We start from the raw sequence: 288,358 nt of genomic DNA, 5'->3' as shown, positions 1-288,358 counted from the left end.
CCAGCATTGCTGCAAGCTGAGTTGTAGGCCACAGCTGCAGCTTTGATTTGACCCTTAGCCTGGGAACTTCCATTTGCTGCAGGTGCAGCTGTGGAAAGAAAGAAAGAAAGAAAGAGAGAGAGAGAGAGGAGGGAGGGAGGGAGGGAGGAAGGAAGGAAGGAAGGAAAGTTAGATAGATAGATAACACAAATGTAAGGCACAAAATGTTCCTGTCAGTGGAGTAGCATGTGTGCATACGTTTACTAACAAAATAAGCTGTGTTGGGACACTTTCTCAGTAAACCCATTACAAAAATACTCTAATATAAAGGTTTAACCAAAAGTGTGAAGTAAAGTCATTTGTGACTTCATTTTCCAAAGGGTAAATTTCCGCTTCTGCTGGGTTTTTCTGAATATCCAAACAACCACTTGAAGTTTACAGCAGCCTGAATAATTTAAAGAGAGCATTTTTTTGAGTGCACAATCATTGCAAGATGTCAGTGTGATAGCTAAAATTCAGACACAGCCTCCTAGAAAAGAAAACCACAGTAGGAGAATTCCTTTGTGTCACCACCAGGGAATAAACAAAACAACCACTGCATGGGGATGAGATTAGGTTCCAGAATGTCCAGGTCTTTTTCCCTTCTCCGTTCATGGGCTGATGTTCACACTCCAGAGAGTTCAACTGCAGGTTATCAGGGCCACTTTTCGACGCTTCCAAAGTATCCTCAGAAAAGGCCCACGTGCATGTGGTGACTATTAAATGCTGTTTGGTCAGGATGTTGAGGGGACTGGTAGATGCTTTGTGTTACTCAGTTTGCAGTTCAGCCAAGGAGGACCCACTGGGGGAATCCTGACAAAACGGAATAGCTGAGCACCACCCCACCCCCACCACTGAAGCTGCATACAGGCCTCCGAGCTACTGTGCATGAAGCACACTTGGTTAAGAGTATCTGAATGGAACTTCAATCTGCTAATCTGTGTTTTCTAAAGTTCTCATTAGCAATTTGCTCTTACCAGAGGCTAGTCGAGATAAAACTGAAAATCAAAGAGACACAGGCTTGTGGCTCTCCTAATATTTCATTGATTTTCCCTCCCCCGTCCCTCTTTAGATTGGAAGAAAGAAGGTGGGAGAAAGGGAGTGAGTTTTTATCTTGCTGCCTGGTGCTGAGCAGAAAAAAAAAAAAAAAAAAAGGAGTTTCTTGCATTTGGCAGAAGGTCTAGAAAACCCTGAGGTCTTTACATGAAAGAGCAAAATTCTTGGCCTTCATGCCACTTTGGAGCAGAAATTGTCTGCTGAGCTGACCCATCTTTGGGTACCTTTTCCAAGTTTATCAACTAATTGAATGTGGCTCCAAAGAGGAGCAGTGGTGATTAGGGCTACGTGATCCTCCAGCAACCCTACCTTTCCTATTTACCTGTGAGACATTCTTCCACCTCTCTGCTTGGGGTCCCTGCCTTGACAGATGAGCCTTATATACTATTAGAGATCATTTTTCTGAATATTCAGGTGCAGAGCTTTCAAGTTTAAGATCCTTCAAGTTCAGATCTTTCAGAATATTATTTTCATAATTCTGTCTTTGCAATCTTAGGTTTTTGAGTATGAACTTATTTCATTCATTCACATAAACATATAAATGAATACAACTATTTTTCTATATTATAATCTTCCCTCACAACAATTGCTGTGAATATGGAGAGTTCGCTAAGTTGTCATGGACAGGTAGACTTAGGCAAGTACAGATTTCACCTTGTAGGACTTCCCCTACATCTGATGACTGTGGAGTTAATACTGGAATCAAAGATCATTAATTAAGAGTTGTTAGTACTTTTTACTTTATTGAGCATACAATAAAATCAAAAACTGCCACAAACCCCTTTCAAGTGACTGAAAGGGTTCTGGCTTCTGGCAATAATAAATTGAATTTGCTAGGTAAACTCTCCTATAGATAACAAATATAAAATCTGAACAAAGTATTTTTAAAAAACACTGTTTGAAGGCATTAGAAGGTAGCCAAAGCAAATGGAAACCAAAGGAGATATAGGCTTGAAAGATCACAAGTGTAATGGGTAAAAATAGAAGATTTGTAGGGTTTTGTTTTGTTGCCTGAAAGTACTACCCAATCTCCAGAGTTCCAGTGGCTCAAAACTGCTGTCTTATTGACTTGAAGTGACACAGAAAAAAAGTTTGGGGTTGACAGAACAGCTCTAAATTTAGGGTAGAAGGGAAAGAAATCCTGAAAGTGATGAGCCACAGAAATGGTGAGACCAAGAATCTGAGTATAAACTCTGCCCACATCCTTAGTGACTGCCAAACCACACAAGAAAGGGAAAACCTCAGGGACTTCAGTTAAAAAAAGAAAATAATTAATTAATTAATTTAATTAAAGACAATTGCACTAGGTCATTTTGTGAATTTGCAACTTTTTAGATTGAGTCCTTTCCCATACACACTTTTAATATCAGAGGGTACAGCTCAAGTGAGACAGGCCAGCAAAGCAACTGAAAAATCTAATATAACCCTACCCAAATGCTTGACTAACCACTAAACTACACAAATCGAGGGAAGATCCCTGGGAAGCAGGCTAAAAATCAGTAACTTAAGCGTGAAAGAACTGCACAGAACTATTAGGTGCTGCACAGTGTAAGGTGAGATAGTCTGAGTCTATGTAAATTAAAATTTATCTTCAGAAGAATATAGCAGATTACAGAGTTGCTACATTGCATCATCCAGTTATTCAGTTTTCAGCCAAATGTTGTCAGGCCTGCAAGTAAACAGGAAAATTTTACCTACACATAGGAAAAACAGCAATAAATAGCAAATGACTCTGAGTGGACCCAGATATTGGATTTAGTAGAGAAAAATTCAAATCAGCTATTATATGTATGTTCAAAGAATCAAAAGGAAGCATGCTCACAATGAGTGCATAAATAGGGAATCTCAACATATAAATGCAAACTATATGAAAATAAAGGAAAAATCTATAGTTAAAAATACAACAACTGAAGTGAAAAATTCACTGGAAAGGAGTTCCCATTGTGGTTCAGTGGTAACAAATCCAACTAGTATCCATGAGGACTTGGATTCGATCCCTGGCCTTGTTCAGTGGGTTAAAGATCCAGCATCACTGTGAGCTGTGGTGTAGGTCACAGATGCAGCTCAGATCCCATGTTGCTATGGCTGTGGCATAGGCCAGCAGCGACAGCTCTAATTTGACTCCTAGTCTGGGAACTTCTATATGCTGTGGGTGCGGCCCTAAAAAGACAAAAAAAAAAAAAAAAGAAAAAATTCACTGTATAGGCACAATCACAAATTGTAATGATAGAAGAAAGAGTAAATGAAATTTTAGATCAAGGGAAATTATCTATTAAATAGTAGAATATAAAATGAAAAATAAACAGAATTTCAGAGACCTATGGATCAATATCAAATGGTCCAACACAGGTGAAATTTAGCTCTTGGAGATTAAAAAAAAAAAAAAAGGAAGGGAAGAAAAAATATATAAAAGAAATAATAAAATAATATATTAAAGAAATAATAAAACTCTACAAGTTTGATGAAAAACATTAACTTCTAGACCTAAGAGTGTCAGCAAAACCCAACCAGGATAAATACAAAGAAAACCATACCTAAGTCAGTCTTCTAAAAGCCAAAGCTGAAGAGAAAATTTTGAAATCACCCAGAAAAAAAATTAAATACAGGGGATCAGTGATACAATTAGCAATTGACATCTCATCAGAAACAGTGGAAACTAGAAATCACTAGAAAAAATATTCAAGGGTCAAAATGTACCAACTCAGAATTTTATATCCAAAGAAGTTAGTTAAATACATTGCAAATGAAGCTAAACCAAGACAAATATTTTAACTAAATTAAAATAAAAATACAATTTATCAAAATTTGTGAGATACAGCAAAATCTATGCTTGAAATAATTTTTTTTTCTTTTTTAGTACCACACCCCACAGCATATGGAAGTTTCCAGGCTAAGGGTCAAATTAGAGCTACAGCTGCCAGCCTACACCACAGCAGTGCAGGATCTGAGCCACATCTGCAACCTACACCACAGCTCACAGCAATGCTGGATCCCTGACCCACTGAACAAGGCCAGGGATCAAATCCACATCCTCATGGATACTAGTCAGATTCGTTTCTGCTGAGCTACAACAGGAACTCCCAAGACTATTTATAGCATTAACTGTACATGTTATTAAAGAAAAAAGATCTAAAATCAATAACCTATGCTTCCACTTTAGGAAAATAAAAAAGGAGAAAAATATAACCCTAAAGCAAGCAGAAGACAATAAATAATAAAAATCAGAGTAAAAATCAATTGAAAACTATGAAACAATAGAAAAAAAATGTGTTCAGTGCAAACACAAAAAAAAAAAAAAAAAAAAAAAAGGAAAAATCTCTAGGTAGGACAATTAAGGAAAAAAAAAAAAAAAGAGAGACCAAAAAGACACAAATTACCAGTATCACAAATGAAATACATGAAGTTAAAACCAACAAAAGGGAAAGGAGAAATACACAAATCCACAACCAAGAACTGGAGAGTTTGATATGCTTCTTTCAGTAGTCGATAGAATCATTAAAAAACAAAAGCAGAAAGGATAAAAATATCTGACTAATACTGTCAACCGCACTAACAACACAGAACGCTATACTCATCAGTTGCATGATATACATTGTTTTCAAGTGCACGCAGAATGTCCACCAAGGTAGACCGTATGCTGGTCTATAAGGAAGTGCTGACAGAATTTTTCAACATGTACAAAATTAAATTACAAATCAAAATAGTAATATATCCACAAAATCCCCAAATATTTGAAAATGAAAAACATATAAATAACCCATGGGTCATTAGAAACCACAAGGATAATTAGAAAAATTTTTGAACTGAATGATAAAATACCACAGAAAAATCTATGGTCTGTAGCTAAAACAGTGCTTTGAGGGAATTTTATTGCTTTAAATACTTGTATTAGGAAAAAAACCTCTGAAGGTAATAATCTCATCTTTCATCTTAAGATTTCTGCTGTTGTAGCATGAAGGTAACCATAGACAATATGTAAAAAAAAAATTTTTTTAAATGGACATGGCCATATTCCAATAATATTTTCTTTACAAATACAGGTTCAGGTTGGATTGGCCATAGGAAATAGTTTGCTGACCTTCGGCCTGGAGTAACTAATGGTAATGTTAGAAGTTGCAGAATCATTAAGTATTCGGTAAAGAGAACAACAGTATTTTATGCCTATGTGGCTTCCTTATGCCTTCCACTAGATTCCTTCTACTAGTAAATGGGAAACCATCCATCCTCTGGTCAGTGAATCAGGAGATTGTTGCCTTTCTTATGAATATTCATGATGATGCTTAAAGACAGAATACTCAGGTATTTAGGAATTTTGCCCCTATCCCCCCAAAATGAGAACTTGATTCTTCCTGTCATGCCATTAAATTTAAATTCAAAGCCCCCCATTAAAATTGTTGACATGGCTCCCTTACTTATCTTCATTGTAAAATTGATGCCTGAGTGAAATCAGGGTCTCCCACTTCCATGGGCCTTATCCCATGGGAACGATAGGATAGCAAGCTTATCTTGTCATGGCTTCTCTAAAAGAGGTCCTAGAATGAGTGCTATTTTTATAAATAGAAATTGCTGCCATTATTTGGCATATACATATACAAATGCTGTGCACATGATTCTGAGTGTGTAGTTATTCTTAGAGAAGCTTAATTGCTGCAACTATATCATCTATGGTAGGGGATCTTAAATAGGAATGCACATCAAAAATTTTCAGACTACATTGGCTTTAGTCTTTGGAGATTCTTATCCAGTAAATCTGGGATAGGGTATAAGTATCATAGTGGGGAAAAAACTCCTCAGATGATTCCGATTTGTACCTGTGGGGGGTGTGTGTGTGTGTGCGCGCTATATATAAGGGAAACAAATATTTTATACAGCTGTATGGTGGTTGCCTTCCTGATAGCTCCTTGTCAAACTTGATAACTATCAAACCAAAGGTCTTAAAAAACATGAACTCACGTATGAAAATTTAAAATTCTATTTATGATGCAACAAAGCAACAACTACACATTTTTCAACAGGACAGATGTAGGTCTACTTCTCAATTAAAAAAAAAAAGATGTCACTTTCAAATTAGAATAATTTGAGCAAGATTCATTTATACCTAATTCTAAAAAATGTGAGCAGCATATGAGAAAAGAAAGAATTGTTCAGGACTAGGAGCCAAGCTGGTATCATTCCTAGACCTGATGGGATGGAGCGAGGGAGAAGTGACTGGAACTTGGAAGGAGAATCCTGTCAGATGGGTTTCCTATGGGGCACAGGCAGTGTGAGACAAATTCACAGGGAGGGAGCCGGGAGAATTAGCACCCTTTTTGCTCTCCTCCCTCCTGGGGCTCCCAGGGGCAGAACTCACCTGGACACTTAGGGCAACGGAGCTGTTACTATAACCCACATGGCTCAGCTCGGGGGCAGAGGGTTGGAAGAGGGAACCCAATGGGGCAAGCAGAAGGTGTCTGGAATGTAGAAATCGATACAACCTACTACAACATACTTAAATTATCTGGCCCTGCCCCATCATCCCATAGGCATTTTAGTTTATGTCCCCAACACCCCAACTATCACCACAAAGTGATTCTAACAAAGGGAGTTCCTGCTGTGGAGCAGTGGGTTAAGGATTGACATTGCTATAGCTGTGGCATAGGTAGAAGCTGCAGCTCGGATATTCGATCCCTGGCCCAAGAATTTCCATATGCTGTGTGTGTGTGGAAAAACAAAACAAAACAAAACAGAAAAAAAAAAAAACAAGGACCAACAGTGAAGGGTGTTGTGGGTGGGGGTAGATCATCCCAGAAATTTATCTGTAGGGCCACCTGATACTTGCTGATGGACAGGTTTTGAAACAGGATACTTACTGTTGCATGTGAAAAAAAAAAAAAAAAAAAAAAAAAGGAGAATCAGGGATGGGAAGAGTTATAAAACTTCCTGTGTGGTAGAGAATTCCAGGAGCCAGGATTATACTGTGTTTTTCTTTTAATTATTACTAGCTGATAGATGTGGGATAGTAATAGACCCTCAGATGAACTTCAAACCATATCCCTAAGGTTGGAATGAGAAAATAATCCTTCTTGTTTCTTACCTGAGTTGAGTGAAGGATTTTAAAATCTGTACTTCTGGGAGCATATGAGTTTGGGCTCTACTGTCCATTTACTGTTTCACTTGACAGCGATTTGCTTGATGGCTGGCTTAACTCCTATCCTGTCTTCTAGGCTGAGGATTTCTCTTTGCTTCACAAAACAAAGAAATGATTGTCTTTCATTTATCTTTTATATTGATACGGATTTTCATATGCTGGTTTTGTCCAAAGAAATATCCTTCGTTCAAACTAGGGTTAATCTTAATCTTTCAAAAACAAAAAATCAATCCTTTAAAAAAAAATCCTTAATTTTGTGATAGAAACCAAAAAGAGGGGTATGAATTCACACAAAGGCTAGTGAACATTTCAAAATATTATGCCTCACAAGACAATAAAGAAATGTATAGCAAGAAATGAACTTTTTCTTACCAAATTTGCAAATATTTCAAAAATTTGTGATATTTGCTGTGTTGAGGTGAGGCCCATGCATCTCCTTTCAGTGAGATGGGAAATGATACACTCTTTCTGGAAATTATTTCACACTGATTATCCAGCATTTTGTCTTTGTTAAGGCAACTTAATACTTGTAACAAAATACCCCCGGAAAGATGACACGAACAGTAGAAGTTTATTTCTTGTACACATAATAAATCCTAGATGGGAGAGCAGGTGGTGCCCTCCTTAATAAATGGTTTCCAAGTGTGTGGAGGCATGTCCCCTTTCTGAGCAGCTAGAAAGGGTGTAAAGCTGGGAGGCTTTCTAGGACCAGGTCTGAAAGAGGCACACAGCACCTCTGCTCACATTCTATTAGCTACAATTCAGTATGACCATATCCTGTTGTAAGAGAGACTGGGAAATATAGTCTATATGCCCAGAAAGAAGAGAAGAATGTCAACTTTGATGAGTGGCTGGTCACTTCAGCAAGAAGCTTTTAAAATACAAATTCATTTTACCTTGGTGATCTAGGAATCAGTTTAAAGGAAATATTCAGAAGTTCAGTTCTGCAACAGACCTACTTGTGGTCCCCCCTGCCAAATCCATTTTTCCTTTCTTTCTTAGTAACAGGAACTATACATTTTTTGCCAGCACATCCAGTAAAGACTATCTTTCTCAACCCTTCTGACAACCACAAATTGTATATGACTAAGTTCTGGCTGGTAAAATTCATGTGAGAGTTCTTAAATTCAACACCTAAAACAGCCTGTGGTACACACTTCCCTTTCTTTTTACTCTTCCTCCGTGCTTCTGCCCAGAGTGCAAATGTGAAATCTAGATTTTAGATATCCATGAGGATGAAGGCCACTTCCAGAGCCCTCTGAAGATGACAGAGTGATGAGCTGTAGGGAGTTAAGGGTCTCTAGGACTCGAAGAGCAGAGCCCCCATAAAAATAAGCTGTCTTTATATTCAAACCAGTTATTTGGGTCTCTGTTATCCACAGCCAAATCTAATCCTGAGGCAGAACAGAGATTTTTCTTCCAGGATTTTAATAATTTTGTTTTCTACTTTCCTATATATAGTATGATGCTGATTTGTTACAATGTATTTATTATGATTCATTGGGAAATATATCCATAGAATGAATTGGGTGTTGGAAATGGGAATTGGTTTCCCAAAGTTGCAAACAATGTCCCCTTTTAAAGACTGAGATTTCAGTTCACTTTTATGGAGAACTGTTACTTTGTTTTGCCAGAAGATGACCCAAAGCGTTCTTAAGATGCACCAGGGCAAAAAAAACAAAACAACAACAACAAAAAACCTTTTTGTTTATGTGAAAATTGTGAAATGTTATTGTTTGGGGATGAATTTTGTTGCATACAATTGAACCAGTGTCTCCAAACTTCTGGCTTTGGTTTGGTATTGTTGTGGCGGTTTGAGGTGATCGTGGGATTGGAAAAGGAAGGAGAGTAAAAATGCTTCCAGGGCAAAATGATGGAGACAGGGCTGTGTCTACAACATGGCTTAATCCTGTGCAAGGTGGCTTTTGCAGAGGCCTCATTTTAGTTGGCCTATTGAAAATGAAGAGGAAATAGAAAAGCTGAAAAGGGATGATTTCATGAGGACTTTGGAAACTAGTATGGGCCATGAGTGCTTCAGAAGTGTTGCAGAAGAAATGAAAGGCGTGTGATCATAGAGCTTAAGGAGCAGTAGCAGAAGGTATTAGAGAGGGTGGCTCCCAATGATGTGTGTTTAGGAAAAAGGGTTCAGACCGAGGGAAAAACTATGCAGATTTCCACAGGGAAGAAGCTGCAGACCCTTGGAATCAGCTGCCGCCTCGTGTCTCCATGCAGATGCCCTAGAAGTCTACCACCCCGACACACAGCTACCCAAACCTCTTACCTGTGCACAGGTGTTAACTCTTTGATCTTTTCTCCTCCCACCTAAATAACCACCAGGTCCTGATCATCTTTCCACCAACATATTATCAAGCACCCACTCCTTTTCATCCTACTAACACTTTTTAATGTCTCCTTTTCAGACCTCTAGCATCTCCTATAGGAATTTAGGCAACAATTCCTACTTAATGTCTATACCCCCATCCCTCCACGTCCAGTTTTCTCCTGCTCCAATCCATTCTCTATATTTTAGACAGAATCATCTTACTTAAAAAAAATCTGATCAATAATAGGAGAAAAATTCTTCGGGTATTTTATTTTTCAGGGAAACCTCAAACATTGAGAAAGCATTGCCAGAACACTTGAAAATTCTTAAATTGATGGACGCACCATTATCCTTAATTACCCTTGTGTTGAGTTATAATTAATGCTCTGCTCTCCAATGCACCAAATCAATATTATAAAAATGGTATTAAGGCTTAATTTTTAATCTCCTCGTGGTTTTTGCCAGCCCTTAAAGGTTACTGCCTTTTTTTCCTTTCATCTTTATCTTTTCACTAACACTGAAATGCATTACTCAGACCAGTCCTTGAACATTTTAAAATATGTGGCATATAACACTCATCTTATTCTAAACACATTTCATAGACTTGAATGCAGTTCCTATTGGCAGTCTTTAATAAAACTGTTGTTAAGGCTGCTGCTATCTGAAGTGTGTCTGTTTGTGTGGAATAAAGCATCTTTTTGATCTTTCTAGGCTTCATTAGTAATATGAAGCCAGCTGGTCTATTCCTATGCCATAAAATCATCTTAAAATAAAGGACCCTTGCCCTTTTCACCTCCTGAGGTTGAACTGTCTCATTTCAGTCCATCTAGTACTTCTTTTCTCCTGATTACCTGACTCATCTCCTATTTATAACTCAGACTGGATGCATCAGCCTCATATTGACTTGGCTCTTCTCCTTATCCACACCTCCCACACATCCTTTTTGCATTTGCCTGCTTCTGGCTGTCCAGGTAAATGAGCTGCCTGCTCCAGTCCAGTCCAATGACTGGTCCCAGCACAGATAAGGTAAAGCCCAGGTCCCTAGGAAGCCCTTGCCTCTCACAGCCACTATTCAGGATTCATTTAGATCTAAGAACTTTTTCTTCCCTAAAATTCTTTAATGCTATCTGTAAGAAGTTACGTGAATATAGCTTTGTTTTCCTGACCCCTGACTTCAAAGTTCTTAAAAAAGCTCCTAATGTCTTCAATAAAACTTTATCGAGGGTCTGACCGTGCTTTGCATCTTGGTCTAAGGCTCTCCCAGCCTTCCCTTTTATGTCCTCTAATAAAATCTCTGGATGTTTAATCCCATTGCGACAGCTGTTTTTTGAAGGACTAGGACTAACTGGTTTGGAAAGATAATACCCTCATTTCTATTTTTCTTTTCTTTTTTTTTTCAATTTTTTAATCTAAAGCCAGAGGTGATATTTTTTTCAATTTTATTGAAGGTATAATATACAATTATATTGCAGTCATAATATATAATATACCTGCAATAAACATTGCCCTTTGTAAGTGTAAATTTTGGTGAATTTGAAAAATGTATGCAATCATATAACCATCACCACTCAAATCGATGCCCAGAGCATTTATATCAAACCGGAAAGTTCTCTCAGCGATTCCCATCCCTACCTCCTCACAGCTCCAAACAACCTCTACTCTGCCTTTTACATTCTAATTTTGTCTATTTGTGCATTTTATATAAATGGAATCATACAATATGTAGCTTTGTGACTTCCTTCACTTAGCATAATGAATTTCATCATCCTCTTTTTGTGTATATTGACATTTCATTTCTTCTTATTGCTGGATAGTGTTCCATTGTACCACAGTTTTGTTTTTTGTTTTGTTTTACCCATTTATCAGTTGTTTACAGTTTGGGGCTGTTAAGAATAATGTTGCTATGAACATCTATGTACATGTTTTTGTGTGAAAATACACTTTTTCACCCCTCTTGGATAAATCCCTACAAGTGAGAATGCTAGATCATTTCATAACATTAACTTTATAAGATACTGTCATGCATTTGTCCAGAGTAACTATACCATGTAATGTTCTCATAAGCAGTGTATAAAAATTACAATTGCAGAGTTCCGGTCGTGGCGCAGTGGTTAACAAATCCGACTAGGAACCATGAGGTTGCGGGTTCCATCCCTGGCCTTGCTCAGTGGGTTAAGGATCTGGCGTTGCCGTGAGCTGTCATGTAGATTGCAGATGAGGCTCGGATCTAGTGTTGCTGTGACTGTGGCTGTGGCGTAGGCTGGCAGCTACAGCTCCCATTAGACCCCTAGCCTGGGAACCTCCATATGCTGCGGGAAGCGGCCCTAAAAAGGGTAAAAAGACAAAAAAAAAAAAAAAAAAGAATTACAGTTGCTCACATCCTCACCAATACTTGATATTTTAGTCTTTTAAAATATAGCCATTCCAGGTGTTCCTATTGTGGCTCAGTGGTTAATGACCCTGACTAGTATCCATGAGGACACAGGTTCGATCCCTGGCCTTGCTCAGTGGGTTAAGGATCTGGAGTTGCAGTGAGCTGTGGTATAGGTCACAGATGCGGCTCAGATCTGGCGTTATTGTGGCTCTGGTGTAGGCTGGCAGCTGTAGCTCCAATTTGACCCCTAGCCTGGGAATCTCCATATGCCGAGGGTGTGGCCCTAAAAAGCAAAAAATATATAGATAGATAGATAGATAGATAGATAGATGTATAGATAGATATCGCCATTCTAGAGATTATCTCATAATATACCATTGTGGCTTTAATTTCCAGTGCCCTAATCACTAGTCATGAACAGACTCTTTCAGTGAATTATTGGCCGTTTTGCCTTTTTGTGACTGTCTGTGAAAACCTGGTACCCAATTTTTTCAGTTATAAGAGTTTTCTTATATAGTCTAGATACAAGACCTTGTCATATATATGTTGTATTAACATTTTCTCCCTGTCTGTGGCTCATTTTTACATTATTTTAACCATGTATTTTGAAAAGTAGAGGATTTTCTTTTTAACAAAGTCCATTTTATTAATTTTCTTTTCTTTGTGCATTTTGTGTATGTTTAAGAATATTTGCCTAGAACCATATCACAAAGATTTTCACCCGTTTTCTTCTCTAAACTTAGTTGGTTTAGCTCATACATTTAGGTCTATGATCTACCTCGGTTAATTTTTTCTTTTTTTTTTTTTTTTTTTTTTTTGGTCTTTTTATCTTTTTAGGGCTGTACCCGCAGCATATGGAGGTTCCCAGGCTAGGGGTCTAATCGGTGCTGTAGCCACTGGCCTATGCCAGAGCCACAGCAATGCCAGATCCAAGCTGTATCTGTGACCTACACGACGGCTCACAGCAACACCAGATCCTTAACCCACTGAGCAAGGCCAGGGATTGGACCCGCAACTTCATTGTTCCTAGTCCGATTCATTAACCACTGAGCCATGAGGGGAACTCCCTATCTTTTTCTTTTTTTTTTTTCATTTTATTTTTTTAGGGCCATACCCTCAGGGGGTCAAATTGGAGTTGCAGCTGTCAGCCTATGCCACAGCTACAGCAATGCAGGATCCAAGCCATGTCTGTGACTTACATGTTGCTGATCCTTAACCCACTGAGATCCTTAACCCACTGAGTGAGGCCAGGGATCAAACCCACATCCTCATGGATACTAGTCAGTTTCATTAACCACTGAGCCATGATAGGAACTTCCAGGTTCTTCTATCTTATTTTTCTTTTTCAAAATTATTTTGGCTTTGTCCTTGCAAATACATTTTTAGCATCTGTTTGTCAATTTATTTTTTTAATTTGCTTATGTTTTTATTCACACTGCATGAAACCTACCGATCAATTTGGGGGAAAATATCTTAACAATATCAAGTCTACCAATCCATGAATGTGATCAATTCATTTATTTAGGTCTTCCTTATAATCATTAGTTTTCAGTGTCCATATCTCACATATCTTTTGATAAGTTTATTGGAGTTCCCACTGTAGCTCAGTGGGTTAAGAATCTGACTGCAGATCTCTAGTCACTGTAGAGATGTAGGTTTGATCCCTGGTCTGATGCAGTGGATTAAAGGAACCAGCATTGTTTCAGGTCACAGCTGTGGCTCAGATTTAGTCCCTGGCTAGGGAACTTCCACACGCTGAGGGTGCAGGCATTAAAAAAAAAAAAAAAATCCTAGGTATTTTTTCGATGCTATTGTAAATGAAACCTTTAAATTTCATTTTAATTGTTCTTTGCTAATATATAGAAATAGTTGTTTCCTATATATTTACCTTGAGTTCTGTGACTTTGCTAAATTTTCTTACTTGTTCTAGGAGCTTATTAATAGATTTTTTTAGAATATTTCACATAACATTATTATGTCATCTTTCTAAGTTTTATATATGTTACTTCTTTTTTTAGGTTTTACTAAAGTGTAGTTGGTTCATAATGTTGAGATGATTTCTGCTGTACAACAAAGTGATTCCGTTACGCATATACACATACACACAGCTATCCGTTTTCAGATTCTTTTCCCATATTGATCATCACAGAATGTTGGGTAGAGTTCCCTTTTTCTTATCTTCTTGCACTGATTAGGATATCTAATATAGTGTGGAATAGAAGTGATGAAAATGGACATTCTTGCTTTGCTACTGACTTTAAGTAGAAAACAATGAGATTCATTACTGAGTATGACTTTAAATGTAAGTTTTGCAGTTTATATATATAGCCTTAATTCTGTTGGGGAAGTTTTCTTTTATTCCAAGATAGACAAGAACTTTTTTGCATAAATGGGTGTGTTGACTTCTTTTATTGCCCAGCCTGTGTTCTCTTTTGGTAAGTGTACTATATGAACTTGAGAAATGTATATTTTCCATCATTTTGTGTACTATTCCATAAATATCAATTACATAAAGGTGATTAATGATGTTGTTCAGATATTTGTTAGGAATAGTAAAGTCTCTAGCTATGATTAAGAAATGTATCTTTTTCTCCTTTTAATTTTAATCAATTTTTGTTTTATATATTTTGAAGCTCTCATGTGATGCAAATCCACATTTGATTATTTTTATTCCAAATGAACTGACATTTTATATAATGAATCCTTCTTCTTCATATTGGTAATCTTATAGAAATCTAGTCGATGTTGGTATAAACAAATCCCTTTTTATGCTTACTGTACATGGTTTGTCTTTTCCCATTCACTTAGTTTCAACCAATCTGGGTCTTTATATTTAAAATGCATCTCTTAAAGGCAGCAAATAGCTGTGTTGTTATGGATTTTTATCCATTCTGACAATTTCTACCTTTTAGTTGGAGTGTTTAGTTCATTATCAATTAACGTGATTATTAATATGGTTGTGCTTGGGTCTATTGTTCTATTATTTGTTTTCTTTTTTTTTTTTTTTTGTCTTTTTATTTATTTATTTTTTTTAGAGCTACACCAGCAGCATATGGAGGTTCCCAGGCTAGGGGTCAGTTTGGAGCTGCAGCTGCTGGCCACAGCCCCAGCCCCAGCAATGCAGGATCCGAGCCGTGCCTGCAACCTACACCACAGCTCAGGGCAATGCCATATCCTTAACCCACTGAGTGAGGCCAGGGATCGAACCCAAGTCCTCATGGATACTAGTTGAGTTTGTTAATGATGAGCCACAAAGGGAACTCCCTTGTTTTCTTTTCATCTCTATTTTCTGTTCTCTTGTTTTTGCTTTCCAGTCTTTTAGGGATTATTAAAATGATTTTTGAATTCCATTTTAGTTTTCCTGTGGCTTTTTGCCATACTTCCCAGCATTATAAATATTTAATGATTTCTCTAGAAAGTGCAATATACATTTTTGATTTTTTAGTTTTTTGCAGTCTACTAATAATTAATATCATACTACTTCATGTAGTAATTATACAAATCTTACAGTCATTAGGTCTATTTAGTCCCACCTCAATCCCCTATGTCATAGCTATTACGTATACTATACCTGTATACTTAAAACTACATTTTTTAAACAGTTATATGTATAATAAAGAAATTAAAGGGAAGAAAGTAAATGCCAAATAGTTTAGCATTTACCCAAATAGTTACTATTTCTGATGTTCTTCATTCTTTTCTTAGGGTCTGAGATTGTATATGACATCATTTTTGTCCAGCCTGACGTACTTTCTTTGGCATTTTTTATAATGCAGGTCTGCTTGCAACAAATTCTCTTCTTTTCATTTTATTTGAAAATGTCTTCACTTCCAATCTTGGAAGCTATTTTCGCTGGATGTAGAACTCTGGGTTTTCAGGGCTTTTCTTATTTTGTTGTTGTTTTTTCTTTTTGGCCTTTAAAGATGTTCTACTTTCTTCTGGTCTCCATAATTTCTCCTGAATACCAGCCTTGAGAATATCTCAACCACAAGAAGTCTTCTACAAAAACTAATCATTTTACTCTCCTTTTACAGGAAAACAAATTGACTTGACCAACTTTCTTTTGCTGAAAAGTTGGCAGAGGTGTGAGGAGAATGTCCCGTTCTTTCCCCTTTTCTGTGTAATTCTGTAAAAAAAGGGACCTAGTAAACCCAAAAGTCTCCACCTTGACCTTGAATTAATCATCTCTGCCCCCCAGGAAAAAGAAAGAATGAGAATCTTTTTCTATACTCAGGATATATGTTCCCTGAATGTTTCTTTTGGCGCTGAGATGAGAGAGAAGTGCTTGCTTTGATGGCAGGCTTTTATTCCCAGGTGTATGGGGAAACGGGTATTGTGCATGAGAGACCTGGGGCTGGAATTAACCCTATAATTATATCAAGAATAAAACTTCAAGGCGCTAAGCACTTTTTCTGGAAACACTCATTTCTGCCCAGATGAAAAGATAAAGAGGTAACAAAGCTGCAGGTCTAAGTGGTATGTGTAAACAAGAGGAGATTAACTTCTGAGAAGAAAATGAAAGAAACAAAACAGACTGTGGTTCCGCCCTTTTAAATCTGGACCCCACCCCATGTCCTGACAAAACTCTATTTAGGGTTCAAGTGTATTTTTCCCTGGTCTTCTCTAATAGATTTTTGAAGGGAATGTTCCAACATGCCAAGGTGCTTGGGGCTCTTAAGAGTCAAAAAAGTATACTACCAATTTCCTCTTGGGTATTGTACAGCTTGAAAAGCTATATAGTATGGTTCTGGCTATAGGCTTTGGAGCCATTGCTGAGTGCTATGATTTTGAATTGAAAAGGAGAATGAATGTTACGTGGGATTATTAAAAAGTAGCGATTTACATTGATCTATGTCTAAGCACTGTATAATAAGTTCTCTGGAAAACATGTAAGTTGATTGCAGATAAGGAGATAGTTTTAAATGTTAAATACAAGATTGGGGCTAAGAAAATAGCCAGAGGGAAATTCTCTATAATACTAGATGACCATCTCTCAAAATAGAAGAGTACAGAGAAGATGGATAGGGTGTACGCTCTGGCAAATGGGATAGACAGAAACCCTCTTCCCACCCCATATTCCAGCCAGTTGAGGAGGTGAGACAGGATAGGCTTAAGGCTGTTACATAGTTGTCATGCCATAATTAAAACTGAGTCACTAGCCTAAGATGTCTAGCAAGCCCTCCCAAGATGGCACAGCCCAGTGGATGATTTTCAATTTCATGGACCCTGAGGAGCTGCCCTATTCCCAACAACCTTGCCTCTCAGGAAAAGTCCTGGCATGTGTAGATGGTACATTTGCTTCCTTCCCTGAAGCTATGTGGGCCCCAAACTGAGAGAGATCTATGGCCACCCGTACCAATCCTACCGCTTTGCTTCTGCTGTCTAGTGTAGAAAGATGGTGTTGAAAGGAAATGGCACGTAAGCCACTACTTGGAAAAGCCAAATGTTTTTGCCATCATCCTTTGTTTGCTTCTATTCAGCCTTGGGGTAAAACCGCAACCCAGGCAATGTAATAGATATTGATTAGGATTTAAGAATTCCAGTGTAGCCACCTTTTTATTATCATCCCACCTCTATTGTCAGGGTTCTGTTTTTTAATTATTGCCCTTTCCACCTATCTCAGGACCACTAGCTTTTCCGAGCACACACACTTTAATTTTTTAATTAAATTTTTAAATTTCACTTTAGTACAACGTACCATATTGTATGAGTTTTAGGTGTAGAACACAATGATTTGATATGTATATATACTGGGAAATAATCACCACAATAAGTTGTTTCCATTCATCACCACATGCTATTACAAACTTTTTCTTATAAGGGAATTCTCTTGTGATGCTGCGGATTAAGGATCCCAGCATTGTCACTGCAGCAGCTTGGGTCACTGCTGAGGCGTGCGTTCGATCCCTGGCCTGGGAACTTCCACATGCCTCGAATGTGGGAAAAAAAAAAAAATCTGCTTAAGGTTCACTCTCTTAGCCACTCTCAAACATACCATACAATATTGAAGCACTGTTAACTGCAGTCACCATTATATTACATCCCCAAGACTTATTTATCTCATGTGAGGTTCTTACTCTAACAGAAAAGCCAAAGTGATACTCATTTGCTCATATTCCCTCTCTCCCTCCCTCCATCTCTCCTCCCCTCTCTTCTCCCATCTTCTCCTCTTTTCCTCTGCCTCTCCCTCTCTTTTTTCCTTTCTCTTCCTTCCTTCTCTTCCTCTCCTCTTTCAGCCTTCTCCCCACCTCCTGATTCTGATTCTTGGCCCACTTGGGGGCTGGTATAGACACCAAATACTTTTTTCACCCAGCTTCAAGGACCTTTGGTCACCATTAGGCCCTCACCTATCCTAGTTCCAGGGACCTGAGCGTGGACCTCCCTCCTCTTTAAGTGGGCTACAGATTTCAGCTCTTCTGCAATTGTTCTACATTACGGGCCAAACTTTTAAAAGGGAATTTCAGCTCATTTCAGAGTTCGTTATTGTTAAGGTTTAAAATTAACTTTCCAAATTATTGACTCCCTTTGCATTATTTATTGCTTTGTTTTATTTAACACATGCACATGGTGCAAAATTCACAAGGTATGAAAGGGCTGATGGTCAAAAGCACGTCTCCCTTCCAGACCTACCTCCCAGCCACAGGGCTTTCCTCTCTAGAGTCAAAAAAATTTCTTATCAACTTCTTGAATTTTCTTTTAGAGATATTCTTTGCCTATACAACTATATGTAGACATGTACATTCTTTAAAATTGACTTTTAATTATATAAGCAATACATGAACACTATTTCCTCATACAAATTAAAACAATACGGGCTAGGCTTAGGTGCCTTTTGACCATCTCTCCAATCCCCGTCTCTTCCCAAATGTAGCCACTCTGTAATCTAGCATCCTTGTAATAAAATACTTCCAAAGTATTTCCTTGCATTTACTGCAAATATACATATCTACATAAAATATATAGCATTATTTTATTGGGGTTTTTTTAACTAAAAGAATACTGTAAGAATTATTCTGTAGCTGGCTTTGGGTCAAATCTTTAAATTACCCTTGACTCTGATGAAGGAAGCCTCTTCTCTATTGTCCCTAGTTTTTCTAAAAGCCAGAAAATGCCTTTATTTCCCCTTGTTTCCAGGGCTGACCTCCTGTGGGTCCACCACAAAGTTCCTTGTTTCTTCTCAGAATGAACCCTGGTTGCTCAGATGAGGGAGAAAGCGTCTAAATTCAGTGAAGGACAAGAATTCAGCTTGGTGATATGCATCACGTGTTCTCTCTGATGGCCCATATATTGTAGTTTTTTTCCCCCTGGGTAGCGGTGACCTTACCAAGTCCTTTTATTATGGAATAAAACTTGACATAGACACTAAAAAGGCAAAAATCTTCTCACCTGGTCATTAGCTGGAGAGTTCAAAGCCAGGAAAAAGTACATGCAGGGCTGCTTTTTCCCAGGAAATGACAGGAGTGGGGTAACAATCCCACCACTGTGATAGGCGCTCTTGACACACCAGAGAAAAAAGGCAGAATTGGACCCGTGTATATGATCAGATTCTGTGCAGAGTCAGTTACTTGATAATTATGCCCAAGTCACTTTGACAGCTTAACCTTGCACTGATGATCACAGTCTTTTGGAGGGAAGATGCCTCTTCTGAGAAACGATCAAAGCTTTGCCACAGTTTCGTAGGACGGTAAGATGACTTACACATTTTATGCTAAGAATGTCTGAGTATATCAAGGAACCAGGAGCCCAGTGGATTTAAAAATCATTGTGAGGCAGCCTAATTGGCTCAGTTCTTTTGTTATTGAAACTTTGGATCCTATTCTGACCTCTATGCAACACTGAATAAATTTAATCCCTCTTACTAACAAAAAGAGCCAAGTTTTCACACACAAAAAAAATCTAGCTAAAAAAAAAAAAAAAAAAAAAAAAAAAAAAAAAAAAAAAAAAAAAAAAAAAAAAAAAAATCTAGCTAATCTGAGAAAGCCTGTACTTATCTAGAATAGGACCAGGCCTCCAAGAGAGCTTATTTTTATCTAAATACTGTCCAGCAAAATTGGAGCTTATTTTTATCTAAATACTGTCCAGCAAAACTTAAAGGGGCAATTTTCTTTTCGTCGTTAACAGACTTCTTAACGTCGTGGTTGATTTTGCTTATTATAAAGTTCTCTGTGTGAAATGAGATTTTTTGGGAAAAAATCTCCTTTTTTTTTTTTTTTTTTTTTTGCTACTCTGTAGGAATGAAAGCCAAAATTTCTCCTTGAGTTATATGATGCGTTCGCCAAAACCGGGATTCAAGAAATGGCCCGTCATGACCAAACCCTTCCTTCCCACGACACTGCTTCTTCTCATCTCACTTATTTTAATCCCATCAGATTTGTGGTTAATGAACCAGAGTTTTGAAATATTATCTCATATTCTTTCCACAATACAGCCATCCTTATGGTCAAAAAGGTTGCATATCTTATGCTTTTGCTTGATATACAAAATGCTTATTTTTGCCATGCCTAAAATAGACTTGCCAAAATCTGTATTTATCACATAAACTAAAGACCGTATTTTTCTGAGCAAGCCAAAACTTTGGGTTCTGCCCTCATGATGAAATGCACATTTCCCTTTAAGAGGCAAAGTCTTCCATCAAGAATTTGAATAAAATGGCACTTTATAAAAAATGTCATCTGGCTAACTTTAAGGTGCTAAACACTCATCTAAGACGTTTCTCTGTGTTCTTGTCTCATGCCAATCTGTCTTGATTGTGAATTGGGTGAACCTGGACTCATCTTGAGCTTCTTTTTGCCAGTGGTTTATTTCTCTGAGCTATACAAACAATTCTAAAAGCCTACTTGTCTTCAGCCAGGCTGCTTTGTATTACTGCCAACTCGGTTTTAGGCACGTCATCATGCTTCTAGGGAAGGGTTGGAAAAGAAATATTTCCTTCATTCTTTTGCGTTTTAGAGTAGACTTTGTCCTTTCCTCTCTCCTTTGGAGCTTATCCTAAAGTTCCCTAAAGATCCAGAGAACTTCAGAGAGGGTCATAGATGGACCACTTAGCCTGACTGAGTTTGTCTCTTTTCTCTTCTTTGAAACCATCAAAAGGTTGGTCCTAGGCTTCTAGTCTATCTCTTCCATTCTTCTGGCATTCAGTTGAGGTTTATAATAAGTATTCATGAAGGCCATTTTCCAGAGGTAGAGAAGAGGGGAAGGAAGACATTGCTGTTATAAAGTCCATATCACCTCATCTTCCTTTGTTACCATGCTGTCTTATACGGGGAAAATGTTCAATAAATATGTACCAGAAGTCAGCTCCCTCAACCACCACCCCAGGCCAATCTCTCCCTCAAGGATAAGAGGGAGGCCATTCTGGATGGGCTCAGTAGGTATAGCAGAGTCCAAATGTATGTACTACAATTCAAACTTGAAAAAGAATGTACCTTTCTTTATTCTAACTGATCTAGAAGTCTATAGACTCCTAGTAACTGGTAAACATATGTGAGTTAGGGAGTTCCCATTGTGGCACAGGGGAAATTAATCCAACTAGTATTCATGAGGATACAGGTTCAATCCCTGGCATCACTCAGTGGGTTGGATATCCAGCATTGCCTTGAGCTGTGGTGTAGGTCACAGGCACGTCTCAGATCCCATGTTGCTGTGGCTGTGGCATAGGCCAACAGCTACAGCTCCAAGTTGACCCCTAGCCTGGGAACTTCCATATGCCGTGGATGTGTCCCTAAAAAGCAAACAACAACAACACACGTGAGTTAAAAGAATGAATGTTCCTCATCTCTCTGGAGGCCGTTCCCAGTGCTGGCAGGCAGTGGAGGTGGGATGATTAAAGCTTTCCCATTCATGGCAACTCAGTTTTTTCACTGTTGGGGTCTATTCCAGGTCAATGTAATCCCATTTGGGTAATTGCTCCATTTTCCAGGGTTTCTCCCCAGATGGCATGTGGGCACAGGAGCTTATGGGTGTTCAAAAGAACAGGGGTGAAGGGTTTCTTGTTCTCTTTTGGTCTTTCTTTGGACTACTGAGATCTCATTGATAGGTAGCTCATCTCTCCTAGTCTTTGGACATCTATTTCTGTCCTGAAATTTCAGTAGCTAGTCCAATTTTCAGTTCACTCTTTTAGCCTTAGCAGTACATAGCAATTGCTCTTGAGGAGCACAACTGTTTCCTCCTGCTGACTGGATACCTCACATCAGCTCTTCTTTAGAAAAAAAATTTTTGATTTTTTTTATTGTAGTAAGAACACTAACATGAGACCTACTCTCTTAAAAATTTTAAGTGTTCCATAATGTTAACCATAGGCATAATGTTATACAAAAGATCTCTAGAACTTAATCATCTTGCATAACTAAAACTTTATACCTATTGAAGAGCAACTCCCAGTTTCCACCCCCTCCTCCCAACCAAGCCCCTGGAAATCACAATTCTACTCTCTGCTCCTCTGTGTTTGACTATTTTATATGCCTCATGTAAGTGGTATCATACAGTGCTTCTCCTTCTGTGACTGGTTTATTTCACCCAACATAATGTCCTCAAGGCTCACAATGTTGTCACATATGGCAGGATTTCCTTCTTTTTTAATGCTAAATAATATTCTATTGCATGCATGTACCACATTTTTTTAGCTGTTCATTTGTTGATGGATATTTAGGTTGTTTTTACATTTTAGCTATTGAGAATAATGCTGCAATGAACATGGGAGTGCAAATATCTCTTCAGCATCCTGACTTCAGTTCTTTTGAATAGATATTCAGAATGGTATTGGGAACGCTAATATGCACATGCAAAAAGAGTATATGATTGGACACTTATCTTACACTATACACAAATCAACTCAAAATGGATTAAAGAGTTAAGTATAAAACCTGAAACTATAAAACTCCTAGAAGAAAATAAATGGGAAAAGCTTTATGGCATTGATCTTGGCAGTGATTTCTTGGATAAGCCTCCAAAATCACAGGCACAAAAGCAAAAATAGACAAGAGGTACTACTTCAAGCTAAAAAACTTCTGCACAGCAAAGGAAACAGTAGACTGAAAAGGCAGCCTACAAAATGGAAGAAAATTTTGCAAACACATCACCTCTTATAGACCATATTAACCTCTTACGCTCTTGACCTACAAGGTCCCTGCATTACTTGTTCTATTCTTCACAGGCTTACACAAGAACCTCTCTGTCTCTTCTGTCCTACCCACTGGCCCATCAGTCAATGTAGACACTTATCTCCACCAGTGGTCTTCTACCTCATGTTGGATATAGCAGGAGTGAATTAGCTTCCTAGGGCTTCCATACCAAATCACTACAAACCATGTGGCTTAAAACATCAAAAATTATTCTTTCATGGATTTAGAAGATAGAGTCCTAAATCAAGATGTCAGCAAGGTTAGTTCCTTCTGGAGGCTCTTAGAATCTTTTCCATGTCGTTCTCCTGGCTTCTGGTGGTTGCCATCAAGTGGTGGCTTTCTTTGCCTTGTAGCCATACCTGCCTCTGTCATCACTGGGTGTTCTCTCTGTATGTCAATGTCAAAATTTCTTTTCTTATATGGACACCAGTCATTGGATTAGGGCCTAGGCTAAACCAGTATAACCTCGTTTTAACTTGACTGCATCTATAAAGACTAATTTCCAAATAAAATCACATTCACAGACACCTGGAGTTAGGACTCCAACCTATCTTTTTGGAGAACTCAGTTCAACTCATATCAAGGAAGACAGAACTGGAGCACAAAAAGTTCTTGGACTTGCCCTCCACTAGCCTGAGGTTGGTATTTGGATTTCCATCTTCTGGCATCACCTACTTCCAGAGGATAAGGGTGCAAAATTCCCTCTGCCTTAGTCTCAACCTCCAGAATATCTTCTTTAATTCCTTAGATCCTCTTCTCCATGGAAGCACTCTAGTCTCTTCCATGTCTAGTAAAACCTGCTCTTCCATCATGTCCCATTCACACAGACACTCACAGTAAAGCTCAGTGCTTAAATCTCTTAGACTTGTTCTTGATATGTCAGCACTGAAGACTGGTCAGAAAGATTTCCCAGTGTACTTTGCTGGAGCTCAGTCATGGCCTCCCATCCATGGAAGCTACCTGGTGCTCAGAATAATGGGAATTCTTCAAATGCTTTGAGTTCACCCCTGCTTACTCCTAAATACTCTTCTTTTTCTCCTTAAAGATCAATACCCCTGGATTTTCTTAGCATACATAGTCTTTTTAAAAATTTTATTGAAGTACAGTTGATGTACAATATTATATAGGTTACAGGTACATGATATAGTGGTCCACAATTTTTCTTTCTTTCTTTCTTTCTTTTTTTAGGGCCAAGCCTGTACCATATGGAAGTTCCTGGGCTAGGGATAGAATCCAAGCTGCAGCTGCCAGCCTATGCTGCAGCCATAGCAACTCCAGATCCAAACTGCATCTGCAACCTATACTACAACTCACGGCAACGCCAGATCCTTTAACCCACTGAGTGAGGCCAGGGCTCGAACCTCGTCAGGCTCTTAACCTTCTGAGCTACAATGGGAACTCCTTTTTTGTGATTCACAATTTTTAGAGGCTGTATATTTCATTTATAGTTATTATAAAGTATTGGCTATATTCCCTGTGTTGTACAACATATCCCTGTGGCTTTCTACCTAATAGGTTTTACCTTTTAATCTCCTTCTCCTATTTTCCTTTTCCCCACTCCTCACTGGCAACCAAGAGTTTGCTGTCTTTATCTGTGAGTCTGTTTCTTTTTTGTCATATTCCATATATATTTTTTGGTTTTTTTTTAGATTCCATATATAAGTGATATAAAATACTTGTCTTTCTCTGTCTGACTTATTTCACCTAGCATTATGCTTCCAAGTCCATCCATCTTGCTGTAAGTGGAAAATTTTCGTTCTTTTTATGGCTGAGTAGTATTCCACTATGTGTATATGTACCACCTCCTCTTTATCTATTCATCTATTGATGAACATTTGCTATTGTAAATAATGCTACAATGAACACTGAGGTGCATGTATCTTATCGAACTAGTGTTTCATTTTTTCATGTAGATAGCCTTGCTGGACCTTTGAACGAAGGGCTTAAGGGGTAAAGAAGTTTTGGACAAGCAGACTCAGCAGATCACTGACCCCATGGAAGAGGAAAAAGGCCTAGTATATATTCATCTCTCTGAAAGTAGGAGAGTTTAGAGGTGAGATTAGCAGGTTCTGTATGCCCAGGATGCCCAACAAGAAAGTACTATGTGACCAACTGTCTATGTACACCTTCAGGTGATAGAACCTATCTGACATGCTCCCTATGAAAATTGTTCCAGTTCCTCTGGGCTCTTGGGCCTATTCAGAATGGCACAGAATTGCCTGGTAGAGGTTGCAAGTACTTTATCTGTGCCCCAAGTGCCTTCAGGAAATAATACTGGTTTTCATATAAGCCTCAGTTTCCTTTTACATAAAATGGCATGGCAGTATTCTATTTGAAAAATAGTTATAATTATTAGACAAAATATATGCAAATCAACTAGTCTAGTGCCTGACACTTTCGAGATGCTTTGTAAGAAATAATGCCTTTATCATTAGCCTACTCTGCTTCTATCTTCTTCTCTTTCTAGATCATATCACTTTTCTGAAATTATTCTTCCTTTAAATACTCCCTAACCCCAAAAGAAAAATAAGGAATAAAAGGGAGTATTATGCTCACTACAGTTCCTCCTATCTACCTGCCCATAACAGAGAACTTCTAAGATTCAGAGGTTTCCTTGGGCATCTCAGACGTCAGGCTAGAATGGATTTTATAATTGGTCAGCTCGGCTATATAAAATCCTAACTACAGAGATTTATGACATGTATGCCAAGCTACCATATTGCACAATAATTATGCATAGCACAAAATCTGTCTCAACTTTTTTGGAAGTGTCATTTGATCATCAGAGTAGTCTCATTTCACATGTGTTCATTCTTCACCATTTGTTGCTCACAGTGTCTTGCAAATAAGGAAATGCCAGTCAATCCCTATACCAAGTTCTCTGGGAGGTGGAAGAGGAACACAGGTCTCATGGCCCCTTATTTCTCCAACTTGTAGATGCCTTCTCTTCATCCACATCTGGCCAGCTTGGACCAAACACTTATTGGAAAAAAGGGTAAGAAGTTAGCATATCATCAGGGCAGAAGGATGCGGGGATTTTATTAGAAGAGAATAGTAAAGATTCAGCTAGGGATGGATCAAAAGCAGCAAATGTTTTAGTTTTGTTCTCCCTCCGCAGATAAATGAACCCCTCCAGTCAAAGTAATGTTAGATAGTCCCATCTTAGTCGCTGATGCCACTTGCTCAAATCAAAACCTAGGAATCATATGTACTTTTCTCTTTCCTTCATATCCCAAATCCAATATATCAGCAATTTCTATCAGCTCTACCTTCAAAATACATCCCAAAATACGTCCACCATCATCTCTTGGTCTAACCACAGCCTCTATCTGGTGTCCCAGTCCCTGCTCTGGTATCTTTACAGTTAACTTTTCATCCAGCTTCCAGAGCAATCTTTAATGTGTATTGGATAATTTTATTTCCCCATTCAAAACCTTCCATAGTTTTTCACAGTGCTTATAAAAATCAAATTCCTTATCTCAGCCCGCAAAGCCCTGCTTTGATATCTCTGAGAAATTTTCTACCACTCTCTGCTTCCCCATCACTCCACTTCAGGCAGCCCTAGCCTTCTTGCCATCCTTCCCATCTCCCAAACTTGTTCCCATCTCAGTTGCTATGCCCTCAATCTGGAATATTCTTAGTTTGTTCCTTTCATTCAGATGTGACCAGCTCAAAGAGGCCTTCCCTACCTATACCTCCGTCATTCTCTATTCCATTACCTGGTTTTATTTTTCTTTATAGTTCTTATCTCAGCCTCAAATTGCATATATAGTATATACTTTATGTATTTATCTGGCATCTCCCCATCTAGAAAGTAAGCTCATGAAAGCAAGGGATTTGTTTTGCTCATTGCTGTATCCTGAAGGTTTTAAAGAGTGCCTGGCTCTAAGCACTCAAAAATATTAGTCAGATGAAGAGATGAATAAATGGTATCTTTAATTTACCTTCTTGTACTTTATCCTTCACCCTCACTCCCTAACATCTGAGTCAGTCAAATCAGAATGTCTGGGGTGGGGCCAGGCTTCAGGATTTTTTTTTTTTAACTTCCCAGGTGGGAAGCCAGTGTTGAGAATGGCTGAAATAGATCAAGAATTTTCAACATTTGATGTACATATAAATCACCTGGATGAAGATGAAGTTAAACTATAGACTCCAATATAGTAATAGTAGTAAGTGTGGGCCTGAGAGCCTGCATTTCTGATGAGTTCCAGGTGATACCACTGCTGCTGGTCCTTAGACTGCACTTCAAGTAGCAAGGTCTAGCTGATTCCTAAGACCCCTACAATCTACATTCTGTGACTAAAGTGAAGATAACACCAGCCCCCTCAACCTTTGTCCAAGTACCTGCTAGTTTTACCCTGCAAGTCTCTGAATTGGACACTCATTGGACACAACAGAGAAAATATCACTTTCTTCACTAAAATTTTTTCAAATATTTAAATTTTAATTTTGAAAATAGTTCACGCTTGCAAAACATGTACAAAAATTTTCTAATTATCCTTAACTGAGATTCCCCAAATTGTAAAACTCCCTTAATCATAATACAATGATTTGAGCTAGAAAATTAACAATAATATAGGACTGCTGATCTCAGACCCTATTCAAGTTTTGCCAGTTGTCCCCACTCATGTCCCTTTGCTGGCCTGGGATTGAGTCCAATGTATTACTTCTCATGTTTCTTTAGTACCTTTTAACTAAAATACTTCCTCAGTCTCTGTTTTTATTTTTTTTTTAGCTTTTTTTTTAGTTTTTATTTTTTTTAATTTAATGATTTTTATTGTTTTCCATTATAGCTGGTTTACACTGTGCTGTCAATTTTTTTTTATTTTATTTTCCCACTGTACAGCAAGGGGGTCAGGTTATCCTTACATGTATACATTGCAATTACAGTTTTTTCCCCCACCCTTTCTTCTGTTGCGACATGAGTATCTAGACATAGTTCTCAATGCTATTCAGCAGGATCTCCTTGTAAATCTATTCTAGGTTGTGTCTGATAAGCCCAAGCTCCCGATCCCTCCCACTCCCTCCCCCTCCCATCAGGCAACCACAAGTCTCTTCTCCAAGTCCATGATTTTCTTTTCTGAGGAGATGTTCATTTGTGCTGGATATTAGAGTCCAGTTATAAGTGATATCATATGGTATTTGTCTTTGTCTTTCTGGCTCATTTCACTCAGTATGAGATTCTCTAGTTCCATCCATGTTGCTGCAAATGGCATTATGTCATCCTTTTTTATGGCTGAGTAGTATTCCATTGTGTATATATACCACCTCTTCCGAATCCAATCCTCTGTCGATGGACATTTGGATTGTTTCCATGTCCTGGCTATTGTGAATAGTGCTGCAATGAACATGCGGGTGCACGTGTCTCTTTTAAGTAGAGCTTTGTCCGGATAGATGCCCAAGAGTGGGATTGCAGGGTCATATGGAAGTTCTATGTATAGATTTCTAAGGTATCTCCAAACTGTTCTCCATAGTGGCTGTACCAGTTTCCATTCCCACCAGCAGTGCAGGAGGGTTCCCTTTTCTCCACAGCCCCTCCAGCACTTGTTATTTGTGGATTTATGAATGATGGCCATTCTGACTGGTGTGAGGTGGTATCTCATGGTAGTTTTGATTTGCATTTCTCTTATAATCAGCGATGTTGAGCATTTTTTCATGTGTTTGTTGCCCATCTGTATATCTTCTTTGGAGAAATGTCTATTCAGGGTTTTGCCCATTTTTCCATTGATTGATTGACTTATACAACTCAACAGTCTCTGTTTTTAATATCCTTGAAACATTCATAGAAGACTGGCCAATTGTTTTATAGAGTGTTCCTCAATTTGGATTTCTCTGATTTCTTTATGTTTAAATTCAGGTAGTGAATTTGGGCAAGAATATCACAGATATGTTGTGTTCTTCTCAGTGCATAGTATCATAAGGCAAAAAATTTGAATTTATTTCACTATTAACAATGTTAACTGTGGTCTATTGGTTAAGATAGTGTCTTCTGGCACTATTTTTTCCTTTGTAATAAAACAGGTATGTGGTAGAGAAACACTTTGAGAGTGTTGATAGCCTATATCTCATTACATTTTTCACCCACTAATTTTATTTTATTTTATTTTTTAATGATTTTTATTTTTCCAATAAAACTGGCTTCCAGTGTTTTATCAGTTTTCTACTATACAACAAAGTGACCCAGTCACACATACATATATACATTCTTTTTCTCACATTATCCTTCATCATATTCTATCACAAGTGACTAGATATAGTTCCCAGTGCTATACAGCAGAATCTCATTGCTTATCCATTCCAAAGGCACTAGTTTACATCTATTAACCCCAAACTCCCAGTCCATCCACCTCCTTCCCCCTCCCCCTTGGCAACCACAAGTCTGTTCTCCAAGTCCATGAGTTTCTTTTCTGTGGAAAGGTTCATTTGTGCCATATATTAGATTCCAGATACAAGTGATATCATATAGTATTTATCTTTCTCTTTCTGACTTACTTCACTTAGTATGAGAGTCTCTAGTTCCCATAAAAAAAAAAAGAACAAAATATGAGAGTTCCTGTCATGGCACAGTGGAAACAAATCCAATTAGGAGCCGTGAGGTTGTGGGTTCAATCCCTGGCCTCACTCAGTGGGTTAAGGATCCAGCATTGCCACGGAGCTGTGGTGTAGGTCACAGAAAAAGCTTGGATCTGGTGTTGTTGTGGCTCTAGCATAGGCTGGTAGCAACAGCTCTGAGTACACCCCTAGCCTGGGAACCTCCATGTGTCACAGGTGTGGCCCTAAAAAAAAAAAAAGACAGAAGACAAAAAATAATAATAATAATGCCATTTGCAGCAACATGAATGGAACTAGAGACTCCCACTGATTTTAGCATTCATTAATCATCCTTACCTAAAACAATTATTATTGTGGTATTTAGTCAAATGGTAATATTCAAATTCTATCTTTCCTTCACACAGAACTCTTGTATAAGGAAGAGCTTTCTCATCTCTGCTACTTATTTTAAAATTTACTTATATAGGCATGAATCTGTGAATTCTAATTTTATGCTCTTAGTTATAATTCCTTGCTACCATTATTATTATTTTTTGCTAAAACTGTCCTCAATTTAGCTAGTGGAAGACCACTTGAGCTGCATTCTGCATCCCTGACATAGCTTCATTTTTTGGTTCATTTTTACTATTTAGAATCGCAAGGTATTCTAGATTCATCTCACATTTTCACTTCCTTAGCCTAGAATCAGCCATTTAAAAAAAATGCTAGTTGTTTTTATTGGATATGGTATGTAGAAGTCAAGATATTGTTCATCAATATTGGTGTTGATTCTAAATATATATATTTATGAATACATATCTATATCTATTTCTATACTCATCTTAAAATCTACATTAGAAGTTATGAGTTTATACTGGTGATTTGATTGTTTGCACTATACTTTAGATCACAACCACCTTCCTTTTATTGATTTTAAATTTTTTCTTTCTTTCCTTCCTCCTTTTATCATTCTTCCTCTCATTTTCCCTCCCTCCTTCCCTCCCTCTCTTCTTTTTTTTCTTTATTTTTCCTCTTCCTTCCTTTTTCTCCTCCCTCCCTTCTCCTTCCCTTCTTCCCTTCCATCTGTCCTTTCTTTCTTCTCCAACTTATAGTCCTCGCCACTTGATTTAATATGGGGCCACCTAGTGTGATGAAAGGCAGCAACTTTGGAATCTGAAGGATCCAAGTTCAATTCCTGGCTCTACCACTTTCCAGCTGTGTGATTGCAGGCAAGCAGCCTCTCATAATAATAGATCCTCAAGAAAACAGAATTCTTTCCAGGCTTAATCTCTGGAATCAGGTTGCAATGTTTTCCTTTGAAATTCTGACATAAAGTCTAGTTTATCTCTCTTTCCTGACTTCAGTTCAAGTCTTCCTTCTATCAGGACACACAGGCAGGCTACCTTCCCCGAGCTGTTCTTCCCAGCACCTCTAATTGAGCAGTTTAACTAGTTTCCTCCCCTGGCTAATTCTTTCTTGTCACACAGGTGCATTGGCCCCCCAGTTATCTACCTACGGCTATATGTGACATCAGTTTCTGCTCATTTTTAATTTATCCCCTACTTCCATTATATAATTGCCTGCCTATCTATCTACGTGTCTGTCTATCTATCTATCTGTCTGTCTGTCTATCTATCTATGTGTCTGTCTGTCTATCTATCTATCTATCTACCTATCTTTCAGGGTATTGCAGCTGAAAGTATTACAGCTCCAAGCTACCTATTTGCAAAGGGCAGTTCCTTTCAGGATTGGTAATATTTTTCACTTAGAAATTACAATGAGGAGTTCCCATAGTGATTCAGCAGGTTAAGAACCTGACACGGTGCCCATGAAGATGCGGACTCAATCCCTGGCCTTGCCAGTGGGTTAAGGATCCAGCATTGTGGCAAGCTCTGGTGCGTCTTGGATTTGGTGTTGCTGTGGCTGTGGCGTAGGCCGGCAACTGCAGCTCCAATTAAACCCCCAGCCTGGGGACTTAGCTTATGCCTCAGGTGTGGCCCTAAAAAGAAAAAAAAAATTGTAATGACTGCATCGTGGACAAAATCAATTTAATTCCCAAGCATTAAATGTTGCCTACTACATTAAATGTTGCCTACTATATCCAACTGTCTTAACTCCTCGAAGGGCAGTTATATTTAAGATTATTTAGGAACAAAGACTTTGGCAAATCTGCAGTGGCAGAGAGCTGTGTTCTTTTTTGGGCATTTGCATTTTAACAGACTGAGAAATAAATCCACTTTTTAAAGGGAAAAACTATTTACCATCTGCAGTTCGTTAATGTCTGAGGCAGGGAAAAATCTGTCGTTCACACGCATTTGTGATGAAGTTGGCAGATTCTCCTCTTATGGAGGGTTTCATCAGCAGTGACTGAGCTTGAAACACCCTGCCTGGTGTGATGCCGTGAGCCAGCCGCTCAGCTGTTCCTTGGGGCAAAATGTTAGTATCTTGACAGTAGTATCTGCTCATTTTTTTCTTGTGACAAAAGTCGAGTATGGACTGATGGAAGAATTGGCATGGTCATAGATAAAATAGTGAGTATTGAATATGTTCACCACATTTCCAGGTACTGGTAAAACAGTTCAAATGGGATCAGGTTGCATTATCCAAACGGCCTTGGACAGCAGGAAGGGCCATATGTAAGGTGTGTGGTGGTGGAGGTTGGGGGAGAGGGGCAAAGACAGGCAAAGAATGGGAACTCAAAAGCCACCTCTTCGAAAGGACCGTGTGGGGACAGAGAAAGGAAATTTTAGCCATTGCCAGGAGGAAAAATTCAAAATGAGGCAAAGATGGTTAAAGAGGACATGTAGGAAGATTCAAGAGATATGCTCTAGGCAAATCTTCGGGCTGCCTTTTCAGGGAAACTTAGCACAAAGATTCACCTTAGTTTTTAGGTTGTTTGGTTGGACTGGTGTTTCCCTAAAATGAAACGCTAAGTACCAACAGGACCTAGCAGAATCTAGAAGCAATTTGGTATATTTGAAAAGTCACCAGGGATGATAGTCAATATAATGGTCATAAGGCATGGACACTCGCCCATTGGAAAGGATACTCAACCAGTCAGAGCGGCTATTGGGTATAAACGGGCGTGCATCACCCTGCTGTGTGTCCACCTCATGTTGTCTCTGATTATCCGTGCTTCCAAAAGTGATCTGTAGATATTTACAGGCATGGAGGTGCTGTATGAGTTCAAAGGTCCTTCTGTGATAGTTCCACATGAGTCTCATGAGAAATGGGCAGGAGGAAAGAAGCTAATGAACAGTCTCGTGTGGTCTGCCCCCTGGCTTGTACCTACTCCAAGAGTGCTACTATCTGACCTATATTTACTAACTATATATCAAATATAACAAGAGGAAGGGGAATCTTGTTCAATTTTTTTTTTTTTTTTTTTTTTTTTTTTTTTTTTTTGTCTTTTTGCCATTTCTTGGGCCGCTCCCGCGGCATATGGAGGTTCCCAGGCTAGGGGTCGAATCGGAGCTGTAGCTGCCGGCCTACGCCAGAGCCACAGCAATGCGGGATCTAAGCCATGTCTGCAACCTACACCACAGCTCATGGCAACACCAGATCCTTAACCCACTGAGCAAGGCCAGGGATCGAACCCACAACCTCATGGATCCTAGTGGGATTCGTTAACCACTGCGCCATGACGGGAACTCCAAATCTTGTTCCATTTTTGATCATTTATTAGAATGACAGAGGACAGGGTAACAGAGATAATGCTTGGCAAATGTCCATTTTCTCCCAGTTTCCTAGCACCATTGCGTTTAGGTTGGGGCCATGAGTAATTTTGGCCACTGGGCTGTGAGTAGAGGTGACATGGGTCACTTTTAGATCAAGGTGGTGGTTCAAAGTCAACAGGCTGCTTCCATTTTTCTCTTGACATGGCACGTTTTGAGGCCTTGCGTCTTATATGGTGTGGTTCTCAGACAGAGAAGGAAAACCCAATCTGCCCTGAACTCAATGGGAGAGGCAAGTTTGTGTTAAACTACTGAGATCAGCACAGCACAGTGTAACTTATCCTGACCAGAAATCGGTCCCTTGTAGATACTGCATAACAAAAACTTGAGGCGTTTTCTTTACCAGAAAGCAGTAGAGACACGGACATCGAAGATTAAAATGCTGTTGATTCATGTTATCCAGTAGCAAAGCCTTTTTTAAAGCTTTCACCTGTGATAACTTGAGGATGTATTGCCCGAGCCTAGTACACCAGTACTTTTGGACAAAGATCCTCGAAAACAGAGTGTAAGCTGTGTGTACTGGCTGCCTTTGGCTGGGTGTCACAGGAAAGAGATGAGCTCAGGAAAGAAATGGCAGGACAAATGGCCACAATTACACAGGGTTCAGAAATCCAGAATCTGGGAGAATTGAAAAAGCTAGTTTTTTTCTAGACCTCAACCATACAACACAGGATGGAAAAGATTTTGGCTCAGTTTTGCTTAGGCTTTCAGATGTAGAAAGCTTCAAAAGAACTTTGCTGCCACCCTAATGAAGAAAAAGTGGGCAATTTATAAAATCATAAAATTTCCTGACTCCATCAAAAACTGAGATCAGGAATTCCCTTCGTGGGTCAGTGGTTAGGGAATCCAACTAGGAACCATGAGGTTGTGGGTTTGATCCCTGGCCTTGCTCAGTGGGTTGAGGATCTGGCATTGCCGTGAGCTGTGGTGTAGGTTGCAGACGCGGCTCGGATCCCGAGTTGCTGTGGCTCTGGCGTAGGCCAGCTGCTACAGCTCTGATTAGACTCCTATCCTGGGAACCTCCATATGCCACGGGAGCAGCCCTAGAAATGTCAAAAAGACAAGAAAGAAAGGAAGAAAGGAAGAAAGGAAGAAAGGAAGAAAGAAAGAAAGGAAGGAAGGAAGGAAGGAAGGAAGGGAAAGAAGGGAAAGAAGGGAAAGAAAAGAAAGAAAGAAAAGAAAGAAAGAAAAGAAAGAAAGCAAGCAACTGAGATCATAAAACAACCAAGGAAACTGAATCCTAGACAGTGATAGCTCTCCAAGGAGTGTGAGGACGCGTGAACTGATTCACTGTCAACAGAGCAAGGTAGGACAAGTGGCCAGCACTGAAATAAGTAAGCAGAAATCAACTGAAAATTGATTATATTCTTAAAGGCATAGAGTGGACTAGCATAATAGCTCAAAAGAATCCAGGTAGTCCCAGGCATGAGAGGAGTTTGTACTTACTGGCCAGCTTTTTCCCCACGGCCCTCCACCAGAGAAGAAACTTTGCTTTACAGCATATCAGACTGAAAAAAATCTGATTAAGAACTGACTTGCCTGCGTTGACCAAGAGTGAAAACTAATGTGGAGATCACCAGTTCACATCTCCTCACTACCAAACAAGTGTAGTAAAAAAATTCTATCTTAAGTCACAGCCAACTATCTCCTCATAATTAATTAATCAATGAATCAATTCATAAATCTTTTAAGATAGGGTTTTTGGCTTCAGTACATATTTTTTTCTGCAATCAATATCTATGAATACCTAATTATTCCTGAACCTGAGCATCTCTGCCTTCTTGTTGGCTCTGAGCTTTTTAATAAATTTTAAAACTTTCAGGTATAGAAAGGAGTTATTCAAGGTTTGGGAGTTGAGTGATTTAGTGACTTTAAGCCCTGTAATTACATGTGAAGAAAGCATTAAAATTTCACACATGAGGAGTTCCCATTGTGGCTCAGCAGGTTAAGAACCCAACAGTGTCTGTGAGGATGCAGGTTCAAGCCCTGGCCTTGCTCAGTGGGTTAAGGATCCAGCATAGCCTCCAGCTGAGGCGTAGGTCACAGATGCAGCTCAGATCCAGTGTTGCCATGGCTGTGGTGTAGCAATTTGATCCCTAGCCTGGGAACTTCCATATGCCACAGGTGTAGCCATAAAAAGAAAAAAAAATCACAGATGAAATGCAAAGAGGGATGGCTACATCATTAGCGGAATAATGCGAAGTTAGAATCCTTTTTTCCTTTTCTATAAGGCCCATTTCAACTCAGGAACTACTGAGAATCTGAAGAATAGTGAGGCTATCACAGGATTACCCTCCTGCTCCCAAATTCCTCCTTTACATTTTTAAAAAGCATTGCTTGTTTCTATGTACATGTCCCCTTGTAGTATAGAAATTTTGAAAAAGGCAGAAAATGAAATAAAGCCCATAATCCCATCAACCAGGTGTAAGTACTATTAACACTTGAGCATATAGTCTCCCAGACTTTTCTTTCCTGTGCATTTGTGTAAGTATATTTGCAAAATTGGTTTCATATCTTATAGACTATTTCACCTTCTCAAATTTCTGACTCTGTACATAAATCTCCATCCACCATCTTTAGTGATGTTTCAATTACATTGCCTACATTGTCCACTGGGAATCTGGCCTAATAGGTGTCAAACACAATCTAACCCAGAAAATCAAGTAAACACCATTATTAAATATCTAAATTTATAATTTTTTTTTCTTTTTATGGCTGAACCCACAGCATATGGAAGTTTCCAGGCTGGGGGTTGGATTAGAGCTGAAGCTGCAGGCCTACATCACAGCAACACCACCACCAGATCTGAGCCACATCTGTGACCTATACCACAGCTTGTGGCAATGCTGGATCCTCAACCCACTGAGCCACAATGGGAATTCCTGGATTTTTAAATTGATGCTTTTCGTTTCTTCAAAATCCAGATGAGATATATCTATTACTAAAGTGTTTTACTTTGATATCTCTAAACATTTAGTCATAAACAAGGGATTATAACTTCAAAATATAAAGGAAACATATACTTAGAAATCTATATTTTTAGAGAAGGTTTTTTAAAAAAGACGGGTCACCATAAGTTCTGGACTACTCGGAGCACAATGCTAAGAGAGACTCCACTGTAAAATATTTAGAGAAAAGTTAAAACAGCCCTACTGGCAAAGGTATCTGTCCTTGATCTATGTAGAACTGAGCATTTTTGTTTCAAGTTTTGATTTTGTTCAAACCTTAGTCTCCAGGGAAAGGCAAGCCATGGGGATAAGAGTAGGGTCTGACCTCATTTGTCCTGTGAAGATTAAACAGCATCCCCTTGATTCTTAGTTTCTTCAACATCAAACGGTCATTTCTCCCTGAGTCGTGGCGACAATATCCCTAGTACTTGGTCACACCCATAACCGTCAGTGGCCTGGGAGGGTGATTTGCTTGTTGCTTTTTCAGTGTCTCTAGGAGCAGTCATCAGCCTCAAAGCCAGTGAGCAAGGTACTGGCCTTGATATTGAAGGGTACTTCTGCCTTATTTATGTATGGAAACATACAGAAAACAGATTCAACATTTGTGTTGTAAGAGGGAACATTCTTTTTCAAAAGAACACCATCTCCCAAGATGAGAGAGATCATCTCCCAGAAAAATCGTATATAAAGTCCCTTACATTTGTATAAAATGAATTCCTGAAAGTGTATTTGAAAGTTGAGTAGTGAGAGCTAAACAATAGGCATATAGAAGATTCTGCCTCTTAAGAGCTCAGGACATTGTAAAATCCATAATTGTGATTAAAGACGTCGTTTTTGCTTGCATATGCAATGTGGACATATTATTCAACACATTAAAAACAATAAACATTATAGATAATAAAAATATGTGCTTTGAAATTGTTCCCTACCTCAGCTGCCAGTTATCTCAGCCTAGAGAAGAAACATATGTAAAGCTGGGGTAACAACTAGCTGATAGAAATTCTAGTTAATGGTATCAGGTAAGTTTTCTTTTTTTTTTTTTTTTTTTTTTTTATTATTTTCCCACTGTACAGCAAGGGGGTCAGGTTATCCTTACATGTATACATTACAATTACAGTTTTTTCCCCCACCCTTTCTTCTGTTGCGACATGAGTATCTAGACAAAGTTCTCAATGCTATTCAGCAGGATCTCCTTATAAATCTATTCTAGGTTGTGTCTGATAAGCCCAAGCTCCCGATCCCTCCCACTCCCTCCCCCTCCCATCAGGCAGCCACAAGTCTCTTCTCCAAGTCCATGATTTTCTTTTCTGAGGAGATGTTCATTTGTGCTGGATATTAGAGTCCAGTTATAAGTGATATCATATGGTATTTGTCTTTGTCTTTCTGGCTCATTTCACTCAGGATGAGATTCTCTAGTTCCATCCATGTTGCTGCAAATGGCATGATGTCATCCTTTTTTATGGCTGAGTAGTATTCCATTGTGTATATATACTACCTCTTCCGAATCCAATCCTCTGTCGATGGACATTTGGATTGTTTCCATGTCCTGGCTATTGTGAATAGTGCTGCAATGAACATGCGGGTGCACGTGTCTCTTTTAAGTAGAGCTTTGTCCGGATAGATGCCCAAGAGTGGGATTGCAGGGTCATATGGAAGTTCTATGTATAGATTTCTAAGGTATCTCCAAACTGTTCTCCATAGTGGCTGTACCAGTTTCCATTCCCACCAGCAGTGCAGGAGGGTTCCCTTTTCTCCACAGCCCCTCCAGCACTTGTTATTTGTGGATTTATGAATGATGGCCATTCTGACTGGTGTGAGGTGGTATCTCATGGTAGTTTTGATTTGCATTTCTCTTATAATCAGCGATGTTGAGCATTTTTTCATGTGTTTGTTGGCCATCTGTATATCTTCCTTGGAGAAATGTCTATTCAGGTCTTTTGCCCATTTTTCCATTGATTGATTGGCTTTTTTGCTGTTGAGTTGTATAAGTTGCTTGTATATTCTAGAGATTAAGCCCTTGTCAGTTGCATCATGTGAAACTATTTTCTCCCATTCTGTAAGTTGTCTTTTTGTTTTCTTTTTGGTTTCCTTTGCTGTGCAAAAGCTTTTCAGTTTGATGAGGTCCCATGGGTTTATTTTTGCTCTAATTTCTATTGCTTTGGGAGACTGACCTGAGAAAATATTCATGATGTTGATGTCAGAGAGTGTTTTGCCTATGTTTTCTTCTAGGAGTTTGATGGTGTCCTGTCGTATATTTAAGTCTTTCAGCCATTTGGAGTTTATTTTCGTGCATGGTGTGAGGGTGTGTTTTAGTTTCATTGCTTTGCATACAGCTGTCCAGGTTTCCCAGCAATGCTTGCTGAATAGACTTTCCTTTTCCCATTTTATGTTCTTGCCTCCCTTGTCAAAGATTAATTGACCATAGGTGTCAGGGTTTATTTCTGGATTCTCTATTCTGTTCCATTGGTCTGTCTGTCTGTTTTGATACCAGTACCATACTGTTTTGATGACTGTGGCTTTGTAGTATTTCTTGAAGTCTGGGAGAGTTATGCCTCCTGCTTGGTTTTTGTTTCTCAGGATTGCTTTGGCGATTCTGGGTCTTTTGTGGTTCCATATAAATGTTTGGATTGTTTGTTCTAGTTCTGTGAAAAATGTCATGGGTAATTTGGTAGGGATTGCATTGAATCTGTAGATTGCTTTGGGTAGGATGGCCATTTTCACAATATTGATTTTTCCAATCCAGGAACATGGAATATCTTTCCATTTCTTTACATCTTCTTTGATTTCTTTGATTAAAGTTTTATAGTTCTCGGCATATAGGTCCTTTACCTCCTTGGTCAGGCGTATTCCGAGGTATTTGATTTTGTGAGGTACAATTTTAAAAGGTATCATTTTTTGTATTCCTTTTCTAATGTTTCATTGCTGGTATACAGAAATGCAACTGACTTCTGAATGTTAATCTTATATCCTGCCACTTTGCTGAATTTATTAATCAGTTCAAGGAGTTTTGGGGTTGAGTCCTTAGGGTTTTCTAGGTATAGTATCATGTCATCTGCATACAGTGACAGTTTGATCTCTTCTCTTCCTATATGGATGCCTTTTATTTCTTTTGTTTGTCTAATTGCTGTGGCTAAGACTTCCAAAACTATGTTGAAGAGCAGTGGTGAGAGTGGGCATCCCTGTCTTGTTCCAGATTTGAGTGAGAAGGCTTTCAGTTTTTCTCCATTGAGGATTATATTTTCTGTGGGTTTATCATAAATGGCTTTGATTATATTCAGGAATGTTCCCTCTATACCCACTTTGGCAAGGGTCTTGATCATGAATGGATGTTGAACTTTGTCAAATGCTTTTTCTGCGTCTATTGAGATGATCATATGATTTTTGACCTTTTTTTTGTTAATGTGGTGTATGATGCTGATTGATTTGCGTATGTTGAACCATCCTTGTGAACCTGGGATGAACCCAACCTGGTCATGGTGTATAATTTTTTTGATATGTTGTTGGATTCGGTTGGCTAAGATTTTGTTGAGAATTTTTGCATCTATATTCATCAATGATATTGGCCGATAGTTTTCTTTTTTGGTGGTATCTCTGCCTGGTTTTGGAATGAGGGTGATGGTGGCCTCATAGAATGTCTTTGGGAGTATTCCTTCTTCTTCAACCTTTTGAAAGAGTTTAAGGAGGATGGGCACCAATTCCTCTTTATATGTTTGATAAAATTCACCTGTGAAGCCATCTGGTCCTGGACTTTTATTTGTAGGGAGTGATTTTATGACCTCTTCAATTTCATTTCTAGTGATTGGTCTGTTCAGTTGGTCTGTTTCTGCTTGATTCAGTTTTGGCAAGCTGTAAGATTCTAGAAAATTGTCCATTTCTTCCAGATTGTCAAACTTGTTGCCATACAGTTGTTCATAGTATTCTCTTATGGTTTTTTGTATTTCTGCTGTATCCGTTGTGATTTCTCCTTTTTCATTTATAATTTTGGTTATTTGGGTTCTTTCCTCTTTTTAGTGAGTCTGGCCAGGGGTTTGTCCATTTTGTTCACCTTCTCAAAGAACCAGCTCTTGGTTTTATTAATTTTCTCTATTGTTTTTTGAGTCTCTATTTTATTGATTTCTTCTTTGATCTTTATAATTTCCTTCCTTCTGCTGACTTTAGGACTTTTTTGTTCTTCTTTTTCTAATTTGTTTAGGTGGAGGGTTAAGTTGTCCATTTGGGATCTTTCTTCTTTTTTGAGAAAGGCCTGGATTGCTATAAATTTCCCTCGAGCACTGCTTTCGCAGCATCCCATAGATTTTGAGAGGTTGTGTCTTCATTATCATTTGTTTCAAGGTAGTTTTTAATTTCCTTCCTGATTTCCTCATTGACCCATTGGTTTTTTAGTAGCATGTTGTTTAGTCTCCATGGAGTAGGTTTTTTCTCTCTGCTTTTCCCATGGTTGATTTCTAATTTCATGGCATTGTGGTCAGAGAAGATACTTGAGATAATTTCTACGCTCCTAAATTTATTGAGATTCGCTTTGTGTCCCAATATGTGGTCGATTCTTGAGAATGTTCCATGAGCATTTGAGAAGAATGTGTATTCTGCTTTTTTTGGATGTAGTGTCCTGAAGTCTAACTTTTCTATTGTTTCCCTTAGGATCTCTGTTGCTTTATTGGTTTTCTGTCTAGAGGATCTGTCCATTGATGTGAGGGGGCTATTTAGGTCTCCTACTATGATTGTATTCTCATCAATATCTCCCTTTATGTCTGTTAATATTTGTTGTGTGTATCTGGGTGCTCCTGTATTTGGGGCATATATGTTGACAATAGTAACATCCTCTCCTTGGATGGATCCCTTAATCATTAAATAGGGTCCTTCTTTGTCTTTCTTTATGTCTTTTGTTTTAAAGTCTATTTTGTCTGATATGAGTGTTGCGACTCCTGCTTTTCTGTCATGTCTATTGGCGTGAAATATTTTTCCCTACCCTTTCACTTTCAATCTATATGTATCTTTTGTCCTAAGGTGAGTTTCTTGTAGGTAGCATATTGAAGGTTTTTGCCTTTTTATCCACTCAGCCACTCTGTGTCTTTTGATTGGAGCATTCAGTCCATTGACATTTAAGGTGATAATTGATAGATGATTATTTATTGCCATTTGAACCTCGTGTTCCAGTTGATTCTATGGTTCTCCATTCTTCCTTTTTTTTTTTTTTTTTTTTGTTGGATGGTCTCCTGTTATTATCTGCTTGAGTGTATTTTTTTTTCATTTTTTGCAAATGCAATATTTGGTTTTGGCTTGTGGTTGCCCTGTTTTTTAAGTATGCTAACCCCTTCCCATAAATGTGTGTTTTAGCCTGGTGGTCCTGTAAGTTCAAACACTTCATTACTATATTAAAATTAAGAAGAGAGACATACATACAAACAAAAAGGGTTATTTACCTCCTAACATCCCTTGCCCACATTTTATGGTTTTGATGACTCTTTTTTATTTTTTTCTTTTTAATTTTATTTTGTTTGAAGCATGTTCATGATTAAATCTGTATGCTGGCTTATTTGAGTGACTGCTCTCTGATTGTGGTTTCCTCAGTCCTAGTTCTTCCTCTTCTTCTTCTTTTTTTTTTTCCTTTTCTTTTTTCTTCCCTTTCCTTCCTTTCTTTTTGGTTTAGAGAAGCCCTTTCAATATTTCCTTTAACCTGGGTTTTGTGTTGCTGTATTCTTTTAGTTTTTGTTTGTTGGGAAAAATTTTTATTTCCCCTTCTATTTTAAGAGATATTCTTGCTGGATAGAGTATTCTAGGTTGCATATTTTTTCCTTTTAGCACTTTAAATATCTCTTGCCATTCCCTCCTGGCCTGTAGTGTTTCTGTAGAGAAATCAGCTGATATTCTTATGGGGGTTCCCTTGTAGGTAACATTCTGTTTTTCTCTTGCTGCCTTTAGGATCCTCTCTTTATCACTAACTTTTGCCATTTTTATTATGATGTGTCTTGGTGTGGGTCTGTTTGGGTTCAGTTTGTTTGGGGCCCTCTGTGCTTCCTGTATCTTGAGCTCAGTATCCTTTAGATTTGGAAGTTTCCAGCGATAATTTCTTCAAATATATTTTCCATTCCCTTATCTTTTTCTACTCCTTCTGGAATTCCTATTATGCGTAGATTGGCCCACTTTATATTATCCCATAGGTCTCTTATATTGCTTTCCAGTTTTTTGATTCGGTTTTCTGTCTGTTGACCAGATTGAGTGATTTCCATTATTCTATCTTCCATATCACTGATTCGTTCTTCTGCATTATTCATTCTGGTTTTTACTGCCCCTAGTTCAGTTTGCATCTCTGCAAATGAATGTTCTAGTTTTTCTTGGCTCCTCCTTATATTTTCTAGTTCCTTTCTGAGGGTATCTGCATTACTGTTCATATCTTCTCTTAATTCCTTCAGTATTTTCACTATTTCTCTTTTGAACTCCAGGTCTGTCAGACTGCCGAGATCTGTTTCATTGTTGACTGTTTTAGGTGAGTTCTCCTGTTGGTTTGACTGGGAGTGGTTTCTCAGCTTCTTCATCTTGCTTGTTGTTTTCTTTCTCCTGAGGGAGTTGTACTCTCCGTGATCGGGCAGTGTTTGCCTTGTCACTGCCGTGGAATATTTCCTGAGGGCTGGCGTTGTTGGTCAATCTTTTTTGAGGCAGTGTGGCTTTTCTGGAGTATTGATGGGGCTAACAGTGTTTCTTTGAAGCAAAGGAGGACTTCCTGAGGGCAGACAGGACTGAGAGGTCCACACCGTGATGGTAGCAGATTTCACTTGGCCATGCAGAGTTGCTCTGGTGTTTTTAGGCTGTGGGGTTCTTGCAGGGGGTTGGCGGTGTTGGGCAGCTGCTTTTTAGGGGTGCATCACCCCCTGGGGGCTAGAGCAGCTATCTGGGGCACTGAGAACCTGAGAGGCTCTTCCCTAGGGCAGCCCAACTCAGAAGGACAGCCTGAGAATGTAGGCGGATCTTTTCACAGTCTGGCTGAGCTTGTTGCAGCTTTTCTGGGCTGCAGGGGGTCCTGCCTGGAGCTGGCAGTCCTATGCAGCTGGTCCACTAGAGCATCCCCTGGGGGCTTGGGCGGGTAGCAGGGCCGTTGGAAACCGAAGAGGCTCCTCCCCGGGGCAACCTGATTCAGAAAAACCGTCCGAGAATTAGGCCAATCTATTCACAGCCTGGCTAAGCTTGTTCTAGCTTTTCTAGGCTGCAGGCCTTTTCTCGGGGGCTGGTGCTGTTTGGTGCTGCTCTGCGGAAGTGTAGCCCCTCCAAAGGGCAAGCAGGCCTGTGCAGGGACAGCCCCTGCGGTGGTAGGCTTCAGGCAATTGTTGAGGCCAGCCCTCCTGGATGGCAGGCAGCCCCAGGTCCGTGAGAGCATAGGGCGTGGCGGGGGTGGGGGGAGGGGATGCACTGGGAAGCAGAGTTTTCAGCTAGCTAGCGGGCCTGTAAGCTTGCTGTGGCGTGGGGGGTATTCTATGGGGACCCACCCCTTCTTCTCTCCCCTCCCCAGCACGGGCGCAGACCAGGCTCTTCTCCCAGGTTCCCTCTGATGTGGCTTTCCCCTTCCCCACTCCTGGAGTATTGCTCCCTTCCTCTGCGACAGCTTTGTTTTCTAGTCTCCCAGGCAGTCTCTGCCCAGTCAACTGGTTTCTAGACCTCCCAAGCAGTTTCCACTCTGCCCCGCCCCCTAGCCCGGGGACTAATCTCTGGAGCCGAGGTCTCAGTGCCCAGCCCCCACCCAGGTGGCGCCCCCCGGCCCTTTCTCGGGGACTAACCTTCTGCGGCGAGGTCTCGGTGCCCAGCCCCCACCCAGGCGTCCCCCCGGCCCTTTCTCAGGGATTAACCTTCGGAGGCGAGATCTCGGTGTTCAGCCCCCACCCAGGCGTCCCCCCGCCCCCTCTCGGGACTAACCTTCAGAGGCGAGGTCTCGGTGCCCAGCCCCCACCCAGGCGTCTCAATTTTTGGTGACTCTGCCCGTAGTTCAGATGGTCCGTTGGGTTCTTGATCGGCTTTTCCGTACTCCAACTTACTGCTACACTCTTCTCTGCATCTGGAGATTCCTCCGGTTCGTTTGATCTTTCGCCCGGTAGGTGACTTTCCAGGGTGCGGGATCCCTTTCTCCTCCGCAGTTCCCTTTCAGGAGCCCCCGTCCCGCTCGGATTCACCTTCTCTCACTCTCCTCTTTTCTCCTGTTCTGCCCAATAATGTCACGAATTTCTTGCCGTTATTGGAGTTTAGGTTCCTCTGCCAGCGATTGGTTGCTGTTCTGTGCGAGTCATTTATTCTGTAGATGTGCTTTTTTTGTTGTGTTTGTGGGAGAGGGCGAGAGTGTCTTCCTACTCCTCCGCCATCTTGTCCTCTCTCCAGGTAAGTTTTCTTAAAATGATTTTCAAGAGACAGTGGAATGATAGCCATCTTCATCTCTGAGAAGAGGTCAGTGAGAAGGCTGCATTGGGATCCCTGCTCATTCTCAATCCATACTTCACAGGCACCACAGTTCCTCCATGGACAGCTCTTGCCTTGGATGATATGTCACAATGTCATCCATCCTCTCCAGTTGGTTCTCTTCCTCTGCAACTAAACTCAGAGCCACTTGATGTCCATGGAACATCTGACTGAAGGTTGAGCTGACCAGCCTTCAGCACACTGAATTGCATTATCACTGGTATTGGCACCTTCCTTCATTCTGTCACCTTCCATTCATTTGGATAAGATAAAATAGAAAAGTGGTATTGGTATTCAGATTATTAGATAGACACGAAGTACCCACAAATAGCAATTGCCAAAGATAGAATGTTGGGAGGCAGGAAGAACTAGCATAAAATGACTTAACATTTGTTTGTCAGCTGGAATATAAAAGCCCTGGTCTGCAGTGTTCTGAAGATTCAACATAGGAGAGCGGGGAGACCCTGTAGAAGTTGTGTGAAGGTCAAGGACTGCCTATATCTCTTTGAGGAACAGTCACTGCTGATATGAGGATTAACTCAATGATAAAACATTATGGACATTATAGCATCAATTAATACTTAAATTTAGAAAACCAAGTTTTCACAAAGTTTTGTGAATAGGCCTCCTTTCCCTAAAATTGTGCATTTGAATTCTTCCTTGGTATGAATTACACGTGAAACAAGTAAAACTGGGAGAGGAACAAGATACAGAGCCATGAAGTAGACCAACAAATTTAAACTTGGGCAGGACTCCACACAATGCTGCTCACCAGCAGGCAGAGAGGATGCCCAGGGAGAGCCCTCTGGGGCTTCAGATTGGGGCAGTCCAAGTCTTTACCAGACCTTTTCCCTCTGTCATCCTATGCCTTATCAAATATAAAAGCAGTGGTCCAGAGGTGACATGAGACTTGAGTTCACTCCTGCCTTGTTGCTTCTGATACTTACAAGAGCACACAAATGTGTTTTGTGTGTCCTAGGCAACTTTGACCTTAGTACTGGGGACAAATACTGGGGTCTTAGTACTAGTTCAAGGACAAGAATAGTATAAGCAAGCTTTTATTCTGAGAAAGGAAAATAGACTCTCAGAAATAAGCATCCCCTTAAAAAGGGAATTGGCTTTAATTAAAGGGAAATAAATAAATCATTGGATTTGAAAAGCACTTTGTTTTGCCAGGTATTTTGTTGTAAATGCTATCTCTACACTGATAAGAGTATGGGAAGGTACAGAATATTTATAATCCTGTGATTAAACAAAGGTCTGATTTGCTGCTAAGTTTGAGGCCAAAGTCTAAAGTAAAATTAAATTTGATTTTGCTAGGTTTTGCCCTGCAGTGCAGACAGTACCACCCTCAGAGCTGAACAGTCCCAGGGGAGGGAAGGCAAGGAGGAGGGAGAAGGAGGGTGTACCTTGGACCTCCAGGTAGGCTCCTTGAGCCCCAGCTGGGAATCATGTGGTGCAGGCCTGGGTTTTTTGTTTCTCCTCTTCGGTTGCTCTCCAACCCTCAAAAGCACCTCCTATTTGAGGTCTACCAGATGCATGGAGTAGCTCCAGGATTTGACCCTATCTGGGGTGCCATTACCTGGATCTATCTCAGATGGGTGGCCAGGTAAGCTGACCAGAAAGAATATCTTTTGAGATTGGACCGCTACACTGGTGCTGATAGGCTGATTCAAAGAGTCTTTTTTTTGTTTGTTTTTTTGTTGGTTTTGTTTTTTTGTTTTTTTTGTTTTTTGTTTTTTGTTTTTTTGGTTTTTTTTTTTTTTTGAGTAGTCTTCATTCATGTTGGGTAGAGAACAATTTCAGAGTTCTGAAGACCCATGGGCTTGGACCATCCATGTGAACTCATTGATCAGATCTTGCTAAGTTGTGCTTTAAGCACAGAGCTGCTTCCACTCTACAGTACCTGGAGGCAATAGGGGAGGCGTTTTACCCTGTGCACCCTGTGTCACAGGCACACCGTCTCACAGGCTCTACCACCACTTCTGGTGGCACAGCTCTATGGATGCCCATACTTATCTCCCCAAAGGCTTTTGAAACCATTACACAGCAGGACCAACAGTCCTTCTAACTGAAGTCTTCTCTTGCCTCTGATTGATATCATGACCTCATAATGTCCCAGACCCGTCCTAACCCCTGAGGGAATAGGATCGGAGGTCCCACACATTGGCTAAAGGATCTACTCTAGTTGTTCTGCCCATTGACCACTGCCCTGTTGTCCTCACTGAGTGCCATGCAGAAGTCAGAGCATAGTCAACATTGAAAGAGACGATATTCTAGGAACGTAGCAACTATGGACTAAAGAATTCAAGAGAATTTGAACCAGATGGGGTTTTTTCTATGTTCACATTACAAAATTTTTTAAAAAATCAACCTAATTTTTGACCAATGAGTAAAAGAAAATTATCATTCACTTTTCTGCACTGTCTAGTTAAGGCTTGCATTTGCGGTCATCATCGAAGAAGCATAGTGAGAGTCATTGGAAGCCAGCATTGATGAGTGGTGTGATAGATGATACCACACCATGAGTTTTGGTGTAACCAGCATGAAACAGATGGTATTAGGGATCCACAGAGCCAAGAAGGATTCATGTTATTTAGAGCCTCCAAAGGGCTGCAGTGTCATGAGCAATGACTTTTCCTTGTGGTGAAAAATATGAAATTGGGAGTTCCCATCGTGGCGCAGTGGTTAACGAATCCGACTAGGAACCATGAGGTTGCGGGTTCGGTCCCTGCCCTTGCTCAGTGGGTTAAGGATCCGGCGTTGCCGTGAGCTGTGGTGTAGGTTGCAGACGCGGCTCGGATCCCACGTTGCTGTGGCTCTGGCGTAGGCCGGTGGCTACAGCTCCGATTCAACCCCTAGCCTGGGAACCTCCATATGCCGCAGGAGCGGCCCAAGAAATAGCAACAACAACAACAACAAAAAGACAAAAGACCAAATATATATATATATATATATATATATATATAATATATATATATATATGAAATTGGCTTGGAAAAGAACATGTGACCAAAAAGAGAAAAACATGAAGAATATGAATAGGACTTGAACCTGAATAGGAAGAGATGGTTCCTGGATACTATAAAGAATCATCCCATGTTCTGACTGATTGGAAGATTTAAAAAGTACCACATCCTTGCCCATTATTCTAAATCTTCAGGAATAGATCAGTATACCTCCCATGGACTTGTGAATTTTGTGAAACATTTTTTAATCTAGTTGTTTATATAGAAAGAGGCCAAACAAAACCTATTTGCCTGGGTCGCCAAATATCCTAGGAATGGCGTAGCTCTGGTGCCAGAGGGTACCCACAGAGTTTGACTTGCTCCAGTGCAACCAATCCTCCATCAAAATTGACACCCCTTTGCTGCGACTCAGGTGGGGTCCCACAGAGCCCTGTGTCTCCTGGGGGTTTTCCCCCCTCAACCTCTACCATCACTTAACAACCTTATCATCACAACCTGCTCTGGAGACCACCAGAAAAAAGCCTGTATCCTTGATTACGTCAGGCCAGGACCCAGTCCATCACCATCCTCCCACTGTTACCGTACTATGGCCCTATGCATTTCCGAATCTAACCCAATGCCACCTCCAGCCCCAACCCCTCAGACTTTTGTTTTCAAGACTCTGTCTGTTATTAGCAAAATCCTCTATATCCTCATCTTCCTACCCAAACTAAGAGTCGTCTTTGTTGCATCCCTCTTCCAATCTTCCACAAATGTATAGGCTCTGCAATCGAAATGTATCAAGATTCTCCCCACCTCTCAGGACATTCACGGCTACAGCTCAGATCCAAACTACAATTTTCAGAGAGCAACAGTTTCCTGACCTTCTTTTAAAGATCACCTGTCTTTCTCCCACCACCCACAACCTCGCTTTATTTTTCTTCATAACACCAGCCCTACCTGAAATATTATTTATTGGTTGGTTGGTGTATAATATGTGCCCCAATCAGAATATAAGCTCCCTGGTCATTGCTGTGTCCATAGCACCCAACATGTGTACCTAATAGGTGCTCAAAAAATACTTATTGGGGGTACCCATCGTGGCTCAGTGTTTAACGAATCCAACTAGGAACCATGAGGTTGCGGGTTCAATCCCTGGCCTCACTCAGTGGGTTAAGGGTCCGGCGTTGCCGTGAGCTGTGGTGTAGGTTGCAGACGTGGCTCGGATCCCACGTTACTGTGGCTCTGGCGTAGGCTGGTGGCTACAGCTCCGATTAGACCCCTAGCCTGGGAACCTCCATATGCTGTGCGGCCCTAGAAAAGACAAAGAGACCAAAAAAAAAAAAAAAAATGTTGAATACTTGACGTTATATAAAAAAGAAAGGAAATTCTTATCAAGTTTTATTTCAGAGTCTCTATCTATTTAAAACATAAATATATATGGACAGAAAGATTAGAGAAAATATATTTTAGATAATTGTGGAAAGTAAAAAGTCTAATGAAGGAGTTAGTAAAACTTCATAAATTATACCTATTGTTAAATTGAAAATACAGGAACCTTCAATGAAATCATGAAGGTTTACCATTAATTTTTTCTTTTCATTATATCATTTTTATTATATCTATATAATTACATTAAAGAGTGGGGCAGCTCTTTCCTGCCCAAAGCTCATTTCTTTTTTTTTATACAATATAAATTTTAAAAAATAATAATAATCTTACTGCAGCTTTAGGGACGTGATGTAGTTCTTCATAATTGCATACCCTCGTCACAGTTGTTTATAGTAAGCCTGATTCAAATAAAATTGCTTTTTACAAGTTTCGAGTCTAAAAAAGTCTCATTCCTTGACAAGGCTCCATCTGCAGTTATGCATCAACCATGTGACACCCAGCTAGTCACTTGTCTCTGCCAAAGGGCCGTTCTCTCTTATTTGCAACCCTTGCACACATGCTCCTGCCTCTGCCTGGAGTTCTCTTCCCACTCCCTCCGCTGCTTGCCTGGCTTCCTCCACTCCTCCTTCGCTTCTGTTCAAGGCCTGTCCCCATACCCCTACCTGGGTCACATCTTCCTTTCCATGTCTCAATGACCTTGGACTTCTCTTGTCATAGGACTTGCCACAGCCTGTTGTCGTTGCTTCTCTTACTCTGCACAAGGCTGGCCTGGGAAGGCAGAGATCAGATATGACTTCTACACAGTGGTGAGCTCCAGCCTTGCCCTGCGCCAAACACCTAGCAGGCGAACATGTCTGATATGAGACCAAGAGTGATCTTCCTCATTGGTGAAGACAGAGAGCTGGTCTCAACCCAGCCCATGCCAACTTTTAAATGACCCGGTTTTGCTCACCACTGCATCACTCTGCAGGGTTGGTATGAGGATTCCATAGCTGTAAAGCACATGGCATCTGCTGAGCAGGCCACACGACGTCATCTGCAGACATCCCATATTTTTGAAGCCAAGGATACTTTCATTGTCTGTTTAATGTGAGCTGGGGGAGGTGGAAGGTTGCAGAATGAGCAGATGGCAGGAATGAGATTTGCCTTTGTACTCCATGAGTGTTCTTTGGAAAAACAGGATTTCCAAGTCAGTGGCAGCTCTTTCACTGTGCCTGGCTCAGGCTCCTGCAAGCCAAGCATGCTTCCTGCTATGGCCCCTTCTGCCATTTTTGTGGCTATGGTGGCTCTGTGTAAGACAGCTGTGATTTCATCAGCACGGTGCCTTGTGCTGCACTTTTGCAGACTTAAATGCCTGAACTAGGTTGTCTGATTTTTCCTAGCATTTATTTTTCCTTTTAAACACGATCTCAAGCACTTGGATGTGTCTAGCTTCATTTGTTTAACCAAAGATGTTCTTAGTAACGCTTACTAAACAGACCATTTGATCAGGCTTTACATCTGGGATGAGCCTAATAGGGAATTTTGCCTTTTGCTCTCAGTAATTCCTATTGCTGCTTTTTCCCTCACCAAGATAATGCAAGAAGCCTCCCAAAACAAGATACTGCCAGGAACTGATAAATGGGTGATCTAATCATTATTTGAAAGAAATTGCTTTTTAATCCTTAAATATGTAAAACTAGAGAGGACTTCAGCTCAAGTTTTTGTTGGCTTGTCCCCATCTGACATCCAGATTACAAGAGAGAAGTTCTTTTCTCTCTGTCAATTTCAGGAGCTTTCGGAGGCACAGGATGCTAATAACGATTGGGAGCTCCTGCTAACTTTGATCAGCACAAGCTCCATACGTCAGGAGAGGCATTCAGCAAGCTGTGTGCACAGGCTCATCTGTTTAAGATCAGGGCACTCACAATGTGAAGGTCTGAAAGCTTTCATGTCAGGGCAAGAGAAAGCCGAGCCCTTGGGCCAGGAAGGGACCTTCCCACCCCAAGCATCATGGTAGCTACTCAAATACAGAACTCTCAGTGGGAATGGAGAACATCAGGCTGGGGCTGACACTTGAGCCCATCGGGTGTACCAGTGTCCTTGACCCTATACAGCAAAACCCTGGGTGTTAGTAGATGCTTCTCTGCCTAAACATCTTAGTGAGGCCCACATGATTCTGAGAACTGGGCCTACTTCTTAGGTGTCCTGAGAATAGCTATCAGTTTCCTTTTCTCCCCATGGGCCTTAGGACATTGACTGGAAGCTACTGGGGAGATCTTGTCTCCTAAGATCATGTCAATATTCTGGGAAAGCCCAGTCCCAAGGATCACCTACAACAATCATAGCAGGCACTTATATATATACCATTTCTCGGAATTATTGTAAGTATATTTTGTTGTAGTTACTATAGATTTCTGATGCAGTTGTTTTCCAATGAGGAAATTAAGTCTAAGGAGGTGAAGTGGCTTGTCTAAGGGCATTGGGCTTTTGTGTAGCTGGGCCAGGGAGTCCATTTTCAAGTCCACACTCCTAACCATAATGCCCTATGGTGCCCCCCAGTTCTTGCCCTATCAGACCTGCTTACATTTATCTGCTGCAAGATGCCAACTAACCCAGGAAGGTTTGTAATGGAAAGGTGGAATGCACAATATTTTTGGAATCAGCATGAAAAAAACTTCAGGCCCTATTCACTGGGGCCCAAACATTTGCTAAGGTAGCTCTCTACCCTTAAACTGATTTGAATACTCATCCAGACTCTCTGAATTGCTAGATTCAGGAAATAACCATTCATCTTCAGCAGATTCTCCAGGCATCTCTGAAAAGATGTATACATGCCATAAAATAAAGAAGTGACAAAGTGAGCTTGGACTCCATGCTAGGTCAGAGGACATAGTTATTTTCCTAGCATTTAATTGTCTCAGGGTCTCTAGAGCACATTTGTAGGGCTCCAAATGGCTTTGATGAGGCCTGGGGACTTCTCTCTCTGCCTTCCCATTGAAAGACCACAGGAACTGAAAGAAAACCACAAGCTGAATGAGAGTGGGTGAATATCTGCCCCATCAGTTGAGGGAAAGAGGCAAGATGGGATGTCAGGAACTTCCAGGGCCTGGGCTGTTATTAAGAAAGTAGAGTGGCCAGCAGAGGGGTCTGGGGGAGAGGAAAGTCACCAGCCTTTGGGGAAACAGAATTCAAGAGGAGCTCAGAGAACACCAAGAATAACTCTCCCTTGCTTCAGGCTTTTGCCCGGGGCCTTGCTTTGAGGGTGGGAGCAAGTCTGTCTGTGGGCAGAGAGAGCGTTAAAGTACTTGTAGTGATTATACATCTATTTCCTTAAAGATGCTGCTGTTTGTAAAACTCTACCCGGTGCCCAGAAACCTCCAAAATGGTCTCCGGATTCCAATGTTTCAGCATCTAAGTGACATCTCCCCAACTGCCTCGTACATCTGGAAGCAGCATAAAACCTTTGGCAGAGAATGTGGTGTGGTGACTGGCTTGGAAAACATGAGCCATGATGATTTGTAGATTCCATTAACTCATTTATCCAATACATGGGTATTAAGCTATACATCTAGCCAACACACGTGTATTAATGCATGTTGCCAAATGTACAAGGAAAACAGGGCCCTTACAGCAGAGTAGTTGCCGATATCTCTGCTGCATCTCAATGCGGGTCTAATACACAAATGACTTTCTTCCGGAATCAGAATTGGTGTCTGAATGGACAAAGCCCACCATTCCCACTGCTGTGACTGCTGCGACGTATCATCCTGGTGAAGCCCTTTGAGCATCTTTCCCCCTAAGCTACCAAACCCAGATCTGGGTAACCAGATGGAGATGCCCAGATCACTTAGAGGCCAATTTTGACCATGAGATGCTGCGATCAGAGTTGCTCCAGGCAGAGTCCCTGTAAAGATCTGAGAAGGAAGCAAGGACCAGAGAGGAGGGCTGTGGAAGATGTGCCAGGAAGGGAAGGAACAGAGAGGGAGCACCAGAAGCATCCTAAGTAGACAGATTATTCACTAAGGGGAAACAGGTCTAGAGAAGGTTAAGTGACTGCATCCCACTTGTGGCAAAGCGAGGACCAGACACCCATCTCTGCTGCTCACTCTACTGTGCTCTGCTGCTTGCCAGCAGAAAAAAAGCAGAAACCAAAACCAGAAAAACCCTTTCTTTCCTCTCTACACACTCATTCTCATCATTTTTGTGGCCCCACCCTGCCCTCGGTGCTTTTCCCTGTCATTGGAATCCCCTTCTGCCCACCAAGGACAGAGCCCTGCAAACCTATGCTCTCTGTTATTCCAGGCAGAAGAGAAACTTTAGGAACTATAACCCACTTGTTTGCTGATTCAGTGTCCCCACCAGCATTAGTATAGTAGGTCCTGGCCTCCCTCGTTGAAGATCTCTTCTTGAGTGTATATGGAGAGGATTATCTCGTGAGAGCGACCTCATCCATCTTCATCCCAGTCATGCCTTCAAGATGCATTCAATCCAGATCTTTATCCTCTGTTCCTCCAAGGACCCCATTCACGATGCTGCCAATCCCTCTTGGACCTATAATGTGATCACAGTGTTGGAATCATCTGAGCCTTTAACTCCTGACATTTTGGCTAACCCCAAGCTTCGATGAGTAACTGTAATAAACATTTGGAAATAACAGACAGGAATTGCAACCCCAAGAGTTTAAAGTGGCCCTGGAAATGTAGAGTCGCAAAGGTCGCAGGTCAAAGCCCTCCATGAACAACCTCTATGGGCCACCCAGCCCAGCTCCAGCCTCTGCATCAGGCCTAGACTCTTTACACTCCCTTCCATCAGAGAGAGCAGGACAAAGAGACCTCTGGTTCTTTCATGGAGTCTTTGCCTCGTCATCCCCATTTCAGTGTCCCCCACATTGTCCCCTCTTTTCTAGCTCTTTCTGGCCCCTCCCAGCATGATTGCCCTCACCATTCAGGGAGGGTAGGTCTTCCCTGAGGATTCCTAATGAGAAGTCACCTCAAAGGCAACAAATTTAACATCATCCTTGTCCAAAGTCAGAGTTAAGTAGTCCAGAACATGGCAAAGATGATGGCTTCAAACAAACCCAAACCAGCCAAATGGGTCTTGAGCTACCCAGGCTGGCCCTTCTGGTGACCCCTCCTCCAGCCTGAGTGAGGACCGTTCCCCTGTCCCCACCCATCCCAGCATCCAGCCTCCACTCCAGTAAAGGCATTGGCATATTTTCCAAGAACAGGGAACAATTTTCAGAGACTCTGAACACTAAATCTTTAAAGATGAAACATTTTCCTGCAGAGCCCAATTTGCAGAGCTGCAATTTCACCCTTGTTGAGAACTGCTTCTTGGGTTACTGTGGTGACACGGAGCCCCTTGGAAAGGCACGGTCTGCATTTCTGCCTTCTGGAAAACTTACTTTTCTGTTTAATATCCAAATATCTATTAGAGTAGCTTCCTGGAACAAAGGAATATTTACCCTAGAGGGGAATATTTGTTCCCCCTGTTTTACAATACATCAAACAAGGAAAGCTTTGAAAGTACCCATGTATTTTTTTTTCTCCCAAGATTTCAAAGATCCCAAGACAGATTCTTTGTTAAGGATCAAGATCAAAGAATTACATTTCTTTCCCCTGGGAGTCTCTGCAAGAAGGATGTTTTTCCTAAGCTTACGGCCTAAGGTGAGGAGCCCACATCCTGTTCTAACAGCAGGATCACAGAGATGTGTGGTGGGGAAGGCCCAGGGAGCTCCAGGCCAGGTCTCTAGTGTGGCCATCCTGGCAGCAGGTGCCATGACCTTGCGACAGAGCCCCGATTCCAGTGCCAACCTCCCCAAGGGCTCTGGGAAGCTATTGCCCCCAATCCAGCCCCCCTTTCAGTCATTTCCTATAGATGTTAACTTCAGAGCGGGGGTAGGGGGGTGGTGGTGGATGTCAGGAAATCTGGGTCGATGTTCTCGCTCTGAGGCTACAAAATCAGGTGGAGATTTTGGAACCACCTTCCTGTCACCCCCTCTCTGTGCTGAGCATTCCATCTACAGATGCCTAGGATGTTAAACTAGAAGGGACATTAGGCTTTCTCAAATCCAGCCTTGTTGGCCATTCAGATAAATACACTGAGGTCCTGAACTAAACATGCATGGCCAAGGTGGTATATCTGGTTTATCCCAGAGCTGGGGCATAACAGCAAGCCTCCTACTTCTTGCCAGATGTTTGCCTAGAACAAGATATTTTGAAGATGGTGATAGGATAAAAGATCAGGGAGAAATCCTACAGATTTTATCATTTGGAAAGAAGCCCCTAAGTGAATCCCATGTTGCAGGCCCTATACTAGCTGCGGAAAAGGCAAATATAAGTAAAATATAATTCTGCTCTTAAAGAGCTCATAGTCTAGCTCCTTGAAAAAGAAGGTAATGATGCAAATATAAAAGTGCTATGAGAGTTCCTGTTGTGGCTCAGCACGTTAAGGACCCGGTATCTCTGTAAGTATGGAGGTTCGATCCCTGACCTCGCTCAGTAGGTTAAGGATCTGACATTGCTGCAAGCTGTGACGTAGGTTGCAGATGCAGCTTGGATCCCACATTGCCATGCCTGTGGTACAGGCAGGCAGCTGCAGCTCTGATTCGTCCCCTAGCCCGGGAACTTCCATATGCCGCAGAAATGCTACAAAAAGAAGGGGAAAAAAAATGCCGTGGCAGGACTTCTAAGCACCAAAGCTGAAAACTACATTCCCCTTCAGATTTTGACTACATCCAAAGAATTTAGGGCTTCCCGGAATGCTTAAGGAATAAGTCAGTGTCAGGGAAGTTTAAACACCACCCTCTTGTTCAAGTAACATGGAAGTGAGTGTGCTGGGCGATGGGGGATGTGTCCCACGGCTCCCGCTCCTTGAAGTGCTGAGTCACTGTTTGTGCAGCAGCCCTCGAGAGAACCAGGTGTGCCCAAGCTCGGTGACCCACACCCAGGCACTGTGCCAGCCTTGGGATGGGCCTACAGATCCCTCCTCCTGCAAAGAACCTGTTTGTGCAGCTGCTGGTAGGGCAGCGTCTCATAATAGCAGTGCTTAGTGCTTAGTAAGGTGACACTGCATTTTTCAAGGTTCAGCCTTGGCACCAGGATGCAGGACTACCTGAGCACCTCTCCTGAGTGAGGGCCACAGGGCACTCTTAACCACAGCTTCCCGGGAGGCGTGTTCTTGAGCTGAGACGCATAGAGGAGCAGGAGTCTGGCCAGGGGAGTCCCAGAGAGCAGCACTGGTCAAACCGCAAGCCAGGTGTACCCTGCCGAGGGGACACCTGGTCAACCAACCTCAAAGTCATTTAGCTGCCCAAGGAGATTTTCTTCCTTGAAACCAATTCCCTAAAGAGAGTTCCTGGGTGCCTACAAGTGTCACCATTGAGACAGATAATGGGAATGGGGGCCAACCAGAGGGGAAAAGTACAAGAAGCACAGCAGAGGGAGGTTAAAAGCCAGATTGCGTGGGTTCAAACCCTGGCTCCACTTCCTGTCCCTGTAAACTTGTGCCCATAGGTCAGTATCTGGGAGGTAGTCTTCACACCTGTAAAATGGCGATAACAGAGGTAGCTACCTACTGGTGTTGTTATGAGTATTAAATGGATAAATACGTGTAAAGCAGCTGGTCCATAATAAGTATTCAATTACATTAGCTATTATTAAAGCTTAGCACATAGTCCTCATTACCAAATTCCCTCCATTCTGATGGGAGAGTTGAGAAAACCACATATGAAACAACAGCAAAAACATAAGTATGTAATTCAGTTCCAAATTGTGTACTTCAGACTCTAAGCTCAGTGAGACTTAGCACAGAACCCACTGTAGATTGTCTCTGGATGAGCCCACCCATGAAAAGAAAGCCACTGGGAAAGGATTGTGGCAGAGGGTGGATTCTGAGAGAGAGACAACCCAGGGTTTGAATTCTGGCTGTAGGATCTCGAGAAAGATGCTGTGATGGTTCGTTTCATGTGTCAACTTGACTGGACCACAAGGTGCCTAGGTATTTGGTCAAAGTTTATTCTGTGAGTGCGTTTTGGGATGAGATTAACATTGAAAGCAATAGAGTGAGTAAAGCAGATTGTCCTCCCTAAGGAGCGTAGGCCTCATTCGATCAGTTGAAGTCCTGGATAGAACACAAAGGCTGACACTCCTCTGAATAAAAGAGGCTTCTTCCCACCCTACTGCCTTAGACCTGGGGCATTAGCTTTTCCCCTGCTTTTGGGGTGAACTGAAAGTTCAGCTTTTCCTGGGTCTTAAGCCTGCCAGCTTTAGAATTGCAACCACATCACTGGCTTTCCTGTAAACTATGGATTTTGAGTGATTATGATTCAGACTCAAAATGGAACTAAACACTTTCTGGCTCTCCTGGGTTTCCAGCTTGCCACTTGCACGTCTTGGGACTTCCATAATTACATGATCCAATTCCTTTAGAACAAATAATAAAGCTTCTCTTTCCCTCTCCCTCTCTTTTTGGTTCTGTTTCTCTGAAGGACCCTTGACTCGTAAGATGCTAATATTTCTAAGCCTGTTTTCTCACCTGTAAAATGAGGATGAAGAGTACCTACTCATAGAGTTGCTGCAAAGATTCAATGGATTCCTGCATCTGAGCATTGACATGGTACCTGACACATTACAGTTAATAAATATTAAGTATCAGGGGAATATCAATGTTCTCCAGCCAGAGACCACCAGCAACACTCCTAGAGGTGAACAAGTTGGGTTCATTACTCATTACAGTGGTGGAGAACATGCCACAGTGAGCTGTGGACCATGTCAGTAAGAGACTGTTAGAAGAGACATAGAAGATTCGAGTTTGTGTTAGATCTTTTGGAGAGAGTCTAAGAAAGTGAGGCTTTGCTGTGGATTGGACACTGTCAGGAAGCTGGAATAATTCTATGGGCAGGGATCTGTAGTGGGTTGAATTGCAGTCCCCCAAAATGTATGTCCAATTCTTAATCCCCAGTACCTGTGAATGTGATGTTATTTGAGTAAGGGATCTGTGCAGATATAAATAAGCAAAAGCACTAAAGATGAGGTCATCCTGGATTAACTGAGTGAGCCCTAAATCCAATGACAAAAATTCTTATAAGATGCTGACCAAGACAAGGGATTAATCTCCAAAATATACAAATATCTCATTCAACTAAATATCAAAAAAGCAAACAACCCAATCAAAAATTGGGCAGCTCTAAATAGACATTTCTCCAAAGACATACAGATAACCAAAATGCACATGAAAAGATGTTCATCACTAATTTACTAGAGAAATGCAAATCAGAACTACAATGAGGTATACCTCCCACCAGTCTGAATGGCCATCATCAAAAAGTCTACAAATAATAAATTCTGGAGAGGGTGTGGAGAAAAAGGAGCCCTCCTGCACTATTGGTTGGAATGTAAATTGGTACAGCCACTATGGAGAGCAGCAGGGAGGTTCTCTAAAATACTAAAAACAGAGTTACCATATGATCCTGCAATCTTACTCCTGGGCATCTAGCCAGAGAAAACCATAATTCCAAAAGATTTACATGCACCCTGATATTCACTGCAGCACTGTTTACAATAGCCAGGATGTGGAAAAAATGTAAGTGTCCATCAGCAGATGAATAGATAAAGATATGGTGGGTGGGTGGGTGTGTGTGTGTTTGTGTGTGTGTGTGTGTGTACCCATACATACAGTAGAATATTACACAGCCATAAAAAAGAACAAAATAATGCCATTTGCAGCAACATAGGTGGATCTAGAGATCATCATACTAAGTGAAGTCAGACAGAGAAAGACAAATATCAAATGATATCACTTCTATGTGGAATCTACAAAAAAGATACAAATGAACTTATTTATAGAACAGAAATAGACTCACAGACATAGGAAACAAATTTATGGTCACCAAAGGGAAAAGGAGCAGGGAGGGATACATTAGGAGTAACATATACACACTACTCTACATAAAATAGGTAAACAACAAGGACCGCCTCGCTGAAAAAATATGTATAACTGAATCACTTTGCTGTGCACCTGAAACTAACACGACATTATAAATCAACTATACATCAGTTTTTAAAAATCTTTAATATAAAGCATTTTAAAAAGGAATACTTATCAGAAGAAAGGACACAGAGACAAAGAGGAGAGACCCTGGGGAGAAGGCCATGTGACCGCTGAAGCAGGAATCGGAGTGATGCACCTACAAGCCAAAGAGCACCAAGAACTACCAGCAGCCTTGGGAAGCTAGGAGTCAGGCATGGAATGAGTTCTCCCTCAGAGCCTCCAGAGGGAACCCATCCCTGCCAACACCCTGTTTTCAGATGTCAGACTTTAGAACCGTGAGACCATAAATGTCTGTTGTTTTCAGCCGCTCAGTTGATGGTCATTTGTTATGGCAGCTCTAGATATTCAAATAGTATCTCAATAAATCTTGCTGACCCAGGCGAAGCTAAAGCTGTGATTGGTAAGAAGCAGCAGCCACTCCTATCAGCTGGGAGGTGGGGGTGCTTGACATCTTGTGACTTGAACAGTGTTCAGGTTCTGTTTGTGCTCAGGCATCATTACAAAGTGTGCTTGTTCCTGTCTTGATCCATCAGGGTCACAGAGTGGCCTTGTCTCGTGTTGATGTTCTGTGAAATTGTTTAGGCTCAGCAAGGGGACACAAAGACCCAGCTGTGAATGCCAGGCCAGCTCCAGGATGCCAGGGGCTGCTTCCCTCTTTCTTAGGAGCTTCCAAGAGAAATCAATCATTTTTTAAAAGCCCTATCATACCGAGATTGCCTCCCAGGAGGGGATATGAAAAGTGGCCAGTTGTGCATTTTAGCCTCTTTTTTCTGCTTATTGAAGAGTTACTTTTATCTGTCAGATTGCAAAATTTATGTTGCCTTCATCCCGGAAAATACATCAGTATTTGGTTCAGAGCACACAGGCAACACATTTATCCTGTGACAAATGAATTAAAAGGCGAGCAATCCCAAGTGTCGAAAGTGTTTTCATCACTCTGGTTGTTGTCAAAGGAGCTGATGGCAGTGTGTTTCCAGCACAAGCCAGGTTGTTGGTGCTTGTCCAAGAGGTCCATAACTTTGGACAACTCTGTGGAGGCAGCCAGCCTGAGCCAGACAGCTGTTTGTTTTGCTTTGCCGTTTTGCAAAGAATTTCTTTTACTATCCCATAGATAGACTTTAGCAAACGTGCATTCCTTCTGGGTCACCAGGACTGGATGCTGCAACAATGGAGACCCTACGTTCTTCATTGAATTCCATCCCTGTCGAGGTACCCCATGCATCTTCTTCCCAGATGCTCTGACAGCCTCATTCTAGGCTTTTAGATAAAGATCTGAAACTCAGCATTTTCCTTGTGGGCTAATGAAGCCTTGGAGAAACTGCTTAACTGGGGCTTTTTGTCTTTGACTCCCTTATTTTGAGCTCTTCAAAACTGAGATCAGTTCTAGTGCTCCTAAAGCAGCTTCCTTTGCTGTTCTAACTGACATGGACCTCCCCAGAGGCAACCCACAACCCAACCCGTGTGCCTGCAGCCTTCCCTATCCAGAAGCATGCAAGAGTTCTGCCTCCTCAATGCCAAAGATGTTCTTTTCTTCGTTAGCACCCCAGTAGCCATTTGTTTTTTCTTTTTCTTAACTACTGTTAAGAATAATAACTTGCATAAGTTGCAAGTAATAGAAAATTCAACTAAACACAGCTTAAGCAAGGAAAGAAATCATTTTCTCCCATGACAAGAAGCCCAGAGTTAGCACAGTTCCAAGGCAGGTTAATGCAACAACTCATAATGCAATTAAGGACCCAGGTTCTTCCCTCTCTCCACTCGGTCAGCATGCTGACTTTCCCTTTGGACCAGTTCCCCTTGTAGTGGACAAGACAGTGTCTCTAGGCATCACACTTTCACAAGGTACCCGAGTGACAGGGGACAGGAATGGAGAGCACCTTTTCCTTGGATGTCTATTGAAAAAATAGGAAACTTTCCCCAAAGTCCTACATCCAACTTCTGGCCCTCATGGGTCAGAATTGTGTCACATGTCCATTTTTGAACCAAATACTGGCCAAAAAGATGGACTTTGATTCATTTACTTAGTCAAGATTCATCTCCTTGGGCTAAAGGAGCTGTCTGCTCTCCCAGTGAAGGAAATGGTCACTGACAGCAGTTAAAAAAGTCGAAATCTATAATCAAAGAATTAAGGTGTGGAATGACACCTGGGTAGGCCATAGACAGAACCTAGCATACTTAGAGGTTTCTAGAAGAAAGCACGGGTCCAAGAGGTTTCTAGAAGAAAGCACGGGTCCAATAGTACCTGCACATATGCCACAAAGCACTTTGGCCCAGGGCCCCCTTGTGGAGTTACTTGCTTCCAGGTCAACTCAGAAACACAGATTTCACCTGGAGCTACTACCAAACCCAACACAAACGATGCTGTAGATGAGACAAGGCAGCAGCTTTTTTTTTTTTTTTTTTTAATTTTAGTGCAAGCTATAGAATGTGTTTCTAGGAGAAATAGAAACAGGACATTAAATACACAAGAATTTGAATTGTGCTTCCTTGAGTAATGTACAGTGCTATATAGCATTTTAACTTTCTTGTATAAAATGCATCATAGTGTATGTGCTTGTTGTAGTGATAGGTGGTTGCAGTCTTATTTTCCCCAGGGTTTGAGGTAAATATAATTTTGGAGGGGAATGAAAGCGTCAGGAAAAAATTTCTCTGACTCCTCCACAGCCAGAAAGTAGGATTCCAAGAAATTATTTCATTAGGTATAGAAAGCTGAGGCTGATGAGCCTCTCCAGATGGAGAAGGAATTTTATTACTTCTGGTAATGATCCTGGATCTTCTTTCTCCATGCCAGACTTCTTTGGGTGATGCTAGAAAATCTCCCTGCAAGATCCTTTTGAATTTTTTTTTTTTTAGGGCCATACCTGTGGCATATGGAGGTTCCCAGGCTAGGGGTCCAATCGGAGCTACAGCAGCCAGCCTACACCACAGCCACAGCAACACCAGATCCTTAACCACTGAGCAAGGCCAGGAATTGAACCCATAACCTCATGGTTCCTAGTCGTATTCGTTTCCACTGCGCCATGACGGGAACTCCCCCTTTTCAATCTTAAATAGGTACAAGTTACCTCTTATTGGAGGGCTGGTTTCTCCAAGGGTGCTGAGTATGCCCAGAGCATCTGCTCTGGGGTTCTTAGCACCCAGAACGTTCTGCACTATATATGGCCACAACCAGATGCTTAGAAGTGTTATATGTATATGGGTCCTTGCCCTTTGCTATATATTTCTACATAACCAACCATCCCCAAATACAGAGGCCTAAAACAATTTTATATCACTCACAGTTGTGTAGGTCAGGAATTTAGCAAGGGCTCGGCAGGCTGTTTAGCCTGTGGTCTACCCGGCATTCAGGATCCACCTTCAGTATAGCTTTCTCACTCATGTGTCTGGCACCTCAGCCTCTCTCTCCCTCCACACAGTACCTCATCCTCTAGAGCCTCTCCACATGGCTTTGGGCTTCTTGCAGAATGAGGCCCTCAGTGTCCTCCTATTTCTTATATGCTGGCTGGCTTCGAAGAGGCAGGAAGCAGAAACTGTCAGGCCAGATAAGCACAGCATCACTTATGCTATTTCTGTTGATCAAAGCAGTCAAGGTCCCATCCAGATCCAGGCAAGTTGAGAGAGAGAGTCCAAGTCTTCATGGGATTTGACAAGACAACATTGTATAACAGCATTTAGAAGATATTGTTGTGGCCATCTTTAGAAAGTACAATATGCCACCTCCTTTTTGAAAAATATGACACTCTCTCTTTCTTAACTTTGTAGGGGTTCCTTGATATTAAACCATATGTGTTGCCCTTACAAAAAGCTCTAAATACACTGTGTGGGGTGTTTCAAATAGCAGTCCCTCAGTAAGTCCCAGACAACTCAAAAACTATAATTCAAATCAATTGATGAGCCAAAGAAGTTTTAATTATTGACCCTGATCCACACAACATTCTCCAGCCCTTCCCACCCTTGCTGCTAGTACAGAGCAAAACTATACCGCAGAGGCCTTCATTCCTTTTAAATCAAAGTAACTACAAAGACTTGGGGGGAGTTCATGATAAGTATAAAATCTAATCAGAAGGAAGGGAAGGCCATGAATAGATTAGAGGGGAGTTATAAGGCAGAAGAGAAGAAAGATGAAAGAAAGGAAGAGATACTAAAAGGTTTCCAGCATCAGAAACAAGTCTGAGTTAGGCAGGCAGGATTTTCTGAAAAGGGTATCTGGAAGCTCACAGAATCACTGGGAGACAAGAAAACTGGATTTAGAGAAGGGCAGGAGTGTGGGAAATTTGATACAGCCAGATCAGGGATGGGGACCAAGATAGAAGAGTAGGAAGATCCTGAACTCACCTCCTCCCCAAAACACACCAAACTACCACTACATAGAGGAAACTTCTCTCAAGAATAACCTGAAGACTAAATGGTTCTTCCACAATTAAGGATATAAACACAAAAACACATTGACGTGAGTAGGAGAGTCAGAGACATGATCTTTTCAGGACGCACATCCCTGGTACAGAGATCCACAAAGGGAATACGATATCATAAATAAAGGTGTTCTCCCTAAGAAGCAAAGAGTTAGAGCTGTACATTGAGTACCCCAGGCCTGGGAAACTACACTGAGAAGATTAAACCCCCATTTTGGTTTTCAAAACTAGCAGAACTTATATCTGGGAGAGTTGGAGGGCTGTAAGAAACCAAGGCTCCACTTTTAAGGAGCTTGAGCACAAACTCATTCACTGCAAGTTCTGGCACAAAGACAGCAGTCTGAAAATTCCTGGTGCTCTAGTTGGCCTTCCAAGGCCACTCCAGCATACCCTTGGCCTACACCTGCTCCAGCACCTCACCAAGGCAGCCCCAACCAGCCTGAAACATGCCAGGAGGCCCGCTCCTGGTCCACAGTGCTCCAGCTCCAACTATGCCAACAAGGAAGCCCCAGAGAGACATGCCCCAGAAAAAAATCCCAGTCAATGCCCACTCCAGTTCCACCTGGCTGCCAAAGCCGCCAGCACACACAGTCTGCATAGGGGATGCTATTCCACAGGGCCAAACACAGAAAGTCAAACAAAATGAAGAGACAGATGAATAAGTTCCAAATGAAAGAACAAGATGGTATCCTAGAAAAAAAAAAACCTAAATTAAATAGAAATAAGTAATTTGCCTAATAAAAATTTCAAAGTAATTATTATAAAGATGTTTGCCAAACTTGGGAGACTAATGGAAGAACACAGTGAGAGCTTCAACAAAGAGTAAGAAACATAAGAAAAAACCAATCAGATTTACATTTCTCTAATAATTAATGATATTGAGCACATCTTTTCATGTGTTTCTTTAGCCTCCTGTATGTCTATTTAGATCTTACACCAGCCAGAATGGCCATGATCAAAAAGTCTACAAACAATAATGTGGGAGATGGTATTGAGAAAAGGGAACCCTCCTACACTGTTGGTGGGAATGTAAATTGGTAAAACCACTATGGAAAATAGTATGGAGTTTCCTCAAAAAAACTAAAATTAGAACCACTATGTGATCCAGCATTCCCACTCATGGGAATCTACCCAGAAAAAGCCATACTTTGAAAAGATACATGCACCCCAATGTTCATTGCAGCAGTATTTACAATAGCCAAGACATGGAGGCAATCTAGATATCTGCCTATCAACAGAGGAATTTGATAAAAAGGATGTTGCACATATATGCAATGGAATATTACTCAGCCATAAAAAAAGAATGAAGTAATGTCATTTGCAGCAACATGGATGCACCTAGAAATTATCATGTGAAGTTAGAGAAAGACAAACATCATATGATATCACTTTTACATGGAATCTTAAAAAAATGATACAAATGAACTTATTTGCAGAACAGAAGCAGACAGACTTTGAAAAACTTATAGTTATCAAAGGGTTCAGATGGGGGTGAGGGGTGGACTGGGGGTTTAGGATTGGTATATGGACACTGAGGTATTTGGAAGGATTGGCCAATGGGGACCTGTTGTATAGCACAGAGAACTCAACCCAGTATTCTGTGATAATCTATCCGGGAAAAGAATCTTAAAGAGGATGGATGTGTGTATATGTATATCTGAATCATTTTGTTGTACAGCAGAAATTATCACAACTTTGTAAATCAACTATACTTTAATAAGACTTTTTAAAAAAGGAAAAATCAGAGCTGAAGAATACAATAACTGAAATGAAAGAATACATTTAAAAAATGCATTATAGTTGTCCCAGAGGATAAGAGAACAAGAAAGGTACAGAAAACTTATTTGAAGAAATAATGGCTGAAAAATTCCTTAACCTGGGGAAGGAAATAGATATCCAGATCCAGGAAGTACAGACAGTCCCAAACAAGAAGAGCTCAAAGAGCTCCACACCAAGACATATCGCAATTAAAATGGAAAAAGTTAAAGAGAGAATGTTAAAGGCAGCAAAAGAAAAACAACTAGTCAAATACAAGGGAACCTCCATGAGACTACCAGCTGATTTTTCAGCAGAAACTTTTCAGGGAGGAATGGAATGGCATGATATATTTAAAGTGGTAAAAGGACAGAACTTACAACTAAAAATACTTTACCCAACAAGGTTATCATGCAGAATTGAAGAAGAGATAGGATTTCCTAGATAAGTTAAAACTAAAGAAGTTCATCACCACGATGTTACCAAAAAAAAAAAAAAGAAAGAAAGAAAAAAAAAAAGAGTCTTCTTTAAGTAGAAAAGAAAGGGCCATAATTGAAATTTTAAAATACATGAAAAAAAAATCTCACTGGTAAAGAAAAATATATAGTAAAGGCAAAATCTAGTATGAAAGACAAAAGTTGTAAAATCAACTATAATAAGTTAAGAGATATACAAAATAAAAATATGACATCAAAAACATAAAATGTGGGAAGTGGAGTAAAAGTGTAGTGTTTTAGAATACTCTTGAACTTAAGCAAATATCAAGTTAAAATAAACAGGAACAAATATAGGTCAATATATATGAACTTCATGGTAACCAAATTAGAAAACCTACAATAGATACACACACAAACACACACACACACACACACACACACACACACACACACACGGAGCACAAATATAACACCAAAGAAGGGCTTCAAACCACAGGGAAGAGACAAATAGAAGATTAAAGAAATAAGAAAGACAACAAAAATAACCAGAAAAAAATTAACAGAATGGCAATAAGTACATTTCTATTAATAATCACTTTAGAAGTAAATAGACTAAATGCTCCCAACAAAAGATAGAGGGTGACTGAGTAGATTTTAAAAAACAAAAAACAAAAAACCGTGAGCTGCCTACAAGATTCAATTCAGATCTAAAGAGTATTTCCCATTGTAGTGCCGCAGAAATGAATCTATCTAGTATCCATAAGGATGTGTGTTCAATCCCTGCCCTCTCTCAGTGGGTTAAGGATCCAGCATTGCCTCAAGCTGTGGTGTAGATCACAGATGTGGTTTGGATGCCACATTGCTGTGGCCGTGGTGTAAGCCAGCAGCTATAGTTCTGATTTAACCCCTAGCCTGGGACCTTCTATAGGCCACGGGTTGAGCCTCAAAAAAGGAAGCAGATCTAAAGAGGCATGTAGACTGAAAGTAAAAGGATAGAAAAAAAGATAATTCCATGCAATGGAAATGAAAAGAAAGTTGGGGGAGCAATGCTTACATCAGACAAAATAGACTTTAAACAAATAAGTAACAAAAGCCAAAGAAGGAAATGATGACGTCAGTCAAAAATAAGATAGAACCTTTTAAATGTTTTTGCACCCAACATAGCAGCACCTAAATATATGAAGCAAATATTAACAGACATTAAGGGAGAAATTAACAGTAATACAATAAGAATAGAGGACTTTAATACCCCACTTACATCAGTGGCTAGATGATTCAGACAGAAAATCAGTAAGGAAATACTGACCTCACATGACACATTAGGTCAGATGAACTAAACAGATATATACAAAACATTCTATCCAAAAGCAGTAGATTTTTGTCAGGGCACATGGAACATTCCCCAGGATTGATAACATGTTAGACCATGAAACAAGTCCCAATAAATTTATTATTAAGATCGAAATCATAACAACCATCTTTTTGGTATAAAATTAGAAATCAATTACAAGAATAAAACTGGGGGGGGGACACAAACATGTGTAGACTAAGCAACATGCTACTGAACAACCAATAGATCAATGAAAAAATCAAAGGAACTTTAAAATACCTGTAGACAAATGAAAATGGACACATAACAATCTAACATCTTTGGGACACCACAAAGGCAGTTCTAAGAGGGAAGTTTATAGTGATATAAGAATGCCCCAGGAAACAAACAACAACAACAAATCTCAAATAAACTGACCTTAAACCTAAAGGAACTAGAAAATGAAGAACAAACACAACCCAAAGATAGTAGAAGGAAGGAAATAATAAGGAACCAAGTAGAATAAGTGGACTAGAGACTAAAAGAAAAAAGAAAAAAAAATCAGTGACACTAAGAGTTGGTTCCTAGAAAAGTTAAAACAAAATTGATAAACCTTTAGCCAGATTCATCAACAGAGAAAGAGAGAGAGGGCCTAAATAAATAAAATAATAAATGAAAGAGAATTTGCAGACAATGCCACAGAAATACAAAGAATCATAGACTACCACAAATAATTAGACAGCAGCAAATTGGACAACCTAGAATAAAGGGATAAGTTCTTAGAAATAATCTACCAATACTGAATCAGGAAGAAAGAAAATCTGAATAGACCAATTACTAGTAAGGATATTGAATCAAATTTAAAAACCTGCCAACAACAAAGTCCAAGTTCAGACGGTTTCACAGTGGAATTCTACCAAACATTTAAAGAAGAATTACTACCTATATTTCTCAAACTATTCCATAAAATTGAAGTTGAAGGAACATTCCCAAATTAATTCTACAAGGTCAGCATTATCATAATAACAAAACTGACAAAGATGCTACAAAAAAAGAAAATTACATGTTAATATCTCTAATGAACATAGATGCAAAAAACCCTCAGCAAAATATTTGGCAAAAAAATTCAACAGTACATTAAAAAAACATACATCATGATAGAGTGGAATTTCTTCCAGGATTGTACCAAGGATGGTACAATATCTGCAAATCATACCACATCAACAAAATGAATGATTAAAAATCCCATGGTCATCTCAATAGATGCATAAAAAGCATTGGACAAAAATTTAATATCTATTTATGGTAAAAACTCTCAACAAAATAGGTGTAGAAGGAACATATCATAACATAATAAAGGCCATTTATGACAACTCACAGCTGACATTCTATTCAATGTTGAAAAGCTGAAATGTTTTCCTTTAAGAGAAAGAAAAAGACAAACATGCTCCTTCAAGACTTTTTTATTCAACCCAATACTGGGAGTCCTAAACACAGCAATCAGACAAGAAAAAGAAATAAAGGCATTTAAATTGGGAGGGAAGAAATAAAACTATATCTATTTACAAATGGCATAATACTATATAGAAAATCCTAAAGACTCCACCAAAAAAAAAAAAACTAATAGAAGTAGTAAGTTCAATAAAGTTGCAGTATACAAAAAGTATTATGCAGAAATCTATTGCATTTCTATACACTAATAACAAACTATCAGAAAGAGAATTAAACAATCCTACTAATAATTGCATCAGGAGTTCCCGTCGTGGCGCAGTGGTTAACGAATCCCACTAGGAACCATGAGGTTGCGGGTTCGATCCCTGCCCTTGCTCAGTGGGTTAATGATCCGGCGTTGCCGTGAGCTGTGGTGTAGGTTGCAGACACGGCTCGGATCCTGGGTTGCTGTGGCTCTGGCGTAGGCTGGCAGCTCCAGCTCCGATTAGACCCCTAGCCTGGGAACCTCCATATGCTGTGGGAGCGGCCCAAGAAATGGCAAAAAGACAAAAAAATAAAATAAAAAAAATGCATCAAAAAGAATAAATTACCTAGGAATAATTTAGCCAAAGAGGTAAAAGACATAGGCATACTTGGTTTTATTGCATTTCACTTTATCATGCTTCACCAATATTGTGTTTTTCACCAATTGAAGATTTTCACAACTTGGCATTGTCAAATGATGGTTACCTTTTTTTAAGCAATAAAGTATTTTTTAATTAAGATTTGTGCATTTTTTACATGGACTTGGAGAATAGACTTGTGCCAAGGGGAGGGATTGGGAGCTTGGGGTTAATAGATGCAAACAACTGCCTTTGGAATGGATTAGCAATGAGATCCTGCTGTGTAGCACTGGGAACTATGTCTAGTCACTGATGATGGTGCATGATAATGTGAGAAAATAGAGTGTGTACATGTATGTGTAACTGGGTCACCATGCTGTACAGTAGAAAAAAAAATTGTATTGGGGAAACAACAATTAAAAAAAATAAATAAAACCAAAAAAAAAAAAGATGTGTGCATTTTTTAGACATAATGCCATTGAACACTTAATAGACTACAGTATTGTATAAACATAAGCTTATATGCAGTAGGAAACAACAACAAAAAAAAATATGTGGTTTGCTTTATTGAAACATGCTTTATTGTAGTGGTCTGGAACTGATCCCACATATCTTTGAGGTATGCCTGTACTCTGGAAACTATAAGACATTGATGAAATAAAGATGACACAAATAAATGGAGAGATATACTATGCTCATGGATTGGAGAAATTAATATTTATAAAATTGTCCACACTTCTGAAAGCAATCTACAGATTCAATGCAATCCCCATCAAAATATCCATGGTGTTTTTCACAGAACTAGAACAAATAATCCTAAAATTTGTATGGCACCACCAAATACCTTGCTTAACCAAAGCCGTCTTGAGAAAGAAGAACAAAGTAGAGGTTATTACATTCCCTGATTTCAAACTATACTACAAAGCTATAGTAATCGAAGCAGTATGGTACTAGCTCAAAAAACAGACACATTGATCAATGGAACCATGTAGAGAACCCAGAAGTAAACCTATGTACATATGGCCAATTTTTCTACCACAAAGGAGGCAAGATACAATGGGAAAATTACTGTCTCTACAGTACTGGTGTTGGGAAAATTGGATAGCTTCATGTAAAAGAATGAAACTAGATCATTTTTCACACTGTATACAAAAAGAACCTAAAAATATATTAAAGATTAATTGTAAGATCTAGAACCCTAAAACTCCTAGATGAAAACATAGGCTGTATGCTCTTTGACATAAATTGCAGCAATTTTTTTTAAGCAATGTTTTTTTAATCTATCTCCTCCAGCAAGGGAAGCAAAAACAAAGCAAAAAAAAAATGAGCCTATATCAAATTAAAAAGATTTTGCACAGTAAAAGAAACCATCAACAAAATGAAAAGGCAGCCTACTAAATGGAAGAATGTATTTGCAAATCATATATCAACTAAGGGGTTAATATCCAAAATATATAAAGAATTCATACAACTCAATTAAAAAAAAAAAAACTGACTAGGGTTTCCTGTCGTGACTCAGTGATTAATGAATCTGACTAGCATCCATGAGGATGCAGGTTCAATCCCTCGCCTTGCTCATTGGGTTAAGGATGCAGCATTGCCGTGAGCTGTGGTGTAGGTTGTAGATGCGGCTCAGATCCTGTGTTGCTGTGGCTGTGGCATAGGCCAGCAGCTACAGCTCCAATTTTACCCCTAGCGTGGAAACCTCCATATGCCATGGGTGCGGCCCTAAAAAGCAAAAAAAAAAAAAAAAAAAAAACAAAAAAACCCAAAACAAACAAACAAAAAAAACCTAACTAAAAAATGAGCAGAGAATCTGAATCGACATTTTCCCAAAAGAGACATACAAATGGCCATCGGGCATGAAAAGTTGTTCATCATCACTCAGTATCATCAGGGAAATTCACATCAAATCCATAATGAAATATCACCTGACACCTATTAGAATGGTTATCATCAAAAAGATAAGAAACAAGTATCTGCAAGGATATGAAGAAAAGTGAACTCTGGTACACTGCTGGTAGGAACATAAATTTGTGCGGCCACTATGGAAAACAGTGCGGAAGTTCCTCAGAAAATTAAAAGTAGAACTGTCATACATCCAACAATTACACTTCTGGGTATTCACTAATGCAAAAAGCTATATGCACTCCAATGTTCTTTGCGGCATTATTTATAACAGCTGAGATAAGGAAGTGATCTGAATGTCTACCAATAGATGACTGATAAAAAGATGTGTATATATACAGTGGAATATTACTCAATGAAATCTTGCCATTTGCAAGAACATGGTTGGAACGTGAAGATATTTTGCTATGTGAAATAAGTCTGACAGAGAAAGATAAATACCTATGATTTCACTTATATGTGGAATCCAGAAAAACAAAATAAAATATAATAAAACAGAAACATACTTACAGATACAGAGAACGAACTGGTGATCACCAGGAATTCCTGTTGTGACTCAGTGGGTTAAGAACCCAACTAGTATCCATGAGAATGTGGGTTCGATCCCTGGCCTCGCTCAGTAGGTTAAGGATCTGACATTGTCACAAGCTGCAGTATATGTCATAGCTACATCTCATATCCAGTGTTGCTGTGGCTGTGGTGTAGGCTGGCAGTCATAGCTCCAATTCAATCCCTAGCCCAGGAAATTTCATGTGCCGCAGGTATGGCTGGAAAAAGGAAAAAGAAAGGAAAACAAACAAACCAAACAAACAACAAACTGAGGGCAGGGTGGTAGGGGGATGAGTGAAATATTTGCAAGGAGTTAGAGGTACAAATTTCTTAATAGGTCATGGTGATATAATGTATAGCAAAGGGAATATAGTTGGTACTGTTATAATAACTCTATATGGTTACAGGTGGTAACTAGACTTATCATGGTGATCATGTTGGAATGTATAAAAATATCGAATCACTATGTTGTAACCTGAAACTAATATTGTAAGCCCATTATACTTCAATTAAAAAAAATAGAATGGAGTCAAATCATACTGCAGAATCAGTCCAGGGAGGATACTTACACCAATGCTTCTGTTCATTGGATATCATGGCTTGCATGACTGATGCCCTTGTCACTGCTATTGTTCTCCTGCAACCTGGAAGCAACTGATGGATCTTTCACCACCCACCACCACATAGATCATCCTCTGTGGCTGCTTCTCAGTACTGTTGCCAGGGAGGGTGCATATGATTGGCTAAGCCTGGGTCACCCACCCTTACTGCAAAAGGAGGCTGGGAAATTATCATTGTCAGCTGCTTTCTCCCATCAAGATTCATAAAGTAGGTGCTCACTAAAATAGAAGAGGGATTCAGGTGATGGATAGTCAAATCATGGGCAAACTCCACCCTCTAACTCTGTCCTTCCATAACCATTTATGGAAACTTTATGTGGGCCAGTGCTATTCAAGGCACCTAGAGTAAAGGTGAGCAGGAAAGACTTAGAGCTTCCCTTTGGGTTGGAAGAGAACAACAAAAAATAAAGAAATAAGATATTGCATATTATGATAAATGCAATAGAGAAAATAAAATTGTGTAATTGGATAGAGGGCCGCTGGGAGATGTAGGGGGTACAATGTATATGGAGATTGTGGGGGCAGAAGTTGCTTTAAATGGAATGACCAGGAAGTAGCAGTGGCTGAGTGGAGATCTGAGAGATGAGAAGGCATCAGCCATTGTGAAGACCCAGGGGAAGAGCTTCCAGGTAGAATGAAGAGTAAATACATTTAAGTCTTTCAGCCATTTGGAGTTTATTTTTGTGCATGGTGTGAGGGTGTGTTCTAGTTTCATTGCTTTGCATGCAGCTGTCCAGGTTTCCCAGCAATGCTTGCTGAATAGACTTTCTTTTTCCCATTTTATGTTCTTGCCTCCCTTGTCAAAGATTAATTGACCATAGGTGTCAGGGTTTATTTCCGGATTCTCTATTCTGTTCCATTGGTCTGTCTGTCTGTTTTGGTACCAATACCACACTGTTTTGATGACTGTGGCTTTTAGAAGAAAACATAGGCAAAACACTCTCTGACATCAACAGCATGAATATTTTCTCAGGTCAGTCTCCCAAAGCAATAGAAACTAGAGCAAAAATAAACCCATGGGACCTCATCAAACTGAAACGCTTTTGCACAGCAAAGGAAACCAAAAAGAAAACAAAAAGACAACTTACAGAATGGGAGAAAATAGTTTCAAATGATGCAACGGACAAGGGCTTAATCTCTAGAATATATAAGCAACTTATACAACCCAACAGCAAAAAAGCCAATCAATCAATGGAAAAATGGGCAAAAGACCTGAATAGACATTTCTCCAAAGAAGATATACAGATGGCCAACAAACACATGAAAAAATGCTCAACATCGCTGATTATAAGAGAAATACAAATCAAAACTACCATGAGATACCACCTCACACCAGTCAGAATGGCCATCATTAATAAATCCACAAATAACAAGTGCTGGAGGGGCTGTGGAGAAAAGGGAACCCTCCTGCACTGTTGGTGGGAATGTCAACTGGTACAGCCACTATGGAGAACAGTTTGGAGATACCTCAGAAATCTATACATAGAACTTCCATATGACCCTGCAATCCCACTCTTGGGCATCTATCCGGACAAAGCTCTACTTAAAAGAGACACGTGCACCCGCATGTTCATTGCAGCACTATTCACAATAGCCAGGACATGGAAACAACCCAAATGTCCATCGACAGATGATTGGATTCAGAAGATGTGGTATATATACACAATGGAATACTACTCAGCCATAAAAAAAGAATGACATAATGCCATTTGCAGCAACATGGATGGAACTAGAGACTCTCATACTGAGTGAAATGAGCCAGAAAGACAAAGGCAAATACCATATGATATCACTTATAACTGGAATCTAATATCCAGCACAAATGAACATCTCCTCAGAAAAGAAAATCATGGACTTGGAGAAGAGACTTGTGGTTGCCTGATGGGAGGGGGAGGGAGTGGGAGGGATCGGGAGCTTGGGCTTATCAGACACAACTTAGAATAGATTTACAAGGAGATCCTGCTGAATAGCATTGAGAACTATGTCTAGATACTCATGTTGCAACAGAAGAAAGGGTGGGGGAAAAACTGTAATTGTAATGTATACATGTAAGGATAACCTGACCCCCTTGCTGTACAGTGGGAAAAAAAAAAAAAGTCTAAAAAAAAAAACAAAAAAAAACAGAGAGTAGAACAGTGCTTACCAGGGGCTGAGGGTGGGAAAATTGGGGAGATGTTGGAGTCCAGAGATGTTGTTTTAAGTACAAACTTGCAACCAGCAGATAAGTAAGTGCTGGAGAGCTAGTGCTTAGCGTAGTGACTACAGAAAACAATACTGTATGATACAACAATACTGTATGATTCAAAGCTGCCAAGAGTCTAGATCTTACTTTCTCCCATAACAAAAAAGAAATAATAATTATGTGGCAAAATAGATGCCTTCGCTAAGGGTGGTAATCCCATTGCCAAATATAAATGTGCCAAAGCAACACACTGTACACCTTAAACTTACACAATGTTGTATGTCAGTGATATCTCCATAAAAAGAAGTTAATGAAAAAGCAAAAAAAAAAAAAAAAAAGAATGAAGAGTAAATACAAAGGCCCTAAGGTCAGAACCCCTGTGACTATAAAAGAAGCAGTAGAAGCCATTGTGTCTAGCGCAAAATGAGCACCAAGAGAGTCTAAGATAATACTGGGTAGCAGGCTCTAATGTGTCTGGGTCTCCTTTAGTGAGACAAGAGCCAGGGTGTGGTGAAGGACAATTTTTCATTGGGGGTATGGTGCCCTTTTTCATGATAGAGAAAATACTGTCTTAGAGGCAGGGTGAAGAATGGTTTTACGGACTCAAAGAAGCTTTCACTCTTGGCGATACTTACTATAAGAAATTAGTTATTCCAGGAGTTCCCATCCTGGCTCAATGGTTAGTGAATCTGACTAGGAACCATGAGGTTGTGGGTTCAATCCCTGGCTTTGCTCTGTGGGTTAAGGATCTGGCATTGCTGTGAGCTGTGGTGTAGGTCGCAGATGCAGCTTGGATCCCATGTTGCTGTGGCTCTTGTGTAGGCTAGCGGCTACAGCTCTGATTAGACCCCTAGCCTGGGAACTCCATAGGCCATGAGAGTGGCTCTAAAAAAAAAAAGAAAAAAAAGAAAGAAAGAAACGTTATTCCATTACCCAGTACACACATATATATGTGTGTGATTGTTGATTTTACACGTCAGCTTTAGCTAGTCTGTGGTACCCAGACATCTGGTCAAACGTCAGACTGTATATTACTGTGGCAGTGTGTTTAAGATTAAAGAGTTTTACATTTGAGTCAATAGACTTCGAATAAAGAAGAATGGGGGAGCAGGGGGCCCATCCAGTCAGTTGAAGGACTTAAGAAAAAATAGACTGAAGTTCCCTGAAGGAGAGGGGACTCTGCCTCCAGACAGTCTTTGAACTTGAGCTGCAACATCTCACGTCTTCCCTGGGGTTCAGCCTGCCAGCCTGCCTTGTGGATTTTGGACTAGCTAGCCTCTGCAATTATGTGAGCCAATTCCTTAAAATCAGTCAACCTCTCTCCTTCCCTCTCTCCCTCTCTCTCTCTCCCCCTGTTCCTACCCCCTCCTCCCTCCCTTTCTCTGTGTTGGTACTATTTTTCTGGAGAACCCCAATGAATACAATATATATGTTGAATTTATAAAACAATACTTACCTTTTTACATGCAGTGGAATCTAGTGTTCTCTATTCTCTTACATTACAAAAAAATAATGTTGATTCCAACTCACTAACCGAATTCCATGCCTATGAGTCTTTCCCCACCCTTTTCCCTGAATTCCCAGGGCCTTCACACTGTCTCAATTCTGGGAGTCCTAAGGAGTCATAAATTGGGAGTATAACTCAGAATTCTTAATCCACCCCTTGTCATTTTGCCAACAAAGAAACTGAGGAACAAGAGATGAAGTGATTTGACTTTGATTCTTTTTATCCCAAGAAGCTGTTGTTTGATAACAGCCATACAAAGACTAAAACAAAATCGCATCTTCCTCTCCTTAGGTGTTTGCCTGTTAAAGAGACAATTCCCAGAGAAGAACAACTTAAGCCCAAGAAAGCCTGCCTAAGCGTGGATTTCAGGTACAGCTGCATCTGAGTGACGGAGCCAGGTAAGAGGAAAACCTCATGCCTCTCTGGTTGCACTGAAGTGCCTGTCCGAATATAAGATCAGTTCTCTTCACAATAATTAATATACCGGTCACTAGCTGCCAATTTTTGTTTCCTTCCGAATGCTTGTGCCTAGTGTAAAAGCAACTCTGTCTTCTGCTTTCTTGTATTGTCAATAACTAGCAGCTGGAGTGATGCTCTGGAAGATGAGTCCTTTAGCCAGAAAAGGTTGCATCCAAAAGTCAGGCAAGAGACTGAAGGGTGCTTTAGGTCTCACCCTTCGCTCCTCTAAAGTATAAGCATTTGGAGTGAGTCTACCCAGCCCTTAGTTTCCTGCCTGAAGATTCTGCTCACAGGGATCCCTAGAAACATAGTAAGAAGATGTTACATTGGACACCAGTCAGCAAATGAGATGGCAGGTCATGGGCAGCTTTGTACAGACTGACATTCTGACCACCTGCCCAGAAACCCAACCCATAGCCTTTTTCACTCTTGAAGCCAACTTGACACCTCAATGAAATGTGGAAAATTAACATCTTTTATAAAAAAAAATTGTTTTCAGTTTGGGCTGTCTAGATTTAATTTGATTCATCTTTTGTAAATAGCAGAAATAAATGCTGGGGGCAGAAAGGGGCTTTTCTTTCTTTGAAGTCTCTAGAATTAGTTATTTCTGTGCATTTCTCTCTCACCTTCCATACCAAACTCTAAGCTCTTAAAGGCACCATGTCCCAAACAGCTAGTATCTACCCACCATACTGCCTTACACATAGCAGAGACTTAGTATCTGTAGGATGAATGAACATAATATGGCCTGATTATGCAACCATACCTACAAAGATTGGGTACCTGGAGGTAAGAAGTATTTGAAAGACTATAAGTAGCATTTCCCAAGTTCTGAAGAACAGTCTTTTGAGATACTTTTCTCCAAAAGAATTTCATGGTCATAACACTTTAGCAAACAATATAATTTGTCTCATAAAGTAGAGTCAAATGCTCATTAGTGTAACAAAGACATTGAAAAGACCTGCTAGAAACCTAGTATTTCTCAACACAGCTTAGACATTGGACCCTTCTGTGGTTGAACACCATTAACTTTCTGTAGAACTGTCAGATTCAGTTTTGCAGAACACATTGCTGGAAAATGCTGTTTTAGAAATGTGCGTGGGGAGTTCCCGTCGTGGTGCAGTGGTTAACGAATCCGACTAGGAAACATGAGGTTGCGGGTTCGGTCCCTGCCCTTGCTCAGTGGGTTAACGATCCGGCGTTGCCGTGAGCTGTGGTGTAGGTTGCAGACACGGCTCAGATCGAGCGTTGCTGTGGCTCTGGCGTAGGCCGGTGGCTACAGCTCTGATTCAACCCCTAGCCTGGGAACCTCCATATGCCGCAGGAGCGGCCCAAGAAATAGCAACAACAACAAAAGACAAAAAAAAAGACAAAAAAAAAAAAAAAAAAAAAGAAATGTGCGTGGCCATGCCCAGCACTTCAGGAGCTTGGAGGTTGTCATTGCAATACTCACAACAGCAACAAAAGCTGAACAAACTAAAAGTCAACAACTCCTCTTCAATCTGTCAGACTTGAGATCACAGGGCAAACTGCTGCCCCCAACACTGGAGAGAAGTGCATAGACAGACACAGAAAGTCACAGATTTCCAGAGCTGAAACTTCTTTGGGAACCAAGGCCAGATGGGAAAATCTGAATAGTGCAGATGCTAGAGGCCCCATGTGGACAAGATAGAGAAAAACTCCAGGGGAGTCCAATCTCCTAGGGTCCCTACACAGAGTTCCTGTGGCTCAACAGGATAAGTGGCATCTTAGGAGGACCGGGACATAAGTTTGATCCCTGGCCCAGCACAGTGGGTTAAGGATCCAGCATTACCGCAAAGCTGCGAGGAATGTGTAGTTGCTGCTCAGATCTGAATCCTGGCCTGGAGCCTGGCCCAGGGACTCCACATGCCGCCTGGGGGGGAGGGAGACCCCACACTGCTATAAGTTTTACCTCCAGAAGCACTACCAGATTCTCACTGTGAAGACTGGAGAAAGATCGACCCACCCCTCTCCTCCCCCACCCCCACTAGTGACTTCCAGTTTCCAGTAGGGGGAGATAGAAAGTAGCCTTTTACCAAAGCACTCTGTTCTTCATAGGACTTGCCCTCAAGGGAAACTGTGTTCTCGAATCCAATCGACTGGGGTTTTATTAGAGCCTAGGCAACAGAGAGGAAGCGAAGCACCCAACTCGGCCCACTCCGGCCACCTCATCTGCCTCAAGGCAGAAAAAGACTGAGAAGCACTCATGAAGGTCTCAGCCTAGAGGCACAGGCTCAGGCCAAAACAGGGCTCTCATCTCAGGAGTATAGCTTCCCTCCCCCGGCACCTGGGGCTCCTGTGCAGTGACAAGGGAATAGAAGTGGAAACTTGTGGAGAGGTCCCACTTGATTGGAGGCCATGAGAGGTGCCAGGAGGAAGAAAGCAGCAGTAATATTGACAGAGATGCTGTTTCCCCCACCTACCGTGATTACTTTCTCTCCTGCCCTCTAACCCTCCTGCTGGCTCCCCTCATCCCTGGTGCCTCTCCACCGTCCAGAACCCCCTCCATCCTCCAGCTTTCTCCTCTTGTGTGAAGCATCCCTGAGGACTCTAGCCCCCAGGGCTCCCTGCTTTCTTTAGCATATAAATAACTTGGGTTCTCAGTTCAAATACTAGTTGGATTTGCTTTCCCATAGTTTCATATCACTGCATGAGCCTATCAGTTTCTTGAGAACAGAAAAGTGTGAATTATTTGGTGCCCTCACCTCCTTGTGGCATGTGGCATCTTGTTTCACATCCACATGCTGGCTCAGTAGACATCTATAGAGCCTCAGCTGCCAGCGAGCCTTTGGGAAGAGCTGCTTGGGGGATAGAAAGGTAATTGACATATGTGAGAGCTCTGTAGAAAGAGAGCCTTCACATGAAGTCTGGTTGGTAGAAGAGTTGGTCTTTTTGCACAAAGTAAATGAGAAAGACTGTGTAGTTGCAGGAAGTCCCCTGAAGGAGAGCTGGTTCTCCTGGAGCTTTTCTCGAACCGAAGCTTTTCTCCTCCAGGATGAGATCTGTGTGGACTGGTTACCACCTCAAGAGCTACTCAAAAATTACAGGTATTTCCATGATTATCTGCTCTGCTTGATTACACTGAAGTGAAACGAAAACAAAAAATAAAGAAAAACACGAAAACTTGACCCTTAAAGGAAATGTGATTCCATCTCAAAAATACCTAAAATACCCTACCATTTGGCAAAAAGGTTGAATCAAGAGTCTAGTGAAGGTTTGGGTCTGTTCTGAATTACCTAGACCAGAAAACACCTTCACTCTAGGACCACATCCTTTCTTTAGGAGAAATACCATGGTACAGTGAAAAAAATTGGGTGCCTTGCGGTAGGTAGCAAGCCTGCCCCTTACTAGCCAAGTAACCTCTCAGAACCCAAGTTTCCTCATCTCTTTAATGGAGAAATAATCTCTCCCTTAAATTACTAAATAAATAAATAAGGTTTGTTATGAGAATTAGAGATAATTATGCAAAGTGCCAACGACAGGACCTGATAAGTAGGAGCAATCCTCATTATGAAAGTAGAAATATCCTACCTATTCAATAAGACTTCTTCCACGAAAACTGCAAGGGAAAAAAAAACCCTCATTAAATGGAGAATTCGTCCTCTTGATAGGAGGCTTCAATTTTGTCTCCCCTTTTTCAAAGCCATATCAAAAATAGCATTAGGCTGACAAAGTAATTTCCCTAACATAAAAATACCCCCAATGTTAAATTATACCCCAGAAGTGGGATCTATCCAGTCTCAAAGCTGATTTTGTCTGAGCCAGAGAACTGAGAGAAGTAGAGAGATGATATATTTTATAGAACTGACTGGCTCTTTCCAGCCGGAGCTCATGAGCAGTGTGAGTGCTGTGATTCACCTAGCAGTTTAGAATGAAAACTAAGTGGAATGTTTATGCTGAAAGTGTTGGTAAACTTTTAGTTTGTTTTTGTGTTAGTTTGCAGAGAAGGATATGTGTTTTCCAGCTTGAAAGCTGATCTTTATCTTGGCATTGGGTTTCCTTCCTTTAGGAAATTTAGACCTGCTGTGCATTATGGGTATGTGGGTAAAAGTGCAACACATAGCTTCTCTTGGTTCTGGGCATCAGGAAAGGCTCTTGGGTGGTGATTCTAATTTTTATGAGCTGACAGAGAACTGTGTAGGGACCCTTCAGGAAACTCCTGGATATTTGCGAGTTCTGAAAGGTTCCAGAAAGGTTCCAGAAAGGTCTAGATGTGGAAGTCCCCCAGGCATGCCCTGATGGAGATGGAAAACACCAAGAACCTCTGAGCATTTGCCTTCCACTTGCATCCGACCTCGCCTATTCCAGAGTCTCTCAAAGCCAGAGGAGAACTGGCTTCCCACTGGTTTGGCCTACACACGGCCCCGTGCTCTTCAAATATCTCGGTACCTGTGTCAAGGGAAAGGAGACGCTGGCAAAGAGTCAAGCCCTGGGTGAGATGCCAGAGCTCTTGTTATGTAAGAAACCTGTTTAACTCACTCATGCTAGAGTAGAGGTTCCAAAATGCTGTGTCATTCCCCTGCTATAAGTGACTTGTAATTTAGTGGTTTCTGAAAGTGACATCAGCTATGTGCAGAAGACATGGTCTCAGTCAGGTCTGCAGTCAGGTCTGCAGAGGTCATTTTCTTGGTTTTTCATCAACATGCTCTGGAACCATCTTCAACTAAGCGGCTACTTGGTCTCACCTGTATGAGCAGCTGTAACTGGCTGTCCTCAGGCTGGTTTACATTTCTCTCTGGTGGACAGTGGGGCCAGCAGACTCTAACTACTAAAGACAACTCTTTTTTTTCAAATCAGTCTTTTCATAGGGATATAAAGAAACCCCCCAAACTCATTAAGTTAATTGCAGAGAGCACTGGATGGATAATAGGTAACAATAGTAACTAGCATTTATTGAGCACTGAATAGTGTCAGGCACTGTTCTAAGTGCTTTGTATACATATGCTCATTCAGTCTGGCAGCCACTCTTTTAAAAAAAAAAAAAACTCATTTTATTTTATTTTTGGCCACGCCCACAGCACTAAAATTCCCAAGCCAGGGATCAAACCCGAACCACAGCAGCGACTGGAGCCACTGGAGTGACAATGCCAGATCCTTACCTCTCTGTGCCACAAGGGAACTCCTGGGAACCACTCTTTGGACAGATATTATTACTGTCCCATTTTAAGATGAGGACACTGAAGCATGGAGTGGTTGAATACCATGTCCCAAATTACAGAGCTGGAAAGTGTTCAGCTGGAGTTGAACCCAAGAAGGCTATACTCAGTCTCTTAAATGCTATACCACCCCACCTGTCCTAGAGTTAGGGACTACTTCCAGACCTACTGCTTGATATGTTTATGATCAGCCGCACAGCCAATCACATTGTCATCCTTGCCTTAAACCTGAGAGTAGAGCCAGAGTCCAGTCTCTCCTCTTCTCACGTTTCACACCCATTATTCTGGGTTCAAAAGGCACTTCCTATCAGCCCCCATCTAGTCTCACTTCATTACAGTCCATTGTCCAAGCTGCTTTCTAATATTCATAAGGGTCACACTACTTCCTGTCTTAGTAAGTACAGAAGAAATTTATCATTTTTTGTCTGAACCTCCTTCTGTGTTGAAGAAACACCATTGTGCAAGTCTTAGTGAGGGTCATTTATCTGTTCTCATGGCCTTTTGGACCAAAGGGCTTCAGTGCTAGACCTGAATTTGGCCCATCAGCAGCTCCTCCCTGAAACTGAGTTTAAAAATCAGCAGGGCATGTTTAGGGTTTGTAGCTGTTGTAGAAAGATAGCTAGGATACAGAAAAGGAGGTGGTTGTCCTTGTGTGAACATTATAAACAATTTCACTTATCTAAGCTGCCCAGCCTCTATTCCTATCCATTTTCTAAACCCACTTCTCTGTTCTTCTTGCAAATACTAGGAGCTACCAACAAACATATGGAATGTGAGACAAGTTATCTGTCTTAGCTGTTGAAGACAACTTCATTTCCCATCACTGGTCAGAGATGGGTTAACTGGCAGCCTAGATCATGTGGGAGAGAAGCTGCTAACTGAAGTAATATCTGTGGCCACAGGAGTCAAGTATCCATTGAAGCCATGGCTTTGGGGAATTTGAATTGCTGCTACCATAAAATGGTTTGAAGGACACGAGAAATTTGAGGATGATGGTGTTCTTTCTGTAAGGACTGAGCAGCTTGAAGAAAGGGAAGGAGAAATGACTAACATCTGTTTTCATGATTTGGACTAAATCTAGGGACTTTCTACGACTGTGCAAAAAGAAATTCTTATCCCTTGTGACTCTAGAGCAGAGGGAGCTGACTTGATCCTCTGGATTGCCAAGTTACCTTATCAGTTGAATTCATGGCCTTGCCAAATCTTTTATGTGAAATTTAGGGCACTGAATATCATTTCTGTATCTGCAACACTTAGCAAAGAGCCTGGCTCTCAGCTAATAAGTCCTTATGAAATGAATTCATAGATTATCAAATTAAAACTTAAAGAACTCATGTTAACATTCTTCTTGCTTTTAAATTAGCAAAGCAGTAATGATGCAATGGCCGTCATGATCACATACCATATATTTTGCCTTCAGTGACATTCAAAATTAGTGACTTCCAATCCCATCACAGTTATCTCCAAGACAGAAAAAAAAAAAAAAAATAGGATGTGCCTTTTATTGTAGCCCAAACACAGAGCTCCATCTTGCTGCAGTTGTCTCCTCTTTAGGAATTGTTAGTGTTTTTGTAATTGTAAACTATGTCTGAATGATTTGGCATAGCCATGACTTTTAAGAAATGAACAGTGAGAACTGCACCATTTCCAAAGTCAGTGATACCACAATGACATGAAACTAGAAATCAGCCACAGAAAAAAAAATGAGGGAAAAAAATTATTACATAGAAACCAAACAATATGCTCTTTAAAAAACAATGGGTCAATGATGAAATCAAAGAGGAAATTTTAAAAAATACCTTGAGACAAATGACAACAAAAACACAACCATACCAAATTTACGGGATGCAGCCAAAGCAGTTCTTAGAGGGAAGTTCACGGCAGTACAGGTTTCCCTCAAAAAAATAAGAAAAGTCTAAAAGATGTTGAGGTCTTCCTGTGGCTACACACAGAGGATGGCTTAGTAATCCCCAGACAGAGCGGTGGTCTAGTCGTGAACCCTTTATAGAATGTTTGTCCTCCAGGATCCAGATGGGCAAAGCAACAGAAGGAAGGTAAATTAAAAGGCAAATCTTCTCTTTCTTTCCACTGATGGAAGAAATGAACCCAGTCTCTTTGCTGGACCTCTCTTCTCAGCTCCTGACAGGTGATAAGAGTTCGTGTGACACCTTTCCAGGTTTTGAGTATCTGGACAGGCACACCTTGGACACCTGATCCTACTCTGAAGGCTGGTGAGATCTGACTCCCTGCCTGTTCCAGGTTGCTACAGTATTACTCCAAACTCTTTTTTTTAATAATGTATTTTTTATTACTCAAATGAATTTATCACATCTGTAGTTGTATAATGATCATAACAATCTGATTTCACAGGATTTCCATCTCTTAACATTCCCAAAGTCCCTATTCTATCCTTAATCTGCAAGTCGCACCATCTCATTCAGAATGTTCTCAGTAGGTGCTTTCTCTACCAGGTCTGGATTTAAGTCCTAGACTGTCCATTTCTTAGCTGTGTCACCATGGGCAAATTACTTAAATTATATCTTCCTCATCTATAAAATGGATGTAAGGATACCTCCTCCTAGAAGTATGGTGAGAATTAAATGATATAATTTATGAAAAGGATGTTGCACAATATCTGGTTCATGGTCTGATCTCACTTTTAATGACTTTTGTTACTGATTTGGCCACCTTCCGTCTTTGTTTGCACACCTCCACACTCTCAGACCTCCCAAATACATGGAAAAGCTGTGTGATCCTGAAGTTTTTCAACAGGGTATATGCTGTCAGGCTGGTGGATAGTAGAGACCTCCCACATGTCAGTACCCAGCCCCAGCTCTTGCCAGAAAACTGCAACAATTGTTCCTAAAAGATAGGAAAGAAGTCAAGTCCTCCCTCTGACAAGTCAACACTTGCCTGAACTGGCTCATCTATGTTTCTCTTTGGTGCTTATTCTACTGATTTTCCCAAAGATAGCTTTTCTTTTAAAAGTCTCTCCTTCAGGGCACATTAAATCCTGTGAATAATTGTTCCTTTCTTTGCTGTGGCTGCTGGAAAGAACAGGACCCTGTCTGGCAAACAGAGCCGAGAGACTGTCTGCCTTTTGCTTAAAAATCTTACCCTTTCGTTGTTTCTAATTGAATGAACAATTCCACTTCTAAAACTTATCCTATAGACATATACAGAAAACTAAAAAATATATGTATACGAATGTTTTGGTAGAGGACAGAATGAGTTGGGAATTATTTCCTCTTTACTTTTCTGGAAGAGCTTCAGTACAATGATATTATTTCTTCATTAAATATCTGGTAGAACAAACCAGTGAAGCCGTGGGGTGCTGGAATATTTTTTGTTAGAATATTTTAACTACAAATTCAATTTTTAAAACATGTATAGGGGTAAAGTTTTTAATTTCTTATAAGTTAACTTTGGTGATTTGTGTCTATTTTTAAAATTGTCTATTTCATCTAAGTTGTCAGATGTATTGAAATAATAGAAAATATTCCCGTTTCATCTTTTTAATAAGTAGGATCTGTAGTTATGTTAACCACTTTCATTCCTGACATTGGTAATTTGTGTCTTTTCTTTTCTGATCAGTCTGTCTAGAAATTTATCACCTTTATTGATCTTCTCTAAGAAGTTGCTTTTGGATTCATTGATGATATTATTTTTCTGGTTAAGTCCTTGATTAATGCTCTAATCATTTTTATTTTCTTTTTTCTGCTTACTTAAGGTTTAATTTAGGATACACAAGTATTTACAGTTGTTATATCCTCTTGATGACCCTTTTATCATTATGAAACAACCTGCTTTATTCCTAGTACTATTCTTTTCCTTTTAAAATCTACTTTGTCCGATGTTGCTATAGCCACTCTAACTTGAATTTAATTAATGTTAGTATGGTATATCTAATTCCATCCGTATTTTTATAACCCATTTGTATTTTTACACTTAACCTGAGTTCCCCTAGTCAGCATATAGATGGATCTTTCCTTTACATTCAATCTGACAATCTCAGCCTTTTAAATAGAGTGTTAGCTCATTTATACTTAATTTGGTTATTGATATGATTGGGTTTAGATCTATCATCTTGCTGGTTGTTTTCAATTTTCCCATCTGCTCTTCGTCCCCTTTCCAATTTTTCTATATTCGTTTGGACTGAGTATTTTTATGAATCAATTCATCTCTGTTGTTGGCTTACTATCTATAATTACTTGTATTAATTTGTTGTTGCTATTGTTTAAGGTTTACAGTATCTATATTTAACTTCCTTCCATAGTCTATCTTCTAGTGATATTGTGCCATTTCATTCATAATGAGAACCTTCTATCTCTTCTTTCTTGGCCTTCTTGTTACCGTCATACATTTACTTCTGTATATTATAAACCCTATGATCTATTTTTGTTATTTTTGCTTAAGCAGTCAGTGATCTTCTAAACAAATTTACATATTGAAATGTCTTTTCTATTCATTCACCTAGTTACCATTTCCATTGTTTCCCATTTCTTGGTGCAGATACAGATGTCCATTTGGTATTCTTGTCTTTCTGCCTAAAGAACTTCCTTTGAATTATCTTCTAGTGAAGCACTGCTGGAGATACATCCTTTCAGCTTTTGAATATCTGAAGCAAAGGCTTTATTTTGCCTTTTTAATTTTTGAAATAGATTTTTGCTGAGTATAGAAGTCTAGCTTGTCAGGGTTTTTCTTTCTACTTTAAAGATATTGCTCTCTTGTCTTCTCTCATATATTATTTCCAAGACATCTGCTGTCATTTTTATCCTCATTCCTCTATACATGTCTTTTGCTTTGAATGGTTTTAAGATTTTCTCTTTATCCCTGGATTTGATGATCTAATTTTAAAGTGCCTTGGTGTAATTTTCATCATGTTTCTTATGCTTGAGAATCATAGGGCTTCTTGGATCCATGAATTTATAGTATTTATCAAGTTTTGAAAATGTTTAACCATATTTCCTCAAATACGGTTTTCTCAAATTTTTTTTCTGCTCCCCTTCCTGAATCTGGGTACTCTAATTATATTAGTATTAAGTGTATTAAATTTTTCCCATTTGTCTGTTTATTCTTTTTTTCTCTGTGTGTTTTATTTTGGATTACTTATAAAGATTTGTTTTTAAACTTACTACTCTTTTCCTCTGCAATGTCTTATCTGCTGTTAATTCTACCCTGTGCACTTTTTATCTCAGTCATGGTAATTTTCATCTTTTGAAGCCCCATTTGCATGTTTTATATCTTATTTAACATGTTCAATCATTCCTCTAGAGTCATGAACTCACAGAATATAGCTATAATAACTGTTTAAATATACCTCTCTGCCATTGCTATCATCTGTATAATTTCTAAGCTGATTTCAATCCATTGAATTTTCTCATCATTGTGGGTCCTGTTTTTCTGCTTCTTTTCATGCCAAGTGTAGCTGGTACAATCATAACATGACTCCAGTAACCAATAAAGTTTTATAATCCCCTAGCCTGATGAGTGGATATCACTTATGATTACATTACATTATAAATGAAAAGAGATGAAATTTAAGTCCCAAATCAATTGAATTAAGCAAAAGATAAATTGTCTTTCACGAGCCTGACCTATTTAAGTGAGCTTTTAACAAGGAATCTAAAAGAGATGAAAGGCAGAGGCAGAGGAAGTCAGAAAAATGTGTTTCTGATGTCTTTGAAGAAGATTCAATTTCCATGAATTCTGCCAATAGTCAAATGAACACGAAAGAGGACCCTGAGCCCCACATGAGACCACAGCCCTGGCAAACACCTTGATTACAAACCATGGAGATTATGAGCAAAGAACCCAGTTGAGCCTTGCCCAGACTTCTGACCTACATTAACATGAGATGATAAATGTGTGCTGTCTTAAGCCAGAAAGTTGGCAGCAATTTGCTATGCGGCAGTAGAAAATGAGTACACCTGTATGCCAGGTAATGTTAATTTTAACTTGTTTAATCTGTATTTCTATAAATATTCTTAATTTTTGTCCTTAGACATAGTTTGGTTTACTTGACAGCCGTTTGATCATTTTTGGAGTTGTGTTTAAGCTTTCTTAGGTGGAACCAGAGCAGTTTTTAGTCCAGAACTAATTTTTTTCTGACTTCTGAGGCAAACATCTCACCTGATGCTCCATAAATAATGAGATTTTTCCCTCTCTGGCTTCTGGAATAGGAAATTTTCCAGATCCTGTCTTAACTCCAGATATTGTTCCCTCTAATCCTCTTGGGTAATTTTTTCTCTAACCTTGATTAGTTTCAGACATATGCATTCACTGGATGACTCTGCTAATCTGGAGAGCTCTCTCTCTCTCAATCTCTCTCTCTCTCTCTTTCTCTTTCTCTTTCCTCTCCTTCCCCTTCTCTCCCCTTCTCTTCCCTTCCCTTCTCTCTTCTTCCCTTCTCGTCTCTCTTCTCCTCCTTCCTCCCTCCCTCCCTCTCTCTCACTTTCCCTCCTCTCTCCCTCTTCCCACCCTCCACTTCTCTCCTCTCTGGTATCCTGCCCTGCAAACTCTAGTTGCCTGAATCAGCTGAGTCCTCAAATCAGGGAGTACCTGAATTCTTCCTGGCTTTTCCTTCACTGCGTCATTGCCTGAAACTCTGACAGTTAGCTGGAGTAATTGTAGGGCTTATTTCATATGTTTCCCACCACTTAGAGATCATTGTCTTTTATTTCTTGATACCCAGTGTCTTGATGTTTATTTTTTTTTCCCCTAGCTTTTCACTTTTTGCGGGCGTTATAATAATATTTTAGTAACTGCTCTAGGATGGCAATATACATCCTTAACTTCTCACAGCCCACTTGCATTTAATATTGTACCACTCAAAAAAAAAAAAAGTGAAACATTAGAGCCATTTGTTCCATATGCCCTCCATGATTTGTAACTATAATACATAATACATTTCCACTTGTATAAATTACACAAGACACCATTATATTCTTCTTCAGTTATGTGATGCATATAAACGAATTAGTAGGAAAAAAGCAAAGAAAAATTATTCCTTTGCATCTACAATTTTTATCTTATTCATTCTTTTGCGAAGACACAGATATCCATCTAGCACTATTTACCCTCAGCTTGAGGAACTTTCTTTAGCATTGTGAGGTCTGCTGATTATGATAGTGTTAGTCTTATTTCATCTAAAAAAAAAGATTTATTTGTCAAAAATAAAATAGACAAAAATTTTAAAAAGCTTTACTTTACTTTCATTTCTGAAGGATATTTTCTCTGGTTATAGAATCTGAGCTGATGATTTTTTTCTTTCAGCACTTTAGAGATGTTGTTCTACTCTCTTCCATTCTCCACTGTTTCTGAGGAAAACTTAGCCATTACTTAAATTATTTGTCCCTTATGAAGAGTGTATTATTGTTTTTCTCCTGATGCTTTGAAGACTTGCTCTCCTGTCTTTGGTTTTCAACAGGAGAGCACCTTGATGTGCCTTTGTGTGGGATTGTTTATGTTTGTTCTATTTGATGTTCTTCGAGCATGTTTTGTCTATAGATTTCTGGGTTTTATGAAACCCAGGAAATTTTTTGTCATTTTTTAAAACTATTTTTCTCTTCTTCTGGGATTCCTATTGCATACGTGTTGGAAGACTTGATATTTATATAAAAGATTCTGTTGTTTTTTCCTAGGCTTTGCTCCCTCATTCTTCAATTGGATAAATACTATTCTTTGAATTCACTTACTCCGTCAACTCTATACAGTTGCTAAGACCATTCAGTAAATTTTATATTGAAATACGTATTTTTCAAAAAGCATTGAATTTTTAGCTCCAAATACTTATTGGAGTATTGTCATTTGTTTTTGTTTCCCTTTTGAACTTTTCCATTTCATTCATTCATTGAGCTCATATTTTGTCTTATGTCATTGAGACTCACTATAATTGCTGTCTTTGTCTCGAAATTCTCATTGTGGCTCAACGAGTTAAGGACCTGACATTGTCTCTGTGGTCCCTGGCCTTGCTCGATGTGTTAAGGATCTGGTATTGCTGCAACTTGCAGTGTATGTCGCAGATGCAGCTCAGATATAGTGTTGCCATGGCTATGGTGCAGGCCCTAGCTGACCCTCTGAGTCAACCCCTGGCCTGGAAACTTCCATATGCCATTCGTATGAATGTGAAGCGGGGGCGGGGGTTGGGGGTAGTCCCTGTCTGCTTCCTCTAATATCTAGTTCCTCTCGAGTTCTGACTTAATTGACTTTCTTTTCTCTTGAGGATGTGTTCCATTTTCTTAGTTCTTATTTGTTGGGAAATTTTGGATTTTTCCTGGACTTTGTAAATGGTAAGTTGTGTAAATTCTTGATTTTGTTGTTTTTCTCTAACAAGTGGTTTTCTTTTGCTTATGCAACTGTTTCTTGCCTGGCAACACAATGTCATCTTGGATCATCTATCTTAAGCTAAGATGCCTTGAGTCTATTTCATACATGTATGGTTTAGGAATTAGAGAAACTGGCAGACAGAATTTGGGGAAGTCCTCTCTATCCATCTGTGGGAAATCTCCAACTCTCTCCATCATCTGTAGATTCACCTATTCAGAGACCACAGATTTTCTCCTGACACCTTCACCGCCATATGCTGGCCATGCACCCTGGCTAAAAGCCACGGATACAAGGAGCTTACCTTATACGGCTGCCCTCCTCCAAGTATTTATTTTTCACCAGTGTTTGTCTGCTTCTCTTCTCTCTCCAGTGCCTTCATCATTGCTTTTTGCTTTATGGCAGATTTTATAGTCATTTACTTCAGGGGAGCATTCCAGGAGGGTCTGATTCCATCATTACCTGAATCAGAAATCCCTCTCAGTTGTCTTTTAAATTCAAGAGTCTTGTCATTTGAAGTCAAAACCCTTTCTCCAGGGCCTTGTAGAAACTTATTCATCTAGTTCACATGATGAAAAATATCTATTGAGAGGGCTACTTTCTGTAGCCATTGTTCATCTTGAAAGCGCTTAACAAACTGGCCAGTTTATCTTGAAATTACTTCAGAATTTCACCTATCAGGAGTTTCCACCATGGCTCAGTGGTTAACAAATCTGACTGGTGTCCATGAGGACAAGAGGGTTCGATCCCTGGCCTTGAAGATCTGGCATTGCTGCGAGCTGTGGTGTATGTCGCAGATGCAGCTCAGATCATGCATTGCTGTGGCTGTGGCAAAGGCCTGCAGCTACAGATCCAATTCGACCCCTCACCTGGGAACCACCATATGCCATGGGTGTGGCCCTTAAAAGACAAAAAAAAAAGACAAAATAAAATTAATTTTAAAAAAGAAAATTAAGAAAAAAAGAATTTCCCTATCACCTGATGAAAACTCTTCCTCGGGTAAGCCACTGAATTTCTATGGATAGAAAAATATACGGTCATTGTCCAGATTTTCCTAGAGTTTCAAATATTTTCAAGTTAATTAGTCTTTGTGTATCAAAGTTAGCAGTTTTGTATCATCCAAAACTTTCTTTCATTTTTATCTCAAAGAGCATTTGGCAACAGCATTTCTCTGTAAAGAAGGCAATGTGTTATTACAATGTGAGGAAATTTTAATTTTAACAAGATGCAAAAGCGCTCATAAAACTAACCATTGACAAGACACCAGCAGTTTGAAAGTCAACACAGTTCTTCCAAGACAAACCTTTTGTTTGTAGGAATGAAGGTCAGACATTAATTATGTCTTAGCCTTTGCTCATTATGGGCAATTCTTTGTGTTCTTGAATTTCTCAGTTATTTGCAAATCTTACCACTGTTGCAGCATCACATTTATTGGTGAAACCTGCTGACTCAATCTAGATAACGAAGCTGTGTGGTCTTTCAGTTTGTTTCACAAAACCTCTTCAAGATCATGTAACACATCATCACTACAGTCAGCCCTCCACATCTATGGGTTCCACATCTATGGATTCAACCAACCACAAATCAAAAACATTTGGGAAAAAAAAAAAAAAGCTTGAATTGGCCACATGCCAGCAACTATTTAATAGCATTTACATTGTATTTATAGCTATTACTATAGCATTTCCTTTATAGTAGGTATTATAAGTAAACTAGAGATGGTTTAAAGTATATGGAAGTGTTTGCCTACGTTGTGTGTAAACATTACACCATTTTATATAAGAGACTTGAGCATCCATAGATTTTGATATCCATGAAGTAGGAGTGGAGGGGTGCCTGGAACCAATCCCCCATGGATACCAAAGGACATCTGTAATCCAACTGATCACATTGTTTGAGAGTGTGAAACATTTTCAACTTCTTGTACCGCATTTTGTCCTAGCATTTTTCTTACCATAGGTCTACCTGAACACACTATTAGAGTCTCACCAACCTGAGACTTCCTGTTTGGGGCATTAAGTTCTGCTACTAAATAACTCAGTTTCTGGTCCTTTTCACCAAATGTGCCTGCTTTTAACAAGATGTTTGATGTTTATTTTGAGACTCTAATAGCACTTATTATATGTCTTTGCTTCTCAAATGGCTGTGACTTTTATTTAAGTGGTTTACTTTTTTTCAATCTTGTTGGAACCATTGCTACATTTTTAAGTTGTTTGACATAGCAGAGGCTGGCAAACTATAATCCATGGCCCATATCCCACCAGAAGCCTGGGTTTGAATAGCCCTCAGAGCTAAAACTGGTTTTTACATTTTTAAAGAGTTGTAAACAAACAAAAACAAAGAATATGTGACAGAGACTACATGTGGCCTGCAAAGCCTGAAATATTTACTATCTCTAGTTGATCTATTTGTTTTGATCCAAAGTAAGAGAATATTCTCTTCCTTCCATTTCCTCTACTGACCAGTGACATACACTTTTTAAGACAGCTGGCAGAGTTAGGAGTATTGCCTGTATCGATAGAAGAGAGTCTTTTGTCTTGGAACAAATAAAACGTGTCACAGAGGAGTTCCCATTGTGGCGCAGCGGAAATGAATCCTACTAGGAACCATGAGGTTGCAGGTTTGATCCCTGGCCTTGCTCAGTGGGTTAAGGATCTGGCGTTGCCACGAGCTGTGGTGTAGGTCGCAGATGGGGCTTGGATCCTGAGTTAGCTCTGACTGTGGTGTAGGCTGGCAGCTACAGCTCTGATTTGACCCCTAGCCTGGGAACCTCCATACGCCATGGGTATGTCCTTAAAAAGCAAAAAAAAAAAAAAAAAAAAAAAAAGACATAGAAGCAATCTAAGTGTTCATTAATATGTCCATAGATGCAGAAGCTGTAAGATATGTATATATATCTTTATAATATATGTATATAAAATACACATATATATACATATATGTATAAATATACATACATACACAAAGAAATACTAATCAGCCATTAAAATAAAATGAAATTTTGCTTTTGTGACAATATAGATGGACGTATACATATAACACATAGAGGGTATTGTGCTAAGTAAAATGTCAGGCAGTAGAAGACTGTGGAACACCACATGATTTTGCTTATGTATGGAATCTAAAAACAAACATAACAAAGCAGAAACAGATTCATAAATACAGGGAACAAACTGGTGATCATGGGTGGGGGGCAGGGAGCAATGGGTGAAATAAGTGAAGGTGATTAAGTACAAACTTCCAGTTATAAAATAATTAAGTCATGGGGATGTAATTTATAGCATAGGGAATTTAGTTAATATTTTAATAACTTTGTACAGTGACAGATGGTAACTAGACATCTTGGTGATCCTTTCATAATGTATAAAAATATCAAATCACTTGTATACCTAAAACTAATATAATATTTTAAGTCCATTATGTTTAATAAAAAAAAAAGGAAGAAAGAAACATTGGTTGAGAGGAGATGACGTTCATACAGAAAAGATTATATGATTTTATAAGCCAGAGATCACTGTAAACTATAACCCTTACTTGGGGTATTCCTAGTATACTGAGATAATAAAGGCTCCTATCACTAAATAAATGTGTTTGGAATTGTTTAAACTAAGTAGTGTTGACCTTCAAAAGTTTGGGGATGGAATACCTACTAAAAATTCTATACAGTCTTTGATGGAACTTACTCCTTTTCAGCTTTATGAGTCAGTGATTGTAGTTAACCTGGTCAGACACCAGTGTGAATGTTGCTATAAAGTTATTTTTTTTTAGATGTGCTCAACACTTAAGCCAGTAGACTAAGTATAGCAGACTACCTACCCACAGTGTGGGTGAGCCTAATCCAATTGGTTGAAGGCCAAAAAAGAAAGACTGAGGTTCCCAGAATAAAGGATTTAGCCTCAAAATTGCCAGTGGAGGAGCTCCTGTTGTGGATCAGTGGGTTAAGGACCCTATGTAATGTCTGTGAGGACATGAGTTCAATCCCTGGCTTTGCTCAGTGGGTTAAGGATCTGGCATTGTTGTAAGCTGCATCACAGGTAGCAGATGAAGCTGGAAACCACTGTTGACATGGCTGTGCTGTAGGCCTGCAGCTGCAGTTCTGATTCAACCCCAAGCCCAGGAACTTCCATATGCTGCAGGTACAACCCTAAAAAGGAAAAACAACAACAACAACAACAAAACTGCCAGTAGAAACCCTGTCTGAGTTTCCAGCCAGAGTAGCCTTACTTATATATTTCATACATAAAATTGTATCGGTTCCCACCTGGATTTCCAGACTGCCAGCCTGCCCTATGGGTTTTAGACTTGCTGCCTCCCACAATTGTGTGCACCAATTCATTTAAATCCACCTCTCAATCTCAATCTCAATCTCTCTCTTCATATACATACATGCATATATATATGTGTGTGTATTTCTATGTATATACTCCTGTTGGATCTGTTTCTCTGAAGAATTCTAATGTGCTGGCATTGTGTGGTAAATGAACAAAATACCTATGTAGAGTAATATGAATCTCCACTTTTCTTTCTTTTTCTTTTTTTGGTGGGGAGGGACCACGCCTATGGCATGTGGAAGTTGCTGGGCCAGGGATTGAACCTTGCCACGGCGGTGACCCAGGCTGCTGCAGTGACAACAGTGATAATTAACCTGCTGCACCACAAGAGAACTCCAGTGCTTTTTGTTTTCTCATATAATCTGATCCCTCTTAAAAGTTCTTATAAAAGAAATAATTCTGGAGTTCCCGTCGTGGCGCAGTGGTTAACGAATCCGACTAGGAACCATGAGGTTTCGGGTTCGGTCCCTGCCCTTGCTCAGTGAGTTAAACGATCCGGCGTTGCCGTGAGCTGTGGTGTAGGTTGCAGACGCAGCTCGGATCCCACGTTGCTGTGGCTCTGGCGTAGGCCGGTAGCTACAGCTCTGATTAGACCCCTAGCCTGGGAACCTCCATATGCCACGGGTGCGGCCCTAGAAAAGACAAAAAAAAAAAAAAAGAGTTTCTACCCTTTAAAATGATTAGAAATGTTGAATATAATGATGAATTTAAAGTCCTTAGCACAGTGCTCAACACCATGTAAGTGCTTAAGAGTTATTATGAACAGAACAAACAACTAAATTTCTGAGATTTTCATTACAGATTTTAACTGACTATAGTGGTGTTTGGGAATGTATTATTTGCCCTAAATATAAAGTAGCCACCTCTGTCCAGAAACTCAAGTGAGCACAAAATATACCTTTCTTTTTTCTATCGTTCCATTTCATTTCTCTTTCTGGTTTACATTCTGCTAGCATGGTGGACACTTTCTCCTATCCATTTAGAGTCTCCATTTCCCAAGATTTGTTTTAAATTCCAGGGGCCACTGATGAAGCTAAGGTACTGGGTGGGCTGGCAGAGGTAGTGGCATCTTGCCCTCCGGTTTTGTGTCTCCACACGTGTCCACAAGGACAGCTGCAGTTATGGCCTTGGGCATGGTCCTCACAGGTCAGGGCTGAGATGCCCCACTCCTGTCCTCACATCCTCATGATGTCCAACCATCTTCTGTTCTACTCTCTGACATGAGTTAGGGTAGGGGCATCTGTCTGCTGTCTCCTTGCCTCTCTGGGCATGCGTATCTCAGCAAAGATGTCTATGGCTGCCTTTCTGCACCATTTCCACATTTTTCCTGAAGGCTTTGCCACCTCCCAGGGGTTCTGCCAGATAAGTAAAGTTTCCTCTGCTTCTGGATCCCTTGGGATGGGGTGTTCCTACTCAGCTTTGCTCTTTCCCAAATCACACCCAGTATAACCTCCTTCATAGGCTCAGGTTTTCATACATGCAAGACTGGTGGTTTTTGTCTGTCTATTGTTGAGGTTTTGCTTGAAGAGAAGAAGAAACATATAGATTTTAAAAATATAACTCCAAGTTCCCATTGTGGCTCAGCAGCAACAAACCCAACTAGTATCCATGAGTGTGTGGGTTTGATCCCTGGCCTCACTTAGTGGGTTAAGGATCTGGCATTTCCCTGAGCTGTGGTGTAGGTCGAAAACTTGTCTTGAATCCAGCGTTGCTGTGGCTATGGCATAGGAGGGCAGCTGCAGATCTAATTCAACCCCTAGCCTTGGAACTTCCATATGCCATGGGTGTGGCCCTAAAATGACAAAAAAATTTAAAAATACATAACTTAAAAAGCCCAAATAATGTTTTTGCTGCCACATCAGCAACATGTTGATGATAGCCTACTGTAATTCAACATTTATGAAAGAAAAATTACTTCGGGTAAATATTTCAATTAGAAACATGATCTGAGGAGGTAAATTTTCAAGAGTATAAACTTCTAACTGGCAGAGGGGAGAAAATGTGTGTAGGGAATGATGGCAGATCCCAAAGCCTTACCCAGTAGGAAAAAGGGCTGGTTGTTGCTGCCACACCCCTCAGGATTTGTGAGACTCTAGTTGCAAGCAAGAGAAAGCCAACCTGAAATAACTTGTACCAAAAGAAGACGCAGATGTCGCCTGGAGAGCAAGGGAGGAAACAGCTAGAGCCAGGGACAGGAATGCTTGAGGAGCTCTCCATCTCATCTCTGCTTCTTTCTTTTCTCCCTCCTTTTAGGCCATCCACCTCTATTTCTTCCATCCTCATCACCAAAAAATAATCCAAAGATCCTGAACGTTCCATATTACTGGTAGGTTCAGTGATATGGCAAGAGGCTAATATATGAGTCTCATTCCAAAGTCTCAGTTCCCTGGGAAAATAACCCTATTGGCCCAGGCTGGATCTGGTGTCCACCTCTGGACCCATCCATTTTGGCCAGGATCTAAACTATATTTGAACTAACAGGGCCACTCTGAAAGCAACCATATGGATAAACAAGAAGAAGGGATAGTTTCTAGAAGGAGGAGGAAATACACCGAAAGAAAGTGGGTGAGTTCTGGGCACGCACAATAGGGGAATCCAGGCAACAACCCAGTGATAAAATCCTTCTCTCAGTCCAACCTGCCCTGAAATCCACTCCTGGACTTTCTTCCATTCCTGGGGAGGACAAGAGTGGGTAGAAATGAAAATGAGAAAACTCCCTTCCTAAGAAAGTTGAGAAAAAAATTTGGTAGTGAACTTTTTAAAAAACAGCATTCTTTCCATTATGCAGGAGAGAGGGAAACAAGGAAGAGACAGATCCCACTAACTGGAGTAAGGGATAAGCTGAAATTTTCATCTCTTGATATTTTGCCAGAAAAACTTTTCACCGTGATGACTTTGGAGATTGATGATATCTGAGGGAGGAATGGAAAATAACTCATCCTGCCCCAGGATAGTAATAGTTGCCTTCTTGTGGCTTCAAGAAAAGGCTGTTACATTGTGAGCTATGCTTTCTTGGGAGGGAGGCATAAAGAATGCACTGGTAATGGATCACTGGCTGTTCAGGGCTAATTGTAAAAATCTGAAGATAGATCAAAGCAGCAGAAAGCCATAAAAGAGAAGGCAAGACTAAGTCCCTCCCCACCACAAACACACTTAAAACAATGGGAGTAATAACCCCCTTCTTAGTACAATGGAAATGAATTGAGATTTAATTGTTCATGCTTACACAAAAGGTTAAGAAACGGTAGAGGAGAAACTAATAATATTGGTCACATGTGCATAAACTTTCTAGTGGGGAAAAGGAGACTGTATACTTTTATTTTTTTTAACATTTTGATCCATATGATAACTAATAAAAAAAATTCATTAAAACATTTAAAATGGTAAAATCATTAATAGAATGGAAAAAAATGAATGGGGAACAAGTTTCTGGCCAGATTTATGTGTAAGTTTTACAATTAAAAAAAGACACTATTTTGAAAATGCAGAATTTAGTTGTGAGGATGGTGCAAATGAAAACTGAAGTCCACATTTCTTGTTCCAGAAACACTTTTGGAGGGCATGTTAAGAGCTGGTTCTGTGTTAAGGGCAATGGAATATGAACAGTAGTCATGTACCTGGACCCAGCAGAGCCTTTCAAGAACACTGCAAGGGTCAATCACTGTTCTTTTACTTCTGCAATAAGATCAGTATGTCCGGAGAGAGTCCATAACCTCACCCTGGGGCATGGGATGGACAGAATGGATAAAATGAGGATCAGAGGCAGCACCTGACCCACGAAGGACAAGTACATAAGAAAGAAGGACACCTGCGTAGTTGAAAAGCCCCTGAGCTGCTGAGGGGCTGCTTGGTTCTACAACAACTTAGCAACAGCTGACTAACAATACCCAAGACTGCTTTTCTCATATGCTGACCAGCTTGCTGATTGAATTCTCTACGCCTGGACAAGCATACTGCTGACCTCCGAGAATCCTACGGAATGGTTTTGACCTGGAACATTCCAGGGCAGGTGTTGCCAGTCGCCTGTGCCACAAAAGAGTACGACTTCTGCCAAACATGAGGTTTTGTGCAAGCTGGTTTGCCAGCTGGGGCCCCAGAAAAGGCGAGCTGTGCATTGTACTCCCTGACAACCAAGTGAATTGGTTTGTTGGATGGCGTTTTATAGGCCAATCCATTTTGCTTTGCAGAGTTGCTGTCATCGGTTCTTTGCATGCCAGGTTTCCGATTTTAATTGTTTCTAGATCGCTTTTGTGTCTGTAGTAATAAAGCCATGCCCTTATATGGAAAAAGATAAAGTAGGTTCGGTAGGTTCTGCCTTTCTCTTTGTAATGAGGACCATGTAGAAAGGGAAACATCGTCTTTATCACCTCCTGGCTTCTGCACCCTGCCTGCCTCCCACGTGGTCAGAACCTGTGCTCACTGAAGGGAGCCATTAGCTTCGCAGTCATCAAGACCAGCCCTTCCACTCCCCCAACGTGGAGAATCATCTTTGTCCACCTGTGCCAGAGACACAGAAACGTACACCACAGAATCAGAGATTTCCTGTCTTCTTTGCGCCAGGCTTTACACTGTACAGCAGAGCACATGGAGGAGCAAAACACAAGTGAATGAAATACCAGTCTCCCCCAGGGAAGGTCACACTCTGTCAGGGCACATCAGAAATCCCATATTTGGGCATGATGATGCTAAAGCCTATCTATTCAAGTTATGTTCTTGTTTAAGGTATGTATGCGAACAAGAGCCTCAGAAATAACCAAAGTTCAGTCATTTCCTTATGGAAGGAAGGAAAGAAGGAAGCAAGGAAGGAAGGAAGGAAGGAAAAGAAACTTCTTCCTTAACACTACCGATTTCAAAATGAGAACAAACTGCATTAGCAGCGTTCATTCTTTGCAGATTTTTTTTATAATACAAAAAACAAAAACAAAAATAAAATCCACTAAGGCTTGTTTCCATCTCAGAAGCACAAACCCTGCTGTTCCTCCTTAATTTCTTTCCCCCGATTTTTCATTTGACAATGTCAGTCCTAATCATTTTATTTCCTTTCCATATTAGGCCCTTTCAGATGATCTTTCTTCTCACATGAGCTTTCTACAGCCTTTCTTTTCCCATGGATCAGTCAAAAAGGGAAGATTCATTTCATTCATTTTTTAAATTTCTTCTAAGGTGGCAGGTAGTGGCAGCTGACTTGAAACGTGTGAAACATTCTTAGGTTGAAAGAAACATCACACAAGACACAAAAAACTGTGATTGGTGGGTGTAGTTACAGAGAGGTAGATTTCAGCACAAAGAAAAATAACATCGAACCCTCCAGCCTGCCTAGAATTATCATGGGCTGCCTCAAAAGTGTTGAGTTCCTCTTGCCTCAAGTCCACACAGAGACTGGATGATCGCTTCTCAGGAACATACATAGGAAGGGTTGTGACCCATAGGGTGGCCAGGGTAGGACCATTGCATCATTGGGGGGCCCAGTGCAAAATGAAGATATGGGACTTCTGGTCCAAAAGTGATTAAGAATGTCAAGAAGTCAATAACAGAGCATTAAACTCAGGGCAAGGATCCTCTAAGCATGGGGACATATGCAACTGCACAGGTGACCCCTCATGAAACTGGTCCTGGGTCCAAGAATTGACGATGAACTCAAGAGGGAGGGCTTGGAGTCCTTCCGAAGCTGGGAAGGTATGAAAGTTGTGCTCAAATCAACTGTCCTCAATTAAACAATTTAGAAGAAGAAGATAAAGGGAAGGGTCCTGGAGTTTTAAACCTGGGCTCAGAGGCCATATCCCTGATACCATATGGTAAATATGTCTGTGTATTTTCTCTGGGAAGAAGATCCAGAACTTCTGTCTGATTATGGAAGAAGTCTGGCACCCTCCCCACAAAGGCCAGAACCTCTAATCCAAATCTCTCATTTTGTCCATGAAGAAACTGAAATTTAAAGGAGGCAAAATAATTTTACAAAGTTAGAGAGCAAGTTCCTTCAGACTATTTTAGACTTCGAATCTAAAAGAGATTTTTTTCATAACTATGACTTAATCAATTTAGTTGCAGTCACCTCATCAGTAAATGGTATTTTGCTGTGGCTTTATCCATTTTTCCTTCTATTTTAATTTTGAGAAATAATCTGATTCATATTTTACATAATATGAATATATGTACACATATGTGAGTGTACATATATGTGTTTGCATGTATATATATATATGTAACTTTGTAACTTTAATCTTAACTTTGTAACTTTAATTTTATGGGTTTAACTTCTGAAATACTTATATGACTTCTCAAAAAAAAAGCATTGAAAATACATTTTAGGAACATTGAAGTTGGCCATTGGCTCCAATCATGGAATTGATGTAGTAAAACTTTGTGAGAATTTTGAACCAAGAGAAGAAGCTAGCACCATGTCCCACCCTCTCTCATTACTCAAGCATGGCTGCAAAAATAAACAATTTTCATCAGAAATGCTAGCATATGTAGAAATAAGAACAGTTTTATGACCGAAGTGATATTTTTACCTTTCTTTTATCAAGTTTCTGTTTACATTGCCCTTAAAGCTCAACATGGTAAAACTCAGGTATTTACTTTCTCTTCCTATCTTTCTCTTTGATCTTTTCTCTCTAGCATTTCCTGGCTTGGCCACAGAATTATTTCCAGTTCACGCTATTCTCCTTAGGTTCCCTCAACTCACTCAGGTCTTCAGTTTGGTATTATATCTTTGTAATATAGTCTTTCTAAAGAATTTTCCCATTTAATCCTTACAAATCCCCTCACCAAGTGTGGCCAATGGTATTTTCAAAGATGGCCCCACCAGTGTACCCCAGCCATGTGTTCTTCTTCCAATGTGATGTTGCCACTCCTCCATCTGTGTTTGATGTGGGTGGGCCTTGCACTATGGTGGACATGACTCTGCATGACCTCTGAGGCTAAGCCAGAAAGAGTGTTAGAGCTTCTCTCCAGCTCTTTCTCCCTTAGGAGCCTTTGCTGACATGTAAGCAGCTATCCTTAGGCTGCATTGCTGCAGAGATCCCATGGAGAGAAGGAGTGGGGGCAGGGAGTGGGAGGGGAGCAAAGGGAAGGAAGAGAGAATTAGAGAAAAAGAGAAAGGAACCCCACCTTCTCCAGTCCCAGCTGTTTAAGTCTTCCAAGCCCAGGCACCGGACAGGTAAGCAAACAGGACTTTACAAGATTCCAGCTTCAGTGTTCAAATCACAGCAGTTAACACCAAATAGAGAAGAAATAACCTACCCCCCAACCCCCTCATTCCCTCCCCAGTCTGTGGCAAAATAAATATTTTCTTCTTTTAAACAATGAAATTTTCTTGTTTTAAATCATGAAGTTTTAGGGATCATTTGTTACACAGCTATAGTAACTAGCCAAGAGATAATGTTACTTTTAGGTTTCATTTGGGTACAGGTAACTGAAAAGTCCATTTGTAGTTGTTTAAGCTTAAAAAGAAGTGCATCATCTTAATATAACTGAAAAGTCCAGGGCTGATGCTAACGTGCTTTTAACAAGGGCCACATATGATGTCCCTAAGGCCCCGACCCTCTGCATCTCCTCACTCTACTGTCTCCATGCTGCTGTGCTGCCCACACGTCCAGGCTATGATGGTGCAAATAGGTTGAGCAGCTCCAGTTATTTACACTGTCAGAGTCAAATCAGCTGCAGCAAAAAGAACTCCACTCCAACAATTCAAACAAAGATCATAATCCCAGTGGCTAAATTTTATTCGTCCCCATTCCTGAACTATGGAATGTGCTGATCAGCCAGGCTAGATTTCCTGTGGAAAACTAGAAATTCGTCCAAATACACCAAAAGTACAAGAATTGAGGAGGCTATTTCCCCCAAAGAAATTTCTAGATACTGATATCAAAAGAAGGGTCAATGAATACTAGGTAGCTAAAAAACAAATACCCAATTACTTCCAGACTATGCATGAGAAAATAGATTTCAGCAGTGCTCCTCTGCTGTAGCCTTATAATTAGCCGGATAACTTTGTCATTTGTTGCCCACAATGAGCTGAGTCCAGATTTGAACACAGGTCTGTCTGATGCAAGTTTCTTTGACCCAAACAATGATGGAATAACATTTCTACCCTCTGATCTTTTCTTCTGATTTCTTATACTTCACAAAGCATAAGTAAGAAGATTAAGAAAATCTTGCTGTTGAGAATACAGCTTTCTGTGACATTAGAGAGAGTTAGTTTTCAATTACATTCTGTTTACCTTTTCCTTAAGCTTCCTCCAATTTTCCAGTGTAACACCCAGCAATACTTCACTGTCAGCTTGCTGTCAGTAGCATTGGCTTAAGGTTCTATGCAGGAAAATGTCTTCAAAACTTGTTTTTAAAGAATTTATTCTATGCCAAAAAAACAGCATTTTTTCTTTTTTGTGTAACAGCTTTATTAAGCTATAATTCATATGGGATAAAATTCACCCCTCTAAAGTGTACAATTCAATGATTTTGATACATAAATAGAACTATACAATAATCACCATATTCAATTTTAGGACATCATCATAGAAAGAAAGCTGGTACCAATTAGCAACTACTTACCATTCTCCTCCCCTACCTCACTAGTTCTCTATAGCTTTCCTTATTCTGGACATTTCATATAAATGGAAAAGTACAATAATGTAGTCCTTATGACTGGCTTAATTCTTAGTATAGTGTCTTTTTGTTGTATCATTTATCAGTACTTTATATTTTATTGCTGAATATTCCATTATTTGTATATACCACATTTTATTTATCAGTTGATGAACATGTGAGTTCCTTTAACTTTTGCAATGCTTCTATGTATGTTCATGTACAAGTTTTTGTGAGAATATATATGTTTTCATTTCTCTTGGATGTACACCTAAGATTGGAATTCCTGAATCATATTCAATCTTTTAAGGAACTGCTAAACTATTTTCCAAAGTGGTTGCACCATTTTACATTCCCACCAGCAGACCATGAGGATTCCAGTTTCTCCTCATCCTTGCCAACACTTGTTACTATCTGTCATTTTGACTATAACCATCTTAGTGGGTATGAGGTAGTATCTCACTGTGGTTTTTATTTGCACTTCCCTGGTAGTTCATGATGTCAAGTATCTTTTCATGTGCCACTAGCAATTTGTATATCTTCTTTTGAAAAACATATATCTATATTCTTTGTCCATTTTTCACTTGGGTTGTCTTCTTCTTATCAATTTGTAAGAATCCTTTGTGTATTCTAGATACAAATCCCTTATCCGGTGTATTATTTGCAAGTATTTTCTCATTCCTTGAATTGTCTTTTCGTTTTCCTGATGGTGTCCTTTGAAATATGAAAGTTTTAATATTTGGTGAACTCCAATATACTATTTTTTCTTTTGTCATTTGCACATATAAGAAATAGTGGCTTAATCCAAGTCCACAAAGATTTATGCCTATGTTTTAAGAGTTTTCTGGTTCTAGCCTCCTACATTTAAGTGTTTAAATGGATCCTGGACCCAAATCTAATGTGTGTGTCAGGTTGAGGGGAGGGGACCCCATCTACCAACAAATAATTCTTAGACACCAACTGGGTGCCCAAGAATTCCACTCAATTCAACTCAACTGTGATGCTCTCTACCCCAGGATAGCAGCATATTCCACAGGTTGAGGGCTCAATCCAATAAGACTGCCCCACGCTCCTAACTCAGATGCCAGGTTATTACCTGGACTTCTCACTAGCTGTCTTTAAATCACAACTTATTCCTCATCAGTTTCAATTAATTCGCTAGAGAAGTTCACAGAACTCAGAGAAACATTATGCTTACTAGATTACTTGTTTATTAAAAAAAATTATATATAGAAACTCGGAAATAGCTGGACGGAAAAGATGCAGAAGGCCATGTATATAAGAAGAGGCTTGGAGGGAGTTCCCGTCATGGCGCAGTGGTTAACGAATCCAACTAGGAACCATGAGGTTGCGGGTTTGGTCCCTGGCCTTGCTCAGTGGGTTAAGGATCCGGCGTTGCCATGAGCTGTGGTGTAGGTTGCAGACACGACTTGGATCTCGCGTTGCTGTGATTGTGGCGTACGCTGGAGACTACAGCTCCGATTAGACCCCTAGCCTGGGAACCTCCATATGCCATGGGAGTGGCCCTAGAAAAGGCGAAAAGGCAAAAAGACAAAAAAAAAAAAAAAAAAAAAAAAAGAGAGAGAGAGGAAGAGGCTTGGAGCTTCCATGCTTTCTCCAAGCACAGCGCCACCCTCCCAGCATCTCCACGTGTTCACCAAACAGGAAGCTCTTCAAACCCTGTCTTTATTTATATAGGTTTCATTACTTAGTCATGATTGATTAACTCATTGTCCATTGGCAATTGATTCAATCTCCAGACCTTCTCCCCTCCTTGGAGGTCAGGGGGTGGGACTAAAAGTTTCAACCCTCTAATCACATGATTTTTTCTCCATAGCAGACAGGCACCATCCTAAGACTTGATCCCAAAGTCATTTCTTTAACATAACAAAAGAACCTTTATTGTTTTCATCACTTAGGAAATTCCAAGGGTTTTAGGAGCTCTGTGAAGAAATGGGGTGAAGACTAAAACATATTTCTTATTATGAATCATAATATCAGTGTTCAATCCATTTTGAGTTAACTTTTGTATGTGATATGAGGCAATGATTCAATTTCATTCTTTCACAAATGGCTATCCAGTTTTCCTATTACCATTTATTGAAAAGAGTATTCTTTTCCCAATGAATGGTCTTGGCACCCTTTTCAAAAATCACCTCACCATACAGTTTATTTCTAGACTCTCGATTCCATTCCATTGATCTAAATATCTACCCCTATGCCAATACCACACTGTCTTGATTACTGTAGCTTTACGGTAATTTCTACAGTCGGGAAGTATGAATCCTTCAAATTTGTTATTTCCCAAGATTATTTTGGCTATTCTGGGTCCCTTCAATTTCATATGAACTGTATATCATCTTATCCATTTCTTTATGGCTCTGTGTTTATTTTCATCTACTTCCATACATAAATCTTACTCATTGAGAGTTGAGGCAAGCAACTAATTCTTTAGCCTCCAGAGCTGTCATATAATAGAATTTCAAGAATCTTCTGGGTAAACCATTTTTTAAGGAGATGCTGTAGGAGACTTTGTTCATATTTCCCTGAGGGAAGTGGAAAATGAAGAAGGGAATACAACCAGAGCAAAGGCACTGCTGAATTTGTGTGTGTACTCTGTGTACTTTCAACTCAGATAAAACCAGGAACACTGCACTGTGTTCCCAATTTTCTTATTAGGTACTATTTGCAATACTTAAAAGTTTTCTTTTCCATTTCCATAGATGTTCTGTTATGCAGTTAGCCACCATGAAGTGCTTTTCATGGCATTCTTTGTTTTTCAAATCATTTTATTTTTTACTGGAGTTTCAGTGAACTTGCTCATCACTATATTGATTGATCCACATAAAAACTAGGGAGATTCTGGTGTTGAGGGGCTAGAGTGAGACGGTTCCAGGTTCAAACCCTACTCTACCACTTGCTTGATGTGTAATTCAGAAAAAAGCACTGAATCTCTCTAAAGTAATCCCCACCTCAAATGATTGGTATAAAGAGTCAGTTGGGTATTTTTTATAGAGCATTCATCACGATACCTTGTACATAGTAAGTGCTCAAAAAATAGCTGTTATTGTTCTTCTTATTATTATTATTTGGAACAATCCTTGTCCTAGAAACAAACAAATGAACAAAAGTATATATTCAAAAGAGAAGGAAGGAAATAGCACTATCAAGAAGGAACTGGCTTAGTCTCTTATTTTAAAGTGGGGATAATAAAAATACCAAAGTGGCTGTGAACATTAAATGGAACAGCACATATAAAATGGTCCACACTTGCTTGGCACAAGATTGATCAGTACTTAATGACAAGCATTAGGTTAGTGGTGGATAGAAATGCAGCTTTTCATTACTCTAAATTCAGAAAGGTGATTGTGCTATATCATCACCCAGTAGTGGAATCTGGCCACATCAGCCCTGGCCAAAAGTGGTAATCATACCTTAGCTCCATGACCACATCAGAGTACCACAAAACAAACTCTATGTACTTAACACAAAGACTTGTTATTAGAACAGAGATTCAGATCCAATGTGAAAAAAAAAAATCATTTGGGGAAAATGGTTTTGCTTCCAAGTGAAAAGATCCTGGAACCTCGAGATGGAAGAAGGGGGCACCAAGGAAGGCAAAAAGAACCCAGCATGGGAGATCTGAAGTCCATGCTGTCTATTTCACAATTGAGTCACAGGTCACATGGGCATTTGGAAGCAGGGTGGGGAGAAACACTGCAATTGCTCTGGGTAGCTGAGTGAACTTGCCCCATGCCAAGGCTCTTTCATGCCTGCTCATGAAAGAGCCTTGACATGGGCAAGTGAGGGCGAGAGGGCCAGACTAGAAGTGGATCTGAAGGGGGAGGGAGGACGGGCAGTGCTCTTTACCACTGAGCGGACCTGAAAAACAAGGGAGGTGTTTTCATGCCAAACCAAACTCACACAGCAGTTCTAAATGAGTTAATAGTGGCCATGGAAACCGATTTCTGATTATTCACTTAGGCCCAAAGTAGTATGTTTTAGGAGCCATTTGGCCCTAACGAAACAAATTAACAATCAAACACTAAAATCGTACTTGGCACAAGATGAGCTCAGGGTGAGAGGCATATGGACATGGAATTGAGACTGACAGAGGGAAGGGGAGATCCATGTCTGTCATTTCATCTCACACTTTGCTCCTGGGGCTACAGTCATCACTGGGTGGAATGTAAATGGAATTTAAAGTATCGTCTCACTCTCTGTCTCCTGATGTCAGGGTACTAGCAAATTCTAAAAGAGGTGATTGAAGTGAATTTAATAAAGGGATCTTTTATAAAAATGTGGGCAGCATTAAGGCAAATCAGCAAGGGATGGTGATTCCCTGTGGTTTGCAATCTGAAAGTCAGAAGTGACAAGAAAAGGAGTAGTTACCAGAATTCTCAGAGATGCACTGCCCTTCAGGAGCAGGGACCTTTTATAGAGAAGAAGCATAGTCACAACCAAAAGTACCTTTTTTTTTTTTTATGGTACCAGCGTAATAATCCTTGTGCCACTCAAAGTATGCTCTGGAGTCGAGGTCAAATAGTTTCTTCTTTCTTCTTCCTTTCCACTAATTATTGAAAAGCATTCCACATTTTAGAGTGCATTTTTTGGACTCTGATTTTCTAGTATAGCTTCTTGGTTTTCTGTTATTTCTGATTGCCTTTAGTTTTCCTTGTAGAAAAGAAATACCTCCCTTCTTCTCCATGTTATGAATGGGTTTCAGCTTATTTATGCCAACTATTACATGGAAGTCATTCCATTTTATTCTCCTTAAATAATACTGACCCTCCCTTTTAATTTGGGCTCTTTATATCTTAAGCTGGCTGAAGAAGTATTATTCTGAGACTTATTTGTAAAAAAAAATGATTATAAAAGGTGTAATTGTATTACTGGGTTAATTTCTCTTTTCTTTTATACCACACTGTCTTTTCCTTAGTTTTTCACCCTTGTTTAGATGAATAATATCATTTAGTGATATGGAAAAGAAAACACAACAGTGATATCTTTTTTTCAAGTGCTAAATTGTTCTACTTAATTCTATAATGGCTTATCTGGTTCTAGTGGAATGGACCTTTATATTTCTTGCTGGATAATTAATGAAATACCAACTCTCAGCTACAGGTTAGGTCATCTCTAGAGGTAATGTAATCTGAAAACCAAGTCTTTAATCACCTTGAGATAAGATAAACTCTTGACTGTCATGGGTATTACTCCAACTGCTCATATGCTGTTGGTTTCACCGTTGGGACCTATGGAGAAACCACTGCATGCAGGATAATAGAGTGACATGAAGTATGGGTGGTGCAATGATCCAGCAACAATTATTAAAAAGTAAGAACTGCCTTTACCTCATCTTCCCCATTTATATGTGATCTGAACCAGACTTTTAGGCAAAACACCAAAGCCCACAAAGAGAGCTAGAGGGTATTTAAAACAACATTGGCAAAGAGTCCTTAATATGAAGGACTTCATCCCCTAAAAAGCACATGCCTCAAACGTATTTTAAAAAGAAAAAGGCTGGGTACATGATGTTAGAATAATAATGTCAAAAGAAAATGCCCTAAATGATCCTGCTCTAGTTCATTATCATTCACTGAGCCAAAATCAATAAACAAAAACCAACCAATATACATCCACCTGAACAGTACTTCAGAAGACATAATGGTCCTAAGTAATGAGAATATGAGACTGAGAAGTCAATGGCTTTCCAAGGCCTCCAAGGTTCACTGTGTTCTGAATCCCACACTCTCCTGTTTTAGGAATCTTGCACTTTTTATTATTTTTTTCTCTCCAGAACTTTAACTTATGAATCCTATCCCTTTTAAACATACTTGGTTTTCCTTGCCAAGGGAGAGGGGTTGGGGGAGGGATGGAGTCGGAGGTTGGGTTAGAAGATATAAGCTATATAACACATAAAAGGAATAAACAAGAAGATCCTACTGTATGGCATAGAGAACTATACTCAATGTCCTATATAAACAATAATGGAAAAGAATATAAAAAAGTGTGTGTGTGTGTGTGTATATACAAATGTATATATATGTATATCATATGTTATAAATATATATAAATATATATATACATATATAAATAAAACTGAATCACTTTTCTGTACAGCAGAAATTAATACAACACTGTAAATCAACAATAATCCAATAAAAAATAAACACACTCATTTTTCTCATATTAAAATAAAGAATAAAAAAGAATAAAAGCAAGAGAAGAAAAAAAGAAAAGAAGAAGAAAAGAAAGGAAAAATCTTTTTAATTCACTTCCCTTTCTGGAGACACCCCATTACCACCAAACTCGCAAATAAATCATTTACCAATTCCTCAACATATTCCCATCTGGGATTCTTCCCTTATCAAACTATGAAACTATCTTCATAATAATCACAGATAATTTTCTTGTCACCAGATTTGATAAGTATTTTGGTCCTCGTCTTCATTCAGTAGCCACACTGATGGCCAATCCCTTCTTTAAACACTCTTATCCCTTGCTTCCAAGACACTGTGCTCCTTGATTTCCTCCTTCATTTGTGGCTGCTGCTTCTTCATTGTTTTTTTTTGGCTCACCCTCTTCATGCTGTCTGTTCCTCAAGGTTCAGTTGTAGGCTCTCCAGACTACCTCCTTAGGCAATCTCAAACATACCACAGTTTAAATACCATATATCTTAAAGGTGCATCTGTCTTGGGCCTTTCCTTTAATAACTATCTGAAATATTTGTTGGCATGTTTCAGAGGCACTTCTCCCTCAAGCACCCCAAATTGAACCCATAGAATTCCAGTTCAAGATAGTGATGTAGGAAGATCCTGAACCCACCTCTTCCCATGGAACACTGAATCTATAACTATATATGAAACAATTTTCCCTGGGAAAAAAGAAAACCTAAAAACTAGCCAATAACCCCTTCACATTGTGCAAACGAAAGGGAAACCACATGGAAGTGAATAGGAAAGGCTGAGACACAATCTCCCCATAAAGCCTACTCCTAAGCATGGGACCCACAGTCAGGAGGGAACTCAAAACACAGAGGTTCTCCCTGAGAAGGTAAGGGTTTAAATCTCACATCAGGGGCCCTAACTTTTAAGACTAGCACCTGAGCAATGAGGCCCCAAAACATCTGGCTTTGAAGATCAATTAGGCTTATGTCATGAGACCCTTGAGAATGTGGCAAACAGAGAAACAGCTCCTAATGGGCTCCCACACAGACTCACCTGCCCCACAGCCCAGTGCAGAAGCACCCTTTGAAAAGCACTCAGAATTTATGTGAAAGAGGCTCTTTGCTAATTTTAGAGCATTCAACAGTGAAGAAAGGATTGGTGAACCCAAAGTCAAGGCAGGGGAACTCACCCAATCAGAACAGCAGAAAAAAAGACTGCAACTAAGTGAAGATAGCTTAAGGGATGTATGGGACAACAAACGGACTAAAATTCACATTACAGGAGTTCTAGAAGGAAAATAGAGAAGGAGGAGGGAAACATTATAAAGAATAATAACTGAAAACTTCCCTAAACTGAGGAAGGAAACATACACCCAGATCCAGGAAGCACAGAGAGTTCCAAATTGAACACATGATCTATCCCCCACCTTAATTCATCATTTTTTTTTTTTTTTTTTTTTAGTAAATGGCACCAAAATCCATTTAGCTAAGCAGGCCAAAATTTGAGAGTCATCCTTGCCACTTGTCACTTAGTCATCCCCCATTTTCAAACCATCAAAAGAGTTGTACATGTTCTCTTCTGAGTATCCCTTGAATCAATCAACTTCCTTTTATCTCTTCTTTACCACCATCATCCAATTTACTCCCAATTCCCACCCAAACCACTACCATGGCCTCTTAACTGGGCACCTCATATCCTCCATCTAGTTTTCTATTCTGTTGGCAAACTGATTGTTTAATAAGCTACATATGATTATGTCATTTCCCAGCTTAAAAGATTCCAATTGCTCTGAAAAAGAATGTATATATGTGTATAACTGGGTCACTTTGCTGTAGAGCAAAAATTGATAGAACATTGTAAATCAACTATGATTTTAAAAAATGGAAAAAAAAAGAGTAGGACCAAAATTCTCATCTATGTATATATTGTGATCCTTGTCCTTCTTTTCCAGCCTTATTTTTCATCACTCTCCCCCAGGGTGCCACTGTCAGACCTCTGGTCACATTGGCTTTCTTCCAGTTCCCAGAATGCACCTGCTCAGTCCTGCCTCAAGGCATTTGCATAAAGTGTTCTTTCTCCCACAAATATTTTTTTCTTCTCCCCAAGCTTACCTGGTTAATTCCTACTCCTCCTGCAGATTCAACTCAACCATCGCTTTCTCAGGGAAGCATTCCCAAAACTATCAGCCTGGATCAGGACCATCTTTTAGACATTATTACAATCTCTTGTTTCTTTCTTTCACACTACTTACTATGGTTCAATATTCAATTCAATATTTGATCCATCTCTGTCTCCCTAACTAAACTATAAACTCCATGAGAGCAGAAACAACATCTGTTTTTTCTATCACCATTGTAGCCCCAGCACCTTGCACAAAGCAGAAGCTGAATAAATAAACACATCAGTAGTGCTGTTTTACTGTGCAGGGCAGACAATACGAGGTAAAGAAAGATATTAATTCTGTGTTTCATGTAATAAATATAAAAGGACTCAGAGGAGGAAAAAATCAATATGAATAAAATTTCCACTGACATATTTATGGACCTTTTAGGAACTGGACCAAAAAGTGGTTGGGAAAGGATATATAACTCTATGCCTTGTCCACTGCAGTGCTTTCAGATTTAACCTGAAAAGATAAGCCTCCCAGCAATATTTTCTATAAGAAAAAAAATGTTAAATGGAACAAAGAGAATAGCAGTTTACATTAAAATGCTGTAGATTCAACTGAATTGCCATTAGAGTTCCCTGCAAAATAGGTCTACCTACTTTCCCTCCTATACTACCCAAAATACCTAGAAAAAATATATTTTAAAAAAATGAGTCAGAAAACATGATATATGATCAGATTTACAGAGTACAAAGGAAAAAAACATAGTCTGTAGCATGTACAAAAAGTCTATTCCAGAAATACAATTTCAAAGGTACTCTAAGCCAGGGGAACAATTACTGTTAAGGGAGGGCCATATAGTAAATGTTTTAGGCAGGGTGAGGAATAGAGTGAGGCTAGAGAATTGGTGAGTGAGCAAAATTTAATATGCTCATGCTCAGGGTCATGCAAGTGCAAGATTAGCCTTAAAAAGGAGCATATCCTTAATGCATCTTAGGCACCTCTCTTTCCTCACCTTAGTCCCTGTCCTGATTTTAGTCTTTGTGAGTCATTCAGTCTCTATAACAATTTCTCAACTCTGCCATTTCAGGGGCGAGCAGCTATGAATATGTGAAGTCTGAATATGGCTATATTCCAATAAAACTTTATTAACAAGAACAGGCAGCAGGGTGGTTCTGGCCTGAGGGCCATAGTTTGCTGACCACCTGCCCCAAGCTCAGGACCCACAAATACAAAGAACACAATTAGGCCAGAATACAAAAGACTGCAGTAAAAAGAACTGGACAGAGGAGACCCTCCCTTTTAGCATGCTTTTTTCTGCCCTCTGTACTGAGTAGTGGGCAGCAGTGGTATTTCCCAAGTCCTATAATATGTTCCATATTCCAAATGTCTTTTTTGTTTTCTCTCACATTTGATTGCAGTTACATTTGACTGACTATAGAACTCTGGCATAAATTATTTCCCCTCAGAACTAGAGACACTGTTCTCTTGTCTTCCAGTATCTTGTATTGATGGTGGAAAATTCACTGACTTTCTGCCTTGTAAATAATCTCTCTTTTTTTCTCTGAGAACTTTTAGGATTTTTTTCCTGATCTTCATAGGGAAGAGAAAACCCACAAAAAAGAATAGTGGATGGAAACATAAAAGAAAATGTCAGGACAGGATCCAATCATATAGATGGATTAAGTCCTTCTACCAATAGACAGGAAAAAAATGCATTAAAAAAAAACCCAGTCATATGCTTTTTGTAAGAGACATTTTTAAAACAAAATACCCCAAACAACTGAAATAAAGTTTTCATAAAAAGATATCCAAAGTAAGTGCTAAGAAGAAGTATCATGATATTAATTTTACATGTAATAAATTTCAAGATGAAAAACCTTGAATTCAGAAAAAGGGTAGATTTTATATTGATGAAAAGAACAAGCTGCAAAAACAGAACAGTCAAAACTTTTACCTGACATAACTTCTAAAGTATAATATAAAGATATTAATACAAAAAGAAATTGACAGATGCCCAAACACAATGGGAAACTGATATTGACCTTCTGCAGCTCAATAACAAAAAAACAAAAAACCCCATCAAAAAATGGGCAGAAGATCTAAACAGACAATACTCCAAAGAAGACAAATGGATAGCCAAAAAACACATGAAAAGTTGTTCAATGTCACTCATCATTAGAGACATGCAAATCAAAACCATTACGAGGTTCCACCTTACACCAGCCAGAATGGCCATCATCAAAAAGTCTACAAACTCTACAAAGTGCTGGAAAGGGTGTGGAGAAAAAGGAACCCTATTACACTGTTGGTGGGATTGTAAATTGGTGCAACCACTGTGGAAAACAGTATGGAGATTCCTCAGAAAACTAAAAATACAACTACCATTTGATCCAGCAATCCCACTCCTGGGCATCTATCCAGAGAAAACCATGACTCGAAAAGACAAGTGTACTCTAATGTTCATTGCAGCACTATTTGCAATAGCCAAGACATGTAAACCACCTAAATGTCTATTGACAGAGGAGTGGATCAAGAAGATGTGGTACATATACACAATGGAATGTTACTCAGCCATTAAAAGGAAAGAAATAACGGCATTTTTAGCAACATGGTTGGACCTAGAAATTATCATGCTAAGTGAAGTCAGTCAGACAATGAGATACCAACATAAAATGCTATCACTTACATGTGGAATCTGAAAAAAGGACACAATGAACTTCTTTACAGAACAGATATTGACTCAGACTTTGAAAAACTTATGGTTTCCAAAGGAGACAGTTTGGGGGGTGGGGGAATGCTGGAGGTTTGGGATGGAAATGCTATATCATTGTACAACTATAAATGTAATAAATTCATTGAGTAATCTTAAAAAAAGAAATTGATAGATCAATAATGAGAACTTCAAAAAAGAATCTAAAAAATTTTAAATAATGTAATTATCTTAATCAAAAATATAATTAACTCCCCTCAAAAAAAGAGAGTACACACATTGTTTTCAAACACCAATAGAATAGCTACATAAATTGAACATAAACCAATTCAAAAAGAAATATCTCAAATTCTAAGAAGCTCTTGAAAGCAGAAATCATAACCTTGATTCTCTGATATCAATTAAATAAAATTAGAAGTTAAAAAGATAATAAAAATGCTTTAAAATATTTCTGGACAGCTTTTAAACAGGAAATTAAAACTAAATTGCAAAGTTTTTTAATGAACTAAAAATGAGAAAAAATTATCTAAAACTTAAGTAATATATCCAAAGCAATACTCAAGGAATAATGTATCAACTTAAATAATACATTAAAAACCAAGAATGATTAAAAATAAACTCAAGAAATTAGAAAAAGGAAAACAAAATAACTCAAAGTAAAATCAAGTAATTAATAAAACACTAATATAAAAATTATGAAATGACAGTTTAACTTATTCAGTAAAATTACAAGTTATTTAGGAATAGGAAAAGAGCAATGAAATAGGTCTGGCAAGTGTGATGATGATACGAAAGAAAACCAAATAGAGCACATAAGGAAGGGAGACGGCTATAGAGCTGGAGGAGATTTATTTTAACTTTTGGAGGTTACTAAAGACCAATATTTCTATGAAGTGAATGATCTTGTTGGCAAATGTACAGAACAAAACTCTTAGAGACAGAGGAGGAAGCTGCATAAATGAAAAAGCACAGAAGTTAGAAGGTACCCAAAAATTTATGCAAAAAAAAAAAAATGCTTGGGGGAAGATGATAGTGGCAGCATAGTTTTAAATCTCCCCAAATCCCTTCCAAGAAATAAGAGAGAGAAACTAGGATAGAGTTGAAATCTGCAAGAGGAATAGAAATTAACAAAGTAAACTTGAAGAGAAGAAAAGGGCCTTTGAGGAAGAAGACTTTATGCAGATGCTCCTGAGACAGAACAGATCATGGTATATGCTGGGAACTGAAAGAAAGCCAAGATGCCCTTGGGTAGGAACTGAGCTTGCTTCCAACTGTTAGAATATGCAAAGGTGACAAAGATGGACGTGATCGCATAGTACCAGCTTGAGTTCCATAAAACTGCAGCCTGTCTTGTTAGGAGACTCTCTCCCTGCTGGCTTTGAAGAAGCAAGCAGCCATGCTGCGAAGGACCATGTGACAAGAAGTAAGGGCAGCTTTCAGCCAATAGCAAGCAGAAAACAGAAATCCTAGAGAACAAATTGCTGGTTACCAGAAGTGTGGGGTGTAGGGAGGACTGCAAAAGGGGAACAGGATGAAGCAATAAGGCTCCCAGTCATAAAATAAATAAGTCATGGGAATATAATGTACAGCATAGGGAATATGGTCAACAATATTGTAATAACTTTGGAAACAGATGGTACCTAAGCTTATCATGATGATCATCTCATCACATATAAAAATATTGAATCATATGTTGTAGCCTCTAAGTAATACAATACTTTAAGTCAATTATACTTCAATAGAAAAAAACCTTCAGCACTGAAAATGTGAATCTTTATCATTTTAATTAATTAAACTCACTACTTTGGTTTATGACCTTTTTTTTTTCCAGTCTGTACAATATAAAATGAAGAGGAAAATTAAAATTAACACAATCGGTTTTGATTTCATCACTGTCAACAGATTAAGGAGCTAACCCAGGTCTCAAAACAAGTTGTTTTCCCCAAAAGAATTGTATGATTTGTACCACCATTATACTACATAATTTTAAAATAACTGGGTTAAATTTCTGTTGTTTTGACCTAATTTCACTAATTGTTTGTATAATAACGGATTTTACAGAATCTATGTGGGAGAAAGGTGTTCATTGGAGAACTCACATGCAGAAAAATCTGTGTAACAAATTTCTCTATGTGAACAAATAATTTTGCATTAAAAATTTCCTAACTGGATGGGAAGTGAAAGAAAGTGAAATCTTCAACAGTTAGTCCATGCAGATAGACAGCTCCCAACAGCTATATGAACTTAAGAGTGGATCCTTCCTCAGTTGAGTTTGAAACCCTGGCCAAGTCCTTGATTACAGCATTATGAAACTATGAAACTGAGGACATACCTGGCTAAGCCATGTCCAGACTTTGACCCACAAAAATTGTGAATAGGTGCATATTGTGTTCAGCTGCTACACTTGTGGTGATATCATTATGCAATAGATAAACAAGACATGACCAGAAGGCTAATGACCTCGCTCATGAGGGACAAGATGGTGGAAGTGACAGTGTGTGAGACTTCCAACACTAGGTCATAGAAGGTGATGCAGCTTTTCACCTTGATCACGAAAATACTCACTCTGGAAGCCTTCAGCCACAATGTAGGCACTCTGATTGCCTTAAGGTTGGCATGCTGTGAGTTGCCCAAACTAGCGCATAGAGGGCCCACGCGAAAAGCTTTGAGATACAGTTGCACCAGCCCCCTACTGATCCAGCTCCAGCCTTCATCTCAGACTCTGAGTTGAGAGCACACAGCTTAGTCCTTCCTGAATTCCTGACCAGAAGAAACTGAGAGAGAGTATTTTTTTAAAACTCAAGAATGATTTTTTTAACCTGCAGTGGAATAAGTAGAACAGATAATGATAGTAAAATGTATTGACCTAAGTTGAAGGATATTCAAAAATCAACTCTTTATTTTGAAAAGTAGTAAAAAGAGAATCAAGCATTAATTCCACTTTTTTGTATGAACTATATATCCAGATAATCAAAAAGTTTCCTTTTATAGACATATTTCTGCTACTAGATAAAAAAAAAAATGATAGAATATCACCACTGTATAACCCCAAATGAATTAACAGATATAAACATTAGGCCTTGGGGCTGCCAATATCATAAAAGGAGTGACAGTAGGACATTTGTGCCTCCTGAAGGAAGAACATACAACTGATGAGGTGTTCTTGCCACGAGACTAAATAAAACAGCTAAGGATCAACCCTCTCCATTTAATGGAGTTACCAGTTGACAAAAAATAGAATCTAGGGGAAGAGGGTAACCTATGCTACCTATGCAGTGCCTTCAGGAAAATCCAGACCTGTGGTTCCCTATACGATTGCCACAAGTCATGTGTGGCGATTGAGCACCTGAAATGTGACTGGTCCAAATGACAAAGTATGTTAAGTGTAAAATACACACTGGATTTGTGTCTCCCAAAAGCATGTAAAGTATCTCATTAATAATTCTTTATATTGATTACATGTTGAAATGATAATGTTTTGGATATATTATGTTAAATAAAATATGTTATTTAAGTATATTTTACATATCTCTTTTTACATTATGTGGCTACTGGAAAATTTAAATAAAATTTAAATAAAATATTTTATTTAAGTATATTTTACATATCTCTTTTTACATTATTATGTGGCTACTGGAAAATTTAAAATTACACATGTGGCTCTCATTTTATTTCTTTGGATAACTCTGATTCAGACCACAGGAAACTACATGACAACCTGATTTCCTCAACAAGTAAATTGCAAGGGAAAAAAGAGCTAAAAAGAAAAACAAAATTGAAACAGACTTTAAAAAATATATCAGGAGTTCCCATAGTGGCTCAGCAGTAATGAACCCAACTAGTATCCATGAGGATGCAGGTTCAATCCCTTGCCTCACTCAGTGGGTTGAGGATCTGGCATTGCCGTGAGCTGTGGTATAGGTTGCAGACGCAGATCCAGCTTTGCTTTGGCTGTGGTGTAGGCCAGCAGATAGGGCTCTGATTAAACCCCTAGCCTGAGAACTTCCATATGTCATGTGTATGGCCCTAAAAAGACAAAAAAAAAAAAAAAAAAATATGTGGACCTTATTTGTGATTCAAATGTGATTTGAATGTGATTCAATTCAAATTTCAAAATGTGATTTATGAGACAATTGGAAATTTGAGCAATGATTTGATTATATTCAGGAATATATTCATTGGAATTCCCACTGTGGTGCATTAGCTTAAGGATCCAGCATTGTGGCAGCTCTGGTGTAGGTCACAGCTGTGTCTCAGATTTGATCCCCGGCCTGGGAACTTCCATAAGCTGCAGCTGCGGCCAAAAGAAAAAAAAAAAGGAATATATTCAAATAGTCAAGGAATTATTGTTATTCAAAGAATAATATTCCTTGGAATATTTAGGGAATATACTCAAGGAGTTATAGTTATGTTTTGTTTGTGGTATATTTCGTTTTTATCTCTTAGTAATCCATACTGAAATATTTATACATGAAATGTAGTATCTAGAATCTACTTTGAAATAATATTTAAAATTCAGGAGTTCCTGTTGTAGCTCAGCGGAAACTAATCTGACTAGTATCTGTGAGGACGCAGGTTCGATCCCTGGCCTTGGTCAGTGGGTTAAGGATCCGGCATTGCCCTGAGCTGTGGTGTAGGTCCCAGATGCGGCTCGGATCCTGCTTTGCTGCAGCTGTGGCTAGGCCCCCGGCTACAGCTCCAATTTGACCCCTGGCCTGGGAATTTCCATATGCTGCAGGTGAAGCCCCCCTTTCCAAAAAAAAAGCAAAAACAAAAAAACAAAAAAAATTCAAGTATACCTCAATTTTTGTCCTTTGCTTTATTGCACTGTGAAGATACTGCTTTTTTTTTACAAATCAAAAGTTCATGACAACCCTGTGTTGTTGAATGATGAATAGCATTTTTTAGCAGTTAAGTATCTTTTAAGGCATGTACATTGTTTTTTATATAGTGCTATTGCACACTTGAACTACAGTATCATATGCACACAATTTTATATGCACTAGAAAACCAAAATTTATGTGACTCACTTTATTGCAGTTTTGGCTTTACTGCAGTGGTCTGGCATGGAACCCACAGTATCCCTGAGGTCTGCTGTACTAGATTTAATAGGATTGATCCTGAGTTGACAATTAGTGAAGTTGGTGATAGATACAATGAGTTTCATTATGTAATCCTCTCTACTTTGTATATGATTAAAATTCTCAATAATAAAAAAGTTATTAATAAGAAACAAACAAACAAAATGCAGGAAGCCCAGTTCCTTTAAAGAAGAATTCTAACAAGAAACTGTTATGTTGTATAAATTGTCTAGAACACAGGAAAATGTGCAAAGCTTCTCAACTCATTCTTGGAGACCAGTATTGCTGTAATATTAAGAGTAGACAAGGGTATAATAGTAAAAAAGAAAAGCAAGTTTTCTTGTGGTTCCATGGGTTAAGAACCTGACAGAGTGTCTGTGAGGATGCAGGGTTGAACCGTGGCCTCACTCAGTGGGTTAAGGATACAGCATTGCCATTGCCATGAGCAGTGGTGTAGGTGGCAGAGAAGGCTTGAATTCCATGTTGCTGTGGCTGTGACTTAGGCCTGCAGCTGCAGCTCTGATTCGACCCTAGCCTGGGAACTTCCATATGCATCAGGTGCAGCCCTAAAAAGAAAAAAAAAATGAAAAGAAAACTCTAGGCTAGTATCATTCTGGAACACACCTGTTAAAGTCCTAGGTATAACAGTAACAAATTGAATATAGGAATATATTAAATAATGCAACATGAGCAAGATAATGTTTATTCCAGGTAAACAAGTTCAGTTCAATATTGGGAAATCACTCTGTAATTTATTGCACTAAAAGATTAAAGGAGAAAATAGTATTTTAGAAAAGTCAATGCTCATTCATATTTAAAAAACAGAAATTTATAGCAAACCAGAACATAAAAATCACCTAACACATTTTATGCTGTATACTTCTGAGTTCTATAAATGTTCAAGATAACTTATATGTTCCACAGTCATTTAATTTTTAAAAGCTTTAATTCATGTATAAAAGATCAACAAGTACATGATCAAATTTATGGCATAATTTTCAGCTTTCCACTTTTATATCCCTAGTGGCACAGCCTTTGTCACAAGATCAAAAATAATCCAAACAGGAGTTCCCATCATGGCTCAGTGTTTAGCAAATCTGACTAGGAACCATGAAGTCACGGGTTCGATCCCTGGCCTCGCCCAGTGGGTTGGGGATCTGGTGTTGCCTTGGGCTGTGGTGTGGGTGGCAGACGCGGCTGGGATCCTGCATTGCTGTGGCTGTGGCGTAGGCCGGCGGCTACAGCTCCAATTGGACCCCTAGCCTGGGAACCTCCACATGCTGCGGGAGCAGCCCTCGAAAAGACAAAAATAATAATAATAATACAAACTTCTAAATAGATAAAAATAATTAGAATTAAATAAGTGTAATTGGTATAAGTTTATTTCCTCTTTGATTTTTAACAAGATCCATATACTTATTGGAATTCTGGGCCTGTGGGGCTTTTATACCCTCCCAAATTATGTAAGTCATCACATTTCAGTAGAGTCACACACATCAATAATTAGTTTGAATAATTTCATTGAGAAGAAACTTGTGAATTCTTAGTAAATATAGTGGTTCTGGCACAGAGTTTAAAGTCATTCTTAAAACTTGAATATTGTTGGCACATGAAAGGCTGCACTGTAATATCCAGAAAATGGGAAGCAGACTAGGGAAAAAGATCTGAAAGTGAAAATAGAATGTAATCCTAACACCACTAACAAAAAAGACAGTTAACAAATGCGTTGTTGGAGTTGGAAAATGACCAGTCCCCGTGTCAAGAAGACATGGCTCAAATGCCACTAATGTAAAATGAAACTGTCCCTTGTCTCCGACTGCACTGGAACTTGCCTGGCACATGGAAGTGGTACCTGTGGAATTTGTCACCATTCTTCAGGACGCTCCAAGAGGAGAATGCTTTGGTTCTAGAAGACCAAAAGTCCGAATCTGGATAAAACCATCTCCAGAATAAAGCAAGCTAATTTCTCAGACTTAGATGACCTAATGGAGACATCTTTTGAGAGCATCAAACACTCTGTGTCATGTTCTGTATCTGCCAGGCAAATTTTTGATAAGTAAACTGATTTTCAGAGGGAACCTCCTGGACAGATAAAAGGATCACATTGTCCAGTCAAGTTTATTTCATATGGCAATATACTAAATTTTCCTTTAAGGAGACAAGTCTGTCATGTGTCAGTTTAGTCAGTTTCACCATCCTCTGTAGGTTGATCAGCTTTAAGCAACCCAATGGAACTATCTCTAGACCAGTCTAGTACCATGGAAATACCTTTAAATTATGTTTTACATGAAGAATATAGTAGTTTCTCTTTTGCTTCTCTCTTCATTTGAAATAGCTATTCTTAAAATAAGAAAATATCAATAATAAATATCCAACTTATTTATTAAGGTCTTGGTCATTTTCTAAAAACATATTTTATTTCTTTGCTTTACCCAATTAATAGACAACACCAAAAGAAGAAAATTACTCCAAAAATTGAAATTTCCCAAAAATTGGAAAGAAATTGTTTCATCTGCAAAAAAGATTTTTTTTTTTTTTTCCCAACAGCGTGATTTGTGTAGACCTGGTCCCAAGGTATCTTCTGACTATAGAAATACAGGATCAGAACTCACTCAGGGGACAGAAAACCAGCACTAGTCAAAATGAAGTTGGGGAAGTCAGAGCTGCAAAGACTAGTCCAAAGCAAATCTCCAGGAAGTTCCAAAAACAAAAGTGAAGGATGGACAGTGAAACAAATTTTTATAATCATGAAAGCATTTGGGACCAGGTGTCCATGGAGGCATCAGGACACAGGAAGGAGAAATCCAGATAGCAGTCAAAAACTCAGTAGGTAATGTCATAATTGTCTACAACATCCTGTTGTAGATGAAAGGAAACCCCTATTCCTTAAGCAACCTTTATTAGCATTTGTGTCGCATGCAACAAAAAGTATCCTTTCTGAGAAAAGTGAAGGAAGATCTGTTTATTAAAATAGGGTGGTACCCTCCCAACATCCTCTAGGTAAGCCCTTGGGAAGTCGTTCTAAGTGTCTGAGATGAGAGGCTGATGAAAGCCAGAATTCTTTTTAAAGGTGTATTCTGAGCAATTATCACTTGTGGGCCAAAGTCCTTAACCAGCACTACTATTTACGAGGTACAAAGGCACCACGTAAGCACGACTGTGGGACATGTGGCTGCAGCAGGATGACAAGCAGGCTAGAAAGAGGCTCCCACACATCAGAGCAAAGAGCAGAGAGAGTGTCCCCCAATCCAAGAGTGATCAATGCATCGAAATGAGTCTCTTAGAAACCATGGGAAGGGAGAAACTGGGATAATGTGGAAAAGGAAGAGAAGACTGTAAATGCAAAACCATTTTGTGTGTTTTGTAAGTTCTTGATTATCCCACATGGTTGGTGTGACCTGGAGAAACAAAAGGAAATCTAGAACAACGACCTCTTATGCAAGGGTCTATCGTGTCAGACGTGTGGTTCAGCAGAACATTCAAAAAGCCTTGGCAGGAGCCATGGACTTTAATTAAATCGGGTTATTTTAATTAAATAGGACCTAGAGACATGCTGCTCAGTTTTCAAGGTAGCGATCCTGTTCATCTTTACTGAGACCAGAGGAATGTGAAGGGCAGATCAATTTCCTTATATTCAACTTGGAGCAGGAAATCTCTGTGGGGAATTCAGCCCATGTGCCCAACTCCAGAATTCTGAATTTTAGAGCAGGCTCCAATGGAAAATGGGGGAAAGCTCATTAGGACTGATAGTTGCTCTCAGGGTTAACACCCTTGGACTAAAGATGGGATCCAAGATGTTCCCTGACCTCTGATTCACAGGTGCTGTAGGTGAATTGGAAACTCTCCAGTGAGAAAGAAAGAGGTAACTAGCCCAGGCTCAGATCGATTTCCAGGTAGATAACAAGTGGTTTCTTCTTGTTTTATGGCAGGTGGAACTGTGAAATAATAGGCTCAGACTTCCTTTGGAGAAAATGCTCTCACCTGGGTGTCAGAGGGAAAAAGAAGAGGGATAATGGTAAAATGAAGAAAAGAAACATGGTTTTGTTTTTACTAGTGCTATTAGCGAATGTCTGTGAAATATAAGCATTGGATCTTCCAGATCGTATGTCCAGAGTGTCAATGCCACACAAACTGAGGAAAGAAAGTAGAGATGGGAGGTGCAGATGTCTTTGGGGGAAAGGAGAGCAATATTGTGATAGCTGGAAAAGGGGGGTAGGGTCTTTGGTTTTAAGATGGGAGAGACTGAATATGAATAAGTTTGTATGCCAAGAAGTCAGCAGAAAGGGGCCATGTGAAGTTCAGAAGAGAGAATGGTGATGACTAAGGAAATGGACCTAGGGAAATTGGGGGGGGGGAACAAGAACTGACTCCATAGCACAGGTAAGGGAGGTTAACCTGGGGCAGAAGAAAGGGCACCTCGTACCCTGAGCTGGAGAAAAAGAAAATGTGTAGGGAGGCCTTTATCTTGTCAGGATAAACCTGGTTAGGCTGCAGTAACAACCTCCAAAAACATCCTGGTTTACAACAAGAAAGGTTGATGTCTCACTCACACTACGTATCCAGTGCCAATCAGTTCTGATTCTGTTCCGTGTTGTCCACATTTCAGGATTTAGGCTTGTAGCTCAGCCCCTATCTGGAACACTGCAGTCTTGGTGACAGAAAGAAAAGAGAGAATAGCAGCCATACCTGAGTTCTTTTTTTTTTTTTTTTTTTTTTTTTTTTTTGTCTTTTTGCCATTTCTTGGGCCGCTCCCATGGCATATGGAGGTTATGGAGTCGAATCAGAGCCGTAGCCACCAGCCTATGCCAGAGCCACAGCAACTCAGGATCCAAGCCGAGTCTGCAACCTACACACAGCTCATAGCAAGGCTGGATCCTCAACCCACTGAGCAAGGCCAGGGATCGAACCCACAACCCCATGGTTCCTAGTTGGATTTGTTAACCACTGAGCCACAACAGGAACTCCCATACATGAGTTCTTAAAGCTCCTGTGGGGAAGTGATGCACATCAGTCTAGTTCACATTTCATGGCTAAAGCAACTCCCAGGATCCAATAGAAGGGACAAGGGATGCAGAAGAGGGACTTGGAGTATGGATGAACAATGCAACAGAGAGGGGCTTTGAATATGGGCAAAGAATACAATCTACCACAAGGGCCCATCCTGCATTTGGTGGTGATAGAAAAGAGCTCCATTCAGTCAATAAATATTTACTAACTCCCTCTTATATGCTTGGCACTAGAGTTGACTCTGAGAATCAACCTCTAAATAAGAAAAACCTCTGCTCTCATAGCAGTTATAGTATAGGGAGTCCCCACTGATAGCCTTGCTTTTTCTTACTGACATAGGGGACTCTATCATCTGCTAAGAGGGAGGGAGTTGTTTGGGTGTATGGAGTTTGAAGAGAAAAGTAAACACTTTAAAAAACTGCTGAGCAAAATGGGAAAGAATGCTGAATGGGGGGAATAAAAGGATTGCCAGTCAGCATCATACTGTCTGGCTCTTGATGGCAGATTCATGGCTGTGTGATGTTTCCTTTTGGTGCTCAGCAGCCTGGATGGTCCAAGGATTAAAAAAAAAAAAAAAAAAAAAAGAACAATCTGGGACCAGCTAGGAAATAAGGAGCCAGAGATGATATTGGCAGTGGAAGGAATGGGGCTGGGTCTAGATAAAGAGGAAAGTAAAGTCATATGGGCAAATGCCAGGCAACAAAGCTCTAGGAGCAGACTGAGTCAACTAGAAAGGCAGGATATATTGACCAGAAAAGGCAAGGCTGAAATTTAAGGTTTCACAGGTGGAGCACTTCCTGATACAGAATAAATCTAGGGTGTGGACTTTGGGTGGGGGCTGGCTGATCTTTATCCAGGCCTTGACTGTTCCTCGGAAGTTGTTCCTGCACTTACGGATCATATCCGTAAGCAGTTTTATCTTGCCTATACAATCCAGTGCTGAATATACCGGGGATAATGAATTAACTGCTTATATTGTTTTGTCTCCCCCCCAACTCTAAAGCGCATTCCCTTCATAGCTGCTTTGGCAAAGAACCAAGGACAGGAGTTCCAGTCGTGGAGCAGTGGTTAATGAATCCAACTAGGAACCATGAGGTTGCAGGTTTGATCCCTGGCCTTGCTCAGTGGGTTAAGGATCCAGCGTTGCCGTGAGCTGTGATGTGGGTCCCAGATGAGGCTCAGATCCCGCGTTGCTGTGGCTGTGGCATAGGCCAGTGGCTACAGCTCCAATTAGACCCCTAGCCTGGAACCTCCATATGCCGCAGGAGCGGCTCAAGAAAACGCAAAAAGACAAAAAAAAAAAAAAGAAAAAGAAAAGAACCAAGGACAAATATGACAAATGTGACAAAAGAAATCTTTTTGAAGTCTCCATGCTTCTTTGTACATTACTATGCATATACTAGGTGTTTATAACTTCCTATCAAACTGAATCATATTGGAATGAATGGATTCCTTTTTCTGCTTCTATTCAATAGTAGGAAACTCTTTTGACACTGGGTTTCTGTAAATGTTCAGCAACTTCAGCAACTATCCTTTCCCCGAGGAGAGCAAAATGGTGTTCACCTCCAACTCCTGTAAAGTACATGGGAAAAATAAAACATGGAAATGGAAATGTAAGAAAACAGGAAGGGAAAAAAGGGGGAAATGACTTTAAGTGATTTCAAGAAAGCCAGTCTTTATTTCATTTTCTCGAGGTGTATTTTCTACACAACAAAATCACTAATTTAAAGTATAGAATTCAATATGTCTGACATATGCAGACAGCTGTATAATTACTACCACATATATCACTTCCTTCACCCCTAAACCTTTCCTTACAGCGCTTTGCAGTCAATCTGCTTCCCTTAGCCTTAGCCTCTGACAATCATGGATCTGCTTTATTTTATACTAGTTTGGCCTTTCTAGAATTTTCTATAAATGAAAACATATCGCGTGTAGGCTTTCATGGTTAGCTTTTTCAAGAAAACAAATCTTTTGTTGAAGATATGAAAGAAGCTTATAGGTTAGGAAAAGCAAGGAAAATAATAAGATTCATCAGTCCAAGTGCCCTTCGACTTTGGCTTTATCCTGAATACTAATTCCCAAGAAAAAAATGAGTTTTATGTGTTAGTTATAGTTTTCTAAAACTCATGGAAAATAAATACATAATAAAATTTTAAAATGTTTACCTACGGAATTCCCTGGTGATCTAGTGGTTAGGACTTGGCACCTTCACCATTGCAGCCCAGATTCAATCCTTGTCTGAGAACTAAGATCCTACATCAAGCTGCTGCAGGCCTTGGCCAAAAATAAATAAATAAAATGCTTATCTGAGTACCACTGCTATGCCCTCATATTACTATCAGCGATAAGTACCCCTCTCAGGAAAACACTGCATGAAAAGATCTAGACAATCTTTCATAATTCTAACAGTTTCATTCTCTGTCACTGATTTTGGCCATTGAGTCTTAAAGTGGCCACCAGCAAAATGTATGAGTAATTATGACATCTAAATCTCTCTATACATAGCAACATAACATGTACACCAAGTAAATAGTTGGTCAGGAGAGTGTAGGTAGTCAGACCACAAGGACACCACAGAAAGTGTACCAGGACATTTCCAAATGGAATGTCTATGAACAAGCCTGTTATGTGTGCTAATTCTTCCTGTACGTGGGTCACATTTACTCTATCACTTCTACACTTTAAGACAGACTCAGCCGTTTTCTGCATGTCTCTATGTGGTTGTAGAGGACCCAGCAAACTGAGTCATTAAAGAGTGTTTCAGGCCTGGGCAGCAAGGATAATCAGACTCACGAAGACCCCTATCTTTCTGTAGATGAGACCTTTCCCTCAGGAAATTAGAACTCTTGGGCATCCCCAAAGGGTCCTGTTAGTTTGAATAGGAAAAAGGTTTAAGTACCTCCTTTAAATTTGTCTTTGTGACATTGTTGCTGCTTGGTAAGGCTTGAGAAAGTTATGAAGGGTGACAGGGGTTGTCAGTTCCTGCACCTTCTGCTCCAGTGTTTTTACACTGAGGTGAACTCAGGTCTGATTAGAATATCCGAGGGAACTTTGAAATACACGGTGTACCAAAGGTTGTCTGGAAGGGTGTGTGGAAACAGGAATGGAACAGTAACACCCACTTTGATCAGTGTATGAGTCGAAGGCCGTTCATAGCATGCTGGGGGAAATAAACAAGGAGCTGGAACCCAATTCACCCTGCTTGACTGGATGTTTGGTAGGAATGGCAAACTAATCCAGAACTTTGAATAAAGTGAGGGGGCCCATGTGAATCTTTGTATTTGTCATCATTTGTCATGTCGTGGGGACCTAGGAAAAACAATTTCTCAGATCTTTTACAAGCTATGAGATAAACATGCTAAATGCGAGCTGTTAATTGTCTTTTAGGGGAGGCCATTTCAAAATGAAATCTTGACTTTATATTTGGTGATAATTTCATAGTACTAAATATTAACTAACTCAAAGCTGGTCCTGCTCAACCATGTAGTTACATACAGAGCATGCCTAATTCTATCTTAAACCAGTGGTGATTTTCTATTGGTAATATGACCTCATTTTCCTCTTTAAGGGCTTAAGCTGTTAATATGAGTGCAGGCCTTACTACTGTTTCTGTGTTTAATAAGCAATGTCAGTGTAATAGAAATATTTTTACTTGTACTGTATTAAGCTTTTTCACCTTAAAACTGTAAATTCAACTCAAAGACTGGGAGTTGAAATTTCATTTTGCTTTAAAAACAAAAAACAAAACCCCAAAAATACTACCATAAACAAAGCCCACTTTGTAATCAGAATCCTATTTTTTCCCCTATATGAAGCAGCATAGAACAAGAGTCAGTTATACATACATGGATTCCAGGAAGCTAAGCAAAACGCATTTGTCATTTAAGTAGATTATAGAAAGTTTCAATGAATGAAGAAAAAAGGTACCACATTAAAAGGAGCAAAACGATCATTTTTCTTTGAATTGTACCGGTTGAAGTAATGTAACAAAATCTCCCTAAATATTTTTAATTATTTAAATATTTTCAAAAGTAATTTTCCCTAGTAAACACAGGTAAGGTCAACCCAAAAAGCCTCGTCTGTTTTAAACTTTGTTGTTGAAAATAATCCTAAATGCATTAGAATTATTCACTACCTTGGTGAGTTCCCAGGGATTTCTCACCACTTCTGTGATCTTTGCCTGTAAGGGGTCCACCTATGGATGGAGGCGACTGTCAGCAATGTGTACTGACTCCAAGACATCGTCTGAACTGAAGTTGCTTTTAATTGAATCGGTCTCTTTTCGGATGATGAATTTCTCTTCATTCACAGCCTCCACACCCCCCCCGCATAAAATGAGACTTCCACTAGCTTGAACTACAATCTATAAAGTTCTTCCAATTTTCATTAAATTCCCTTTCCCCAGCAACTTCTATCTTGTAAAACCTAAATCTAAAAAAATAAAATAAAAACACAAGCAGCTGCTGATCCCAGAGACAAAGGGAATCTTGGTTTTACTCAAAAATACAACCACGTATGAGAACTGCGCAAATGGATGGTTTGCCTTTGGATGAAGTCATCCGACGTCGTTTCACTTCGTTTTTTGCTTTTTTTTTCCAAGTTGCCAACCCGTTTCCCAAGATTGAGCAATTATAATGATAAAAGTCAGTCTCGCACCTTGTCAAAGACTTGGCCCTTTGCCGTATACTTCTCAGCAATATTAGATTCAGCGAGTTCTTATCCTCTCATTATCTGTGAGGACTGAATTCAGCCCCCAACTTTGGGCGCAGGCTATTTTATCGGGGAAAGTCAAAACCTCCCCAAGAGGATCAAAGGGCTCAGCCACTGAGCCGGAGGAAAGCGAGGGCGATGCGTCAGATTATAAAGCGGCTCCTCAGCTCTTTTTATTCCTCACTTCAGCTGTTCAGATTTTAAAGAGAGGGTTAGGAGGACCAGAAGGGACTCAAGGGATGGAGGCAAAAGGTTCCATCCTTAATCCAAGCCAGAGACAAAGGTGAGTAACTGCGCGAGGGGAACGGGAAGATGAGCAGAGGGAGGCTCCTCGGCCCCCAGCCGGGTGGCGTGACTTCAGGAGGACTCTGAAAAAAGGGCCAGGACTGGGTAGGACAGGAATGTGCCAGCGGGACAGGCGAACCGGCTAATCGCAAGAGTGGCGAGCCTGGGAACGCCCCCTCCCGGCCCCGCCCCGCTGCGCGGGGCCGAGAGACGTAAGCCAGGCGGGCGCCGGGGTCACGGGCCAGGGCAGCCCCGCAGCCTCAGGCTTCCCGGGGTGGGCGTTTCCGAGAAAGAGCGCGTGCCTCACGTCCTCCCCGCCCAGCCCCGCCCCCTGCACGCTGCGCACGCGCGGCCGCGCCCCGCCCCTAGCGTCCCCGCCGGGGCGATGGGGCGGGGGCGGGGAACCGGGGTGAGGAGATCGCCGGAGTCCCCTGAGTGTGAGTGCGCTACCGCCTCCGCCGCCGCTCCGACACTGCCGCCACCCTCACCGCGTCACGGCTCCCAGGCCCGCCCTCCTCTGGCCCCTCCTCCCCGCTCCGTTTTCCCCTCCACTCCCCCTCCCCCTCCGACCGAGCGGTGACTTAAGCAACGGAGCGCGGTGAAGCCCATTTTTCTCCTTCCTCGCAGCCGCGCCGGGCAGCCCGCGGCGCGTGGCCCCCACACTCCGGCCCGAGATGAATGCTGCGGCAGAAGCCGAATTCAACATCCTCCTGGCCACCGACTCGTACAAGGTAGAGGCTCGAGGCGGGGGCAGGTGACGGAGGAAGAGAGGGCGCGTCGGGGACGAGCGCGGGGCGGGGTGTCGGGGCTGGGGTCTTGGCGCGAGGCGGCCCCAAGGGAAGGCGCGGACGGCGGTGGCGGCGGGACCGGGCAGGTGAGGCTGGCGCCGCAGTGGCGAGGAGGTGGAGGGAGGAGGGATGGAGGGATGGACGGCAGGAGGCGGGGCCTGGGGGTGCGTGGTCGGAGGTGCGCGGCTAGGGGCTGAGGCTGGCCCGGGCCGGTGCCGCGCGCCCGCCGCCGGGGGCTCGTGCGGGTTTGCGGGCGGCGGGCAGGCTGGGGCGTCACCGGCTGAGCGCACGCCTTCCCCAGGAGCGCGGCCTTTTGGCCCCGGGCCGGGGAGGGCAGGGCCGGCCTGGGCGAGGGCTCGCTGGAGGAGCCGGGTCAGTTAGGTAACGGCCCCTAGGGTTCTGCCGTAGAGACCGGGAACGAGGTTTGAGAAGTGGGGTTTCCCCCGCTGAGGTGTGTCGTGTGAGCCCACCCCCTAAGTGGGAAGGTACGTCCCTTTCCAAGGAAGGGGTGGGCCAGGTTCTTCAGGGGTGCGGGAGCAGCCAGCCACGTTCCTCTGCCTGTGGCTCGGGCGCAGAGGACACTTAGCTATCAGTCTCTGGTCACCCTGATGGATTCCCCCTTCCCACTCCTCTGGGCTCCGTTTCAAACTTCTTTGCTGCTGGTAATCACTCATGCTTCGTATATCCCCTGTTGCGAAAGCCAATCTGCCATTATCCCATTAGGACCACTGCAGGATTTCTGTGAAAAAGAAAGTGAAACACAAGTAGTTAAATGAACTGTAGTTAACCCTAGAGAACTTGTTGAGGGAAAAGCGGCACAACCTTGTGTTACTAAACCTATTGGACCCTTGCACGTATAGCTACCTCGTTTTATTTGAAGCTCATGTACATTAGTAAAAAGGGAAGAGTGATTAGAGACAAATCCGGCAAATGGTTTTTCCCCTAGTATCCAAATTATATGAAGTAAACTGGACTATACTTTGCTGAGAAATTTTGTTAGTCAGGACACCTAAAAGATGAGCTGTCAGCTTGGAAACCCCACTTTCGTAAAATAAATTTTAGTTTTTACTGTGAACAGCACGAGAGTTCAGAATATAGTGATTAAAGCATGACGTTTTTAGTTTGGGGTTTTGTGATTTTGTTGCTTTGGGTTTTTGGGTTTTTTTTTTTTTAATTCCAATAAAGTATTTTGGAGAATCCCATTTTACTTAAGTTTTATATTGTTTTCTTTCCAGCTGATTTAATATTCTACTTGTGATAATTTAGATGGATTAGAACCAAGTTTCTTTAACAAGTGGTCTTTTAAATGGACTTTTGAAGTGGAATTCTACACAATTGCCAGGAGATCATAGAGGTTTACTTATGCTCTTTTTGTCACTTAGTTCATTCATAGTATTTTGAGTATTTTTAGAATGGTCTCATTCATAGTTTTCCAGGACCTCATTAACTAAATCTTTAAAATCATTTTCAAATTTTTTAATGTAGTAACTTATGATTTTGCTGAAAACGGGAAATGTAAACTGAGATTGGTTGGTCCAACTTTTAAAAACAAAGCAGAGTGCAAGCTTTTTTAGTTTGTAGTCCCTCTAGCGTGAAGTTTTCTATTCTGCTAGCAAGGCATACTTACCTGCACTATTAGAATTTTCTTTTTTTTCTTCTTTTTTTTTCTTTTTAGGGCCTCATCCATGGCGTATGGAGGTTCCCAGGCTAGGGGTCCAGTCAAGCTACAGCTGCTAACCTACACCACAGCCACAGCAATATCACATCCGAACCGCGTCGGTGACCTACACCACAGCTCACACAATGCCAGATCCTTAACCCGCTGAGTGAGGCCAGGGATGCAACCCACAGCCTCATGGTTCCTAGTCAGATTCATTTCTGCTGCACCATGACGGGAACTCCAGAATTTACATCTTTTTAATAAAGTTTATTCCTGTCCATTTTCAGTTCACATTGGTGTGTTTGTCCCCTTTCTACTTCAGAACCTTTTTAGGACATTTTTACCTTAATAAGAAATTTCATAACCCCCTCCCCAAATTTCCTCAGGAGGATTTGTTCAGGTTGATATGTCTTATACCAGTGGCTTAGAGCAGTACAGTAAGATAGATTGTGTATTTCATGCTCACAATTTAGTCTTTACGTTTCATTTTCCTTACATTTTTAGTGGTCCTTATAGCCTATTTATCATTTTTGCCTTTTTATCTTCTTAGATGAAGAAGGGACAGAAATGGTAATCTTGAGTCTAGAAGGAGTGAAATTACTTTTATTTGTACATTACATGAGAATGTTACATATATGTCCTTATCAGTACTTATAAACTATTGGCCAATTAAAATAGGGAGCCAGTAGCTTTAGATATGTACCTGGAAGAGAGCAGAATATTGTTGATTTCTTTTTTCTAGAACTGAAGAAAGGATCATTGGCTGTCTAGGCACCAAGAATGGTGTTTTGCAAATAGGTGGAATAGTGTCCAAGCACATGACTACATGTTGGGATTTCGTTTTCACCTGTATCCTTTCCAGAAGGTTTAGGACAATTTGAACCAAAATATATATTCATTTCTGTAATTTCATACTTTATTATGCATTTTGATGAACTAGAAAATAGGTAAATGTAGTTGTTCTGTTTTCATCCTGGGTTCTTAATACAAATTTTAAAAACAGATACAATCCTAAGAGGTAATCATTTATATTTTCAGAATGATTTAAAGCAAAATTATCTACTGGGTTTTATTTACATTGTGCTAAGCCAGCTAGAGAAAGGTGGTGCATTTAGGCTGGCCTTAACCATTGCAGTGCATAAAAAGCATTTAGAACACTTGGTAAAGGAAACAGGGCATTTTTTTCACTTCTCTCTGGGATAACCATCAATTAGTTTCCAAATAACTGTGGATCATTAAAAGATTCATTCAGTTCCATTGTTCTTTCCCTTTCTATGTAGATAAACTACAGCAGAGAATAGTTTTCAACATTTCTTAACATTTTACCTGTTAGTAGATTAAAATAGAAGATGCCAATTTGGTCCTTGTGGGAAAAATAATATATATAGTGCATGAAAGTAATCCATAAGCAATTTACAGTTTTAACCACGTCACATGTTAGTTGAAATGTGCTGTCCAGTGTGGGTTGCTTCTCAAAAGGTCATTTGTAAACTGGTTATCTGGACCTCAGCACATTTTAATCCATTAATTTAATAAATGTCGGAAACCTATTCAGTATTATAAAAGACGAAAGATGTCCTTTACAGTCTAGGATGGGTAAAAGTTGAGTTCAGAAGTTAAAAAAGACTATAATTTACAGTGATGAAGCACCCAAGGCACCTTTTTAAAAAAAAAGAGTTTGCTTCCTCATTAGTGGCAGAATAACGAATCTTAAGTTTGGGTTCTTTGGAGGAAAAGATTTAGAGATAGATGAAAATCATCTTATGGGCAAGTTAGTCCTGCTGGGGATTTTAGCTGCCCAGTGTCTTCCTCTGAGCTGTTCCTATTTTTCATAGTAGCTTCTCTTTCACCACTTCTGAACACATACTCAAGTATCATCACAGCTGCTCCCATGGCAGCCTGAGCCTTGTGAGAATTGTGGTCCTGCTGCATTTTGTATGTCTGAAAGTACCTGTGTATTCTTAGGATGCAGTTTTTCCAGTAACTTTTATGTTACAAATTATACGAGACCTCACGCAACAGAAACAAAATCTGAATCATGAATATATCTCATAGGAAGATTGTTTTAGTCAGTAAGAAATGTAGTGTATCTTGCAAAACAAAAATATTAGAAGCTGGTGTACTTTTTGTCAGTTGATGAAATCTCTCTTAAAGGTGTGGCAGAAAAAACATACAAGTTGCCAAGAACTCTGTACCAAAAGGTTTAAGGGAAGAGGCAAGCATAATTATGGCTGGTTTTGAAATTTCTCCCCTTCCTCAGGATAATATAATCCAAAAATCCTGAAATTGTATTTTGAAGTTATTATTGCTTCAAAAGCCAAATAGTGGAGTTCCCTTGTGGCTCAGCAGCTTAAGGACCCAGCATTGTCACTGCTATGGCTTAGGTCACTGCTGTGCTGCAGGTTCCATCTCCAGCTCTGGAACTTTTTCATGCCACAGGCACAGCCGAAAAGAAAAAAAAAAAAAGCCAAATAGCAATGAATTATTTTCTGTGGCAACAGAAGTTCAGGGCTTGAGCAATCTTGAATAGATTGAAAAGAAGAAAGAATCAGTTGTGATTTTTGCTATTTCTAGCACATTACCTTTGAAGAGGCAGAGTCCTAGCCAGTATAAGTGCCTCTTACTAGTGCCCTTAGATATTACATAGATGACATAGCTTAGTTTGTGACCTTGGGTCAGTTACTCCATGTTCTCTTATATACATGTGATGTTGTTAAAATACTAGCTTCAGGTGGTTTCTTCACGATTATAACTGCAAAAACAGTTGAGTAGTAGTTGCCTTTGTTCATTGATCCTATAGCGGGAGAAAGGCTCTTGGGAAGACATCACATTAACCTTATAGGAAATCTAGCACAGCTCAGGGGAGAATTATACTTTGCTCTCACAGAAATATTCTGTGCAATTTAAATATTTCTCATACTTCTCTTTAATTGTCATACAAAGGTATTTAACCTTGGGATTGCAGGTTTTAGAAGCTTATCTTTTTCATGAAGTAAATCAATCACATAACTAACTGTGAAGTTAAGTTTTATTAGAAGAGCTCCATTTTCCTGGGTGCCTCTCTTCTTTACCACACATATGTTTATGTACTGGCAGTGCTTTGTTAGCTGCAGGAAGGCTATGCAGTTTAGGAAACATTTTTGGGGTAATGTTTGCTGAGGATATTATGAGAAACTTGTGATTTTATTTTCATCTTATAAATAACTTTAAATTGTACGATCATTTTCTCTAGTAATGGAAGTCAAAGCAATGAGGTAAAATAATTAATGTGATTTAAGAGCTCCCTTTTTGTAGTTCACTTTAATTTCGACCATTATGAAACTTTTTGTTAGTATTCGTTTAGCGTGTTTAAAACTAAGCTCTTGATTTCATTACCCAGTCCTTCTGTGGCTTTCCCCATCTCAGTAAAGAGCACTGTTATTCATCCAGTTGCTTAAGCTAAAAATCCAGGAGACATCCTTAACTCCTTCTTCTTTTTATCCCCCCTCATCACTCTGTCACCCTACTTCTCCAAAGATACTGAGCCAGTCTCTCACTTAACCTAGTCTTGGGCAATATAGCCTCTTAACTGATGCTTCTGTGTCCACTCTGGTCACCCTGTAATCCATTCTCCACCTCTACCAGGCTGAACCTTGTCAAATATAAATCAGATCATACTCCAGCTTAAAGCATACGGATGGCTTCCCATTGCGCTTGATGTAAAATTCAGGCGCCTCAGCAGCCTGTGGGCCTTACAAAATCTTGTCCGTACATCTGTGTGACCTTACCATGTACCTCCTTCCCCTCCTCATTCTCTCAGCACCTACCACAGTGGTCTTCATTCTGTTCTATCCCTGAAGTCAAGATTGTTTCCTGTCTCTTTATTATTTAGATCTTGTCCACATGTCACTATCTCAGAGGAGCCTTCCTGACCTTCCATGTAAAGTAGTCTCCCAGGCCCCTTTAGTCCATCTTTTTTTTTTTTTTTTTTTCAATTTTTCATAGCATCCATCAGGCTCTGAAATTATTTTGTTTATGTATTAGTTGTTTCTCTTTGACCTCTTAGCCCTTGACTGGCCTTGTGAGAATAGGGACCATGTCAGTCAATTTTACTTACTCATCATCAGCATCTGAAACAGTACCTGATACACAGTAGATACAGAGTATATATTTGTGAATGAATGAACTATTTATAGCAATTTATTGATTTAAATTTCTGTTATATCATCTAATTTTCTGATGAAAGTTCCAAGGGTTCAGAGTGACTAGCAGAAAGTAAGATGAAGATGACAGTGAACCTTGCAAAACTAGAAAATATATTGGCTATATTCTTAGAATAATATTTACTTTGTTTAAAAACTTTTTCCCATTAAAACATTGTGTATATGCCAATATAAATAGGTTTGAATATATTATTTTTTTCCTCTATAAATATATTGGGTGTTAGTAGTTGGTTCATAGTAAATTATGTTTCATAGTTAATTGCCGGAGGGTTTGCCTTAGATGACTGAGATTCTTTAGCTTAATTCTAAAAGTTATCTTAAGTTTCTCCACAAAGAAGATTTTAGAAGTCATACTTCATTTCTAATTAACCCTAGACAATCTTGTATTTTAAATAGTTTTTCAGAGGCATAGTGAATATTTATGCAAAGGCCTTAAGTCCCAGTAATGAAGGAACACAGCTGAATAAAGCTTTAAAATTATAGACCTGTATAATTATCATCCAGAACAGGAACTGAACTTTTAGTATACTTTTAGACCAAAATGGAGTTAAAAAAGCTCAGGGACATTTCCATTCTGCTTTTGACTGCTTGGTCTACTCAGAAGGTGAAAATAATTCATTTGCTTTCTAACACTTTTGAATCTGATATAGAAAACGTAAATTTATAAAGATGCACCTTTAAGTAACTGAAATAAAGAAGGTCAGACCATTGAAGAGTCACAGTCATGAATCGGATTTCCTTTATTCAAATTTTACCTCATTATAGTTGACTCTTCTTCCACCTCACTGCTCATTCCCACTAAGGGAGTTGGAGTTATTTAGATTATAAACTGGACATTTTTGTTTTTATGTGCATCTTGGGTACATTTTCAGGTGGAGATATCTTTTTCTAATCAGTTTTAACTATTTAAGAATAGTTGAAGTAGTAGCCATTTGTTACTATAGTAACATTCATATATATGTTTAGGTCATGTATAGATTTTAGTGAATTGGCTAGTAGATTTAATTGCTCTGGATTCTGTAACTTAGCTACTTGTTAAATCTTAAACTTACAGTGGTATGAGTCTCTGGGTTCTAACTTTAAAAAACTGACATACTTCTAGATTGTTTTCTGGTTTTGTGTTTTTACTACCCCTGTAGCATATGGAAGTTCCTACTCCAGGGTTAGAATCTAAGGTGCTATACCATAACCTATGGTAACCTATTCCATAGCTGTGACAATGCTAGATCCTTAATCCACTGTGCTGAGCTGGGGATAAACCCGTGCCTCAGCAGCAACCCAGGCTGCTGTAGAGACAGTGCCAGATCCTTAACCTGCTGTGTTACAGCAGGAACTCCTACTTCTAGGTTTTGATAAGGCCTTCCTATACCTTGTAATATAGTAGATATTTGTTGTACCTGAGCAAAACAGAAAGTTCGAACTCTCTTACCTGACTTAGGCAGTCAGACCACATATTAACGTAAAGGTTCACCTCCAAGATTACCTATGAGCAGAATCAGGGTGCTATTTTTATAGAGTTGCAGGTTGATTCTATTGGAAAAGAAACATATTTTAAACCATTTGTGACTTTTTTTCCTGTGTTCATTTAAAAAATTTTGTACTAGCCACAAAGATTCTTTAGGTTAAAGCCGGGTTTTACTAGGATTGAGATTGTCCAGCCAAACAAGGAAAACATTAGTTGTCCTAAACTTGAGATCAGAGCTGTACAGGAATAATGGTTTATGTTCATAGTGGTCATTCATGAAACTTGGTCTGTAAAGATTTATTCCATCATTACCCTGACCCACCACGTTATCCTTAAGCTTTAAGGCATCATTATTCTTATTCTTTCAAATGGGAAAATAAAAACACTATTCTTCAGTTATGTTTTATTAGTAAAATGTTTTAACCTTATTAAATATAATAAAATTCAAATTATGAAAACACTCACATTTTTTTTCCTTAAAACAAAAACAGACAAATTTTCGATAGTGGCTCTTAACCAAATTCATGGAAAAGAACTTGGTGGTAAAACCTCTTCATATTTTTAAATACACAAGGATTTAATGTTGCATTGTATAGGCATTTGTTTCCCAATTCAGAGCTAATTTGAGAGAAAGAAAGATTACAAAACAGGATTTTTCCCCCCAATCCTGCTTTTGCTTCCATCTAGGCTTTTGCAGTGTCACCATGAAGACTAGAAGGGATCATTTTCAGTACCTCTTTCAGTCGTGGAAAGTCATTGATTATTGACTTGTCAATGTTCCACATTTAGATAGTAAAAGTACCAAATTCTGCTTTCCATTCATTCTTTTATAGCATGTTTATCCCCTCCAGGCAGCTGCTTCTCTCTTTCCCAGTGAAGACTGTTCCCCAAGAGTACATGAGACACCTTTTTTTTGTATTTTTTCCCCAAGTGTCCTGCTTAGAGACCTTGTATTTTCTTAAGTTCAGTCTATTTGTAAAATTTAATACTCTCCTGCAGATTTGAATTTAAGACACTGAACTATTAAAACCATCTTAATAAGTATGATACTTGCTTTTTATTCTTTATAGCCAAGAAAAGAAGCTGATCAGTAGAAATAAATATAGTTTCTCTGGTTCTAAATAATTTCAAGCTCTTTTTGTTGTAATTTATATTCCATTCTTCTGGTGTTTTCTAACTCATGTATTTCTCTTTCATATAGGTTACTCATTATAAACAGTACCCACCCAACACAAGCAAAGTTTATTCCTACTTTGAATGCCGTGAAAAGAAGACAGAAAACTCCAAAATAAGGAAAGTGAAATATGAGGAAACAGTATTTTATGGGTTGCAGTACATTCTTAATAAGTACTTAAAAGGTATTATTTTTCCTAATACATTTAAAATGCTGATTCTATATACCTCTTAATAGTTTTTCTCCTATATTGTTATATTCTATTCGAAGTAACCTTTTGAATAGTCTAATTTTGTCATTTAATTACTTTAACTAGACGTTCTTTGGAATTTTTAGAAATTTTTAATTTGAAAGCATTAAATCTTATAATTTGATATATGTGTTTGGTGGTCAGATATGAGGAAGATTTTTCTGAAACTGAGAAGTTTGGGAATGAATTTAGAAAAGTAAATAATTTCTGACGCTAATCTGGTTTGTTAATGGACTTTAGTCATTAGTTCAAAATAAACAATTTGTTACTGACCTAGGAACTCATTTTGTCGTGGCTCAGTGGTTTAACTAACCCGACTAGTATCCATGAGGACACTGTTTTGATTCCTGGCCTCATTCAGTGGGTTAAGGATCTGGCGTTGCCATGAGCTGTGGTGTAGGTCACAGACACGGCCCAGATCCCACATTGCTGTGGCTGTGGTGTAGGCTGGCAGCTACAGCTCCGATTGGACCCCTAGCCTGGGAACCTCCATATGGTGCTGGTGCAGCCCTAAAAAGACAAAGCCAAAAAAAATAATAATAATAAAAGAATTATGCTTTAAATTATAATTAGAATGTTTCTGATTTTCAGTTTTACCTTCAAGACCTGTTTTTCAAAACAACTTGGTAACAGTGGACTTAGTCTCAAATGCATTTTAAAGCAGGGGAAAAAAACCCCAAATAATTTCTGTGCTTCTTTGAAAATCTAATCTTTCTAATCTATTTTGTGATGGTATTTTGAGGGAAAAAGTTTCCAAAGTTGTTACACATTTTGGAAAATTCCGTCTCTAACCTTTTCAGCGAAAAGTAATCTCAGAATTGAATCCTGATTAAGTTGAATTTTATGCACATAATCACCTTCTATGACCTTGGCAGTTTTAAGATCAGACAGTTCAGATGTGTTATATTATTGAAAACACACATGGATATCAAAAGTACTTTTTGCAACAAGATTAGCCAAGATATTTTAAATGAGTTTGCTAGTGATCTTATATAAAGTTACCAAAGACTGATGTCACACTTCAGTTTTCGATAGCTAAAAAAACTTTATAAAATGTTAATTTATTATTGATTATAGCTAAAATATATTAATTGTCTATTGTAGGCCAGCATTATTTTAAATGCTTTAGTTCATATGTCTTAACTTAGTCCTTACAACCACTTTGTAAGTAGGCACTCTACTATTACCTCATTTTACAAATAAATCAACTAAAAGTGTATTTGGGGGGCAAAAGAATTTCAAAAATAATTGGATTATCAACCCCAGAGATTTCCTTTATGAATAAAGTGAGCAGGTTCACCTGTCAGGCTTACTCTTAAATCTGAAGACTGTATAAATTAATAATAGAGTTTTTTTTTAAATCTCTAGAATTTAATTTATTACGGTGATTTTAAAAAAGTAGTAATTGTGAAATAATTTCTTCTACTGTAAATCTGCTTTTCAAATAAATTGACGTTTATTAGCTAGGAAGTGCAAATTCCTTTTATGGCTGTGCTGTTGACTCTCGGGTGAATCATTTAACCTCTCAGTTCTTGTTTTTTAATCCATAGAATGGGTGAAATAGCTGGAGACGTTAATCCTATGACAACTCAGCAACTCACATCATGCCTTTAGAAATGTAAACAGGAGATGTTTATCCTTTTAGGTAAAGTAGTGACCAAAGAGAAGATCCAAGAAGCCAAAGAGGTGTACAAAGAGCATTTCCAAGATGATGTCTTTAATGAAAAGGGATGGAACTACATTCTTGAGGTAAAAAATTGTTTCATGTTTTGATCTATGTATTTTGGTTTTGCTTTTAGTTCAAAATTTCTTGCTGTGGAATTTGAATAGAAGATTAGACTATACAGTTGATCCTTGAACATCACAGGTTTGAACTGCACGGTCCACTTAACCGTGGAGTTTTTTCAATAGTAAGTACTACAGTGCAACACAATCTGGTGCGTCGAGTCTGCAGATGTGGAACTGTAGTTATAGAGGGCCGACTATATGTGAATTTTTGACTGTGTGGAGGGTGGGCACCCCTAAACTCTTGTTCAGGGGCCAACTATAATTACAACTCTTCTGTCTGGTGACAAATCGTGAGTATCTAGAATCTATAGCAAGTCAAAGTAATTTGTTGTAATGTATTATAATTTTAATAACTAGCATTTTTCAGAAAGGAGATTTAATCCTTTCTTTGAAAATATAATTAAGAGAGGGCATGGTTATTTGGCACTCTGAAAATTTAAGTCTTTTCTTGATTGTACATTGTCTAAGGAAATGGATGTTATGAGTCTATCACTACACAATAATTCTAGGAAATTTCTCTTACTGAATAGTTAGAATGATTTGGTGCAGATCTATAAAATTAACTTTCATTCTTTTTTGTACTATAATATTCCTATCTAACATGTTTGGATTCATTACTTAAACCTTTGGACCTCTAAAGACATGGAAATTGAGTTATAAGAGTTGAATGTCCCCTAATGGGTTCCTTTATAAAAATAGGTTGGGAATGGGATCTCCTGGCATCTTACCATGTTAAGTGTTAATTAATTTATATCTTAAAAATGCATGTCTTTTTCATTGTAAACTATCAAACACAAAGTAATTAGAAATACTTCAATTTTCATGTTTATATCATAATATTGAATTTTACTATTTGGTAATGATGGGTCTTTGAAGAAGTTGGGTCAGCATATCTGCTAGTTCTCTTGTATCTTAAGTAAGGTCAGTAAGATCTGTTGGCTAACTCCTGCACTTAACTCATTTGGTTTGTTGTAAGGAAAATAATTTTAGGCAAGTTAGGTGTTGTGCTTATTAATATAATTCTCTGTGGTCAGGGTGGTAAATCTTTTTATTTTATATTCAGGGAATCTTAGGGATTCGTAGATTCTCTAGAGAAAATCTTGTGTAACCCCCTTTTACAAGCATAGAGGCTGAGGCCTCGAGATTCTGAATCACTTACCTTGTCTCCTACCTGCTTTTGCATCCAAGCTAGGATTTTAAGGCATTATTCTTTCTGATCTATCATGAGTTTTCTTTTATCTAGTTACCTTGTCCCAAATCACATAAACTACTAGGATTTCTGAAACAACCTACTACCTTCCTAGCCAAAAAAGTTAGCCAAAGCTTTTAACTTTTAAAGAAGGGAGACATAATTAAAGATCTAGTAACATAACATGTAGCCATTGTATCTTCAACCTCATTTTGAAGAGAATTATTGCACTTAGATATTGGTTGCCAAAGCTCTAGAAAGTGTCCTTAGCAATGGTCTGTCTACTACCAAAATGGTGTTGGGTCTACTGCCAGCGTAAAGAGAAAGCACTGTTTAAGAGTCTTCTACTGGTAGGGAGTTCTCTTTTTTCCATTGGTTCATTTTATTTTGCTCCCTTATTTTATCTTTCAGCCTTTAGCCCTTTCTCTTATTAAAATGACCTACTCAGAAGAAAGATAGTGCTCTTGAAATATGCTGGAGTATATCTTTTTTTTTTGAAAGAATAGGAAAACTATTTTTTTGTTTTCATCAGTTTAAAATTATCTGTATCTTTGATAAATGTTCTTAGCAGAAGTACTTTGACAGCAGAAATTTAAAAATTGACACTAGTACTAAATGGTTAATCATTTTAGCTAATTTTATTTCAGAGGATAAGGATGTTCTGACCAGTTTACTAGCAATATAATATCTCCAGTTGTAATTTTTATGGCAGTAAGTTTAGCTTCTATAAAATGTAAAGAATCTTATTTAAACAGGTAATGCATACTATCTGTTAAATGAATAATTTCATTATTGTTTCTTACCAGAAATACGATGGGCATCTTCCAATAGAGGTAAAAGCTGTTCCTGAGGGCTCTGTCATTCCCAGAGGAAATGTTCTCTTCACAGTGGAAAACACAGATCCAGAGTGTTACTGGCTTACAAATTGGATTGAGGTGAATTGTTTTGTTTTGTTTTGCTTTTCATTCTTATTTAACATTGATTGTAGATGTAAAAACCCTTCAACTGGGATTCTAGTTTAAAAATTCCTGCTAATAAAGTATGTAATCTCCTACAATTTAATAACCTTTCCAGGCCTCAGTTTCCTCACCTCTAAAATGATAGTTGGACTAAATAATTGTTAAATTTCCTTCCAGTAATATCTAAAAGATTTTAAAATCAAATTGTTGGAGTTCTCTTATGGTACAGTGGGTTAAGGATCTGGCATCACTGCAGTGGATGATGTCGCTGCTGTGGTGTGGGTTCAATCCCCTGGCCAGGGAACTTCGACGTGCCACACAGCCAAAAAATAAAAAAATTAAAATAAAATTGTTACAAATTATTACTGCTAAAGCTTGATTGGCCTCCATCTTATTTGTTGCAATCCTAAACATATACTGTCATGGAGAAATATTATAAAATAGCACAGGTATATTTTTAGTAACTAAGACATTTTATGGATATTGTTTCAGTTATACTAAAGGAATTTTGTCCAAATTTTAAATTATCATTTTCTTTCTAATCAGTTTAGGGCCTAGACCCTACCACCTGGTATTTCACATCTAAATTCAAGATTCACTGATAGTTTTAATTTCTAAGCCCCAAAGGAGGCTACCTTGCAGTATACATAGACTCTGAGTGTATATTGCAAGGCTTTTGTTTGTTTTGCTTGTATCTATACTTAAGCAATCTTATGTTTTCACAGCCTCATAGTTTTGATATTAATAATCTAATTAGCTTATAAATAGCTTAAATTTTTATCTGTAAGAGGAAATATCCTAGGAAGGGACAATAGAAATGTCACCCCCCTATCTGAGAGGTGTTTACTTACTGCTGAGTACTCTTTATCTTAGCATATTGGCTAAACTGATTTCTTATATTATAAAATAATACATTTGAGGTTCATTTATAAAGACTGGAAAATGTTTAGAAAAGCTAAGGGTCAGAAATACGTTTGAAATACATTTTTGTTAGGTCAATAGGAAATTTAAATCTTTCTTTTTTTAGACTCTTGATTAACCATTAACTAATAATAATAAGCCTAACAGGCTCTGAAAATTGAATAATTAAGTAAAATAAAGATTTAAAATAGTTTACTACTGTGTCTTAAAACTTTGAATCAACTGTGAACTCAGAGTAAAAGAAAACATATCTTATTGTTAAACAATTGTCATACTGTTTTATTAGCAGATATTTTGAGGGAATTGCATTATAAAAAAGACTAGAAGATGGGAGTTCCCATTGTGGCTCACTGGGTTATGAATGCCACTAGATCCATGAGGATATGGGTTTGATCCCTGACCTCACTCAGTGGGTCAAGGATCTGGCGTTGCCATGAGCTATGGTGTAGGCCGCTCGGATGCCATGTTGCTATGGCTGTGGCCTAGGTCGGCAGCTGCAGCTCTGGTTTGTCCCCTAGCCTGGGAACTTCCATTTGCCATGGGTGCGGCCCTAGAAAGATTAGAGGAGTTCTTAGCCACATTACCTAGTGTATCTTTTACCTTCCATACTAAAAGACCCCAAAAAGATAAATCTTACTGTGAAAATTATCATCTGTGAATAACTTTTCCAGTTTTTTTGGGGGGGGGTTCTGATTGAGGATTTAGTCATTGAGTACTCTTCCCTTGTGTTGAATTGAACTTTCATAAAGCAGATATTTATGGGCACAGGGAACTAGTTCCAAGTCCACCTTGTTTTTCACGTGTTTTTCTTTATCCTCTCCAGAAAGTGAAAGACACTAGCCTTAAAGTTTTTTTGTAAGAAACCTGTTTTTATAATCATTGTTTTGTTGTATTTCACTAAAAAGCCATCAAGTGAAAAAAGCTACGTGTGAATTTCCTAGCCATACTTTGTCAGCAAATATAAAAAATATTTTAATTAAAAAGTTATTAAACACAAAATCTGAGACAGATGTTGAAGAAACAGAAGTTCCCTGTTTTCATTTGCTTACTGAGTTTAACTTATCATATATTTTATTTTAAATAGTGTTAAGTTCTGGGTAGGTATTTTTATCTAAAGCACAAGAATACAAGTTTTGAAACAGTCCCTGTCTGATAGATCCTATATTTTATAAAAAATTGGATTTACTCTAAATATGCTTCCTCAGAGTCATTCTTTGCCTCTTTCATGGGTTTTGTGCGGAGCTAGAGGAGGTTCATCTTCCTCTTATCTATCCACCAGACTTGTTCCTTAAAAAATTTGAAGACTTTCTTCAGGAAATATGATGTAAAACATTTTAAATAATAGTACTAAGTTATAGTTCTTCTGATTCCCTCTCCCAGTGTATGTGCAACATCATTAATAATATTCTTTGTTATTCGCCATATACTGAATTTCGAAACACACTAAAATTGTTGCTTATCAGTTTCAATATTGGTGCTAGAAGAAACCTTAGTGCTCAAATCAGATTTCAAAACATGTTTAAGACAGCCTAAGGCTTCTGCAAATGTGCCTTAGACTTAGGAGGGACAGAGGAATGAGCACATTGGGCTAAACTTAACTGTCTTTTCCAACCATAAAACATAACTTTTTTGGCTATTGAAAAGAAAAGATGACTTTGATAACTATTACATTGATCAAATGCCCTCATTTCACAGATGAGGAAATTGAGCCTGAGAGGTAAACGGACTAGTTAACAGAGTAGGTCTGGTCTCCTTTCTACTCTACCACACCATCTTTAAAATTCCTTACCCTGCGCAGTAACATTATAATGAACACTTCTTAAATGAAATTTGTAGGTTCATTTACTTTAAAGGCTTGGCTTTTAGCTAAAAATTTTATCTTGATTTGTGTGGGCAAATTGCTGTTTTGGAAGTTTCCAACAAGGCCTACTTTATTAGACCTTGGATTAACCCAAACTAACTTGCCTTTTTTTCCCTTGCTTACATCTACAGTGATCTTTTTTAAAGGGGAGTGATTTTATTAAGAGTATAATTTAAGCTGATTTTGTTGGACTATGGAAAGGAAATGGTGATGTGAAGGATCACTGTGTCTCATAGTTATTTCTCTCCTTCCCTGGCATTTTTCGAGGGGTAAGGTCAATCTTCTACCTTTATAACTCAAGTAGAGTTTTTCACATTATGTTTTCTATCTTTCTCATACTCCTAGATAATATCTAAGTTAAACTTAAAATAGGAGAATTGATTGAAATAAATTCAACAAATGGGTACTGATTGAGTAGTAGTCATGTACCCAGAAATCCGAGTAGAATATGTCTTATATAAAGGCTTTTGGAGGAGGAGCAGTTTATTCTTAACTAACCACTGCTATAAGTAAGAATGCTGAAATGGTAGCAGAAATGGGGAATTCTGTCTAAAAAATCATGAAGTGAAAAATAAGCTTTTAGTAAGGGACAGGAAGAACGAGTCTTTCTTAGAATAGTAAGTAGCCCAAGGGAACTGCAGCATAAAAGCTAAAATATCATGGTGAGTAAAGCTTTAGATGGTAAACAAGGCAAGATTGCAGAAGGCCTCAAATTTCAATATGAATTGGCCTTCTTCCCCTGTGGAAGACAGCGAGCCATTAAAGGATTTTAAAGAATGATACAACCTGAATAAAACTGCTTTAGAAGGATAACCATTTGCTGTATGAAGAGTAAATCAGAGAAGCTAAAGATTAGAAGTAGGATAAGCATTGGTCATTGGCAATGGAATCATTGCAATTCCATAGAATAATTTCAAAAGAAGAATGGTTAGAGATTAGAGGCAGTTGGTCATAGAGTTCAAGTTAGGAGTGGCATCAGTTTTTCTATTGTTATATAACAACCTACCCCAAAATAAAACAACTGTTATTTTTCATGTTTCTGTGGTTGACTGGATGGTTCTCTGCTGGTCATGCTTAGATTTATGTGTCTGCGTTCAGCTAAGGGTTCAGCTTGGCTAAGAGAGTCTAAAATGGCCTCACTCCCAAGTTAGGCCTCACCTTGGGTAACTGGGACTGCTGGGCCTATTTTCACAACAGGCTTCTTTATACCACAGCAGTCTCGAGGTTCTAAGAAAACAAGAGTAGAAACTGTAAAACCTCTTGAAACAGAAGCTTGGGAGTCATAAATATGGTTTCTGTCACATTCTTTTGGTCAAAAGCAAATCATAAGGACAGTCCAGAGTCAAGGGATGAAGAGATAGATTCCATCTCTTGATGGAAGGAGCTGCAAGAATTTGGAGCTATAGTTAATCAATCAAGAGTCAATGCTGCAGTTTTCTTTCTTTTTGGATAACTGAATTGGGAAGTCTAAGGTTAAATAATCTTTTTGTTTTTACTTTATCGACCACTTAGCTGTTATTCAGTAAACCCTTGTTTTGTGAAATTTAATTAAAAAAGTAAATGGCTGGAGTTTCCTGATGGCCTAGTGGTTAAGGATTCAGCATTGTCACTGCTGTGGCCGAGGTCCTTGGTCCAGGAATTTGCACATGCTGTAGATGTGGCCAAGAAAGAAAGAGAGGAAGGGAGGAGGGGAATAGCTTTTTGAGTGAGCTCAGACATTTTTGTTATCGTAGCAGCTTTTTTCTAAAATTTGAAGTGCTTGTGATAGCAGACTATCTGGTTTGCAAAGTAAATATGGAAAATTGTGATCCTAGAATGGAGAAGTGGAATCCTAAGCCATAATAATTAATATAGTTGCTAGATTAAGCATAAGACTTTCTTTGGAGTTTCCTGGCAGCCAAGGAAAAAGGGAAACCAAGGGACAGTTCTTATCAGAAAGCAGGAACCTAGCAATTCTTTCATCTCCTCATTCAGGAACTTAGGTAATGGGAACTGAGTTATGAAATAGACAGTGACATCACAGGTTTATAGCACATGCAGAAATGTCTCATGCCTCTCTTAACAATAACTTTTAATAAGAGCGAAGGACATAGAGCATAACTCAATGAATAGAATTGTCTAGTGCTAAGCAAAAATATCTCAAGTATATAACCTACCAGTTGTCATATTCGATCCAAGGAGAAATTAAATTTAGTACTGCCTAGAGGAGTCAACAAATAACTTCTTTAGATGTATATTACTCATGGTGTAGTCCATGGACCAGTGTTGGTCCATGAACTCTCTTTGATGCAGGTCCACATTAAATACAGAAATCAAGAATAAGCATTTAAGAACTTTAATGGTTAATTGCCCCAACATCCAAGTGTGAGTATATTTTATAAAACTATTGGCCCATGATAGATTGAAAATAAACATGTTGGTCCTTCATCCTAGGTAGTCTTTCTAAATATTATCTGCTTTGGAGCTTTGGATAGAAAACAGGTGATTTGGCCTTCTCTACTGTTATGGGTCTGGTATGCTCATCCTTTGTGTTGCGGATTTAAGAGATGAGCTCGACACTGTATCTGGAGTTCATGTGGCAGGCATCCTGCTGTACAGTTGAAATGTTCCTAGTAGAATGGAAGCCCAGGACATACTTCCAGAGAAAGCTAGGACTTTCCTCACAAAGAACCCAGTTGTTAATGTATTAATGTTTGTGGTTAATTTTCTTATTGCAGACTATTCTTGTTCAGTCCTGGTATCCAATCACAGTGGCCACAAATTCTAGAGAGCAGAAGAAAATATTGGCCAAATATTTGTTAGAAACATCTGGTAACTTAGATGGTCTGGAATACAAGTTACATGATTTTGGCTACAGAGGAGTCTCTTCCCAAGAGGTAAGAAACTGAAGTGAACTTTAATTAATAAAATGTGGATGATTGCTTAGATTGTCACTGTAAGTCTTTTGGGAAGTCATTGGGAATAACCTTGGTTCTAAGTAGGCCACATTTTGAAGTTTCAGAGATTCAGTCAAAGATACAAATTAAAGATCTTAAATGTATCAGCCTCTGTTAAATGATATATGAAATGTAGCCTTCAGTAAACATCTCTCTCCTTCATACATTTTTATATATTGGATGGATGGACAGAGAGATAAGATAAATGTAACAGACGTCAGATAATGCTACTGAGAAGCACACGGCAGAGTAAGCAAAGAGGGTGATGCCAAGTGATGGTGCCTCACTGTTAAATAGTTCTCTTTAAGAGGTAAAATTGAATCCCTAAATATTTAGGAAAAACGGGATCTTTGTTTTCTCTGATTATCAGATAATTCTTTTGGGAGTTATGCTCTATACCTCAAGTATGGGTCTGTCTTTTTCATTTTTGGAATTTGGTTTATGATTTATTTTCCAGACTGCTGGCATAGGGGCATCTGCTCATTTGGTTAACTTCAAAGGTACAGATACAGTAGCAGGAATTGCTTTAATTAAAAAATACTATGGGACGAAAGATCCTGTTCCAGGCTATTCAGTGCCAGCAGCAGAACACAGGTAAAATTCTGTTTTCATCCTCTCATTATCTAACATTGTTTTTTTCTATATCTGAGATTTTTCATTCTTATATTTGTAGTTCAGTGATGTTTAACTACAGAGCCAGGTACTACAGTAAATTTCATGAATTTAAGGAACATAAAGATTGATATCAAGGAGGTAGAGAACTTTTAACTGTCCTAATAGAAACAATTAGGAGCTTTTTTCCAAATCTTCCATTGCTCTGTAGGTTTATTTTAAGGATTGCCAAATGCAGAAAGGTTGTATTCATTAAATTAAGCCTAAAAACACTGTAAAATCTGGCCACTGTTTTCTCTTTCCCTGCTCTTCTACACAACTTCACTAATCTTTACCCTGGAAATTATCTTCTGAACCCAATACCCTCAATTGTAGATGAGCAAGTTAGCCCTTTTGATAAAAGGGAGTGTTCAGATTCTTCTTTTGATTTCTTATCTGATTTTCCTAAGCCATCTCAAGTTAAACTAGAAGACAGGTATAATCTAGGCTACAACTACTTAGGTCCTAGAGTAATTTTATCAGAATTTAGTAGTTTTTAAAATGTATGCCAAACCTTCGTAGCAACATGGATGGACCTAGAAACTATCATGCTAAGTGAAGTCAGCCATACAATGAGACACCAACATCAAATGCTTTCACTGTCATGTGGAATCTGAAAAATGGACAGACTGAACTTCTTTGCAGAACAGATGCTGACTCACAGACATTGAAAAACTTACGGTCTCTGGAGGAGACAGTTTGGGGGGTGGAGGGATGTGCTTGGGCTGTGGGATGGAAATCCTGTGAAATTGGATTGTGATGATCATTATACAACTACAGATGTGGTAAATTCATTTGAGTAATAAAATAATTAAGGTAACAAAAATAAAAGGTAAAAAAAAGTATGCCAAACCTTAATTCTGGTTCTTAAAACAAAAATAATGTAATTAGTTTGGGGAGGTTTATTAAATTCTACTCGTACTTGAATATTGCAGGGTGATAAAACCAGTAGTGAGTTTAGAATGAAGCTGAGCTTTGATCCCAGGCAATCTACTGGGTACTATAAGGGATAGAATGATAAAAAGAATCCTATATATATTCCGAATCAAAATAGTACACTAGCAACATCCTGCTTTGTTAAGTAGTTTTAAAGAGGTACAGTTAGAATGCTCTAGTGGTGAAGGGAAGGAAAAGTGGGATCATAGTCTATTGGTAGGATAAAGAAAGGTTTTAAAGAGATGGCATGTAAATCTTGACTTCTTGAAGGATTAGTAAAATTTAATGGCACACATTAGTGGGTTATTCATTCTGTGAGTAAATATTTATTGCATGCCTACCGTGGGTTAAATATTGTCCTGAAAGAGCAAAGATGGACGAGGCAAGTGTGGATGTGTTTAGGGAATAAGGGCTGAAATGGATTTTTAGGGAGATTTTGTAGGGAACATAGGGTGGTCTGGGAAGCCCAGTTAGTAAAGGCTCTTGAATTTATTTTGACATTGAATGTTAACTATTCACACATCGCAATAGGTTATTCTAATTCCGTTTTCTTCAAATGGGAGTGGGCATTGAAGTTTTTGAGCAAAGAAGCGATGTCATCAGAGAAGTATTGTAGAAAAATTATTTTGATAGCGGGTTATCTTATGAATTGAAGAGGAAAGAAATGAGAAGTTGGGAGGATTTATAGGAAGCTGTTGTAGTTTTAAAAAATGACAAGTTTCAGAACCAAGTGGCTAAATAAATGGAAAGAACGGGATAAACATGAGCAACGGCTTGGAAGATGAAATTTCTTAAACTTGATGATCTGAATTGGGACTCCATAAAGGGTAGATTCAGCTAACATTTATTAGCTTTATTAGTAGGGCCTTGTTGAATACTTTCATGTATGTTTTAAGACTAGTAAACTGGAAAAATAATAGTGACATTAACAGGTCAAGATTTTAGGGTTTGCGCTGTTTTTATTTTAGCCTTAGATGTATGTACACCCTTTAAAAACGTATCTATATATTAGATTCTTGAGTATGACAGTATAATCTTAGAATAAAAATAATACCTTCTATAGGGCTTCCATGATTTTTGTTTTTTGGGTTTTTTTTTTGTTTTTTTTTTTGTCATTTTAGGGCTGCACCCATGCTGTATGGGAGGTTCCCAAGCTAGGGGTCTGATCAGAGCTGTAGTTGCCAGCCTACCCCACAGCCACAGCCGCACCAGATCCGAGCTGAGTCTGCGACCTACACCACAACTTATGGCAATGCCGGACCCTTATCCCACTGAGCAAGGCCAAGGATCGAACCCGCAACCTCATGGTTCCTAGTCGGACTCATTTCCACTGTGCCACAACGGGAACTCCAGGGCTTCCATGTTAAAACAGGTTGAAAATCTCTTTTATCTTTATAGTCTCGAAGCGTTTACCACATTTGCGAATTTGACTCCTTAATATGTCAAATATTCTTAAATAGACAAGTCTTGTAAACAATACCATAGTATAGTGAAAAGAGCTCTAGACTGAGAGTTGGGAAATTTTAGGGACCTTACAGCTCACATACTAGGTGGCCTTGGGCAAGTCATTTATCTCTCAGTTTTACAGTTCCTCCATCTATGTTCAACAAAAGGAGGAGCCAAAATTTTACATCTCCAACACCAGAAGGTCATTGAGGAAAAATAAACATCTAAAATAACTTTAAAATAAAAAAACTCTAAAATTTAGAACATTGCCATTATTGTTTCAAATATTTCTTAAAGACTATATGAATCTAGACTTAGAAATAATGTAGTTATTTCTCCCTCAAACTTTGGAAAGGTATCAAACTAGATTTAATGCTGGAAATTGGAACAGTAGCATAAGTAGAATTCATCAAGTATTTATGATCTCCATTTACCAAATACGATACTAGAAAATAGGTGTTATGATGAGATTTATATGCTTTGAGAAGTATATGTGGGACGATGAGATGAAGATACTCGTTTTCCTCCTTAACAGAATGATATTGGAGTCCAGGGGAAAAAAACACAATCTAGGCTTAAAGTAAGATTTTGGAAACTCCCACTCTAAGGGTATTTTTTAAAAGTTTTGAGTGTTTTTCACATAGGGAGGTATTTAGAGAGAGAAAGTGCTCAGGTCGTGTTGAAGAAGGGAAGCTCAGCATCTCAGGGAGACTGAACAGGACTGTAGAAGTCGGGTGCAAAGTCAAAACATGGGAGATGTCATTGAAGTCATGGGAAAGAAAACTTAAGGAAAGTTCACATGTCAAAGGGAAAAGCAAGTAAGATAAAGATTAAAAATGAGCCATCAAGTTTGCTAGACGTGATAACACACAAATAGCAGTTAGATGACTGTATTGATACAATGCTAGTAAAAAATAACTGCGTAAACAATGACCTCTGACTCTTAAGAGTCTGTTCTTATATGGCAGGTCTCTCTGGTGTTGATATTCTTTGAGCTTAATTCTCTCCCTTATAAAGGAGACCATAGCAATTCTTGATATGAAGAAGGAGCTTCTCTTTATCCATATTAAAATTATATCTTAATTTTCCCTTTAGCCTCCAGATGCTTGCATGAAGCAGAGAGGTGGCATCATAGCTACTTTTTTCACTGTAAACTGAGTTTTATATAAATACGCTGTCTCTCCATTTCAGACGAGCAGTTCTGGGTAGCTGAGTCTTTGTACTCCCATAAGTGTACATGCTCTGCTCTCAGCATACCATTGACGGTTTGTTTACTCCAGTCCTTTAGAGAAAAGATGAAAATTTTAAATATAAATTAGTTCTGAGATAAACTTGTATCTCCTTGGTGTTACAATAAATGAATGGTTTTACTTTCTATTATTTTACTTAGGAAAATAGGGTAGCAGCCAAGACTAGCAAATTAGGAAAGAAAAATTGCTTAGCATGAGAAAATGGAAACAATTCTAAAATTCATTATTGAATTCTATTTCAGAATTTTTAAAATTATTTATATTATATATTAATCAGCACATACTTAGGTTACATAGCATTAATCTGTTTAAAAAGAACCACAATTATTGAGGACAGTGTAAAAATCACTGTAATCATTCTTGCCTAATAGAAACTTTGACACTTAATTTCCCATCTTAATTATTTTTTGCTCAAACTGAATATTATAATTCTTACTCCCTGGGCATATATTAAGTGGTAGTGGATAATCTATAAGTGGAAGAAGTGACTACCTGTTACTGGCCAGTTGAAGACATAACAGGTAAAGAGTTGACTGTAGGAATGCATGGTATAGTATAAATAATTGCCTAAGTAATTGCCTTTAAGATTTTAAAAGGTTAAGATAAAATATGTGTCCCTACTGTTATTGGTATATAGCTTTGAAAATTCGCAGAAGGAAGCCAAGTGCTTGTATCACCCAGCAAAATAATGAGAGTATGTTTCCTTCTAGCATCTCAGCACAATATATAGTGTATTCAGCAGTTGACTTATTTTAAATGAGTAGGTTTAGGAATATTAAAAAAAAAAAAAAAAGCAAATATAGTTTGTAGGTGGTTAAATATGACTTACAAGTTAAAATAACTATTGGAGAAGAATGAGATCACTTACAATATTAAAAAATGGCCATGAGATGGTTAGGCTAAAATATTCAGTTAACCTGTTGATATGCATTCATTAAACTAAATCACTCACCTTCTCTGCAGCGTTGATGGCGTAGTATAGTAAACATGAGATGTGATTCAGAAACAGATGATATGTCTGCCTAAGTAAATCTGTATTTTCATTTTGTTTTCTAGTACCATAACAGCTTGGGGGAAGGACCATGAAAAAGATGCTTTTGAACATATAGTAACACAATTTTCATCAGTGCCTGTATCTGTGGTCAGCGATAGCTATGACATTTATAATGCGTGTGAGAAAATATGGGGTGAAGATCTAAGACATTTAATAGTATCAAGAAGTACAGAGGCACCACTAATAATCAGACCTGATTCTGGAAATCCTCTTGACACTGTATTAAAGGTAAATTTTAATGTGTAACTTGATTATTAATGTGCCTATAGACCAGCTGCATCAACATTACTTTTAATTTCATTAGTACACACACCATTTCAGAATTATCTGGACCAGTCCCCTTATTTTTGAGTTGCAGCCCAGAGAGAGTAATAGACTTGCCCAAGGTCACACATTAATAACAGAGAAAGGATGCCCGGAGTTATGGGTTATTTATATCCTGTCAAATAGACAGTTAAGTACTGTTGAGTAGATATTTTCTGTTTACCTTCAAAATTATGAATAGTATTATCATTTTAATCAGTCCTGTGATTCACTTACCAGGTCTGTGGTTTGTTTCTTTTCCTTTATCGCAAGTAATTGCTGAGCCTTTGTTTTTAGTGCAAAAGAAGTACGTGCAAGGTGATGTGGAATGAAAATAAGTCAAATACTTTTCAAGTAGTGATTCTTTAGAGAAGCTATTGATCCTCAGTGTAGCCATGTTCTGTTTTTTTATTGTTTAGGATTTGGTTTACCTTCTTTGAAAAGCACTAATAAGAGCAGGTTATTTGATGCTTACTACTAGAAAAATATTGTGCCACCTTGCTTTGCTTTAGTTGTGACATTTAAGTTCTATGAAACACTGTGATCAATATTACAATCTTTTTTTTTAGTGGACAAACCAGCTTAGCGAAGTTAAAGTAAACTTGCTCAAGGTCACATGACATGTGTAATAAGCCAGATACCCAACCTGGATTTTTCTGGCTGTCACCTTCCCTCTTTACTACACTGTTTCCCAGCTGATGACTAGATGGTGAATTACTCCTTAAGAACGTGGGCTGTAGATTCCAGAAGGTCTTTTCCTACCCTACTAAGTGATAGGCCAATCGAAAAGGCTTAGCTTAGCCTGAAATATGAATAGACTTGGTTTTAGCCAACTTAACAGGTTTCATGTTTTTCCTTTTTCCTAGTAAAAATGTTCAAACCTAATTTAAAGAATAAACTAAGTCATCAATATGGAATTTTCTCATTGTTATTTTAAGTCAATTTATTTAGGAAACAGGAATGAATAATTGTTGAGGGGAAATATGTCTGGTAGATCTTTTGGCTCTTTGACCAAGCTTTCTGAGAAATTTTAAATCTGTGTTTAGGTATTTCAGCTGCTACATTTTATAGTAATGTGTTATCTTTGAGTGAAAACATCAGAAATCTGTTTATATGTTTATTTCACCTTGTTGCATGTCTATTACTATACTTTGTAATTTAGTTGGATTCATGCTTGAGTTATATCAGACAAGTTAAATTATTGGCCATGAGCAAAAATAATCCAAATCAAAAGTATGATCATGAGTTTTTTAAATGATGTTTTGTATACCTTTTGAAAATGATATATTTACCATTGTAAGCTCCTAATGTTAAAGGTTTTTTTTCCCCTAATCTAATTTGAAAAATATGAGGGGAAAAAACTTGTTTTGAGTCACTTTATGGTATAAATTGACTGAATAGAAAATCACGTGTCTATTTCCCCCATAATCAAAGGGTTTGAGACTTTTAGAAGGCTTATATGTGGTATTGTAAAAATTAATATGATAAATTTTTATCATCTCTCAAGATTGTCTTGCAAAGCAAAGTCATTATTTTAAACTTTGGAACACTTTTACGCTTTTTTTCAGTTTTAGTTATTTTGTGTTGGGTGTGTATTTTTCCATACAGGTTTTGGATATTTTAGGAAAGAAGTTCCCTGTTACTGAGAACTCAAAGGGCTACAAGTTGCTGCCACCTTATCTTAGAGTTATTCAAGGAGATGGAGTAGATATTAATACCTTACAAGAGGTAGGTGTTTGATGTTATAAGTGTCAATAAGGCAGTCCTCATAATTAAACTGCTGTTTATTAGTTTGATAAACACATTAATAATTTAAAGAGTGATGATTCTTTTCATGAATGTTTAAGATGGTATCTGTCTTTTCTGTTAATTGCTTAAAATTATAAATAATAGTAACTTAAAATATAGACGTACCAGTTAAACCACACTTCCAGTCCTTACTGGCCACCCTGAATGATGAGCCCAAAGAAGTGTCACTGTGAAAGAAGAAAATGCCAAAGAACATTCCTTGTCTATAATTTAAAGGTCTTGACACTGCGCAAATGGGTCTCAGTTTTAATAGAATGTAGCTTCACATATTTAACAATGTGAAACTTGAATGATGTTAACCTGTGCTTTTTCAAAAATTATAGAATGGTTTGTTACCTCTTCTTTATTAAGCATTTACTGTCATCACTATTATTGTTAGGTTTAGGCAAATAGCATACATTTTATATTATCCTAAAACTTTGCCTCTTTTGTTTTCCAAATAAGCTTCTAAAGAGCTGTAATTCTAACACCTCAGACACTCCTTAAAAAAATCAGACTATCGCTGATGTTGTGATGTAGACTTTCTACTGTTATAAACCACTGACATTTTAATGTATACTAGTTTCAGATGGTATCCACTTAATACAAGTTACAAAAGAATTTTCTTTTTGGAAGAATTTGATGTAGTTAAGAGTAAGGTCAGTACTCACATTATAAAGTTTGTTTTCTAAAGATTCATTTAAAAGTAAACTATTGCATTTACTTCTGCAGTGATAGGCATTTAGAGTTAAAAAATGATGTGTCTGGAATAGATGTCATAATAACAAAAATGAGGTTTCATTCACCAGCTGTCCCAAACTGCCTTGCCCAACAAAAGTGGAAACTTCCACAGCTCTTCTAGACATTTGGTGTTGGGACTTGAGGGGTTTTGATGTGAAAAGGAAAGAAGAAATAGAAAAGTCTGCAGCTAGGAGGAGGACTTGAGCATAGAAATGTCAGCCAGCTTATTTAATTGGGGTTGTCCTTTAGCTCGGCTGAATTGAAGGTTTCCAACCTTAGTATCAGTTCAGAACTAGTACCCATACCTCCTTGTATTTAGCAGGTACCCTCACACATACTTAGCTCTTTCAGATGAAGAAGTTTGGGAGGGTCCTGTATGATCTCAGAATACCCCTTTAGCCCAGCCAGCGCTTATACTTCCTTCCTCGTTCCCGTGCCAGCCCTGTGTTGAGTTTGTCTAATATTTGAACTTCCCTTTAAAAACTGAAGCTCTTCAGCTTTTTTTTTTTTTGGACTGTACCAGAGGCCTATGGAAGTTCCCAGGCTGGGGTTGAATTGGAGCTGCAACTGCCAGCCTATACCACAGCCACAGCAGTGTGGGATCTGAGCCATGTCTATGACCTACACCATAGCTCATGGCAGCACCAGATCCTTAACCCATTGAGCAAGGCCAGGGATTGAACCCACATCCTCATGGATACTCGTCAGGTTCATAGCCCACTGAGCCACAACAGAAACTCCATGTGTATGTGTTTTTAAAGTTGAGAATCAGTTCAAAACTTTTTTTAACTCAGTAAACAAGAAGTTAAATACTGAGACAGACATTTTCTGGCATTGGTGGAATCCTACACAGAATAGTCAGAGTGAATAGTTTGTGATAATGCAGGTGCCTCAAGGGTAATTTCTGCTTTCTTCATCTTGGAAGTGGGTCACAATAAGTTTTTAGAAGCAGAAGAAATTCATCCAGTGGTTTTGCTTTGTTACATACGCTGAATTAGATGCCTTGATTTTGACAAAGTGAAAAATATGCTTAATTTCAAACAACTGACTTCTCTTATTGACTGTCAGCCTCACTCTTAGACTTGGCAGTTCACGGTCAGTTGTCCCTTGACATCGCATAGACGTCTACCGTGTAACCCTACTCTAGGTTTTTTTGGTACCAAGATGAATCTGCTTATTTAGGGAAAGAGTCAAAAGCCTTTCTGTTGGCACTTTGGTGGGAGAGTCAGTCATCTTGATGATTATTGAAACCTCTCCATGGGAGTGGTTCATTAAAGACATTAAAATGGTATGGAATTCTCAAAATTGTTACATAAAGTCCCATATATTTTAAACATTTTTCTTCTCCATTAGATATTCTTTTCTTTTCCTCATACCCTTTCTTCTACCTTTCTAGAAAATTTCTCTGTTCCTCACAACTTTGGATCTGAGACTTAAGTAAAAAAGACACTGGTTCTGTGTAAACCCTAATGATAGGAATGAATTAATTTTTGATGTATAATGTATTGTGAAAGCTTATAGATCGTATGTTTCCATCTTGATTCCTCACATATAGCAGGAAAATTATATAGCTGAGATTTAAAAAGAAAGTTGCATTTTTAAATGTGGGTTTGTTAAAAGGTGAAGGTCCTTGCATTTTGCCGTGTTGAAAATAAGAACAGATAAAAGGTCAGTTTGAGACTCTGAGTATTAGGAGGAATATGGTGAATTTTTATGAATGCGTCACATAAAACTATTAAATTTGGTTATCATTTTCTAATCGCTTGTGAAAGTTCTGTTTGAGTAAAATGAAACCAGACTTTCTACTTACATCCTTTTGACTATTCTTAAGAAATTAAAAGAATGGTTGTTAAATTTCACTTGCCACCTTCTACCATAAAAATGATTGAATATGTTAAATAAAAAGACAGATACTGGCTAATTAAGTCCTACTAAGGAAAAAATATAAATGACATTGATAATGTAGCTTAAATATAACTTTTAAATTATATGTCCTTTGAAAGAACTATTTTAGTTGCTAGAACTCAATGTTCATACAGGTCTATCTGTATGGCTTTTAGATAATCATTCTACCCCAAAATGATCCAGCGATAAATCTTAACAACCAGTCAGTTCATTAATTGTGCTTATGACACTAGAGTACCAGCCAGAGTAAGATGACTCTGCCAGTGTCTCACCTGTTATGTAGGAGAGTACTTTATACTGTTTTACCACCAATATATGTTGATTTTTAAATACCCCATTATGTATCACATGCACTATGACGTGATAATATGTATTGAGATTTGTTAGTAATATAGTCACTCCTAGAATCTAGTAATTTGGGGCAAATGTCCAGGCCCCATTGTTGGTGCTTATTGGCATCTGGGCAGTAACTTCAAGAGGCAGATGAGAAGTTTACTCAAGTAACCTTAGGCATTTTAGCCATTTTTTTTTTTCTCCCTCTCCTTCATTCCCCCAACCTAAACCACAGTCACTATGACAACAGCACAAATTCACGAACTTTGTGTGAAATCCCCTCCTACACTTAGCCTCTGGACTGCCCTTTTTTGGGGTGATGTGGGCCTTTTAAAAGAAAGGTGGGATTTAACTTTGTGTAGGTCTTATTCTTTCTCATTTACTGTGTTATAAAACATCAGTGTTGCCTATGGAAAATTACCTCTTCCAAATACTTAGCTTTTGTTTTTCATTTTTAATCTAGATTGTAGAAGGCATGAAGCAAAAAAAATGGAGTATTGAAAATATTGCCTTTGGTTCTGGTGGAGCTTTGCTACAGAAGTTAACGAGAGATCTCTTGAACTGTTCCTTTAAATGTAGTTATGTCGTAACCAATGGTCTTGGGGTATGTCCTTCAACTTTTACTCCAGTGTCGTTCCTGCCTTCTTTATGTGTCTAGGTAGAATGCATTTATTGAGTGCAACAGTCTGAAACTATGTTGTCAGGTACCCCTGGCTGACCTTATCTCAGAAACAAGGAAAGAAAAGAAACAGTGGGTCATAACTTGACTTTGGAGAAAAAGGGAGATTTGAAAAACAGGAAAAATAAGATGAGAGATTATTTGAGAAAGACAGTGCAGGTCAGTTAGTTTCCCACTGCTTCAGTATTTACCTTTGATTTTAAAAGCTGACCACATTTGAGAATGTCAGCGAACCTAGCCATCCTGTATTCAAGGTAAGCAAATATGTAAGCACTGTCAAAGAATGTTTTAAGAAGGTGAACTATGAGCCTGGAGTTGTGATACTAATCATGTTCTGGTAGCCTTAAAACAGGGGAACCCAAGCTACTAGGCTGCTGAACAGCAAATTCCCCAGCTCTTCATAGGCTCTTGAGAGTCTTTGTATCAGAGTGTGAACATAGGGGATGCTGAGAACACCTGGGTTGGCTCCCTGGCTAACTTCACCTCCATCTCTTTTTGGCGAGTTCTGGGATTGCCTCATCTGCTTCTCCTTCTATAGCCATCATTAGCTGCCTCCTTTTTGATCTTGAAGTATTCTGCTCTCTTCAGGTTCTCTAGATTTTTTTTTGTTTGTTTGTTTTTTTTGGCTAACAGTAACAAGGTAATAGAATTAAAAGTGACAAAAGGAAAGGTTATAAAGTAACCTTTATAAATTGTGGCAGTTCCCCTGCCACAAATTATATAATAGAATTGACAGATTTATTTTTCAGTAACATGCATGTGCTGTATATATTTAGATCAGTTTAAGGGCAAGGCATAATATAGAAGGAGACACTTTATTTTTTTTTTTTTCCCACTGTACAGCAAGGGGGTCAGGTTATCCTTACATGTATACATTGCAATTACAGTTTTTCCCCCACCAGAAGGAGACACTTTAAAGGTCATGTATTAACTTCAAAGATGAAAGATGTAAGAATACAAATGGAGTATTAGTATTCTGCATTAGTAAGAAAGAATAGCCAAGATTTGGATGTTGTTAATACCTTTTTCATAACAGAAGACTCTGTCCTCCAAAACAGACTAGAGTTATGTCTCTAAAAGCCAGAGGTTGATTGCTTTAGTTATACCTACAAAGTGCCTTAAAATTGATATAAAAATTATATATTGTACTTTTCTAAAATAGGAGTTCAGTGAACATTTCTGATGATTTTCTCTTAATTTGGATTCCAGATTAATGTCTTCAAGGACCCAGTTGCTGATCCCAACAAAAGGTCCAAAAAGGGCCGATTATCTTTACATAGGACACCAGGAGGGAATTTTGTTACACTTGAGGAAGGAAAAGGAGACCTTGAGGAATACGGTCATGTATGTATCTGTGCTTGCTGGTTGTTTTTTGTGAGTTTTTTGGTTAAACAGTAATAGGTTATTTCTCCAAATTAAGAAAGGAGACTTCGGTGTTGCATTTTAATTTTAAATTATTTTCAGAGCAATTTTTTTCTTGGAGGACAAAGTTTTATTGGAGACTGTTTAAAACGTGTGACCAAGCCTACCAAAATAAGAGGAAAAACTGAATGGCTAGATAATAAATATGGGACCTGTACATACATGGAATAATTTAGAACATTCAAAAAAAATTTTTTCTATAGTGATCAGCAGGGAGTGATTGATGAGCTTCAGTAAGATTGTATATATTTGATCATTCTCCTGTCACCAGTTAGGAGTGAATTATTTCTGAGCAGGAATTCCATTAAGAATGCTTAAAGGATGCTCTTCTTAGATGACTTACAGCTATTTATGTTAGAGTAAAACTTTGGAAATTTTAATAGATAAAAAGAAGGGCTATCCAAATTCTAAAATGTTGTTGAAGATAATTCCATTTTTCAGAATGTCATAGAATCCAGTTCAGATGGTCGTCTCATTTGATTCTCACACTAACTCTGTGGGCTAAAAAAGGCAGATTATGTTATCCTAGTAGTGTCAGGTGTGAAACCAGTGTGTCTTGATTCAAATTACATAACTAATAAATGGTGAAACCTAGACTTAAGTTTTCTGTTTAAGTTAACCAAACTAGAAACATTTACAGTATGTTTAAAGTAGTTTATATGATTGTTAACGTACAAAAGACACTTATATACCTGAACTCAAAAGTTATAAAATTTGTTTTTTTATCCACTGGATTAAAAAAAAAAAACCTCATTTTTAGAGGTGAATTACTTATGAATATTCATATTCTCAGAAGTTGACTTGAAACATAACAAGTCTAAAGTAGTAATTAGTATCTTTACATTTATACCACAACAGATATTCTATTTGTTATTTTTATTATATTCTTTTTAAGATTTTAAGCCAGAAGTAATACAATAAGATTTTTGCATCTTTAATGAAAAATATATATAAATTGATAAATAAATTCTAGAAGTAGATTCCATTAGATAACCTGTTACACAGTTGTTTGAGTAGCCTTCTCTTAACTCTTGGACTACCAAGACTATGCTGAATTTGTTTATCCCAGATGAACTGAAGTTACTTTAGACAGTCATACTATGTCTAAAAAAAGGCACTGATTTTAAGAATATGTGAATGATACTCTAGAACATTTGAATCAGTAATCATTTTATGAGCATCTAGACATTTTGACTTAATAGGAACCACTGTTCCTCAATAAATTTTCATAAAGAATTTAAACTCAGAAAGAAAATGCCACAGTGAGAGCCCTGTGATTTGAAACAACAGTGACAGAAAAGATTGTTTCAAGATGGTGGAGTAGGGGAGTTCCCGTCGTGGTGCAGTGGTTAACGAATCCGACTAGGGACCATGAGGTTGCGGTTCGGTCCCTGCCCTTGCTCAGTGGGTTAACGAGCCAGCGTTGCCGTGAGCTGTGGTGTAGGTCGCAGACGCGGCTCGGATCCCGCGTTGCTGTTGCTCTGGCATAGGCCAGTGGCTACAGCTCTGATTCAACCCCTAGCCTGGGAACCTCCATATGGCACGGGAGCGGCCCAAGAAATAGCAAAAAAAAAAATGACCAGAAAAAAAAGATGGTGGAGTAGGAAAACCCTGAGCTCACCTCTTCTTCATGGGAGCACCAAGATTTATAACTGTTTACAGAACCCATGTTGATGAGAAAGACTGGAATCTTCCAGAAAAGATCTAAAACTAAAGATATGACAAAGGAATGGCAATGAGATGGGTAGATTTAGGATAGCAGAGTAAAGTCAAGCCCCATAACCCTAAGTGGGCAACTCACAAGAGAATAATTACAGTTTCAGAAGTTCTCTCAAAGAAATGAGGAATCGAGCTTCACTTCGAGCTTTCCAGCCCTGGGGTCTTCTGCCAGGAAGTTGAGCCCCCAGAATGTTTGGCTTTGAAGGCCAACAGGACTTAATTTTCAGCAGATTCAGAGAACTGCGGGAAATGGAGACTCCACTTAAAGAGCACACACAATACCTGCCACAGGACCCAGAGAAGAACCAGCACTTTGAAAGGAGCCTAAGTCCGACCTACTAGTGGCTTTGGAACTAACCCCTCTCACTAACCAGCCAACACAAGCTTCAGGACTTCCTGGAACCCGCAGCCATCTGTGTTAGGAACTGGCCCTAACTACCAGCAATCCAACACTAGCTATGGGACACCTAGGTCCACAACTAGAGACCTCAGTGGGCTGGCACTAACACGCGGACCCTCCCACCCCTACCCACAACCAGCAGCTTTGTTACCCAGCCGTGCCAGTGGTGGGAAGCCTACGCACAAGGAAAGGCCTGGCAACCAACCAGAGGGGGAGCCAGTCAGATCTACCAGACTGCCCACAATAGTCAGCCTGCCACAATAGGAAGGACCCACGTAACCTATATAGGAGGATCCCTAGAGCATATAGTGGTGACCAGAGGTGATCACTGCTGGGACACATAAAACGTCTACAAAAGGCCACTAAGGTCAGGAAAATGTAACCAACCTACCAGATACATAGAAATAAAGATAGAAAATTCAGAAAAATAAGGAACATGTTCAAAACAAAGGAACAAGATAAAAAGCTCAAAAGAACTAAGTAAAGTAGAGATAGGCAGTCCACCAGATAAAGAGTTCCAAGTAGCGGTCTTGAAGATGATCAGAGAACTCAAGAGAAGAATGACTAAACAGTGAGAAGTTAGAAGTTGGCAGAACCAGAGGTTAAGAATAAATGAAATTAAAAATACACCAGAAAGAATCAACAGATTAAATGATTCAGAGGAATGGATCAGTGAACTGGAAGACAGAGTAAGGGAAAGCACTGGAGCTGAAAAGAATAGAAAATAAAAATAGAACAGTTTAAGCCACCTTTAATAGGTCAAGTACACTAACATTTGCATTATAGTAGTCCCAGAAGTAAAAAAAGAAGGGGGTAGAGAATACATTTTAAGACATAGCTAAAAACTCCCTAACTTAGGAAAGAACACACATCCAGGTTTAAGAATCACAGAGCGCCCCCAAAATACCAACACAGAGAGGACAACACCAAAACCCAGTGTATTTAAAATGCAAGCATTAAAGAGAATATTAAAAGCAGCAAGGGAAAGGCAACAAGTTATGTACAAGGAAACTCCCATAAAGCTATACTCTGACTTTTCAGCAGAAATGCTGCTGGCTAGAGGGATGGTATGATGTATTTAAAGTTATGAAAGGGTAAAACTTAACTACCAAGAATACTCTTACCTGACAAGGCTTTCCTTGATATTTGATGAGATCAGAAGTTTACAGGCACGCAAAAGCTAAGAGTTAAGCATAGCCAAACCAGCTTTACAAGAAATGTTAATAGGAGTAATCTAAACAGGGGAGAAAGATACCATAATGTAATTATGATAGGAAAAATCTAATCAGTAAAGGTAGTAAATCAAGCACATACTAAGTTGTTAGGAAGTTTAAAGATTAGAAGTAAAACCCCTTATATCCACAACAAGCAGCTCAGGGATACACAAAACAAAAAGAAACCGTAAGGAGCCTAAATGTAACTAAGACAAAATACTATAAAACTCTTAGAAGAGTACAGAAACACTCTGGACAGATCATCCAAACAAAAAAAAATGAAACACATTAAATAACACATTAGACCAAATGGACTTAATAGCTATAAAGCAGCTATATAAAACATTCCATCCAAAAGCAGCAGAATATACCTTCTTTTCAAGAGTACCTATGGAAAATTCTCCAGGATAGTTCGCATGCTAGGTTCACAAAGGCTCAGTAAATTTAAGAAAATCAAAATCATCATCATAAACTTCTTAACCACAACCCTATGAGATTAGAAATCAACTGCAAAGCTCACAAATACGTGGAGGCTAAATAATATGCTACAGAACAACCAGTGGATCACCAAAGAAGTTAAAGATGAGATTAAGAAATAACCTTGAGGCAAATGAAAATTGAAACAGAACAATCCTGTCTGTGGTACACAAAAAAGCAGTTCTAAGAGAGAACTTTATAGCACAAGACTACCTCAGGAAACAAAAGAAAATTCTCAAGCAACCCAATGTTAAACCTAAAGTAACTAGAAAAAGAAAACCAGACAAAACCCAGTTAATAGAAGAAATCAGATCAAAATGAGACCCAAAAAAAGGAGAAAAGATGAATGAAACTAAGAGCTGGCTCTATGAAAAGATAAGCAAAATTGATTTAAAAAAAGGGGGGGGGCCCAAATCAATATAATCAGAAATGGAAAAGGGGAAGTTACAACCAGCTCCACAGAACTGCATAGGACATTAGTGATTACTGTGAACAACCCTATGTCAATATAATACATAATCCAGAAGAAATGGACAAATTCCTAGAAGTGTACAATCTCCCAAGGTCAAATGAGGAAGAAAAATATGAACAGACCAATTACCAGTGATTAAACTGAATCAGTAATTAAAATACTTCAAACAAACAAAAAAGGCCAGGACCATCCAAATGGCTTCACAGGTGAATTCTGCAAACATGCAAGTGCTTACACCTGTTTCTTCACAGACTGTTCCAGAAATTGCAAAGGAAGGAACATACCCCATCGAATTCTACAAGAATAGAATCATCCTGATAACAAAAAAAAAAAAAAAAAACATCTCAGAAAAGAGAACGTTACAGGCCAACATCACCAATAATCACAGATGCAAAAAAAAAAAATCCTCAACAAAATAATAGCAAAGCAAACCCAACAATGCATTAAAGGGATTATACAGCAGGGCCAAGTGGCATGTATCCCGAGGATGCAAGGATGGTTCAGTATCCACATATCATTGTGATCTACCAATTAACAAGATAAAGAATAAAAATCATGATTATCTCAATAGATGCAGGAAAAAAAAAACTTGACAAAATACGACATCCATTCATGATAAAAGCTCTCAACAGAGTGGGTAGAGAGGTGACATACTTCAATATAAAAAATAGCCTTAGATGGTAAGCCTATAGCTAACATCATACTCAGTGCTGAAAACATTTCCTCTAAGATCAGAAACAAGACAAGGAAACAACACATCCTGACCACTTTTATTCAACATAGTATTGGCAGTCTTAGTCACAGCAGTCAGACGTGACAAAGAGATAAAAGGAATTCAAGTTGGAAAGGAAGAAAATTGAAAGTGCTTGCAAATGGCATGGTATTATCCCGTAGAAAATCCTAATGTCACCACCAAAAAACTAGAGCTCATCAGTGAACTTGGTCAAGTTGCAGCATATAAAATTATTATACAGAAATCAGCTGCATTTCTATACACTAAATAATAAACTATCAAAGAGAAATGAAGCAAACAATCCCATTTACAATCATATTAAAAAGAGCAAAATACTTAGGGATAAATCTAGTTAAGGAGATAAAAGATCTATACTCAGAAGACTCTTAAGACACTAATGAAAGAAATTGAAGATGACACAAACAGATGGAAAGATATACTGTGTTCCTGGATTGGAAGAATTAATGTTAAGTGACTATTTCCCAAGGCAATGTACAAATTTATTGCAATCCCATTGGTATCAAAATACCAATGGTATTTTTCACAGAACCAGAACAAATAATTTTTTTTTTTTATGACCACACCTGTGACATGTGGAAGTTCCCAGGCTATAGGCTGTATTGGAGCTGCAGCTGCAGGACAGTGCTACAGCCATACCAGATACAGGTCGCATCTGCAACCTCTGCCACAGCTTGTGGCAAGGCCAGATCCTTAACCCACTAGTGGGGGGCAGGAATCAAACCCACATCCTCGTGGACACCATGTTGGGTTCTTAACCCACTGAGCCGCAACGAGAATGTCCTAGAACAAATAATTTTAAAATTTGTATGGAAACACAAAAGGCCACAAACAGCCAAAACAATCTTAAGACCAACAGGGCAGGAGGTAACACATTCCCTGACTTCAGACTGTACTAAATAGCTACAATCATCAGGAGTATGGTACTGGCACAAAAACAGACACGTAGGTCATTGGAACAGAAATAAACCCACACATATGGTCAGGTAAACAGCTAATGGCGTGGTGCAGTGGTTAATGAATCCAACTGGGAACCATGAGGCTGTGGGTTCAATCCCTGGCCTTGCTCAGTGGGTTAAGGATCCTGTGTTGCCGTGAGCTGTAGTGTAAGTTGCAGACGCGGCTCGGATCCTGCGTTGCTGTGGCTCTGGCATAGGCCAGCATCTACAGCATGAGATATCACCTCACACCTGTCTGAATAGCTGTCATCAGAAAGACCACTAAAAATAGAACTACCACATGATCCGGTCCTGTGTATTTATCCAAAAAAAAGGAAAACACTAATATGAAACCTGTATGCACCCAATGTTATATTGGCATGATTTACAATAGCAAGATATAGAAGCAAGCTAAGTGTCCATCAGCAGATGATTGGATAAAGAAGGTGTGGTATATATACACAATGGAATACTACTCCGCCATAAAAAGAACAAAATTTTACCATTTGCAACATCATGGATAGACATGGGAGAGGGTATTATGCTATGTGAAATAAGTCAGACAAAGAAAGACATACATATTATCTGTATGTGGAATATAAAAAGTAAAAAATATGAATATAACAAACCATAAGCAGAGAACAAATTAGTGGTTACCAGTGGGGAGAAAGAGGGAAGGGAGGAGGAACAATATAGAAGTAGGGGATTAAGAAGTACAAGCTACTATGTATACAATAAGCTATAAAGATATATTGTATGGCACATGGAATATAGCCAGTATCTTTTAATAACTTTAAGTTGACTATAATCTATAAAATATTCAATCACTCTGTTCTCCACCTGAAACTGATAATATAAATCAACTATACTTCATTTTTAAAAAAAACAGAATATAGGAAAAGAAACAACATAATGACAAAAATTTTAGATAATGCTATGTGCTCCTCACCTTCAGATGAGATGGAAAACACATAACAGATTACTTCCATGGATTTTTCCAGAGAAACTAGAGGCAGATAATTCCTTAGTGAAACAGAAATGGCTTTACCAGACCCAAAAGGGAATTTAGTCTTAATTCTCTTAATTTATCTTTGTAACCCTGTACAGATCAAATGTTACATGTATCAGTGTTACATATACACAGTCTTTAAATCAGTGACTGTGCACTAGTCAAGAAATCAGTATCTACATATGTTTCTATTTTGGGATTGGTTACTTATTTTTAGGATTGGCTTTGCCTGCTGAAGACCAGACCTTGTTGTGATTAGCAGGTTTATTAAATTGCACATTGGCAGGTTTAATTGCAGTTGAATCTGTTGGACAGGAACAAGGGAAGGTCTGGGAGGCTTTCCTTGCTGATCTGTTAGTCATGATTCTCAGCAACAGCTATGGTTCTTGAGGACAACCAAGCAGTAAGCATCTTCTACCTGGGGAAAAAAAAAAGACATGAGTCAACTAGCTTTGTTGGTTTTTTCTTTAAGGAAATTTTTTTAAGAATGTAATACTTAGGAGTTCCCATTGTGGCTCAGTGGGTTAAGAACCTAACTAGTATCCTTGAGGATAAGGGTTCAATGCCTAACCTGACTTAGTGGGTTAAGGATCTGGTGTTTGCAGCAAGCTGCAGCATAGGTCACAGATGCGGCTTGGATCTGCCGTGGCTGTGGCTCTGGCTCTGGCTCCTAGCCTGGGAACTTCCATGTTCTGCTGGTGCAGCCCTAAAAAGACCAAAAAAAAAAAAAAAGTAGTATTTAGATAATTCCTTTTCATGAGAAGTTAAATATCTCTACATCCCATTTTAGATCATGCCTTGCTCCTCTGCCTGCTCCACCAGCGTTATTTGTGTATGAAATCGTTTCATAATTTGAACACTATGAACATCTCTGTGTATTTGACCTATCAGTGTAATTCATCAGAGCATTACTTAAGAATTTCACTTGATAGTCTGGTTTAATCATTAAATTTTAATATTTGTGCAGGATCTTCTCCATACTGTCTTCAAGAATGGAAAGGTGACAAAAAGCTATTCATTTGATGAAGTAAGAAAAAACGCACAGCTGAATATTGAACTGGAAGCAGCACCTCATTAGGCTTTGTTTTATGACTGGATGTGTGTGTGTGTGTGTACCTGCGTGTGCTTGGGTGTGTGTTTACGTGCATGCATGCACGTATACACCTGTGTGTGTGAGTATGTAATGCATAATGTTTATTGTACAGATGTGTGGGGTTTCTTTGTGTTTTATGACACATTACAGCCAAATTATTTGTTGGTTTATGGACATACTACCCTTTCATTTTTTTGTTTGTTTTTTGTTTGTTTGTTTGGGGCCAGTGTTTAGGTGATCTCAAATTAGGAAATGCACTTAACCATGTAAAAGGTAATTGCTAAAGTAAGCTTTTTAGGGCCCTTTGCCAATAGATAGTAATTCAATCTGGTATTGATCTTTTCACAAACAGAACCAAGAAACTTTTATATATATAACTCAAGATCACATAAAACAGATTTGCATAAAATTATCATGATTGCTTTATGTTTATATTTAACTTGTATTTTTGTACAAACAAGATTGTGTAAGATATATTTAAAGTTTCAGTGATTTAACAGTCTTTCCAACTTTTCATGATTTTTATGAGCACAGACTTTCAAGAAAATACTTGAAAATAATTACATTGCCTTTTGTCCATTAATCAGCAAATAAAACATGGCCTTAACAAAGTTGTTTGTGTTATTGTACAATTTGAAATTTATGTCAGGACATACCCAATAGAAATTACGAAACCTCACTGCCCCTTGTAGAATATGTATGAATCATTCTACCTTAAAGAAAGTAACGGTTCTTACTGGAATGTCTAGGCACTGTACAGTGATTTTACATGTTGGTCATTGTATTGTACCAGTGAAATGCCAAATTTGAAAGGCCTGTACTATGATTTTATATGTCAGATATTGCCTGTGGCTCTAATATGCACCTCAAGATTTTAAGGAGATTTTTAGAGAGAATTTCTGCTTACACTATAGAATATATACATAAAATGTAAAATATTGACAGAAATGGAAGTAGTGTATTTTAAAGTAACTACACTTCTGAATTTATTTTTCCTATTCTATAGTTGATATGACTTAAATGAATTCCTGGAATGGGTAGTGAGTGTACTTATTTTAAATGTTTTGATTCTGTTATATTTTTCATTAAGTTTTTCAAAAATTAAAGTGGATATTAAATTTTATGGATATCATTTTTTAAATTGACTCCTTCAATAAATAATACTCAAGGAAGTTCTTAAATGAAGATAAATTTTCCCTAATGAAAAGCATGGTGACATGAGTTTGAATAGAAGAATCTTAACCAGCAATAGAAAGTTGGCTAAATTCCAAGTGTTCAATATCAACATGTCCTGTTGCAATTGAACTGTATGCTCTAAGTCTGTCATCACCACTTCTGACTAGAGGCCAAGGGGTTTTTAAGATTATTCCTTTATATTTCAGTCTGTTCTTCTAAGGCAGGGATTGGCCAGCTATCGCCCAAAGGCCAAATTTAGACTACTCTTTTTTTGTAAACACACTTTGTCTAGGACTGCTTTCTCACAACAGCAGCAGAAACTGAGTCATTGCAGTAGTGATGCTGTGGCCCACAAAGCCTGAACTGTTTATTTTCTGGCCCTTTACAGAAAAGTGTGTTGTCCCCTGTTGTTAGACAAGGAGTATACCTTAATGCGGACTTTTTATCTCTTGTCTTTTCTCACTTAAGAATCTGATATTGGAAGACTATTTAGAAAAGTTATAACAACATGACGTTAAAAGTAAAATTTTAAAAATTGAAAAGCCACAAATCATCTATCCTAAACAGTAATATCAAAAAGTATTTATCACTAGAGTAATCTAATTAGAGGTGAGTTATTGCTAGTAAACCTCATTTATAAGCATACAGGTGTTTGAAGATGATTCTAAGTACTTGTTTAATGAGAACAGTAGGCATCCTTCACACTTTTGAGTAAGAGTTTTCATCCTGTAACCCATGGTAGAAAATAATTTTAAGCTTATTTCTTTTTTAAATGGGTCCCAGTAAAGAGTAGCAGTATGAGACCACACCTTTCTTCACAAAATGTGCTAAGGGGCTGCTAGAGAAACAAAAGAAACTTAGAGTAACAATTTTGATAACTACCTATAATATTCATTTTGTTTAAACATTGGAATTATACTACAGGTAATATTCTTTGTACTGCATGAATTTCAGCAGTTTCAGAGTATCTACAGGAGTTTTATTTTAAAACTTTTAGTGAATGCTAAAATCTGTACATTAGTATATGGCCACAGATCGGGGGGATGGAATGATTAATTCTGTTAGCTTCTAGCCCTTTGGAACTGATTAATCCTAAATTTCCATCAAACATTTAGTATTTGGCCATTCCCATTCCGAGTAGCAACTGGTTAACACAGATGTCACATAGAAATCTGCTGTGTCACCTTAAATCAGCCTAACTCTTCCAGACAAGCAAATGACATGTATGGGTTTGCTTAAGTCATTAGCTTTGCAGTTGACATTATTTAGTCCCTCTCAACTCATACTATCATGAACTATTTGTATTTTAAATAGAAGAGAGGAGTTGTGTGTTAAGGCTCTTTATTTATACTCTATACTTAAAATGGTTTTAATGATATCCCTTATTTCCCTTTTGAAATAAATTGTTATGAAAAGTATTTTATAATGAAATCCATCTTGGGAAACTAGAAAGAGAAAAATGGCAAGGTAATTGTTTTGTTTGCCATAATTCAGAATTCAAACTTAACAAGTATTTTGTAGTTTTACATTCCTTTTTAACCCATTCAGTGGAGAATGTCAGCTTTTCTCCCAAGATGTATGTTAAATCAATTCTAATATGTATTCAGCATCAAAGATAAACATGTAATAAACACGGAAATAAAGTTTAGCTCTCTTAGTGAACTGTGAAACTTGACTGTGTGCTTCAAATAATGGCATTTCCAGAGTGACCTTTTCTAGGTATTCTTCCAGTTCAAAGAAATAGAACGAGAGGGAGAAACATCAAGGATGACTCTCATTTCCTGCCTTGTGCATGATATGAATGTCAGTGCCTCTTATTTAGAGAGGACACTCTAGGGAGATCAGATCACAATCCCTCGGATAAGATGAGATGCCTTCGAAACATTTAAATGTGGATTTTAGGTAGCTGGTGAGAGCTGAGTATGAATGTGATTATATAGAGATGGTCAGGAGAGACACAAGGGAGGCTACTTCTCTGTGGAGAGTCTACAGTATTTCCTGTTTTTGGAAATAAAGTTCTATTGGAACAGAGCCATGCCGGTCAGTTTAATAACTGTCCATGGCTGCTGTCATGCTACAGTGGTAGAATAGTTGTGACAGACCTTGTAGTCTGCAAAGCCTAGAATAACTTACTGTATGGCTCTTTAGAGGAAAAAAAAGGTGCCAACTTCTGATGAAAAGAGAAGCCAGAGCCAAACCATGGACACTCTCAAAAGTTAAGTGGCATCATATAAGCAGACAGAGGAGACTGAAAGCAGTAGCTAAAGAAAGGAAAAACGGGAGGCAGAAAATCCTGAAAGCCCAGGGAAGGGTGTTCTTCTGCACAGGTGTTGAATACTGCTGAAAGGCCACGCAGAGTGAGGGCCGTAAAAGCATGGATTGGATGGAGACATCCCTTCCAGGTGGACGAGGAGGTGGATGTCAGTAGGAAGCTACCTACACAACTCCCCATCTGGAGGGGTTGAGGAGAGAACGTTCCAAGGGTGTCTCCCTTTCCCTTTGTAGTTACAGCTTTCTTTCTGAGGACCCAGAAAGGGGGAAGTTCAAGACCAGAGAGGCCAAGGGATGGGTATGGTGTCAGCTTCCAAGGAAGGAGGAGGATGGGTACAAAGCACTAGTGGAAGGACAGGGTTTTAGATGGGAGGGGGTGTTTTTATTCTAACAGAAAGGCTTAGCAGACATGGCTCGGATCCCACGTTGCCATGGCTGTGGCGTGGGCCAGCAGCTACAGCTCCGCTTCTGCCCCTAGCCTGGGAACCTCAATGTGCTGTGGGTGCGGCTCTAAAAAGACAAGAAAAATAAATAAAAGCTTAGAAGCTAGGCAGGCTTTGGTTTTCTCCGTGAAATTTGAGACCAGGAAGGAGTATTGAAAACGGAGGTTTTAAAATAGTTATTGTGGAGAGTAAAGTGACCAGTGTTCTGTGTGGGACTGCAGAACAGTGTGAAGAACCCAGCTATTTGGTGATTGAGGATTTATTGTGAAAATTTGTCTCGTGTGGTTTTCATTTTGTTCCCCTCCCTAGTAACACCCTGCTGCCTGGGTACAGACACAGAAAAGGGAGATACTTGGGATTTTGCCAGAGACGTCTGTTAGAACAAAGGATGATAACTGAACAATTCCTGAAATTGAGCTGTTGAAAAATGGTCCTGCTCTATCTAAACTGAGTAAGTAAGGACATGAAGGCAGCACCACATGTTGGGAAGACAGGAGAGAGCTCGATGGAAGTGTGATGACAGCTCGGATTCATTGGGAGTTGTTGAACAAGCAGGTTTGGACAACCTAACACTAGCCCGAGACCAGGACGCTTGGATTCATGATCTGAGAGGAGCAGGTTCGTGGTGTAATACTTTCCAAGGCATGAACTTGCAGTGACTAAATGAAGTAAAAAGACTGCTGGAGACAAAACAAGGTCAAGAAAACTCAAAAGAGACAAGTGGGCTGGGCGGGTGGACGTTAAAATCATCCAGAATTGTAAGTGGAGAGGAAAACTAAGGTGCCAAAATGCTCAGTGAATGAAGGGAAGGGACCAGGAGGTCCCCAGAAGGCAGCAGCAAAGAGGGGTGTGAGCCTGAAAGGGATCAGGCAGTGAAGATGCTGAGCCAGGCAGGCCTGCAAGAAGAGGAGCGCTGCCTCTTGGAAAGGTCGAGCCTGCAGGGATAAGCAACAAAACGATTAAAAAGTGCTCTGTGCACTGCCAGAGGCTTGATGTCCTTTACCAGGTGCTCAAGCAGTATTTATTGACTTAATGAATGGATGGAATGAAGGAATAATCTAGATTAAAATTTTACTGGTTGTATCAGTTTGCTACAAACATCCCTTTCGCCGACAGAGGCCCAAGCATTCAAGCCTTTACATGTTTTTGAATTTTTGTTTCGTTTTGAATGTTTTACAATTTACACTTTTTTAAAGAAATCAGCCAAAGCATTCTGTGCTAATTAAACAGTTACCTGTTCCTCAGGTTTTCAGGCTCTTCCCACCTCATCTTAAATTATTATTCAAAAAGCTTCTCCAATTATTATCTTTTCCCCCAGGGACTCTATTTGGTTGACAGTTCTTCATGCTATTAAAACTTACTTAAGTTACTCCAGCAGAGAGTAATATGTTCTTAAATAGAATTTTAGAATCATTGAAATGAGCAACTTCACCAAAACATTCTTTAACATGAAAATGGGTCCTTAATAATGAGAGTCTTGCCTGCCTGCTGGCACATGGGCTGACCAACCCCTCAGCTTACTGGCACATAGGACTCTTGGAGACTTAACTGGTCTAATTCACAAGAGACCTGAGGCTTTTACCACTTTTCAGGGATCATGCTGTTCTCTGGGTGAGTAGAGCAAGCTGCCAACTGACTTTTCTACCAGTTTGTAACATGATCTCTGAAAAAAAAAAAAAAAACCCGCAGTTTTAGTTTACATTGATTTATGCTCATCCCCAAGAAAAGAAGCATCTTTCTTAGGTTGGCAACAAAATACGATTAAAAAATTCAGTTATCCTGACACACACACACACACCCTTTTTTTTTAATTCTGGAATTGCCTACTGAACTGTTAACTTCTTTGACTTAAACTAGGGAAGACGTTCTTTAGTTTTTACGAAGATGGATCCGCTGTTGTGCTTGGGAGCCCTCCTGATGGACTGGATACAAGTTTCCTTCTCATTAGGTTTTCTTGGGTAGCCTGAAGATTTCTACCAGATTGCTTTCTGAGCCTGGGAAAAAAAACAACTCTTCTTTTCAATCTCTCCCTTTCTGTACCTTCCTCCTCAGCCAATAAACAAGCATGTTCCTGTGTCTCCCACCCTTAAAAAAAAGTATCTCCCTTAATAACAGCAGCTCTGGTCTCCCTTCTCCCATTCATATCCAGACTCTGAACGCTCTTCACATTTCCTGACTCACTTCCAGTTCATCTCCCATCTGGTTCCCAGCCCTTATTAAACAAAACAGGCCCCTTAATTGTCAGATGAATATGTTGGGTTCTTACCTTACCGGAGGATCTCACCCGTGTTTGCCACTGTGCATAGTTCATTCCTTGAAACTACTTCATCTTTTATGAGGTAGTGTCTTGGGGGCTTTCTCTTTCTGGGGCTCTTCTTCACACACTTAGCTTCTACATGTTGTCATGTCTTACCCAGCTCCATCTTTATCTTGGCTGACTTCAGCAAGTCACATGGCCTCAGCCATCACCTATTTACCTCCATGCATTTATATCTCTAGCCCAGACTTTTTGACTTATGAAAAATTCCCACCCAGATACCCACTCAGATGCAACAAGTCCAAACTCATCCTGTTCCTTCTGATTGTCTTACCTCGCTTAGGGGTTAAGCCAACCACCCAAGTGGGATTGCCGTCTCCATCATCCCACACATGGCTTCCTGGCGATTCACCTACTAAATAATATTATATTCTCACTTCTCTCCAGCTCCCTTTTCAGGCACATAAATCTTTTCCTGAAACAATACAACAAGTATCTAACTAGATACCCATCCTTAGCCCCCTTCCACGTTCCAGCCTGCTACCAAAGTGCTGTAACAGAATCTCATAGTTTCAGTCCCCTGCTTACAGCCTTTGGTGTTCTCTTTAGCGTAATGCTCAGAATCCAGCCTAATTCACAAACCCCTTCCTGATCTGGCCCCTGCCACACGGCCCCTTGTTTTCTGCACCAGCATCCACTGACACACAGCCACGCATGTGCACACACATCCCACTATTTCCCTACCCTTTCCTTGCTTTTGGTGACCCCTCAAGCAGAGGTCACAAAAATGACTTACCTTTGGCTAACTCATCCTAGGTGGGTAGGTGATAACACCTCCAAGAATCATGCAACAACTCACTTGCCATCTCCAGGAGTTCCCTGGTAGCTCAGCAGGTTGATGATCCAGCACTGTCGCTGCTGTGGCTCGGGTTGCTCCTGGGGTATGGTTCAGTCCCTGCCCAGGAACTTCTGCATGCCACAGGTATAACCAAAAAAAGAATAAGAAAAAAATGAAAAAAATGCAAATCTAAAAATACTACAAATTCTGACCATTTTGTCACTTGCCACCTCCACCCCAAGTGCCCTTCCTCTGGCCTCCATAGGTATTGAGTGTATTTCTTTTTTTTTTTTTTTTTTTTGGTCTTTTTGCCATTTTTTGGGCCACTCCCATGGCATATGGAGGTTCCCAGGCTAGGGGTCAAATCGGAGCTGTTGCCACCGGCCTACACCACAGCTCACAGCAATGCAGGATCCTTAAACCACTGAGCAAGGCCAGGGATCGAACTTGCAACCTCATGGTTCCTAGTCAGATTCGTTAACCACTGAGCCATGATGGGAACTCCCTCGAGTGTATTTCTAAAACGGTGTTTAAAATCCATGGTCTGTGCCCTGTACAAGGCAATACAAAATGGTGTTTGACTCATCTGTGTCACCTGCATTCCATACAAAGTAGACATTCAAAGGTTTGTTGAATAAATGTCATTAAGATGATTTTTCTAGTGTTTTGGTATCCTCTGTAGTACTAATACCCTGAACACTTCAATGTTAAAAAAAGTAAAACATTTTAATACTTTTTAAAAAATAGGATAGCTTGTGTGTGTGTGTGTGTGTGTGTGTGTGTGTGTGTGTGTGTTTTAAGCCACCCCGCAGCTTGTGGAGTTCCCAGGCCAGGGATCAGATCTGAGCCACAGCTGCAGTCTGAGCTGCAGGCTGCAGCAACAGTGGATATGTAACCCACTGTGCTGGGCCAGGGATCAAACCTATGGCCCACTGCTCCCAAGATGCCATCAATCCCACTGCACCACAGCAGGAACTCCAAGAAGGATAACTTTTTCAAAGCATCTTCACATACTGCTGTCTTCTTGAAAAACCCATACAATAAATTCAAGAAGTGTTTCATCAAAATACAGATTAGAAAACTAACATACAAAGAACATATATTATTTGCCTAAGATTTCCTTGTATGTACATCAGAAGTTCATAGCTTTCCTTGGGTCTTAGACCTCTGAGAATTTGCTTAAAACTATGGACCCTCTTCACAGAAAAATTCTCATTTGCAAACAAAACAATTTGTAGGTAACTTAAGGAAGCTGCTCCACAGACCACAGGCAGACCTCGGCAATATTGCAGGTTTGGTTCCAGGCCAAATCAAAAAAAGCACGCATTGCAATAAAAGTGAGTCACAAATTTTTTGGTTTCCTGGTACACACAGAAGTTATGTTCACACTGTACCGTAGTTTTTAAAATGTGCATTATGTCTAAAAAAACAATGTACATACTTCAATTTAAAAATGTTTTATTGCAGAGTTCCCATCGTGGCACAGTAGTTAACGAATCCAACTAAGAACCATGAGGTTGTAGGTTCAATCCCTGGCCTTGCTCAGTGGGTTAAAGATCCGGCATTGCTGTGAGCTGTGGTGCTGGTTGCAGACACGGCTTGGATCCCGAGTTGCTGTGGCTCTGGCATAGGCCGGTGGCTACAGCTCTGATTCTACCCCTAGACTGGGAACCTCCATATGCCATGGGAGTAGCCCAAAAAATGGCAAAAAGACAAAAAATAAATAAATAAAAATGTTTTATTGCTAAGTGCTAACCATTATCTGATAACTGAGGCTTGCCACAAACCTTCAACTTGTAAAAAACACGGTATCTAATAAGTGCAATAAAGGGAAATGCAATAAAGTGAGATCCGCCTGTAATTACAAAGCAGAGATTAGAATTCAGGGTGCACTCTACCAAATGCCCTTCCCTCTCTTTGAAATTCTGGTGAAATTCACTAGAAATTTTAAGATTTTAATCTCCTTAAATTGTTTTGGAACAAGGCAAAGTAAATAAATTTCATTTTAATTCAGCTCTCAAAGGGTTCTAGAGTCTTGGCTGATGCAGGTTCCAAAACTGGTGGCTCTCTTAAATGCCTCCTTACAGATGGAGGAACTCAATCTTCTGTGCAAACCAGCAACACCAAACTTTGGACATAAGCTTGCTTTATAGGTTATACTTTACTAGATGATTTCCAACCACCTTCACACAACAAAAACTAATAAATAACTTTTTAAGTGTTGAACTAACAGGATGGTAAGAAATTACTAGGTCAACAATCATGTGAAAATGTGCAGGTAGGTTCAAGGCAAGCCCACAGTTACAACTTCTTAAAGATTTTTCTTTACTTGGTCTGCCAGAGTTAAAGCAACTTTTCTTGCAGTGCCCTAGAGGGGTAGGGGTGGGTTTACAGTGGTTCATTCTCACTCTGATGTAGCCCTTTGCAGGGCCTGCTTTGTGGAGGGTCTTTGATTTCTGTTCCATGACCTGTCAGGCCCTAAAAATTGAAGCTCATCATCCCTAGGTTTGGTAGATACCCCAGGAAAAAGTACCTTCAGTGCTTAGGCTCTCTATCCTGGGTCCCATTTTCTGACACTACCACATCTGTCCGTTTGAAATGTAGGTGAAATAGGACAGCTAGAGTTCCCTAAATGCCTAAGAGTGCAGATCCTCTCTGAAAGGTTAGTTTCATGCTAAACCTCAAAGACTCCCTCAAATAATGTTCTACGGAAAATGAGCAGCTCATCAAGTAATCACACAAGGAAACGACACCGTGAATGACAGTGACAGAAAGAGAATCCTAAAGTTTCAGGTACTAAAATAATGACACATTATAAAATAGGCTTCATATGTTTTTTAAAAATAAAATAGCTTGAAAATATCTGGAGGGAATATGAATTTTTCAAATGACGTAACAGATTTGAAAAAGAGATTAATAATTTATTTAACTAGAAAGTACAGGAAGTGAAATTAACAATCAGATTAGAAAGCCATAGAAGGAACCAAAGGGAAGACAAGTCAGAAGGAATTATTCGGAATACAGCACAAAACACATGGACAAAATCAGGAAGAAATTAAGCAACATGGAAGATGGACAGGGCCTGAAGTCTAATCAGAGCTATAGAAGAAGAGGAAAGAAAATGGGTTACAGGCTACATTTCAAGGGATAGGGACTCAGGATTTACCTGAACCGAAACAATGTAACAAGAGAAAGATTAAAGAAGCTCAATGAATCCCAAGCAAGATAAACTTTAAAAATCCACACCCAGGCATGTTATAGTGAAACCGCAAATCAACAATAGCACACTAACTGTCTTAAAAACAGTCAGAGGAAAAAAGATTGCATTCTAAGGAAAGACTGACAGCTGAATTCTCAGCAGTGGAAGCCAGGAGACAACACAACATCCTAAAATAACTGCCAACATAGAAGTCTATTCCCGTGAAAAATATTTTTCAAGAAGGAAAATAAAGACATTTTCAGATCACCGAATATGGAAAAGTTACCACCAGCATACCTTCACTAAAGAAAATTCTAAATGATGAAAGAGTTAAGAGCCATAAAAGTGGTAAATACACATGGGGAAACTAAACAAAATTGACTGTGAAACAATGATGTCTTATGGATTTAAATTAAACCATATTTAAAATCTACCAGGAGAGCATAAGTCAGGAGTAAGGTAAATGGAATTTAAAGTGTTCTAAGGCACTAATTGTTAAGAGGAGGTTAAATTTATTGACCAGTTTTAGACTGTGGTAAGTATGTATGCTGAATTAATAGGAAGAGGAACAAAGTATGTTACTTTCAAACTAACAGGAAGAGGTCAATTTTTTAAAAGGTAGCCAGAAATGAGAGAAAAGAAAACAAAAACATGTGGGACAAGTAGCAAAAAATAAGATACATGCCACATACATCCAATACATATATACGTAAATAATGCATAATTATATCCTACACACCCACACATATGCACACAATCCGTTAAAAGACAGAATGGTTTTTTTAATCCAACTATTTGCTGCTTATAACACAGCTGAAACATAAGATGCTTAAAGGTTGAAAATATTTTTTAAATTAACAATTTACTGAAAATAATTGCTATTTTCTTTTAAATCAGAGAACTGACGTGCTTGGGATTTCTGACCAAAGCAAGCTGAAAGTACACATGACGTCACTGGGCCCCAGTCGGGTGCCAGCAAAGTGTGGCACTCACAAGGAACAGAGCCTTCCAGCTCCAGGCTTTGGGGATAATATGTGCCTCCAGCAAAGAGCTCTCTGTCTCCCCTCAGATGATGATGATGCCAGGGGAAGCTGCATTTGGGAATGTCAGGGGACACTTTACTGCAGGAAAAGTGGCATCTGCTGTTCTTTTTGTTTGTTTGTTTTCTGAGCCCCTTTACTTCCAATTTTTATATTTTTCACCTCCACTCTCTCTTTGAGCAGGGTTTACAGGCATCCCCCTTTGTATCAGTAGGTGGAGCAGGAGAGGGAGAGGGGGGAGAATTACTTGTGGGGCTTTTCCAAACCACATACATGTATCATGTACCATATATTTACTCCTTGAACATATGATACATGATGTGTGCCTGGATATGACAGTGAAAAGGGCTTGGGTAGTTGGATAAACCACCAGAGAATTTGTAAATACCCATCATCTCTTGTTGAGAATCACTGCTCTATGTAAACCACTACCCACATATTGATAAGGGACTTCACTCCTAAGTGCTTTACAAACCTCTTTACCTCTATTTTCAACCTTCACCAGCAGGGTCCTCCTTTTCTGCCTAGAGAACAAGGCATGGTGAAAGATGGCCAAAAATGGTTCTCTGAGGTTTCCACAACTTGTCACCACCCTAACTAACCTGCCTAAGGAAGGAAAGGTCATGGTATTTTTCCTACAGGGAGCAAAGAAGAGAATGACTTATCTCAGGAAAAAGGACACGTTTCATATCACTCCAGGCTCTACAAATCTAGTAACATGTTCTTTTGCAATTGAAATAAAAGCAAAAATAAACAAGAGGGATCTAATCAAATGTGGAAGCTTCTGCACAGCAATAGAAACCATAAACAAAACAAAAAGACAACCTATGGGCTAGGAGAAAATATTTGCAAATGATGCAATTGACAAGGAATTCATTTCCAAAAAAAAAACCTAACAACCCATTCAAAAAATGGATAGAAGAACTAAATAGTCATTTCTCCAAAGAAGACATTCAGATGTTCACTACGCAAAGAAAAGATGCTCGACATTGCTATTAGAAAAGAGAAAATCAACACCACAATGAGGTATCATTTCAAACCAGTCAAAAGAGCCATCATCAAAAAATCTAAAATAGGAGAGGACTCAATGGGTTAAGAACCCAAAGTAGTCTCCATGAGGATGTGGGTTTGATCTCTGGCCTTGCTCAATGGGTTAAGGATCTGGTGTTGCTGCATGCTGTGGCACAGATTGCACATGAGGCTTGGATCTGATGTTGCTGTGGCTGTGGTGCAGACCGGCAGCTGCAGCTCTAATTCAGTCCCTGGCCTAGGAACTTTGATACGCCACAGGTGCGTCTACAAAAAAAAAAATTTTTTTAAGTCTACAAATAAATGCTTGAGAGGGTGTGGAGAAAAGGGAACCCTCCTACATTTTTGTTGGGAATGTAAATTGGTGCCACTACTGCAGAAAACAGCATGGAAGTTCCCCGAAAAAACTAGAGTTCTGTATGATCCAGCAGTTCCACTCCTGGACATATATCCAGAGAAAATTCCAATTCAAAAAGATACATGCACCCCAATGTTCAGAGCAGCACTATTTACAATAACCAAGACAAGGAAGGAACATAAATGTCCACTGACAGAGGAATGGATAAAGAAGAGGTGGTATATATACACAATGGAATACCACTTAGCCATAAAAAAGAATGAAGTAATGCCATTTGCAGCAACATGGATGGACCTAGAGATTCTCATACTAAGTGAAGTAACTCAGAAAGAGAAAGAAAAATATCACATGTCACTTACATGTGGAATCTAAAAAAAAATGATACAAATGAACTTATTTTCAAAACAGAAACAGACTCACAAGCAGAGAAAACAAACTTACGGGAGTCCCCACCATGGCTCAGTGGTTAATGAATCTGACTAGCATCCATGAAGACGCAGGTTCGATCCCTGGCCTTGCTCAGTGGGTTAAGGATCCAGCGTTGCTGTGAGCTGTGGCATAGGCCAGCAGCTATAGCTCCAATTCAACCACTAGCCTGGAAACCTCCATATGCCGTGGGTGCGGCCCTAAGAACCAAAAAAAAAAAAAAAAAGAAAAGAAAAGAAACTTAGAGTTACCAAAGGGATGGAGGAGAAGGGATAATTTGGGAGTTTGGGATTAGCAGATACATTCTATTATATATAAAATAGATAACCAACAGAGGCCTACTGTATAGCCCAGGGAACTATACTCAATATCTTATAGTAACCTATAAGAGAAAAGAATCTGAAAAAGAATAGATTTATATATATAACTGAATCACTTTGCTGTACACCCAAAATTAGCAAAGCCTTGTAAATCGACTATACTTCAATTTAAAAAAAAAAATGTCTTTTTTCTCCTCTTCACATATGGTAACCTGGAAAAAAATAAACCTCTAAGGAGGCTTCTGGCAACCAATTCCAGGTACAAAAAAGTTCTAGGTCTACACTTTTTTGCTATCTATGTTCTCCACAAGGGGCAAGTATTGCTGTTATTTTCAAGAAATGACAACAAACACTGTCTATAAATGGAATTAACAAGTGCTGGCCTCATCAGCCAAGACAGTGAGGTGCCCAGGGACTCTCTGGAAATGAGTTGTTCCCACTGCTGGAGGTGGCTGAGGAGAGCTTTCTGCTATTGTGAGCCAGTAGGCCATTGACAAAACTGAGGATCCCATAACTAAAAAGCAACATAATTTAGCATTGTGTATGTATGTGTACAAATGTGTATTATACACACACACACACACACAGAAAGGGAGAAATAACCCACCCTCTCAGCTACTCTTGAAACTAGGAACAGAGAAAAAAATAACAGGTACTACAAAGAGTTTAAAAAGCTATTGCAGGAGTTCCTGTCGTGGCGCAGTGGTTAGCGAATCCGACTAGGAACCATGAGGTTGCGGGTTCGGTCCCTGCCCTTGCTCAGTGGGTTAACGATCCAGCGTTGCCGTGAGCTGTGGTGTAGGTTGCAGACACGGCTTGGATTCCGAGTTGCTGTGGCTCTGGTGTAGGCCAGTGGCTACAGCTCTAGTTCGACCCCTAGCCTGGGAACTTTCATATGCCACAGGAGTGGCCCTAGAAAAGGCAAAAAGACCGAAAAAAAAAAAAAAAAAAAAAACCGATTGCAATCCTATATTATGCCCAGGGACACATTACATCTTAATAGGCAAAAAATATAACTCATTAGATAAAATTATTTGAGAGTTCCCACTATGATGCAGTGGATTAAGGATCCAGTGTTGTTTCTTAGGCAGCACAGGTTCAATCCCTGGCCTTGCACAGTGGGTTAAGGATCTGGGGTTAGTGCAGCAGTGATGTAGGTCGAAGCTGCAGCTCAGAGTCCATCCCTGGCCTAGGAACTTCCATATGCTATGGCTATGGCCAAAAAAAGGGAAAAAACCCAAAACTATTCCTTTGGCAGGTCCTTATCTGTTTCTTCACTAGAAACCATGCAATGGGACAGCAGGAACAATGCCTAACCTTTTAGCCACACATCCTCAAGACCTAAGCTGGGACCTTGGTCCAAAAGAAAATCCAACAAATACTGCTGGGAGACTGGTACTTCAAAAGCCTACAACTCTCACCTCTACCTCCCATCACACCCCAGCTATGTCTCATCCTCCACCTGCCTCTCCTACTCCGTGCCCCCAGGTCCTCATTGCCTGGAGCCAAATACTGCTGCTTTTTAAGGCAAAAAAGGGTCAACCATTCAAGCAGCCTTCATGCATCTGCATCTTGTGGGAAATTCCAGATTAGAATTTCCATCTGCTTTGGCCAAAAAAAAAAAAAAAAAGTCAAATTAGATAATTTCCCCCAAAGAACCCCAAACTACTATAAAGAGTATAAAGATCTCCTCAGGAATTCACTGGTCAGAAGCATGAACTCCCAGGACAGTCAGAACTCCCTAAATATACAACATCTCATCCTCCTGACCATAATTTTTGCTTGTTTGTTTTCACTTTTTGACCACAGTCTTCAGTAAGAAACACATTTCATACTGCAACCCAGTCACACTGTACCCCAGTCACAAAAATATACATGTCACTGGGACCCTTACTTGGTGCAGTGCCCTTTAACACTGACACATCTGTTCTGTTTGGTTTTATTCTACTCTACTGGGGTTTTTTTTAAATGCTGGTTGTAGCCCACGAAATTGATGTCTTGAGCCACTAAATGGTCATGACCTTCAGTTGAAAAACACTAGCCTAAACTGACCCAGCTCAGTGTCACCCACCTACCCCAGACCTTTTATTCACAAGATCAAAGTTCTCCAAGAAGCCCCATGTCCAGTGGCCTCCTGAGCAAACCTAGGGCTGCCAATTATAATGAGTTTCAGGAATGCAGCAAGTAAAAAGCTTTTACCCTGTGCCATGTCCTGTGTGATAAAGAAATGAACAATTATGCTTGCCAACTCTGTGCGAGGCATGCTAGGTACTTTGCATGACTGGCTTTCCTTAATCCCCTCACCAGTTCTCTCTGGTAGTCATCATTCCCACTTTAGAAATGAGACAACTGATGAAAACAAATAGAAAGTAACAAGCTGGTAAGGAACCAAGTGAGATTTCCAGCCAGAGCTGTGTGACTCTATAAGCCACCATGCTCGTCTTCCTGACAGCACTGCATCAGCCAGAATGAAGTCTTTCCTTCCTTGCCGTATCCCTGTGTCTGTCCACATGCAGCATCTCACTCCAGATCTGGCCTTCTATCACTTCCCCCAGGAAGGCCCCTCTAAGAGCCACTATCTACCAACATCTAGATACACAATCGGCACTGTATTTTTCTATGAGGCTCTACAGTGCTTGATTATCACATGTGCAATTTGTGTGCAGTATGGGTGCGTGTGAATGTGTGTATGTTTATTGCTCTTCTCTGCTGCCAAAATCATACACCTGCTTTCCATAAATAGGCACCTGCAGTTCTTAGAGCCATATGTCAGATTCCACGATTCTTTTTTTCTGGTACCTCATCTGACCCAGCTACTTGAGAATGACTAGCTTGAGCATTTCCAGCTATTTTTAGTTCCTTCTGACGCTGACCTATGCTGTTCACCAAGGAGCTGGTAGGAACTGGAAGGGCTGTATCAACCTTAACAAAACAACTTCTCAGGCAGCTGACTGCCTGCAGCTTTGGGACAAGGGATGAAATTAAGAAATCTTAAGTGCAGAGCTTTCCAAATGGGGAAGGAAAGGGCAGACAATCCCAACTGTCCACCAGCAATCCAGATTGCCACCTCAGCCAGCTCAGGCTGTGGGAGAAAAGAGAGCAAAGAATATAAGAAGAAGGTGAAGGCAACCTAACAAATCTACAACCAACCGACTCTTAAGAGCAAAACCCTGAAAAGAACCAGAGGTGGGCTCTCCTCCATGACCTCCTCAAGCTTTCCTCAAAGGTCTTCCAGAGTACATGGTACCCTGGGACTTGGAGAAGCACCCTGAACTCACACCCTGGTAAAGGGGGGTGATCCTACTAAGGCAAATTCCTTTGGTTGGGGTGTGTCCTTCTTCAGAGTGGAATACTAAAAGCCATCTCACTGCCCAGGTGCCAATTCAGCACATATCCTGATCCAACCTCACTTCAAAATTTTTTTCCATATCCACTGGTTTAAGAATATACAGAGTGTAGATATATAGAGATATATGGAGTAGCTACGTGAATATGCAGAATATTCAAAGAGAGGGAAAGAAACCATACCTGATAATTTCTAAGAGACCCATATTAGGAATGATAATTAGCACTTTAAGAAAAAAAAAACTGTTTTTCAGTTCTATTTTATGAATTTACACATCTGCCCAAAGAAGTTCCAGCCCAAAAGAACAAATCAGTCAAGTCATTTGAACCAGTACTTTCGTCTTGATTTAAGTAGACTAAAAGGAACTAGTTTCACAGTCTTCATCTGTTTTTCAGATTAATATGAGATAGATAACAGCATTCTATAGTACAGCAAATGATTCCTTTTTGTTTTCATAAATTATCACAGATCTGAAGATGTGTATGTCTGTGTTAAGGGCTAGCACTTTTTCAAAAGTTTTTGATATTTAAATAACCCATCTATCTACGAGCAAATTTCTCATAGCATTTATTTAAATAGCATCTATTCCAAACAAAATTTTAGCACTATCAGTGAGCTGATTCCTATGATAAAATATCATAAGCGAGAAAGAATTAATTTTCACCCCATTCTAAATGAAACCCAAATTTCACTGTTTACAATATATTTCATTACACCTAAAAATAAGAGTTTAATATCATCAAATATCTAATCAATGTGCAAATTTCCTCAATTGTCCTATAATTCTTAAAAGTCTATTCAAAGCACACATGGAACATGCTCCAGGACAGATCACACGCTAAACCATAAAACAAGTCTTAATAAATTTAAGAAGACTGAAATCATGTCAAGCATCTTTTGTGACCACAGAGGTATGAAACTAGAAATCAGTTACAAGAAGAAAACCAGCAAATTCATAAATATGTAGAGATTAAACAGTATGCTACTGAACCAATGGTTCAAAGAAATCAAAAGCAAAATAAAAAATATTGTGAGACAAATGAAAATTGAAGTAACAACTGATCAGTACTTATAGGATGCAGAAAAAGCAGTTCTAAGGAAGTTCTTAGTGATAAATGCCTATATTAAGAAACAAGAAAATTTTCAAATGAACAACCTAACTTTAAACTTTAATGAATTAGAAAAGAATCATAAACTATGCTCAAAGTTAGTAGAAGGAAGGAACAACAAAGATCAGAGCAGAAGTGAGTGAATGAGAGACCAAACAGACACACAACACACACAATAGAAGGGGTCAATGAAACCAAGCTAGTTTTTTGAAAAGCTAAGTGAAAGAGACACACTTTTAGCCAAACTCATCAAGAAAAGAGAGGATTGATATAAAATCCAAAAATGAAAAAGGAGACACTATAACTGATAACCATAGACATACAAAGGATAGTGAGACTACTATGAACAATTACATGCCAACAAATTGGACAACCTAGAAGAAATGGATAAATTGCTAAAAACACACAACATATCAAGACTGAATCAGCAAAGGATAGAAAATATGAATCAAATATTACTAGGAAGATATTGGAAATGATGATCAAAAATATCCCAACAAAAAAAGTCCAGGACTAGATGGCTTCACTGATGAATTCTGACAAACACTTAAAGAAAAAATAACACCTATCCTTCTCAAACACACCCCAAAAAACAGAATAGGAGGGAATAATTCCAAACTTATTTTATGGAGTTCCCGTCGTGGCACAGTGGTTAACGAATCCGACTAGGAACCATGAAGTTCGGGGTTCAATCCCTGGCCTTGCTCAATGGGTTGAGGATCCAGCGTTGCCTTGAACTGTGGTGTAGGTTGCAGACACGGCTTGGATCCCAAGTTGCTGTGGCTCTGGTGTAGGCCAGCAGCTACAGCTCTGATTAGACCCCTAGTCTGGGAACCTCCATATGCCACAGGAGCGGCCCTAGAAAAGGCAAAAAGACAAAAATTTTTTTTTTAATTAAAAAAACTTATTTTATCAAGCCAGCATTATTTTGATACCAAAACTAGACAAGAACACTACAAGAAAAGTATAGGCCAATATCTCTGATGAACACAGATGCAAAAATCCTCAGCATAATATTACCAAACCAAATTCAACAAAACATTAAAAAGATCATATGCCATGACCAAGTGGGATTTACTCTAGAGATACAAGGATGGTTAGACATTCACAAATTAATAAATGTGATATACTACCTTAACAAAATGAAGAATAAAAATCAAGTGATCATCTCAGTAGATGCAGAAAAAGCACCTAACAACGTCCTTTCATGATAAAAACTCATCAAAGTGGGTTTGGAGGGAAAATATCTTAACATAATAAAGACCATATATGATAAAACCATAGCTAATATCCTATGCAATGGTCAAAAAAGAAAAAAGAAAAAAACTTAAAGCTCTTCCTCCGTGATCAGGAACAAGATAAGGATGCCCACTCTCACAATTTTTACCCAGCATAGTAATGGAAATCCTAGCCAGAACCATTAGGTAAGAAAAGCCACCCAAATCAGGAAGGAAGTGAAACTGTCACTATTTGCAGATGACATGATATTTTACATGGAAAACCCTAAATATTTCATGGAGAAAATGTTAAAATAATACACTCATTAGAATTGCAAGATAGAAAAATTAATGTACAAAAATCAGTTGCGTTTCTATACACTAATAATGAACTATCAGGAAGGGAAAATCGGAAGACAATCCATTTAAAAGTACATCACAAAGAGTAAAATACCTAGTGATAAATTTAACCAAGGAAGTGAAAGACTGGAAACTATAAGACATTGATGAAAGAAATTGAAAAGATACAAATAAAAGGAAAGGACATCATGCTCATGGATTGGAAGAATTATTATTGTTAAGATGGTCAATCTATAGATTCAATGTAATCACTATCAAAATTCAAATGGCATTTTTAATAGAAACAGAAAAATACTCCTAAAATTTGTATGTAATCACAAAACACTCAGAATATCAGATCAAGACTAAGAAAAAACAACAAAGACAGAAACAGCAAACTTCCTTCTTTTAAAAAAAATTATACTTGATTTACATTGTTGTGCCAATTTCTGCTATACAGCAAATTGACACATTTATAAATATATATTTATGTATATCTGTGTATGCATGTGTGTATATATGTAAAAATACACAAACACACACACATTCTTTTTTATATTCTTTTCCATCATGGTCTATCCAAGAAGACTGGAAATAGCTACTTGTGCTATAGAGTAGAATCTTGTTGTTTATGCTTTATAAATGTAGTAGTTTGCAGCTACTAATGCCAAACCCCTAGTCTATTCCACCCCCACCCTCCTTCCCCTTGGCAAACACAAGTCTGTTTTCTACATCCATGGGTCTGTTTTGTAGATGGGTTCATTCGTGCCATATTTTAGACTGCACATGTAAGTAATGTCATATGGCATTTATCTTTACCTGACTTACTTCACTTGGTATGATAATCTCTAGGTCCATCCATGTTGCTGCAAATGGCATTATTTCTTCATTTTTTTATGGCCGAGTAGTATTCCACTGTGTACATGTACCACATCTTCTTTATCCATTCCTCTGTTGATGGACATTTAGGTTGCTTCCACGTCCTGGCTATATCGTAAACAGTGCTTCTGTGAATCTTGGAGTGAACGTGTCTTTTCTGAATTAGAGTTTTCTCATCAACAGTGTAGGAGGCTTCCTTTTTCTCCATAGCCTCTCCAGCACTTGTTATTTGTAGACTTTTTAATGATGACCATTCCGACCTGTGTGAGGTGGTACCTTATTATAGTTTTGATTTTCATCTCTAGTTCTCTAACAATTAGTGATGTTGAGCATCTTTTCATGTGCCTATTGGCCATCCATGTATCTTCTTTGAAGAAATGTCTGCTAATGTTTTCTCCCCATTTTTTTGAATGAGTTGGGGTTTTTGTTTTTTTGTGTGTTTTTTTGTTTTGTTTTGTTTTGTTTTTTGGCTATTGAGCTTTATGAGCTGCATGTATATTCTGGAGATTAAACCTTTGTCAGTTATATCATTTGCAAATATTTTCTCCTACTCCATAGGTTGTCCTTTTGTTTTGTTTATGACTTCTTTTGCTGTGAGGGTGTGTTCTGACCTCACTGATTTACATGTGGCTGTCATCTTTCCCAACACTACTGGCTGAAGAGACTGTCATTTTTCCCCATTTTTATATTCTTAGAGGCATCACACATCCTAATTTAAAACCATATTATACAGAGGCTGGATCAAGATGGCAGAAGAGAAATAAATGAAGCTCCTTCGACAAATACATCAAAAATACATCTACATGTGGAACAATTCTCACAGAATACCTACTGAATTCTGGCAGATCTCATAAAACCAAAATTGCAAGAAAGATCACCATGTAACCAGGAAAAATGAAAGGGGGGGGGAATCAGACCTGTATCCCTGGGAGGGAGATATGAAAAATGGAAAGGTTTTCTCACCCTAGGAAGCCCCTGCATTGGCAAGGAGACTAGACAGGTCAGAAAGGGAGCTTCAGAGGCTAAGAGAAGAATGTGGCAGCCAACTTGCAGCAAGCACACCAGTGAGAGACCAGCACAGAGGGTCTGTGCCACATCCCTGCACTTCTTAGCTGGAGATGTACATCTGCTACAGTATGTGTTGCAGGGGTGGGAGGTGCCAGATGCTGAAGCTCTGGCTTCAGCAGACAGACCCATGGAGAGGACTCAAGTTGGCTGCTTGAAGACAGCTTGAAGGGGCTGGAGTGTGGTGCAAGCTGCAGCCAAAGGTGTGTACAGGAAGGGTGCTGTGTCTGCCATTGAGGCTCATTGTTAACATGCACAGTTGAAGAGAGGTGCAGAGCCCACCACAACAGCCTCATTCTTGACATGCTCACATGGCTCTGCTTCTGTGACTTCTGATATTTGCAAAAGTTGGTGAGCTGCCCACACCTGGAGGTGGGGCTGAAAACCAAGCTGATCCCCAAGGGCCGTGTGGCTTCAGAAGCAGGACTGAATTCTAATTCACCTCCCAGCAGCAGTGAGATTCACATATTTTTAACACTGCTGGCAGCTTTGTAAACTCAGTCCCTGTGAGACATATGAGTGGATTACAGGTGCTACTATGGCTAGGGTGGATCCATCAGCAGCAGCTGTTGGCTCTGTGGGTGCATGTGTGGCGGTAGGACTGGGGTCTAGGGTGACTCAGTAGCTCCCACGGCCCATACATATATGTGACTGCAGCAGTCCCAGGGCCTGACGTCAGCAGTTTTGCACTGAAAGATCTGTGCTAGTGGCTTTGTGAGCAAAGCACCTGACAGATACCAGGGCCAATTGTCTGAGTTTCCAAAGTTGAGGTAGAGCTGAGGACAAGTCAAATCAATGAACTTTGTGAGCCCATACAATGGGTGACAGGCAATAACACAGAGTAAACTCCTAGTGGACAGCTTCTGTGGAGGAATATTCAGTGTCTCCTCTCCCAGCAGGAGCACTCCCATTCCACCTACTTTGCACCACAGTTCAGAAGCAGATCTGGGAGTCTACTCCAACAACTGGGGAGCAGACCCTGCGCACAACATGGCTGCAATAACTGCAGCACAAAGAGGAAGCCCCACTCAACATCCAATGCAGAATATGGCCAGAACAACAATCAACCCCCTATCAAGGAGATACTGATTGGCACATATGGAGGAAAGATGAAACAGGCATCCATACTAAAAACAGCCCTTTGTAGCAAGAGAAAACAAAGAGTTAATTGCAAGGGAACCCCATAAGACTATAAGCTGATTTGTCTATAGAAATGCTACAGGCCATAAAGGAGTGGTAAGATATTTTCAAAGTTCTAAAAGAGAAAGTTCTGCAACCTAGAATACCTTACCCAGCAAGATTATCATTTGGAATAGGAGGAGAAATAAAGATTTTCTCAGACAAGCAAAAACTAAAAGAATACAGCAATTCTAAACCTATCCTAAAAGAAATATTGAAAGGTCTCCTCTAAAGAGAAAAGAAGCAAGAAGAAATAGGAAGGAGAAAATCAAAACTGAAACATAATCACTTAAGTAAGCAAGTATACAGATCATTAAAACAGAAATTACAAGAAAGTGGAGGTAGCAATACTCATATCAGATAAACTAGACTTTAAAACACAGGCCATAAAGAAAGATAAACACCATATAATGGTAAAAGGATTAATACAGGAAAAGGATATTATACTAGATAACATATATGCACCTAATATAGGAGCACCCAAATACATGAAACAAATACTAACTGACATAAGGGGAGAAATTGACATGAGTAGAAGGGTAGTGGGAGACTTTAACACCCCACTCACATCAATGGACAGATATTCTAAACAGAAAATCAATAAGGCAACAGAAATCCTAAATGACATAACAGTTAGACTTAATTGATATTTTCAGGACATTACATCCCAAAAAACCCAGAATATACATTCTTTTCAAATGCATGTGAGACATTCTCTAGGACTGACCACATACGAGGACGCAAAACTATCCTCAGCAAATTTAGGAGTATAGAAATCATTTCAGGAGCTCCCATTATGGCTCAGCGGGTTAAGAACCTGACTAGCCAACATGAGGATGCAGGCCTTGCTCAGTGGGTTAAGGATCCAGCGTTGCCGTGAGCTGTGGTGTAGGTCACAGATGCAGCTCAGATCTGGTGTTCCTGTGGCTGAAACACAGGCTGGCCGCTTCAGCTCTGATTTGACCCCTAGTATGGGAACCTCCATGTTCTTTGAGTGTGGCCCTAAAAAGCAAAAAAAAAAGGGGGGGTCATTATTTCAAGCATTTTTTCTGACCAGAACAGCATGAAACTAGAAATCAACCAGAGAAAGAGCAGCAAGAAAAAATTATTACATGGAGATTAACAACATGCTACTAAAAAACCAATGGGTCAACAATGAAATCAAAGAGGAAATTAAAAAAAAATACCTTGAGACAAATGACAATGAAAACCCAATCAAGCAAAATCCATGGGATGCAGCAAAAACAGTTCTTAGCAGGAAGTTCTCAAAACAAAAACAAAATGAAAAAATGGGAAAAATCTCAAATAAGCAACCTAACCTACACCTGAAAGAATTTTAAAAAGAAGAACAAAGCCTAAAATCAGAAGGAAGGAAATAATAAAAATAAAAATCAGAGAGGAAATAAAATAGAGATTAAAAAACAATGGAAGAAAATCAATAAAATCAAGAACTAGTTCTTTGAAAGGGAAAACAGAATCCACAAACCTCTGACCAGGGTCAACAAAAAGAAAAGAGGACCCAAATAAACAAAATAAGAAATGAAAGAGGAGAAATAACAACCAATACCACAGAAATTTAGAAAAGAGAGAGAGAGAATACTATGAACAATTGTATGTCAGCAAATTTGACAACCTAGAAGAAATAGACAAATCTCTAGAAACAAACAGTCTGCCAAAATTGAATCAAGAAGAAATAGATATTTTTAATGGACAAATCACTAGAAGTGAAATAAAATCTGTGATTAAAAACAAAACAAAACTCCCTACAAACAAAATTCCAAGACCAGATGGCTCTACTGAGGAATTCTACCAAACAAACAAAGAAGCAATTATATTGATTCTTCTTAAACTCTTACAAAAGATTAAAGAGGAAGGAACATTCATGAAGACATTCTATGAAGTCACCCTGATACCAAAACTAAACAAAGACACTGCCTAAAAAGAAAATTACAGGCCAACATCTTTGATGAATATAGATGCAAATATTTTCAATAAAATATTAGCAAACTGAATCCAACAATACATTAAAAAATATCATGCACCATGATCAAGCTGGATTAATCCCCAGGGTTACAAGAATGCTTCAATACTCAAATCAATCAATGTAATACATCACAGCAACAAAGAAAAGACAAAAACCACATGATCATCTCAATAGGTGCAGAAAACTATTTGATAAAATCCAACATCCTTTCATGATAAAAACTCTCACCAAAGTATGTACAGAGGAAACATATTTCAACACAATAAAATCTATTTAGGACAAAGCCACAGCCAACATAATACTCAATGGTGAAAAGCTGAAAGCATTCCCACTGAAATATGGAACAAGATAAAGATGCCCACTCTTACTACTTCTATTTAGTATAGTATTGCAAGTCCTAGTCACATCAATCAGACAAAAAAGTGAAATAAAAGGTATCCCAAATGGAAGAGAAGTAAAATTGTCATTATATGCAGGTGACATGATACTACATATATAAAACCCTAAAGACTCCACACAAAAGCTACTTGATCTGATAAACAAATTCATCAAGGTAACAGGATACAAGATTAACATACAGAAATTGGCTGCATTTCTTTGCAGTAACAATGAAATATCAGAAAGGAAATGTTAAAAAAAATCTCTTTTAAATCACATCAAAAAATAAAATACTTAGGAATAAACCTGACTAAGGAAGTAAAAGAATTACATGCTGAGAACTATAAAATATTGATAAAATATTGATAAAGGAAAATGAAGAGAATTCAAAGAAATAGAAAGATTCCATACTTCATAATGATTTGGTTTACATACATCTTGAGGTGATTATCACAAGAAATTTAGTGAACATCTTCTCACAAAGAAACAAAATTAAAAAATTGAAAAAATAATTTGTGTGATGAGAACTGTTAGGATTTACTCTCAACATCTTTTGTATATCATATAGCAGTATTAATGATATTTATCATGGAGTTCCTGCTGTAGAGCTGCAGAAGCGAATCCAGCTAGTATCCATAAGGGCTCAGGTTCGATCCCTGGCCTCACTCAGTGGGTTGGGGATTTGGCATTGCCATGGGCTGTAATGTAGGCTGGCAGCTGCAGCTCTTCTGTTCTCTTTCTACACATTTTGGAAATTGAAGGTTGTAAGCCAATCTTAGTTAATTTATTAAGAAACCAAAGTTCTTATTTCTATCAGAAATGTTTGTGGCAGCAAATGAACATTTCAAATGAACATCTGTCAAAAAATTTAGTGGTAAGAGTGTAAAATATCAAAGTTTTACCATTCAAAAAAAAAAAGAATTACATGCTGAGAACTATAAAATATTGATAAAGGAAAATGAAGATAATTCAAAGAAATAGATTCCATGCTCTTGTGTTGGAAGAATTAATATTGTTAAAATGACCATGGTACCCAAAGCAATCTACAGATTTAATGTGATCCCTATCAAATTACCCATGTGTCATGCATTTTTCACATAAAAACCCCAAAACTTATACTGAATCATAAAAGATCCAGAATTGACAAAGCAATCCTGAGGAAAAAGTACAAAGCTGGGGGTATAACCCTCCCAGACTTCAGACTGTAACACAATGATACAGTAATCAAAACGGCATGGTATTGGCACAAAAGCAGATATACGGATCAATGGAACAAAATAAGAGTCCAGAAATAAACCCAAACATCTACAGTGAATTAATCTTTGATAAAGGAGGCAAAAATATACACTGGAGAAAAGACAGTCTCTTCAGCAAATAGTGTTGGGAAAGTTGGATGGCCACATGTAAATCAGTGAAGTCAGAACACACCCTCACACCATGCACAAAAATAAATTCAAAATGGCTTAAAGACTTAAATATAAGACATGGCACCATAAAACTCCTAGAAGAGAATATAGACAAAACATTCTCTGACATAAATCTTACAGTGTTTTCTTAGATCAGGCTCCCAAGGCAATAGAAATAAAAGCAAAAATAAATGAATGGGACCTAGTTAAACTTATAAGCTTTTGCACAGCAAAGGAAGCCATAAACAAAACAAAAACCTATGGACTGGGAGAAAGTACTTACAAATGATGTAACTGACAAAGGTTTAATCTCCAAAATATATAAACAGCTCAAACAGGTCAATAACCAAAAAACAAAACAAAAACATTTGGTTCAGACATATGGTGTATGTGCTTGACTGAGGAGCCAATGGGGCAAAGCTGCCATCTGTGGGATTATGACTGAATGTCTTTAAGTCAGAATCCCACCCAGGCAGAACAATATAGCAGCATCACAGGAGCCTCAGTTGGCCTCGGACAGCCAGTTCCCCCACCATTCCTGCTGGCAGGCCACCATGAATGTGTGAATGCAGCATACCAACTGTGCAGTGGGACCAGGGTCTGGTGCAAAGAGTCCATCATCCTGGGTAAGGGGGTGAGGCCGGAAAGCACATCCAGCCCCGCATACCTCAAGTTCATGGGGAAACTGGTGCTCACCTATTCATAGGTGACCTGCTTCTGGGTCAGGGTTTTGTATGTAGCAGAGCAGCTTCCTCACCACAATCTATTGAAAGTTAGCCCTTGACCAAAAACAAACAAACAAACAAAAACCCAACACATTCAAAAAAATGGGGAGAAAACATAAATAGACATTTCTTCAAAGAAGATACATGGATGGCCAATAGGCACATGAAAAGATGCTCAACATCACTAATTGTTAGAGAACTAGAGATGAAAATCAAAACTATAATGAGGTACCACCTCACACAGATCGGAATGGTCATCATTAAAAAGTCTACAAATAACAAGTGCTGGAGAGGCTATGGAGAAAAGGGAAGCCTCCTACACTGTTGGTGGGAATATAAGTTGGTACAGTCACTATGGAAAACAGTATGGAGGCTCCTTAGAAAACTGAAAATAGAGTTACCATATGAACCAGCAATCTCACTCCTGGATATATATATCCAGAGAAAACACTAATTCAGAAAAGACACGTTCACTCCAAGATTCACAGAAGCACTGTTTACGATATAGCCAGGACATGGAAGCAACCTAAATGTCCATCAACAGAGGAATGGACAAAGAAGATGTGGTACATGTACACAGTGGAATACTACTCAGCCATAAAAAATGAAGAAATAACGCCATTTGCAGCAACATGGATGTCAGGTAAAGACAAATGCCATATGACATCACTTACATGTGCAGTCTAAAATATGGCACGAATGAACCTACCTACAAAACAGACCCATGGACATAGAAAACAAACTTATGGTTATCAAAGGGGAGAGGATGTAGGAAGGGATAAATTAGGAGTTTGGGATCAGCAGATAAAAACTATTACATATAAAATAGATAAGAAACAAAGTCCCACTAGGAAACAATATTAAGTATCCTGTAATAAACTATAATAGAAAAGAATATGAAAAAGAGTGTGTGTATGAGTCACTTTTTCGTATATCAGAAACTAGTATAACATTGTAAATCAACTATACTTTCATTAAAAAACTGTATTATAAAGCAGTAGTAATCAAAACAGGATGGTATTTTCATAAAATATATACATAGATCAGTTGGAAAAAACAGCAGGAATATAAACCCATGCATATGTGGTCAATTAATTTATTACAACGCAGTCAAGAACACTCACTGAGTATATTCAATTCAATAAGCAGTGTTGAGAAAATCAGACAACCATGTGCGAAAGAATGAAACTGGGCCACTATCTTCTACCACACATAAAATCAAGTAAAATGGTTTAAAGATTTGAACATAAAACCTGAAACCATAAAACTCCTAGAAGAAAATATAAATTCTCTGACGATGGTCTTAGAAATGACTTTTTAAATCTGATACCAAAAGAAGAGGCAGCAAAAAACAAAAAAGGCAGCAAAACCAAAAAAATAAACAAGTAGACTACATCAAACCAAAAAGTTTCTGCACAACAAAGAAACTATCAACAGAATGAAAAGGCAATCCGAAGAATCAGAAAAATATTTTTCAAATCATATATCTGATAAAGGGTTAAGACTCAAAATATATGAAGAACTTATACAACTCAACAGCACACAAAGAAGATCTGACTGAAAAATGGCAGAGGATCTGCGTAGACATTTTTCCAAAGAAGACGTACAGATGACCAACAAGTACATGAAAAGATGCTCAGTATCACTAATCATCAGGGAAATGCAAATAAAAACCTCACACCTGTTAGAATGGCTATTATCAAAAAGACAAGAAATAACAAGTGTTGGTAAAGATGGGGAGAAGGCGCACTGTTAGTGGGAATGTAAATTGGCGCAGCCACTGTGGAAAACAATAAGGAGGTCCCTCAAAAAACTCAAAATAGACCTACTGTATGATGCAGCAATTCCACTCTTGGGTATATATATATATGAAGAAAATGAAAACATTAATTTGAAAAGATATATGCACCGCAACATTCATAGCAGCATTATGCACAACAGCCAAGATACTGAAGCAACTTAACTGTCCATCAACAGATAACCGGATAAAGATGTGCATTCCCCACCACCGCCCCTGCCCCACACACACAATGGACTATTACTCAGCCATTAAAAACAATGAAATTTTACCAACTCCAACAACATGGATGGACCTAAAGGGTATTATGGTAAGTGAAAAAAGTCAGAAAAAGGACAAATATTGTATGATATCACTGATATGTAAAATCTAAAAAATACAACCAACTAGTGAACATAATAAGAAAGAGGCAGACCCATGAATATAGAGAACAAACTAGTAGTTACCAGTAGGGAGAGGGAAGAGGGGAGGAGCAATATAGGGGTAGAAGATTAAGAGGTACAAACTACTATATGTAAAATAATCTACAAGTATATTTTGTACAACATAGAGAATATAGTCAACATTCTACATTCTATAAAAATATTGAATCACTGCGTTGTACAACTGAAACTAATGATATTATAAATCAACTATACTTCCAAGATACAGAAAAAATAAAAATGTTTGCTTTTGTATTCAATATAGCTTTATCTTCATTTCTAAAATGATTTTTTAAGTTTCAAATATTTGTCCGAGGTAGTTCTGACATTCACCTTTATTTTCAAATATTCTTATTTTCCAAACACTTCATTTGTGAATTTCTCTAAAACTTTTAATTTATGCTGTTTTTACATAGCTTCTATCATTTTCTTATTTCATTTTACCTTGTTTTAAATATTAGGTTATGGTTTCCATCTCTTTTGTGAGGATGTCCTCCTTATGTGCTTTCATCATCTGAAGGAATATTATTCATCTACTTATATTTTTTCTTATAAGAACTTTGTATAGACATTAACCATGGTCTTTTCTGTTGCTCATATTTAAGCGAAATGAATTTTCCTTTTACTCTTGCAAAAGATGGAAGCCAATAATCATTCTTCTAGCCTCACATCTCCAGAGCATATTTTTATAATAAGAAATATGCTTTATTACCTTCTAAAATAAGCTTCAATTTACCCTCACCCATTTTTTCTGCCTTCCCTCTTCTGTCCCTATCTTCATTTTTCTGCACAGTTTTGATCCTACTACCAGTACTTTTTCCTCAGTGTGGTACTAAGAGAGCTTAATAGGAGAAGAAAATGAATACGCAGCAGGGATTTATGTAACCCATAAAACCTAATTTATGTACTTTCTGGCCCTTTGCAAAATAACTTCCTCACCTCTGTTCTAGAGCAACTTTTTCTCTGGAGGGTTCCTCCATATCCTGTCAATCACTGTGCACCATCCTAGCAATGAGATGGGACCCAAGCAGGAAATAATAAATGGAGCTTTTCCTAACATTAATAGGCAGACAGTAGAAGAGAGGTATTCTAGTAAGGTCCTTAGCTATGAGTCTGTGAATCTCAGGCTGCTCATGGCTACTGCCCTTGGCCCCTGACGAGGGCTATGCCCAGTGACAGAAAAGGAGGCTAAGGCTGTGAAAGAAGCTTGGGTGATTTAAGAATCCTCTAAATCAACCCGAAGCAGCTGCATCCCTGAACCTTCCAGTCCCGTGAGCCCTTTTCTGCTTGAGCTCCTCTGAGACCAATTCTGATACTGCAACCTAAAAAGCCCCAGACTAACACAGTTGTATACATGAAAACACTTGTACAGGGACATCTAATGGATTTTTTTCTCAAATTTTTTCTCAAATTATTCCCTACTCTGTTTTTCTTGGGGTTTTCGTTTGTTCTGTTGTTAGCTGGAAGAGGATGAAAGACAAAAGAAATAAAAGTTTAACAAGGGATGGAAGAGAAATTAACTTTGTTGTGGGCAACAGAATTCCTTAGCTAAGCTTTTATAAATTAAAATTTTTTAAAGTACATAATAAATAAGTTCAGTTATAACTAAAACAAAGGGAGGTAATTGGGTTAGTGAGAACAACTAACATCATAAGGGCCAGTGCAGACAGACTTCGAATTTTAAAATATGAAGGACTGTTTAATAGTGATAGTTTTACTTCTTCCTTTCCAATTTGGATTCCTTTTATTTCTTTTACTTCTCTGACTGCTGTGGCTAGGACTTCCAAAACTATGCTGAAGAGTAGTGGTGAGAGCAGACATCCTCCTCCTGTTCCTGATCTCAGAGGGAATTCTTTCATCTTTTCACCACTGAGAATTATGTTTGCTGTGGGCTTGTCATATATGGCCTTTATTATGTTGAGGCAGGTTCCCGCTATGTCCACTTTCTGAAGGGTTTTTATCAGAAATGGGTGTTGGATTTTGTGAAGGGCTTTTTCTGTGTCTATTGAGAGGATCATATGGTTTTAATTATTCAGTTTGTTAATGTGGTATATCACACTGATGGATTTGCGGATATTGAGGAGCTCTTGCAACCCTGGGATAAATCCCACTTGATCATGATGTACAATCCTTCTAATGTATTGTTGGATGCAGTTTGCTAGTATTTTGTTGAGGATTTTTGCATCGATGTTCATTGGTGAAATTGGCCTGTAGTTTTCTTTTTTTGTGATATCTTTGTCTGGTTTTGGTATCAGGGTGCTGGTGGCCTCATAGAATGAGTTTGGGAGTATCCCTTCCTCTGCAGTTTTTTGAAATAGTTTCAGAAGGAGAGGTGTTAGCTCTTCTCTAAATGTTTGATAGAATTCGCCTGTAAAGCCATCTGGTCCTGGACTTTTGTTTGTTGGAAGTTTTTTAATCACAGTTTCAATTTCAGTTCTTGTGGTTCATTCATCTATTTCATCTTGGTTTAGTCTTGGAAGATTGTACTTTTCTAAGAATTTGTCCATTTCTTCTAGGTTTCCCGTTTTATTGGTGTATAATTGCATATAGTAGTCTCTTATGAGTCTTTGTATTTCTGTGATGTCCATTGCTACTTCTCCTTTTTCATTTCTAATTTTACTGATTTGAGTCTTTTTTTCTTAGTAAGTCTGGCTAAGGGTTTATCAATTTTGTTGATCTTTTCAAAGAACCAGCTTTTTGTTTCATTGATCTTTTCTACGGTTTTCTTTGTTTCTATTTCATTGATTTCTGCTCTGATCTTTATGATTTCTTACCTTCTACTAACTTTAGGTCTTGTCTGTTCTCTCTCAAGCTGCTTTAGATGTAAAGTTAGCTTGTTTATTTGAGCTTTTTCTTGTTTCCTGAGGTGGGCTTGTATTGCTATAAACTTTCCTCTTAGAATGGCTTTTGCTGCATCCCATAGGTTTTGGAGTGTTGTATCTTTGTTGTCATTTGCTTCTAGGTATTTTTTAATTTCCTCTGATTTCTTCAGTGATCCATTGGTTGTTTAGTAGCATGTTGTTTAGTCTCCACGTGTTTGTGTTTTTTGCAGTTTTTTTTTCTTGTTGTTGATTTCCAGTCGTATAGCATTGTGGTCAGAAAACATGCTTGATACAATTTCAATTTTCTTAAAGTTACCGAGATTGGATTTGTAGCCCAGGATGTGATCAGTCTTAGAGAATGTTCCATGTGCACTTGAGAAGAATGTGTATTCTGTTGCTTTTGGATGGAATGCCCTATAAATATCTATTAAGTCCATCTGGTTTAATGCTTCATTCAGGGCCTGTGTTTCCTTATTGATTTTCTGTCTGGATGATCTGTCCATTTCTGTAAGGGGGGTGTTGATATTATACCTAGAGAATCCTAAAGACTCTACCACAAAACAGAGCTCATCCACCAATTTGGCACAGTCGCAGGATACAAAATTAATACACAGAAATCAACGGCATTTCTATACACTAACAACGAAAGATCAGAAAGAGAAATTAGGGACGCAAGCCCGTTTACCATCGCATCCAAAAGAATAAAATACCCTAGGAGTAAACCTACGTAAAGAGACAAAGACCTGTTCTCTGAAAACTATAAGACACTGATGAAAGAAATCAAAGATGACACAAATAGATGGAAAGATATACCATGCTCTTGGATTGGAGGAGTTAATATTATCAAAATGAATATGCTACCTAAGTTAATATTATCAAAATGAATATGCTACCTAAGGCAGATTCAATGCAATCCCTACCAAATTACCAAGGACATTTTTCACAGAACTCAAACAAAAAAAAATTTTTTTTTTTTTTTTTTTTTTTTTTTTTGTCTTTTGCCTATTTCTTAGGCCGCACTCATGGCATATGGAGGTTCCCAGGCTAGGGGTCTAATCAGATCTGTAGACGCTGGCCTACGCCAGAGCCACAGCAATGTGGGATCCAAGCTGCGTCTGTAACCTACACCACAGCTCACGGCAATGCCAGATCGTTAACCCACTGAGCAAGGGCAGGGACCGAACCCGCAACCTCATGGTTCCTAGTCGGATTCGTTAACCACTGTGCCACGATGGGAACTCCTCAAACAAAATATTTTAAAGTTTGTTTGGAAGCACAAAAGACCCAGACTAGTCAAAGACATCCTGATAAAGAAAAATGGAGCTGGAGGAATCAGGCTCCCTGACTTCAGACTATACTACAAAACAGCAATCATCAAAACCATATGGTACTGGCACAAAGACAGAAATATAGATCAGTGGAACAGGATAGAAAGTCCAGAATTAAACCCACACACCTACAGTCAACCAGTCTGTGACAAAGGAGGCAAGAATATACAATGGAGAAAGGACAGCTTGTTCTATAAGTCTTGCTGGGACAACTGGACAGCCACATGGAAAAGATACACAAAAATAAACTCCAAATGGATTAAAGACTTAGATATAAGACCAGACACTATAAAACTCTTAGAGGAAAAAATAGGCCAAACACTCTCCAAATAGGCCAAACACTCTCCAACATAAACGACAGCAACGTCTTCTCAGATCCACCTATCAGAGTATTGACAATAAAAACAAAAATAAACAAATGGGACCTAATCAAACTTAAATGTTTCTGCACAGCAAATGAAACCCTAAACAAAACAAGAAGACCACCCACAGAATGGGAGAAAATCTTTGCAAATGAATCCACTGACAAGGGATTACTCTCCAAAATTTATATGCACCTTCTGCAGCTCAATACCAAAAAAACAAACAACCCCATCACAAAATGGGCAGAAGATCTAAACAGACAGTTCTCCAAAGAAGACATATGGATGGCCAAAAACACATGAAAAGATGTTCAACATCACTCATTATTAGAGAAATGCAAATCAAAACCACTACGAGGTACCACCTTACACCAGCCAGAATGGCCATCATCAAAAAGTCTACAAGCAATAAGTGCTAGAGAGGGTGTGGAGAAAAAGGAACCCTAGTACACTGTTGGTAGGATTGTAAATTGGTGCAACCACTGTGGAAAATAGTATGGAGAGTCCTCAGAAAACTAAAAATACAACCACCATTTGACCCAGCAATCCCGCTCTTGGGCATCTATCCAGAGAAAACCATGACTCACAAAAACACATGTATTCCAACGTTCACTGCAGCACTGTTTTCAATAGCCAAGACATGGAAACCACCTAAATGTCCATCGACAGAGGAGTGGATCAAGAAGATGGGGTACATACACACAATGGAATATTAGCCATTAAAATGAATGAAATACCAGCATTTTTAGCAACATGGATGGACCTAGACATTATCATGCTAAGTGAAGTCAGCCATACAATGAGACACCAACATCAAATGCTTTTACTGACATGTGGAATCTGAAAAAAGGACAGACTGAATGTCTTTGCAGAACAGATGCTGACTCACAGACATTGAAAAACTTATGGTCTCTGGAGGAGACAGTTCGGGGGATGGGGGGAAGTGCTTGGGTTATGGGATGGAAATCCTGTGAAATTAGATTGTGATGATCATTATACAACTACAGATGTGATAAATTCATTTGAGTAAATATATATATATAAATATATAAGTAAATATATATATATAATTCATTTGAATTCATTTATATATATATATATATAAAGGACTGTTTAATGGAATGGGGCTTATCAGAATTGCCAGTGGAGTTTTTTCAAAAACAGATTTTGAAAGGCTATGCCAAGGACCTACTACAGTAACTGATCAACAGAAAAGTTTGAGAACCACTGCTCTAATATATCTTTTAAAAATTATGTGTATTTCATATTTGCTTACTTTCAGTTTTTTTAATGACAACATTCAAATTCCTTATTTGTCATCTCTAAATACATATTCATACCACCACCAGGGGGGTTCACCAATATCACATAACAAGTTTTCAATTGATTACACAGACTTAACAAGGACTTGGGTAAATTTCATAGTTTTTTTATACAGAGGTCAGATCCAAAACAAAAATTAACAATCATCAGAGTAGCAGAAAGGCACAGGGCAAACCTTGGTTAAAAGGTTTCATGATAGTCTCAGATCAACAACCCGCTTTCTCTTGAATAACAGAGGGAACAAAAATCTGACCCAGATAAATAATTTAGGACTGGCTTTAATTAGCTCCTGATGTGATTCTCTGGATACTAAAAATCATTTGTGTATAAGCATGACAGATGCCAAGCCCTCAGGCTCTGGAAAGCAACCTCTCTTCTCTCTTCCTTAGTGGCTGAAAAGACCACCAAACGCTCTCTTAGATGCTGTGTGGGACAACAAGAGGTCCAGAACGGCGGCAGACTCACCCTGCAAACCCCAAGGGTGAAACAACATTCAGTGGTTGTGTGGAAAGGACCCTACAGGCTACCCTGTGGAGCCTCTGGGCCACACCCATGAGGGAGGGGCCATTCAGTTCTACTGGTACGTAACCTGTCCACACAGAGTTCTGCTGTTCTACTTTATGCCCGAAGAGAGATGTGTGAGAAAGGGGGCCAACCAGGAAGAAACAGGCCCCTATGACTTTACAAAAGACCTCTTTTCTGTACCTTTTTTCTTAAAGTCCCTGAAATCAAAGGGAGCTAGTTGTTGATATGGATGAGGGAAGGGATGAAAAGGATGCCAATCATCCCGTGTTTTGCTTAATTTGTTCAAAAAGAGTGAATGCACTTCTCCCTGGTTTGATCTTCGGAGAACTGAACCTGGCCATTTCCCAGGTGGCTCTAGAAGCTGGCTAACAGTTAGAACTTGGGTCACAGGTAGGAAGCAATTCTCTGAATAACTCTCCCGGCTCCCCCACACATCCTGTCCCCAACTGCTTCCTAGAAGTTCAGAGTGACTTGCAGCCAAAGTTCTTCGTGTACTTCTGGTGTTGAGTCAGTCTAGAAAGACGGCCTCCTTCCAGGCCCTTAATAATAGTAGCAGCAGCAGTACGAATAGCCACAAACCAATTTGACAAATACTATCACGTTTGATTTCACAGCAATCCTATGAGGGAAGACAAGTACTGTGATCTTTATTCTGTGAATTAAAAGCTGAGATTTAGAAAAGTTTAACTAGACCAGTAAAGAGCAAGCCCTTGAAATTCAAGTCTTCTGGCTACAATTCAGTTCAAGGATATAGACCCTAGTGTTCAAAGAGGTTATATCACCTGCCTAAATTACCTCAACTAAGTAGTGGTAGACCTTGAAGTTGACTGGTTAAATAACTAGTAGAACCAGAGAACTCTGCCTCTCAAATGTTAAGATGAGTCTGGGAGTTCCCATTGTGGCTCAGTAGCAATGAACCCGACTAGTATCCATGAGGATACAGGTTCGATCCCTGACCCCTCTCAGTGGATTAAGAATCCGACATTGCCGTGAGCTGTGGTGTAGGTTGCAGATGCAGCTTGGATCTCGAGTTGCTGTGGCTGTGATGTAGGCCAGCAGCTACAGCTTTGTTTCAATCCTAGCCTAGCAACTTCCATATGCCACAGGTGTGGCCCTAAAAAGGAAGGAAAAAAAAGAGAGAGAAAAGAAGAGTCTGAACCTGAGTAGCTGGTGTTGCTTCCAAGGGCTTCCCACAGGAGATGCAATGGCTTTGCTCTGTCATGCTCCAGAGAGCTCTCTGGTGACAGAGGGGGAGATGGATTTTAAGTGGACATAAGGAGGAGACATCTAGTGCTTACAGTCATCAATCTTATACTTCAGAAGTAGAGCGATGGTCATACAGAGATGGCCTAAAAACATAGGCCATTCAAGGAGACCCAAGCCACCTGTGGGTTCAGAAAACATCTCAGGTCTCTTCCAGGCCCAAGGTTGCTATAAGGCCCTGGAAAAGTGGGGAGAGAGAAAAGAAGCTTCAAAAGCAGAAGGAATGATTCAGTGAGGATTACAGCTGCATTTTTACTGTGGATGGTGAACCAGAGAATAAAGAATAGACATTCCCTTATTTTCGGAGATCCAGGTAGGGAGATAAAGAGGAATAGAGGAGGAATATAATTGGAGTTGGAGACACAAAAGAATGTGGGGTGGGGGGGGATAAGCAAGAGGGGAGGAGAAGGGAAAAAGGAACATGTAACATTTCCTTAGAGAGAACCATTCGAAGGAACACTACATCTCAAACCTGATAGTGCCTGATAAACTCAACTTCAAGTATTCCATAAAAATAAGAGAAAGGTACAGCCTAAGTGAAAAATTCAAAAACCAATTTTTAGTCCATTTCTTCATTCCTTCTGTACAGAAATATTCAACAGTTCTGACCCGGCTAAATTGTGTCCTCCAAAAAAGGTATGTTGAAATCCTACCTTCCAGGCCTTCAGAATGTGCCCTTATTTGGAAATAGGGTCTTTACAGGAGTAATCGAGTCCAAATGAGGTCCTGGGAGGGGGGGGGTAATGCAACAGGACTAGTGTCTTTATAAAAAGGGACATTTGGACACAGAGACATACAGACAATCAGGGAGAATGCCACAGGAAGATGCAGGCTGGTAAGCCAAAAACACCAAGGATGGCTCGTGAGCTACCAGCAGCCAGAAGAGGTTATGCAACAGATTCTCCTTCAAAGCCCTCAGGAGGAGCCAACCCTGCAAGCACCTTGACCTTGGGCTTTAAGCCTCCAGAACTATGAAGCAATAAATTTCTGTTGTTTAGGCCACCGGGTTCGTGATACTTTGAGACGGTCTCCCTAGCAAACTAAACAGAACTGGCTCTTCCGAGTTTCGCCTTTCCTGGACGCACACTTTCCATTAAAGGTCTGCAATGCTCCACAATTGTGAAGCTCAAAAGCAGGTTAGAGCAGGAACTAAACATAGAGGTCACTGGGTACAATGCCTGTTTCACAAGATCAAAATCCAGGAAGAGTGAGTGACTTGCCCCTGTTTTCACAGTGGCACAACCATGACTAAAGCCCAGGTGTCCTCACTTTTTTTTTTTTTCTTTCCTGGCCTTTTTATCCTTTTTTTAGAGCTGCACCCTCGGCATATAGAGATTCCCAGGCGAGGGGTCAAATCAGAGCTATAGCTGCCAGCCTACATCACAGCCATAGAAATGCCAGATCCGAGCCACATCTGCAACCTACACCACAGCTCACAGCAATGCCGGATCCTTAACCCACTGAGCAAGGCCAGGGATTGAACCCGCGTCCTCATGGATGCTAGTCAGGTTCGTTAACCACTGAGCCACGACGAGAACTCCAAGGTGTCCTGACTTTATGACCTGATTGTCCCTGCAAAGACACCTGATGAATAACTGCATACTGGTTGCAGGCATCTTAAAATGACACTTTAGGTTGGAGATAGCTATGTCTTGCTGGCATGGCAACTGTGAGAGAGGGGTCATTTTATTTCTCAGGGAATGTGACCAGAAGGCTGCATCAGTGAGGCCTAAATGCATGTGTTTTCTGCAGATAGATTGCATTGCTGGTCCTTTCCCAGATGGTCAAACCATGGGATTGGGAGGGCTGGAGAGCAAAGAATTCTACACTAACTCAAATGCCAAGAAGGTCCTTGAAAATTTACCCAACCATATCTTTCCAGCTACATTTTACCACCTCACCCATGAGGGTGAACTTTGAGTTTTGACCTGACCTAGCTGCTCTCCTCATCTCTATCATACTTAGAGCTAGTACAATGAACACAACCACGATCTTGCCTTCATTCTGGCTGCCATGCTCTAAGAAGGAGAGTAACAAGGCACAGTCCCTTTTCTGAAATTCTTAGGGCTCAATGTTTTTCGAATTCGGAATTTTTCAGGTTTTTAAAAATATGGCCTATACACATAACTCCTCTAGTAGGGTCTGGAGCCGTCCTCTGATCAAACACATTAGCATTTCTGTAGCAAAATGCACAAATATTTTTTTAAGTAGTTAAATCAAGATAATAAGTTCACTTCAAGTTTTCTTGCCAAACAGGTTCAGAACACATCGGGCCTGGCTTAGCCCTAAGTGAGTCATTAAAAACCTTGGTTTCAGGGTTTTCTTTATTGTAGTCATGGACTAGTACTAATCCCCATTTAATATGGATAACCAAACTGATCACCAGAGAGGTGAAGCACATTACTCAGGGTGTCCCAGGTAATACTGGGCCAAAGTGGAATTCAAACTTAAGCAATTTGGCTCCAAAAGCTACAGGCTTAACTACCACCTCATCCTGGCACTCCATTGTCATACTGCCTCTCCAAACTGCACATGATTAGAGGGTATCAGGCTGCTTCCACATCTGGAAGACTACACGCAGAAAAATTGAGAGAACTAGAGCTGTCCAGGTAAAACTACAATTCAAAAAGATACATGCACCCCTAAAGTTCATAGCAGCACTATTCACGACAGCCAAGACAGGAAAACAACCTAAATGTCCACTGACGAACAGATTAAGAAGATGTGTTTTACATATACAATGGGATGCTACTCAGCCATAAAAAAAGAAGGAAATAATGCCATTTGCAGCAACACAGATGCATCTAGCGACTGTCATACTAAGTGAAGTGAGAAAGAGAAAGACAAATACCCTATGGTCACTTATATGGAAAATCTAAAATATGGCAGAAATGAACCTATCTACAAAACAGAAAGAGACTCACGGACATGAAGCACAGACTTGTAGCTGCCAAGAGGGAGGAGAGGGAGAGTGGGATGGACTGGGGGTTTGGGGTTAGTAGATGCAAACTATTACATATAGAATGAATAAACAACAAGGTCCGACTGGATAGCACAAGGAAACTATATCCAGTCCCCTGGGACAGAACATGATGTAAAATAACATTAAAAAAGAATGTATGTATATATATAACTATACATATGCTGTACAGGAGAAACTGGCACATTATAAATCAACTATACTTCAATGAAAAAAAATGTTTTAATAATTTTAAAAAAGAGAACTAGAGCTGTTTAGCAAAGAGCAGAGAAAGCCAAAGAGGAGATGTGACCACTTTCTTCAGATCTGTCTCCTTCCTAAATTTACTTCCTGACTCCAGTTTTAATAAGCAGACATCAGGACAAGGACACTTGGAGCAACTGCAAGGAGAAAGAGACTCTGAAACTGGAAGACAGGAGCTCAGAATGTGCATAGGATGAGCAGAGGGCGACCTGGTCTTTGCCCAAGCAAAGGAGAGGAGAGCTGCGAGCTAGAGGCTGCTGTCAACAGCCTTGGATTCTTCCTTCCTCCCTTCCTCCCTCTTTCTTTTTTCATCAAACTCTCACTCAGTACCCACCCCAAGTACACTGTGCTTAGTGCTAAGAAATACCAGAGAGCAAACTGCTCCTGCCTGCCTTTCTGGTCTATATTCTCGTGCCCTCTCCTGCTAAATCCAGCCGCACTGGCCCTTCTACACAAGGTACCCCCAAGAGCTTCCCACCTATAGGACAGGTGCACCTTCAGTTCCTCATTCCTGGCATGTTCTGCATCCTTTTCTTCAAACAGCTCAGTTTATATATCATTTCCTCAGTGAGGGCGATCCTAACCACCCCATCTCAGGAGCCACGTCATCACCTGTTCTCACGTCACCTTTTCTTCTTTGCACTTATGGGTGTCTATTGTTTTTCTGATTTTTATTGTTTACTCTATCCCCCTACTGAATTCAAGCTGCATGAGATCAGGATGCAATGTTTTGAACAGTGTCTAGCACACAGCAATAAATATTTACAGAATAATAAATTGTGCTTCCATTTGGGGAAATGTGTTAGTTTTGTTTTTTTTTTTTTAAGTTTGTGGTTATAAACTAAAGAAAATATAAAGTGAGTTGTGTGGTTGATCTGGCTAGCTGTACGGCAACATCCAGTTTCTGCTGCTTTAACAGAACTCCAGTAGGAGTTCACTTCTCTCAGCATCCCTTATAGCATGGTTTGGTCAATGGGTTGTGGATGGAAAAATGAGGTGTGCCATTTCCAAGCCACACCCTTAAAAGAAACACAGAAGCCATCTCTGGCCCTCTCCCGCTTCCCACCACCTAGATGATGTCAGGATCTAAAGCAAACACTTTGGACCCAGAGACGGAAATCTTGCCTTGAGAAACAGAGCTGTCTTGTCTAGCCAGCGGTGGACAGCTCATGTCTGGACCATTACACTGAGGAAAATAAGCTTCCTTCTTGTTTAAAACCCTTGTATTGGGGGTTTCCTAGTTACAACAGCTAGGCAGCATTCTGGCTTAAATACATTTTTAAAGTCTTTTTCAGCAATTTAGTATGTTCTTCCTATACTTGGTCTAGCTCTGCCAGGAACTACAACCAAATACTGTCCCCATTTTTTTTTTCCTTTTTAAATTTTATCCTTACTGTTTTTTTCAAGTTCATTTTTGCATTTGCAACCTTTCACTTGAAGAAAGGAAACACTTTAGTGAGTGCCTGCTAGGAGCCAGTTACTATGCTAAATGCCTTGCCTGTAATATGTTGTTCGATTCTCCTGACAGACACATGAGTCCAATGTCATCATTTTGATTTTATAAATAAGAAACAGGCTCAGAGTGGTTAGGTGCCTTGTCCAAGGTCATACAGCTAGGCAGTGACAGAGGTAGGCTTGGAACCCAGGTGATACTCAAGTTGGCTTTTCCCACTACTCTGTATTTAGACCACAGAGTGTGTACATCACAGCCTGCACTGGGGTTCTGAGGTTTTTCTTTTGCCTGTAATTAATTTCATCAATGTAATTTCGTAACTTTTACTTCATGACATCTTTATCCAATCCTCCATCCCTTAGGGCCAGGTTCGTTTGTTTAATAAACTGTGGCAAAATATTCCTAAACTAAAACTTACCATTTAACCACTTTAAGTGCATTTACACTGCTGTACTATCTCGAGATCTTTTTCATCACCCCTGAAAAAAATATGGGATGCTTCACAAGTTTGTGTCTCATCCTTGCACATGGTCCATCCTAACCTTCTCTCTATTGTTCAGTATTGGTACATGTGCTGCCCTAGTGAAACAGGGGGCATGGGGTTAAGTCACTGGTTTTCTAATCCTTGGCTTCTGGCTTGCTTTCCTTTCTTTTTTTTTTTTTTTTTCCCCCTTCTGTGACCTGCAGTCTGCCACCCAGGAATGAAATAGTGTCCTGGTCACAGATGTGCCGTTGAGAGTTGTGAGCTGGGGGGGGGGGGGAATAAAATTGATGCTTTATAAAATGGCCTGGCTTGGATCTTATCTTCGTCTCTGCTCCACCAACCCCCAGAAGTCTGAGCAAGAACCCAGGAGAAAATTCACACACCGCTGAATTCAAATCTGAATCAGTTAGTGACTCCGATCTGCTCTACTTTGGGGTCACTGGGGTGAGAGAGCACCACCCAAGGCGAGGGCTGGAAGGACCGGGGGCAGGGGGGGCTGTGGTGTCATCAGGTTTGCCTCCCTTGATTCACAAGTGAGACCACTGAGGCTCTAATCAGGCAGGACTCCTGACCCAGTCCAGAGCCCTCTCCACTTTGACATCTTGCTGACAAGTCTCACCCAATACCCTTCGCTCCCCTCTTAAGTCTATTTAAAGGGCTTTCTCTCCCTAAAATCCTTTTAAAAGTCTATTCAAAAGCTTCAAGCCCCAGAGTCCTCAATTCAACCCCTAGCCTGGGAACTGCCATGGGTATGGCCCTTAAAAAAAAAAAAAAAAAAATGCCTCAGGAGTTCCCATGGTGGCTCAGTGGAAACAAATCCAACCAGTATCCATGAGGATGAGGGTTCCATCCCTGGCCTTGCTCAGTAAGCTAAGGATCCAGCATTGCCATGAGCTGTGGTATAGGTCACAGACTTGGCTTGGATCCTGTGTTGCTGTGGTATAGGCCAGTGGCTACAGCTCCTATTTGACCCCTAGCCTGGGAACTTCCATATGCTGTGGGTGTGGCCCTAAAAAGCTAAAAAAAAAAAAGAACCTCAAGCCCCATTAGCTCCTCACACAGGCCATCGACCCCTCTGTCCCCCAGGCCCAGGGCTAAGGTGCCACTAGACCTTCATTAAATTGGCACTGCCATAGATGCTATGCTTTGCTACCCAGACCCCCACTGAGCATGGCAGGGAACGCTAGCTAACAGCCCTCAGCAGCTGGCCCTCTCCAGACTGCCCCTTCCCAAGGCAGACTGCATCCAGTGACTGATGCCCTAAACTGGCAACATGCAGGCCAACCTTGCCCCAAACTCTCTATGGGGTAGCTGAGAACTCTGCAGCCTCTGTCCATCCCTCTGTCCAGTGGGGTTCTTACCCTTCCCCAAAAGGTGCCAACCAGTAGCTCTGCTAATAAACCTCCTGCACACCAATCACCCACCAGAGCCAGCCACCAGGAGCCAGGCTGCCACAGCTCCAAAATAAAGATGACAATGAGGAGGTTTGAGTTAACAGCCGTTTAGCGGATGGTTTACAGATGCCACATTAAATCGACACCATTAATTATTCCCTTTGGTATCCATGAACTAATAATAATCAGTAGGTTAAAAGTTCTCATTTTGTGTAAATTCCCAGCCTATGTGTAGTAGGGGCAGAGAAATCATAGCCAATGATAAATTAAATGCAGCACATACAGCCAAATAATTTCAAAGGCAAAATTATTAGTTTGAAAGTATGAAATTGTGAATATGTGACAGTTGGTCTTTAAAAATGGCAATTCCATATTGTGCATAGAATATCCTGTCAAAAATATTTAGCAGAAGATTATTATGAACTGGGCCTGTAGATGCCTTCTAATGGGTTGGCCTTCTCACAGGCAACATGCCAGGGGCTATGAAGATGCTAAAAATGGCCTTGCCCTCTTCGAAGTATAGATGCTACAAGCAGAACATAGAGAGGAAAATCAAGCTAACACCAAGATCTGAGGGCCAAGAAAGGAAAGTGACTCACAGATCTATGCATCACTATGACTCACGGTCTAGTATGAAGCACCCAAGGCTCTCGGGATTTCTTCCTCCTCGCAGGCTCCTGCTCTTCTCTCCATTTTCTCCTTTCCTCTTTCTACTCTCTCTCTCCTAGAGGCCTTCCTCACCTGCAGGAAAGCACCGCAGCCAGAACAGTCTATGGTTTCAGGGGAAGAAACAAATTTCTTGCTATTCTCTCTCCTTTTCATGAAAGGCTTTTTCATGGTAATACCAACATGTGAGTTTCCTGTGTTCATTATGCTTTCAGGCCCTTGTGACAGTTCCCCAAATCTCTACAAATAAGTGAGCTGATTCATGTCTCCAAAAATGCTTTGTCCCCACAACTACTGACGTATGGGAAGAGTCCCTGAGCTGAGTCTGTTCCTCAGACTATCTTGTTTACTGAGCTGATGTGACACATATGTAAGCACTTGGGCTTCTGATTTATACTTTCAACTCTGAAAGTCTAATGATTGGTGGAGAGAACTTGAAGCTCTTGCAGCGTGAGTTGCCAACCCCATGCTTACCCCAGCCTGGACCTGCTGTCTCTCTCTCACCCCATGTGGGGTGCCTGTGAGAGTTTGCTGAGCGTGGGAGGCACAGCCAGAGGCCCTCCAGGATCTAGTGGGGGCAGCCCGAGGTGGGGTGAGCCAGGCCAGGGGAACAGGAACAGTGTTCAGATGCTCAGGCCTGGTCCTTGAGAAACTAAAACACTCTAGGCAGAAGCATTCAACATGCAAAGCTATACCCCGTATCAGTAAATAGATGCACTCCTTTAAAAAATGAGTTTGCAAGGGCGACAGCAATGATTAGCAGGAAGTGGGGCCTCAAGAAGGACTTCCTATTCAGGAAGTTTTAATAGAAATCTTTTTTTCTTCTTAAATGTTAACGGGGTTTATTTTCTTATTATAAAAGCAATACATATTATTGGTAGAAAAATTAGGAAAATCATACACACATCATCCTAATCCCACAGTTATTCAGAGGTAACTGCTATAAATATTTATTTAATGTTGAATCATTACATTGTACACCTGATACTAAAGGAATGTTGTATGTTAATTATACTTCAATAAAAAATAAAATTTCTAAAAAAAAAACTCAGATAATTTTACTTGGATTCATCAGAAAAAAGCTGAAGTGAAACTAGAGGAGTGGCTGGAATTTGTATATCTATATATTTCTTCAAAACAAGACCTATTGGTTACTAAGAAATTCTTCAAAAAGATTATGAAAATATGAGGCACTGACATTAGTGTTAATGGCATGTTTTTAAGCATATACCTTTTTTTTTTTTGGTCTTTTTTTAGGGCCTCACTCACAGCAAATGGAGGTTCCCAGGCTAGGGGTTGAATGAGAGCTGCAGCTGCCAGCCTATGCCACAGCCACCGCAATGCAGGATCGGAGCCATGTCTGCATCCTACACCACAGCTCATGGCAACGCCAGATCCTCAGATCCTTAACCCACTGAGCAAGGCCAGGAATCAAACCCACAAACACATTTGTTTCCACTGCATCACGACAGGAACTCCAAGCATATACGTCTTAATGGCCATAAGTTTAAGCTTCCAGATGCTGAGTTTAAATGACTGTCTAATCAAAATTCAAAGTCACCATTACAATGTGAAAAACCCCAAACCCATATTTCCTTTTTTTTTTTTTGAGAAAGAATAAGGACAAAATTTATACCTAAGTTTACTCTCTGCATGATTCTTCAAAAAAATTATAAGGGAAAAGCTGAATATAAAGAAAAGTAGGGGAATTCCCGTCGTGGCGCAGTGGTTAACGAATACGACTAGGAACCATGAGGTTGCGGGTTCGGTCCCTGCCCTTGCTCAGTGGGTTAACCCATCCGGCGTTGCCGTGAGCTGTGGTGTAGGTTGCAGACGCGGCTCGGATCCCGCGTTGCTGGGGCTCTGGCGTAGGCCGGTGGCTACAGCTCCGATTCAACCCCTAGCCTGGGAACCTCCATATGGCACGGGAGCGGCCCAAGAAATAGCAACAACAACAACAACAAAAAGACAAAAGACCAAAAAAAAAAAAAAAAAAGTATGCTATAAAAATGGCAAACCTCTTTTACAAATTAAAAAAACTCATACTCAGCACAGGAAAATTCTTATACTGAGTATCCATTACAAGTTCAAACAGATTATAATTAATTCAGAGGATCCATCACGATTTCTCACATACCACCATCTGACTTGCTTTGTTTTCAGACCATGAGAGTGTTTCCCTTATTTCCCAGAATATCTAGTGGCCATTCTTTTTCTTGTTAGGGGGAAACATAAAAAGGCTTATGTCACCATCTCATGGATAGCAGGCTGTTGTGACACTTCTAGATCCTGATTTATATTGGTAGAAAAATTAGGAAAATCATGCACCAATCACAAGACTGTTGTGCTGTTACCCACATTCTTCCTGAAGACTGTTTCCATGGAGCCCTCTGACTTCCTGTTCTAACTTGGACTTGCTGCCGTTCAGGTGTGAGGAGCAAGTGTCATGGATCTAGGATGTCTTGACATTGTCGTCTTAGATAGGTTTCTTGGAGTGCCTGTTTTTCTCTTTCTTGGGTTCCTTTTCTGCTTGGCTCTGTACAGCGCTGAGCAACTCTTCTAGAAAAAGCATAGAGAAGACAATCTTTCAGAGTCCTTGCCTGCGCCTGGAGATATTTTTACACATAGCCTAGCCGGTATGTATTTATATGTTCAAATCACTTTCCTCGGAATCCAGGACTTGACACTCCCCTTTCTTTCATTGTCCAGTGTTGCTGGTTGGAGTCTTCTGATCCAGTGTGACTTTGGCCAGGCAATCTTGATGTTTTCTCTGTGTAAACCTTAAGGATATTCTTTTTATCCTTGCAGGGCAAAAATGTCACCAATATGTATCTGTCTGGGCTCCTTCAGTCTGAAGATCCAGGCACTTGTCTGTTTTGAGAAGGGTCACAACCTCTCTCTTTGCTCTCTTTCCATCTTCTGAGAATCCTACTGGAGGAACTGGAGGGTGGACTGCTTAGATCTTTTCCCAGTCTTTTTCCTTCTCTTTTGACTTTAGAGGGAAGATGATTTCTAATTTTCTCCCATTTTCAGATTTCTTTTTTTCAACTTTATCTTCCAGATTTCTAATTCAGTCCTTGGCTGCATCTGTTCTATTTTTTAGACTTTTGTGTAATTTTGAAAATAACTTTGGTAATCATTTTGCAAAGACTCCAATTTCAGGAATTCTCTGGTGGCTTAGCAGTTAAGGATCCAGCATCGTTACCACTGTGGCATGGGTCTGTTCTCCGGCCTGAGAACTTCCCCATGCTGTAGGCGCTGCCAAAAAAAAAAAAAAAAATTCGGGAGTTCCCATTGTGGCTCAGTGGTTAGCAAACCTGACTAGGATTCACGAGGACTCGGGTTCAATCCCTGGCCTTGCTCAGTGGGTTGAGGATCCAGCATTGCCTTGAGCTGTGGTGTAGGTCACAGACGCAGCTTGGATGCTATGGCTGTGCTGTAGGCCAGCAACTACAGCTCCAATTTGACCCCTAGCCTGGGAACCTCCATATGCCACAGGTATGGCCCTAAAAAGACAAAAAGACCAAAAAAAAAAAAAAAAAAAAGATTTCAATTTCAAGAATTCTAGTTTTCCTGAGTTCCCTCTGTGGTGCAGTGGGCTAATGATCTGGCTTGTCTCTGTACAGGCACCGTTAGATCCTCAGCCCAGTGCAGTGACTTAAGGATCCAGCATTGCTGCAGCTCTGGCATAGGTCACATCTGCAGCTCGGATTCAATCCCTAGCCCAGGTACTTCCATATACTGCAGGTATGGCCAAGAAAAAAAAAAAAAAAAGAATTCTACTTTTCCCGTTCTTTCTTTCAATGGCAACTTGCTTTCAATTTATGGATATAATGTTCTCTTGAATCTCTCCAGGCTCTACCTTCTCAAATTGTTCTCTTCCTCCCCATCACTGTTTCCATTTCCTCTAGTGAGAGCTTGTTCTATTTGTTCATGGCTCAACTCCTCCTTTGCTCTTTCATTACCTGGGTATCTCTGTCCTTACGTGCTGACAGATGGAGGGCTAGTGTGTCCTGGGCTTCCCCTGAGCTGCATTTCGAGTAGCGTTTTGCAAGAGGTGAGAACTAGGGATTGGGAAAGTCTAGGTGAGGCACCCCGGTTTGAATGTAATGTTGTGTGTTTATTGTGGAGGCAGAAGTAAGCAAATCACAGTTAAGACAAAGCAGTTACCATGACTAGGAAAAAAGTGCCATCCTGGGGATACAAAAGAGAGAAATGAAACTGGAAGATTTAGAGTGAGTGTAAGATGACTGATAAAGGAATATAATTTTTTTTTCTTTATAGAGCCCCACTCATGGCATATGGAGGTTCCAGGCTAGGGGCTGAATCAGAGCTGAGCTGTAGCTCTTGGCCTGCACCACAGGCTCCAAGCCACCTCTGTGAACTACACCACAGCTCATGGCAATCCCGGATCCTCAACCCACTGAGTGAGGCCAGGGATTGAACCTGTGTCCTCATGGATCCTAGTCAGATTCACTTCCGCTGAGACATGACTGGCACCCCAACAAAGGATTTTTTTTTCTTTTTTTCTTTTTTTTTTTTTTTTTTGCTATTTCTTTGGGCTGCTCCCGCAGCATATGGAGGTTCTCAGGCTAGGGGTCAAATCGGAGCTGTAGCTGCCAGTCCATGCCAGAGCCACAGCAACGTGGGATCCAAGCCGCGTCTGCAACCTACACCATAGCTCACAGCAATGCCAGATCCTTAACCCACTGAGCAAGGGCAGGGACTGAACCCACAACCTCATGGTTCCTAGTCGGATTCATTAACCACTGCGCCACGATGGGAACTCCCTCCAACAAAGGATTTTTAATGGAGGAAAAGAGAGCCTAGTCTGAGGGGAAGTGGCAACAACACCACTCCCCCACCTGCTGCTGACTGGCCAGAGACAGGCTTAAAGACTGACTTCTGTTTTTTACTTGCCTCCCCAAGAAACAGAAATATCCATCCCTGGCTCTCATGGAGGGGGTCCTTCAGAACTGAGAAGAAACTCAGAGAAAAGCTATGAGGCAACTGGGAAGAGAGGAGGCCCTGCTGTTCAGGGTCCAAGGCCTCAGCACAGCCCTGGCAGGCTGCTGGGGCTCTGCCTTGGCTCCCACGAGGGCAGCCTACCCTATTGCTCAACACATCCATGAGAGGCCACGTCCCTCCCTAGCTGACCTTCCAAGGCGATCTAACATCGCTGCTGCTTAGTCAGCTCTGGTTGCGACAGCAACTTCAATGAGCTTCACATGCTATCAGAATGCTTTTGGAGTGCCTGTCATGGCTCAACAGAAACGAATCTGACTAGTATCCATGAGGACACTGGTTCCATCCCTGGCCTCGCTCAGTGGGTTAAGGATCCGGCATTGCCGTGAGCTTTGGTGTAGGTCGCAGATGCAGCTTGGATCCCGCGTTGCTGAGGCTGTGGTGCAGGCCAATGGCTGCAGCTCTGATTTGACCTCTAGCCTGGGAACCTCCATTTGCCTCAGGTGTGGCCCTAAAAAGACCAAAAAAAAAAAAAAAAAAAAAAAAAAAAGAAGAACCTTTTTCTTTTAAGGCTACAATTTATGGAAATTTTCAGACATATTAAAATGTAAAGAGAACAGACAAGGAATCCTCCTGTACCCATCACCCCATGTCTTAGTTCATTTCAGCTGCTACAACAGAAGAGGAGGCCAAATCAGGGGGCGAGAATGGTCAGGTTCCAGTGAGCGCTCTCGTTCTGGATCACAGCTATCTTCTCGCTGTAACTTCACATAGGGGAAGGGGCTGCGGAGCTCTGAGGGGGGGTCTCTTTTATAAGAGCACTGACCTCATTCAGGAGGGAATCGACCCTCATAACCTAATCACCTCCCAAAGGCCCAATCTCCTAAAACCATCACATTGGGGGTTAAGATTTCAACATATGAATTTGGGGTGAATACAGAAATTTTCCCCTCTATCTCTCTTCAGTTCTTGTGGCTGGACTAATACAGGGGCTGCATGACAGATTAGGAGAAAAGAAACTAATTTTAACTGTGTGCACAGACATCTCACAGAAATGCAAACGAAGAAGTGGCCAAAGCAAGCAGCTTTTAGACTTTTTAGACAAACAATCAATTTGTGAAGAACTGACAGGACAAAGAAATGCAGGTTTGGGGTGCTTGATTAGTGAAGAAACTAAACAGTTTGGGAATGGGGTAGTAAATTAAAGAAGTAGCAAGGTTTGTTTATAAGGCTTCTTGGCCGAAATTCCCTAACTCTGGCATTAAACATGTACATCTCCCTCCAGATGCAGGGTGTACACCTTTCCCATGAGAGGTGTCTTTCCCGCTTTGGGGGAGACAAAAGGAAGGTCAGAGCATCCCTCTTGCATTGGCCATTTCTTAAATAACCCTCATTTAGAACTGTCAATACACCATTGAGGCACATCTTGGGCCACCTACAGGGCCCCATCAACAGCATCCAACTTCAACAACTGTATCAACATTTTGCCAATCTAAAAACCTATGTTAGGGGCAGAGGGGTGAAGATGGGGAAATAAAGAACCTACTTTTAAGCAGGACTTCTTTTTCAAAATGAGACTCTCCTTTCTCATAAATACTCATGTAAGCTCCACCTCTGGAAATTCTGTGACCAAGCCTGAGAAAACACAGATTTAAAATGGTTCATAGGAGTTCCCATTGTGGCTCAACAGTAACGTACCCAACTAGTATCCATGAGGATGCGGGTTTGATCCCTGGCCTCCATCAGTGGGTTAGGGATTCGGCGTTGCCATGAGCTGTGGTGCAGGTCACAGTATCGGCTCAGGTCCCATGTTGCTGTGGCTGTGGTGTCAGCCCAAGGCTACAGTTCTGATTGGACTCCTGACCTGGGAACCTCCATATGTCTCAGGTGCAGCCCTAAAAAGACAAAAATCAAATCAAATAAAATGGTCATAAGTGATTCTGATGCCCACAGAAAATTGAGAGCCATTGGTGCAATGAAATGAGAACAAAAATAAGATTCTAGTCTGCACATGGCACTCAAATGTATTTGATAAATAAGAGAATACCTGGGAGACATAAAAGTGATTATATCATTCTATACAAAAAAATATAAATGGGAGTAGAGCAAAAGACCACAAAAGAAGACAGATGATAGGATGAGAGAAATATTTCTAACATAGAAAATATCTTTAATTCATGGAGAGTCCTTATAAATTAGTAATATTTATGCAAAGTGGCAATATTTCTAAAATCCCATTTAAAAAAAAAAAAAGCTCTAAACAGGCAGACCATTCAGATTCCAAAGCCAATCTGAAAATGGCCAATAAATCTACATATAGACACTCTGTCTCTTTAGAGATCAGGAAAACACAATTTAAAATAGTAAGAAATTATTTTGACCCATCCTATTAGCCAAACTTGAAATGAATCCTAAAACTCCCCATGTTGCTAAGGTTTGGAGAAGAAGGCCACTTCTGTTCACTAATAATAGGACCAAAAATTTTTAGATAGTAATCGTGCACCGTGTTTTAAAATGTATAACACCCACACTCTTGAACCACTAAATCCTACTTTGGGGCATCCAGCAAGAAATAAATGTACAAGGATATTAAGACCTATGTTTCATAGTAGTATCTGCAACTAACATTTACTGAGGACTTACCATGTGCCAAAAGCGGTGCTAAGTGAATTACAAAGGATGTCTGAATTAATAAGTATGACAACTTTATGAGGTAGTTACCATTATCTCATAGAAAAAGACCAAAATTTAGCCAACCTAAATATGTTGCTGAAGATTCTTTTTCTTTTCTTTTCTTTTTTTTAAAGCCATACCTGTGGCATATGGAGATTCCCAAGCGAGGGATCAAATCGGAGCTGAAGCCGCTGACCTACACCACAGCAAGGTGGGATCCAAGCTTTGTCTGTGACCTACACCACAGCTCACAGCAATGCCGGATCCCCAACCCACTGAGCAAGGCCAGGGATCGAAGCCCCATCCTCATGGATTCTAGTCGGATTTGTTTGGGCTGCACCATGAAGGGAACTCCCCTGAAGGTTTTGCTTTTGTTTTGTTTTGTTTTTAATGGGCTAGTAAATGTTAGAGTTGTAACTTGAAACCGGTCTCTACAACTGCAGAGTTCATGCTCTTGGCCCCTACACCGTGCTACTAAACTAGAGACACATAACCAAAAAAGAAAACTAACCCCAATGCCCTGGATAGAGGAACAATCTGTACAACGAGCTCAGCCATTAGAAACATAAAATGCCCCATCGCACGTTGGTATCACAACTAAAATCCACTTTGGGGGTAGGGAAGTTGGAACAAATATACTTTTCATAGAAACAGAAAGAAGAAGTTATGATGAGGAAGAAAGCAACAAGTATGAAAGTCTTTCTGGATGAGAAGGGATTTCAATCCAAACAACCTCAGCTTCTCCCTGTCAATGCCTGTGAGAGAACTTCTTACCAGGCCAGGGCAAGGTGCACTTTCCCCAATTTCCCACTGGAAACAGTTGGGCTGGCCTCATCCCAACTGGCCCTCCCAGGGAAAAGGGTTAGGGGTGTGAGCGACTTTTTTAATTGGGAGTGGAAGGATAAGAATGAAGACTCTCGGGGCACAGGAAACATGGCCTCAGTTTTCCAGGAAAATGACCACTTGTTTGTTTCAGCTCCTTGGAATTTGGAAAGGATGTCCTGAATACTGGATTTTCAGTGAACCCCTGGCTGACTCTGCCCTGAACCCTTAACCCCTGGTGGAAAGGTGAGAAGCTTCTTATCAGTGGCAGGGTCATTGCCACCACATTCTGGGTTTAAGGGCTGATCCTCCAAAGCCATTGCCTCCTAGGTTTTATGTCCAGAATGTGGGAAAAGATTCCATAGGTAAACCACATGCCAGCTATAGCTCTGGCTCCAGGGCACCCAGAAGCATGTATTAGAATATGTTCTCATTTAACTATGCTTTAAAATAGATGTATTTAGGAGTTCCCATCGTGGCACAGCAGAAACGAATCCAACTAGGAACCATGAGGTTGCAGGTTCGATCCCTGGCCTTGCTCAGTGGGTTAATGATCTGCATTGCCATGAGCTGTAGTGTAGGTCGAAGATGTGGCTCGGATCTGGCACTGCTGTGGTTCTGGCACAGGCCGGCACCAACAGCTCCGATTAGACCCCTAGCCTGGGAACCTCCATATGCCCTGGGTGTGGTCCTCAAAAGACAAAAGACAAAAAAAAAAAAAGAAAAAAAAAAGGTGTATTTAGGGAGTTCCTATTGTGGCTCAGCAGAAATGAATCTGACTAGCATCCATGAGAAAGCAGGTTTGATTACTGTCCTTGCTCAGTGGGTTGACGATCTGGCATTGCCGTGAGCTGCTGTGTAAATAGCAGACGCACTTGAATGCCAAGCTGCTGTGGCTGTGGTGTAGGCCGGCAGCTACAGCTCCAATTTGATCCCTAGTCTGGGAACCTCCACATGCCGAGGGTACAGCTATTAAAAAAAAAAGAAAATAGACATATTTAGAACAGTAATCAGTATAAACAAGTCATAATGATCAATGTGGTGTGTTACAAAGCAGGATTATGATTAATTCAATTCTGTTCACCTGAAGCCACTAACAATAATACAGAATAAACAAGTAGTATTAGTCTGCTAATCTATTTAATAGACTGTGACAGCCACAGTCCCAGAGTTGTTTTTTTTCTTATCATCAACTGTTATTAATAGCTACTTAACCTAACCTTTCTCTCTCTTCAGACTCATGGTAATAAACACACTTCTAACTTTGTCCAAATCCATGCCTTACAGTAAGTGAAACTCTCTGAAGCATATTTACTGCTCAAATGCCCCAAATGTGCTATTTCCAGACAGACTCTCCTACACCAAAGTCTCTGTAGGAAGTTCCTATTAAGTTCTTCCTTTACTTGTAGGAAAAGTTTGCTTGTTGCCAGCTTGTCCAAGAAGGTATGATGTTGCTCTCTTGACATGCCCAAGAGCCTTGAGCATCCTAAACAACCACCCATGTTTCCAGTCTTTGACCAAAACAGATGACAAAAGACTGGGCTGAAGTAGCAGCTTGGTGGGAAAGTGCCAGATTCCAGGCAGAGTATTATTTGGGTTTAGATCCCAGCTCTGCCACTTACCAGCTATGTGAGCCCAGGCAAGAGACTCCACTTCTCTGGGCCTCTGTTGTATAAAATGGGTTTCTGCTTCCTAGTTTCAAGGAGTACATGAGAAATTGTATGTATAACATATACCACTATAATTTCACAGAGGAAACCCTCAATAAACATTATTCTTAGTTGTTTTTCTGTGCCATGCAAAAACGACCTCCGATGGACCCTGCCTGACAGCAGGAAGAGAGTTAAGCCCTTGGCCCTGCCATCAAAAAGACTGGGGTTCAAATACAGTTCTGCTGCTTATTAGCCATGTAACTTTTGACTTGACTTTAACCTTTATAAACCCTTTCTTCATCTATAAAATCAGAAGTGACTATATTTCTCCACTTCTTAGGGTTTCCAGGGGGACTAATGAGATAAGGCATGTACTTTTCAATGCCTAGCACATAGTAAGTATTCAACGAATGTTTGCGGTTTACTTAAAATTTTATGCTTCTTACGTCAATTTCTGCTTGAATCAGGTACTTAGAAATTAGAACACAACCGATTTCCTTACTAAGATCTGAAGTTTTATTGCAGTTTTATAGTCAGTCCTTTTTGTTTGTTTTCTTTCTTTTTTTTCCTAGCAAACCCCAGTATAGGCTTGAGAATATAAAGGTATTAGACACGACTCTGTCAAGTGCTAGCCAAGTGATCTCAAGAAATATCTGAAGTTTGGGTTTCTTAACTGTAAAATCAGATTAAAATGTCTTCCCATATATAGTAGTAAGATTCCCATCTCTTAATGAATGAAACAAGTTTTGTAAACAGTAAAACAATACAAAAGTGTAAGACCTAGAGTTCCTGTCATGGCACAGTAGGTTAAGAATCCTATTGCAGCATGCTGGGTAGCTGTGGAGGCCTGGGTTTGATCCCTGGTCCGGCAGTGGGTTAAAGAATCTGCAGTTGCCAGAGCTACAGCTCGGGTAAAAGCTGTGGCTTGGACTCAATCTCTGGCCCAGGAACTTCCATATGCCTCAGGTACGACCTTAAAAAAAAAAAAAAAAAAAAAAATTAAATTAAAAAAAAGACTTCATCTTTTTCCCAGGATAAATGAGGATTTAATAAATATAAATAGAGCATAACATAGACCTATAAAGTTGTTTTTCCACTGACTAGAGTGGGTTTTTATTTCTGAATAAATTTTAAATGGTTAAGAATCTCTCAGGTGAAGCTGAGTAGGATATAATTCCATCATAACCACCAATTAATCGGTGTGTGTGCTTTGGGAAAATGATGCCAAATGAAGAGGAAATAGATGAGTCTTCTTCACATGGGGAAAGGAGCTAAACCTCACTGCTAAGTTTCAGGCCCAAATCTCTGGCCAAGGATTAAGCTTTGGTATTTTGTGGACAATATTTGCTACTTCCTAATTTTTACTCTACATCTCAAACTCTCTAATGTAGGAGACAAGGATCCAAATGTCTAAAGATCTCTCATTCTCTCTTCCTCTTTTTCTCCCTCTCTCTAAAAATAAACCCAGAAGTATCAACAGAAGGTGGTAGGCAAGTGTTCACACTTCTACAAAAAATGAACATTAATTAAGTCAAGCCAAAAAAAAAAAAAAAATCCCTAATATTTACATTCCTCAAAATTGCACTTGGTAGGTATTTTTTCTTTTTTTTTTTTTCTCTCTACTTTTCTTTACAGAATAAACATTTTTTTTCTGTTTGAATGCCTGAGAAAATTAAGTGAGATCTGGGATGCAAGAAAATGAATGTGTGTTATTTTCCCCTTTACCTCTATGAAGGCAGTATAATACTGGTAACCCAAATATCTAGACACTGGGATCCCTGTGTTAATTCACTCCTAAAATATCCCAGTATTAGTGCCATACCAAATGCATTTGTTCTGACCAGGAAGAAGCTCAGAGCAGTCAAAACTATGATGAAAAACCATGAAAAAGGAAGAGGAGGAAGTGCTTTCATCTTAAAAAGAGCACCTCAATGTGCAAAAAAAAAACCCTGAAGCCTATCAGCCCAACCACATGCCAACCTGCAGTTGGTGAGATCAGAGAACTTCCTCCTACTGTTTAAATCTATTCCTAACTACCCTACTTAAAGGAAGAAAACAGAAAAATATAAATTGGTGTGTGTGTGTGTAGAAACATACATTTTTTTAATGCGTATTTACTGATTTTCTACTCTAAGCAAAGCACTGCTAGGCAGAGTTACCTTGAGAGGTAACTCTGTGGCAGAGGTTTCCTTCTAGGAAAGCCATTAGATGGAACAATGGGCCAATATTCCCGCCCATCTCCCAGCCCTGCAGGCTGTAACCTGAAGCAGATAGAGCCTTCCCTAAGGGTTAGAGAATCCTCTGCACTTCATCCACTTCAGGGTTGCAATCTAGTCTCTGCCCTTCCACCCTCTAACCCTTAGAGCCTTCCCTAAGGGTTAGAGAATCCTCTGCACTTCATCCACTTCAGGGTTGCAATCTAGTCTCTGCCCTTCCACCCTCTCCCCAGGACACCCGTCCACTCAGAGTTCTGTAGCATCTCCTATATAAACCACCTGTGACTGCTCAAGCTCAGGCTCAAGCTCAAGCTCTCTTCTTTGCTGCTAGAATAGCCTTTCCCTTCCCACCCCCGAACCCTGCACTTCACCTCCCAAAGGAGTCTCCCCCTGTTCCCCTCACACTGCCTCCCACAGCAACTGGACCTTGCTCCTGCCCATCAGCCCAGGAGACACTGTCTTTGTGGCCGTGCTGTGTTTTCCATCATTCTCCCTAGCTCCACTGAGAGCCCCAGGAGGCAAGAGGGCTGTGTCTTTATTTTCCGTGCCCTCAGAGCCAAGGGCAGAAATACTCAAGAACTCTTAGGCTTGAAATAAATAGAATTCTAAAAGACAATCTGTGCTGAGTGTCTTCAGAGGGACCACCAAGGATCTGTACAGGTCCAGTGGAAGGAGAGAGAGGAAAGCACCTGTGAAGGTACAGGAAGGATTCCTTCCACTGGCCTTGAGAACTAGCAGAGCCAAGAAAGAGATCACCAGATTCCAAAACCTCATAAAGGCACAGGGGGTAAATGTTCCTACAAGTGCCAACAGAAACCCTTAGCTAAATAAACAGCAAAGTGAGATTAACAAAACAAAAATAAACCTTTTCAAAAACAAATAGTGTGTGAGCTACAGCTTTAAGCTTATTATTTTTAAAGGTTTTTGTTTGTTTGTTTTTTAGGGCCACACCCACAGCATAAGGAAGTTCCCAGCTCGAATCGGAGCCTCAGCTGCCAGCCTACACCACAGCCACAGCCAGGCAGGATTCAGTTGCGTCTGCGACCTACATCACAGCTCAGAGCAACACCAGATCCTTAACCCACTGAGCGTGGCCAGGGATAGAACCCAAGTCCTCAGGGACACTAGTCGGGTTTGTTACCGCTGAGCCACAACAGGAAATCCAGGCTTGTAAACTTATTTTTAAAGGGACATAGGACAGAGGTTATGAATCATTAGGAATGTCTGCTCTATGAAGCAACAACGTACTGGCTAAATACAAGACCTTTGAATTCACACAATTTTACTTCAAATTTTGGTTCTGCCATTTGATAGCTGTTAGAATGGCTACCATCAAAAAGACAAGATAAACGCTGGTGAGGACATGGAGAAAAGGGAACTCTTGTGCATTGCTGGTGGGAATGTAAAATGGTGCAGCCACTATGGAAAACAGTATAGAGGTTCCTCAAAAAAATTAAAAACAGAACTGCTGTATGTTCCAGTTCTGGGATTATTTCCAAAGGGAAAGAAAACACGAACTTGAAAAGGTATCTGCACCCCCATGTTCATGCAGCAATATTTACAATAACCAAGGCATGGAAACATCTATTGACAGATGATGGATAAAGGATATTTATCCATTGTGTCATACACACACACATGTACACACACCCACATACATCCACACAATGGAATATTATTCAGCCATTAAAAACGAGGAAATGCTGCCATTTGCTACAACACAGATAGACCTTGAGGGCATTATGCTAAGTGAAATAAGTCAGAGAAAGAAAAATACCATACGATCTCACTTACATGCGGAATCTAAAAAATTTTTAATACACTCTCCTTCAAAACATTGAGGAGGTGGTGGGAAGTAGTGCGGAACCAAGAGCGGTGACACTTGCTTAAAGTGCACTTCACTGGCTGTTTCACTACAGAGTCTGAATGTTGCTTTTGTTGAATTCCCAACAGAGGCAAGCCATAAGCTCAACTGGGACATGGACCCAGGGTGGTCCCCTATCCTTCATATTAAGTGCTCTTAAGTGCTCTTCACCCAAATTCCACATGCCTTCACGCTGTCTCAGATTCCTTCTGTCTGCCATAGAATAAAATAATTTGGACAATTTGTTCATATTAAAGTGTTAGTAACTCTTCTCTAAGATGTTAGAAGTAAGAAGAAAGATGTTCCTACTCAGAGTTGAGGTAGAAGAGAGGGTAACAATTAAACAAAGGGATTACTTTCTTATGGTGGAATTTCAGACAATGTGGCAGACAGAAGATAGAAGGAAAGATCTTACTATCTCAGGGTGACCTGTGGTTTTCCCAAATACAAAACTTGTTGCAACTACCTGTGCTGCTCATGCACAAAACCTCCTGGCTGCCAGGAGGATGTGCCTCTGAGATCCGTAACTGAGGGAGGGTAATTGCCTGCTGGCCGAGTTGAAATGAATCCACTCCTACATTGGCACCAAGGCCATGCTACACACAGGCTGGACAACAGGGCAGGCAGTCCTGTGAAACCCAGGATGCTTTCCATGGGAAGTTTTGGCTTGAGCTCCCCCCATCAGCCTGGCTGAACCTTTCTTCAACTTGTGCCACCATCTGAGACTCTTTCTACCCAACCTTTTTTTCTTCTTGTCTCCTCCCCCAGAGCGCAGACTTGTATCACCGTCTGGTAGCTCATCCAGCCTCTTCCAATTTCCTCCCGTCTTCCACAGGGCACATTCCCCATTGTATTCCTTGCACGTCCAACCTTCTCTTGACATCTGCTTCTTGGAGGAGCCAAACTAACATATCTATTTAATCCCTAGGTCCTGCAAACCTGATGGAGCAAATGTCTCTAGGGTCCACATCACATCCCTCAGCCCACCTGTGAGCTCACAGTATCCCACCTGCAAAAAGAGCCAAGGTTTCCACTTTAACTCAGAGCCTCCCCCAACACCATAAGGACCTCTGACCCTGAATGTAAGTACCAACCTGACAGGCAGGGGTGGTTACCTCCCCAGGGGAAGGTAACCAAGTCCTTGCCCCAGGTTCTACTTTCAGGGAAATACAAACCAAAACACCTGAGATGTGAGTTAGAGCAAAGCAGTCATGTTACAAAACTCTTCTTTGAGAAAATAATGCTGAGTGTCCATATGGAGTCCGCTACTTTAAAATATTCTGTATTTAACTGTCCCATACCCATAGAAACAGTCCCTCCCCAAAGGGTGTGGTAGCCAGCCCCCAAGATGGCCCCGACTGATGGTCACCTCCTGATAATCATGCCATTGTGCAGTCCCTCCTCCTGAGTAAGAGTAGAATAAAGGAGAAGCAACAACGTGTGACTTCCAAGTCTAGGCCGTACACGTCACTGCAGTTCCACCTTGGTCTCCTGGATCACTCACTCAAGGGGAAGGTGGCAGTCATGTTGTGAGGACACTCAGGCGATCCCATGGAGAGGCTCATGTAAAGATGCACTGAGGTCTCCTGCCAACAGCCCGTGCCAACTTGCCAGACATGTGAGTGGAAGTGGACTCTCCAGCGCAGTTGGGCCTTTGGATGACCTTAGCCTCAGCAGACATCTGACTCCAACTTCATGAGAAGTCTTGAGCCAGAATCACCCAGCTAAGCTGCTCCTGAACTCCAGACCTTCAGAAATGGTGAACATAAATGATGATTCTCTTTTAAGCTATGTGTTGGGGTGATTTGTGTTCTAGTGATACATAAATTAAAAGGGATATTCTGAGTGTCCTCACAACTTTTCATACAGAAGCTCATTAATACTCACCACAATATTATGAGGTAAAGTGCTTTTAAGTAGCCCCATACTGGAAAGAAAGAAGGAAGGAAGGGAGACAGTAGGAAGGAAGTGGGGAGGGAGGAAGAAAAAAAGAAAACAAGCCACTGAGAAATTAGCCAGGGCCACTCACTAAGAAGTAGATGAGCAGGGGTGGAAACTAAGCTGTCTGGTTCGAAAGTCTGTGCTCTTAGCCACCACACTGCCTTGCCTGGGTGTGGGAGTTGCCTTAAGAAGAAAATATTTGTGTTTCTTAGCTTATTCTGAGTAATACTTTGTACTCAAAAAAACTCCCTCTCAGTCTTGGCATTTACACATTGTACTTTTTTAGAAGCTGACTCCAGTTCAGGACATGATTTTTGACTTGGAGTAAACATTACTTTCTTCCAGAAAACACATTTCTAATCCTATAAAATGTCATTAGGAAAAAATATTCTGTGATCAAAGCATCACTTCACCACCAAACTATAGACTCTGCAAAGCAAGGCATACACCTCTTCTCCCATCAGCAATGTCCTTACTGGATATATGGGATATTGTGAAAGAAAGATAAAAAACAGCTAGCAGTGACTCTTCCTTGACTCCATATCACCCTAGGTAATCTGCATAATTTTTTTCTTTTGCTATCTTATATTTTTGCTTTTTCTGTTAATCATCTTCCCAGTTTAACAATCAGCTCTTTGAGTGATAGACTAAATGGCTTACATCTCTTCTACCCTTCACACAGCCTTACACATAGTAGGCTCTCCAATGGTTGCTTATTTAAGACATTTCAAAGCTTCAAACACAAAAATTATTCCATTTCTTCCTTGAACTGCTCCAAATTCCACAAGCTTCTCTTGCCTTCATCATTTCTGGGCTGAGAGTCAGATTAACCCACCCTTGTCAGGTTGGAAATAAAAGAACACAATGACAGTGTTTTAAGGGTTCTGTATCCAAAGGACAAACCCAAAGACTACACAGAGCTATTATCCTCAGCTGTGAACTGCACACTTTAGGAGGGACATAGGCAGATCAGAGCTGCCCAGTGAAGGGTGGCCAGAGGGAGAAAGGTCTGAAAACCTGACTATGAAGAAGGCTGAAAGACACAGAGATGTTTAGTTTGAAGAAAGCTTTGTTTGGAGCACATGCCCAAGCATTTGAAAAGCTGGCCTGGAAAGAAGGATCATGCTAAGTCTAATGGAGGGACACCAGAGCCTTAACTTCCCAGCTGTTACCAACGGAGTAATAGGTACCTATCAAGAAGAGAGCTGCATGGGTGAATAAATTTGGAAAATGCCACAAAGGCAATCCCTCTCTGAGATGCACAAAGAACTTTAGCATACAAAAGATTCTGAGAAAATCTCTAATTAAGAAAAAAAAAACTTTGTTAGAATTTACTTACTATACCTACTATGTACGTGACTCTCTCTTTTATTTCCCCATATGATGCCTATTAGCACCCCGTACACAGAACATTAAGAAACGATGCCCTAAGAACAGGACAAGGACCGATTTTCAGACATTATCACGAGGCAGATTTTAATAATACATGTATTTCCCACCATTCAGGCTGACCAAAGACAGAATGGGCTGCCTTGTAAGGTTGGGAGAGCTTTGCCACTGAAGTTGTTCAAAACCTCACGCCAAATGCTGTGAAAAGTTATCGTCAGGCAGAACTCAGGGATATCGTAGGTTTGGTTCCAGACCACCTCAATAAAGCAAATATTGCAGTAAAGTGAGTCACATGATTTTTTTGGTTTCCCAATGCATATATTGTAGTCTATTAAGTGTTCAATAGCATCATCTCAAAAAAAAAAAAACCCAATATACATACATTAGTTTAAAAATACTGCTAAAAGTTGTTAACCATCATCTGAGCCTTCAGCGAGTCATCATCTTTTTGCAACAGTAACATCAAAGATTACTGATCACCATAAAAAATATAATAATAATGACAAAGTTTAAAATACTGTGAGAATTACCAATATGAGACAGAGAGACTTGAAGTGAACAGTGGTACAATGGTACTGATAAATTTGCTCAAGGCAGGCCTGCCACAAACCTTCAATACGTGAAAAACACCATTATCTGCAAAGTGCAATAAAGCAAGCATAAAACAATAAAACAAGGTATGCGTGTAGCAGGCCCCAGATTCTGTGATTCTGTGATAATTAGCAGGAAAGAAATTCCATGTTGGGGTGCCATGCTCAGTTGGTCTCCCATCTGGAATCAGGGGTCTACACTTCCTCAGAAATAACTGGTCCTATTATTCTTGTATTCAAATTACACTTACAGCATTATAATTATTTATAAACATACTTAACCCCCTAGACAATAACTCTCAGCCCAGAGAACAAAGTCCACCTGCTCCTCAGCTGTGTAGTGGAAATGATAACAGTGCTTGAGCCAAAGAGTTATTATAAATATTAAATGAGTTATTTCATGTAAATCGCTTTGAACAGTTTGGCACTGCTCAATAGATTTAGCAAGTATTTCCACAATTATATTTGTTACGGCAGGAAGAACTCTGAGAAATCCTGCACTAGATAATAAACTCTTTGGGATCACAGACTATTTCTTATCCTTTTTCATTTTCATCACCTACTACTATCCTAGATACAGAGGAGGCATTTTATAAGGGCCATAAAATGGATGGAAGGATGGATGGACAGACAGATGGATGGAGAAGGAAGGAGGAAGAGAGTAAGGAAGAGAGGGAGGAAGAGAGGGAGAGATGGGTGCATACATGAATGAGTGAGTAGAATGATCTTGTCCCCATTTTGGTAGTTCTCAGGGGTGTCTGCATGGGCTCGGCCCATCAACATTTCTCTCCATGCCCACTGCACAGCTGCTGGCCTTCCATAAAGGGGCTCCTCTCTCCTCCTCTTTGTAGGGTAACTGTAGTTTTTGAGCAAGGTTCTCAAGTTTTCCAATGAAATACCCCTATTCCATGCAGGAGAATGATCAGAACCTCTCCACCACCTGCATTCTGAGGGTGTGATCCAAGGTGACCTAAGGCCCAGTATTTTTTTCTAGGTCTGATTTTTATCTAAAATGCAGCAAATTCTACATTTTATATCCTAATAGATCTTTTTATTTCTAAAAATGTTGTAAATGTTTAGCAACACATAAAACTGATGGTCACAAAGAGTTGTGTTCATTTTGTGGCTTCCAGCCCCTCTGACATTCTGATATGTCCCTTCAAGAAGCACAGATCCCTCCAGTTCCAGAAACCTAACAAACTTCCCTGGGCCTCATCACCCACATCCATTTGATACATTTTGTTGGTTCTGTGTATAGACTCACAGCCTGGAATTTGAGGCTTCAGATCCATTTCTGTTCTTCCCAATAATAAATCTCTAGTAACATTCTGGAAGGCAAGGAATTTATGACATTTATCGATGTATTTGCCTTGAGGCATACAGGGAGAAGACACAAACATGGAGTCTAAGGATTTTCTGTTTGACAAAGAAATATGATTTTTAAAGTAAAAGTTCTCAACTTGAATAACATGGCCCAGAAGGCCAATTAGCATAAAAGGTCTTTAGAGGCTTTTAAAGGCTAGATTACACAGGAGATAAATGTTTAAACTGCTCTAAGCCCATTAGATTTTTAGTTCACAGAGGTGTGTTATAATTTTAAAACACAGGCCAGGCCTTCAACCTGATAAGAGTCTTCTGTTCAAAGTTTATCTAAAAAGTTTCTCCTAATGAGCTTTGCTGTTTCACATGCCATACCTTCTGCACCTGTATCAACTAATCCTCTGATCTACCCAGAGTTCCTTCTGTATTGGAATTCCTGCATGAAAAGTAGGATTTCACTCACGAGAACTGAATAAAAAAGCCAGAGCCTAAAGAAATCTTCAACTTAATTGAAGAATGCAGAAAATATTTTTTAGAGGAAAAAAAATGTCTATGTTCTGATGCTCTTTTATCTGGAATATAGATAGCAATTTCCCTTCTCCACCCTCCACAGGAAAGACTGGGCTCTTCAGCTCTATACCCCAAGCCCAGCTCCTAAGACCACAACCTGAGCCAAGGGCCTATATGGCCCACTCGGCCAGAAGGGAAGATGGCAAACGGACCTTCCAACTGAGGTTGGATGTAAGGAGTCATCTTCCCCAGTATTTCTTTCATCAAGGCCATGACTAAGGGCATGATCTGGGAACTTCTGCTTCTAACCAAGATGGAGTAACAGGGGCTGTATGTACCTGCACTCCTGAAACAATTTTAGAAAAATAAAAAAAATATATATATATAAACCACGGTTTACAAGAGGCTCCACTAGGCAACAAAGAAAGTGATCCCTTAAAGACAGGAAACAAAAAAGAAATGAACCCAGGGAAGCCTGATGGGTTCTCTGTATTGAAAAAAAAAAGTAGCAGAAAAGTAGCAGAAGAAGACCATGCAGCTAGAATTTACCTGAAATGCATGCAAGGAAGAATATCAGAGAGGAGAGAACTGCACAGGTTGAGAGGGAGGGAGAGAGAGCTCTGATAATGTTCCCTTTGAGTAATTAGGAGAATACTGATCAGAGCATGTGTGTGAGGGATTACATGAAAAAGTTAAAGGAAACAGTACCTAGAACATGTGCAGGCCCAGGATTAGTGTGTGTTTCTGCTAATCAGATGAGAAAACATTATAAATTCATGAGCGATGTGGTAGAGATCAAAAGTACCATGCATCAGTAATGAGGAATAATTAACTCTGAAATAAAGACAGTTCTGTCTCTGCCCAACAATTCTCAAAAGCAAACCCTGAAAGGATTAAACTGTTCCAAGCAAAGTTCACTGCATCCCAGAACAAAGCTCAAGAATCTTTATAAAACTATAAAAATATCCAGCAGCCAAAAAGGTAAAATTTATAATATCTGGCATCCAATCAAAAATTACTAGACCTACAAAGAAGCAGAGAACTACAATCTACTATAAGGAGAAAAAAACTCAACTGAAGCTAAAGCATAATGGACACAGATACTAGAATTATGAGAACATGACATTCAAGTACTCATTATAAATATATTCCTTATGTCCAAAACGCTGGAGGAAATATTGAACATGTTAAGTAGTGACATGGGAGATATTTTTTAAAAGATTCAGCTTCTAAAGATGAAATTTACAATATTGTGATAAAGAATAAACTAAATGGGATTTAAAGCATATTAAATTACAGGGAAAAGATTAGTGAATTTATAAAGATACAGAAAGAGAAGCTACCCAAAATAAAACACAAGGAGAAGACAGACTCAAATATAAACAGAGCATCACTGAACTGGAAGAGAACATCAAGTTGCCTGTTACACATATAATTAGAGTCTCCAAAGGGGAGAAAAGAAAGGGAGAAACAGAAAAATATGGGAATAAATCATAGCTGCAATTTTTCAAAATTTGATAAAAATTATAAACAGACCCAAGTTCAACCAACCCCTTGTACAAGCACGAGAAACACAAAACAGCTATAAATAACATAATAAATCAAATTTCTGGGAGTTCTTGTTGGGGCACTGCCATGACTAGCATCCATGAGGATGTGGGTTCAACCCTTGGCCTTGCTCAGTGGGTTAAGGATCTGGAGTTGCCATGCAGCTCCAATCTGGTATGGATGTGGCTATCCACAGGCCAGCAGCTGCAGCTCCAGTTCAAATCCTAGCCTGGGAACTTTCATATGCTGCAAGTGCAGACCTAAAAAGAAAAAAAAAATTACATTTCTGAAAACCAGTGTTAAAGAGAAAATCTTAAAACCAAAGAAAAATGACAGTTTATAGTCAAAGGAACAAAAGTAAGCAAGATGGCCTAGTTTTGTTAGAAACAATAAAAGTTAGCCAAAAATAAAGCAACATCTTTAAAGTTCTGAAAGAAAACAATCATCTATACCTGTGAAAGTATCTTTCAAAAATGTGAATGAAATAAAGATATTGAGGCATATAAAAGTGGTAAGACCTTCTCATCAGCAGTTCCATACTATAAAATTGATAAAGTTTTCAGAAAGGTAAGTATGAGGAGGGAAGGGACTGGAAATGATGCCAAACAAAAATATGGATCCAAACCAAAGGTTTGAAGACCCAGTGAAATGATAACTATATTGGTTAGATTTTTTTTCTTCTCATTTAACTCTTTAAAAGACAACTGCCTGTTTAAAATGAATAATGCCTCATGACTAAGGGGGGGGGAGTTAATTGTAAGAATATTAGGTTAATCCAATATTCAAGAATCAATCAATGTTTTACAAATATAATTCACCATATAACAAACTAAAATGAAAGACCACATGATCATCTCAATAAATGCAGAGAAAAATGTTTGAACAAGATCCAACATCTTTCTTATAAAAACTCTGAGCACACTCAAAATAGAAAGGAACTCTTAATTAGATAAAGGGCCTCTATGAAAAACCTGTCATCACACATAATGAGGAAAGACTCAATTCATATGGAAATGCAAAGGACATAGAGTAGACAAACAACTTTAGAAAAAAGCTGGACAATCCCACTCCTGGGCATCTATCCAGAGAAAACCATGACTCACAAAGACACATGTACTCCGATGTTCATTGCAGCACTATTTACAATAGCTAAAACAACCTAAATGTCCACTGACAGAGGAGAGGATCAGACGATGGGGTACATATACACAATGGAATATTACTCAGCCATTAAAAAGAACGAAATACCAGCATTTTTTGCAACATGGATGGACCTAGAAATTATCATGCTAAGTGAAGTCAGCCATACAATGAGACACCAACATCAAATGCTTTCATTGACATGTGGAATCTGAAAAAAAGGACAGACTTTTTTCAGACAGACTGAACGTCTTTGCAGAACAGATGCTGACTCACAGACATTGAAAAACTTATGGAGACAGTTTGGGGGATGGGGGGATGTGCTTGGGCTGTGGAATGAAATCCTGTGAAATCAGATTGTGATGATCATTATACAACTACAAATGTGATAAATTCATTTGAGTAATAAAAAAATAAAATAAATTAAAAAAAAAAAGCTGGAGCAGCATCACCTGACTTCAGTGTTTGTTACAAAGCTACAGATACCAAGATAGTGTGGTATTAGTGCAAAGATGAGACAAATAGATCAGGAGTTCCCGTCGTGGCTCAGTGGTTAACAAATCTGACTAGGAACCATGAGGTTGCGGGTTCAATCCCTGGCCCTACTCAGTGGGTTACGATCTGGCGTTGCCATGAGCTGTGGAGTAGGTCTCAGATGTGGCTCGGATCTGGCATTGCTGTGGCTCTGGCGTAGACCAGTGGCTACAGCTCCAATTAGACCCCTAGCCTGGGAACCTCCATATGCCACAGGAGCAGTCCTAGAAAAGGCAAAAGGCCAAAAAAAATTAAAAAAAAAAAAAAGACAAATAGGTCAGTGGAACAGCATGGAGTTCAAAAGTAGATCCACATGTATGGACAGCTGATTTTCGATAAAGGTGCAAAAGGAATTCAGAGGAAAAAGGATGATCTCAGTAAATAATGCTGAAGCCAAAAAGGACTTGGATATGTACATCATACTATATTCAAAAATTAATTGGGAGTTCCCGTTGTGGCGCAGTGGTTAATGAATCCGACTAGGAACCATGAGGTTACAGGTTCGATCCCTGCCCTTGCTCTGTGGGTTAAGGATCTGGTGTTGCCATGAGCTGTGGTGTAGGTTGCAGACACGCTCGGATCCCGCGTTGCTATGGCTCTGGCTTAGGCTGGCAGCTACAGCTCCGATTAGACTCCTAGCCTGGGAACCTCCATATGCTGTGGGAGCGGCCTAAGAAATGGCAAAAAGACAAAAAAAAAAAAAAAAAAAAAAAAAAAAAAAAACTGATCATACATCTAAATGTAAACCTAAAACGCTAAAACATCTAGAAGAAAACCTAGTAGAAAAATCTTTGTGACCTCTTGTTAGGTAAAGATTTCCCAGCTATTATACGATGCACAATCCCAAGAAGTATAAAAAGCTGACAAAGTAGACTTCATTTAAAGTTAAAAAAAAAAAAAAAAAAAACTTCTGTTCTTGAAAGATATTCTTAAAAACGAAGAGATGAACCGCAATTGGGAGGAAGTATTTTAACATATACAATCAAGGAACTCATGTCCAGAATACAAGGTGAACTCTCAAAACTCAGTAACAAGAAAGCAACCAACACAAAAATGGGCAATAAATCTGAACAAACACTTCACCAAAGAAGATAAATATGGCAAATAAACACAATTTTTAAAAGATGGTCCACATCATAAGGCATTAGGGAAACACAAAATCAAGTCACAGTGAGATACCATTATACACATGTTTGAAAAGCTAAAAATTTTAAAACCACGCATAGCAACGTTAGTGGCATACTGATAGTGGGAATGCAAAATAGAGTATTTTAGAAAACAGACAAAAGTTTCTCAAAATGTTAAACATACTCTGGCCATATCCAGATCATATTCCTCTCCTAGGTACTGAGCCCAGAAGCGAGGGCTCCCATCCACACAAAATCTGTACATGAATGTTCACAACAGCTTGATTTCTACGGCCAAAAAATAACAGGTAAATGGATAAACCACCCGTAAGATACCCGCACAATGGAATACCACCCAGCAATAAAAAGGAATAAGCTGTTGATATACACAACGTTGATGAGTCTCAAAATAATAATGCTGGCTTTAAAAAAAAAAAAGTCAAAAAAAAAAAAAAAAACACATACAAACTGTATGATTCCACTCCTACAAAATTGTTTAAAGTGCAAACTATAGTGGCAGAAAGCCCTGTTCACTGAAGGCTTTAATCAGCTTGCCAGTGCGATAGCTCAGAAGGAACAGTAGTTGCATCAGAATAACCTGAAGCTTGTGAAAATATAGATTCCTGGGCCCCTTGCCTAGAGAGGCCAGCTCAGGAGATCTGAGAATGTGTGTTTCTAACAACCTCCCAAGTGCTGCTGGTGACTGAGAGATCACGCTTTGAGGACCATTCTTTGTTTCACCTTTTCCCCTTCTCAGCTACAGCTTCAGCCTTCAGCCACTTGCCTTGCCATCTTTGGGGTGAAAATGTCAGGTAGTGCATGCCTCCCCAGACCCTCCTTTTAAGACCCTGCTCCTCATTCCCTGGCCACAGGGAGTGTAAGGCACCTCTGCCTGCATTAACCTCAGTAAACTAGGTGCTTAGAGACTTTCTGTGCAGCTCTGAGCATCAAGAACACAGAGAACACATGCAGATCATCCTCCAAAGCAGTGGTGAGACACACAAGACGGAAGCCTTCACTGCCCTCTGGGCTTCTGGCTGCTCACAAGAGTGAAGCTGCCATCACCGCCAGGGCAGTCGGCTGGATGCTTGGCATACTCGCAGCCTGCAGGCAATGTCCAGAGAATGTGTAGTGCTCCAGGTATGCACAACCACACAGGCAGGTGGGGTGAGGAGGTGGGGCTGTAGAGGAAACAGGGGAGGAGCCTGGAGGGTTCCTACACAGGTGAGGGTTGCTGGGATCTCCCAGCCTGTTACCTCCCAGAGGCCGGTAAGACCACCACAAGTACTCACAACCCCTCAGAGACATTAGGTCCCAGAAATGTAGGGCAAGGAACAATGGGTTAACTAATGCTTTTGTTTTTTCATTCATTCATTCATTCATTTCATTCAACAAACATTTGCTTCAGCTTCCAATATATTGGGCTCAGGGATAGATCTTGCGACCAAAGAGGAATAAAACATAATCGATCCCTCTCAAGTTGTTCACAGTTTGGTAATAGCAGCTGGACAAGAAACAGGCAGACCCAATGAAGCACCTTGAGAGGCAGTACACTCCATGGTTATGAGTTCTAGAGCCAGAACACCCAGCTCCAAATCCGGCGTGACCTTGGGAAAGTCACTTAAATTCTCTGAGTCTCTGTGGCCTTATCTGTAAAACAGGGACAACAGTAGTGCCCGCCTCATAGGTTGGTCTGGTGCAAGATCTAAATGAGTTAATACATGCAAAGTGTTTAAAATGTACCTGGGGCTGAGTCCTGGCTGCTGGATCTAGTCAGTACTGGCATGACAAAGAGAAAGATGCCGAGGACACCAGAGGAGAGGTCAGGAACCCAGACCTAAAACTAACAACCTCAGAGCAGCAACTTGCCTTCTGGAACAAAGCATATCCAAAGAGAAGACCATAAGCCCCTTCCAATGTGAGAGCTGTGGGCTGGAGGTGCCAGCCAGTGGACATCTACTAAGCACCCTGAGTTCAGGCACACTGGACACAACAAACAGGAGAATTTCTCCTCCCTTGGACATGAAGGAGTTAGGAAAAGAGGGAAGACCCTCTCCATTTCACTTGGATTCATAGGAGGTTTGACAATATCTCATGGCCAAGGACAGTAGTTGAGAACAGCCAGGGATGGTTCCCCTGCTCAGGCAGGCCCCTCCTCCACCCAGGCCCCAGTTCCTGGAGCTGCATCCTCCCTCTCTGTGCATCTCCTCCCCTCTACACCCCTACGGTGCCACTGCTCCATCTCTGGTCCCATGTTCCTCTTCTATTTGTAACCACCACTGAGAAGCTGCCATCATGCACATTACACTTGCCCTCTTAGCCAGGGGGCCTACCAACCCCACACACTCACTGGCTGGGAACTTTCATGGAGCTATGGGCCAAAGCTTTAGGGAACACAGCCCCGTCCATGAAGACCCAGGTCAAGAAAGGACACCGGACACATGAGCACCAGAGCTCAGAGCAAGGCTGGCAGCTCCATGGACACTGATTCAGGGGCAAGCAGGCCAGGAGGGAGCCCTTGCTGTGTGAGACCGAATATACTCTCCTCTCAGCTGCCAGCCAGGGGTGGCCCTGGCATGAGGGTCACCCTCAGTGGTCTCCAGCTCATGATCTTGCAGCACTCACTCGCCCTGAGGGTGACATTAAGGAGAAGGGAGAAATGATGGCAAGTCCAGAAAGTCCCCAGGGTCTTAACCTTGTGCTGTCTTACTCTCTGCCACTTCTTGCCTTCTCCTTTCTCCCCACTTTCAATTTAATAAAAAAAAAATGTGGGAGGGACCAAGCACCTCGAACAACATGGATGCTAATTTCAATCCAAAACATTGGGTGTGAACCCTGGCCAACCGCCCTCAGTAAGTGCCAGCCACCTTATGCCTCTACAGCTGAAAATACCCAAGCATCTGACCAAGCAGCTGCAGCTAAATTTGGCTCTGGCAAGCCCGGGGGCTGGAATGGGTACTAGAAGCAGCAGAATGGACCTAGGGATGCAGGTGCAAGAGCCTCTGGCTACAGACAACATCCAGTGTCTTGACAGTGACAACACCTGGAGGGAAGTCAGCAAGGGAAGGAAAAGGTGGAAGGTGAGGTTCAAGGCCCCAAGGCAGTGGTATTGCCAGGACCCATCAGCCTGGTGCTGCCATCAGCAGATACCAGGCAGGTAGCATGGGTGAGTAAAACATGACGATGGAAAGAAAAGCGAATGGTAGCAACTGTGATGAATTGAGATTTAGATTTTTAAGTAACACCATGTCAGCCAAGTAAAATCCTGCCTTAGATGAGTGTGACATCCAGGCCTAGCTGTGTGGCGGAGGCAATCCCAAGGTGATTTTCCACCGATGGCCACTCATCCTTTGTTTCTTCAGCCTCCTGTTAAAATGCAGACTGTGGGTATAAGTTTCTTAGCTAACTCGATTATTCTTACTGATCCCTTTGTTTAAGAAAGAAAAACAAAAAAGAAATAATCGGCATGCAGAATAAATTGGTAAAGTAGCATTTATAAATACATTCAGAATTAATTAAATGGTACCTGGATAAAGCAGCAGTTGCTGAATGAAAAGAACATGTGGCTTGGAGTCAGACAGGCTTGTGTTTAAATCCTGGCTCTGCTACCTACTAGGAAATTAATTAACTTCCCTAAGCTGCAGCTTCCACATCGGGAGAAAGGAAATAGCATGCCTGTCGTGGATTGCTATGAAGATTAAATAAAACAATCCAGGATAGTGTTTGACATGAGACAATTCATGCTCAATAAATGTTGTATGAACTTTAATCATCTGAGAGCCAGGTTCTGCAGGACAGGGACTAAGGCGGGCAGGGGAGGAGGAGGGTGGAACAGCCCTTCACCCCTGCCAGAGCTCTCCTGGAGCCTTGCTCCCAGCAGGGTCAGGCCTCAATTCGAGCCAGCTTCTGAGCCACATGGGGCTACACTGCCCCCCTGTGCCCATTAGCTGCACTGCAGCTGCACTTGAGTTACACATCACCTCTCCTCTCTGAGGAGTATCAGGCCTGTAGAATTACTTTACCCCTTTCTCTACTTCTTGTGAGCCCCTCATGCTGTCTTATGCTGAGTTGGCTGGTTGCTGAAGATAATCATCTGAAACTTCAACAGCCTAACTTTTCCAATCTCCCAAGCAAGCTGCCCAGACTGGAGAGCATTTGTTTAGCCTCCCTGATCCAGTGCTAAGGCAGATTTCCAGCCCTGATGGTTACTGGGGTCCCCTGGAGAGATAGTAAAATAGATATCCATTTGTACCTTACAACCACTCCAGACCTATGGAAGCAGAATCTGAGGGTGAACTGGAAAATCCATACAGAAAACAAACAAACCTCAAGGGATATCAAATTCAGCTAATTTTAAAAATGCATTGTTTTAGCCACTTATTTTGCTTCCCCATCACCTCATGGGTGTGCCTTGGCTTTGTAAGGAAATACAAGCAAGAAAATACAGTGCCCTCTGCACTGAAAATTAGCATTCTCGGAGTTCCCGTTGCAGCGCAATGGAAATGAATCCGACTAGTAACCTTGAGGTTGTGGGTTTGATCCCTGACCTCGCTCAGCGGGTTAAGGATCCAGCATTGCCGTGAGCTGTGGTGCAGGTTGCAGATGCGGCTCGATACTACGTTGCTGCGGCTGTGGTGTAGGCCAGCAGCTACAGCTCTGATTGGACCCCTAACCTGGGAACCTCCATATACCGCAGGTGCAGCCCTAAAAAGCAAAAAGAAAAAAAAGAAAAAGGAAACTGGTATCCTCATGTAGCTGGAAAAGCAAGGAATGAGGAGCCAGGTAAGAAAAGGGGTAGACAGAGAGCAAGAGGCACCAAGAAAGACAAAGAAGGGCAGAAATGGGGGAAGGAAAACAGGCACAAGCACACGCACACACTCACACACACGCAGCCAGAAGAAGATGAGGAAGAAAGGGAGAGAAATGAGAAAGGAGTGGAATAAAGGCCGGAACATTTTCATGACTGTAACAACATTTTGTAAGGCAAGAGATAACCTAAACCAAATCAATGGACAAATCCTAGATTGAGGGGAAAAAATTGTTCAATCTAGGCATAGGGTTAATATCTGCAATAGGCAAATGTTGTCACATACTGGCATGGATACAAACAGCACAACAGAGAAATAAGCAAGAATTTGAGGAGAAGATCCAAATAGCCAACCCATGAAAAGGTGAGTTCTCTAGTGGTCTGGGAAATGCAGATTATTGCTTTAGAACCATGAGATTGGCAAAAATCAAAAAACCACTTACTTATGGCTAAAGAGGATGTAGGAGAAATGATTTCTTTAAATCTTGATGATAAAAGTGTAAATTGTCACAGAAAAAGCTTTCTGACACCATTTAGCAAAATTTATCACTCATCATTCAGTATATGTGTTCCATTCCTGGGACCAGATGCCCTAGAAATAAAATCACCAATACATAATGATATATGTTCAAGAATGTTCACTGTAGCATGGTAACAAAGAGGAAGTCCATTAACAGGGTACTGCTGAATAAATGTTGATATATCCAGCCCACTTGATATGTCTTATACAATAATTAAGAATGAAAAAAAGGGAGTTCCCATTCTGGCTCAGTAGGTTAAGGACCTGACATTGTCTCTATGAGGATGCACACTCCATCCCTGGCCTCACTCAGTGGGTTAAGAATCCCACGTTGCCACAAGCTGCAATATAGGTCACAGATGCTGCTCGGATCTGGTGTTGCTGTGGCTGTGACATAGGCACAGCTCTGATTCAACACCCTAGCCCCAGAACTTCCACATGCTGTGGATGTGGCCATAAAAAGAAAAAAAAAAAAAAAGAGGAGTTCCCTTCATGGTGCAGCAGAAACGAATCAGACTAGGAACCATGAGGTTGAGGGATCGATCCCTGGCCTCACTCAGTGGGTTAAGGATCTGGCATTGCCATGAACTGTGGTGTAGGTCACAGACATGGCTCAGATCTGGCGTTGCTGTGGCTCTGGCATAGGCCAGCAGCTACAGCTCCGATTCAATCCCTAGCCTGGGAATGTCCATATGCCATGGGTGCGGCAGTAAAAGGACAAAAGACCGGAAAAAAAAAAAAAAATAAATGAAAGCCGTATCACAGTTGGAATTTAAGGGATTGACTGTTTGTTGTATAAAAAACAATAAGGCAAACTACTGCATTTGGAGTGGATAAGCAATGAGGTTCTGCTGTATAGCACAGGGAACTACAGCCAACCTCTCGTGATGGAGCATAACATGATGGAAGATAATATGAGAAAAAGAATATATATATACACATATATATACACACAAACATGTATATATACTCATACATACATATATATGTATATATAAAAAACTGGGTCACTTTGCTATACAGCAGAAAATGACAGAACAGTATAAATCAACTATTACAAAAAAAATTTTTAATAAAGGAAGCCAGTAAAAAAAATAAGGCAAAATGTTTAAAATGTTATTCCATATTTTTTAAATGAATGACGATGGATTTTATTTTATTGTTATGGCTGCATCTCTGACATATGGAAGTTTCTGGGCCAGGGATTGAATCTGAGCCACAGCTGTGGCAGTACCAGACCCTTCAAAACACTGTGCTGGGTCAGGGTTGAACCTGCACCTCAGCAGCGACCCAAGCTGCCACAGTCAGATTTCTAACCCACTGGGCCACAGCAGCAACTCCTACTGTTCCATTTTTGCAAAAAATAAACAGTGACAGAAATTCTTATTGTGTGTGTGTGTGTGTGTGTACAGGATTGGCATTCAGCCAGCGTACACCCATAGAGTCACGTTGGATGTTTCAGCTAGTGTTTATTCTGATTGGTCGATACTGTGCATAATGTTTGCTACATATTTTAAACATATTATTGCATAGGAATACATTAAAAATGTGGAGAAAAATACTAATAGGTACATACTACTTTGCTAACATGGATTACGAGGGAATGAAAAGGGCACTTCAGTGAGGTCAGGGGAAGAGAGTTAGCCAACCTGATAAGGAAAAGAAAAAGATAGCAGTAAAAAATGTGTGACATAACCATAGCTACATTATGCACTCATGTAAAATTATATATACTGTCTTATGGATAGAGAATTTCTCAAGAATTTATACTAGTCAACTATTTCTGCAATAATTCTGTGTAGCAAACCAAACCCCAGAGAAGCTATACAAGCTTCAGAATTCTGCCAAAAGAGGGAACGAGAAGTGTGGAGCAGATGTACCCATACAAGATAGAAAAACCCATATGTAACAAGACCAACGAACAGTATTTTCTACCTGAAAGCAACTCGTAAAGGTTTGAGGAGGTGTCTGCTACCTCAAATGCAAAAACAGCAATACAACACTACAAGGAACATGAAGAATTGAGGAAGCATGGCATCACCAAAGACAATCAATAATCCTCCAGTAACAAACTCGGAAATACATTTTGTGAAAAACTGAAAGCTTTTCCTCTAAAATCAGGAACAAGGATGTCCACTCTTACTACTTCTATTTAACATAATATTGAAAGTCCTAGCCACAGCAATCAGGTAAGAAAAAGAAAAGGCATCCAAACTGTAAGGGAAGAAGTAAAACTGCGACTGTTTATAGATGGTGTGACGCTATATATATAAAACCCTAATGTATTCCACCCAAATACTATTAGAATAAGTGAACTCAGTAAGTTGTAGGACACAAGATTAAAATACAGAAATCTGTTCCTTTTCCATACACTAACAATGAACTATCAGAAAGAGCAAGAAAATAATCCCATTTACAAATCACATCAGAAAGAATAAAATACCTAGGAATAAACTTCACCAAGGAGGTGAAAGAACTATACCCTGAAAACTATCAGACATTGATGAAGATAATACAAATGGAAAAAATACCACAAGTTCATGGACTAGAAGAATTAATGCTGTTTAAATGTCCTTACTACCCAAAGCAATCTACAGATTTAATTCAATCCCTAGCAAATTCCCATGATATTTTTCACAAAAAAAAATAGAATAATCCTAAAATTTTTATGGAACAACAAAAGACTCCGAAAAGCCAAAGTAATCTGGAAAAAAAAAGAACAAAGCTCGGGATATCATGCTCCCTGACTTCAGACTATATTACAAAGGCACAATAATCAAAACAGTACAACACTGAAACAAACCAAAAAAAGACATGTAGACTGATGGAGTAGAAGAGAAAGCCCAGAAATAAACCTATGCACATATGGTCAATTAATCAACAACAAAGGAGGCAAAATTTTACAATGGGGAGAATAGAGTCTCTTTATTAAGTGGTTTTTGGAAAACTGAACAGCTCCATGTAAAGCAATGTAATTTAAAATTTTGCTCACACCATATACAAAAGTAAACTCAAAATGGATAAAAGACCTGTGAGACCTGAAACCATAAAACTCCTAGATGAAAACATAAGCAGTATACTCTTGGATATAAGTCTTAGAAATATATTTTGGCTCTGTCTACTCAAGCAAAGGAAACAAAAGCAAAAACAAACAAAAAGGACCTAATTAAACTTTTTTCCTGAGAAAGTATTTTTATTTATTTTTATTTTTTATTATAGTTGATTGACAATGTTCTGTCAATTTCTGCTATATGGCAACGTGACCCAGTTATATATAGATAAACACACACATCTTTTTCTCATATTATCTTCCATCATGTTCCACCACAAGTGATTAGAAAGAGTTTCCTGTGCTATTCAGCAGGACCTCATTGCTTATGCACTCCAAATGCAATAGTTTGCATCTACTAATCCCAAACTCCTAGTCCATCCCACTCCCTCCCCCTCGGCAACCATAAGTCTGTTCTCTATGCATGAGTTTGTTTCTATTCTGTAGATAGGCTTGTTTGTGCCACATTTTACTTTATGGCCAAATTTGTGCCATATTTGTGCCACATATAAGTGATATCATATGGTATTTGTCCTCTTTCTGATCTACTTCACTTAATATGAGAATCTCTAGTTCCATCCATGTTGCTGCAAATGTCATTATTTTGTTCTTTTTTATGGCTGAGTATTCCTTCATGTATATGTACCATATCTTCTTAATCCATTCATCTGTTGATGGACATCTAGGTTGTTTCCATGTCTTGGCTATTGTGAATAGCACTGCAATGAATATTGGGGTTCATGCATCTTTTTAAATTGTGGTTTTCTCCAGATAGATGCCCAGGAGTGGGACTGCTGGATCATATGGTAGTTCTATATTTAGTTTTCTGAGGTACCTCCATAGTGTTTTCCATAGTGGTTGTACCAATTTACATTCCCACCAACAATGAAGGAGGGTACCCTTTTCTCAAAACCCTCTCCATCATTTGTTATTTGTTGACTTCTTAATGATGAAGTCTTCCATTCTCATTATGGAATGACTGGTGTGAGGTGCTACCTCATTGTAGTTTTGATTTGCACTTCTCTAATAGTGACAATGAGCATTTTTCATGTGCCTGCTGGCCATCCATAAAGCTTCTTGGAGAAATGTCTATTTAGGTCTTCTGCCCATCTTTCAATTAGGTTATTTGGGTTTTTTTGCTATTGAGATGGATGAGTTGTTTGTATATTTTGGCAATTAAGCCATTTTTGGTTGCATGGTTTGCAACTATTTACTCCCATTCCATAGGTATCTTTTTTTTTTATCATTTTCTTTGCTGTGCAAAAGCTTGTAAGTTGGATTAAGGATATAATTAAATTTAAAAGCTTTTGCACAGTGAAGGAAACCATCAAAATGAAAAGACAACCCTACTGAATCAGAGAAGATATTCACAATCATTATGTCTATTAAGGGGCTAATATCCAAAATATATAAAAAGCTCATTCAATTCAATATAAAAACCATACAAGCCTATTTTTAAAAGTAGGCAGAAGACCCAAATTAATATTTTCCAAGAAGACATCCACATGACCAACAGGCACCTGAAAAGATGCTCAACATTTCTAATCATCACGGAAATGCAAATGAAGACCACAATGACATATGACCTCACATCTGTCAGAATGCCATCATCAAAAAAGACAACAAGTAATAAATGTTGGTGAGAATAGGGAGAAAAGGGAAGCTTTGTGCATTGTTGGTGGAAATGTAAATTGGTACAGCTCCTTATAGTAAATAGTATGGAGGGTCCTCAAAAAAATTAATAATAAAACTACCATATGATGTAGCAATTCCACATCTGAGTGTATAGCCAAAGAAAATGAAAACACTAATGTGAAAAGTAAATGCACCCCAATACTCACAGCAGCATTACTTATAATAGCCAAGACATGGAAGCAACCTATGTGTCCATCAACAGACGAATGGATAAAGAAGATATGGCATATATGTACAATGTAATGTCATTCATTCATAAGAAAGACTGAAATTTTGCCATTTGCGACAACATGGATGGATCTGGAGGGTGTGATAAACCAGGTCCCGAAAGACACTTATATGTGAAATCTAAAAAATAAAACAAACAAATGACTATAACAAAACAGAAACAGGCTCATGGATACACAGAACAAACTAGCTGAAAGCACCATATTTCCTAATTTCAAACTATACTACAAAGCTAGGGTAATTAAACCAATATGGTACTGCCATAAAATATATACACAGACCAGTGGAACTGAAGAGAGAACCCAGAAATAATCTCATGAATATACACCGTCAATAACTTTTGACAATGAAGCCAAGAACACCCAATGGGGAAAGGATAGTCTCTTTAAGAAATGGTGTTTGAAAAACTATCTAAACAACATGCAGAGAAATATCTTAAACCATTCACAAAAATTAACTCAAAATTGATTAAAGACTTAAACATAAGACCCAATAGCATAAAACTCCTAAGAAAACATAAGGAAGAAGCTCCTTGACATTGGCCTCAGCCAATGATTTTGTGAATAAAATACCAAAAGCACAAGTAATAAAAGCAAAAATAAACAAGGACTACACAGTGAAAGAAACAATCAACAGAATGAAAAGTCAGCCTACAAAATGGGAGAAATCAGATAAGGGATTAACATCCAAGATATATAAAGAACCCATATAAGTTAATGACAAAAAACAAACAATTGTATTAAGAAATAGGAAAAAGGAAGTGAATAGACAAGTTTCCAAAGAAGATATACAAATGTCCAACAGTACATGAAAAGATGCTCAAAATCACCAACCATCAAAGAAAGAAAAATCAAAACCACAATGAAATATTACGTCACACCTGTTAGAACGGCTGACATCCAGAAGACCAGAGATAATAATCAATGGCAATGATGTGAAGAAAATGGAACCCTTGTGCACCATTGCTGGTTCTTAAGCTTGATGTAGTCCTTGTTTATTTTTGCTTTCCTGTTTTCATTTCCTTTGAGTAAATATCCAGAGTGGGATTTCTGGATCATAAGGCAGTTCCATTTTTAATTTTTTGAGGAACCTCCATGCTGTTTCTGCAACCATTGTACATTCCCACCAAAGGCACACAACAGTCCTCTGTTGGTGAGTATGTAAATTGGTGCAGCCACTATGGAAAACAGGATCTTGAAGAGACAGCTGCATGCCCATGTTCACTGCAGCATTATTTACAATAGCCAAGACACAGAAACAACCTGATTGTCCATCAACAGTTACATGAACAAAGAAGACAGTGTGTATGTGTGTGTGCATGCATGAGCACACATGTACATAATGAAATATTATTCACCCATGAGAAAGAAGAAAAACCTTCAGTTTGCAAAAACATGGATAGAGCATTATGCCAAATGAAATACATCAGACAAAGATCAACAGTGCATGATCTCACTTTTATGTGGAATCTAAAAAAGCCAAACTCAGAAACATAGAGTAGAATGGTGGTGGATTCTTAAACCCTGATAGGTTTTTTTATTTTTTGAATATAAGTGCCTGACTTAAGCTTTGATTGCCCACACATCCACTTCAAAGATGGCTAGCTCCAATAAACACATGATCAGCCACACGACTAGACAAAGAGCCAGGCCGCTTCACTCCCCGCACTGAGACTCCTTTGTTTTAGAGATCTTGGCTCACTTTAATAACTGACCATTTGGGCCACTTGTTTTTTTCTCTTCCTGTGCTAAATTCCCATCCTTATGTTATAAATTTACCAACAAAGATTGAGCCAGAGAAATCATAGGCCCCCGCATCAACCCCGATAAAAGGAGAGCTCCAGACCCATGAGTGTGTTCTCTTTCACAAGCTGCAACCTCACTGTTTGGCCCCAGCTATGCCGTGCAATTTCCAGGTCCTGTAAGTAATAAGACTTTTTTTGTTGTTTCCTTATGGTTATTACTGAAGGGCACCTTGAAATCATAAGAAACACAAGCAGCTTTGATTACTTACAGGCTGAGACCAGCATGAAAGTGGTAACAGGAGTTGAGGAGATGTTGTTTAAGGGTACGCACATCTCTTGAAACTAGTGGATAAAGAAGGTTTGGAGATTTGATGCCCAGCACAATGATTATAGTCAATAACACTGTATTATAAACGTCAAAGTTCCTAAGAGACTAGATCTTAACTGTTCTCACTACAAAAAAAAGAAATGAAAATTATGTCATGGGACTGAGGTGCTTCCTAAACCTACTTGGTAATTATATTGCGATATAAAAATGTATCAAATCAACACATTGTACACCTTAAATTTACACAATGTTATATGTAAATTATATCTCAATTTAAAAAAAAAAAAAAACAAAGGAAATGAGAAGAAAAAATCTCTGCTCCTGCCTCACTCACTCACATTCCATTGTCCAAAGCAAGTCACATGACCAACCCAATATCAGTGGGATAAGAAAATATACTCTTCCTGCGAAGGTGTGTGTGTGGAAAGAGGGTAGAAATGGAGGGAAGGTAAATACTTGCTGAATAAAAATATCATCTCCCCCTGAGCCATGCGGAAAGCTGGGCATGAAAGGATGATCTCACCTTGGAGAGCACTCAGGTGATGATCAAGGGAGAGACAGAAGCAGTAAGGATGCCATGGGCTTGTTGTACCAACGGCCTAGCCAGCTGAAGAGCACAGGGCTTTCCTGAGCTCAAGGAAAGAGAGGCTTGTTGGGAAAAGAGTATAAACTCGGGCACTATTTTAAAGGTCTTTTCGCAATATTCACTGAAATACAAAACGCACACTTTTTAATCTACAATTTCTCTCCTAGAATGGTATTTATCAGAAAACACTAACCAAATTAGATCAAGAAAAGCACTGTTTACACTAGGACATAAAAAATGGGAAAAAGAAGTTTCCATCTTGGCTCAACAGTAATGAACCCAACTAGCATCCATGAGGATGCAGGTTTGATTCCTGGCTTCTTTCAGTGCTTTAAGGATCTGGCATTGCCATGAGCTGTGGTGTAGGTCACAGAGGCGGCTTGGAACCTGTGTTGCTGTGGCGGTGGCTGTGCTTGTGGCCAGTAGCTGTAGCTCTGATTCAACCCCTAGCCTAGGAACTTTCATCTGCCAGAGATGCAGCCCTAAAAATACTGAAAAAAAAAAAAAAAGCGGGGCCAGGGGGTGAATAACCTAAATATCAGAAGAACATGGTTAAATAAACTACTCCAGATCCATAAAATGGGACAGTCTGCAATTATTAATAAACAAAACATAAACACTTTTTGAGGAAAAATCAAACTTTCCAAGGCAAGACAATCAAACTAAGACTGAAGGAAAAAATAAACGTGTGCCCTTTATGGCAGGCTTTTCCCAATGTGCAACTAAATTATACATTAAACAAACCTCTTCAAAGCAGGAGAATGAAACCAAACTTTGAGAAAAACTGGACTCTTTCTTCAGATTGCCAGTACTGTAATTCTAAGATTAATACTTCTTTTTCTTCTCATACAAGGGGTCACATTGACCAAAGGCTTGTTCTGTACATGTACTAAAAAAATCTTAATGAACTGTGTGCACAATACTAACCTGTCAATATGGTACATACATTGTCTCAAAAATGTATAAAACTGCATCTCAAAAATGTATACAAATGTATAAAACTAATTCCTGATCAGTGGAGCAGTTCCCCGAGTTTCTGAGAATCTGCTTCCTGGGTTATAGTCCTCAGTTTTGCTGAAATAAAATTCTCTTTTCTTTCTTCTCAGCTTGACCATTAATGGATTTTTCATTGGCATTGTCTTGGCATAGTTGGCAGGATGTCAAAGGACATCAAAGTCCACCTCAAATCAGGGCTCTGTACCAGCATGGGCCCTTGGAGCCCCATCAGCTTCTCGGGACTCCTCAGGTGCTCATTGCTTTAAATGACATTCTGAAATTTACTCTAGCTGCTTTGGGTTTGTTGTGGATTGTTCTGGTTCGGTTTTGGTTTATTGATTTGCTTAAGACTTAGAATCTTAAAGGGCACCAATGCTTTTTCCCGGGCATGGACTGGAGGGACCCAGGGAAGAAGCCTAGGGAAAAGCATAGGTGGCTAATCTATGTTAATTTTGGTTCAATTGACATATGGTCTGAACAAACTATTTGCTAATAAAATGAGAGACTGAACCTGCTCAGCTCCAAAAAAAAGGGTCATCTGCTCCTTCTGGCCACTAGGAGTTCTCAGGTGACTGAGAACCCATCAAAAATATCCAAGGACGGAGTTCCCGTCGTGGCGCAGTGGTTAACGAATCCGACTAGGAACCATGAGGTTGCGGGTTCAGTCCCTGCCCTTGCTCAGTGGGTTAACGATCCGGCGTTGCCGTGAGCTGTGGTGTAGGTTGCAGACACGGCTCGGATCCCGCGTTGCTGTGGCTCTGGCGTAGGCTGGTGGCTACAGCTCCGATTCAACCCCTAGCCTGGGAACCTCCATATGCCGCGGGAACGGCCCAAGAAATAGCAACAACAACAACAAAAGAAAAAAAAATTAAAAAAAAAAATATCCAAGGAGCAGAGTTCCCACTGTGGCACAACGAGACTGGTGGCATCCTGGGATGCACATTTGATCCCCAGCCCAGTAGGTAAAGGGTTAAGGATCCGGTGTTATGGCAGCTGCACTTTAGGTTGCAACTGCGGCTTGGATCTTATCCCTGGCCTGAGAACTCCATATGCCATGGGGTAGCCAAAAAAAGGGTCTGAGGATCAATCCTCCTGAGGTGTAGTGGTCCCACTATAACCACTAAGTCAGTTCTGCTCACCAGGGAGCATAATAAAGGCTGATCACCTGTGCCCTAAGCACCCAGAGCAGTTTTAAATTGTGGGAGGGCGACACTGAGACATGTAAGAGAATCAGACAGACCCAAGGGTAACTCCTTGGGGAGCCAGAGTCAGAAGCAGCATACATGCCATCCATCACATTGCCTTTAGAAAATTGTTCAGATCAGACCTCATATCTGCATTAGGCCACCAAGGTAATGATTGGAAACCTTGCCTCAAAGACCACATAGCTCCCATACAGACATCCACCTCTGGGAACACTGGCCGGGTTTATGTATAATACCTATGGGACTGACACTTGTAAGTATTTAACCAAATGGGAAAATCCAACCAAAGGTAACCCGTTCCAGATATGGCCAAATGGGGCACTTTTGATTTATTCAAATTGATTTATTTGCATGCTCAATTAGAAAAAACCAGCTTGTTTGATTTTTACGTCAAACAACCAGAATGGGAGGTATTTACTTGGTGCCTGGAAGCCTCAAAATGAGGAAATAATAAAATGGCCTCACTGTAAGAAGCAAGCCAAGCATTGCTAGAAAGAGTGGCTAAATAAGAAAAAGCCCCAGAAGCCACTGTTTCTCCTCATGCCCCTCCTCCACTAGCCTCTTTCTATCCTCTTCTGAGCTCCCCTGCCCTGACCTTCTCACTCTCTCTCCCTCAACACCAAAAGAAAAATGTACTGTATCCGAGGTGGAAAACGAAAGCAACCCCAAGGTGATAGGTGCTCCCTTAAAGGAGAAGCCCACAAGCCAAGGGGAACCTACCCTTACCTATACCACTTGAACTAGGACAGAACTTAGGAATTTAACTAAGGGTTTTCCAAATGCCTTATAAGACCCTTTAGTGTTTTCTAAAGAATTTGATCTTATAGGAAGAACTTACAAGCCTGGATATTCAGACTTATACCAGTTTGTACATTTACCAGTCTCTGAAAAAAAAGCAAAAGAATGGCTCGAAGAGATAAGTTGGAAGGCACCTATGGAGGGTTTTCACAAGCCTGAGGCTACAGAAATGTAGAGGAATTGCCCACAACTTTTATCAGGCTATCCTGAAAATCTTCCCACAGACTATAGATTGTCAAAGATCCATCAGGGCAAACAGAGGCCAGGAGAAGCTATTTTGTATTATTTAGAAAGACTTGAAAAGACATTCAAACAACATTCTGGCATGGATCCAGTTTCCTGAACTATAAGAATGATCCAGTATTAAATTCCATTTTTCTAGAAGGACTGGATAAAGAATTGGCATGGCTGGAGTTCCCGTCGTGGTGCAGTGGTTAACGAGTCCGACTGGGAACCATGAGGTTGCGGGTTCGGTCCCTGCCCTTGCTCAGTGGGTTAACAATCCGGCGTTGCCGTGAGCTGTGGTGTAGGTTGCAGACGCGGCTCGGATCCCACGTTGCTGTAGCTCTGGCGTAGGCTGGTGGCTACGGCTCCGATTGGACCCCTAGCCTGGGAACCTCCATATGCCTCGGGAGTGGCCCAAAAAAATAGCAAAAAGACAAAAAAAAAAAAAAAAAAAAAAAAAAAAAAGAATTGGCATGGCTAACTAGAAGACATGACTGCACTACACTGACTGGACTACTTCACATCCTAATGTGCTTGTCACTAGTGCTGATAAGCTTTCTAAAACCTTACAGAAAGAGGCAAAAGAAAAAGCTGCCAAAATTATAAATGGGCAGCTACAGCAGTTTGGCAGCCCTCCAAAATTAACCTGCCCAAATGCCAGCCAGGCTTGCAATGACCTCACCTGCTTTTACTGAAAAAAAAAAAAAAAAAAAAACCCTAGACATTTTAAAAGAGACTGCCACCGTTTTAAGCAAGAGTCAGAGCAAGGTAAAATTCAAAAGCAATAGGGGTGCTCTGAGGATTATGAAAGGGTATTTCCCCTCCTCATCAAAAATACCTTAGGAGAAATTGAAATAATGATCAGAGGGGAAATGTCTAAGGTCCTATAGACACTGGCACGGCACTATCTGTTCTTTTTTGTTTGTTTTCCTTTTTTTCTTTTTTTTTTTTTTTTTTTTTAGGGCCGCACCCGAGGCATATGGAAGTTCCCAGGCAAAGGGTCAAACTGGAGCTGTAGCTGTTGGCCTACGCCTCAGTCACAAGCCACTCAGGATCTGAGCCACGTCTGCAAACTACACCACAGCTCACGGCAATGCCAGATCCCCAACCTACTGAGTAAGGCCAGGGATCAAACCCACATCCTCATGGATACTAGTCAGATTCATTTCCTCTGCACCACAACGGGAACTCCCAACATTATCTATTCTTACCCTGACCCTTATTCATTACCCTCTCCCTCAGAATAAATAATCAAATGGTAGGGGTTTCAAATTTTCTTAGGCAGGTTTTTTTAATGCAAATGATTTAAGAATTTTTAAATTGAAGTATAGTTGATTTATAATGTTTCAGGTGTACAGCAAAGCAATTCAGTTTTATATATTTTTTCAGATTCTTTTCCATTATAAGCTATTACAAAATATTGAGTATAGTTCCCTGTGCTGTAAAGTAGGCCCTTGTTGTTTATCTATCTTACATATAATAGTGTGTAACTGTTAATCCCAAATTCCTAATTTATCCCTCCCACCTCCTTTCCTCTTTGGGAACCATAAATTTGTCTTCTATATCTGCGAGTCTATTCCTGTTTTGCAAATAAGATCATTTGTATCATTTTTTTAAGATTCCACATATAAATGATATCATATGGTATTTCTCTCTCTCTCTACATCTCCTAAATGTCCATCAACAAATGAATGGATAAATAAGACGTTTTATACACACACACACACACATGCACATACACAATGGAGTATTACTCAGCCATAAAAAGAATGAAATATTGTCATTTGCAGCAACATGGATCAATCTAGAGATTATCATACTAAGTGAAGTAAGTCTGAGAAAGACAAATATGCTATGCAGGTTTTTAAATCAAAGCCAGTAACTTTTCAGCTAGGAACTATCACAGAAAGCATGTATTCCTTTTGGTGACAATTCACCTGACAGGACCTTTTAGAGGCATATAATGCCCATATTAACTTTTCATCTAAAGGTTAGATGACTTTAGATTTAGAAGATATAAATGAAGACCAGAACATAATTACTGAAAAAATAATGGATATAAAGACAAAAATTCAGACAAATCAAAAGGAAATCAATGATTTACTATTACAAGTGCCTGAGGAATTGTGGCCATTTTCTTCCTCAGATATTGGGAAAATTAAAATGGCTATACTTCTAATAAAGTAACTATCGATAATCCCAAGCCTCCATCTAATATCTGATAATATCCACTCAGACCAGAAGCAATAAATGGAATAAGACCTATTACCCAGGATTTCCTTCAGAAAAGACTTATAATTCCTTACACCAATCCTTGCAATACTTTCAGTTTATTGGTAAGAAGCCAAACAGAAAAGGCTGAACCTGAGAGCTATAGATAATACTGTGATTCCCTGCCACCCTGTGGTTCTTAGGAATTCTCACACTCTGCTCTCAGTCTTCCCAGCAGCCACCATTATTTCTTAGTAACTGATGTGTGTAGTGCATTCCATTCCTTGGCATTCCAGGAGAAAAAGAAAGCCTCTTTACCTTCACATGAGAAGATCATCCATGTACCTGGGCAGTTAGGCCACAAGCCTATATAAAAGCCTTGTTTTTCTCAAATACTTGAAACTGATTTGGCTGATGTACACTTTCCAGGAGCTTTGCTTTAATTCAATATGCAGCTGACTTGTGTTCTAGAAGTGAAGAGATTGCCAAAGAGACACGACTCATCTATCGCAACAATTAGCTTCTAAGAGGCGTAAGGTGTCAAAGACAAAATACAATTAAGCTTAAAACATGTAGGTCACTTTATAGCTCAGGAAGAATTACTGATAGATCTTGAAAGAATTAAGGGAATTCTAGCTTTCTCACTCCCCAAAACACAGCAACAACAGAGAATTTCAAGATCTAACCAGATATTGCAGGATGTTGGGTACCTAGATTTTCCCTCATTGCCCAACCTCTCTATGCGTTACTGAAGTCTGACCAGCCATACTCAATTCAATGGACAACAGAAAGAGAAAAAGGATATAAATGCTTTAAAATGTGCATCAGCAAAGGCTTCAGCATTAGGTGATCTTAACTATAAATTACCATTTTTCCTCTTTGTGTATGAAGAAAGAGGAAACGCCCTGAGTGTATCAACTAAGAGGCATGGTGACCACACCAACCCAGAGAATATTATAGTCAACACTTAGATTCAGTGGCAAAAGGGTTCCCACCTTGCATAAGGGCTATTTCAGTGACAGCTCTCTTATGCAAAGCTACTGAAGAACCTATAATGAGGTCTCCTCTGACTATGGTCCTCATTTAGTTGAATTTCTCTCAAAATTCTCAACATCCTCAACACTATTCAGTGAGTTGCCTGGCCCCTTACAAAGTACTTTTATCTCTTCCCCCAATACTACTTTGTCTCAGCATAACAGCTTAACCCAACAACTTTGCTTCCAGCACCTCAAATGACAGAAACCTTGACTGCATCATGCTATCTTCTCACTCCTGGTACTGATTTACAAGAAGCTCTCATTGATAACACTGGATCCTATTTAAAGGATGAAAAATCGATCTGGGTATGCACCAACTTCAGTGGCAGAAATAACCGAAAGTTATTATTTACCAGACACCAAATTAAGCCAACAAGCTGAACTGATGCACTGATTAGAGCTTGTCAATTAGCCAAAGATCAAATACCCAATATTTATACTAAGAGCCACTATGCCTTCAGAGTAGCTCATGATTTTGGAATGCTATGGGAACAGAAAAGATTTCTCACATCTTTTAACTAGCCTATAAAGAATAGACAGCTAGTCTCAAAACTACTAGACTCCATTCAACTGCCCAAACATTAAAATACCTGGAAATTCTCATTCAGTGGGTTAAGGATCTGGTGTTGCCATGAAGCTGTGGTGTAGGTTGCAGGCATGGCTCAGATCTGGCGTGGCTGTGGTATGGGCTGGCAGCTGCAGCTCCAATTCAACCCCTAACCTGGGAACTTCCATATGCTGAGTGTGCAGCCCTAAAAAACACCAAAGTGGGGGGCGGGGGGGAACCTGGACATTCCAAATCTGATTCAATAGAAGCCAAAGGGAATTGATTGGCTGATGCTGAAGCTAAACAAGCTGCCCTAAATCTTGTTCCCTCCCAATTTTGAGAATGTACTCTGCTCAAACATAACTCTGATGAAGCTGCTAAGAAATTTCTTTTGCAGGCTTGAGAAAATAAAAAGTAGGCCTGTAAGAAAAAAGGGAGATTTTTTTGACCCCAACTCATAAATATGGTTTGAATCAAGTAAGAGGCTTATGGTACCTAGAAGTGCTCAATTACTGTTACTCCAACAGTGGACATTCCCTGATCCACTGGGCACCTGAACCAAAAAAAAAAAAAAAAAAAGATATATTATGGGGAAAACAACCTTCTCTTTCTCACTATAGCTCAAAGATTTATGACCAATGTTTTATATGTCCTAAATATAATCCTGGTAAACCCCTTTGTGGCTCTCAAGTCCACTTTCCCCTCTCTAAGGGACCCTTTAAAGTATGGCAACTAGACCTTATCCTGGTGCCTTCCTCTCAAGGCTATAAATACATCCTGGTAATGGCATGCAGGTTTCACACTGGGTGGAAGCATTTCCTTGTAAAAGAGCAACAGTCTTAACATCAGGCAAATTACTTTTGGCAAGAATAATTCCAGTTTGAGGAATTCCTTCTGAGTTGCATAGTGACAGGGAAATTCATTTTATTGACAGGTTATTAAATCCATTTGTAAGATTTGGCCAATAATGCAGAATTTTCCCTGTGCCTATCACCCTCAATCGTCAGGATTAATAGAACAAACAACACAATTAAAACACAGCTGGCTAAATTTTCAGAGGCTTTTAATCTTCCATGGCCAAAAGCTCTTCCCGTGGTACTCCTCAACCTTAGGTCTGCCCTCTTTGGTAACATCAACTGTCTCCTTCTGAAGTAAGTGCTGGGCAACCTAGGCATCTAGATCAAGGTACATACGAACCAGCAGTTCTTGAAGGCGGTATTCTACACTCTTGTCAAGACTCATCAAAGCCCTTAAAGAAAATGAAAAAATGTAACTGATTCCTAGACCTTAAGAACCATGGGTTACAATCTGTGGATTTTGTCTATTGGAAAAAACATCAAATGAAGGACTCTTTACAACCCCATTGTAACCATATCAGGTACTGATAACAAATCCCTGTGTGGCAAAACTTAAAAGAATAAGCTCTAGGATTCACATTTCTCACTTCCAACTTACATTCAAGAGGAGGGAATTAGGGCAAGAATACCAGGAGGCAAGAATCTCGGGGAATCATTTTAGAGATTGCCTAACACAATGCCATTGGAAGCCCTGGAGCCAGCCACGCCTGAAGCCAGATGCTTCCTGGTCTTTTTAATTTAGGAGAAGTAATAGAGTCTGTCTTTGCTGAAATCAGTTTGAGTTGGGTTTCTGCCATGTCATACATAGCCCAAGAAGTCCTTCACTAGCGCATTAATACACACACTGAAAGCAAACACCATCAACAATAAAAGCAGAGTGGCAAGGTTGAGGTCACCAGAACAAGCTTTCCCTGGAGTGGGCACATGGGCTGACCAGAATTCTTAAATGTCCTGTATAATCCTTGAGGATATTTTTGGATTTATTCTGCCTGGATTTATTCTAGCATTCTGAGATTCTGCTCAGCTAATTTAGCAAGCCTGTGTCAGTGTGAGAACATGCCAAACTCAGAGTTTTACTGCCAAAAATGACAGTGAATAGAATTAGACCATGAGGAATGCAATTAGTTTGACATGCTATTAACACCCCAACCATGAACGCAGAAGGAAAAGCTTAGGGGGAAAAAAAGGAAACTTAAAAATAAGTTCAGCTCAGTTAATGGCAAATGATAAAATAAAATGACAACCCCAAATCTGATTTCTTGGTTCTGCAATGCCAATTGAATGAAAATAATATTATATACAAATGATATGAAAATTTAATAATGACCTGTGTAATTTTAGCAAGCATTCAACCTATCAGGTCCTCTGATAATCAACCATACTGAAGACAATACTGAGACCTGAGAATATTTCCTCTATACCCACTGCTAAAATGTATCCTACTTAGCACCCATTTCCTCTATACCCACTGTTAAAATGTATCCTACTTAGCACCCAATCATGGCAGATGATGTCACCTGTCTCCCAGACACTCAACAATGAAAGAAACAGCCAGATAAATTAGTTTGCTTCAGAAAATACAGCATCTATGTAGTATTACCTAAAATACATTAATTTGTCTTTTTGTCTTTTTAGGGCTGCACCAGCAGCATATGGAGGTTCCCAGGCTAGGGGTTGAATCAGAGCTACAGCTGCCGGCCTACACCACAGCCACAACAACACAGGATCTGAGCCACATCTGTGACCTACACCACAGCTCACAACAATGCCAGATCCTTAACCCACAGAGTGAGGCCAAGGATGGGTCCCACATCCTCATGGGTACCAGTCTGGGCTCATTAACCACTGAGCCATGATGGGAACTACTAAAATACATTATTTTTAAAGAAAAACATCAGTAATGACATTCTTAATAGAACATCTTCACATGCACAGTGGTGTTCGAACTCCCTCTAAATCAGGTGCCAAACCTGAGTGTGTTTTGCAATCACCAGGGGGCTTATTTAAAAATCCAGATGGCTCAGCCAGGACCCCAGAGTTTCTGATCAAGTTGGTCTGGGGCAAGGGCCTAGAATCTGCATTCCTAACAAGCTCCCAGGTACTGCTGCTACTGGCTGGGGACCACACCCTAAGAACAGAGCCCCAAAGTCTAAATGAACTCAGTCTTCTAATAGTGACTCTGATAAAGCTCAAGATATTAGCAGCAGAATAGAATTCTGATTTACTATACAGCCTAAGAGAATGTTATCATCTAGATGATACTGTGTTAATTCAATTAAGTTACAAAATTTTTTTATTGTACTAAACAATTGTTTGGAGGGAAAAGAGTGAAAGAATTCAAACTAGATTTTAGTGCCATTCAGGGAAAATGATTTCTTCTTTTTTAATATATATTTTCTTATCCACTTTTATACCTTTTATCTATTTCTAGATAAAAGGTATAAAACAGCACATAGATGGATTTATTAACTCTGAGAGTATCTTTTGTTAGTTTTTCATTTTTGGCCACCTCATGGCATATGGAATTCCTGAGCCAGGGATCAGACCCAAGCTGCAGTGCATCCAAGCCACAGCTGCGGCAATGCCAGATCTTTAACCCACTGTGCCAGGCCGGGGATCAATCCTGCAACCCAGAGCTCCCAAGACACTGCCGATCCCATTGCACCACAGCAGGAAATCCGCAATAATTTCTCAAATCAGATCTTTTTCCTCTTTGTTCAAACAATTTGTGTTTAGACAGAGCCCAGGCATGTATTCAGACTTCAAGGGGAAAATATGTTCAAAACAGATGAAAGAGCTTATTAGTGGCACAACAAAGAGATGTCATCCAACTTTATATATGTCAGTCTAAGAAATTTTGAAGCTGTCATCAATTACAACTGAAGGAACAGGAAAAAATGTTTAAAGAAATTCTACATTTCTTTGCCAGGTGAACCCAACTGCTAAAGTATATTTTTTCAGAACCACCCAGAATGGAAGAACAGCAGAGGGTTCCAAAGGGTTTCTCATGAAAACATGCAGTATGTATTCTGATCTCCATGTGAAATGGAGTTGATCTGTTGGGTTTCTTGTTTTGTTTCATTTTTCTCACATTTAAGACTTCCCTTCTCTGATGGATAGTTAAATGGGATGACAAAGTCACTCTGGCAGGAACCACTGTATTTTCCACTCTGTATAAAGTTCTTCATACATGGTTGAGCATTCCAGCTTAATAATGTATAACCTCAGTCTCACTGGCAAGCACTCACTAATTTATTCACTCATTCAGACATTTATTAAGCACCTGCTGCTAAGTACTAAGGATGCAAATATGAGTAATACATGGTCCCTGCCTCGAGTCCATAGTCTAGTGGGTAGTTACAAAGGTCTGGGCTGAAGATCTGGACCTGGGAGTCAGAGCACAGGGGTATCAGCCACTGGCATGGGAGTAGATGCCATCGCTCCAGGCTGTGTGCAGACTAAAAGGATGGAACCTTGAGGAATGCCAATTTAGAAAGACAGAAACAATAGGCGGGTAGGAGAGGAAATCAGAGTACAGTGAGGGGCAGGGGTCATGTCGCAGAAGCAAAAGGAGCTGTTTCTAGGAGGGAAAATGCAGCAACTTGAAAATACTGTGGGGAGGCCCATTGAATAGGCGTGGAGGCGTTGCTGGGATTTCTGCTGGCCTTAGCAGAGGGGGTATCAGTAGAGAGGAGGGAGGAAGCTCACTGCCAGGGTTGAGGAGCAGAGGTAAGGCGAGCTGGAGGAGAAGGGAAGGAAGAAATTCTTCCCGTGTTAAAGAGGTGATGACAAAGGTTTCCAACCTGAGAAAGTGTTCCTCATTAAGAGGGAAGGGCAGGGGAGTATTTGCTACGAATCAAATCAATTGTAAGCATCAAGGCTTCTCACCTGCATGGACACCTGTCAGACCAACCCCAAAGATACTGCGGGTTGTGTTCCAGACCATTGCAATAAAACAAATATCAAAATCGAGTCACCAAAAAAAAAATGAGTTCCCATCATGGCTCAGTAGTAACGAACCCGACTAGTATCCATGAGGACACAGGCTTGATCCTTGGCCTTGCTCAGTGAGTTAAGGATCCAGCGTGGCAATGAGCTGTGGTGTAGGCTCGACAGGGAGCTGCAGCTCTGATTTGACTCCTAGCCTGGGAACTTCCATATACCAAGGGTGCGGCCCCAAAAAGACAAAAAAAAAAAAAAAAATTAAGGGAGGCACGTGAATCTTTTTGGTTTCCCAGTGCATATAAAATTTATGTTTACACTATACTGAGCCTATTAAGTGTGAGAGAGCATTATGTCTAAAATAAACAATGTACGTACCTAAGTAAAAACTACCTTATTGCTGAAAAATGCTAACTACCATCTGAGCCTTTGGTGAGTTGTCATCTTTTTGCTAGTGGAGGGTCTTCCTTCCATGTTGGTATCTCTGCTCTTATGACCTAATCACCTCTCAAAGGCCCTGCCTCCAAACGCCAAGACAATGATGATTAAGCTTGAACCTTTAAACTGAGGTGGGGGAGACACAAGCATCCAATCCGTAGCACCATCCTTCTGTCATCTCTTACAAAATGATATTCTAAAATCTTTCACACGTGAACATGTGCTCAAAAGGTTGCACCCACGGATATAGAGGGAAAATATTATAGGGGATGCTAAGCAGTTAATATTATTTTTCTGGATTTTTGTGACATTTCTTGTTTTATTAGCCTAAATTTTTAAAAATCTGCTATGACTTCTTTCTCATTCTAAATAAACATTCACTTTCATATCTAATTTTTTTGCAATTTATTTGGGTCTTGGTTTACATAAACATTTTTTTCTATTAAAATGTAGCTGATTTACAATGTTGTGTCAATTTCTGCTGAACAGCAAAGTGACCCAGTTATACATATATATAACATTCCTTTTCTCATATTATCTTCCTTCACATGGTCTATCCCAAGAGATTGGATATAGTTCCCTGTGCTATAGAGGAGGAGCTCATTGTTTCTCCAGTCTAAATGTAACAGTTTGCATCTACCAACCCCAAACTCCCTGCCCATCCTACTGCCTCCCTCCTCCCCCTTGTTCACATCTAATTTTTATGCCTAACTGTGTTCTTTTCCTTAAAACCTGGACCTGTCCCATGGTGTTAGCCTTCAGGGGAAGGGTCTTGAGAGAAGGAAATGAAGGGTGAGGATGCAGCATGTCTTGGTTCAGACTTCCTCACTCCCAAATGGGCAGAGGGAAATTCACTGAAAGGTTCTGACCTTCTAGAGAAGATCCTAGGCACTGAGCTTCTAGGTTGAGGTTGTATGCCCTTGGGCATAGCACAAGAAAGTAGCCTCACTGGTCATCAAATTTCCAGTCCCTCAGGACCCAGGGCCAGATGAAGCCAGCCAAGGTCAGTAGATGCCTCTAAGAATTAACAGCTATTGCCTGTACCATGGCATGCGTTGAACGGAGTAGTATTTTGAATACTCTCCTTAAAACAAGCCATCTAGGATTAGAGACAGAGAGAGTAAAAAAAAAAAAAAAAAAAACTGACTTGGTAGAGGCATTGCTCCACTGGGCTACAGATTTAACTGCACACTCGCCAGCTCTCTTCCTTGCAAACATGTAAACTCCTTAGGTCAGTAACCTTGGCCATCAGTGTTACGTCTGCATAAATTACAAACGAGACTTGATTCACCTTGGTTAAGATTAGAGTTGAAATCAGAGGCTACAGCTTCCAAAGACGGTTAAGGAACTTGAAGAAGGTGAAAATACAGGTCACAAGATGCTTTGAGAAAATAAGCCCAGAGCTATCTTGAAGACACCAAAAATACAAATATTGGCCAAGTTGAAGTGAAAGCCTTTTCAAGCCAAATCATGAAATTGGGCTGTCTTGTGAAATTCTATTTTAGCTGCAATGATTTACTATTACACAATCATTTACTTAGAGACTACTATGATATTTGTGGAAAATCGAATTTACTCATTGTATATTTGTTATGGACAATTTGGTTTACCATAAATCTTGTCTTATTTATCCCATTATCTATGACTTCTCTAATCTCATTATGATTAACCAAACCAGCACTATAAAAGCAGCACAGACTCACTTGGGATTAGAAAAGGTAATTCTGGAATTCCTGTTGTGGGTCAGTGGGTTAAGAAACTGACTAGTATCCATGAGGATGTGGGTTCAATTCCTGGCCTTGCTCAGTGGGTTAAGGATCTGTTGCTGCCATGAGCTGTGGTGTAGGTCACAGACATGTCTCAGAACCCACGCTGCTGTGGCAAAGGCCAGCAGCTGTAGCTCCAATTTGACCCCTAGCCTGGGAACCTCCGTATGCCACAGGTACATCCCTAAAAAAGAAAAAGAAAAAGCAACTCTTAACTTTTCCTCCCCATGTAAGTCATGTAAGTTGTTTGTGTGTGTGTGTGTGTGTTATTTTGTTTTTGTTTTTGTTTTGGTCACACCAATGGCACATTGAAGTTCCTGGCCCAGGGATTGAACTTACATCACAGCAGTGACAACACCAGATCTTTAACCCAATGCACCACCAGGGAACTCCCACTTTGTTTTTCATGATGATAATGGCAGAACTGTTTGTGAAATATAGTGAAGGACGTTTTCATCCAGTTGGACCGTCGTATCTAGAAGTGCGTGCAGTACTTGATAAGTGTTCAGTAAATGTTGACTAACTTATTTGTTGGCTTCTCATTAACACTGAAAGGAAAATTATCTGTTAAAAGGGTTATTAACTGGAGGTCAAAATGCTTGAGCAGACCTTCCCTAGAGTAGGCTGTCTGAAGTAATTTTCATTAATTTGCTTCAAATATTTCATTTAAATGACCATACATTCTTTAAACATATAATTTAGCATTATGAAGGAGGCTGAACCCAGTCAGAGATGAATTGGAAACATTTAACTACACCTTTTAAAACGGTTGGTCTCAACAATTGCTACCAACCCAGAGGCTTAGGAAAATCATAGAGATGCAGTATTTCAAAAGGCCACTAGAGGGAAACAAAGGGTTAGGAATTTATTGAGAGCCAAGAAAGTAGAAGGGGTAGGAATGACCCAATTTCTACTTAAGTCCAGTTTGTATGAGCCAAAGGGCAGAGGTGAGATCATTATTCTGAAGAAGTGATGTAGACAGAGCTTGGAAATCTAAAGTTTAACTCAAAGCAGCAAAGAAAATTGATAAGATAGAAAATATTTTAAAGACATGGACGCAGGGATCAGAGAACAAAAGTGTTACTAGTATGAAGTGTAGGGTTGAAAACATCAAGGGTCATGGAGAATATGCAAAATCAAGGTCATAAATCACTAGAAATTTAAGGGTCTGAGTACAGAAAGCAGAAGGCATATGTTGCATAAACCTAGGCTATATCTTGGAGCCCGAGTGAAGAATTGACCTCAACCACCTACAGCAATGGTACATTCCTCAACTGTGTCCTGTGGTTAAAAAAAAACAAACAAACAAACAAACAAAAAAAAAAACATTTTAGACAATTAGTAGTCATCTAGTTTCCTGCATTGCCCATCACCCTGGAAGTTAGTAGACATTGTAGGATCTCAACCTCTCTACACCTCACTTTCCTTATCCATTAAATGGAAATAATAATAGTCCAAGGTAGTTGCATTTTATATAAAGGATTCAACAGAGACCTCATATTATGGAAGACTCTATAATTTAAGGTCGATCCAGGCAAAGAATATCAAGCATTTCTGTTGTTAAATTGTCACAGTTTACAATGCACTCAACCAGCCAACCTTCAAGTTCCACCCACAATTTCTTGACAAAATTTGGTTGGTAGGTGGTAAAGGAGATGTAGATACTTCCTTTATTTCAATTTTTTCACACAAACTGAGACAACATTTTATTACACTATATCAAATTTCCATTAAATTTTAAATTAAATATTTTTAAAATCAAGTCTTGGACAAAAAGGACCTGGAGCAGAACATGATAAATATTTTTAGCTGTCAGCTATTGCTACATAACAAAACACCCAAAACTCAGGAGCTTAAAACAAAAACCATTTGTTCAATCCCACTTATCTGCCAGTCAGCTGAGGAGTTGGCTCAGCTGGATCCTGAGGAGTTGGATCCTGTTTGTCTTCCTCCCATTTTACTGATGTGGAAACTAAGATAAAGAAATGGGAATGAAGTGGTAAAGTCAGGATTTGAACTAAAGTAGTCAGGTCCTAAAGTCCGTGTTATTAATCACTATGCTACACTAAACAAGAAAGTGAGAATAATTAAACAATGGAGAAGATTCTGGGCCCTAAATTAGACCTAAATACTATAATGCTTTGTTTCTGAAGGCAGTACCTACATGAAGCAACAAATCACTGTATTTATCATTGGGTCAGATGATAACACAGAAGGAAAGTGTTAAAAAAAAAAAAAAAAAGCAATTTAGGAGTTCCCGTCGTGGCACAGTGGTTAATGAATCCAACCAGGAACCATGAGGTTGCAGGTTGGATCCCTGCCCTTTCTCAGTGGGTTAAGGACCCAGCGTTGGCATGAGCTGTGGTGTAGGTCGCAGACGTGGCTCGGATCTGGCATTGCTGTGGCTCTGGCGTAGGCCAGTGGCTACAGCTCTAATTGAACCCCTAGCCTGGGAACCTCCATATGCCGTGGGAGCAGCTCAAGAAAAGGCAAAAAGACAAAAAAAAAAAAAAAAAAAAAAAAAAAAAAAAAAAAAAAAAGACGTGAATTTATTAGAAAGGCCAAAAAACCCATGTGACAACCAAGAAAGGTCAACTTGTCCATCCTTCTGGCTCTGAACAGGGCTGCAGGTCAGTCTTATTAGGAACCCTACAGTGAGCTGTGGTTTTTAGTCTTTAGAGATGATTTCCACAACCACCTATGGAAATTCTGTCCATGTCTCATAATTCCATCCGCAAGTTTTCTTAATATTAGACCTACATTGTTCAATTTAACTGCACTATGACTTGGATCAGCTCCGCAAAGTTTAGATCAAGGGTTGCAAACTGGCAGACTGTAGGTTGAAACCAGCCTACAGACATATTTTGTTTTGCCTGCACTGACAAAAATGTTTCAATAGTTGCCAACATTTAAAAATAGGGATAGTCATATTAAAAATCCAGCTCTTGTTGAAATAAATCCTCGGAAAGGATTTGCTTATAATCAGAATTGTCTAATCTTTGAACATTTGATGGAAGACTCCACTAAGACCTGAACTTTCTTTAAGGGATGATGTTAACTACTGACTCCATCTAAGTACGCTGTATTTTTCTATAAAGGTAGTCATCTAGACTAAGTCTTCAAACATAATGGCAAAAAGCTATTCGTAATATCCTTTTATAATCAGTGTCTACACACTCGTGGTTCTATTTATCTCCCTTTTCATTCCTATTATTGTTTAATTATATTGTTTCTTTTTTATATGAGTAAATTTGCCTGAAGTCTGTTTTATTGTTGTCTAGCAGTCCTTGGTTTTTTATCTTCTCTATTTTATCTTTATTTGCTATGTATAATTATTGAATCATGCTCTTATCATTTCTAAACTGCTATTTTTCATTGGGTATGATACGCTAGGTTTACACCTAAATTTTTGAAATTAGAATCTTGCCTCATTAATGTTGGTACTTCCTTTTCTCATATAAACACTACTGCTTTTTTTTCCCCTGTTTTGGACCGCACCTGTGGCATATGGAAGTTCCAAGGCTAGGGCTGAATCAGAGTTGTAGCTGCAGGCCTATGCCACAGCGGATCTGAGCCACATCTGCAACCTATGCTGCAGCTTTCAGTAATCCCAGATCCTTAACCCACTGAGCAGGGCCAGGGATCAAACTTGTATCTTCACAGACACTATATCAGATTCTTAACCTGCTGAGCCACACAGGAACTCCTAAGCTATTGATTTCTGAGTGTAATTTTAACTGTACCTCACATGTTTGAATACATAGTGTTTTATTCTTCAGTTGGTTCCCTAGCCTGGGAACCTCCATATGCCATGAGTGTGGACCTACAAAGAAAAAAAAAAAAAAACAGGTAGGAAAGATGGAGCCACACCCCCATTATAAAACTTGCCACAGCACAGTGCCTACGAATGGAAGGAATCCCCAGCTCCCAGCTTTCCCCTCATAAGTGAGGAGTATGGAACTCACATTTAAAGTCCCAACTTTTAAAACTCCCACCTAAAGGCAGATGCCCAAAACACCTAGCTGTGAAATCCAACAGGGCTTGCATCCATGAGACCCACAAGACTACAGCAAGCACTCACCATGGCCATCCACCTCCCAAGCCCCTGGGCTCAGAGCAGAGAGAGTTGGCAGAAATGCCCGTCTCCCAGTCTTTCCCTGAAAGGAGTCTAATTTGCATTATTTCAAAAGCTGCTGTCTTGGGGTCAAGCTTCTAATTTCGCACACATCTAGGGGCTGTGATTCTTTCCAGAGATGAGGGATGCATGTGGAACCTCCCCTGACTTTTCTCTGTAGCCTACACCAGGTCACAAGTGGTTCCCTGGTTACATGTCTAGTGCCTCAGTTTTTGCGGCTGCTGCCTAAGGAACAGCCCCAGATCACCTGGCTCTGACGGCAATGTAGACTGATTCAGGAATCCCACAGAACTACAGCAAGCAGGGCATTTTTAATGGGCTCAGAAACACCCTGCTACAGCTGTACACCAAAGCCCACTGCAGAGGGAGCAGGCAAAAAATGCCTACCTAACAGTTTCTCCCTGGAAGGGGCCTAATTACATATTTTCCAAGCTGTTGCCTAAAGGTCCAGCTTCCAACTGGCCTGCATCTAGGTGGTGACCACAATCCTCCCCTGATAGATTTTGATACACCCTCAACTACCAGAAGCCACTAAGAACAAAGACAGCAGCTTGGACAATCACAAAGGTTTAAGAGACAACCAGGGATACAGACCAGGCTGCTGGACAAGGTTCATATCCTAACCAAAACCATTCTATCAAGACTAGGAGAGGCAGCTATTTTATATAATACATAGAAAACAACACAAAGAGTCCAGGAAAATGAAGAAACAGAGGAATATGCTCCAAACAAAACTACAAGATAAAGGTCCTGAGGCAGCTCTTAATGGAGTTAAGTGATTTACCTGATAGAGTTCAAAGTCACAGTCATAACGATGGTTCACTGAAGTCAGAACAACGCAGGAACAAAGTGAGAATTTCAACAAATTTTTTTTTTTTTTTTTTTTTTTTTTTTTGTCTTTTTGCTATTTCTTGGGCCACTCCCACGGCATATGGAAGTTCCCAGGCTAGGGGTCAAATCGGAGCTGTAGCTGCCGGCCTACGCCACAGCCACAACAACGCAGGGGTCCAAGCTACGTCTGCAACCTACACCACAGCTCACGGCAACACTGGATCCTTAACCCACTGAGCAAGGGCAGGGATCGAACCCGCAACCTCATGGTTCCTAGTCGGATTCGTTAACCACTGCGCCACGACGGGAACTCCCAGATAAAATATTTTTAAAGGACCAAACAGGAATCACAGAGCTGAAGAATAAAATAACTGAACTGAAAGTTTCCACAGAGGGGTTCCACAACAGACAAAACAGAAAGAAGGATCAGTAAACTCAAAGACCAGGCAGTAGAATTCATCCAAAGAGAAGAAAAAGGAAAATAAATTATGAAAAAGAGTAAAGACAGCTTAAGGGACTTAGAGGACACTGTTAAAAGGACAAATGTATGTATTGCAGAGGTCCCAGAAGGAGAAATGAAAGAAAGACGGGCAGAAATATTATTCAAAGAAATAATGGCTGAAACTTTATCCTTACCTAAGCAAAGAATCAGATTTACAAAGTCCAAAGAGTACCAATAAGATTAATCTAAAGAGACCCATCCTGAGATACATTATAATTAAATTGTCAAAAGATAAAGGAGAGGGAGTTCCCTTTGTGGCTCAGGGGTAACAAACCTAATATCCATGAGGATGTGGGTTCAATCCCTAGCCTCACTCAGTGGGTTAAGGATTTGGTGTTGCTGTGAGCTGTGGTGTAGGCCACACATGAGGCTCAGATCTGGCATGGCTGTGGCTGTGGCATAGGCCAGCAGCTACAGCTCTGATTCAACCCCTAGCCTGGAAACTTCTATGTGCCACATGTGTGGCCGTAAAAGAAAAATAAAAAAGAAAAGTTAAAGGAGAGAATTTTAAGTTTTATTGAAGTATAGTTAATTTACAAGGCTGTGATAATTTCTGCCGTACAACAAAGTGACCCAATCATACATATACACACACCCATTCTAAAGGAAAGAATCTTAAAAGGAACAAGAGAAAAACAAACTGCAACATACAAGGAAATAACCATAAAACTATCAGCAGACTTTCCATCACAAACTTTGCAGACCAGGAGGAATGGGATATACATTCAAAGTGCTGAAGGAAAAAAATTGTCAACCAGGAATATTCTGCCCAGCAAACTTGGCCATCAGAATTGAAGAAAAGACAAAGAGTTTCATAGATAAGCAAAAGCTGAAGGAGTTCATCACCGCTAGATTATCCCTACCAAAAAAAAAAAAAAAAAAAGTTAAAAAGAATATTTCAAACTGAAACCAAAGGATGCTATTTAGCAATGGGAAAACATATGAAGGTATAAAAATCACAGGTAAAGGTAAATTTACAGTTAAATCCAGAATATTCTAGTGTAATGGTGATGAATCACTTCTAACTCTAGTATGAAGGCAAAAGGATTAAAAATCACAATTACAATAATTTGTTAATGAATGTAAAAAGTAAAATGATATAAACAGTGACATGGAGAGTGAAAATGTATGTCCTCAAAATTAAGGTGTTATTAGATTAAGACAAGTTTAAGTAAACATCATGGTAACTACAAAACAAAATCTTACAGTAGACATCTAAGAGATCAAGAGAAAAGAATCCAAACATACCACTACAGAAAATCATCAGATCACAGGGAGTTCCCATCATGGCACAGTGGAAATGAATCTGACTAGGAACCATGAGGTTTCAAGTTCCATCCCTGGCCTCGCTCAGTGAGTTAAGGATCCAGCATTGCCATGAGCTGTGGTGTAGGTTGCAGACACAACTAAGATCCCATGTTGCTGTGGCTGTGGCATATGCCGGCAGCTGTAGCTCTGCTTCGATCCCTAGCCTGGGAATCTCCATATGCCATAGGTGTGGCCCTAAAAAGCAAAAAAGAAAGAAAGAAAATCATCAAATCACAACAGAGCAAACAAAGGAACTGCAAAGCAACAAGAACTCAGTTAACAAAATGGCAATAGTAAGTCCACAAATATCAATAATTATTTTAAATGTAAACAAACTAAATTCTCTAATCAAAAGACAAATAATAGCTGAATGGATAAAAAAACAAACAAAAAAATTCAATTATATGCTGCCTAGAAAAGACTCACTTCACCTTTAAGAACACACATACACAAAGAATGAAAGGATGAAAAAAGATATGCCCTGCATATGGAACCAAAATAAACCTAGTATAGCAATACTTGCATCAGACAAAATAGACTTCAACCCTCCCCCACAAAAAAGTAAAAATAAACCAAAAACTTAGCAAGAGACAAAGAAGGATATGATATAATAACAAAAGGGATCAGTTCATCAAGGGGATGTAACATTTGTAAATATTTATGCACCCAATATAAAGGCACACAACATATTTAACATATCCAAAGGGAGAAATAGACAGCAACACCAATAGTATGGGACGTCAATATGCCACTTTCAACAATGGATTATCCAGACAGAAAATCAATAAGGAAATACTGGACTTAACACATTAAACCGGATGTGCTTGACCACATTTATAGAAAATTCCATCCAACAGCAGCAGAATACATATGCTTTTCAAGGGCATATGGAACATTCTCCAGAATAGATAATATGTTAGACCACAAAGAAGTCCTAATAAATATAAAATGTTGAAATTGTATCAAGTGCCTTTTCTGACTGCAAAGATATGAAACTAGAACTCAAAAGAAGAAAACTGGAAAGTCCACAAATATATGGAGATTAAACATGTTCCTGAACAGTCAATAGATCAAAGAAGAAATCAAGAGATAAATCAAAAAAAATATTTTGAGACAAATGAAAAAAAAAATACCAAAACTTTTGTGTCACAGCAAAAGCAGTACTAAGAAGAAAATTAAAAGTAATAATATCTATGTTAAGGAATGAGAAATATTTCAAATAAACAACCCAACTTTACACCTCAAAGAACTAGAAGGAGTAAACTAAGCCCAGTTAGTAGAAGAAAAGAAATAGTAGAAATAAATGAAATAGAGACTAAAGTTAATAGAAAAGATGAATTAAATTAAAAGCTGAGTTTTTAAAAATATAAAAAAGTAGACAAAACTTTCAGCTCAAGTAACCAAGAAAAATAGAAGATTCAAATAAAATTATAAATTAAAGAGAAAAAAAATACAATTGTAAATCAACACAACTGATGTTACAAAAATACAAGGGATTATATAAGCCACTACCAAAATATTGGACAACTTAGAAAAATGCAAAAGTTCCTAGAAACAGAGCTACCAACACTGACTCATAAGTAGAAAATCTGAACAGACCAATTACTAGTAAGAAGATTGAATCAGTAATCAAAAACCTCTCAAGAAAGAAAAGTCCAGGATCAGATGGTTTCACTGGTGAATTCTATCAAAGAAGATACGAATAGCGATCCTTCTCAAACTCCTTCCAAAAATAGAAGAGGCGGGAATGCTTTCAATCTCATAAGGTCAGCATTACCCCGATACCAAAATCAGACAGAGACACTACGAGAAAATAAAATCACAGGCCAATATACCTTATAAACATTGCAAAAATCCTTAACAAAATATGAGCAAGCCACGTTCAATATTACAGTTGACCCTTGAACAACACAAGTTTGGACCACATGTGTCCACTGAAATGGGAATGTTTTTCATGAGTATTACAGTAGTGGAGTTCCTGTCATGGCTCAGTGGTTAACAAATCCAACTAGGAACCATGAGGTTGCAAGTTCAATCCCTGGCCTCACTCAGTGGGTTAAGGGTCCGGCCTTGCCATGAGCTGTGGTGTAGGTCGCAGACGTGGCTCGGATCCTGTGTTGCTGTGGCTCTGGTGTAGGCTGGCAGCTACAGCTCCGATTAGACCCTTAGCCTGGGAACCTCCATATGCCGCAGGAGCGGCCCAAGAAATGGCAAAAAAGACCAAAAAAAAAAAAAGGAGTATTACAATACTATCCAATCCATGGCTGCCTGAATCCACGGATATGGAGGAACTACAGATATAGAGGGATAACTATAAGTTATATGTGGATTAAACACCCCATGTTGTTCAAGGGTCAGCTGTACATTAAAAGAATGTTACACAAAATTAAGCGGAATTTATTCCAGGGATGCAAAAATGGTTCAGCCATCCACAATATCAGTCAATATGATATACAACATTAGCAAAATGAAGGATAAAAATCATATCATATTCATAGATACAGAAGAAGCAAATGACCAAATTCCACATCTTCTCATGGTAAAAACACAAAAACAAAACAAAGCCCAAAAACATAAAACAAAAACAAAATCTCTCAAAAAAACTTGAGTAGCAGGAAGATACCTCAACGTGATGCCATATATGAAAAGGCTATAGCTAACTAACATCATACTCAATGGTAAAAAGTTGAAAGCATTTCCCCTAAGGTCAGGACAAAGACAAGGATGCCCACTCTTGCCCCTTTTCCTCAACATAGTACTGGAAGTCCTAGACAGAGAAATTAGGCAAGAAAAAGAATTAAAAGGCATCTAAATTGGAAAGGAAGGAGTAAAACTGTCTCTATATGAAGGTAACATATTATATATAGAAAACCCTATGAACTTCAACAAAAAACTTAGAAATCATAAATTCAGGATGCTTAGCATACAAAAATCAATACAAAATAATCAGTTACATTTCTATACACTAACAATGATCTGCAGAAAGAGAAATTAAGAAAACAACCCCATTTAACATAGCATCAAAAACAATAAAATACTCAAGAACTTAACCAAGGCAGTGAAAGATCTATATACTAAAAGCTATGAGACACCAGAGTTCCCAACGTGGCTCAGTGGCTAACAAATCCGACTAGGAACCATGAGGTTGGGATTCGATCCCTGGCCTTGCTCAGTGGGTTAAGGATCCAGCGTTGCCGTGAGCTGTGGTGTAGGTTGCAGAAGCGGCTTGGATCCTGCGTTGCTGTGGCTCTGGCGTAGGCCGGTAGCTACAGCTCCAGTTCAACCCCTAGCCTGGGAACCTCCATATGCCACGGGAACTGCCCAAGAAATGGCAAAAAGACTAAAATAAAATAAAATAAAAACTATGAGATATAGATGAAAGAAACATTAGACACACATAAATAAAAAGATATTCCATGACTGCAGATTGGAAGAATAGTGTTAAAATGTCCAATCTACAGATTCAAAGCAATCCCTATTAAAATTCCAATAGCATTTTTCACAGAAATAGAACAAAGAATTCTAAAATTTGTATGGAAACTTAAAAGACCCCTAGAAAGCAGAAGTAATCTTCAGACAGACAAGGCTGAAAGGATCATACTTTCTAGTTTCAAACTGTATTACAAAGCTCTAGTGATGCAAACAGAATGGTATTGCCATAAAAACACACACATAGGTAAATGGAACAGAAGAAAGTGCCCAAACATAAACCCACATATTTACGGTCATTTTATTTACAACAAAAGAGTCAAGAATATACAATGGGTAAAGGATAGTCTCTTCAATAATTTGTGCTGGAAAAACTGGGCGGCTACATGTAAAAGAATGAACCTGGGCTACTGTCTTACACCATGAATGAAAATCAACTCAAAATGGACTAAAGACTTGAACATAAGACCTGAAAGTATAAAACTCTGTGAAGAAAACATAGGGAAAAAGCACCTTAACATCAGTCTTACAATGACTTTTTTGAATGGACAACAAAAGCAAAGATAACAAAAGCAAAAATAAACTAATGAGACCACATCAAACTAAAAGACGTTTTCACAGCAAAGAAAACCATCAAGAAAAAATCTACTTAACGGAGAAAAATATTTGGAAATCATATATCTGATAAGGGATTAATATCCAAAATATATAAGAAACTCTTATAATCCAACAGTAAAAACAAAAAACAAAAACCTGATTAAAGAATGGGCAAAGGATCTGAATAGATATTTTTCCAAAGATAATATCCAAATGGCCAACCAGCACATGAAAAGGTGCTAAATATCACTAACGGGAGTTCCCACAGTGGCTCAGCAGTAGTGAACCTGACTGGGATCCATGAGGACATGGGTTTGATCCCTGGCCTCGCTCAGTGGGTTAAGGATCCAGCATCACTGTGGTTGAGGCGTAAGCTGGCAGCTACAACTCCAATTTGAGCCCTAACCTGGGAACTTCCATATGCCACAGGTACAGCCCTCAAAAGACAAAAATAAATAAATACATAAATACATAAATAAAAAATATCACTAATCATCATGCAAGTGTAAATCAAAACCACAATCAGGTATAACCTCACAGTTTTAGGATGGCTATTATCAAAAAGACAAAAGATAAGTGTCTTATCTTTTTCTTTCCCCATAAGGATGTCAGGCAAAGGGAACCCTTGTACACTGTCGGTGGGTATGAAAACGGGTGCGACCACTATGGAAAATAATGTGGAGGTTCCTCACAAAACCAAAAGTAGAACTATCACATGTTCAATAATTCCACTCATGGGCATACATTCAAAGGAAGTGAAGACAGGTTCTCAAAGAGCTAGCGGCACTCTCATGGTCACAGCAGCATTATTCGCAATAGCCAAGGCGGGGAAATAACCTGTGTTCAGCAAGAGGTGAATGGATAAAGAAGACATGAGGCATGTATCGACACAGTGGAATATTATTCAGCCATAAAAAGCAGGATTTTTGCGACATTTGTGACAACATGGATGGACCCTGAGGGCGTGATCCTAAGTGAAATAAGTTAAAGACAAATACTACATACCTCACTTGTATATGGAACCTAAAAAAGCTGAGCTTACCATGCACAAAAATAAACTCAAAATGGCTTAAGGACTTAAATGTAAGACAAGACACCATCAAACTCCTGGAAGAGAACACAGGCAAAACATTCTCCGATATCAACCTTACGAATATTTTCTCAGGTCAGTCTCCCAAAGCAAAAGAAGTAAAAGAAAAAATAAACCAATGGGACCTAATCAAACTGACAAGCTTTTGCCCAGCAAACAAAACCAAAAAGAAAACAAAAAGACAATTTATAGAATGGGAGAAAAATAGTTTCAAATGATGCAACGGACAAGGGCTTAGTCTCTAAAACATAGAAGCAACTTATACAACTCAATAGCAAAAAAGCCAACAACCCCATGGAAAAATGGGCAAAAGACCTGAATAGATATTTCTCCAAGGAAGATATACAGATGGCCAACAAACACATGAAAAAATGCTCAACATCGCTGATTATAAGAGAAATGCAAATCAAAACTACCATGAGATACCACCTCACACCAGTCAGAATGGCCATCATTAATAAATCCACAAATAACAAGTGCTGGAGGGGCTGTGGAGAAAAGGGAACCCTCCTGCACTGTTGATGGGAATGGAAACTGGTACAGCCACTATGGAGAACAGTTTGGAGATACCTTAGAAATCTATACAAAGAACTTCCATATGACCCCACAATCCCACTCTTGGGCATCTATCCGGACAAAACCCTACTTAAAAGAGACATGTGCACCCGCATGTTCATTGCAGCACTATTCACAATAGCCAGGACATGGAAACAATCCAAATGTCCATCGACAGATGATTGGATTCGGAAGAGGTGGTATATATACACAATGGAATACTACTCAGCCATAAAAAAGAATGACATAATGCCATTTGCAGCAACATGGATGGAACTAGAGAATCTCATCCTGAGTGAAATGAGCCAGAAAGACAAAGACAAATACCATATGATATCACTTATAACTGGAATCTAATATCCAGCACAAATGAACATCTCCTCAGAAAAGAAAATCATGGACTTGGAGAAGAGACTTGTGGCTGCCTGATGGGAGGGGGAGGGAGTGGGAGGGACCGGGAGCTTGGGCTTATCAGACACAACTTAGAATAGATTTACAAGGAGATCCTGCTGAATAGCATTGAGAACTTTGTGTAGATACTCATGTTGCAACAGAAGAAAGGCTGGGGGGAAAATGTAATTGTAATGTATACATGTAAGGATAACCTGACCCCCTTGCTGTACAGTGGGAAAAAAAAAAAAAAAAAAAAAGCTGAGCTTACAAAAAGAGCACAGTGGTGGTTGCCAGGGCTGGGGGAAATGGGGAGATGTTGGTCAAAGAGTTTAACTTTGAATTATCAGATGAGTAAGTTCTGAGGATATGATGTGCAGCACGGTAACTATAGTTAATAATACTATATTATACTCTTGAAAGTTGCTAGTAGAATAGATCTTCTATGAGCTCACTCTAAAAAAGTGGTAATTATGTGATGGAAGTGTTAGCTAGAGCTAAAATAGTAATCATTTGCAATATATAAATGTTTCAAATTAACATGCTGTACATCTTAAATTGATACACTGTTACATGTCAATTATACCTTAATGACGCTGGAGGGTGCTTTACAAAGTAGTAAGCATCATTACCCTACTGACAAGTTCATAGAACGTTTGGTTTTTCTTCAGCAGCATTCCAGTGTCTGTTCTCTATCTTTTTGAGAATTGAGAGTTCATTTTAATGGTGGCAGCATCAACTCAGGGTTCTAACGCCTGGTCCCTGGCTTCAGGATTTGGAGAGACAGTTACAAAAGCAGCAAATGGTGCTTCCTGCTCCCTGGTTTGCAGGTCTCTCTTCAACTGCAAAGTCCCAGTACCACGACAGAGTGCCACAGGGCCCCACCTGTACAGTCTCTGCTATCCGTCAGCAGGGAACACGGAGGTCAGAGGACTATATGACATGCAGTGAACACACAATCACAGAGTCCAAACTACAGGTCAAGTGGATCAGGCTCTTCCACTGATGAAGTTTAAGGAGAAGAAAAGGATGGAGGGGGAACCTGTAGATTAAAAGTGACTTGCAGGACACACCAAATAAATTTTCAAAGGGGAGATATGACTAAACTACAATGTCTAGAATTACACAGCTAGATGACAAACAAGGGAGAAATAAAAGAAATACAAGGGAGTAATTGCTATAAAAGAAAAAGTTAACTTTCAGAGGGAGGGAAGCTGTTGTGTTTGGATATCTGTTCACACGAAGTGAATATCAACCTTGTAATAAATAAGGTATACTTCTGTTTTGTAGTTTTCTGTATCTGGTTGCATTTCACAAAAGGATGAAAGTGGGGGGAAATGATTCATAACTCAAAATATTATCTGACTGCATAGCCTTATTGATTTGATCCCATATGAACTACTTGATAGATTTCAGGATCAGTCTCTAAGAAACCAAAGAAAATCTCTTTTCACTCTTTACAAACATATGGGTAAAGATATATATATATATATCTTTTATACTTGTGTGCATATATGTGTGTGTGAATATATATAGAGAGAGAGAGACAGTAAGTAAATTCAATTTATTAACCATGAACTTCAAGCAATATCAGAATACGGAATAAAAGGGGAGAAAAGAATGCCATTCCTACCCGCCTTCCCCAGCTTCTGCCTGCCGCCCTACATAGCCTCTATCCTCAGAACACGTCAGACCACTCCCTGGTTCCAGACACAGCCTGTTCTTCTGTTGCTCCCTCTGTTGAAACTTTGTGTTCCTATTGTTCACTGTCACTGGACTACTCACACCTCTCACAGCCTGGTTGCATCTGCTGCTTGTTCAAGACTTCCCATGCGGAGTTCCCGTCATGGTGCAGTGGTTAACGAATCTGACTAGGAACCATGAGGTTGCGGGTTTGATCCCTAGCCTTGCTCAGTGGGTTAAGGAATCGGCGTTGCCTGTGAGCTGTGGTGTGGGTCACAGACGGCTTGGATCCCCCATTGCTGAGGCTCTGGCATAGCCAGTTTGACCCCTAGCCTGGGAACCCCCATGTGCCGCAGGAACTGCCCAAGAAATGGCAAAAAGACAAAAAAAGAAGAAAAAAAAAGACTTCCCATGCCCCCTAACTGAATCTGAGCACACCCTCATCTGAGCCCCATTGTGATCTGGTACTCTTTTCTCTCATAGGATTTATTTATCTTGATCCATCCGGTTTTATAATTACTTAACCTCTTCCTGGATTATGTGATTACAGTATCACTGCAGAAACTGTGCAACTCACTCTAGGTATCATTTTTAAGGATGAGCACAATATCGTGTTAGTATAGCTATCAATAAGCATTTTTTTTAAGTAAGTGAAATTGACTGTCTTTTTTGTTTTCGGTTGGTAATTAAGTTCAGTTGAAAAGCAACTGTCTTTCATTAGCTGTTTGTTAACAGTGACGTTGGTCATTCTGTGTCAAGACAGCATTCACCTTTACTTAGTATTCAGTTATAAGTCAGCTTCTCTGTTATAGACCAAAAAGAAGAACCAAGAATTGACCAAAAGCCTAGAAAAAGCTTTGAAGGTAAACTCCAGTGGTGCTGGCAGCAATATTCCTGCAGAGGGCAGCAGAGAGCCAAGGGAAAGGCAGTAACCAGCTGCCGGGATCCAGATGCATTTGTTAGCTGAGGGTAGGGAGGTAGACGGGGAATCTCCTAGTTCAAGGCAGCTTTCCAGAGATAGAGATCATAAGTAAAGCTAGGATGCTCCACGAGCCTCTTAGATCTCAAAGCGATCACAGGCCTGATGTGATCCGCACTTCATTCAGCATTTAGACTTCAGGGAATGGGGATGAGGTGGGAGTGGGAAGGTAGAAGGCTCAGTTTCCTCTTAAGTAACATCCTAAAGCAACCCTCCTCCAGACTCAAAACCAGCCTCCTGGAAAACCACCTTCCTTCTGAATACTGTCTCTCCCTGGAATTCCTCCCAGGGGCAGCCTCCCCAATGTGCTCTAAGAATGGGGCCCTATGTTTTCTTCCGTGGACTGCCCCCAGCCTTACCTAATTCTGGTTGGCAGGTTCTTGCAAGAAAGGGCTCTCCCACCCTGGGTTTTGAAAGAAACCATCATTTTCAGGCACAGATAATGTGTATTAGCACAAATTTTACTCCTTACTTAGAGGAGTACCTGTTTAAAAGAGAGATTCCACCCTCTCTTGGTTCTACCCTAAGCATTTGTCTAACTAGATAGGCTTTTTACAAGAAGCCCACCACCGGCCACTGGGGGGCCTCTGGATCTCACAGCTCAAGGCTCTCTCCACCCTGAGAAGGGTGCAGGGTTCTCTCTAAAAACCACAGTGCCAAGCATGTCACAACGTTAGCGACTATCAAAAGAACACCAGAAGGCCCAACCACAAATGGATAGAGGGACTGGGGGAGAAACAACTACCTGCCTTTGTGCTAGGTTTCCTTCATCACCTGTACTAAGATCAATGTGCAGTGAAAGATGCCAGCCTGGGCTGGATCTGCCACACTCGGCCCTGAGCATGAAGGAGGGGAAGACGCCAGCTGACCAGCTTCAGCAAGAACCATCTTGTTGAGCAGGCTCTTCCTAGGGGACTCTTTGGGACACCTTTGGTTTTCCAGTTTTTCCAAAATCCACCTTGATCCTGAAATCTTTGGAACGCTATAAATTACAGACTTTGCTGCAAAAAAGCAGAGCTTTAGAACACCGGAGACTGCTTTTTTGCTTGGCTAGGGTCTATCCTCTCTCCTTCCTTAGTAACAGAACTCAGGGGCAATGTGCCAAGTTGTTTATTTATGTAAATAAATATTTACTCAGTCATATATAAATAAACTAAACTAGTCTAAGCCTCTTGTGCAGAATGGATGTCACTACATACAAGTGCAAGCCTTGGAGAGGAGCCCTTGGAAGGCATGTCTGCCCCTTCCTTCGTCCAGTTCCAGAGGAGGCAGAGACACAACACAATGGTTCAAGGTCCAGCCATGGGCTTGTGAGCCCAGTGGTGCAGCAGAGACAAGAGGACACTGAAGGACACCAATGCCCTTTGGAGCCACCATACTAGCCCAGGACTCCTCCCTCCTTCTGTTACTTAAGAAAATAAGCTCTTAATTTTCTTGAGTCACCGACATCAGCATCCACTATAAACTGCAGAAGGTAGTAGCCCCAGCCAATGTTATGGGAACACCACTGCCAGGTCCTGAGGAAGAGTAGACAAAAGAAAGACGCCCCCTCATCTTTCCTCAGTCCAGACAGACAATCTTCTGGGTTTATTTTTTTCCCACATTGCCATGCAGACAACATTAGCCAGAATCTTTAGGGTGGGGAGGGTGGCCCTTGCCCTCAAACTGGAAGGAGTCTCCCATTTTAGCAGCTGGTCAGGAGCCAGCATGTGGAGGGGGACCTGTTAGAGATGAGTGAATGGCGCTTATTACGTGGATAATATGACTGAGGCTTGATCCCAAATGCTGGTTTCTAAAGGGAATCCACAAATCCACCCCCACTCCTGACTAGAAGGCAAAGGAAACATCCTAATAATGTTCCTTCTCTTTTTACTCTAATTACAAAAGTAATATTAAAAACTCATTTAACTAGAACAATCTGTAGATACATAATATAAATACAGAAAAGACAGAGACATAAAAAGCACCAATAATTCCATCCAAAGTCACTAACTTGTAACATCATGGAAATAACCTCTCGGATCCTCCAAGACAGACAGACACACATAATACATTTGTTTTTACACGGGATCATAGTGCCGGTACCGCTGTGTATGACTGTGTAAGGCAATCCCTTGCCAGCTCAGGACGAATATCTTTCTACTTCACTACAACACGTGCAGCCTCTCCTGTCCACCTCCACCAGGTACTGGACCTAGGACAGTCCCTCCCATACAGCCACCCCCTCTCTGTTTCTAGAAGGGCCAAGGTAGTGGCAGCCTTTAGAGAATGGCCGTGAGGCCAGGACAGCCAAAGCCACTTCTCTGCATTGTTACCAACTGGCATGGCTTGGGGCAGGGGCAGGCAAGCCCGTCCCGGGGCCTGGAAGCTGTTCTGGCTGACTACCTGGAGTGGTTCCCCCGCCCCAGCCCCTTAACTCCCCAGCATCACATCTCTTCACTCCTCCAGGCCCTCTCCCCACCTCCAAGGTGCTCCTTCTCTCACCCTCTCGTCCTCTTCACTGCTCCCCAGTCTGTTAGAGGTAAAATTTCACTGTTCCACCCCACGGGTTCTTTAATTTCCAATAAACTAAACAAACTATGTTTCAGCCCTAACACTCCGGACTCTCCTTGAGGCCCTGGGCACACCCTTGACCTGGGAGAGCTTCCCCACAGTAAATACCCCACCATACCAACAAGTAAGTAAGGGCTCGTCCAGAACAAGCCCTTTGGTCATGAACCCAACTCTCCACTTGTAATTTCCATGACCTCAGAAAACGTAGGATCAAAGAATTGAAGTTGAGTGTATTAGGTAGTTTTCAGCCAAAGACAGAAACCAACTGTTTTTTCCCTTCATACTGCTGAGGGGCAGATGATCGTGTTAGGACCACCTTGCTGGTGCCTGTCTGTAGAAGGGAAAGCCCTCTGCATCTAGAAATGCAAGAGGAACAGCAGTCTGCCATCCTCCTGAGTGAGTCTCCAAGCCCCAGGGGGTAAGCAGAATTCTCATTCTTCTCAAGAAGAATAATGGCTAACATTTACCATGTACTTATTCTATGCCAGGAACTTTTAAAATATTATCTCATTTAAACCTCACGAACACCCATGATGTAGGTACTATTACGTTTTTTGTTTGTTTTGTTTTTGCTTTTTAGGGCTGCACCTGCAGCATATGGAAGTTCCCAGGCTAGGGGTCAAATCGGAGCTGCAGCTGCCAGTCTACACCTCAGCCACAGCAACTCGGGATCTGAACTGTGTCTGCAACCACAGCTCATGGCAACACCCGATCTGTAACCCACTGAGTGAGGCCAGGGATCAAACCCAGATCATTATGGATACTAGTTGGGTTCCTTTTCACAGAGCCACAATGGGAACTCCTATTATCCCATTTCAGCCATAAGGAAATTGATGATGGGGAGGTTAACTAACTTGCTCAAGGCCAGTTTAGTCGTTGGTATACCTGGGAACTGAACCCCAAAATCTGACTCCAGACTTCATTCTCTCTCCAAGGTGCAGTCCCCTTAGTCAGCCAACCATTTCCAATGATCAGGTTGGTTGTCTAAAAAGTTCACCAGCTATTTCAGATGAAATTTCTCTACTTCAGTCTGTCCCAAGAGATAGATCTTAACAAACATGGCAATTCCAAACATGGGGCTTGCATGGGCTCAAACCAGTCATTATTTGAGCCGTGGACAGTGAAGTCCCTGGAAAGAACCAACTGGGAATTCAGGCAAGTCACTGAGAACATAGCCCAGGAAAGAATGATAACCCCATGATCCTTATTCCAAAAAGGAGTCTCCAAATTTGAGACAGTTCTTGGGTAAACTGTCAAAATCTTAACCAAGACATTCTTGAAGTAACACAGAGGGAGAACTTCAACAGGTAGATATCAAGACTTAATACAGAGCCACAGTAACAAAGAAAATGTGTTGGTGCAAGGACAGAAAAATAGACCAATGGATAAAACAGAGATCTTCCAAAGCACACACACGGGGACTCCTGGCTCATGATGAAAGTAGCTCAGTGGATAACCTGGGAAAGGACCACCTTTTTAATAAACCTGGTGCCAGGGGAGGAAATGAAACCTGTCCTGTACCTTCCACCATACATAAAAACACTTCCAAGAGGACTTTAGATCCAGTGGTTAAAGGCAACGGAGGAGAAAATCTCTAAGAATATCTTTTGGACAGGTTAGGAAAAGTTTCTTAAACAAGTCACAGATATATTGATAAATTGGACATTAAAATTAAGAAATTAAGTTTGTGGAAAGATATTCTTACCAAAGTAAAATGGCCAACCAGAGAAGAAATTTTCAACTGTGGACAAAGAATGTCACCTGCCATACCAGTAAAACCATCAAAGCCATCAGCTACTACAGCCACCACAACTATGCACCCTAAAGGGGTTTGGGGTGAAAACAAACAAACAAACAAAAAAAACCAGGACACAGGCCCTAGATAGTTCAGGTGTATATCAAAGGAATGATTTCAGTGAGCCTAGACTCTTGCATCTTCCCATAGAAAAGTCCTAAATTCATTAACTTGAGATGTCTGGTTTTTCTTTAATGAACAGCAATCTTTTGGTGTTCCGACTACTTGGTTTTTGTTACAAAAACTCCTATATATCCCTCCTTACCTTACCTTCCTCACCTGATCCCCAAGTTGGGTACATAGGGAGAAGGGGAGTATGGCAAGTGTCCCCAGAAAGGCAGGTGCCAAGCTATTCAGATGCAAGTTTAATGGTATGACAGTTTCGGTGCCTGTGGACATGTTCCCTAGGCTACACAGGCCCTAGGTTACAAAACTGTTAGCTCTGCTGAGGCATCTACTTTCATACTTTGGTCATACCTGAGGGGAGGGCGGGGGAGTTTCCTTGCTGACAAGAAAAAAAACAGGAGGAGTGGCTTTCATTGCATACAGGTGGAGATGGGGGCTGGGTGAGGGGAGAGAGAGCACCCAGCAGGTTAGCTTTTGAATCAGCACACCAAAGCCCTAATGGGAAGAGATCTGAGTAACAGGCAACAGCTGCAGCAACTGCATTTATAAAGTATGAACCAAACAGCAACATTAATAGCTGCCACATCTTCCTCTACACAACCAGCAAACTGGAGAAGTGCACAATATTTTCTCTCCTAAATCCACCTCCCTAAAAAGGACTTTAGAGAAGCCCTATTTGGGTCCATTTCTGGAAACCAAATCTCCACCCACTCTGTAATTAGATTTTACCCTACAAGCAAGCTGATTAAGTTGGCCTGTTGCCATTTCTTGCATGCTGCCAGAAAACAAGGTATGGATCAGAGACAAGAGCCTTCATTACTCACTACACAGTATGAAGCATGAACATTAGCATCTGTGCACTGGGCCTCCTCCAGTCTCATAGGAACAGCCAGATGGCATAATCCAGAGGGATACCACACACACTGGGTGTGCACCACAGCCAAGGAACACTGAGCTTGGGGAACCCACTGCTTTTATAGCAAGCAAGCCTACCCTTTGTTCGGGAGGAGAAAATATCTTGCCTCACAAGGTTACCAGTTGCATAAACAACCCTGAGAAACAGCTAAGATAACAGCCTGGTCAAGATTTTGCATTCTTGGCACACACAGCCCCACGTGTGAACCCAGGAGGCCCAGGGAAAACTCTTTCCCAGCAATGACCACCTCTGCGGCTGGAAAACCAGAGCCACCTGATTAACAGCCCCACTGCAAACTCATGGAATGATAACCCCACAGTTGCCAAAAGAAGGGGTGCAGGGATAAACAAAAAGGAAAACATAACAAAAGCAGGTACGGCTCAGCCAAAAATTAGCTGGAGCAGGGTCTTACCTTAATCAGCGAAAGCAGCACACAGCAAACCCTGTCAGGAAAGGGAGTGTCCACTGCTCTCTTCCTGCCCAAATCTCTACAGAGGGAAAACCCTCCGCCAAGCCCTTTGCTTCTGCTAAGCTGCGTAAATGGCCTTGCTGCTGTCTCCTGGGGCCCCAGAGGAGCAGCTGCCAGAAGTGTCTCTGATGTGCTCAAATGTGATGTGTGAAGCCACAGGTGCCCACCCAGGGAAGGGGAAGCACCTGCCTTTTTCTTTGTCCCCTAGACGAAACCAAAAGAGCATTCTTATTATCCAGGGTAGGACGGCTTTCAAGGGGAAGGGGCAGATTTTACTTCCAATTCTCTGGGCCTCTCTCATCTCCAAGTTGAATCCACACACGTTGCGTGGTAGGGGAAGTGCTGGTGGAGGGCCGGGCCTCAGGACAGGGGCGGAGCGGAGGACGAGAGAGGGGCAGGAGCCCGCCCCACCGCCCATGCCTCGGCTCCAAGGGGCCCACCCTCTGCACTTACTGTGAGTGGTCTCACCTGACCAAAGCGCCCTTGCTGCATGCTTTGCTGAGGAAGTTTTTCTCTGCCTGGGGGATGGGGGTGGGGATGGGGTGGGGGTGGGGGTGGGGATGGGGTTGGGGGATTTCTTAGCCTCGAAGTAAGGACTCAGGCTGGTACCAAAGTCCAAACTTTGACGGGGGTGAACTTTATTTAGGTTTAAAATCAGCCACGTTAGTGTATATAAACACTTTTAATATTTCAGCACATAACTATGTCTCTTACTTTGACTTCCTTTTCTCTTTATCAGCTCCTACTGATTCCCTTTTCTCTTTCCTACTGAAGCCAAAGAGGAAGGGAGGGGTATGGAAGTGTGGTCAGAGTTGGGAACTCTCGGGAGGAGTGGAAACAAACCATTTCAGTTGCTTTCCCAGCTTCCACCTCAAATCTTGACTTTAAAAAATTCCTCTTGAGAAATTCAAACATTTCGGCAGACTCTCACAGCCTCGAGGTAGTGTGCAGGGTCTCTGAGGTGGTCTAACGCTGGAGGCCTTGGGGCCTGTTGGTGTTATCTGTGCTGAGGGGCACAAATCTGCCTGGAGGCAGGTAGCAGAGGGGCTGAGGGTGGAGTCAACCCTGCTGACTATATGCCATGTAGTATGCGGACTTCAGGTGACTGCTTTCATCCATGTTTGCTTCTCTGTGTCCATGTAACCAATGGATAAGATTTCTAATCTAATCTAATCTAATCTAATCTAATGGATTAGATTTCTAAGAAAGCTAGTGAAGATTAAGTACTGGCAGCAGAGAGCAAGGCCAAGCTTGGCCTTAGTAGCACAGTGAGCTATTCTCCAAATTCTAGCCTAACTCTAGAACAGGAGTGGGCCACTGGATGTACCTTTCATTACCAACACACAGCAGTCAGTCAACACTGGCTGCCTAGAGCAGGGACTGGCTTTCCTGCATGTCTATAATGGTCAGATAATAAGTATTATAGGCTTTTGGACTGTGTCATCTCTGTGGCACTGAGGTCTGCCATTGGAGCAGGAAAGTGGCCACAGACTATACATAATCAAGTGAAAGTGGCTGTGTTCCAATAAAACTTTATTTATAAAAATAGTCATCAGTCAAGATAAGACCCTCAGGCCATAGTTTGCCAGCCTGCCTCCCATCTAGCAGCCACTGACCATTGTGTTGTAACAGTTCATAGATGCCTCCAGGTTCAGGGAGAGTACTGGAATCAATTAGCCTTGTCTGCACAGGTGCTATAAGGGGAGTAACAGGTTCTAAATCAGTGGTCCACCAAATGGGCTGTGCTCACCCCAGGATATATCCAACACGACCCACTGAGTTATGCAAGAAAAAATCAGAATTTCTGTTTATCTTATCTGTTTTCATGTTGGACTACTAATCTTGTCTACATCACCACGGATCTAGGGAATTTGCAGTGAGTCAGTTCTTCTATCTAATGTGCAAATCAGAAGTCAGGCTTACAAATCTCTGAAGAGAATGTCACAGCAGATATGCCCATTGCCTCTCCCGCTGGTCTGATCTGAGCTATGAATGTCTCCCAGGAATTCACCCAAGATGAGAGCTATGGTTCCTAATGCCTAGAAGGCAGTTTCTTTGGGGAGTATGAGGGACTTACCATTCTAGAGGAATCTTGGGCTCACAGTCTTGTATCAGATCAACTGCTCAGCTTTTGATCAGAACCCAGAGAAAAGGAACACACCATCACCCCCGCCCCTGCACGTACTCTCACACCACTCACCAGAACATTGAACAAGTTGTGCTTCCCTGGCCTTTGGTGGTCTCCCTCTCCCATGGTAGTCAGACCTTCCAGGTACAGGTAGACTGGTTGTACACTGCACAAGGTGGTCGTATCTAAGGAGGCATCAATCACATTATAAATATACTAGATATATTTATCATGTCAGTGTTCTGGTATATGGCAGCAACTTGTTCAAACAAAATCAGTACATTATGACACTTTCCAACCAATGGATGTAAAGTATCTTGAAGAAGGGATGCCATGTTAATTCCACATAGGCACTGCATAGGTTAGCAGAAGTCACAGCTATGTAAGACCTCTTGTAGGCAAAGAATGGAGAAGAGAAATACACAGAGCATAATAGATTCAAACCCTCCTGAGGTAGAAGTATCTTACGAACAGCACTTACAGTGTAGGGGGACTTTTGAGAGTGAGCCAGCATTTGAGTGCTGAATCATGAGCACAAGCCTCTAAAAGTAAGGGCCTGGAGCTCACAATCTACCCTCAGATAGTCACCTCTACCCATGGCTGGAGGGGAAGGGCCAAAGGCACAGAAATTAGCTGGCTGTTCTCTTTTCACACAGAGGAGAGGAGCTACAAGAGGCAGCCAAAGCGGAGAGCTGTGTCTTGATGTTAACCTCCACAGAAGCAAGTAACAAAGTGAGACTCTCCAGAGAGCAGAGCCAGTTGCTGTCTTGCAACTCCCTAGTATCCCTTCCCCTTTCTCCTGGAAACAGCTCCCACTGCCCCTTTGGGAAATAAGTGCTTGCCCCTCACGCAAAGTTTCTGGACTTGCCCAACAAAATACCCTGCCTTGTACTGGGCAGAGGGATGGTCACATGACTCCAGCTAGGCCAGTTGTGTCTCTCTGGCCCTCTCCATAGCAAGTAAATGTCAACTTGCCTGGGCCATGGGGTGCCCAGATAGTTGGCCAAACATTATTCTGAGTGTTTCTGCAAGGGTCTTTTTGGATGAGATCAACATTT

At 39.8% G+C, this 288,358-nt stretch overlaps 1 protein-coding gene and 1 long non-coding RNA gene across 3 annotated transcripts; one reads left to right on the top strand and one right to left on the bottom strand.

The window, feature by feature from the left end:
* NAMPT (nicotinamide phosphoribosyltransferase) lies at window positions 129,113-171,343 on the top strand. Of its 2 annotated transcripts, XM_021102257.1 has the most exons (13): window positions 129,113-129,454; window positions 131,914-132,020; window positions 137,330-137,380; window positions 138,040-138,196; window positions 139,908-140,011; window positions 142,046-142,174; window positions 147,698-147,856; window positions 148,374-148,510; window positions 153,256-153,481; window positions 155,165-155,284; window positions 158,787-158,927; window positions 160,212-160,346; window positions 168,372-171,343. In XM_021102257.1, the coding sequence occupies exons 3-13, from the start codon at window positions 137,363-137,365 to the stop codon at window positions 168,480-168,482; spliced, it is 1,437 nt and encodes a 478-aa protein (XP_020957916.1). In that variant the 5' UTR covers window positions 129,113-129,454; window positions 131,914-132,020; window positions 137,330-137,362; the 3' UTR covers window positions 168,483-171,343.
* Window positions 161,335-285,655, bottom strand: LOC110255500. Its single transcript, XR_002335906.1, has 2 exons — window positions 285,116-285,655; window positions 161,335-175,613 (listed from the first exon to the last, which is right to left on the bottom strand). It is a non-coding gene; the product is annotated as an uncharacterized LOC110255500 (long non-coding RNA).

Source organism: Sus scrofa, chromosome 9 (assembly GCF_000003025.6).
Source record: "Sus scrofa isolate TJ Tabasco breed Duroc chromosome 9, Sscrofa11.1, whole genome shotgun sequence".
NCBI classification, from domain to species: Eukaryota; Metazoa; Chordata; class Mammalia; order Artiodactyla; family Suidae; genus Sus; species Sus scrofa.
Note: the sequence above shows the minus strand (reverse complement) of the source record. Positions and strands in the feature narration are given on the sequence as shown.

What these genes read in the sequence shown, in the direction of transcription:
- NAMPT (XM_021102257.1), top strand. An exon ending in TCGTAACCAATGGTCTTGGG is followed by an intron (nt 158,928 to 160,211) that starts GTATGTCCTTCA and finishes TTTGGATTCCAG; the next exon opens with ATTAATGTCTTCAAGGACCC. An exon ending in ACCTTGAGGAATACGGTCAT is followed by an intron (nt 160,347 to 168,371) that starts GTATGTATCTGT and finishes ATATTTGTGCAG; the next exon opens with GATCTTCTCCATACTGTCTT.